The following is a 205,465-nucleotide window of genomic DNA, read 5'->3' as shown; positions in this document are numbered from 1 at the left end:
CCACACAAACTCCAGTGTCAGGAAGGGTGGAAATTGGATAAATGGGATCAACTGTTCTTGTGGCATCATCCATTCCCACAAGCTCACAGCTACAGTGAAACCACACCAGGAGATAAGGAGGCTTCCAATTTCAATGATAGGAAGGCTTTGGAGCTGATGATTTTATGTTTTTTCCTCTTTCTTCCTCCAATTTAAAAGCTTTCTTCAAAAGACAACCAGTGCAGCAGCTCGCATATCTTACTGTGCGCCAATGTGGGATGACAGATAAATTTTTTTCCCCTTTAGGATTGATTTGCAGTGGCTGAGTAGAGCACCTAACTGCTTCTGCAGAGCTTAGAGACTAATCTTGGCAAGCTCTTGCAAAAAAATAAAAACCCAAAACATGTTCCAACCACTCAGGTGGCCTGCTTGAGTTCTTTCTGAATTATGATCCCACCTGAATCCCTTCCAAAGTATGAAGGGGCCTTTTTGTGACTAAGTTACCCAGTGTCTGGATGGAGATCAGTGATGAGTAGTGCCAGTGACCTCACCTGGAGTACTGTGTCCAGATAGGAGTCCTCAGTACAGAAGAGATGTGGACCTGTTGGTGCATGCCCAGAGGAGGGCCACAAAAATGATCCAAGGAATGGAACACTTCTATGAGCCTAGAGAAAGCTCCAGGAAGACCTGATAGGGGGGTTTTAAGAAAGAAGGGAACAGACTCCATAGCAGTGTCTGTTGTGACAGACAAGGAGAAATGGTTTCACACTAAAAGAAGGGAGATTTAGATTGGATATAAGGAAAAAAGTTTTAATGATCAGGGTAGTGAAGCACTGGCACAGGTTGCCCAGAGATATGGTGGATGCCCCATCTCTGAAGACTTCAAGGTCAGGCTGGACGGGGCTGTGAGCAGCTGATCTAGCTGTAGGTGTCCCTGTTCATTGCTGGGGAGCTGGACTAGATGGTCTTTAACTGTCTTTCCCAGCTCAAACAATTTTATGATTCTATGATTCTGTGACTTTGAGGAATGGTTTGTACTTCTACCTCTGGGAAAGTAACCCATGACAGTGTCCAAGAAATACTTCTGCCCATTAGCCAAGATTTAAGATGAGCTCAGCACAAAGTTGTGGTTGTGTAATTACAGTATTAGCTTCAGTTAGGACTTCATAGATGGCTTGTCTTTTGATGAAAAGACCATCAAAGCAGAAAGTTGTTTTGTGTTTTTTTTTTTTCTTGCAAAGTTTAAATATACTTTAAAACAAACATCAAGACACTTGGTATATGTTTTTAAAGATAGGTCTTGTATTGCTTAGGTCATCCTTTCGCTTTACAAGAAGAAGATTGCCTCTTTGCCAACTAAGAACGAAAAGAAGAGGAAACTATAATCAAATAAAAATGGACTTATACTCCCTCTGACTTCATTCATCCTGATGCAGTTACCAGCGTTATCCCCTGTCCGTGTAGCCACCACCTGTAGACTGATGGAAAACACCTTAGAGAGTATCGCTCTTGGGCTGCCTCTGGGCTTCTTCACTTTGTACAGAATCTTCCAAGGGCTGGGCTCCCACTGCCTGGAAAAAGACAAAAGAGCCTACAGATGTAGTAGCTGCACATCATCATTTCGGCACAGCGTGTGCTGAAATTCCCCTCCTTGTAATGACAAGGGATGCTGCTGTGACTCCTTGGCACTTTCTCTGCAAATCCACTTGCTTCCTGGAAAAATCAGGCAAGCTCTACTTCACTGCTCTCCAAGAAAGCCCAGATGCTTTATTGCTTCATTCCCGTGCTGCCTTTATTTTGTTAATGCTTTCATGTGAAAACAGTGTGACACATAGAAACCTTAAGTTGATACTCTATTTGTTTCCTCTATAAAGTCACTTCTTGGTGAGAGAGTTAAAGGTTACAACCAGTGGATGGCTGCTGACTCCACGGGTTACTCTTCTAAAGCAAACCAACACTGGTTTTTATTTGTTTATCTGAAGCTTGCAGAATGCTACGCACCATGTAAACATCACAAGGCAGCAAGGGGGAAGTTGAAAGGGAGAACTGACCACTGTGATTATGTCTGCACACAGCAAAGAGAAGCACAAAAGGAGAATTAAAAACTGTGATTTCTGGGCCATAGAATCTTTGCCTCTGCTGGAGCTACACCAAGCCTGATGGGGTGAAGCCAAAGCTCCTAAGACATGTCTTGATGTTATCTACTGGAAGGGAAAAGCTCAGAGGCACAGTGGTTTTCAGCAGTAGGACTGATCAGAAAACATCTCTTTTTCATCATTGAAACAGAAAAAATGTTATAAAAATGTCTTACTTGTACGGATTTAGATTTAAAGCCCTGGCATTAAGGTTGCCTGTGAGCAGTGATATGCAAGGCAAGGGAAAGGTGGTTAGTACATCTGTGCCTGCTCAGCACCTCCTGGGAGCAAAGGGAAGAACTTGCCACCTGGCCCAGGACTCTTAGATCTCTGCAGACCTGGATCATAACATGATGGGGAGCTTCTCCATAACAAAAAGGCCTGGCACAACAGCATCTTTCCATACAATTGCCAGTGCCAATTAGTCAAATACTACAACTTAATATTTACATATATATTTGAACATCTTCTTAACCAAAGATTACGTGTTTGCCTTTTGAACCATGGGTTCACATGCAGGACACACCTCACAGCTTCTCCCTGCAATTGTCAGGGCTGCAAACATGCATCCTGGGTTTAAACTGAAAGCTGAGTGTCTCACCCCAAAACTATGCTCCAGAAAGTAGGGCTACCAAAAGTAAGCCAGCTACCACCAGATTTACAATAAAAGTCAGAAAGCTGGCAATGGCCCTTCCAGCCAAGAATTCTTTGTGGCTACAAGTCACCAGCTGAATCTCAGCTGTGCCGATTTAGAGAAAGAAATCAGCACATCCAGCTGCACAGCAACAGGCCTTAACTGCATGAAACCAAGAAGGCTGCTCTGCTGTCCCTGCTCACGGCCCAATAGAGGGCAGTGGTACTTGCACAGCATCTGTCAGATGCTCAAGAAACAAAATGAGGCTGAAATAGTGGAAGAATATAAGTCTTAAATGTGAAGAATAAAGAATAGATGGCAACGGATAAAAAGCAGCAAAAAAGATCAGTAATTACAATTCTTCCTCTCCTGGTCTGAGTTCAAGCGCGTGGGCCAAGTAGCCCTATTCAATTAGAGATGTATTTGGGAGAGGTCCCATGCAGAGCTGCAGCGCTATTCCTGGCCACGCTCTGGGTGAGCTAGGCAGGCAAAGAATGCGTGCTTCAGGAATGCAGCTGGACAGGCTGTGTTTAGGAAAAATTGTGTAACCTACCAACAGCCAGAATCGGAAATCTCTAATAACAATGCTCCTCTGCTCATGGGAGCTTTTACAGGGCAAATTGTCCCACTGCCCATTGCAGTCTGCTCCTGTGGCTGCACAGATTGCTGGCCACCCACCAGAGCCAGTCATCCCCGTGCAGCTTGGTATAGTTTTCCCATCAGGCAGTGATGTAAGTGTAAGTGTAGCTTACTACATCTTGCTGATGCCGCTGAGATCATGTTTAAGTAAGCAAAATACAGAGCAATCCAGGCTGGAGCCTGCCACAGACCTGGAGGTGAACATCTCGAGATACTCTTGTGGGTTCTTCATGGAGACCAAGTGGTCAGGCTTTGGCTTTTGTGGAAAGTAACTGCTAATGCAGCACAGAGCTGTCTTCTATAGACAAAAATGAGCTGTCTTCTAAAGCAGCTGGTTCTGTGTTAACCTTTATGTTAGAAACATGTAAGAAGAAAGAGGAACAACAAAGGGGCATGGTTAAATCTTGCAAGGAGCAACTTCCCAGGCTGCTTCCCCCAGTGGGCAGGGCTGCAGTCCCTGGCACCTTCCCAGACCTTGTCTGGGCCACCTTTGGAAACTGCCCTGCCTTCACGCAATGGAAACAGCTGCTTTCTTCAGGCTGCCGGGGAAACAAGAGTTGAAATTTAACACTCTGTTCCCTCATCTGTGTCCTCACCTTCCCTGTAAAACTGTAAGAGGCTGTCTGTCCATCCTCAGCAGCAGGCTTTATCCTTGAACAGTACTATCCTTCTGTTTCTGAAGGTTTTAGGAGGCAGGAAAATTAAATGCTCACAGGTTGCAAAACTGAGTACCCAGTGTTAACCACCTCCCTTCACAGGCATCCTGAGAAATAGAGCAGTGGGCAAAAGGAGGAGCATCAAGGAGGGGCACAAAGCTAGATCCCCTGAGTCTGCAGGCAATCAGGCAGCAATGCACAGAGGGCCACCAAACATCAATCCCAGAATCCACAGAAGACACCATGGTGCCAATAAAAATGCTCAGAACCATTTCAGAGCTACAGCTGTGATGTGCCACAAGGACAGAAGAGATGAAGGGTATGGTCACTGTGTGATGTCCCCTGGGTAATTATAGGAGATCTCTGGTTAGGAAGTCAGCCATTATCCACACTACAAATCTAGCCCAAACCAACCTCACTGATGACTTGCTTTTTGCAGGTGCACAGAGTGCATCACCCTAGGAGCTCAGTGCCTTTGGATGCTCTTTGCTCCCACAGTGGTTGTGGTGCAGCCCCAGCAGCCAAACATCACAGGCTTTGGTGCTCTGATGTCCCGCAGAGAAATCTGCTTCATGCAGGACCATCACCCAGGCACTGTGCAAGCACTGCTGGCCATTTGCCATCTCAGTGTTCTGCTTCTGCTCTTCTCCCTTGTGGAACTAAATGTCAGAGAACTAACAGTTCCTGGCTATAAACTCCTGGGCTGGACACAGTGGGCAGGAGGTGGAGACACCCTTTGACATGGAGAACATATATTTTCTATGTAATCAAATGTCCAGGACTGCCATCAACTAAACTGTGCCTGACTTACTACGAGCAAGAAAGAATTCCTGGATATCCTTCTAATTCCTCCTGCAAGGCACGTGCCCTTGGGGCTGTACCTCACTGCAGCCAGTGTGCTGACATTGTTCTGCTGCTGGCTGGCTGCAGGCAGCACACTGCTCCTTGTCCTGCTGCACAGGGAACTGCCAGTTCTGCCACAGCCTTCTGCTCTGTGTTATCTGTCCTAACCACATCACCCTGTGTTTCAGAGTATGCTTCTTTCAACAGATGTAAGTCAAGGGCTTTGGTTTGTTTTTTTTTTTTGTTTTTGTTTTTGTTTGTTTTGTTTTGTTTTGTTTTTCCTGAATATTGCTTACTTTGGAGTTTTCACAGCTGCTTGCAGGTGTTTGCCCAGGACACTGTACTGTTCACCACTCTCTGTGCTCCCATCAAGCAGAGAAGTGTGAGATGATGAACACTGCCCCAGTTTAGGCCGCAGCTGGTGAGAACAAAGCTGTCCTTGGGGCCAATTCCTTAGCCTGAGACTTAGAATCATAGAATCATTATGGTTAGAAAAGACTACTAAGATCACCTAGTCCAACCATCAGCCCATCACCAACGTGCCCACTGAACCACGTGCTTCAGTGCCACATCCACATGGTTCTTGAATGCCTCCAGGGACTCCACTGCCTCACCACTCTTTCCAAGAAGAAATATTTCCTAATGTCCAACCTAGTCCTTGCTAGGGATCCACACAAACAGCCCTATCACCCCCAAAACCACCATCAAGCCTCCATTCAGAGAGCGGAAATCTCCAACCCAAAAGTGACAAAGGAAACATTTTGCACCCATATCCTGCTGGAAGCCAATTCCCTCAGCCTTCCAGCACCCTCAGCTAGGGAGTCTCTTACCACCAGGCCTTGTGAGCCTCAGAGGATGCACCCAGTGACTGCCCAGGGAAAACCAGCTCTGATCCGGCACTGCCGGAGCTGCCAGCTGCCTACCTGATGAGTACACACAGTGCAATGCTCACGGGACAGGCAGGCAGGAACTGCAGAGACTTCATTGCAGCTGTGACCTCACTCACCCTTTGATGGGCCTTCATCACATCGTTTACTCTTTTTTCTTTGCAGAGTGATGTGTGGTAAGACTCACCTGCCTGGTATGAGGATTAATTCCCACCGAGTAATGCTTTAAAGATGAGAAGTGCATGTGCTGATAGGCAACATGGGTGTTACTGCTGCACCTGCGTGCTGCCCACCTAGGCAGGCAGCACATGGATTCCTCACCTTTTCCATCGACTGGTGGAAGAAGCCTCAGCCTGTGGTGTGGGCAGGATCCTATAACACATGCTCTCAGCTGTAAGCCACAAGTCTCTCATTCTTTCTAACCCAACACTTCACATGTCTGCCCAGTGTTTGCTCTGAAGGAGAATTCCTGGCTTTCCTTCACCACACAGTTACCACACCAACAATTCACTCTGAGCCCCCTCACCTGTATGAACCCGAGTGAGTCACAACCAACAGGGAGGCACCTGCTGCACTTCTGTGAAACACTGCTACTGGGTTTTGTCACACGCCGCCCTGACGCAACATCCTGCACCCTCAGAGCTGATGTCTTGCTGTTAGCTTGGCCCTGTGGTGTTTACAGGCATTGACACACAGTGTATGCACAGGGCCGAGTCAAGGTGCCACCCCAGGCAGCCCCACACCAGGTGCCCCCAGGTTGTGCAGCCATATGTATAAAGTATAATAAGCAACAACAGGGAGGGACTTCAAGGCTGGGGGGACACGATCTCTAGGAGGAGGTATAAGAGACCGCTTTGATGCTTTTGGAGAAGCTGCTTTTGGAGAGCCTCGCCTACGAGGACAGGGTGAGGGACCCAGGGCTGTTTGGTCTGGAGAAAAGAAGACTCAGAGAGATCTCATAAATGTGCACGAATATCTGAAGGGAGAGTGCTCACAGTACAGAGCCAGGCCCTTAGCAGTGATGCTCTGTGCCCAGACAGGAAGTACTGGGCACAAACTGGAACACAGGAGGTTCTTCCAAAGATGGAGCAGGTGATGGAGTACTGACACAGGTTACCCAGAGGCTGTGGGCTCTCCTCCCTGGAGAGCTCCAAAAGCTGCCTGAATGTGACCATGGCCCCTCGCTCTGTGTGGCCCTGCTTGAGCAAATGGTGGGTCATATGGACCCTGAGGTCCCTGCCAACCTCAGCCGTGTTGTGATTCTGCATGATTCTGTGATATCTGTGCAAGTGCACATGGACACGTGGTCACTGTGCTGTCTGCATGCATATGTATTTCTGCAGAGCCAATAACCCCAGCAGCTATGAACACATTGAAAAGGCCCCTGCAAGAGATGCTGCACTGCAGCCAGGAGGAGGATGCTAACCTCTGCACACCAACATCCTGCAGAGGACCAAAGGCAGAGTTGCAGTGCCTGAGTTACCTGTTACAGGTTATTGCCCTCACACCACGATGGCTTTTAAATGAGATGGGACAAAGCAGTCCATGTGTCTGTCTTCCCTAGCATCCATTGCCCTCCACATCCCTTCCAGACTGAACCCAACCTTCAGTGCTCCCTGAAAAGGATGAAGGTGTTGTCAGTGGCATAGATCTGCCTGTCTGAACTCATCCATCCGGGTGCAGTGGGCGGGATGAGGGCACTGACACCGAGCTGGTCACCCTGCATGGAGGTGTCCTCACCCCCCACTGGATCAGCCCCTGCAGATGGACAGCAGCATCACCTGTAGTGCACGATTGCAACCATCTTGCTTCGTGGAGGCAGAGGTTGCTCAATCACAGGACACTCACCCAAAATAATTTTGCAGCTCTCAGCACTCTCGTGGCTTAGCGATATCCCCCCCTACATAAAAAATAGCCAGCAATCTGAGGTAGCAGTTTTATCTCCCACAAGGAAGGGCACTGGCAGGGTGGGAAGCAGGGAGGGGCACTCAGTCCTCTCATTTTAATTTCAGTTTTTGTCCACTCTCAGTTCACCCCTTGGTTGCAGCAGGAAAGCCGTTCCCATTGTCACACCATAGGGAAATCTGTGTGTGCAGATGGGTATGCCACAGCACAGGGCACGTGCACTGTAACATGCGAGCAGAGCATCCCACACGTACAGAATGAGCTGTGCTGCCTAAAAATGCACTATCAGCCCTGGGCCTGCATGAGAGGCTGCATCTTATAAAGCCCAGTACAGAATACATTGGTTACCAAGCACTCAAGCCAATACATTGGTTACCAAGCACTTTTAAAGCCCAGTACAGAATACACTGGTTACCAGTGAGCAACATCTATAGATCTATATGTACTTTCATACACAATATTTGTGTCTTATGTATATTCACCTATATAGCATTATAGACACCGCTTTATAGATGGAACATAACGCACATACAGAGCATACACGCATAAGCATACATACATAAGACACTGTATGCAATTGCAAAATATATCAGAAACATTTCAGAACATTCTCTACATCTCTCGGTGTCATTCTATTTGTGTAAAACTATACATAATATTCTACGTATACAATCTGTGTACTTATACATTTTCCCACGTGTTTATCCTCTGTTTCTGTAAAAATATACATTGTTGATGTGTGAACAACGACAATGTTTGTAGTTGAGATACATAAGCATACATACGCGTGTAAACATTTATATTCTTCGGTAACAAAGCAAGTAGATGAGCTGTCTATGGAACACCGCTACGCACGTAACATTGCTTTTAAATACATTTCCATTCTCTGTTTTATATATTTGTTGTTACGCACAGCGTGTAAGCCGCAGAGCTCACACACACACCCACCCACCCACCCCCCTCCCCCCTCCCCCCGCCGCTGTTTACCCTGCAGGGCCCCGGCTGCCGCCCCGCCCCCCGAGGGCCGTCCCTGCGCTCCGGGGGCGGTGCCGATAAACACCGCCACGTGCGGCGGCGGGGGGGCCGGGCCAGCATCGCGCTTCCGGCAACACTCCGCGCGCCGCCCATAAATAACGCGGAGCGGCGCGGCGCCCGCAGCCCTGCCGCCGAGGCGCGCATCGCACCGGTCCGCTCTGTCGTTTTAGTACCGCTCCCAGCCCGCTGCTGCCATGCCGTTCCTCGGGCAGGACTGGCGCTCCCCTGGGCAGAGCTGGGTGAAGACGGCCGACGGTTGGACGCGCTTCCTCGATGAGAAGAGCGGCGGTTTCGTCGGCGACCTCAGCAGGTAGCGGCGGCGGCGCGGTGCCGGTGCGAGGCCCGGTCCCGGTGCTGTTCCTCCGTGTCTCGGCTCGTGGAGCGCTGTGCGCCGCAAGGGGGCGCCGTAGTGCGAGGTGCCGCGCTGCCATTACGGCCCTTGGGGGGACGGGGCGGGGGGCGACGGTGGTAAGATGGACGGCGGTTCTGGGATGGGGGGGGTTAGTGGGGAGCGGTGTCAGCGACAGAAAAGCGGGAGATATATGGGAGCGAGTCCTTAAACCGTCATGTTTAAGGAAAGAAAAAATGTCCTCTTAGTCTCCCTGCGCTCTGACCCAGGTGCAGGCAGCCGTCTGGGATCAGGGACAGGAGGCCCGGGAGGGGTTGTGTCTCACTGCCGGGCTGTGGTCGTTCTGAACGCGGTCGGGCTGAAACGAGCTCGCTGACCCCCACGCAGAACTCGGAACGGTGCCTCGTGGTGTGCGGGCTATAAAATAAAGCAGTGTGCACCCAGCTTTGTGATATGGAAATTCTCCTTCGTTTGACAAGCCCCCTGCCCGCACCCCTCCTACCCCCCAAAGAAATTCTCGGGCCCCCTCGCAGCCTGCAGTGACCTGTCTTAGAGATGGGATGGTGAAACACATTGCTGGAGGGGCTGCCTGCCTCTTTTGGTATATCTTCTCCCGATGGGTGGTGGGCAGCGCTGCTCCTAACCTAGGAAGGTTAGATCAGGGTGTTGCAGTCCCAGATCCTTCCCTGATTCCAGTGGTCAGGGTTAAGGCTGATCACCTGAGGCCAAATTTAATCCCATAGAGCTGGGCTGAGCCTGGGGAGGAAGCTCATCTGAGTCCCACCTGGAGCTTCCAGCACTTCCTCCCCCTTATGTACACATCTTAAAACCCTGCTGGAAGCACGAAGCTTTTGAGCTCATCACATGATGCTGTGCAGTAAATCACCTATGAGTCATCAGCCAGCGTCTATATTGTGGTAAATAAATCCATAAAGCACAGTTTGGCCTGCGCTGATGCTGGGGGCGAGGGGATTAGTAGGGTCTGTTGTGTAGGAGAGTGTGGTGGCTCAGTTTCCTGCTATACCTGCCGAGCTGTGCTGTGCCATCACCCAGCCTCCTACAGAAATAGAGCTGTGAAGCTCTCTGTAATGCTGCTCTGAGGATGGGGGTGGCTGTTCTGTGGCATGCTGTAATTTAGAAATAGGCTGGGCAGCGGCAGCCTTTTATTCCTGATGCTGCTGTAGTGAAGAAAATATCAAAACAATCACTGTCTTGTGGTCTCGGGAATGTACCTTTAAGGAGTGTCCCTGAAAATCTCCTGACTTGCTGCCACCTTTGCTGAGAAGCTCTGGAGATATCCCTCTCTCCTTCTCCAGAAGCAGACATATCCTTAGGCTTCCTGGTTCTCGAGCTGGAGAAGTGTGATGTGTGTGAAGCCATAAATCTTCCCCAGTTCATGAGAATCACAATTAATCTGACTGCAAAACAACCAAAAACCCAGAGACTGTGAAGTGCTGTAAAGCTGCAGCAGGAAGTCTTTGCAGTATGGATGTGGAGCAATCTGGCCACACTGCTCCTGTCAAAACCAAACTCCTCATGCAGAGTTCCATCTTGCTGCCAGCAGAGCCTGGTGAGGTCTGTGTTTGTTGGCACAGGGCTGGGAGGTGGAAGAGGAATGTGCATGATGGCGTGGCTTGGAGCAAACAGGGATTGCTGTGAGACAGATGACATCCTGTTGTGCAAGGAGGTTATGTGGTGGTTCTTTATCTCTTTCTCCCCTCTATATAGACTCCAAATCAAGCTTAGTATTAAAAACATCTATTTTATAAATTCTAGAAGAATGCCTGGCTGCCAGTGGCTATTGAGTTGGGAACATTGAGGTTTGGTGTGGGTTCATACTTTTTTTTTTTTTTTTTGCATCAAGAAGTGCAGAGGTGACATACCAGGCCTGGCAATGTCAAGTCCCAGTCTCCAACTGTTCAGCATGTCAAGATGCCTTAGAAAAGCATTTGAAAATCTGGCAATACCTAAGCAAGGGAATAATTTGTCTCCTGTGCTAGAATTCATCCACTGCTGTTATGAAGGTTTCAGATTACAGAGTCATTCAGTAGGAAGTCAGCAGTCAAGGGTGTGCTGTTGACATGCAGAATTTAAAGCACCTCTTGTGCTCTTAGGCTGCAGAGTTCTACAGCTGCATTGGGCATGTCCATCTGGCCCACTGTTTATTTTGTGCAACTTAGGTAAAATAGGAACTTGAACATCTCAAAAAAAGCTTCCTTGTCTGTTGTGTTGTCTGCTTTTGGTCCCCAAAAGTGAAGCAGCATAGGTTGGGGAAATGAGCAGTCAGGTCTTCTGTTCTCACATATAGATTGTTCTGACTCTGGGAACCAAAAATTAGCCTTGGTCACTTGTCTGCTGTGTGTGCTGGTGGTGTGGCTGTGGGCTTGGGCTAGCCATCAGACCAAGCAGTGAAGGGAAGCAAGGAGCGTTGGCCTTCAGGTTTTGTTGCTTTGCAGGAGCCTGTCCTGAGTAGCTATCAGGTGTGAGGAGTCTGGGGTAATCACAACAATTTCAGAGCTGAAAGCGTAAATGACATCTGCAGAGGAAGCAGCCTGGCTGCACTAGGTCCCTGCAGCTGTTGCACAGGAAGCTCACACCATGCTGTGAGTAGCACAGAAGCACAGGCTGCAGCATGCCCCAGATCTCCAGGGAAGTCTCAGGCTGGTGCTGCCTCATGGACCCTTTTCTTTGGGATTTAGGCCTGCAGGCAGCCATCTACCATCCTTTGCATGCTGCTAGAGCAGTGTTGGCAGCTCTGTTTCAGTTCTGGCTCAGTACTGCAGCTGCCTAAGGGCTTCTCAGTTTCACACTGCTGCTTGGATCTACTGATTCGCAGGTCTGCAGAATGCGGTGACCTCGATGCAGACAGTCTCTGGTCTTTCATTGCCCGAAGAAAATAAGGGGTTATAGCTCACTTCGCTAATCATATAGTTAAAGCAGATCTTCAGCAAATACCAAAGATGGACAGTCTTGGGTGCGAGATCCTAGCTGTTCATTTGTACAGACACTGCTATGTGGGAAACCACCAGTCAAGTCTGGGTTTCAGCTGAACTGTTCTGTAAGCTTGAAAATAAAATGAGACTTTGTAAATATTTCATGTGTATGTGTGTCCTCAGATGAATAAATGTGCTTGTCTGTCTTGTAGGGATCCACCACCTACAGTAGAAAAGTGTATTTAGCATAAAACAGGTTAAAGGGTGGAAAAGAATACTGCCCAACAGCATCCCAACACTACTGTGCACTCCCTACTCCTGTCTGTTACATTTATTTTCTCCAATACTAGATGGGGCACTGAAGATTGTCAAGAATAACGCTGTTGGATGCAAAAAGCTATGTGTAAAACAGTATACAAAGCAGTAGCATTATGAAAACCTGTGTATTCTTGCCTTAAAGGAAAGCTAACATTTAGCACACTGCAGAAATAAACAGAATCCTTGCTTTGTGTCATTCACAGCTTTTGTAAGAAGGAAGATCACAACAAAGAGAATCTCTTCAACAGCCTCAACTATGATGTTGCTGCCAAGAAGAGGAAAAAAGACCTACTGAATAACAAAGCCAAGATTCAGTGTAAGATGTCTGGGCATTTTTTTAATAAAATTTTTTTCAGGAAGAGAATGGAAAATGCTTCAGATCCATTTTTTCTGTGCAGTGCATAAGTCTTCCAAACTATCTTAAAGGGCTTTGCGCCCATGTTTGACCTAAGAAGAGAACTTGGATTCAGTTTAATGTGAAGATTTATGCTTCTGTTAGTAATCCCTGCTCTGAGGAGTTACGCTTGTTGTGTTCAAGTTTTTGTCACTTGTATTTGTCAGAAGGAGGGTAATTTTTTCCTATGGTACGTTCAAATGAACCAGTTCCAGCTTTTTTCCCCCTGCAGACTTCCTTGTGCACAACAGACTAAATTTATTCTCCTTTCCATATGCATGTTGAGTACTAATCTATGTTACTGGAGGCTATAAGGCTGAATGTGTGCTTTGATCATATCTCTTTGCATGGAGTGCATGAAAAAAATGAAATAAGACTTCAGCTTGCTCAAAACAATGAGAGGCTTGAAATCTTTCTGTGCATGCAGTGAGCAGTAGAGGTCTCAGATGTCACCCTTGGGGAGGATGTGGGGATGCTGTGGGGACAGCAAGGTCTGCATTCGTCTGATTGCAAGATAGGTACTAGAGTTAGCAAAGGCTGCAAATGTAAACATACACAGAGGAAATGAGTTACCATTCCCACACTAGTATTAGCTCACTATGCATCCCCCAGGATTTCAGAAACATGCCAAAATCTGGCCCCTCTGTGCATTCAGTTTTCTGTGAAAAAACAAATGTAACCATTGGCTGAATTCTGTTGTGACCTACTCATTTAAGAAGGGCCTGATCTGCATGATCTGCATGCCTGTTGCTGAGGCTGGCTTTGTACCTGGAATCTTAGTACTACAAACTTGCATCCCTGTGCCCTTAGGTGGGAAATGAGACATTGTTCTTCTGGAACCCTTTAAGGGAAAGTTTTGCAGGGTGGAGAGGATTTCTGACTTATGCAGCTGATGAATTGCTAGTGTGTGGTTTAAAAAAAAGGGCTAAGAGCCTATTTAAGAATGGGGTGGGGAAAGGACTGAGTGGTGCAACTGCTGTTACAGTAAAGATTTCTCTGCAAACAAGTAGCAGCTTGTGGTGGATATAGGGAAGTTATTTTGGGGGCAATTCCTACTTTTGAAGGAAGGGACAATTAGAAGTAGAAAAATTTTGGACCCAAAGAGGTTTTTCTCTTTTAGCAAGTTAGCCACAAGCAGAGTATGTTCCTCTGAGTCTGACCTCACTGCTAAAAGCTCTCTCCCACATGCCTGGTGTCTCATGACATTTTTGCTCAACTTCAAATTTGACATTCAATCCCAAGCCTGTATCCAAGGTAATAAATAGTTAATAAAATCAATAACAAAACCTGGCTGTCAGCCATGATTACTGTTTGGTACTGAAGAAGAGGAGGTGCTATGGTATATCTGTGACTGGCAGATTAAACATTTACAGTCTTCAGCTGTGTCACTGAAACATAACCCCTTTTTAAGGATCAGGGATGTTGTTTCAAATGAAGGGCTTTGGAAACAAAGCATTTCAGCAAGTTGCTCATTTTGGTTTCAAGTTCAGTGGTATAAATACAAAATAACTTGATTTGTGATAAAAGGGCAGCAAGTGTTGTCAGCAGAACAGAGATCCAGCCTGCTGTAGAGTGGAAGATTAACTGAGCAAAATATCTTTGTCTAAACAGATTTTCATCAAGAAAAATGGATCTATGTTCACAAGGGGAGCACAAAAGAGGTGAGTGCCTCTGTAGTTCATATTTGTTCCCTTTTCATACTGTTTTTTCCACACAGTGGAAGATAGTGAGCTGATATAAATCAGCAGAAACTATTAAGAGATAAGTGAAAGATCTGGCTTGTGGTTGGAATTTCAGTAATGATTTTAAACCCCAATCAAGGAGCCAGGGCTTGCTGTGCAAGATTCTGTACGGGTGTTTAAAATATGACTTGTTTGCTTCCCTTTGAAAGAAAAGCCATTTGCAGACCCAGCCATAATACTGTTCTTGGCTTTCACCCAGTTCAGTCCTAATATGGAAAATGATTGGAATTCATCACAATGGCTTGCTTTAGGCTCATGGAGGGAAGTGGCTGTATGCAACCACCCTCTGTAAACTTGTGCTATATGTTGAGCCCTAGGAATGTCAGAATTATTCTCCCTTGTAAATTCTGGAGAAAGGGAACTGAGCTATCTAAGGTCACAAATAGAGCTTGAGTCAGTTTTGGGAAAATGCCACAACCTATGTTGAACCATGCCCACTCTTGACGTCAGTAAGTGCAGCTCCACGGGAGATGGGCCTGCCTCCTCTGCTTGTGAGCAAGTCCCATGGTTTGTACCCATGATCTTGCTAAATCAAGTTGCTCTGGGTCACGTCTTCCTGGTGCTGTCTGGATTCTTGTCTGTCAAAACATGACCCAGACTGTTTTTTTCCTTAGCGCCATGGTTACTGCACCTTGGGAGAAGCCTTCAACAGACTTGACTTCTCCAGTGCTATCCTGGACTCCCGGCGATTCAACTATGTTGTAAGGGTGAGTGCAAGGCCAGGGCTTATCTCCGTGTTGGTGGTGGGGCTTCTGAACTGAGTACCAGTTCGGTGGTGGGCAAGTAGGGGATGTTGGGCTTTGCTGTGCGAAGTGATTGATGGAAGACATTGTGTGGATAAACCCCAAAACCTATTGTAAGATCTTTTAAGATGGAGAAAGATAGTGATGATAGTGTTGATGGGCTGTCCTTATCCTAGCACTCCTACTATATTTTAGTTAGGTTGTGATGAACAGTTGAGAATTTCAGTTAATACATAATTTCAGCTGTGTGGAAATCATGTTGGACAGCCAGAAAAACTATTGCTTCTAATTTCTGAGTTTTAAGTTCTGCTTCTAAATGTTCCTATAACTCCAGAAGGAGCATGGGCTCTGCATGAGCCATGAAGAAGTGGGGGCATCTTTTTACGCAAGGGGCTAAAATAGCTGCAAGCATCAGTGCTGGAGGGTTTGCCTCCTGTGAAGTGATAAGGGAGAGACTTTAGGGAGCTGAGTGTTTTGGGAACGAGAAAATGGGATGAACCTCTTCAAGTCCTTGATCTGAACTGCCAAGGATCGTGGATGCCCTTAATCTTGTGTGACTGGCAGCAGTTTCAGTGGGTGAAGCATTTCATTTGCCCCTATGCTTTCAGTCGGTAGGAGTCATTGGCCCTAGGTTCCCTATGTGCTGGCTTTGTGTAATGGATCAGGGCTTCTCATTTCCCTCAGGTGACCAAGGAGTGGTGATGTTCTGGGGTATCTGCTATCCCAGGGTCTGCAGACTGTTTATGCACATGTGATCTGCAAATTGATCTCAAATTTCTGAATGCTTGTCAAGGCTTGGAATTCAATAAGCTTAAAAAAAAAAAAGCTGTTATTAGCTTGAGGCTGTTTATAAACAGCTCCTTTTCACATTTCATCAGCCATTAATCACTGGTGAGACACCAGCTGTCTAGGTTTTAGGTTATGAAGCAAGCATCAGTGGTATTGCTTTCCTTTTGAGTCAAGTGTCAGAAGAAGTCAGTAAGGAAACAGGTTCACCTGTTGAGGTGACTGGGAGCCCTTGAAAAGCCCGGTCACCCTGGGAGGAGTATAGGCATTGGGAAGTGATTACTCACCCACGGTGCAGGACAAGGGTGATTGCTCGGGCAAAGTGTCACAGAGGTGGTGGTGGGGATCATAGAAGAGGCAAAGCAGGAGACAAGTTCATGGAAATTCAGGCTTTCTTAGTTCTGCTATCCTGGGACAGCTTGTTTTACTGCTTGCACAGAGAAGGTGCCTGCCAGAACAGATGCCCACTGTTTTCTGCTATTGGATAAATACGCCACCATGTCAACTTCAGGGCAGTTATTTTGGAAGAAACAATTTGTGCCAAGGCCATAACCCACAAGTTTTATTGTTCCTTCTTTAGCAAGTATTTGGTACTCCAAGGATCATTTTGGCAGATTTTCTACCTCATGACTATGAAAAACTCCACAGAGATCACTACTAAGGAATTGGAGTCAGTGATCCTTATGAATCCTTTTCAGCTTTGGATATTTCCAAGTCCAGCTTTGGGTTGGGCTTCTACTGTGTAGCCCAATATGACAATTATTTTGCACAAGCTTGGAACCATTGGGAAGCAGACCCATTAAATGTTTTAAACTCAAATTTCATTGAAGTTGCAGTCTGATGGGACACTCAGGCTGACCTCCTTTATTTTGCTTTGAGGATGCCTTCATAAAAGCATACCAGACCTGCTTGTGTCCAATCTAGTAGTGTTCTATATGGAAGTCAGTATTTATCCTTGTTTCTACAAGTTACCTCTCTGAGCTTTTAAAGCTAAGTAGTTTTAAGGGTACACCTCTTCTGAGGAGTATGTAGCTTTCTAATTGAGGTTGACTTGTAGTTTGGCTGATTTTAAAAAACAAAACAAACAACAACAAAAAAAACCTAAAGCTGGTACCATTGATCAAATGTAAAACTGACTTCTCAAGTGAAGGAATTGTATTGGCCAAGTCTGTGGTGGACAGTAGCTTATAAAATGCTTTTTGTGCCCAATCTATTTATGAAAAGCTCTGCCTAGATGTGGGTCTCATTTATGGTCCTTTGCAAATTGCAGGCCTCTGAGAGTACACAGATGAGCAATCTGTCACATGGAAAATGCCTTGAATATTGGCAGACAGACCAGACTTTTTTCCCTTCCCTCCCTCTCCTTGTTCTCTTTAGCTCCACCCCGTTGCTCAGGGTGTCTGATCATTGTCACGGTATTTACTTCATCAAGTAAATGCTTTCCAAGCGGGAAAGTTGAGATGGAGGCTTGGGAAGAGTGTGAGGATATCCACAGAGAAGGAGGGAAAAGAAATAGCTACAGACCTGAGATCTGCTGGCTCCTCCAAACTTTCTCTGTAGATAAGCTGCATTACTGCTGATAACAAAATGACCTTTCAGGCCTGAGCATCAACTTGCCCTTGCCTTTTTCAAAGCACTTGACTACAAATATCTCCAAATTAAGTGCTGTTGTGTTTTGGTGCTGATTTTTGTTGTTATACAAAAATGTCTGTTGCTCAAGATGTTCCCACACTAAGTTTTTAGAGTTCTTAACAGTCAAATGATCTGTTACAATATGGGTACCTCCAGGTCAGGTGGAAGTGTGGGCATCAAAATGCACAGCAAATATTTTTTCATAATCGTGTACTATCAGCTGTGGCCACTGAGTAACTGAAGAAGACATTTCTTCCAATGTCATTCTCATCTTGACAGTGCTGATACAGTGCTGGAAGTGCTAAGTACAGGTATTGCTGCCATGACCTGGTCCTTGCTGACAGCTTGAACTGTATAACATCTACCTACGCATTACAAGGAAAATATTCCCTTTTTAGAGCCAGTAAGGAAGGTTCTTTGATCCAGAGGACCCACAACGTTCTTTGTCTTGAAAAAGACTTGGTTTCTCTGCTCTTAAAAAATTAACAAAGACTGAAAGTGCTCCTGTGAGTATATGCAATACAAGCAGAGAGAAAAGTGCCAGCAGCCCAGAAGCTGTTGGTTCTCCTTTGGGAGCACTTTGTTCAGATGACAGTGAGGTTTTGCAGGCTGCTTCCTTCAGAAAGATCTGTCATATGATGGGTGTTGTGATGTCTCAAGGGAAGGTGCTGTTTCTGATCATAAAAACTTAGGCCAGGGTAAACTGCATGGGCAAAGCTTTTCTGGCATAACATGATCTAGACAGCATGCAGCCTGCTAAAGTAGTCTCTAAAATTTATTTCTTCAGTTTTTATAGTGCTTAGCTCCAGGAGTTCTGGATTTATGCTGCGCTGAAAGAATATCAGCTCAATGTTGCCTCATGGAGATCTGTCAGCACCTGCACTGTAGATCATTATAACTCACCCTGCTGTTGCTCTACCTTTCAGCTCACAGCTAATATGACATTTCAGCCACAAAAAGTGAAGGGCTGCAAGAGTGAGGGGGAAACTTTCATTGCAGTAAGTTTCTCCACGCAGTTCCAACATGAGGAGCCAGCTCCCCAGCTCTCAGCTGTTGGGGGGTCACTGTGGGATGCATTCCTTCTTAGCTTGGGCAGTTTGGGGCACTCAGATGTGGACTTACACTTGAGGAACTTGAGGCATGTGATTTAACTGTTACAAAGCATTGTACTTTTTGAGGTGAGATTCTACCCTCCTCAGTGCAGTGCAGGCCTGTAGGTGCCCTTCTGGCTCCAGTGGAAATGCTGCTGCCAGTGGTGTTTGTGCAGAAACCTCATCCTGTTCATGTGGGGAAGTGAGCAGGTTTTCACTCAGCTGTAGAAGCTGCTGCTTCCTGCCAGTTTGGCAGGTTCTGGAATAACCCACTGCATCTCTTGCCTCTTCTTGGCTGTTGCAGATCCCTGAGAGTAATCACAACAGGCCAGGAGCAGGAAGGATTTCTACAGAAGCTACCAGGTCACTGTTTTTCAACTTTTGAAAATCTGAAAGAGTGAACTGGGATCTAGGGCCCTGTTTTCAGGAGGTGCTACGGATTCCCAGCCCCAGTGGAAGTCAGCTGGAATGCAATTACTTGGCTTTAGAAAAGCAGGCTTTTAAAAATTGCATTTAACCTTTCCCTTTGCACTCTCTCCTACCATCTGTCTGTCTCAGCTGAGCGTGGACTGGGCTTAATGCTCCATGCATCACAACACATGCTAGCAGCTTTCCAGTTTTTTTTACCCTACTCAGCATTAAGCTGAATTCATCAGTCTGCTTTTAGTCTGCGTTATGCAAGTGACACTGTTGATTTGTATCATGCTGTAGACTCAAATTTGTCAGTATATAAAATGAGACTGTGCTCGGTTGGGTTTATGCCAGCCCTACAAGATCCTCATTGCACTGGAGTCTGGGACATGGATGGTTCCGAGCCTCATTCAACCGTATCACTTACCTACTTTACATGTATTATATGAGGACAGGAATAAAAATGTCTTTTGGTTTGGAAGGCCGATCAGTTGCTTCAGCCAGTGGTCCTGGGGGAGTGGAGTAGTCCTAGAAGCATTCACAACATAGTTTTCATATGGAATTTCATCCTGTGTTTATTGCTGCAGGGGGAGGGAGGTGACACGTGACATTGTAACTGGTTCACTGAACAGAAATTGAACCTTGATAAAAGCAGACAAGGCAAATTTGTATTTGTTTGGCTAGCTTAATTTTGTGCCAATTTAGTGTTCTTCAGGGAACTGAGATTTTTATCTTTGTTCCTCCTAAAGAATGGCCCTGGCTTTGAGCTCTTACAGTATTGCATTACGTGATACTTATCGCTGGGGATATTTCAGTGTGCTCAGCAACGGGCACATCGCTAACGCCCAGCCTGGAGGAAGCTGTCTGTGTGCCAGTTCCCGAACAGTGCAATCTGGAGGCAGCAGTTGTTTGTGCACAGCAGAGCTGATCTGGGTGCATGTGTGGCTAATGTACAGACGGAGTCTGGCAAGTTGATCATTAGAATCAAAGGCCTGAAGGCTTACTGGGTTACTGTAAGCAGAGTATTGCAGGCTCATTTGAGAACGCTGTTTTTTTCTACTTCCTTTGGTACATGAAAAAATTAGGGAAAGATTTCTAAGATTTTGCCAGCATCTTGCAGCCTGGCATGTTTTAATTTAAGAGTATCAGGTCTTTGAGGTCTCAGTTTTGCTGAGGAGTGTCAGAGGCTCTTCTTGCTGTGTGCTCTAAACACTACCCAACGCTCCTACACCTCGCTTCTCCAAAATGAGCCAGGAGAGCAGGCAGCCTGCCCTTCTCAAGTTTGTGCAGGTCTTTTTACGTTTTGTTTTCTTTCAGTCATGTGAGGTGCGAGATATTAATAGAATGTAAACTCAAAGCCACCTGATGATGGCGTTGGCCTGGAAATTAAATGGAAGAATAGATTGGCTGCTTCAGGCAGCTTGCTTCTCCAAACTGGCAGTTGTGTGCCTGAGAGGAGCAGAATGGGTGAATGGCTGAAATAATTGCTCTCCCTGAGCGTGCTGCTCTGTGGCAAGCTGTGGGTAACTTTATGGGTGCATTCCTGTCATTCTTATAACAGGGCAAACAGTTCAGCTCCTGACTTATCAAGTCTTATCATAAAACATCTTGGTTACTTGACACAAGTAGTTGCACCTTCTCTGTACTGTGGTGCCAGCAATAGGACACCGCAGCTCCAGATAATAAAGAATTAATAAGCTAGTCATGCGGTAACGTGTTGATTGATTTGTAGCATAAAAGGTTTTTCCTTTCCCTTCTAAATTGAAACAGAAGGCCGTGTACATCCAAAACAAATGGAATGCTGTGTGGACAGTCTGTGTATTTATATAATGCTGGGGGGGAGGAAAGCTTGGGAGATCACAGACCACATGTTCTGCAGAATATGATTGCAGGCTGCTCTTGTGCCAGCAGAGCCCAGGGAGGAGAGGGCAATTTACCTTGTGGGAGATGGCTCCTTTAGTAACTGCAATCCAAATCCAGCATCCTGCCTGTGTACAAGGCAGGCACTCTGTGATGGGAAGCAAATGGCAATCGAAAGTAAAAGTGAGTTTTCTCATTAGAGGAGGCTAATGAGTAAACAGGACAAACAGTGAGAGGTGAATGACTTGATATTGTTGCAGCTGCAAAAGCTGCATGGAGAGGAGGAAATCTTGAGGGAATAGGGGTTTGTTTGGGGAGGGGTGGTTGAACTTTTAGTACAGTTCTTAACCTTTCCATTGTGGTGACAGCACTCTGACAAAAGCCATGCAGCCAAGGAGTTTGACGTAAATCGAGGAGTCTGATTCTTATTAATGCCCCATCAATAATATCCCCATCCAAACTGGCATTCAGTCATGCTCCCTTATGACACTGCTTGTTTATGCCCCACTGAAGGTCGGTGACGTCTACCATTCATTGTTCCTTGGTGTGAATAGATGCTGTCAGTCTGAGCTGCTGTGGTTTCTCTGCATCTCTGAACCATGAAATCAAGTTTTTCTCCTGAAGATTGTTAAAGACCTCTTTTTTTTTTTTTTTTTTTTTGCCCCCACTCCCTCCTTTCTGATGTGGATTTAGTTATTTATCTTGTTTTCTTTCCCCCATGTGTTTGCTCTGTTGTTCCATCTACTTTTTTTCATGCAGCAAACAAATGTCTGGACTGTTTTGCTGTGTCATGTGACCAGGAGTTAAGATTAGAAAGGTATCTCTGCTCTCTAAGGCTTGCAATTTCTATTTTTATCCACAGCTGTTGGAGCTGATAGCAAAGTCTCAGCTGACGTCACTGAGTGGCATTGCCCAGAAAAACTACATGAACATTTTGGAAAAAGTGGTGCAGAAAGGTAAGAAATGGAAACACTGAGGGGGAGGAGGAGGAGTTTGATTTAATTTGATGTACTCAGCATGAACCACATCCTCAAGAATAGGCAGTGCAGAGTGGGGGAAGTGGGGGACACCATTTCTGCTTTCTGTAGTCTGTAATTCCATTTTCTCTCAGTGAAGGGTTCTGCAGAGTGGGGGGAGTGGGAATAAATGTCCATATTTTAATAGATACCTGGGAGGCAATTCCTTCTTCTCCTACTGCCATCTCTTCTGCTACCTACTGAGCCCTATTTCTGACAGCAGAAGAGAGAGCTGTTCCTACCCCCCAGCCTGGCACGTCTTCAGTCTCTTTTGCTCCATGTTTCCAATTTGCTGTAGAAAATGCTTCCGCTCGTCTGGGGGAAAGTAAAGCTTATGGGCTGTCTCAGCCCCTGGGACTTCTTTAGGACTGGACTGCAGTTAAGTGGGCTGCTTCCCTTCCTAGTGCTTCAGCTCTGAGTGAGCCCAGGGAATGGAGAGCACTCTGTGTGTACACACACTAACAGAATATCTGAGCTGTCTCCCTGCCCCTCAGCTGGGGTAAGTGGAGAAGAAGCAAGCATACAGATAACATCACACATGTTAGAGGAGAAAGCTGATTGATTTCCACAGCCTGAAATGGGAAGTGCTGTAGAAAAGGCAGATAATTCATCTGCTTATCCTAGGAAAATCTTACCATCTGCTAACCTGCTGAGCTTAGCTAATGTTTAAGCATTTTTCTCTGAAAGCGAATCATAGGCTGGCTCTCTTGTGTGAATATGGCAGCTTACTTTTCCTTAGAAACATGTAGATTCAGGAAGAGATTTGGCCACTTTCCATTTATAACCATTCTTTTTCTTCAAAAGTCCTTGAAGACCAGCAGAACATCAGGCTAATACGGGAATTGCTGCAGACCCTCTATACGTCCCTCTGCACTTTGGTTCAACGGGTCGGCAAGTCTGTCCTTGTAGGAAACATCAACATGTGGGTGCACAGGATGGAGACTATTCTCCATTGGCAGCAGCAACTGAACAACATTCAAATCACCAGGGTAAGCATGAATCCTAAGTGCTAAAAATAATGCAGCTTCTTCATGAAAGCTCATGTACTAGCTCTCATTTGGTGGCTGCATCCCACGGTACTTTTTGGCCATGAGGTTCTATTTTAGCTGAGCTGGGCAGAAAACGGTCTTGCCCTCTTGAGAGTCTTGAGAGATGAGGCCTCAGTATGAAAAGTCAATTCAGTCTTTCTCAATCTGAGAAATTGCCTTGAAAATTTATTTATCAGATAGTTGAGGCTTTTTGGTTTGTTTAATCCAAAATAAATTAATCTCAAATAAATGCAAATTTCCAAATAGCTGCATAACTTCATGCTTCCTGGCTGAAAAACATCAGTGATTCTTCCAGTAGTCTGGAGCTGACTGTTCCAGCCAGACGAATCCTGCTTTCACAACATCTGGTTTTCCAACAGCGTCTGTGCAGATGGGGGAAATTAATTGATAAGATTCTAACCTGGGTTTGTGTGTAAAACAAATCTGAACTTGTTCCACTTCACCTTGAATGGGTGCTGATTCCACAGAAATGCTAAACGCTTCCTCCTGTGTGCCCATTGTAAAGTCTTCTCCAGAGAACTGTGTTGTGAATTTCCTCATTGGGCAGACCAAAGCATGCCCTGAGGGAATTTAAAAAATATGTTTCCCTGATGGGTTGACTAGATGCTCTTAAAGGATTGAGCAAAGGTCCTGCTTTTATCGTTCTATGTGACTGTATTCCCTGGGAACACCAGGAAGTAATTTCCAGTCCTTCAGTTAAAGAATGATACAGGCAGCAGGACATGGGAGAAGATGAACTCTGGGAGGATCCGGGGAGTTTGAAGAGCTGCAAAAGTAGCACTGCCTTGTGTGATGGTGGTCTGCCCCAGCTCTGCTCTGGGACATGTCCATCCCTCTTGGTGCCTTGCTATGGGGAGCTGCTCTGTGCCTGGGCACTGCTGCGTTCAGTTCCTCCGTGGCGTCTGCTTCCTTGATGCACTGTGTGTCAGGACCTACCTCCTGCTGCTCTACTTGGGAGTACAGCGTGGTTTTTCCTCTACTTCACTGACTCTCAAAACCCACATAAGCATTTCAGAGCTTGGCCTATCTTAGTAAAACTGCATCAAAATACTGCTGGTGAATGGAGCTGCCTTTTATGTACATTTGGTGTAGGTTTGCAGACAGTTCTCTGATAAGTAAGTAAAATAGATTTAGAGAGTAAAATAGATAGAGCTCCCAAAGCCAAACAATACACACCACTGGAAGATGACTTCAGGTCAAGCTAGAATGAAACCAGCTGAGTGGGGAGGAAGGAAGAGCAAGCCCAGTTCTGTTGCAGTTGGTTGCTTGTGGTGTTTAAAAAAAAAAAAAAAAAAAGCCTGTCCAGAAAGTGACAACATAACGATCTGCTCTGATCTAATCTCTGTTCTTTCTCCAAAGAAAGTAATGTTTGAAAAGTCCTGGAAAGGAGTACTGAGGGAAAAGTAGCAGCAGATGAGTCTCTGGCTCTGACTCAGAAAACCTGTATGGAGTTGCTTTAGTTCCACTGGCTTCCTCAGAAATAAGATGTGTTCCTCAGTTGGGTTGTTTGTTTTTGTTGCTCTTGTTTCTGTTGTTAAACCAAGAGCCTCTGAGTGTAGTTTGGCCCAAGTGGAACTTGTGTGGGCTCTCTGCAGGAGCATACAACAGACAGTGTGGCAGGGGAGATCAGTGAGAGGTGATCCAAGGCTGCAGCACATTCCTTCTACTCCTAAGGATGACCTCAGTGTGCATTACCAGGCAGGGACACTGGTCCTGCTGCATAGCAAATAGGAGACTCATCGGCTTCAGGAGTGCTGAAGCTTGGCTGTCTGCCTCCTCTTTCATTTCCAAGAGCACCAAGTGTCTGCACATAACCAGGCAGTGTGCTCACAGTTTAACCCTCAGCATGTAGCAGTGGGGAGGTGTCCTTTTCTCTCAAGGGGACAGCTACTGAGAGGAATAGAAGAAGAGCTGGGGTGAGAATCTCTGTAGGGTAGAGAGCGTGAGGCTGCTGGGGATGTGAACAGAGGAACAACTGTTCGTGTCGATCAGTGAAATAATTCACCATGGCACTGTCAAAGTTATGTTGGTTTTGGAACAGATACCCTCTGGAGATGACCAAGACAGTTCAGCTTATCTAGAAGAACTGGACAGAAATGTTTTGCTTCAGTCGTTGGTTCTTGCAGGTCCCCTGGGCTGGGGGAGGAGCAGAAAGCAGCACTGGCTGAGCACCAAGGGGAAGGTGGGAACTGTTTATGTGCAGTTGTACTCTTTGTGCCCAGGAAATCTCACATGCCTTTAGATGGCTGGAGATGAGACCATGTGATTCACAGCAGCCTCACGCAGCGTTCCCCTGCTGCTGACTGGCCTCGTGCTTCTCTTTTGAAACAGTTAATGGCCGTGCCAATTGCAAGGCGGGTGATGCGACTGCAGCTTAAAAATAGCAGCATCTCTGTGCAGGGTAAATGATAAACTTGGCACATCTCTTTAACATTGTTTCTTTGAGGCTCAATCTGCAAAGCTGATGTTTGCCTTATTAAGGCTGGGGTTGATTTCGGAGCAGCTTAGAGCCCACGTTGTGGTCTTTGCAGAGGCTTTGCTCCCATGGGTGCCTTGGTTTGCTCCAGAGTTCAGGACCTGCTGATCCTTTGTTACCAGTTTGTTCTGGAGCTGTGCTGCTATGCAGACTTGTAAAATAGTCCCAGACCTTGTGCAGACCAGGCAAAAGTGACTGGAAGTGAAGGTGGCTTTTGACTCCTTGGGATGTGCTTTGGTGTGGCTGAGCAGCCTGCAGGACTGTGGCTGCTGGAAAAGAGGCAGGTTCTGCAGATGTTCACAGAGGAAAGATGAGCCCTGCCAGCAGTGACTTGGGAGTCCATGCAAGAAAAATCCTGCTGTGGGTACTCATCAGCCATTGCCGTGGTTACAGTGGGATCTTGTGACGGCATGAGCTAGAACACATGCTGGAAGTGCATGAGGTTCCCAGCAGTGTGGGTGACAGAAGGCTGAAGCTGAGAATGAATGCCAACATCTCTTGTCTTGCAGAGATGTGGATAGTCATGCCTGACACCGTGATGTGGCCAGTGTCCTCCAGTGTCTTGCTCTAGTGGAAGCTGGTGGTGGCATCTCTGGGGGCAGAGTGGGTGTGAGAGGGATGAGAGAGGAAGAGGCATAGACTGTAACTCTGCTTCTTCCTACTATTGTGATATGTATAAATGTACTCTTCCTTGAAGGTATCTCACATCCTTTTCTGGGGCAGAAGGTGAAATGTCTCTTTATTCAAAACAGTTTTTTCCCCTCATAAAGAGCAATATTTGAAGTAGTAACATTACTACAAGGTAGAATTACTTGGGTTTTAGTCTTGTCTGAACTCAATTTTATTTTATATTTTCCAGCCTGCCTTTAAAGGAACTACCTTCACAGACCTGCCATTGTGTTTACAATTGAACATCATGCAGCGACTGAGTGATGGGAGGGACCTGGTTAGCCTTGGTCAAGTGGCTCCCGACCTGCAAGTGCTCAGCGAAGACCGGCTGCTGTGGAAGAAACTCTGCCAGTACCACTTCACAGACAGACAGGTATGAGGAGATGCAGATTGCTGTCGGTTGCCTGTTGTAACCCGTTAGTGAGTGAATGCACGTTGATGGGATGCTCAGATGTTGGATCTGAGGGCTGTGCTGCAAGCCGATAATACAGGCTGGCATGAGAATGGTCATAAAGATGATTTATGTAGAGGGTTTTGCATGCCACAGCAATGATTCCTTGAAATAGGAGCCTGAGGAATTAGTCATAGGGTGAACTTCTTCATCCCTAATCCAGGTGGTAACAACTGCAAGTCATGGCTGTGTCCATCCCACGTGTGCAGTGAAAACGTGCAGCCAAACTGTGGCGTTAACTGCCATGTCCCAGGGACTGACACCCTCTTGGAGAAATCTCAGTGGATGTGGTGTGTGAGCAATGAGTTGTACTCTCCTGCCCTTTAGAGCAAGAAATCCCCTCTGAGCTGTTTTGTGAGTGACAGGACAGTATGTGGAAACCAGCCTTTTGGTAATCTCTTGGTCTTCTAAAATTAAAAACTAATGGAAAAAAACCCTCACACTGATCTGTTTATGGGTGGATGTGTGGGGCATTTATACCAGGCCTCTGCACGTCAGGGACTGTGTGCCAGACTTCTCTGTTGACTTGCTTTATTTGCTGAGGTTGGGTCTGACTTTGAAAATTATTCTGGGGAAGTCATTTCTTTCTCGTTTAAAAGTACATTCAAATTCCATCTCTGCAATAATGAACCCAAAAAGAAAGTTAGAACTCTCTCAAACTAATAGGACAAATCACCGACTTGATTGTCTGAAACTGTTAAATGCAGTTACGCTTGCACTCCTGCCAGCCAGAAACAGTGGCTAAAGTAATATGAAATAACTCCCAGGCTTCCTATGGTAGTATTCATGAAATGAATCTATACCCTGCTGATGGTATTATGTGAGGCCATTGCTCTCAGGAAGCCTGTTACAGCTGGGCATTCAGAGCAGGAGTTTCCCTGGTGTTACACAGAAACTGTTATGGGATCAGCAAGGATGGTGCTTAATTTATGCAAGGGAGAAGAGAACACCATGAATGGAGAAAACAATGTGTTTTTTTTTTATCTGCTGCAATTACCACCTCTTTTTTTCCAGATTCGCAAACGGCTAATCCTATCTGACAAGGGACAGCTGGATTGGAAAAAGATGTACTTCAAGCTCATAAGGTGTTACCCACGGAAGGAGCAGTATGGTGACACACTGCAGCTGTGCAGGCACTGCCACATCCTCTCTTGGAAGGTATGAAGTGTTGGTGGGACCGCCTTGGTTGGGACAGGAGCCACGGGGCAATCTGATTGCAGCAGCCTAAAGGAGTCGCAATTCCTTTGCCTGCACAAGCTAGTGTGCAGGCACAGGAAATATCTTGGTTCTCCCTCAGCTATTAAGACCCTTTTGCTATGCTTCAGACTTTCCCATTTTCTCTACATTGAACAAATTGTGGCCATCGAGGCCCAAAGGGAGGAAGATGGATGTAGTGTAGGGCTGCCTGCAGTAAATCATGCTGGTACTGCCCATAACTCCTGCCACTCATTCCATGGAGGTGAAGGTCTTGGCAGAGGGATTAGCTAGAATGAGAGCTGGTGGCTACCAGACAGACCACAGCAGTTTTGTTTCCCACTACGTTGATGTCCATAGCATATCTCTAGATCACTGGCTTCTGATCCTTCAGAGAATAGATTGAAAGAGTGGGGTGGATCTTTGGTGGTTTTATTTCCCTTGACTTGACAGTAGCCCCTAAAATCTGAAGCACAGTTCTGAGCTGTCTGGTTTGGCAAGAGTAGAAATATTATTTTGGGCTCTGCTCTGTTTGCAAGCAAGGCATCTGGCAGAGTGGCAGCATTAAGCTGGCTGATGTTCTGAAGCCCCTTCTGCAATCTCTCTAAATGGAGTTGTTTTCTCCTTTCCCAGGGTACTGATCACCCTTGCACAGCCAACAACCCAGAGACCTGCTCCACCTCTCTTTCACCTCAAGACTTTATCAACCTGTTCAGATTCTGAACTTGAGTCACCACAGCTTAATTGATTCTTACAGGACACTTTATGCCACTGAGCTTGGACACTCTGTTTGTAAATAGTGTAAATATTCATGTTTGTGTGAAGCTCCTGAGTCAAGGAACAAAAGGTTTTTGGAGATGAAAGGTGAAATTGCTCACTGACGCTCAGCACTTAAGGAATACAGACTTCCATAGGACTGATGTATAAATGCAGTTGTTGTACAGAGTCCCTTTTTTTTATGATCAGAGTACAAGATACAGGGCAAAACCTTCATTTGTGTTTTTAAAAGTTAATAATGAATTTGCCCCACAACCACTGAGAAGTCTTTTGATTCATTTCTAATAATTGAGAGAAAGCAATATGAGGCTAGGACTGTTGGACTGCTTCTCCATCTGGTTTTATTTAGCATGCATATTTATAAATGACGTTTTAAAAGTATTTATGAAAAATATCCCTGTGACAAGTTTAGTAATACTTTCTTTTTAAAAAAAGGAGACATTCTGAAAGACTTAACATAGAACTCTAGCCTACTTACAAAAGAATCGCACCGTACCACTTTCTACCTCTAACAAATTGAGTACCTTTCAAACAAAAATCCAGTGTACAATGTGAACTTTTGTATTTTGTACAATGATTTAAAGGGAAATGTTTGTGACAGTAAGCATCTTTTCTTACGTTAATGCTTACCTCTTTATGTTAGTTTTCTTGCTCTACTCAGTGCTTGAATGCCTAGATGATAGGCACTATATAAATACCTAAGACTTTACTCCGTCCTCTTTTAATTTGTTGGTTTTATGGAAGATTAAGTAAAAGGGAAGAGAAGCCACAAGGATGAAGATTATCCAAAAGGGAGGAAGTTCCATTATAGAGAAACAAAGGATTGAGTTTAATCTTGCAAGGTAAATTCATATCAACTCTACTGGGTTAATTGCATTGGATGAAATCCCAAATGTGGTTAGAATCTGGTTCAAGCCCGTGTCCTCCTAGTTTTCCAACATATATGCTGCTCTATATTCTGACTGCTGTCAAGTGAATTAAATCATCTTAGAGCTGGTTGTTTGTAAAGAGAATAGGGCCACTGAATCTTGTGAAACGATGAGGTTTCTTATTCATTGAAAGACTTGGCAGCATCCTGCTTCATTTCATACTATTGGAGTTCAGGGTGATGAGAAAGCAGAAATTGGTCGGCATTTTGCTAAAAACTGCAGTCAAGGCTGAGGTAAGCAAGGGATTTCCAGCATGACATTTAACATCTTTGGTTACTTCTGTGTGCTGAGGAAAATGGAGAAGACCTAGTCTAGTCCCTTCATCTTCCAGTGCTGACCTGTTTATGGGATCTTTTAACACTAGTCTAGAGCTAAATTCTCAGTCCTACTGAGTAAGTCAATAAACTCCAAACATGATCTCCACTTTTCACTGTGGTGGAGCTAGAAGATTCCAGCTCGTATGTAACAACTTGAAAACCTGCATTGGAAAGTTTTGCCATTTGCCAGAAGATTTCCTGTATAGCACTTTCTCTGTTGTGTGATGTAAGCAGGATACCTCAGAAGGGTAAATTTTATTGGTTCTGCGTGTCCGTGTACAAAGAATTGTGAGGAAGAGGAGTACTCAGGACAATTCAGGAAGAACTACTTGAGTTAATATTGTTAAATATTCTGTTCCTTTTTTTTTTATATATTTTTATAACTGACTTTCAACACTTTTCTGCAGCTGTTTATATTTTAAAAAATTGTCAGTATTTGCATTTTTGCAAACTAAATGATTTTGCATACCCTGGAAGAGACTCAAAGAGAAGAAAAGGTGCCTCTGGGCAGAGCAGTGGGGAAGAGGGGAGGAAACCTGGGAAGGAGGAAGCCAGGAAAATGCTGCCACAAAACAGCTGTTTTGCCTTCCCGCAGCAAACCCAAGCTTTTGCTCTTCTAGAGAGCTCTGTGAGCCAGTGCTGCTCATAGCTGTGGCTTAGAGCTTGGCATCATCAGAGATGAGGAGAAAATATGGGATAGGGAACTATATTTGTTTTGAAGCTCTCTCCATCAGTTGGTGGTGAAAATAAGCCTGGTGATCATGTTCATGTCAACTGAAAGTGATTTAAAAGCTGTTACCTTGGGAAAATGAACTTATGTTTGTTTTGGGGGGATGCTCATGAGTGAGGGAGGCCAGTTTCTGTTTTCATTCCCATATTGATGTCAGTGGGTTGATGAGGATGAAATCTGGCTTGGTGAAAGAGGACATTAAGGACAGGAACTTGCAAGTGAATGACGTATTGCCACTGCCTTTGGAGACACTTGCTGTTACTGTTTCTAAGAGGACATGTATGATCCTCCTGCTCTGGACTGGGGGTGGTTTGGTTTGATTTGTGGATCCCCCCCTGCCATCCATTGCAAGCCAGCCTCTTGTGACGGAGTTGGCATGAGATGCTGGGGGTTTCTGTACAGTCTGAGGCCATACTCATCAGATGATGCTTACCCACTGAGATTGTCACACTGGGTGGATTTTAAGCTCAGGTTTAAATCTTACCTGCCCAACAAGATGGAAAATCCCAGCCTTTAGCTGTGGTCCAGGAACATTTTTGTTCTCACTGTTGCCTCTATCAGCCTTTCACTGGTCTTGAGTAAAGAGTTTATGCTGTGTCCTCTGCCCAGTGAACAACTTAATGTGCAATTGAGGCTCCTATTGGTGAAATTTAATTTCAGTTAGTGTTTTTTCTTAGCACTGTGTAGATGTTAAAGTGATGAAGATCAGTCCTGATACAACTTGTACATTGCTCATCCCAAGTCCTGGGATATTGCTGTTGGTGTTCCAAGCAGCAAAAAATCAATCAATCACTGTGCTGCAGAAGAAATCTGATTGAACAATAAGAAGCAGAATGTGCCTCATTCAGTTATGGCCTCAGTCACCAGCAGCTGTCAAATCAGAACGTGATCTCCTTGGGAGACTCATTGTTTATCGTGTGGCTGGTACGGGGAAGTATTGTGGGGAATTCAATACTTTAGTCTAACTGCTTAAACAAAATGATCAGTATTTTGGCAGTGCAAAGGCATCTGTTTGCCTTAGGATGGCAGGGCAGGAAAACCAGCTGGGATAGCTTGGGTCTCCAGGCAGGATGGTGTAAGGCTGCTCTCACACAAAAAGGACCTATTTATTTTAGGACGATTCTGGCAAAGCTATTGTGAATAGGAAACAGGCTTTTACTTGTATTTTGGAAATCGAATGTTCTTTTCAAACAGTGTCTCCAGCTTCAAGTTGGTTGATGCGTTCCCATTAGAAATGCATTGGTTCTTATACTGTGAAAAGAGGTTTTTTTCTCTCTTCGGGGTTTTTCTGCTCCCAACATATGCAGAAAAAAATGCCTTATCTTCAGATGTTGTTAAGCAATGTAATGGTGTAGAGCCATGGCACCATGGAGAGGAAAAACAGATCTATGCAGGGGAGATCTTTGTGTTCTGGCTTCCTGAAGGGGCAGGCATTCAGATTTTCTTTTCAAGAGGCACCATTTCAGCTGTACATACCTTAAGCCATTTATATTAACTATGGCATGGTCAAGTTTGATCCTAAAATGTGTGCAACTCCTCATATTGTTTGGGTTTTTTTTTTTTAATTGTGAAAGTTTCTAGATCCTTTTGCTTTGTAAAGTGATTAGGAAAACTTGTATTGCTCTAAAGACACTGCTTTGTATGTAAACATTTAATTGCACCCTGCCACTTTCTGTATATGGAAGCATCTTTTTCTATCCTTTTTCTTTGCCCCAAGTTTTTAACTGTTTGTGTTCCCGTTTGTTTGACTTCAGTTACTCTTGCAAAGCTCTCTCCTTGTAGAACATACACAAGTACTACACCAGCTTTTCCTGACCAGAAAATTCCTTGGCCCTTAGCAGCTAAAATTTGATTTAGAGCAGGAACAATTCACATTCTGTGAAGTAGCTAATAAATCAGACATGCAGTTTCACGTTTATCTGCTGTTTGGTACAATGAACGAGAGTTTTCTTCTGGGGTTCTTCTTACAAACCCTTGCAGCTTCCCCACAGAGCAGCACCTTGCCAAGAAGAAATAGCTTTGAATTACAAAATGTCACTCTGCTGAGCTGGCCTGTTAGCAAAATGCAGATCCAGTGGAGCTCATGGCTGATGGAGTTGGTGAAGAATGTCAGTTACAAGGCTGCAGACTGTTGTTCTGCTCATGCTGCTTGTAATGATGCTAGTTAGAGGCTCTGCAGACGCAACCAGCCATTCGCACATCCAGTGTGAATTTCTTTATCAGTGCCTGATCTTTATCCCGTCTTCCTCCAGTGACTTCACTGGTACCACATGGGCTTTGCGGGATCTGGCTCTAGGGGGAACAAATCCATCTCATCTTTGACATAGGCAGTGTCTACTCTAGGAACACCAGAGAGATTCCCCTCTGTTGGCCAAGCACTGCCTTTTCTCTTCCTGGGAGGGCAAGTGAGGGTGGAAATTGCATGTCTTTAGCTGTCATGAGTGGTGCAGAGTATTGACAGTCTGCTACTAAGGAAGAGTTTTAATTTGAATGGCAAATGTGCTCGTCTAGGAATTAATCTACGGTAATTATAAATGCCTACTTATATATGGAAGAGTGTGTTCTGTTTTGTTTTTCCTTAAAGTTCTAAGTAGAGATAATATGAAGTGAAAGACATCCCTTGTATAGTAAGATTTTTGTTTAATATTATTGTGTGGTTAAAATCCTTCCGTATAAATTTGCACACTTTTTTCCTCTTCCCTTGCATGTTCAACTCTGATTTTTACAGCTGTTCTGTGCAAACAGTAATGTATTTTTTGTAAAACATTTTTTGACACTGAATTGCAATAAATGTTCAAACAATTGTGATCCACAGAGTTGGTTGTCTTACTGCTTCCAAGCTGTTGACCTTATCAGCCTTGAGCTTCTCATGACTCCAAGCAGGAACATCCAGAACTCAGGTTATCATGGTAGAAGGTACATGGGAATGTCCAGGGTAGAGTTGTTACTTCATTGCAACTCAAAGGAAAATGAAGTGAATGGAGCACTCTCTTCCAGTCAAACCGTTACATCCCAAACTCAGTACATACCTGAAGTGAGTGCTCTGGAATTTGCACCCTTACCAAAACATAGGAGTGGCTTGCTCCGAAATAATCTCTAGTGATTGCACTGATCCAATAGCTTCACTTTCTGGCTTATGGAAGTGTTTTTCTAGCCATGTTATCCAAGTGACTTTGATTTATTTTTATTTTTTTCCCAGTTACGACATCTGGTTACTCAGGACTGCAATACTCAGACCCAGGTTCTTGTCCAGAGGGAAAGCAAGTGAGGAGCCCATGAAGGAGTTGTCAATAAATTGGGGAAAATAATACTAAAAGCATATTTTTTTAAAGGCAAATGCATCTCAGGCTGAAACAGGAGAGGTTATCTTGGAAGAGCAGGATGACTTGTTCCATGGAAACCAGCTATGGAAACAAGCACAGAATGCAGGTGCTTTTGCTGTCATTTAAAGTGTTTGAGTGGTTGTGCTTATCTTCATGGTTATGCTGTCTCTGGAGTACAGTTAGAGGTGTGCAGCCCTGGTTAGAACACGAGTACAACTAATCAGTTGTACTTACTTTTTAGGGACTAAGTCGTTTAAGGAGGTTACTTGGTCCCTAGGAATGCATTGGGTGGGTCAGCGATCCCTTCAGGTGACACAGGTTGAGTCGTGTCTTTTCCTATTTCCACAGTACTGTACTGTCTTTTCCTATTTACGCAGTACTGTAACACCTCCCCTCTCCTAGGAGCTCACAGGGTCTGGGATTGCATTGCAATGGGCTGTCCAGAGTGGTGGTGGAGTCTCCATCCCTAGAGGTATTTGAAATGAGTGGATGTGGCACCGAGGGGCATAGTTCTGTGGCAGGATTGTGGATTCAGGTTGATGATTGGTCTTGATGACCTTAAAGATCTTTTCCAACCAGGGTGATTCTGTGATTCTAGGACTTGACTGGCTGCCTGAAGCATGAAGGAGGCCTTTCACTGGTCAATGATAACATGGATCTCTAGCAAAAAAAATGCAGTGGGAGCTCAGTGAAGCATCCTCACCTTCTGCCCAGTACAGAATGAGACAAAAGCATTTTGAGAGCTACCTGCACAACAAATAGAATGATAATGGCTCACCTTTGCCCCAGCTTTCCTTGAATATCAGCTAATTCAGCCGTTTTGGGAGATGCTTTATTTTGGACAAAACTTGAGCTGTTCCTTTTGTTAAACTGCAGAACTAGGAGAGAGCTGTTTTCTAAAAGGCTCTATAAATAGCTTGTGTAGGTTCAAAGGTCTTTCCTAAGCTGGAAGGACATCAGCTCACCCCTCTCAATTCGTGATGCGTATTATATTGTGCTTTTTAGTAGAAAATAAGCAAATATCCTTTTAATTTGTTTTTCTTGGATCATTTTGGTCCCGGTCTGAACAAACCTTGAACTCACAGCAGAGAAGTGGAAGAACCAAACACAGTATTGTGGCTGAGGTGGCACGTCCAGCCCCTCGCATTCGGAGATGCTGGCCGATTTTATGCCTTCAACAATTTCCAGCTTGGCTGTGTTTTGTCACAGTGATCTCTGTTGTTTGTTGCAGAAATTACAAAATGCAACTGCTAAAATTGAGTGGCTAAACAGGAAAGACGCCCACTCCCAACTCTACAGAATAAACAAAGAGCCCTCTGCATTTTGTGTTTATAGATGGAGAAATGTAATCAGCATAGGAAATGAGATTTCCTCCTCTTTGAAGCAACCCATGAATTTTGACTTCTTTTAAAAGAGCTTTAACCACTGAGTTAAAAATATGTCTGTGAGAGTAATTTAATTCATAAAGTACCTCAAAAATGATGACCAGACAGGTGATCTTTTGTCAAGTGGTGTATGTGGCATACTGCTGGCTGCCCTAAGCACTGGGAATAGATAGATAACTTCTGGGTTTTGTTCTCTTTGCCTTTTCTCCATAGACAATACTTGTACTTTTGAGAGGAGTTTGGATTGCGTTCTGGGCCAGACAGCTCTTTCTGGCAGCCCAGCCTGCATGCGATGCCTCCCATCTAAGGGGAGATTTCCAAGCTTACGCTACGGCCAGCGTTCAGCTTTCCATGATATAGCTCAAGTTGATGAGACTCCCATGGAGTCTGCTCATGAGTGTTTAAGTACAGTTGTGCATTGGCACCTTGGCCCGTGCTATGTTAAGACAAACGGCTTTGGTTACTGCAGCAATTGGTACCCAGAGAACTTGCCCATGGATGACCAGGTGTTATTTGGTTTCCCACCAGAACCTGAATAGTTATCAACACAGACTCTTTCTCGACCTTTATCTTAATTCTTTTTATAGCTCTTTCACTGAAGTGGAATTTAGTCTTTCTTTTTTGGATGTGGCTGGAGGTGTAAATCCAGACAGATATAACTCCTGAAGGGGAATCAAGCTGGCTATGCCACAGCTCATCAGCGCTTGTGTTGTCTGTACGTAAAGCAAACAAAATCCTTTTTAAATCTCTAAAGTCAAAGTCATTTTATTTGGTTCTTTTCCTTGCATATAACCAATGAGATGGTTCTCATTTAAAATAGCTGACTCATGGCAGTAGGTAGAAACCTACAATCTTTTTCTTATTACACCCTTTTATATTTAAACCCTCTATTTTTAACCCAATGGTGGGATTCAGGGTTAATGTTCGTTAGATCTGTGTCTAGACAGTTGTGAAAAACAGGAAATGAATTACATTAGAGTAAGAAAGGAGAACTTAACCTCTTCTCTTCTAGCTAACATGGGAGCGGGTGAAATATTTTACAGTAGAATATCTGTAAAAGTTTAAGGAAGTAGAAAATAAAGAGAAAAAAAAACCACTGGTCCCATGGGAATTATTTTGCAGAAAATAAAGAGCTGGGCTCTGCCCCTCATTACACCCAGGCAGTAATTCTTATCCTTTGGTCTCTAGGGAAAAGTTGCATTTTATTACTGCGTGCTTCTTGCAAATATTCAAAAGAAAATAAAGGCCATCCAACCAGTTTCACACACAAGATAACTCAGCTGCCCAGGGCAGCCAGCAGGACCCGTCCTCTGTGCACTCAGAGTTTGTACCATGCCTGAGCACCTTAACATCCTCCTCCTCAGCCCAGGGCCTCGAGGGGTTTAAGTATTTGCAAATTTCTTTCTTTCTTTGAAATAGAAACTGAAAAAATGCAAAATTCCCTGTCTTGAACTTTTAGAAAAACAGGAACCTGTAGCCATCATGGCCAAATAGAGCAACTCTCTCTGTGTCCAAACCCAGAACAGGACCCAATTTTTTCATGCACAGCTCATCATCTCCCTCATCTGAAGCATTTTGCTGGAGTCCACTGTCCCACACGTGCTGTCAACCTGCTAGCAACACACGTCCCCATGCCAGAGCAGCACAGCTCTGCCCTGCCCAGCATTTCATTGCTTCATTTTACGATGATTGTTTTTCATTTCAAAGGCCTGTTGAAGCTGCAGAGTGCAAATCACCAGGACAGCACCATAGTTGATCTTATAACATCTTTAGCACCATCTCAAACAAACAAACAAACCACCCCAAACCACCAACGCACAAGCAACTCCCCCCAGTGGAGCAGCCTAAAGAAAGGCTTTTAAGTAATACAATATTTGCTCATGGGTTTGTCAGTTCCACTGCCAGTTTGCCTTGCTGAAGAAACCAAGTATTGGCACAGTTCATATCAGAAACATAAATAATAATAATCTTTGTTTCCAAAGCTTTATGGAATGAGGAACCATGAGAGTTTAAGTGAGCAACCATGCTGCAAATTTTGGCCTACAAAAGCTTTTCAGGTAGTGACAGTCAAGGTGTGAATATGTCTCAGCAGGAGCCAATGGCTAATGGGAGAGATAAGGGAATCGCCTGCCCTCAGAGCATCATCTCTGTGTGAGCTTCTCTGTGGAGCTGTACAAAGGGCAGAGGGGGCATGGAGGTACCCACTGCCTTCATCCATGCCTTCTTCCTTTCTCATAGAGAGAAAGGAAGCTGGTTGAGCTGCAGCAGGTGTTGAGGAGAGCTGTCAAGACAGTACCACTGCAAACTGTGCTACTTAGAAAGATGTCTTCTCTCTGTGCATGTATAGAGGCACACCGACACCCGAGTGCATGTTATGTGCACCTAATTAATAAAAGATGTCTTTGAGAAGCTGGGTTCTGCAGAGTGAGTAATGGAGGTCAGTAATTTTCTTGTCAGCAGCAGCTTTGCTTGAAGGAGAGGTTTTAGGACGTGGCTCATCCTGTGGTGGGGAAGGAATTTTTCTGCATTAATCATACACCAATTTCTCACGAATATATTCTGCCTGAGGTAAGTACAGCCTGCCTGCCTGATTTACAGAAGAGGTGGAAATCTGAATAGAAAAAAAGAAAAACAGGTGTTCTGAGTGCCTTCATTTCAGTCTCTCTCCACAAGCACATGCCCAACTCTTGAAGTCTCTTGGAGCTAGAAAATGGTGGAGGAATAGCTGCAGCCCATTTCTCCCAGCTGTCATGTCAGGCTGAGCAGAGCCCATAGGGAAAGCCATGGGCTGCCCAGGAAGGTGCTCAGGAGAAGGGTAGATGCCACACTGAGTGACATGGTCTAGAGCTGCCACAGGAATGGGATGATGGTTGGACTGGATGATCTTAGTGGCCTTTTCAACTTTAATGATTCTATGATTCTATGAAGGGAGGAACAGGAGATGAAGTCCCACAGTCGCCCTAGCTGACCCCAGCGTGGCTGTAGTGGATCTGGCAATCAACCCCAGCCCTTCACCAGACCAATGAGGACTTTGCATCCTGGTTAAAATTGAATCACCTTTTATCCTTGTTTTCTGAAGCTGACAGTGTAACCCTAGCCTGAGTGCCACAGCAAAACTGTATTTTGTTACAGAGCTCCAAACAGAGCTTCTACTCAGTAACTCAGCAGTACAAGTGGTCATACCACTTGAGTCCATGGCTCATTCTCCAAATGGCATTAAGGAGCTATCATAAGTCGTTATAGCAGTATTTACTCAGTATTATTATAACAGTATTATTTGGGGGCAAAAAGGTTGCCAGCTCTGGACACTTTATGCCTGGGTTTGCTCATTGCAGGTGGTCCTGAGCTCTGTGCAAGGTGGAAGCTGAGAGGGCCTTGCAGGCTGTGGGAAGCACAGGAGGACCACGGCTGTACTCATCTCCTCTCTATGGAGAACCAAAAACAGCTCATGCCCCTCGGATGTCAGAAATATAGAGCCCGGGTGTTGTGAGTAATTATGGAATGAGTTAAATGAGAATTATAGAACATCCTGTGTTGGAAGGGATCCATGAAGATCACTGAGTACAACTCCTGGCTCCACATAGTATGACTCAAAATTCAAACCCTATGTCTGAGAGCAATGTCTAATGCTCCTTGAACTCTGGCAGCCCTTTCCATGCCCACCGCCCTCTGGTGCAGAACCTTTCCCTAACTCCCACCTGACCCTCACCTCATGCAGCTTTAAGCCCTTCCCTTGCATCCTAAATGAGGATTAAGGAAATAATCCTCCCCAGTGTCCATCTCTGGTAGATACAGCAGGCAGGGCAGTGTCACCCCCAGGCCTCTTCCTCCTGCCCTGCTGCTGGGGCCATGGCTGGGGAGTGCCATGCAATGCCCCACAGCCCAGAGCCAGGCCAGGCCGCTCGGTCCTACCCAGCCCCACTCCCTCTGCACCACATGAGTGGTTGGGCTCTGTATACTGTGCAGCAGCTCCATGGAACAACGTGTTTGAGAACAACTTCTGGCTAGACACATATCTTAGCATATTAGAAGGTATTTTTAGTGCTTCTGGCAGAACGGATCAAACTCTGCTTTCAGTTGAACTAATATAACTCTGCTGGCATCACCTTGTGTTCACAGCGAGGTGGCAGCTGGTCGGAGCTCCCTTGCTAAGTAGCCGTGTTTATCCCACAAAAGACAAAAAACAAGCTTATAAAAAGGCAGGTGGGATTCCTGCCTTACAGCGGGCAGGGTTTGTGCCATGAGCACAGCTTCGCCAGCTTGCAGCTCCCATTGCTGAAGGAACAGCAGCGCAGAGCAGGGCAAAAACACTCCAAATGCTGCTGCCTCAGTTTGTCATGACTTTGTTTTGTACTGGTATAAATATAACTACATCCATTTCATACAGCGAAGTGCTCCGTGATGAGCACAGTATAAATAGCTGAACTGCTTACACAAAGCATAAACAAGGGCTGGAAACCCTTGTTTCACCCCACAAGTCAGAAGCCATGGCAGCTTCCAACTGGAAGGCATGGAGGAGGCTCTGCAGCTAAACAGTTAAAGCAGAATGTTTTCTCTGGAGGCTCGGAATGGAGCTGGGGCACTGCCACCCTCCCAGCCATGCTGAGGTGGTGGGATGCCTGACACCGCAATTACACAAGCAGAAGAAGGGAAGGCTGAGATAACTACCATATTCTCGCTGTGTAGGCCACGTAAAAAATCATAACATATAATGATTCCTGCCTTATTGCAGTGTTTGGGTTCCAGATATAGGCCTGCATGGGAAGGCTGTATGACGCTGAACCCAATGCCAAATGAGCATTTCCTGCTTTGAAGTAATGTCAGGAATCCAGCTTGTTGGAAACACCCTGCTTGTCTGGAGCTCCAGGTGAACCAGTCCATCTCCCAGAGGCCGTGAAGGACCGTCTGCAATTCAGGTCCTTCGCACGCTTATTTTTATCAACACAAAACAAAGCTCTTTGCCTCCTGCATAGGAAATGGCTGAGCTCACCCAGAAACCCAGGGGCTTGCCAGAGGCCTTAGATAACTAAGCAAGATTTGTTTTAGCTGCCCTCAGTAACCAAGGTATTTCCTACTGTAAGTATAAGGAAACATTGAAGATACTTAAGCAACCGTATTTGTTTATCTTAGGCCAAACTGGAGAGATTTTCCAGAACCACTACTGCAGCTGCACTCAGCCCGACACAGCAAGTGCTGCCCTGCAGATTCCATGGCTGCAGAAGGAAAGCAGATCCTCGCCGAGAGGTCTGGACAGCCACTGCACAAACCTGCACAGATACCCACAGACCCTTCATCCTGCACAAGGAGATGGCCAGAGGGGAGAAGGAACTCACCAGCATTCGCTCCCCCCAGTTTCTGAGTAGGCAATTACCTTAGAAGACACAAATGTCAAGGTAGCTTTCACCCTGAGAAAAGATGAGATCTCCAAGCCTGCAAATCCAAAGGGTCTTAGAAGGGCACCCCTTCCAAACCTCGGCCATCTGTTCCTCAGTGGGAGGTGATAGTGGCAGCAGCAGGGACACTGTGGGGTGCTTGGGCCCTGGGGCAGGCTCCTCAGCACAGTGGGCACAGTGCTGAGCTTGGCAGAGTTCAAGAAGTGTCTGTACAAAGCTCTCAGACATACGCTCTGCTTTTGGGTGGTCCTGCATGGAGCCAGGAGTTGGACTCGATGATCCTTGTGGGTCCCTTCCAACACAGGATATTCTGTGATTCTATGATAGCAGGAGAAAAACAGACCCTAAAGATGGACACTTGTACAGTAGCTGGCTGGAGCAGGGCCGTGCATTACAGCATGCACAAGGATCTGGCTGGCTGATGAGCAGGCAAGGAGGGAATGGACCAGGCCACAGGCCACAGTGTTCCAACCTGGGCTCTGATCCTGGAATCTGATTCATATCAACACAGTCCGGTGCCTCCCAGCTGTACATTTAATAGTGCAGATCATATTGCAGCGTCCTGAGTGCCTAAATGTAGCTTCTGAAACCTGTATATTGATTAGTTTGATATTCTAAGGTGCTACACACTCAATTCAGTAGAATTGTGAATGCTGAGCAGAACCCAAGGCTTGGCAGGCAGTGGGGAGACTTTGCCACACGGCCCTCGATGCTCAGGAGGAGCAACACAGATCTCAGGCAGCCCCATAAGACAAAGATCAGCGCCGTGCTGCTCTTGAGGTTGTTTAGAACTGTAGCAGCTGCCCCACTCCCTGCCTGCTGCGTGCTGACTGCTCTCTCTGCTGGCCGGCTCAAAAATGGCATTTTCACCAGCTGTGAGTTGGGCCTGGCTGTTTATGTTCACAGAAATTTAACAGCCAAGAAAATGTGTTAGAAAAACATCTTTCTTTTTTTTTCCTTTCCTAACATCCCAAACAGGTAAGCAAGAGGTTAGCTATAGAGCAAATGATATTCTTAACTACAGAGAAGCTGCAAAGAAGAGAAAATAGCAGGATAGATGTGGGTCTCCTACCTCCCACGCAACTGCACCCATAGTTCCAAGGAAATGCGAGGGCCAACCTGTGAGACAGGGTGCCCAGCGTGGAGGTAGGGCTAGCATGGTCCTGCCATAACATTTCCAGCAGTGAAAGTGTTGCACAATTTCCAGTCACTAACGGCATGCAGAAGCTAAGAGAGAATGGGATTGTGAGGAACTTCCTTCTCTGCTTGTTCAATGCGTAACTCAAGGGTGGCCGAGACTGAAAAGCTGCTGTCCAGGTGCCCTCAGCACATAAATACCATAATCATAACGAACAATGGAAAGACAGGCAAATTTTACTGTGGGAAAGGACAAGCTAAAGAAGGATGAAAGAGAACAGAAAGCTAAGCTGCATTAAGAAATCATCGTACTAAAGGCAAATCAGCAGCATGCCTTTCTGCTGCTTGCCTCAGGACATAATCTAGGCACGTGAATTAAAAGTCTCAGGGGCTGTCAATAGCACCAAGTGTACGTGAGCACGTGGTGATGCTGCTGCACCAGCACACTCCAGCAAGTCAGCCCAGAGGTGATGGCAAAGCTTTCATTTTATTTCATGTTTCACAGCAGGACGTGCTGAGCTGTTCCATGCATGCTATCTTTGGGCTGTGTGGCTGTACTAGCCAGAGTGGAGCTGTACCTGCCATGCTTTGTTGTATGGTGCACTGCATTTATCTATCCCCACAAAAAGTCTTTTCAATCGGAGGTGTTTAATACATTAGTGATCACAAGTGTGTCTGTCAGTGACACTGCCTTCTTTGCTTTACAAACAGCAGCAGCAATTTTTTGCTTGCACTCTCATGTCCTCTGCTTCTGCAGGTACTTGGCAAAGCAGCTCTGAACAAACTGCTTGTCTGTCCACAGCTGGAAGCTCAATGAGTCAACACTGATGTGGCTGCCTCAAGTGTTAGCATGAAGATTAAACACGATAAGGTCTCCAAAGCAAACAGGATATGAGTTAACTGGTGAGAGAAAGGAGCAAGCACAGAACAAATTCACTTGGTCCCTTGGAGGGTCCATTAGGACTAATCAGCACTAAAAAAAAGGACTGTCTCCACTAATTATTGTTAGCAATCAGGGAGCAGTCACTCCTCTGTTACACCTCTTATTTGGGACCTTAAATGAGCACTTGGTGTACTCCTGAATCTGACTTTCTGATAGCACATCCTCTCTGATGTTACTAAGTGCCACCAGGCTTGAAGGGCCACAGAGGAAATGCTGTGATGGGAACACAAGCAGTGCTGTAATTGTTCTCTGGCTTTTGCCTTTTGTTACCTGCAATGGCATATTTTTTACAAGAGCTACAAACGAATTGTCGTAAGAAAGCTTCCATCACACATACTGAACCTGCTACATGTAAGATTAGGCATCTGTTCAGAATGATTAGAGAGAAAAGGGAGCGTTTCTTCACACTGATATTTTAACTTGTACATTCTGAATGATGGTTGTATCATTCGTTCTCTTTCTTAAAAAACCTCAATCCTGAGATTAGACTAAACCACGCATCTCCTTTTACCTAGGCTTCACTAAAGGGAGTGTCATAGATTTCAGCCCCCAAACACCAGCTCAGGGTGGTAGCTCAGTATTTAAATCAAATGACAAACTCAAGTAGGTAGGGATGAGAACCCCACGTTCTGCAACAAATTAAAAGTTCAGTTGAGGAATGCTCAGAAGTCAGAGCATACAGTCACTTAGGACGTGCTTCATGTAAGCCATTCAAACAAGACGTGGCTCTTCACATTCTCCATCCTGCTATTCTCTATCCAGAGGCTACAGATCAGCTCTCCCACTCTGCAGAGGACTGCTGCAACAACTGAATTCCTGCTCAGTCTGCGCTGGCTCCCAGGGAACCCATGTTAGCAACCCATCTGCTCAGCACCCAGCTGTACTGCATGCATCTGGCAACAGAAAATGTAAGCTGCTGCATACAGCCAGTCCTTATGGCTCAGAAAAAGATGCCTGGATGAAATTGTATATTACATACATGTTTCTGTAGATAGAAATAAGATGATCCCTTTAACACTTGGAACTGTCACTGTGCTTTTCCTCACCGAGACTGAAGTGTTTCACAACTGTTTACTGTAGTCTCCATCCTTCTGTAGGGCAGTCTTGTTCATTCCCTTCCCCCCCAGCCATATGCTCCTGCTGATTTACTTATACCAGCAGTAGCAGGTGTCTGACCTCAGAGCAAGCCGGTTCAAGGAGCTAAACAGAAGAAAAAAACCTTTTCTTCCTTCTGTTAGTTTAGCTTCCTAGCCTGGATTACCTTGGGGCCAGACAAATGCCAAGTGCAAGCATGTGGAGATAGGTGAGAATGTGCAGCCAATGCAAGAAGGAAAAGCAAGTGCATCTTCCAGCACCCCTTAGCATTAGGTGAATTTGACTGAAACATCAGGCACTTAATTCTCCTCTCGTACAGCACAGAAGCATCAACTTATCTGGATTTACACAGTGCTTGGAAGTTCCCTTTATGGATGTAGTGACTAAATTGAGATGCACCAGGTCAATTTATCTAAGTGACAGAAATAATGAAGAAAATATACTGATCCTCACTTCTTAAGCATGGTAACATTCAGCATGCTGAGCTACACTGTGCAGTAGTTCAGGCATATTTTTCCAAAAGTTTTTTTTTTTTCCCCCACAGTGTTTTTTTTGGGCAAAGTAGGTGGAAAAGCAATATGTTTATAATGTGATGTCTACCTCTGATTTGATATATTAAAAAACAAACAAGTTCATTCTTACAAAACAAAAGGCTTTATTTGATTTCCCCAGATAATTATTCCATATAAAGAAATATAAACCGTTCATAAATATACTGTAAGAGCAGCAAAACAAAACAAACCGACTCAAAATTAAAGCAGAGACACCTTCTTTGTTTACTTCACTGTCCTTTCAAGGAAGGGCTGCAATCAGTCTGTCTGCCAAATCGATACACAAAGTCCACTAAGGGGAACACTGAGCCCCATCCCACTTTGGGATTCATACTGATGAAATCATCTAAGTTCATCTTGGAATCTAAAAGAGAAGCAGAAGAGTGAAATTGAAGTTCCTGATTCAGCTTCAGTAGCAGCTGTAATGAAAATCCCACGGAACAAAACATTGAAAGCTGAGTTTAAAAAGGCAGAGTTCAGAGCACATCTGCTGAGCAGCAGTCCAGCAACATTCTGCAAGTTGTGCAGTACTGCAAGAACGTTTGTACCCAGCATCTGTAACACCGCACCAACAGGCACAATCCAGAACACAGACGTTCCAAACAAACATGAGAAAAAACTTCTTTACTTAGAGGGTACAGAGCACTGGAACAAGCTGCCCAATGGTGTTGTGGAGTCTCTTACCCTGGAGATATTCAAACCCACTCTGATGCATTTCTACATTACTACTGAAGGGGCCTGCTTCAGCAGGGGTTTGGAACAGATGATCTCCAGATGAAGGGACTTCCAACCCCTACAATTCAGTGATTCTCTGATTTGCCCCTGACCCCTCCCTCTGTCTGTAGCAATAATCAATAATGGCATTACCTGATCAGTAAGTATCATTAGTCATAGAACAGTATGCATGACAAAGATTTTTCCCTCCAACAGCAGCCTAAAAAGGTTGAGTGTCAGAGAACTGTAGCACAAATAACAACTAAAGCAGGCAATTGCAATGCAACAGGCACCTACTGATCTCTGCATTCATAAAATCCCAACTACTCAAAGGCAGAGGAGATATTTCCCCACAATGTCCTGAACCAAACTCAGATGAATCAGGGACCTTTTGCAACGAAGGAATTGGGTCACAGCAGCAGATCCAGAGCTGCTTTATGTGCTTCAGAAGCGATTAGACCCTTGGCAAACCCAGAATCTGTTACTTCTCAGGCTGCTTACATTTGTTTGTGTTCCTTCTAGCCCTGAGCTTTCTGCCTGCTGCAAGGCCGTGCCATGTGGACAGGATGAAATATCTGACAGAGACCCACCTGTAGCCAAGAGGGATGCTCAGGCTGGTTGGGGGCAAACACTTTGTATTTTACTTATTTTTAACTCCCGAACCACTGAAGGAGGTCAGAAGGGGAAAGGTTAGTTGCCATGTTTTTGAGAGAAAAGTAACCATGACTGCCTTTTGCCTGGGATTTTCTCTCACCTGACCTCAGCAGGAAAGGTAGAAACCATTCTGTCCCAGTTGCAGATCCCAGAGTGCTCAGTGAAACGTGCTGATCTGCAGTTTGGGTTTAGACGCCTTGTGTATCCTTTTTCCAGAGTTGATCTGGTACAACAAGCATCCTGTGCTGACTCAGAACCATACTGATCAGAGATTTCCTATCTGTGGGCTTGTTACTGTATGTTCTCATTGACAAGCTGTGAAAATAACCTTTTAAAATACATATTAAAAGAGATTGAGTTTAAAGAACAGAGTGGGGTGCACATGGATTTATTGTTACAGCTTTTCTGTCACATTTAAGTATTTATTTTAACAAGGATGATTCATGCACACACTTTAGGATTAAGAACCAAACCAGAGTAGGCCCTAATGAATGGATTAGAAAATCCTAGGATGTAACCTGCTTCAGCTGCAAAAACCTCACATAACTAGGCTTACCATTATGAGGCACAAGTGAGGAAGAGAGGATGCCTGGGAAGCCCAAGCTCAGCGGTGCCAGCCATCACCCAGCTCTCTTCTTTGCACCACACCTACACCACGATGGCTTTGCAACTCGCTGAATCCAAGCTCTCACCAATTGTAAGGTCTGGCTCCTAAATCCACCGTTTTCTTGTTTAAAGTCTTTTTGGGCTTTGCACATTAAAAATCCTCTCATCCAGCCAAGCATGGATGCTTCCAAAGAAGAGAAGAGGGCAACTTTCTGCCTAATTATGTGATGATTTAAACTAGCACAAGCCCAGCAATTTGCTGTTGTAGCTCAAGAACAATTAGCAGAGGATAACAGCTCCTGCTCATGGGTAAACTGCTAAGCTTATTTTCCAATTCTCAGCTTGTCTTTTCTTTCCAGATGCTTTTATTTTAAAATGGATTTGATTACTCATATGGTTTAAGATTTGAAGGATAAGTAATTCCCTGTTTTATGTGCACTTTGTAGAATAATAATTTTGTGATAACATTCTGAGAATAGTAAAGAAGCCCAAAAGGGATTGTTCCAGGAGTTTCAAACACAGCTGCTGCTGTTAGTAACTTGAAAGTGGCTGTCACAACATCTCTAGGAAGTGAAATATTCTCTTGCATTCAGAAGGACTGTGGCAGAGCAAAACTGTCTGTCACAGAAGTTTAATAAAAGGAAGAGCTGCTTTAACCAACAAACAAGAATCCTCCTGTCAGCAATGGATGGTCCAAGAACCAACCAGCAGGTGGCACTGAAGCAATATGACAACTATCCATCGGAAAACAGACTCATGTTTTATTCATTTCAGGAGATAAAAATTCTTATTATTCATATGTTATCTCTGAATGCCATGCATGTTATGTTAGACCTTACAGCTTTTGGAAGCAGCCCAGCAAAAAAACACATGAGAACAACAGAAAGTCCTTTTCCTGAGGCAGATAAAAGAATGATACACAGCAGAATTTACAAATGGGACATCTGGATGCAACAGCTGACAAACCAAGAGGATTCCTCTGCAGAAGCAAGGAGCTGCATGTTTTACGTAAGATTTACACAAAGTCAAGAGCAGCACAGCTTTTTAAAAATATGTATTGTTGAGATTTATATTACACTCACAGTCCTCCTCAGATGCTGTATGCATCATGCTCGTTTGCATTTGTGCATGAACAAAGTTAGCAGTTCCTCTTTGACCAAAACAACTTTGTTCACAGTCAGTAAGACCTAACTGATGCATCCTGGAATTCTTGCATAGGTTCTTTTTTTTTTTTTAATGAAACCTGACAGTTTTTCCCCAAGCAGGGACAAAAAAAAATAAAAAATAAAAAAATAGACTGTTGACTATCAGTTAGCATATTAGCCAAGATATACTTGTGGCTTCTGCTGACAGGAGGCAGAAGGTGGTGCTGCAGCCGAGGCTTGGCTCCCAGACACGGGACTTGCTCTGCACAACAGCTGCTCAAGTACTACTTGGGGGGTGAGCAAGACTGAACCAAAGCCTCCAAGGTTCACAGAAAGCTGCGTAACTTCAGTAAGCCACCCCCATTACTACAAAATTTCTGTTCTTAGTTGTACTTTTACTGACTATCCTGCTTGATTCTTTATTTGTGCAAAAGCTCATGAAGTAAGGGCCTAGCTTGACAGATCCAAATTTTCACAGAATAGAATTACAGAGTCACCAAGGCTGGAAAAGATCTCTCAGATCATTCAGTCCAATCACCTACTGCCAATACTTCCCCTTTAAACCATGTCCCTCAGAACAACACCTAAACATTTCTTGAACACCACCAGAGACAGTGACTCCACCAATCCCCTAGGCAGCCTGTGCCAGCACCTGACCACTCTTAAGGAGAAGAATTTTTTTCCTAACATCCAACCTGAACCTCCCCAGCACAACTTGAGGCCATTACCTCTCATCCTGTCGCTGCTACCTGGGAGAAGAGGCCAACCCCCACATCACCACAACCTCCTTTTAGGCAGTTGTAGAGAGCAATAAGGTATCCTCTGAGCCTCCTCTTCTATGACTGAACAATCCCAGCTCTCTCAGCCATTCCTGGTAAGATCTGTCCTCCAGACCCCTCACCAGCCTCCTTGCCCTTCTGTGGACACGCTCAAAGGCCTCGATGTCTTTCTTTCTAATCTCAAATGAGAGGAACTAAGGGTTATAGTGCATATGAGCTACTTATGTTCATAGTGGTCTTTTTTTTTTTTTTTTCCCTGACCCCTTTGGCAGAGAAAGGCAGAAATGGCAGACATCTGCCTGGCGTCTGTCTAGCAGCCTGCCTGTTGCACAGATAAGCAACAAAGCACTTCCAGAATTTCTCAACTGTCCTACTTACATTACCTTCAAAACTAGAAAGGAAAAAAAGCCTTTGGAAATCAATCCTCACATGTGCTATCACACACTTGGGGAGTACTGAAATTCAAACAAGGTTTTCAGTGTTAAGAGCGATGTTAACAGTTGTACACAAGCTGTAAAACCATCTGTTCTGAGTAATTGTGAAAAGCACTGTGCAAGCTGTGTTTTACATGGGCTTGCAGTAAGGAGCGCTGATCTCATCAGGACCCATAAGGTAAGCAGAACCAAACCTCTTTAATTTGTAGAGGGAAGATGCAAGAGAGAACACCAGGCTGGGTTAGAGAGCCCAAGAATGATGAATCTGTGCCTTAAATCATTTCTTGTTCAAAAAAAAAAAAAAAAGAAAAAAAAAAAAAAAAAAAGAAAAAATACCAGGCTCTTCTGTCTTCTTCCAGTAGGAAGCCACTGGCATTCAGGTGGAACAGGGCAGAGCAGTCTGCTACAGCTCAAGCATGAGGATTCCAGCAGAACTGCTTGGGGCATAAAACTGGGTGAGAAAGCACTGTGTGTGCAGCTCACCAATTTGCTTAAGCAGCTTCACCTGGCACTCACAGCAGAGGCCAGAGCACAGTCAAAAGGACACACACAAGCCTAGCTCTGCAAATGAGTAGGGCAGAGCCAGCTGCAAAAACAAATTGCATTAGCATGTGATGAGATGTGATGAGAGTCTGGGTTGCTTTTTTACTTTTTTTGTGTTTTTGTGGGTTTGGTTGTTTTTTTGTTTTTAAAATAATCCTTAACTTCTTTTTAAAAAGCCCTTGTTCAACATCAAAGACACATATCAAACAGAAGCAGTATAAAAATCTTGCGTGCCTTTGTAATCATCTTCTCAAGAGCTTAGAAGTGCAGCTTCTCTAAATGACAGCCACACAATAACAAAGAAAAATATAATGCTCTGATCTTGATATGCTTCACAAATAAACTGACACTAAAACAATATATGCAGCCAATTCTGTCAGCCATTAAATTGAAGTCATTTCTAACGTGAAATGTGAGCAATTTAATCTACACAATCACAAATTAACATGGAAAGCAGAGTAGTCTAAGTGAAATGGTGGGAGAAAACAATTATCCGCAATGGAATTTGGCATGGATGTCAACATTAATATTTCAGGCTCTTTTGTGGTAACAAAAGGTCAGCCACACAGTTTTCAAACAAGATTAAAAAAAGGTATTTTATGCCTGATAAACTATGCTGAGAAATTATTTCTTTACCAGTCTCTAGAGGAAGAAATTACTGGTTCCCCATGTTGGCAGTAATGTTTTCTAAACCTCCATGTTGTTCTGCAGGATGCCTGCTGATCTACTGAACTGCATCACCGAAGCACAAGGCTAGGATTTCACTACAAGTTAGGCACATGCTTGCTCTACAGTTGTTAGACCTAAACTCCTCACTGACTTCTGGTCAAGTTTGTTGAGACCTGGAGAACACGTCATTTGAGGAAAGGCTGAGAGAACAAGACCTGATCAGCCTTCAACAGAGAAGATGAAGGAGGTACTGCTGTGTACAGGTAATGGATTAGAGGATAGTGATGGACCCAGAGCCTTCTCAAAGGAGTCTGGCAACACAACTCACCAGGGAACATGGGAAATTCCAATTACATACTAGGAAAAATATACATGTATTATTTTTCCATGACTGTGGTCAAATACTAGAACACTGTGCCTAGAGAGGTGTTGCAGCCTCCGTCCCTGGCATTGCTCAGGACTAGACTAGAAAGCCCTAAAGAATGCTGATCTCATTACACCTCCTTAGAGCAGGAGCCTGACTAGATGACTTGTGAATGTTCCTTAAGTAAGGTACAGACTAAGGAATGAAGAATAGAAGGAATGAAGATCCATATACCTTTAAGTTTCTACCAACATCACAGAGACAATCTGGAGGTTGGCTGATACCATGTGGCTGTTGTTTATCAGTAAAGCAAAGCTCAGCCATGCAGTCCAGAGGGGAGTTACAGGGTTTGTAGCTACAGAGTCATTCATTACAGCTGGAGGTATATCTACAACTGCTTGGATCATTTTACAACTGTTCTTAGTGCACCAATATTTTAACCTGAGTGGGAGTTTTCATCTCTTTCCAGTCTGGCCTGGTCTACACTCATCACACCTTCATTAGTGTCTATCACAACAATAAGGTTTCCACAGGCAAAAAGCCCTCAGTACCTAAGAGGCTTCAGTTAGCAGTGAAGCATGCACTGCAGCCTAGGTCAGGCATTCTCTGCTTCCAATCTCATCTCTGCATATCATTTTTCTGAAAAGAAGGACTAAGACAGGGTTTGAGATGCTTTATAACCTGGAATGTCCAAAAACACCTAAAGCTCCATGAAATGATATCTGTGCTCTCATGCCCATTCATAATTTATATTTAGTTTGAAACACAAAACTTTCTTAGAAGCCAATGCAAAGATTATGAATTAAGTTCCCTGCAGCTTAAAACTATAATAAACTTACCCCTAAATACAAAATGTATTTGTTTGGCCCTACCTTCTCTAATATATAGCACTGCATTATTTAAAAAGCAGAAAGAGCAAAACCAAACACACACAACAGAAACTCTTTTAAAACTAAACTTTATGCTTTTCTCCATCTGGGAACAAAATGAGAGAAAATATAAAGCCAGCCTGGCAAACGTGTTTAGTGTAAGCTGACATGCTGTGTGGAAAGTATGGCTTAAGAATCCATATAGAATAGAAGAGATGGCAACTCTTTATTTCTGTGCTTGGACCACAGGCTATTATCTAAACTAACACTCAGTGCCTGGGGAAGAATTGGCTGACTTGCCCTTTTGCCTTCGAAGCATCCTTAGGTCTATTCATCTGGTAGAGAAACTTCAACATCTTATGTGGGCCTTTCTTTCATCTCCCTATTGTAATGATAGCACAAAACCACTCTTCTCTGCTCAGTTTATGAAAACTGAGTAATTAATGTTTGACAATGGTAACTGCCAGGAGGCATGCTAGACTCTGTGTGTTCAGAAAAGACAAATGCTTCACAACTCTGTCATCTTACCAGCAGTTTCAATGCAGGGGTATGAAGGAGGAGGTTTCTGCCATTTCCCATGTGCATCCTTCATATGAGATCTGTCTGAAGCAAATGTCTTCAAGTACAAATCTGCTCGAATCATTCTGATCTTCCTAAACAATAATGAAATAATGAAAAAAATCAAATAAATGCATCAAATAAATAAATAATATTAAAATGATGAAAAGTTGTATCAAATGATGTGTGCATATAATACCACTGTCACGTATTTGTTAGTCACAGCTATTAATTAGGCATTCTGAACAAGAGCCCTTCTTTCTCTTGAACAGCATTAATTTAGTTAAATACTTAACTCACAAACGTGCCAAGCAGCAAACTAGCTCCCAAGAAACTAAAGCAGGGAAGAGAAGGGCTTTTGATAACTAAAAGATGGCAACTCCTAGATAAAGAGCTTTAGAGACATAATGCAGTGCATTTAGTTTCCTGAAATATAGCGGAAACTTCTATCACTGTCTATCCACAGACAGAACTTCAACTTAGTCTCCAGGAAATACCATCCATGGTCTTTATTTTTTTTGTCAGCACCTGTGAAATTCTGGATGAAGGCTGTCATCCGGCCTAAAGGCCTCTGCGCTGTACATCTCAAAAGGACACGGAAATGGCAACACAGTGTCAAGGTCATAAATGAAGTTCTGCTCTCCACCCGGAACGTGAAGCAGGATAACATGGTAGTCCTGAGAAGAAGAATGTCATCATTTAAACAGTTGTTTATCAGAAACTGAAAGAGAGAGGAAAAAAAAAGATTCTTCTAGAAGCAGAAGCTACAACTCCTTTTCTTTACATCATTTCTGTCGTTGAAATTTAGGCCCAGACACCGCTGCCACCAGAAGTAGAGGATTCCTAATGGCACCTCACCCTTGTTACTCCTCAGTAAACCTTGGTGTTCTTCCCATTTCTTTACAGCCTCCTTTGATTTAAGCCTGGACAGCCAAACTAAAGCTAAACTACTCCTTATACCAGTTATTTTATTCCTTAACACATAAGTAACACAGGCATGGTAGAGGCTTAGAGAAACTGGAGTTACTTACATTGTCTGTTACTTACACTGCAGCTTTCCACAGTTAAACTGAAGGTAGTTAGCAGTTTACTACAGAGAACACTAAATCCACTCACAAGAAGTTTGAAGCTCTGTCTTTTGACACTCGATATTGAACAACCCTAAGCACAAAGGGCTGAGAAATGAATGAATAAGATCTCAGGCAAGCTATTTTCACAGACCAATCTACCTATGCAACTGTACACAAAAACAACATTTAGAAAAGTCTATTACAAAGTAAACGAAAAAATTAACTACAAGCTTTACAAAAACTCCATCTGAGCTCAAGCTGATTTGGGCTGCTGCCTGGTTCAGCAATCAACCCTCCTTTTTAAAAGACAAGCTTTTGTGAGTAAATGCCAACTATTTCTTTCCTGCATTAGATGGGCTGTGTAAGATCTAAGATTTCTGTTGCCAGAAGGCTTCACTCTTTCTACATTTAAAGTCTCATGCAAATCTCTTTTTAATAAGTACTGGGGAATTTATTCTTCTAGGGTTCATCTCAACCTGTGTCGAGAGAGACATCCACTCTGCAATATGGGGGAGTTACACAAGTCTGAGACTAAACCCATCACTTCTCAGCTATCTAGGGCTCATATTCCAACACAAGCAAATTTGCTCAAAACTAGAGTCGTGATTATGTGCACTTATGGAAATATTGCTACTGCAAGACTATGGAAGGTATCTGCAGACATTTTTTAGTAATTATTATTTTGTAGCTGTGCAGGATCAACAATCAAATTTGCACTGCTAAAGGATGGAATGAAAATACGTCTGCTCTGAGGACAAAATTCTCTGCTTTTCTTGTTTCATCATTATTGCAATCAGTGACCAAAAGAATATGGCCAAAATTGCACAGGTTCTGAGCTCTCCTTGAGGAAGACAGCAAATCAAGGAGCCTTCCAGTACCTAAAGGGAGCCTATGAACAGGAGCGGAGTCAACTCTTTGAAAGGGTTGATAACTGCAGGACAAGGGGAAATGGTTTTAAGTTGAGGGAGGGAAGATTTAGGTTGGATGTCAGGGGGAAGTTCTTTACAGAGAGAGTGGTGAGGTGCTGGAACAGGCTGCCCAGAGAGGTTGTGGATGCCCCGTCCCTAGAGGTGTTCAAGGCCAGGTTGGATGAGGCAGCCTGGTCTAGTATTAAACGTGGATGCTGGTGGCCCTGCCTGCAGCGGAGGAGTTGGAACTTGATGATCCTTGAGGTCCCATCCCACCCAAGCCATTCTGTGAAATGCCACTGAAAGTCCACTGAAGTATCATAAATATTTTCGGAGAGAATTAATGATTCTGCAATTGCAATTAGGAAGCTTGCAAATATTTTTTGCTAAATTTCAGAAACACACTACCACACAAAACTGAGTGGATTTTTTAGTGGAATAACTCTGTAATGTTGCATAGGTAAAAGAGATTCCATAGAGGCAACTACTGAACTGCATTCACCAACCAAACTACACTCCAAAGACACCACTTACAGGGCAGTTTACATGCCAAATCTTGAAGACATGTAATGCTTACATTTTCCAATCCTATGTAAAGCCTATGTAGGTATTTTATCCATCTTTTACTTACAAATACAGACTTCTACTACAGATTCTACAGAACTGGTGGCCCCAACAAATCCAGAATTTTCACAGATTTGTTATGCATTCTTACTGAAGTTAAGGTCTGTCACTTGTAGATTTGTGGCTCACTGTTATTTTCCTATGAGCAATAAAAAGGAGCATTGGACTTAGGCTCTTAATAAATCTGCTGCAGAAAAATAATAAATGTTGATACAGAACTGTGGAGTGTCTGAAGCTGCAGGGACCTCAGTGTCCATGTGGCACAACTACAGCAGGGATACCCAGAGCACGATGCACAGGTCCACATCCAAGAGACTTTCGGAGATCTCTAAGGAGGAGACTCCACAGCCTCTGGGCAACCAGTAGTCATCTGTCTGCACAGTAAAAAACTATTTTACTGATACGCAGATGTTACAGGAAATATGGATAACACTGCCCACATATGGTTGTGCAAATGTCAATTATCAAACATGCTATTAAATACCAAAAAAGAAAAAAACAGAAAGCCTTACCCAGACAACAGGTTCATCTCCATGCCCTGATTTCTGTTTCCAGAGTGGAATCTGAAAGTTAAGTGATTTGAAATGAAACACTGCAACTCCGTGCAGATGAATCTCAATGATCCACTGCACTGCCTTCTCTCACTGCTGCAGGCAGGACATTTTTGCTAGCTCCTATCTCTTAGCATGGTTTAGAACAGTATCTGATGCTCCTATCTCACCACTCCTCTCAACTTCCAGGTGACAAGGCAGGGTTTCCCCACCACCTATGGGGTCACCACCCTTCTCCCTTTACCCCAAGCACATCAGACAACCACATCTCACAGTGGGAGACCCGAACACACCTAACCCTGGATGGGCTGATTCCAAAGGGCCGTAGGGCCACGTCCCCCCAGGCCAGGCAGGGGTCGGAAATGCCAGGGGTCACATCTCCACAGCGCTGGAGGCTTAAAGGCTGTGGCGTAAGGGTGCGGCGGAGCCCCCAGGCGGGGCTTCACGGCCTCCACCACATTCAGACCGCGACCGCTCACCATCCTCCTATCGTTGGATATGAAAACAGCATAGAACTCTTCCAGAGGGTAGCGATCCTGGCTCCTGATGTACTCGCAGAGCTTCCACACGTTCTCTTCGCTGTAAAACACCAAGGGCGGCGTTTTTACTTCTCCTTCCCACATTCCCAACAGACCCAACTCCGCTGTGGGCGGTTCCCCACCTCACGCGGCCCCACTGCCGCACACCGTCGTTGCCACACACTGCCCCGCCCGCCGCCATACTGCGACCACCTCCCGTCCTCGGGACCTTTCCCGGCTCTACCCTTACCAGTAGCAGCTGGTGTAGACGCAGGCAGCCCGAGGAGGCACCGCCGCCAGGTAGGAGGACGAAGACGGCCGCGCCATGGCCGGGCCCACCCGGCGGCACAGCACCCGCCCTCTGCTGGAAGCCACGCCCCCTACTGGAAGCCACGCCCCCTGTTGGAAGCCACGCCCCCTGCTAGCGGAGCGCTTCGCTCAGCCAATCCCGTGGCGCCCGAGTGGCGCGCGGCGGCGTTTCCGCGCCGAAACTCAAATTGACGCAGCGCGACGCGCGTGTCCTTCCGCTAGGCGGGCTGGGACTCGCGGCCGGAGGAAAAAGAGGCCGCGGGCAGAGCGAATTCAGCGAGCCTCCGAAAACGCGGGGAGCGGAGCGGCGGCGTGCCGGCGGCGAGGCCGTTTTCCGCGGCGGGGGGGGTGGGGAAGGCATCAGGAAGCTGTCTCCGCGGAGGGATCCCGCCGCCATGGTGGTCTTGCGGAGCAGCGGCGCCCGCCGCGGGCCGCCCTTCGCCATCATGGACTCCAGCTCCGAGTTCATCTCCCTGCAGCCCACCGCGCTCGGCTCCCGCCGCACCTGGACGCGCTCGCAGAGCTCCTCGGCCGCCACCGGGTCCGAAGGGCTGGAGAGGAGGGGGAGATCGGCTGTAAGTGGCGCGCGGCGCCGGGGTTGGGAGGAGGGGCGGGCGCGGCGTGGTGCGGTGCGCCCGATGCGGAGCGCGGCGGTGTCGGCGCTGGAGCGCGTGCTCTTTTTGCGAGCAGAGGTGTGGGGGAGCGGGCCGAGAGGGCGCGCTGCGAGCTCTGCCTCCGCCTCGCCCGCTCTGCTTCCTGCCTGTCCCGTGCGAGCCTTATTTTGATTGGCTTTTTATTTTTATTTTTTAACTTCAAAAGTGGTCCGAGAAAGATTTTAGGGATGTTTTTTCTTTGGAGTAGTTGTGGTTAGGGTTGTAGAGAGAGCGCTCGCTGTTCTGATGGCAAGAAGAGTGTGAAAAGCAGAATTTGGTGAGCGCTGAGGTGATCTGGAGCTGCTGTGAAGGTGCTCTGTGGTCTCAGAACTCCTTTGGTTGTTGGGACCCATTTGTCTTCTCAAGACTGTAGAGCTAGGATGAGGGAAGATTAGGGAGGGAAGGTTTAGGTTGGATGTCAGGGGGAAATTCTTTACAGAGAGAGTGGTGAGGTGCTGGAACAGGCTGCCCAGAGAGGTTGTGGATGCCCCGTCCCTGGAGGTGTTCAAGGCCAGGTTGGATGGGGCCCTGGGCAGCCTGGCCTAGTATTAAATGTGGAGGTTGGTGGCCCTGCGTGTGGCAGGGGTGTTGGAGATTCATGATCCTTGAGGTCCCTTCCAACCCTGGCAATTCTGTGATTCTGTGAATACTCATAGAATCACTAAAAGTGGAAAAGGATCATCCAGTCCAACCACCAACCCATCCCACCATGCCTGCTAACCATGTCCACAGTGCCGTATCCACATGGTTCTTGAGCACCTCCAGGGATGGTGATCCCACCACTTCCCTGGGCAGCTGTGCCACTGCATCACCACTCTCTGAGAAGAAATTTCTCCTAATATCCAACCTGAACCTCTGTTGGTGCAACTTCAGCTCATTCCAAGAAGTTCTTGGGGTGTCTTTTCTTTGCAAGCAGACATGGAGTCTGCTTAAAAATCCCCACTTTTGCAATGTGTACAAGAAATGGCTGTGGAAGCCTCCATGGTCTCAGGCTGCCCGTTGTATTGCCTTCCCTCACATGTAAAGTGAGGCAGAAGAAAACATCTGGCATGTTGTCAGTATGGGAATGGCAGTGGGGAAGTTCAGCGTGAACATAATCACTGCGGTGAATGTTGGATCATTATTATGAAGTTGTAATGTTTTTCTTTGTTTTGTGGTGGGTTTTTTTGTTGTTTGGTTTTTTTTTTCTCCTTCATAGCAGAAATGTGCTTCAAGGCACAGAGTCATTCTTTCTTCCCAGGATCCATGAGGCTTTGCTGGAGCACTTGGATTGCAGAGACATGTAGGAGTGCCCTAAAGGGTAGGGTTGAACATGCAGTTAGAACCAAGATGAAGTCCTGGTGTCATTTCCCTAACTGCTCGATGTGCAAAGTCTTGATAGCAGCTGTTGCAGTTATATCAGCAAGCCATTTATCTCCAAGTTATTCCGTTTATTTTCTTTATACAGGTTAAGGAGCGTATAGCAGAAAGTCTAAGGTAAACTGGAATATGCTGGGTTTATCTTCTCCGAAGTTCTCAGGCCCAAGGAGTCCCATGGGAGGCCACAAGTGTTTACTGTTCCTCTGGAAGCTTTGTATCCATAGGTTTACAATCTTAGTAAAACTCCCTAGGCTGAGCAAGATCACTGTACTGTGAGCAGTACTTGAGATCTGTGTGCTCCATAGTTTGCTTTTTGTCTGGACAAGGTGAAAACTTGCCCTTTTGTAGACTCTTTATGAGTCATCTGCATGGGTGCTCAGCACCAGAGCTCGCAGCCTCATAGCCTAAACACACCTGTGTGCTCTGATGGCACTGCAGCGTACAGTCGGTTCCTTTGAGTCGTACAGCTAACTTTTGAGAAACAATTGTTGATGATCACTTCCTATGGAATGAGGAAAGTAACTTTCAAAATTCCTTCATCCAGTTTCCTTCCTGTTCTGATTTGTCTGCTTCTTTCTACTTAATTTACTCCTAGATGTGTTTTTTCAGCTTTTTGCAACTGATATGAACTAGTTCTGCTCTTTTGGCAGCTTGTTGGAGTTAATCTCGTGCTTCTGTCCCGCATTGAACTGCAGTGCTGTGCTGGGAGGGGAGGATGGCCAGAGTTAGCAGTGTACATTTTTACTGTTTTGTCAGCATCCTTCTGAATTGATGAAAAAATGAAGATAGAAGGGCTGCACAGTTTATCAAGAATAGGACAACTGTTTGCCACTGAGGTTGTTACAGAGAAGTCTCTTAAAAAAAACAAATGCAAAAGTACGTGCAGAAAGATTTCTCAACTCATTATATTGTCTTTTTCCTAATAATCAATATTGGCATTCTTTTAGCGTTTGTTCTTATTTGAATTTGGAATTCAGCCCAGAGATCGGTGTGACATATTGCTGCAGTCATCTTTTAACTGGTGCTGGAAGCCTTTAAGTTTTCTCCCAAGTAAGATTTACATCTAGGTCGATGGTACAAATACCAAATGCAGCAGTTACAAGTGGCATACTTAGAAGCTTAAGTAAACTTTGTGTCTTTGGAGTGTGATTTCACAAGCGATTATGTTATTTAGAAATAACACCTTGTACTTAAAACTTTGATTCTCCTGTGAAAGTTTGGGGCTATATGTTTGGGGTGGTGGAACACAGTCGCCCTGCAAAGGTGAGGGTGCTGCAGCACTGTTTGTCCAGAATGAAGCCCAATGCATATTCCTGTTAGGTATAAATAAACACTGATATGAATACCTGTAACTGGCCATGCAACAGCACAGCACTCAGAGGACTGTGAACAGTCCATGCAGCATACTTCTTTTCCCTCTGGCTGACCAGGGTGAAAACCCGTTTTTGAGAAAAGGGGTGAGCCCACATGCAACACAGATCCTTGCAGCATTTGGTCTTGTACCTGTAGCTTCTCCCAGGTCTCCCAAGCAGCTGGATGTGAATCCCAAAGGTGCCCAGCCTCGATCTAGCTGCTGGTACTCAGATCCCTCTGCACATATGTGGGTGCACCATGCCACTGGCCTCAGACAAGCCAGTGAGTGACCCTGAATTGACCTGCTCTCCCAGGTGACACACAGCCACGCACCTGGGGTTCTGGTAGCAGGCCCAGATCTATGGTTTCCAGTAGCTGTCCCCCAGCACAGCAGTTGGTGTAAACACCCTGGTGTCTCCATTATTTGGTCCACAGTTGTGGCTGCTGCAGTACCCTGTTTCAGAACTCTTATCCTGCTTGCCAACTATGCAGAATGGTAGTTGGTGCTGGCATGTGCTGATGTACACACCCATGTGCAGTGTGGATGTGCTCCAGGCTCCACTTGCTGCCATCAAAGATGCATGGGCCATAATGATAGATGTCCCCTTCTGTGACTGTTAGCACTTGTACACATAAGCATGAAGAGTGTGCACTGAGCACCTGGAGTCCTTTTTTGGGCCATCAAGTACAAGAAATACCAGGAGATAGTCCACTGGAGGACCACCAAGGTGACGGGACTGGAGCACCTCTGCTGTGAGGAGGGACTGAGAGCTGGGCCTGCTCAGCCAGGAGGAGACTCAGGGGTATCTTACAACATATATAAATACCTGGAGGGACAGTGCAGTAAAAACAAAGCAAGGCTCTTCCATTGGTGTCCAATGTCAGGACAACTTGTGATGGCCAGTGAAACATAGGAGGCTCCCCTTGAACACCAGTCAGTACTTATGTGCTGTGTGGGTACCTGAGCACTGGCACAAATTGCCCAGAGAGGTTGTGGTCTCTCCTTGGAGATCAGCCACCTAGACATGGTTGTTGGCACCCTGCTCTGGATATCCCTGCTTGAGCAGGGGTTGGGAGTGGTGAATACAGAGGGCTCCTCGCTCTGAGGACTAGAGCTAAATGAGAAGACAGGACAGGCTGTGGTTATTGGCATCCCACGAGCCCCGTGCTGCTCTCAGCTAGTGACCACTCTCCTGTCACTGTCTTGATCAAATGCTAACTGAAATAGCTCATAGTGAAGCTGGTGTGGAGAAGCAGAAGAATCCTATCTATTTTCTTCCTTTCTTTGTGTGAAATGTAGTTTGGTGCACTCTTAGTGAGCCTTTATGCTGTGATCAGAATGAGCCCCTTTTCAGGATCATCACAGCATCAACATGGCAGTCATCCTTGCTCGAGTAGTGGTGTGAAGAAGGTCAGTGGCAATAAAAAGGCTTCTAAGCTTTGAGAATGTTGTTCTTATTTTTCTGTGGGTGGACAGAGCTCATGATGGAACTACTTGGCAAGGTGTATGAGACTTTTCAGACACAAACATGGAAAAGGCTACTGTGTCAAATTGGTTTTTTTTGGCTCCCTTTGCTTTTCTGTGGATGAGGGAAGCCCTTTGGGAAATCTGAGTTGCAATGCAGTCATAAGTGGAGCAGAGATAGGAGAAAAAATTCTAAATACATTTTAATTCTAGGATATACAGTGTTTTATAAGCTAGACTGTTCCTCAGAACCAATTTTGAAATTGAAAATGTGGGTTGGTTTTGTTTTTTGTTTTTGTCTAAGAGTATGTTTTTGTAAAAGGCTTTGCTGGAATGTTGTATCTACTGCAGATATTAACCCTATGTTATCCACAAGAAGTTGATGGACAAGAAAAGAGCTGTGAAAGCTACTCATTTTCTGAATTCTTTATTGGGCTCAGTCTACCTGCCATTGGTCACCCCACTTTCAAGACAGGAGGGTTAAAGAATTAACTTGTGTAAATGAGGTAGAATTTCTTTCTCAGATGAATAAATATGATTACAATAAATGTATTCTTATTTCTGTCTTTCATAGAGATTTTCCTCTGGTGAAATGGAATGTTTCCGTGGACACTGTTTAAGACCAATAAGAAAAAACATCACTTTGCATTCAGATTCCAGCTTTGAGAAAAGTATGGAAATACTGAGTGAAAATATAAATAGGAGACACTTTGGAAGGTACTGTATTTGTATACACTTAATCTGTGTTCAGTGTATAGTGAAAAGCAAGAGTGAAAGCACACCCAGTGAGTCTTGTAATGATAAGTCTATGGATAAGAACCTGTAGAGCTCTCTGGGTATGTTAATGTCACTAGCAGTACTTTGAGGCCAGAGGGAAAGTCTTCTGCTTGTCCAAAAACCATGCACCCTTTCCCAACTTTTTGGAGGTCTCTCTTCCACTTTGGTTCATGAGATATAGTTCATATTTTGAGATTTCAAGATTAGCACATGTAGTGGGAATGCTGTCACAGCCAGAACCAGTGATTGAGCTCCTGATGGGAAGTCAGGGCCAACCCCAGGGGGCTCAGCTGTATGCAGCGTAGCTGAGTGACCAGAAGGGATGGAACCAGGATCCACCCCTTCCCAGACCTCATTTAAGGGTTGGCGGTGGAGGCAACTGGAGATCCCTTTGTACCTGAGGCTTTCCAAACGTAAGCAGCTTTATTTCCTTCATGTTTGTGTCCACAATTGCTGCGCTGGGGCCTTGTTCTCGTTTGCTGTAGCCAAAGTATTTGCCACCCTGATATTATTGCTGTACTTTCTATCACATTACAGCACATGTTTGTATAGAACTGTGTGCATATGTTACACAATGGATCTGGGATCTAAATCCTGTACGTAGATTAAGGGCTTTTCTTTGTATACTGGATTATAAAGGTGGTGAGGATCCCAATTCTTAATGGGGCTGAAACTTTTTTTTCCCTTCTTTATTCTCTCTTAATGTAGGCAATTGACAAAGCCAAAATCTGACCTGCAAAAAGAAGAATATAAGGAAGGTAAGCAGTTGTAATTCACTAGAATTCTTATTTGGCCTGGTTTCTGAGGAGGATGGCAATTGTTCACTTTGTCTATTTCACTTGGCCCCAGAACTTTTGGAACTCATCAGCCAAAATTAGTATGTTTCAAAGACAGTGAATTTTGTATGGACTTTATGCAAATAGGAAGATATTCTTCCCACTTGCTTTCAAGAAATTAATAGAATGCAGTGTGAATTTCAGCTAGTTCTTAAGCACTGAGGAATCTGATCCTTACCTCAGGTTTCTCTTTTGCATGGGGTTTCTGGAGTCTGCAGGACACAAAATAATTGACAGTTGTTCTGGCAAATATGTGGGACTACTACAGTATTACAATGTATGTAATTTAAAAAGCAGTTTTGTCAGGAGATGCACAAATGCGCTGATGTTTGGAAGGTTTCACTGACGTTCATGGGTTTAACTTGGAATCAAACTGCAGAGCTGAAGAAAGCAGCACTTGGTGTTGATAGATCACTTTCTGACACCTGGGAAAATCCACTCGTTCTATGCAGTGTCCTACCAGCTATAGGCTAAACCAGGGCAAGTGCCTGAAATAAAGCATTTCACATGCTGTTGTTCATGTTCCGATTGTACAAGTGTTATTTAGCAGGCTCAAACGTGTCATTGCTAACTATAAAACTAAGATCAAATCATAGCTGTCATCATACTAAGACTGTGGTGTAGCTATTACCTTCCCAGTGTCCTCTGGTCAACGTTTCAATGACAGTAGAAGTAACAAACTTGTGAAAAAGGAGGCACTATGTTAAATGCTAGGCAGGCTTTTAAAGAAAGCAAGAGCTGGAGTTTCCCAGCATTTGGATGTATATCTTGAAATAGTTCTTATGAACTGTTATATAATAATATAAATAAGCTGTTGTGTCATGAAAACAGAACTGATCCATAATTACACAGGGTAATAAAACACTTGAATCCTAAGAAAATACTTGCCTTTTTTTTTTTTAATAATTTTTTTTTAATGCTGTTAGATACCATTTTAGATGGATGGAGTAAAACACTTTAGAGAAACATTTATAGTTTTCTCTACTGGAAGCTTTCAGTCTATTAAAGTTTTTGTACAGGTCATGCTTTTAAGTAGACGACTACGTGTTCAAAACAAGCACTAAGTAGAGTGCTGTGCTCATGACAAAAACTTCTAAATCTGTATTTAAAGAAAAAAAACCCACTTCACATTTTCTGTTAGTTTGTTTTTACATTTTAGAAAAGCAATTGTGAAAGAAAGGGAATCACATCTTTACTGTCTCAAAATATTTCACATATTTACTGTATTTCAGTCACAAGGGCACTGAAAACCAGAGCTGATGCAAAAGCTGTAGAACAAATCCATGAAGAAAATGAGGATTTGGAGGTCCGACGAAGCCGTTATACTACTACAAATCAGTCTGTTCTTTTTGATGCACTTATAACAAAGTAAGTGTTCCTTCCTTGCTAACCTACTAAATGAGCCTTACTAGCAGGCTTTCGTGCTATGACACGCTACTGCCTATGGACTTTGTTTTTCTCTTGACAACAGAGAGAGGTATGGGATGGGGAATCTTCGTGCTCTTAGCACCTTTTGTATGTGAGTTCCGTGGGTTTCTGTGCTGTCTTCTGACCAAAAATGGTAGCTTTACATTGCAATTTTCTTTAGATTTAACATACTGTTTTCAATAATTTTCCTAGTATCAGATGTCTTCATTTCTAGTGAACTTCTATAGGTAACTCTCAGGTAAGATACTAAGAAACGTTTGATACAGCCAAAGTCAAATAATGTAGCAACTCTGCATTTCTAGCTGTGACTTTCCTCTCATTCTGGAGCTCAAATTGGCACTGTTATCTAAAAGATTTGCAAAATGTGACAGCAGCAGGGATTATTTTTCTAGCACATACAATTATGGAAAAACAAGAAACATAGATTACAGTTACAGGAGGAATAAGCAGCTCATGTCAGTTAAGTAAAGACGGCTGGAAGTTTTTTTAACAGTGCTCAAGCTGCTCTGCATGGTTGTAATGCTGTCATAATTTCTTTATAATGGTCCTGCTATGATCTTCAGGAATTCTTACTTTCCTTCTGCATTCATATACATTTTTTTAATTGTGCTCAGCAAGAGGGAAAATAAATCTGAAAGCAGTGCATGTTGGCACATCCTCAAATGTTCTTCAATATGTGTAAAGTAAATAAATAAAAATAAACATTTGATATCATTTTTTTCTTAATGTTTAAGAACTCAGCTTGGTGTCCGTGACTTCTGATTTGTGCATGCCATATTAAAATGTTGTACTGAAGCTGTGTTCCATTTTAATTTTTTTGTGTACTTGCCTATCTCCATTCTTACATGTCAACTTTTTGTCTTAGTACTGCAGAAGCAGTGTTGCAAAAAATGGATGACATGGAGAAGATGCGTAGACGCCATAAAAAGGGCTTGGAAGACTTTGGGGTGTTCAACAATGCTGAAGTAAATACTCATTTATTTTATGGTTTTTGCATAAGGTGAATATTTTGCATGGGCAAGTATTTTAGTAGTAATTTTAATTTAGCTGAAATAAGTTTCTTCCAAAGAATTTATTACTGGTTAAGGATAATACATTTTCTGCAATGCAATATTGTGCATTTTAGCTCTCTAATCAGAACTTTTGATATAGTACTACAGACATCCTTTAAGAGTGGAAGAAATACCTTCTGCAGAAGATGTATTTTAACAGCTCAGCATTACCTCACGTCTTATACTATAGTTTCTGAACTGGCTTATGGTTTTGGGATGGACTTAAATCCATTTGAAACAAGATCCAGTTAAACAAACTTGTTTCAGAACTTGAGTTTTTACTCGAAGTCTTATTAAAAGTTCTGATTGAGGACTGAATTCAGAAAGGTTACCTGATGCTTTCCATCCCATTTTGTATAACTTAGCTGTTTTTCCTTCGCTCCTTAATTTTCTTTCTCATCATGTTCAAGAGCGCTTATAGTTGGCAAATTTAACAAAAGGCAATGTATGGTTTCTGTGTTTCTTCTCAGGATCTTGATGCCCTTCACATTCAACACTGTCAGAATTGTATGCCACATTTACTCTTAGTTTTTCTCTATTAAATTACAAACGTCTGCTGTGCGTTTGAACTACAGGCACGTAGACTATTAAGATGTTTAAAATTTGCCTTTGGATTTTTTTTGTTTAGATGTGAATTCCTTTTTATTTCCCTCAAGTTACAGAGTGGTTGAGGTTGGAAAGAACCTCTGGAGGTCATGAGTTCCAATCCCCCTCCTCAAGGCGCAGGTTGCCTAGGAACGCGAAATGCAAACAGAGGTGTCCGCAGTACCTGATGCAGCATCTCTCACCTGCCTCTGAGTTATTTGAGTGTTGATTGTTTTGTTTTTGGTTTTGTTTCTTACCATTGCTAGAAGGGTGTTTCTTTTTCCTCGATTCTGCCGTGCTGTCAGGTTATTAACTAATACGCGCAGTTGTGTATCCAGGTAAGCGTTTAACCTCTACAAGTGTGCCCCGGCACAGTACAGAAATTCTTGTTACAAATTGTAGATGTCATAATCACAATCCTGTTCACTGCTCCTGTGTGTTAATGCACTTTTGTGACTGATCTTTCTTGTTGCTTTTCATTAGGAAAACCTTGATATGTATTCCCGTGAAAAGAAGGAAATTGAGGGAGGTGATGAACCTGACAATCAACAGGAGCTTGAAGGTTAGTTCTGTTTCCAATTTTTCTTTACTATGTCCTAGCCAAAAGCCTCATTTTCAGGGTTTTGAGCAGCATGGAAAGAATTTTCAAGGAGTAAGCTAGGCTGCCAGATGTGTATGAGAATCTCAAGTGCGAAGATCAGCTAAGCAGAATTTGGTGTTATCTGTTTTTGTCTTTAGCAGGTAGTCTATGGAAGCTGCAGTAGGCAGTCTATGGCAGCTGCTTTTGGGGCCTGTAATAAGGAGCTTACTCAGTGTGAAATGAGATGAGTGAGGTTAAGTCACAGAAGACCACGTTAACTTGGAAGTGCTGGGAAAACTTGAAGTTTTCTAAGAGGAAAGTTGTAATGAAGGCAGTAAGTTAGATGATCCTTGTGGGAACTTTCTAAATGAAAAAGAGTGGAGACAGAATCCAAGAAAAGCTTTGCCACTTCCTATCAGAAGCTCAGAGAAGTTTAGGGATGTGCAGTGGGAGGGAGGAAACCAAGTGAAGGATTCTAGATGAACAATGAGGGGGCCTGGGCACAGCTAGAACTTGGGAGCTAGATTGCTTATTCTTACCATTGTAGAATATTAAAACTTTTTGTCAGGAAATACTTGATCGAAAGAACAAGTAATGACTTTCTGAACTAGCTGTTTTCATAGGAGCTGCATTTTAGCTAAGCAAGGTGACAGAATTTTGTTATTAAACAGTATGATGACAAGTCACCTAACAGTTTCTGAGAGAATGGAACAACCTCTATATTGTGTGCTTGTCTTGGATTAGGAATTTCTGAAATATGTGTTGCATGAATTTGTCTTAAGGTTTTTCAGGTCTGTTGTGTTTAGGTGATGGTAACAGTAAAAGCTACAGGCACCTGTGTAGTACATGTTGGTTTTAGGACCGTTTGCAACTATACCTAACAATTTAATATCATGCTGCGGTACACTAGCGTCATCAGAAGAAATTGAGGATAAAGAAGATGATGATGTTGAAGATAATCAAAAGCGTTATGACCTCCGACAGAGGAAAACTGTTGTGCCCTACCAAGCTCCTTTGGAAAGTAGGTTATGTACATGGTTTTTTTTTTAAGAGTTTATTTCTTTCATAGAAGTGAAATAGATATCTAGTTACACGTAGATCCATTTAATACTGTACCTTCATTCTGCAAGTAAATTCTGGTATTGTCAGATGCATGTGTCCTGTGCATATTATATTTCTATGTCAAGGCTCACTTGCTGATATTTTTCATTTGCTTTTGCAGCACTATTGCTAACTGCTACAGTGTGATTTCAGAATTTCTGCTTTGTACTCCTGGTGCTTTGATATGCGATTTAGAGTTTATATTACCAGTTTTCCTTCAACTAGTATTCTTTCAACTATTCTTTCCATCTGAGAACTTTCTGATTTTAAGTTAGGGGAATAAAGAAAAGAATTAAAAATCAAAGATGACCCATCTGTCCTTGAAATAATAGTAATCGTCCTTAGAGTTGGATGGGACCTTTAAAAGTCATCTCGTCCAGCTCCCCTGCAATGAACAGGGAGATGCACAGCTAGATCAGGTTGCCCAGGTCCTGATCCAGCCTCGCCTTGAAAGTCTCCAGGGATGAGGCACCAACCACTGGTGCACTCTGGGCAACCTTTTTTCAGTGCCTCACCACCCTCACTCTAATTAAACAGTCTTGATAGTCTTGCTCCTGTGGTTTTAAAGTGTCCTTAAAGGCAGGTATGTGTTTGCATTTCCACTGTACGCTGATGAAAAACAAAACAAAAACACTTGAAATTTCCTCTGGAATTAGAAATGGATGAAACACATGACATTTTCTGAATCTTTTCCTATTTTACTCTCTCAGATCTGTTATCTCATTTTTCTAACTTCTTTGTTTTCAACAGGACCGAGACGACGCAAGATACTCTTTCCCAGCCCACGGAAACGGCCTAAGAGGTTGGTGCCTGGCTACTGATAATTTATATTTATTTGTAGTGTTTTCAGTCCTGTTACTCTATCAGCTTTAAAGGGTTTTCAATTTGTTGGTGGTTACAGAAAAACCTTATGATTATCACTGTGGTAATCTAAGCCAAAATCTTTGGATATGAGGAGGTGGGTATTTCCTGGATTTTTAAAAATACAGTATTTGTGGGTCACTGATATGATGGTTATGGAAGCCGTGCCTGAGATTGTGTAATTGAAATTCTTTTGTTCTGAAACTGAAGCCAGAATCTCCCTCTAAAATCTTAGTCAGACTATTTCATCCTGAAATTTTTTTGTTGAATATTATTAAGTTGAAATTATTAAGTTGAAGGTAAGTTCATTAGACTTAGAAGGGAAGGCTTTATGAAAGAGTTTGTAGAATTTTTTTTTTAACCACTCAACTACTGGTTATAGTTTCTGATTGAAATCACTTAATGTTTCTGTATGAAGCTAACATTCAACAAGAAAAATTCTTCATGAAATGGTAAATTGCCGTAGTAATGATGAAGGCTTAGGTTCTGTAAGCAGTTAAAGCACAGAGAATGCTGTTGATAGGCATATTAGGAATGTTTTGTTCAGCACTCCTGAAAATAGATGGTCAGGGAAGGAAGAGGTTTTTTTGAAGCCTAACTACATCAGTGGAAAGGGGTTATGTTTCACAGGGAGGATAATCAGAGTTAAATGTGTATGCATGTCAGGTTGATTGGAGCAATGAGCAATTTGTTCATGAACTTTCTTTGTAAAATAAAAACATTTTATTTTCCCAAGGGGGAAAAAAGCTAATCTTGCTGTTCTGATGAAAATAATGTAACATGCTTTTGAAATCAGATTGATAAAGGGCACACTGAACTGGAAAGTTAATGGATCTTGGAGAGTGAGTTCTGAGATAAAGTAAACAACAAGTAATGTCAAATATTGAGAGAATTCTGTTTGTTTTTTAACCTTTTTGTTTAAATGCTTGCAGACTGAGACATGCAGCCCACAATGATGATTCCACATCATCTTCCTCATCATCCCCTTCCTTGTCATCCTCATCTGATGAGGAGGAGAGTGTTGAGAGGCGTCGGATGCACAGCCGTAACAGGACAATAAGAAGGTTACTGTAGTTAGAGAACATGGGAGGGATGGATCTATTTGAGCAGATAGCATCTCCATAACTGTGGAGAGTTATCTTCTTAGTCTTGTATAGTTACTAAGTGACAGTCATATTTAATCACACCTGTTGATTGTAACCAAACATTTCAAATTGAATTTTTAGAAATTAATTACTTATAAGCAGTGTGATTGTGAAGAGAGAATGGGGGGAGGAACACTTTTTTTTTTTTTTTTCTCTAGGTAAAATCATACTTCTGCAATTTTCAGTAGCTTGTCTAGAGAGAAAGCCACCATATCTGACTATTTGATAAACCTAGGAAATGACAAAGGTTTCATTTCTTATTAAAACTATTTGAATAAACGCACACGAAAAAACAAGTCTTCAGCCAGATGACTTTGATGACAAAGACAGGGATCTCTTGGAAAGAGTCCAGCGGAGGGCCCCAAAGATGGTGAAGGGCCTGAAGCATCTCCCCTATGAAGAAAGGCTGAGTGAACTGGGTCTGTTTAGCCTTGAGAAAAGATGACTGAAAGGGGACCTGATCCAGGTTTATAAATATCTGAGGTGTGGCAGCCATAGCGGTGAGGCCAGTCTCTTTTCAGTGGTACGTGGAGACAGGACGAGGGGAAATGGACATAAGCTGCAGCATAGGAAGTTTCGCACGAATGTGCGTAAGAACTTCTTCACGGTGAGGGTGACGGAGCACTGGAACAGGCTGCCCAGGGAGGTTGTGGAGTCTCCTTCTCTGGAGATATTCAAGTCTCGCCTGGACGCCTACCTGTGCGACCTGGTGTAGGGAACCTGCTTTGGCAGGGGAGTTGGTCTCGATGATCTCTAGAGGTCCCTTCCAACCCCTACAATTCTGTGATTCTGTGATGTCTTTCAGACTGGTGTGCTTTCTGATATGCAAGCTACTTGGGAATGACCAGTGGTGCGAGGCCTTTCATAATGTTAATTTACACTGAAATGTGTCCCCTTGGAGTGTAATATATATATATATATATATATTTTTTTTTTTTTTTAATGTAGAAGCAAAAAATCTTTGAAAGCAGTTAGTATATTTTTGGGGGTTCTTTCATCACAAAAATTAAGATGTGTTCATTGTTTTTATATGTGGAGTTGCTGGTTCTAAAGTTGTAGTCAGATTTGTACCATCTTGGCTGGCGAGGATACTCATACATGCTTAAAAACAAAACAAAAACAGAAAACAAAAAACCCACTGTCTCAGATGAATGTCTGGAGTGACCATTTTCTATTCTTTACTTATGGATGTTAACAAGTATATGACTTCAAATGAATATTAACTCTTTAAGAAGTTTATGTTAATTAATAAAATCTCCTATGTTCACATGTTGTCATAAAACAAATATTCTAGCTGCATCTGAAATAAGGCAGCTTTTTCTTTCTCCTTAATTGAAATCAGGTGTCTTCCAGTAAACTTTCAGGAGGATGAGCTGAAGGGAGCTCGCAAGGATCGAATGAAAATTGGAAAAAGCCTGGCTGATGTTGATCCAATGCAAATCGACAGTTCGGTAAGTGGTTTTAATTCGCTGCGTCAGTGTTTGTGAAGGCTTTCAGTAATGGGCCATCTGCAGCTATGTTTGATGTTTTTCTGTCAAGCAACTTCAGAAATAGCCCAAAACATTTCCTTTTTGCTGATGTATAATTTTTGGTGACACCTTCATCGAAATTGCTTACTTTTTTAACAACGTGTGTTCTGTTGAATTGATCTCCAGGTGCGATTTGATGCTGTGGGCGGTCTTTCTGAGCACATTTCAGCTTTAAAAGAAATGGTCATTTTTCCACTGCTTTATCCGGAGGTGTTTGAGAGATTCAAAATTCAGCCTCCAAGGTAACTGATTGAAACCATTCACTGTAAGTCAGCTGTTTTCAGGAGAATATTCAACCGAGTTATCAGTGTTTCCTTGCTTCTTGGCAACAGTGAGGGGTTGTTTTAGTAGTAGTAAAAAAAATAATTTCTTTAAAATGGATGGAGTCCAGAGTTTGTGTGTGTATATATATGTATACATATATATATGCTTATATATATATATATATATATATATATATATATATAAGCAGTGCCTTGTCTTGCATAAAGATTTGTTGTTTGCTGGTTGGAAGTGAGAATGTATTTCAAAAGTGTCTTGGTGTTACAAAGTTGGGTTGGGGTGTTTTTTGTTTTGAGTTTTATATACAAGGAGAAGGAGATCATCTAGTGGAAATCATTTTGATATGTTTCTTGGAAGCCCGCTTCTCTTTCTCACCTTTTATGAAGTCCTCAGGTATCACTTGTAATGCTTGTTACTCACAACAAGAATGTTGTGGTGTTTGTTGTGCTTGGGATAAAGTAAAAACTGTCCGTTTCTTACATAGCTAATCTTGTCAGTTATGAAATTGAATTATTAGATTTATTGATTATCCTTATATTTTTAGTAATCAAAACTCAGTCATGATATATGGAAACATAAGTTTGGATTATTTCCTTTGAATAACTTTAGAAGTATTACAAATAAGGAAAAAAAAAAAAAACCACCTTCCAGAGCCTTACTTCTTTATTCACTGAAATTCAAACAGCAGCACATTTAGTGCTTTCTTAGCTGATGGTTATGTTTATCTGAAATGCCTTTTTTTGTTTATTTTCTTAAATTTTCTATTCAGCATTAGACTTTCTCATTTTTCACCAGCAACAGATGGTCTGGGAGGCTAAATCCTGTAACTTAAAGCTTTTTAAGAGAGAATTAGAGTTTACTTTAATAACCTGTTTGTCTGCTAGCAGTTTTGTAAGTGTTCTTTTGGGACAGTACATGCTGTTCTGGAAGTGTACATCTGAGGTATCTTCATTATTGATTTTATTTTGCTGCCTTGGGAAATTTTGTCGGAACACAAAACTTCAACCTGCTAGAACCTTAACCCAACTTTAGCTATTTGTGTTGTCTTATACATGAAATGTTTTGGTTAGGTAAAAGGAGTTGTTTGTTCTAGGGATGATGGTTGTAATAGGTTCTCTTGACAATGTTTTTTTTTTTTCCTGTCTGATTCGTTTTTTATTGCAGAGGATGTCTATTCTATGGTCCACCAGGAACTGGAAAGACCCTGGTTGCACGTGCCCTTGCTAATGAGTGTAGCCAAGGGAACAGGAGAGTGGCTTTTTTTATGAGAAAAGGTGCAGACTGCCTAAGTAAATGGGTAGGAGAATCCGAAAGGCAACTTCGTTTATTATTTGATCAGGTAAGATTGAAATATACAGTATATTCTATTCCCAGTTGAAACTGTAATTTTCTGTGATTAACATTATTAAGAGCATCCTTTTTTGGGGGGAACTTTGTTAGGGTTGTTGGTGTTTTTTTTTTCTCCACTGAAATGGGAATGTCAGTGTTTGCTTTTTCAGTGCCTCCATAATTTGGATCAGGGGCTTGAAATGGGAAAAGATCAAAATGAGAAAAGCTTTCAAAGCAAAAAAAAATTTCCTCCCACCAGATCAGCCACAGAGAAGGCTGCAAAAGGCAAGAGATGATGGCTTTAGATCAGAGGGAAACAGATGCTGTCTGAAAGCAGGGTTATTTAAATTCATAAAGGAAGCTTGCTTTCATAACCTGTAATTGAATTAAGTTCTGACTGTTCTTTATGGCAGCCAAATAGCTGTAGCAACTACTGGTGTGATTTGTTTCCTGTCACCTGGTCACAGTAGGCTGATGTAGACTGATGCTTTCTGTTACTTATGTCAGATACTCCAAGTCAGTAAGTAGAAATCCCTGTTGCTACTCTAAAAAATCTAGTTTCAGTGACATGCCAACCATAATGTCTTTCATGTATTTTCTCTTTAAATAGTGCTGTTTTACTTTTACAATATTACTGTTTTTCACTCTAGGCATATCAAATGAGGCCTTCCATTATTTTCTTTGATGAGATTGATGGTCTTGCTCCTGTCCGGTCCAGCAAGCAAGACCAGATTCATAGGTATTATGTTTTCTGTGTCTACATAGAATCTGCTAGGAGTGGGAGGGGAGATGATGACCACTTAGTATTACTTATTAATTTATCCTGAAAACTTGCAACTCGGTGCTCCTAAACTTGAGATTATTTGAGACAACAGTAGAAAACAATTCATTTACTCAATACTAGCACAAGATCTGTGTTTCCTTACCTATTTTTGTCTGTCTTAAAATGAGACACTGATGAGCATCTCATAACAGAAATGTGTCCTTTTTTGAGTACTCACTGGAGAAAGTAATAGAATCAAAGAATTGCTTATGTGGGAGAAGACTTTCAAGATCATCAAGTCCAATCACAACCTAACCATACTACCCTAAATAACAACCCACTGCAAGATCATGTCCCTGAGTACCACATCCAAATGGTTTTTAAACACATTCAGAGATGGTGACTCAACCACATCCATTGGGAGTCTATTCCAGTGCTTCACAACCCTTTCAGTAAAGATATCCAACCTAAACCTCCCGTAGTGCAACCTGAGGCCACTTGCCTTTGTCCTGTCACCTGCCACCAGTGAGAAGAGACCAACCCCGCTCTCGCTGCAATCACCTTTCAGATATTTGAGAAGAGCAATAAGGTCTCCTCTTCCCCATATTAAATGGGTCTGGTTTCTTTAACTTGCTTCTCACAGGCCATGTTCTCCAAGCCCTTCACAAGCTTTGTTGGCTTTCTTTAGACCTGTTTCAGCACCTCAGTGTCCTTTCTGTATTGAGGTGCCCAAAGCTGAAAACAACACTAAGTCATGCAGTTTGTAACAAAATTTACTGAACTGGTGAATAAAAATTGTATCTTTTCTATTAGCTCCATCGTATCAACGCTTCTGGCACTCATGGATGGGTTGGACAGCAGAGGGGAGGTTGTTGTTATTGGTGCGACCAACCGGCTCGACTCCATTGATCCTGCATTACGAAGACCTGGACGCTTTGACCGAGAATTCCTCTTCGGCCTCCCAAATAAAGAGGTCAGAAAGTAAATACAACCTTAATGCTAATGTGACAAAGTCCAATTTTATAGCAAAAAGTTGTGCAGATTGAATGAAAGACTGGTATCTGGAGACACTTTCATGCTGTGCAGAGCAAATCTGCTACTGAATATATATGCTGATGACTTGAACAAGTAGTTCACTCTATATTATTTGTGACTAGTCAAGAAAAACAGGATGTTGCTTGTCACTGGCATGTTTTAAGAAGGAATGAAAATGTGAATTGGCTTTAAACTACTTTTCTCTCATCTTGAAGGTGAAGGAAGTGGTGTACATCCTCAATAATTACTTTCTGCTTGCATAAAAACTTTTATCATGTCTGGTGATGGAACATATTCAGATCTTTCCCAAAGTTGTTCGTGTTTGCTTAGTTACTTAATCTGCTTGGGCATTTTCTCCTTGAAATTCTTCTCTTGGCCTCAGTAATTCACTTATGAGTGGATGGAGGATTACTTCATTTGATTGTTCTGAATCTGGAGGTCCTGGGAGTTACCTATAATTCAGAGAGGGGGAGCTGACATTCTTACTGCTTCATATTAACAGAAGCTTGGATGAAGATGTGAAGTGCACTGCAGGGGGGAAGGGCTTGGGAAGCTTCTAATTCAGTGGCAGTGATTAACCAAGGTTAAAACTGGTGTATAGTTTGAGTCGTCATAATTATTTTCTTTATAGAAGTTGCAGCAGCTTGAAGAGTAGTACTAGAACTACTTTACTTGAATGAACTGACAGAAAAGCAAGTTCAGTGAACTAATGGGACTGTCACCATGAAATTTTCCAAATTTAAGAGAAATTTGTTGGAGGGGGAAAAAAGTGCTTTTCTACACTCTTGCTGAAGATCATTAGGTCACATATTTTGGAAACTTACATAAGCTAGAATTGCCCTTTCTTTAACTGCAGGTACTCAGAAAAAGATAAATGAAACAAATTTAGAATTATTAGATTTCCTGCTTGAAAATGAACATATTAAATTAACTATAAAATTATAGAATGGTTTGGGTTGGGAGGGATCTAAAGATCATCTACTTCCAATTCCCTTGCTGTAGGCAGGGATACCTCCCTCTAAACCAGGCTGCTCAAAACCCCATCCAGCCTGGCATTAAAAATCTCTAGGGAGGGAACATCCACAGCCTCACTGGGCAACCTGTTCCAGTGTCTCACCATCCTCACAGTGAAGAATTTCTTCCTAATATCTAGTCTAAATCTACCATCTTCCAGTTTAAATCCATTTCCCCTTGTCATGTCACAACTTCTCCCAATAAAATGTCCCTCCCCAGCTTTCCTGTAGGCCTTCCTCAGGTACTGTAAGGTCTCCTTGGAGCCTTCTCTCCTCTATGCTGAAAAGCCTCAGTTCTCAGCTTGTCCTCATAGAGGAGATGATTCAGCCCTCTGATCATCTTTGTGGCCTTCTGGACCTGCTCCAACAGCTCAATGTCCTTCTTGTGTTGGGGACCCCAGAACTGGACACAGTACTCCAGGTGGGGTCTCACAAGAGCAGAGCAGAGGGGCAGAGTCACCTCTCTCAACCTGTTGGTTGTACTTCTTTCAATGCATCCCAGTATTCGAAGGACTTTCTGGGCTGCAGGCGCGCATTGCGAGCTCATGTTGAGTCTTTCATCAACAAACACTCCCAAATCCTTCTCTGCTCTCAAGCCGTTCTCCGCCCAGCCTGTATTTGTGCTTGGGATTGCCCCAACCCAGGTGCAGGACCTTGCGCTTGGCCTTGTTGAACTTCATGAGGTTGACATGGGCCCACCTTTTAAGCCTGTCGAGGTCTCTGTGGATGGCAGCCCTTCCCTCTATCGTGTCAACCGCACCAAATGTTTAGCAGATAAACAAACCGTTTGTAGTATTATGAAGCTTTTGAGGAAGTGTTGTTTGTTTTGTTGTTGCTGTTTTTAGGAAAAACATAGGACAAAATGAAATGCAACATTTTTTTGTTTCCAGGCCAGAAAAGAAATTTTCAAGATTCATACTCGTGACTGGACTCCTAAGCTGTTGGATGCATTTATAGATGAGCTCGCTACAGAATGTGTTGGTAAGACTGAAAACAAAACGTGTTAGTGACTGTGACTAAGTTCTAAGGAATCTTATCTTGTACCCAGTGGTACCCAAGCTGTTGTGCTTTGCTGCAGAACCAGTCCGTTAGGCAGCTGACATGCCTTTGCAGCAGTCAAAATTAGCTGCTTTTATCTGCATCCCTTTTGTTGTTGTTGTCATTGTTGTCTCAGAACATTGAATGGGTTTGAGGCATCTTGCCCCAGAACAAAGTTGTGATTAGGAAACTTTCATATGCCTTGGATACCAGACAGTCAGTCACAGAACAAAACTTCCCTACCATGCAGTAACACCTTAAATTCTCTGTTAACCCACGTGTTTTTTGGACTGCGAATTCTTTAAATGTTGCATCTTGGAAACTTGGATCTTGTCTCATGTTTTGCCTGAGGCTGATGTAACACTTAATTCTTTGTTTATTTAGGGTACTGTGGAGCTGATATAAAATCCTTGTGTGCTGAGGCTGCTCTCTGTGCCCTCCGCCAACGATATCCTCAGATCTACTCGAGTAGTGAGAAATTGCAACTAGACGTCAATTCTATTAAAATAAAAGCAAAAGATTTCGTGATGGCTATGCAGAAAACCGTTCCAGCATCACAGAGGGCTGTGCCTTCACCGGGCCGAGCCTTGTCACCTATTATGAAACCACTTCTAGGAAGTACGCTCTTGAGAATCTTACAAGCCCTACAAAGGGTATTTCCTCATGCAGAGCTTGCACTGAAGGAGGACCAGCAGCAAGGTATAACAAGAGGATCCACTTCTTTAAGATTTTGCCAAAGCAAAAGCTTCTGATTTGTGCAGTCAGTGTACACAAACACTTCAGAAGTAACAATGATAGAATTTTGTGCTTTGCATGTGCATGCTCTTATTATAGGAATAACTGGAATATAATGCATAGCATTTATTCTGGATTCTGAAGTGAAGTGTGAGATGGAAGTTCTGAAGGGCTCAATACATAGCAGAGGGCTAAGCATTCCCTGCTGAAGCATCCTGTTTCTGACAGTTGTTAACATATTTAGCATTTGTGGAGACAGGCGTAAGTATTGAAGTGTAAGGCTCATTCCAGTCCTGGTTAATGGAGGTCCCTTTAGAGCTACATGCTGATTTCTGGAGAATATTCTCCTAGTGTTAGTCTCAGCAGAGCAGGTAGTTTCATTTGCTTTTGTAAAATAGAAGCAGAAAGAGTAGGGGATTGGTAATTGCTCTACCGTTCTGTTGCCTTCCTTCCATTATCTTCTCCATCAGTTATCTTAAAGGATCCTTAATTAGATGGGTTTACCACTGTCATGATTTATTAGTCCTAGACTCCTAGGGAGTCTGTGGCCACCACATCCTTAATCTCCATGTTTCCACTGTGGGAACCTGCTCCAGGAAGTAATGGCCTTGTTGGATTTTTTAGCTATTTAAGAACTACATAAATTGTTCCTAATTATATTTATTCTATGGGGGAAAGAATGAACAACTGAGAAACATAGCTTATACACATTGTGGAACTTAAAGGAGCAGCACTGCAGAGATGTGTGGCCTCCATAGATCTGTAGTAGAATGATCTCTAGGAAATAGCAGTCAGAATGTGATCTGAAATGAAGAAGGGGTTTTGACATTGATTTTGAAGCTGAAGAGCAAGAGAAAGAGGTACAGACTGTTTAGGAAAAAATAACAAGCCTCTTTTGTCTTTCAGGCAGTTTAAATCCTATCTTAAAAGGTGATACAATTGACAGAAGTTATGAATCCCCCTCAATCTTCGAAGAGAATGTAACAGATAAAATGATTTGCAGACCGCAGCAAAAATTCCTCAATTTTAGTAGGTAAATGTCTGTTCCAATTACATTTAAATCCTACTTTTTAAGCAGTTTTGGCTGTTACAAATGCGGGGGGTGATAGATGTTGAAGTAGAATAAAATGTGTGTGTTGAGGGGGTGACAGTTATTTGCAGGAAGTAAGCATGAAGGTACTGAATTTCTAATGAAGTGCATTGCTAGAACTGATCGAATTCAAAACTGAAAAACTCAGCTTTCTGTACCTAAGCCAAGTGATCCTCAGGCTGTTAGAGCATGTTGATTTACTCCATGACGTTCTTCAGAATACTCAAAAGCACAGAACTCTGCTATCTATCCTCTCAGCTTAAAAAGCCTGTGTGAATTTGTGTAGCCATCTTTTGCCCATCTGTTTTCCAGGATTGTTAAACCAGTAGCAAATTACGTAGCAGGAACTCAAACTGTTTTTGCTACCATTTAGCCACAAACTTCTGTTAATCTTTTGATATTCTCACGTGGGAGTCAAGCCCACAGCTCAGAAGTTAGATTATGTTATTGCAACCAAATCAAACTTTTTTTTCTCAATTCTATTGCTGTGCTGTTCAGAAAATTTTCTGCCCTATAAATAAAGAAATATTTTATTTGTATGTGCTTTGTGCTTCCTTAGATATGGCCAGTGTATTTCAGTGCCCACACCCATTCTTTTCTAACAGCGTTGCTCTGCTCCTTTCTTCCTACCTTCTCCAGTAATTATGGCCATGTCAGCTAAATTTGATAGATGTAGTCAAAACTCAATTAGTTGAATGAGAGCCCTACTGAAGGTTAGTGTCTGGCTGATAGCGACATCCAGATTGGTGTGTGCTGGAAGTTGCTGTACTACTTCATCTCAGGTAACTAGCCAGTTGTCCTGTGTGTATTTAGCTGGACAGTCTCCATGTACAATTCAGGAGCCATTAATTAAAAGAGCAAGATGAGTAGCAGACATGACAGGGATTGGTAGGATTTTTTAGGGGGCAGTATGCAGTTTGTAAGAACATGGGTTTTGATAGACTTCCTGGTCACAGAATTTGACTTGGTGGAATATGAAGAGTATTGTAAATATATACATATATAGAAAAGAAATACCTTGAACATCTGTGTGTCTATTTATCGCTTTCTTTTTTATGATTCTTTTTCTAGGAAAGCTTACTGGCAGCCTACATCCTGCAGGCCACACCTGCTATTAGTAGGAAAGGCAGGATATGGCCAGGCATCCCACTTGGCACCTGCTGTTTTGCATGCTCTGGAAATGTTTCCAGTTCATACTCTGGACATGTCAGTTTTATTTGTTAGCATCTCATCACCTGAAGAGACATGTGCACAGGTATCTTTTTTTTTTCTTTTTTAACTCTTTAATCTCACAATCTCATTGATTAAATGTAAACAGTCAATTGAGTTGCAAGATGAGCAAAATTCATTGCTAGTGGCAATAGCATTATTGTTCTGTTCATGTCTGAAAAATCACCTTTTTAATCTAGTCCTAAACAATAGGGATGTTGTACATGGCTGTAGTTTTCATTGCAAATTTAACAGTAAGGATGCAATTCAGGAATCTGAAAGATGCTTCTAATAGTCCTCTCTCTGTGGCAGAAAATCCTGCTCATCTCGATAGGATTCAGAAAATAGTTCTCGTTACCTTCTAAGACTCTGTGCTCCCAGTAGATGGCTCTACATCAGACTACATATTCTGCAGTTCTGTATCCCTTTTTTTTGTTGTTGTTACATTTGTAAGGCAACCAACGCTTCAGGGAAGTGTTTGGGTTTTTTTTGTTGATAGTTTTCTGTGTTTGTTACACATGCATCTTATATGTTTTGTGCTGCTGCAGTACATGCAGTAAATGCATTAAAAATCACAACACTTACATTTGTACAGTGGTGAGGTTTTTCTTAACTAGAAGAAACAAACAGATCTAAAGCCATTTTGCTTTCAGGCAAAAAATCTGTTGTTGGAAGTCACTTTTCTTCTTTATTAGAAGCATTTGAGAGCAGTACAAGTTAGGACAGGCATGATACATGACTGGTTACTCCTTTGTCACACGTTTCCTTTTTTGTTATGCAATGGCTGTGTCTGTGGCCATAGAACCACAGTATCAAGTCCCTGCCTGGATATACACTTCCCATCTTGCAGCTGGTGCTACCTGAATGCTGGTAACATCAAAGAGTGCACAGAGAAATGTGTTGTGAAAGGACGTTTGCCATATGGTAGATGCATGTCCTCTTGTGTGATGTGCCATGTGTAGGCAGTGGCTTGTTAGACTTCCTGAGATTGTTATATGATCTGATGAATCCTTTGCTAAGGAGAAACTGAGTTACAGAGCCATTTGTTCAGGCTGAAGACCTCATAAAAATGTACCAGAAAATATGAATTAAAACTAGGATTCTTTTGCAGTGTCAGCCCTCATTTTTTTCACCTAAGCCTTTGTTTCTTCAGACTGTGCTGCAGACTGATGTGGATACATGCCTACTCTGAATTGAAAGTGGTGCAGCCGCAAACATGTAGGAATTTAGCTAGACTAAAACAGCTTGCTGAAGGGTTAGTCTTGGTTGTTCAGGCACGCCATCACACCACTTGAGTTGCAAGGCTCTTTTGGAGTTCTCTTATATCTCAGCAGTTTTGAATAAAGGCAGATTCAGGTCTGATTCTGTCTGTGTAGCAGTGATTCTGTATAGCATTGTCTATATTGGAGCAACAGTAGAAATTTTACCCTCTTCGTGGTTCTTTGGTTAGTTTGTTTTGATGGTTTGGCTTTGTGTACACACATTTCCTAGGATAGTTTGATGGATATGTAGACTTATTAATTAGCAGCCTATTGTACATGGTTGAGTTGTCTCATCCAACCTTTTGTTTTGCTAGTTGATCCAAGAAGCTCAACGGACAGCACCAAGCATAATTTATATTCCACACATCCATTTGTGGTGGGACAGTGTTGGAGCTACACTGAAAGCTACCTTTACATCACTAATTCAGAATATTCCAACATTTGCTCCAGTCTTGTTGCTTGCAACGTCAGATGTACGTCACACAGATCTGCCGGATGAGGTATTTCTGTCAATGCTTCTCTTAACTCTTCATTCAGTTTCTTGTTTTAGGAACTCTTGAGGTATTGGAGTACTGTGCTTTCTGAAAATGCATACTGTCATGACTGAGGCTCCCTAACAAATCCCTTCAAATTTGCTTAGAATAAAAATGCTGAAAGCATTTGCCTCAAGTGTTTTCTGAGTCAAGTGATCAACTTTGACCCAACATTTCTCCTCCTTCTCACAAACACGTAAGGTAAATTTACTTCAGACAATAATTTGAGTGACTGCAAGGCAGTTAGGTATCCACTTTGTCCAGATTGTTCAGTCCTTACAATGGAGGTAGCAAAAAGAGATATTTTTACGGAGAACACTTCTTCTAATGTTCTGCCATTGCATAGTAGGGTGGATAAAATGCTAGTAATGAAACTTAATTTAGAATAAATTGAGATTGAAACACTTCTAGAAAAAAAATCCATCCCTTTCTTTGTAAAGGCTAAAGATTCAATGCTTTGCAAATTGAATTGCAAATTTCTAAGTAACTTTGAAATCAAACTTCTGTTGTATTTCTAAATAAACTTCAGTAAGTGTACATGCATAACTTTGTAGACTTCTAAGGGTCTACATTAAAGTCTTCAGAATGGAAATGTGCTGTTTTCACTCTGATTACTCTGTCTCAGTGCTCAAAGGGGAAGATGGTAATACCTAGATGTGTTATGAAATGCTTTGGAAGTGCTTAAGTTTCCACAAAAGTTTTTATATTGATAAATTCCTTCTAAGATAATACTGAAATTCTTTTCCTACTTCTTGATAGTAGAGATAGAAAAATGGACTGCACTTAGAAGCGTGCAAATTGAGACCTTATTTCAATACAGAAATAAAAACTTACCAGAAAGCTCTCTCTTGTCTGCTGAACTGAACCCTTTCTCTTCCTTCCGTAGCTACTGTGCAGGTTAAAATTAAAGGGCAGCAAGGGAAGTCAGTACAAAGTGATCAGACTTAGACATAGTGAATGTCACAACATTACCAGTGTACAATACAGTTTTCTCTTCATCTTTTAGGTACGATCATTGTTTAACAATGATTTTGGAGAAGTTTTCAATATCCAATCTCCTGATGAGGATGAAAGAAGACATTTTTTTGAGGACTTGATCTTGAATCAAGCTGCTAAACCTCCCACTCAAAAAAGGAAAGCAGGTGAGGATATTCTACATCTGAAACTTTCCTAACTGCAAGTTACTAGCTGTTCAGTATTTGCTTGGGTGGCAATTTTCTCTCAGTACTTTCTGCATGTACTTGTATTTGAGTACCTGACATTGGCTAAAATTTTCTGATTAATTGAAGCTGGGCAGACATTAGAAGCATTGCCTGTAGCACCACCACCTGAACCTCGACCTCTGACAGAGGAAGAAATGAAGTGTCTGGAGGAGCAGGAGGAAGATACCTTGCGTGAACTTCGGATTTTCTTGAGGGATGTTACTCACAGACTTGCCATTGACAAACGTTTCAGGGCCTTTACGAAGCCTGTTGACCCAGAGGAGGTAAAGTGATGTTGATCTATAATGCCATTTCATCTGTGTGTGCGTATCATTTCTCCGTGTTGGTGAGCTCTGTATAGGAAGGTTTCTCTTTGTTTTTAGGACTGTACTCTTAGTGATATTGCTAGAAGCAAGAAGGGCTTTTACTTCTGCTGATTTCTTTAGACTCTCAGCTGTCTGTTGTTTGAATATTCAGTCAAAGCTCTGTTTATGTTCTAAAACTTCAGACCAAAAGCCAACACAGTTTGCTCTTGAAAAGACCTTTGATAAGGCATGCTATAGCACTGGAAAACATAGAGGCATCTTTCTTTATAATCACAAACACCGTTTATAGGAGTATTTTAATAAGGCCTGGAGCACTTTTGTGGACTGCCCATTGTTTCTGTGGGAACAGGAGTAGAAGCATAGTTTGTAAAATAATTTTGAGATTCTGTTCTCTGTTTCATCTGGAATACTCAGTATGAGATCATCCATAAGTACTGTGTGGTTTCTTCTTTCTCCCATATACTTCTTAGGTTCCCTTTTCTCTTTCAAAGACTGAATAAGTCTAAATCAGGGGTGTATCATTACAAGTCAGCAGTAATTTTCATATAGCTGTGTACCAGCAAAGTCCTGTTCCCTTAGGGATCTGCTGACTTGTCTTTTCCTTTTCCTCTATGTTCCAGAGGTGTGAATAATGTAAACAAATATATATGTCCTCATCCCAACTAGTCATTAGGCTCCTCTTACAGTCTGAGTAAAACAGTCTGCACTTCTGGGTCCAGTTATCTCATTCTGAAGTAGATGCCCAGCATTGACTTTTCAAAGGTGCAATTCATGCAGCCTTTTTCTCGCTGCCAATAACTAAGAGAATGTTGGGTGACATCCTCAGATTTCTTTGTTGTAATTTTTCTGAGTGAAATGAATCTGTCTGTTTTGTACTATCTTTGTGCTTCTGACCTCTCTGTTTCTTTTTCTTTATTCCCTTTCTAACAAGTTATAAAGACTCCTTCCATTTTCCAGCAGTTTACTAGTTAATTTCAGTATCTCCTGATGTCACAAATATTCAGGGCTTTTCAGAAGTCACTTAGTTGAAGTTTTTAAAATGAAGAATTTTGGTAGATGATGTGCGAGTCCAATAAACCCCCTGAACGTTTCTTTTTCATTTGTAGGTGCCTGACTATGACACAGTTATTAAACATCCAATGGATCTTTCAACAGTTTTGTCTAAGATTGATTTGCACCAATACCTAACTGCGGGAGATTTTCTGAAAGATATTGATCTCATCTGTAGTAATGCTTTAGAATATAACCCAGATAAAGACCCTGGAGGTGAGTTAGCACTTTTGATCCTTGTAAAATGCATGGATGGATAAATGGTGTGTGTAGGCAGTAGACCTTGCATCAGATCCTTTTTAACATCCATGGACAGCATTGCTTGTCAGATTGTAAATCTTGTAGCACTAAACTACTTGGATGTGGAATGTAAGTGTTAATGTAAATATTAATCAATTAACTAGTGGTTTTGCTTTGAAAATTAACTTCCATGTTGTTATTGCTAAAAGTATTCCCTGAGATATCCTTTCAGAAACTACCAATGCAGAGCAACATTTTTCTCTGTGATCAAAAGAGTTTCACTGCCTGGTAGAAAATAGTAAGTTCTGCCTGTAAAATTTCAGATCGTCTCATTAGGCACAGAGCTTGTAGTTTGAAAGACACTGCACATTCCATTGTGAAGGAAGAGATAGATGAAGATTTTGAACAACTCTGTGAAGAAATTAAAGAATCTCGTAAGAAAAGAGGTATGTGTTTTAAGGCTCAGGATTTTAAGTTTTGTTTCTGTATTTGTAACTAAAAATGCAAGACAAACTTCTTTGCTTTCTTTATCACAAGGTTGCACCTCTTCAAAGTATGCTCCAGATTTCTACACAGTGATGCCAAAGGAAAACTCTGCTCCTGAATGTAAGAAAACAGATGCAAAGTGCAGTGAAAAAACAAAGATGACAGTGACACCTGTAGATGCCAGTACACCTCTCTCCAATGGCAAGTTGCAATTTATTCAGACTTTCTGGGTGAACTTGCCAATGTCATTGATATCTCCTGTGTTATTGTGACATAAAGAGCCAGGCATCACAGAAACCTGTCACACCCGTGGTTTTGTGTTTTTTGAATTTACTTCAGAAAGTGAGATAAATCCAGAGATCCTCCATTCAGTATGGTTATGAATTAAAGTTCAAATAAAAAGTGGGCTTACTAGTATAAAACACTGGTCTTGATGGCTTAACGGATGTTGAATGACTCCCAAATTGCTCATTCTTGGTATCATGGTTTCTGAATACTCAACTAGTTTTCAATTATACAAAAGAGCATCTTCCTCCTCTCCTCCCTTCTGTCCCCAGAATGCTAAAATACTTGCTACCCCTTTACTATTATTTCCAACTGAAGGGTGAAAGTGAAGAAAAAGTGAGGAGCTATAAAAATAGAGATGGAAAGTGAACAATCATTATTTTTTCCTGCTCCTTTGAGTAGGGCATGAAGAGACTTTGGCTTCTTTCCATTGGAACACATGACATCTTGTAAAGATTCCTGGTCTTATGAGTGAGTGGGAATCTTGCCACCAACTTCACTCACACTTTGTGCAATCCTATGTAAATACAAAGCATGGTGGGCTTTTCTGTTGGGCAAAACCACAAAGTTTGTTTTTAACAAGGTTAACAGAATTAGAAAGCATATAATGTGTAAGTCTTTACAGACTTTTTTTTTTTTCTTCTTTGAATGTTGCCTTAAAGTTGTCTCTTTAATTAAACTCTTAATATGTATTTTGCTTTCAAAGTCTAGAGCTTGATAGCAGGTTTAAAGGCTGCATGGCTGCTCATCTATGTTGTTCATGTCATAAGAAAGTAAACGTCTTACCTTGCTTTGTAGAAGTAATTCCTATTGAAGGGAAGAATTGTCTGTAACATCTTGAAGATGATTATTTTGTGAATGAAATTAAGCAGTTGACTTTTCAATCTTTAATAGTGAACCAACCCCATTAAGTTTAACTTTTTTCTGAACATAGTGAGAGTGTGTTTCAATTCCTTTGATTGTTTTCCTTGTAAATTAAGTAAAATGAAGATGATGGATTTTGAAAGAATTCTTTTGGTTTACTTTTTCTACTGTTTCTTTGTAGATGCATCAAAAAGAAAACGCAGAAAAACCAAATCCTCTTTTTCCATTGCAAAGAGAAGAAGGACTTTTCAATTCAATAAAGAGAATACAATTCCCAAAGATGACCCAAATGAGAGTGACGGGGAAGATCTTCTGGCAAGCTATATTTCTAACATGGATCAGACTGAATTTGAATCCTCACAGGCTTCTACTTGGGAAGAAAGTGAAACTGTTCTTCAGGAACGGCAGACAAACAGCAATGAAAATAAAGCTGGATCAGAAAAGGAGAGAGAGGGGGGGCTTTTTGATATGGATACATCTGCTGGTGAAAAGGAGAGTGTCGGGGTGCCTGGACGCTCAGACCTGAGAAGGGAAAGTGGTGTTTCTGTTTGCCAAAAACCAGACACCTCTGAAGAGAAAGAAGCAAATGGTAAGTGAAATGTCCAACAGAACATTTAGCTCCACGTTCCATCTAAGGAGGATTATATTATTTATTGTTAGCCTTTGAATTCATTCTATTATTTGTGTTACATCTCTTGAGAATCACAGTTTCTTCAGTAGTAATGTTGCCCGTGTAATTATGTAAGCCAAGCTCAAGTTTTTCTGTAGCTGCTCTTTTTTTTTTTCTTAACATCTGTCTTTCTAATGTTACCTAACTGAAAAACAGCATTATTGTCATTCTTTTGTTGTATGAGGAACTTTCCAGTAATGAGCAGCATAAGATTAAAAAAATGCGCTTCAAGCTGTGTGGATCCAGAGTAGCATGGAGTAAAGACTCACGTCCTAATATTTGCAATGTAAGATGTTTCCTAACTTGAATTCTTTTTGGAGTAGCATGAAGCATTGTAATGGCAACATGACTGCTTCTTTTCTTTCTTTTATCCTTCTGTATTCTCTAGTGCTCTTTTTGCTCTGAGTTTCTCATTTTGGCAGAGGACTGACTTTAGCTAGAAAGAAGATAGAAGCCAAGTGTTGCTCAGTGAAGGAGTTGTAACGGTGCTGTGTCTGCATTTGTAGAGGGAGATTGTGTCCCACTACAGGATGCTTCATGGACACTGTATTCCAGATCAACAGAAAACTTGACAGGAAATTTGTGTCATTCCAGATCCTTGGGTACTTCACATGACTCGTGCAAGATGTTCTCAGACAGAACAGAGGCAGATGAGTGCTGGAAAAGTTATGGGCATTGTGACAGAGACAGCCGTTGTAGTGATGGTGGATTACTATGAGCTCAAAGTATGTCTAACTTCAACTTTTTTAAAATTCTGAAATAGGAGATATTTTTGCTTTATGTACAACTATAAATTAAGGCAGTTGTTAACCAGTGCCAATTTAAACAGTTAATGGCAGGGAAATATAGAATAAATCAACCTATAATGGACTGTGATTGATGTGTTTCCACACCTGCAGCTGCTGTAGATTTCTGTAGGCTGCTGTTCTTACTTCTGGTAAGCGCTGTCCTAGGAAGCAGTTTATCTCAGCGTTAAAATTCAACCAGGCCTTTTACCTTAAAACAGCCCACTGACAACCTGCTAGTACTGTTACTTATTAATGTTACTGCTAAACTTCCAAAAACAAACGAGCCAGGGATCTTTTGTTATTTTAAACTTGTATTTTTCCCTTTTTTTTTTCCCTCAGCAACTGTTGAATATGGTCACTGAGCTAACAAAGGAGGCTGATATATTCCATTTTGAAAAATTATATGCTACAATTTGTCAGTGTATTTATCAACATCGGGAAGATTTTGACAAAACCGAATTGCTAAAGGTAATTTTTGTCTTATAGCATGTTCTATCACTGGTATGCAGTGTATGTGCGTTCTGGATATCATACTTCTTTAGCATTACTCTTTACTGCTTTGTTGTCTGTGCAAAGACAAAAACCAAAGTAAGACTTTTTCATTTCAGTCTGGGAAGCATTTATCCATATTGCAAAACCATTGTTAGATTTGGCATAATTGGTGGTTCCAGCAGGAAAAAGCTTGAACTTGAAGACAATGAGTCACCCACACAGCCCTTTCCAAGCAGTTAGCATTAATCTGTCAGTAGTTTTTCTTGAAAACTGACTTAAGAGTGGGGGGCTGTGAAGGGGTGCTTTTCGAAGTGTTCTGCTTCTTCTTTTCCCCCCTGCAGGCAGGAAGACACGGTGATACTTGGTAGACATTCCATCCTTAAGAGCAATCAAAGTATGAAACGTAACAGGAGAAATTGTAGTGAGACTAGAGAAAAGTCTCAATTTTTAACCAGTGTGCTTGAGCATCTGTAATTTGACATAAAGGGAGATTTGCCTGTGCCAGTTGTACACTAATGGGGCCAATTCTCTGATCTCTTCCTGTATTTAAAAAAAATAAATAATAATAAAAAAAAAGATTTTGGAATTGTCAGAACTCCTCAGAAATCTTCCTGAGGCACCACGGTCCAAGTCAGGCATTCCCAGTATTGCATCAATTTGGATGTTAGGATCCTTGAAGCCATCTGTCTTTGAGTTGCTTGTGCCTGAGAACAGATAAAGTTCTTTATGCCTTTTTTTTTTTTTTTTTTTTTTTTTTTTTTTTTTAAGGCACCAGTCTTTTACGACTGGAAGAGTCAGGAGTGTTTGGATTAAGGAAAGCCACCCTTGGAAAAACTGCATCCTTCTCTCATCTAGGATAACGATGTGTTTTAGCTTGAGAAGGGATTTATTTAAGGGATTTATTTTATTTCGGGCTTGTGAGACTTTAAATTAACTTGTAATACTTCAAGCAAGCCATTTTCTTTTAATTTATTTTCTACCTTTTACTTATTGATATATTTCAGCCTGGAGAAGAGAAGGCTATAGGGTGACCTCATTGCAGCCTTTCTGTACCTAAAGGGAGCCTACAAAATTGGTGGGGGGAGGGGTAAATTCTTTGAAAGGGTAGATAATAGCAGGTCAAGGGGAAATGGTTTTAAGTTGAGGGAGGGAAGATTTAGGTTGGATATCAGGAGGAAGTCTATTACCAAGAGAGTGGTGAGGTGCTGGAACAGGCTGCCCAGAGAGGTCGTGGATGCCCCGTCCCTGGAGGTGTTCAAAGCCAGGTTGGATGGGGCCCTGGGCAGCCTGGCCTAGTATTAAATGGGGAGATTGGCAGGCCTGCCTGCTGCAGTGGGGTTGGAGCTGCATGATCCTCAAGATCCCTTCCCACCCAAGCCATTCTGTGATTCTATGGTATAGATCCATAGAGTTTCTGTGTGCTAATCTCTGTTTGGGTGCATGAGGGTGTATCTGAAGCTAAAGGGGATAAGAAGGCAGCACACTGTTTGCTAACTATGACTAACAATTGGATGTCATTACGAATTCTTTATTCATTTTGTGGAAAAGTAGAAAGTGTTTATCAGTTTTATTTCTGCTTACTAATATTTTTGTTGTTTTTTTCTTATTAGGTAATGAAGAAAGAAATTAAAGCCTTAGCACTAATGTGATCTGTGACATACTTGATTTCTGTTCTGCAAAGTTGTTTTCATTGCATATTCTTCTGTTATTTTTGTGTGTAATTCAGTCTTCTACGTATATAAAACAAATTTATCTTAAAATATATTTTTAATGTTCAGAAACTCTTTTTAAGTGCTTTTATTTTGTATTCTTTCCCTGTATTTGTTGATATTCTGTGATGAATAGCGAGCTCGGACAGAAGGAGTACGGTCTCTTGAGATCAGTGTGTTCAGCTGTCCTCTCCAATACACAGCACCTTAGCCTCGTCTCAAGTGGTTTGTGAAGTACTGCAGTCAGTGCCTTTGTCACAATGTAGATGTGAATGTCTTCCAGATGCTTCCAGTGCCTCTTCTTAAAAGGAAAGGATGGATAAATTGATAAGCTTTTATCATCCTTTCCCAGATATATCACCAGAGATTTCTGCAGGAAAAAAAAATATATATTGTACAGCATGGTATGTAAGGGTTTTAAAACAAGTCTGATTCTGACATATGAAATCTAATGCCTTTAGAAAACTCTTAGTGCAGTTCAGAGATTTTTTTGTTTTTTTTTAAATTGCCTGATACCATCTCAAGTGGCTTTCCTGGAGTTAACAACATAAGGACAGTATGTGGGAGAAAACATTTCCACGAAGATTTTTTGCTATGGCGTATTTTCAACAATTAAAATCCCAACTTAAGAGGCAAAGCCAGGCTTGGTATTGAAACTTCCTAACATGATGCTTGGTCTTGCTTCTAACAGTGACAATCTTTTTACTGGAAAGTAGTATTTTAATATTTATTAATTTAATATAAATTATTAGTTGCACGGATGGTGCCTTATAGTTGGATTAAATTTGTAAATAATTTTCTTAGTGACCAAGAGAAAATCTATTTGTCTATTTCTTAAAATTAACTATATTTCACCAAGAATATATGTAAGAAATATCAGAGCAAGACTCTGTTTTAGAGGTCGATTCTTCTTCAAACTACTGGAGAAAATTAATGTGACAGTTTTTTAAATTAACCTAAGATGGGGGAAAGTTTTGTTTTCAAAAAACAATTATATCATGATGAAATATGTAGCAGTATCTGTTGCTGGAATGTCACCGAATACCTAACTGTGCAATCTCCGTGTGTGCTTTATGTGTGTTTTCTTGTCTCTTTCTAGTGTGTGCCAACATTCTAAATTATGTGGGATTTTTTTTTTCATCTGTAGTGTTTGGATGAGTATTAATGAGAAATGAATGTCCATTTATTTCTTTCTATTCATTAAAAATCTTAAAAAACAGTATGAGTCTGAAGACTTAAAGCACTTTTTTTTCTTGTTTATGGTATATTGCTTATGTGGCAATAGCAAAGCCAGGAGCAAGAAAAGCGTACACTCAAAGTTCACAAGTTAATGTATATTACATTAAAAATGTAATAATGGAGTCAACTTTGCTTTTCCCTAACTCGTTCTGCAACTTGGTTAGTATCACAGACTTGTTCGGGGTGTGCATGTGGTTTGCTGATCTGATTCTCTGAGTGACTTTGTTGAAAATGTCTTCGTAATGGAGATGAAGAAATCCCCTGTCTTTTCTGTAAGAGTTCGAGCTGCACACAATGCCCTTTTGTGCTTCCCAGGTTCTCCTCATCCCTTATCACCATACAATCATTTGCAGTCAGCTCTCTGCATGGCCGCTCAAAGATTTCATCCTTACAAGGAGTGACTGGAAAGGAGAAACCAAGAGCGTTCCTCTCACCCAAACTTGATCTTCAGGCTATGGGTGAACATCTCCTGTTGTTCATCTCAATAATAAAGTACACCTCTACAGTTTTAAAAACTTGGAAACCTGGAAGTCTCAATGTTCCATGATTTGCTCCCTGTTACTGTTAACGGTCCCCACAAGCAACATTCTGCTTTTTGTCTCTCGGGAATCAATCACATGTATGGTCTGAGCAAAGCTGCAAGTAGTGATGGAGGAAATACAAAGGCTGCTCCGGAAGTCATGCCTCCTATTTTATAATGTTGGCCAACAGGGTCAGAGGCAGATGGTGGTGGTACAGCAGTTGAACCTGCCCACCACTATTGTTACATTTTGTGGTGTGACAGATGGCAGAGGGGCAATCCGATAGAATGGTGTCTGATAGGGAAATGTGTATGAAGTAAAGGTGTGGAATTGAATTACTCCATGTGGAAGAGATGGCACTCTGACATTCATGAATGCTTGCTGAATGCTTATGGACACCAAATGAGATGTGAGCACAAGGAGATGGTGGCTGGTGAAACACTGAGAAACAGTAGGTGAGCTCCAGTAGAGCACATCTCTACTAGTACAGCATGCACCCGTTCACTGCTGGCAAAAATACATAGCTGACGGTGGTGACTGTTGAAAAATAGCATTTCTTAGCTGAGAATTTGCTCTGTCCTCCGGTGTTACTGTGCTCTTTGTGTTTGTTGTTTCCAAGGAAATCAGCGGGCGGCATTACTTTCGGAGCAGCCTACATAGTATGTAAGCACGGTGCGTTGCAAAGTCTCTCAGTGGGAGCTAATAGCGACGTGTCCGACAGGGCTGGAGAAAGATGTCCAAGTTCCACCTCTAGCCAGAGAACGGGGCTGTGCGGGTCGTCTCTCCCCCCGCCCGCGGCACGGCGGCTCGGGATCGCGCAGCGCTGCCGTCGCTCAGGGCCGGGCACGTGCGGAAAGCCGCGGGTGGAAGAAGCCGACAGCCGAGCGCTAAGTTAGCGGGCACCGCCGCGGGCCCGGACCGGCCTCCGCCGGGTGTCCGCCGCCGACGGGCGGGGCGGCGGCGGCGGGGCGGCGAGCGGCTCCGCCCCCGCTCCCTGCGAGGGAGGCAGAGGCACGGCCGCCGCTGCCCGTCCTCCCCGCGCGGCCGCCCCGGGGCAGCGAGGCGCCGGGAGGATGCGAGTGGGCGCCGCGGGCGGCGGCGAGGCGAGGGCCCGGGCGGCGTTGGGAGTTCCCGGCTCGGCCGCCGCCCCCCCGCCCCAAAAGAAGTGCAGTAGTTTGTGAGACGCAAGATGGCGGCGCGGCCGTGAGCGGAGGAGGCGGGCGGGCGGCGCGGGCTGAGGCGGCGCGGCGGCGGCGGCAGGTACGGCCGGCGATCCCCGCGGCGGGGAGGGGGCTCGGGGCGGCGGGAGGTGACCCGGGGGCGTGCCCGCTCCTCCTGGCGACGGGCACGGCGCTGCCCGGCGGGGCAGGGGCAGGGGCAGGGCGGGCGCCTCCCCGGGGAAAGGGCGGCTCCAGCCCCGCGGGGGCGGGCGGGCGGGCAGGGGGAGTCGGGCCCGGCGGGGCCGCTGCCTCCCGCGGGGTGGGCGCGGTGTTCCGGCCCCGCCCGCCGCCTCCCCTTTGTCTGGCGGCGGAGCGCGCACCCCGGAGCGTGCGGGCGTAGAGCGGGCGTTTGTATGTGCGGGGAGCGGCGGGGAGCCCGCGATGGGCTGCGGGGCGCTGCTCCCGCCTGCTCGCTCTACCCCTGCCTCTGCGAAGTCGGCAGCCTGCGTGCGCTGTCGCTCGCTGTGGGATGGAGGAGGATTCATCGGAGTTGTCAGCTGGAAAGGAGAGCGGAGAACTTTCATTTCCCTGCCCGAATCGGCGGGCCGGCGGGCTTCCTCCAGGTGCTTCGGGCCGCTGTCGTCCGAACCGCCGATGGCACGCCCCGATGCCCGGCTCTGTGCTCAGCAGGATGCATGGGGCTGGAGCTCGGCACCCGCTCCCATAGCCGCGCACGGAGGTGGGCAGCACTCCGGCAGGTGCCCGTGCTTCACTTCTGAGCCGCTCGGGCTTCACCGAGCTTTGTGTCCCAGTGCCGCGGGCAGTAACTCAGGCTGAGGTGTTGCTCTCCGAGCTGCGATCGATGCCTTCTGTTTTACAATGGAGAGCACGGTGGGGATGTCTAAGCGCTTGCAAACGTTACATAAATAAGTGGAGTTTGTTGTGAAAGTTGTTAGGTGAACACAAAGAGCCCATTAAAGGTAGAAATGAGAGAGGAATTCTGAGAGCTGCGTGGTTGGCTTTTACCAGCAGCTGTTTTGTGTATGTCCACAGAAGGCTCTCATACACCGTCACCTGTGGGTGCTGACAGAAGCCTATCACCGCTGCTGGGAGCTGGCTGTGTGCTGCAGACCATAGGGCTGCCCTCGGTACAGAGCTGTGACCGAGCACACACCATGCACAGAACCCAATTGTTCCTGCCTTGACCTCCTGCCAGCGAGGCTGTCCCTCAGCCCTGCTATGAAGAAGTTCCCCAGGCCAGAGTGCAACGGGTGCCGCTTGCTGTAACCGAGGTGATCTACTGCTGACTTCAGGCGAGGGGTTTGTGTAACTTTGCTTGGCTGTGAAGCCCTTTGCTGTTGCCTTTTGGCAACATCCCTGCATGGAGGGACTGTTCCAGATGTGTATTGTTGAGATAGAGCTTTTCTATGTGTGGCGCTTCCCTGCTCATAACATTTCTTAGGGTGCTCCTGGGTCCTCTCCTCTCTGTCAACTCTCTGATGTTTTGGTGTCTGGCCGTAACTGGTGTCATTGAGCTCTGGTGGCTGTTATCAGAACAGACAGTATCTATTCCTGTATGCCAGCGTATCACTGTAGAGTGCTGGAGCTGCTTGTTGAGCTGTTCTGCCTTCTGCAAATTTCCCCTTACTGAAGAATTTCAGCAGTGACGGCTTTGGGCTGTGTTGGGGTTCCTTTTGTTCCTGATGTACCAAAAAACACTTTCCTTGTTTCTCTGCCTCAGCAGCCTGTAGCGTTTCACTTGGGCTCCTTGCTATCCTTCAGCTTTCCCACATTTCCCCTGCTCATTTCCTTATAGCCTGAGGGAGAGGATTAAAATTTGCTTCAAGTTTTCATCAAGTTGTTGCAAACACTGACAGCATTTTGGTTGGATGTGACTTTTGGGTTTAGAAAAGTCTTACTTCAAAGATACGTGACCATGTTAAGTCAAACGCTTTCCCCAAGTTTAAGAATTTTTCTATTCTTATGCAACTGTAACTTCTGAAGCCCTAAATCAGTATAAACTGGTTTTTGTTCTGTTTGCACATACTAAATGCAATCAGGGCATAACCGCTTGCAGCTAGGCCATGCATAACCTTTACTTCAGTGATCAGTTTCCCTTTCTCTGTCACATAGGATTTCCCTGTGCCAAATGCAGTGTTTCTATATTATGAATTTGATTTCTCTAGTTTTTAGAAATCATCAGGCTGTCGCAAAGTTGATAGAATGATTGTTTAAGCATCTGTTTAATGAGTGTAAGTCACGAATGCAAACAGTCTGGGGTCATGAAGGGGGAGGAAGCTCCGGACATTTTTGGCTGGGTGCTGAGGGCCTGGACGTGCTGTTCCCTGCTGCAGGTTAATGGCCGGTGTGCCCTGTCCCACTGTGCTCTGGGTATGAGGTCACTGATCCACGGCTGCCAGGATGGTTTGCCTCGGAGTTGTCAGCAGCTTGTAAACAAGTGATGCCCTTGTCAATACAATACCGTTTCCCCGTCTGTTGTATTCACCGTCTCCTCACCAGGCAGCAGTATAAGTCCCAATGTTCAGGTGATGTATCTATCCCTCAACTCATCAGTGGCAGCACTTTTGCTGAACAGATGCTAATAAGAATCCAGTGTTGTGTTTTTAATTAACTTTCTCATATTGCTGAATCAGGCATTCAGGATGCTTACTTCTTCCCTGCACCACGGAGATGTTTACTTATGTTTTCAACATCTTTATTTTCATTATTAATTTTGCTTTATTGTCTTTTTTCCAACTCATCGTATAGGGTGTTTTTTTTTTTAGGTCGTTTTTGGTTGTTTTTGTGTTATTGGTGGTGGTTTTTTTTCTGCTAGTTGGGGACCTTCCCAAGTATTCAAACCGCTTTACTGCACAAACAGTTGTTTCTTTCTCTGTGGAGGTGGAAGCCGCCAATGATGATGCCTTTCCTTACCCTTTTGCCAGATGGCATTTTGTAGTCCTGCCCTACGCATTGCTTTAACTGATGGTTCTTTTCCAGTTCTTTGTCTTTCTGGGAGGTGCTTCACAGGGTCCACTGAATTTTCTCATGTCCTGCAGAGTACAGGGACCTGGAGCATATTGTGTAGAACAGAATCTCTTCTAACCAGCCTTGGAAGTCTGTCTAAACAGAGCAAACGTCTGCTCTCATCAGGTGTGGGGAGATGTGTGACACTCTGTTATCCTTCAGTGTTTTGAGATAGCAGTAACTGTTATAAAGTTCAGTAGAACTCAGTGAGAAAGAGTACGTTCTTAAGGAATGCAGATGCAGGGTCCAGTCCATCGTTTATTTTATTGTTACCTTGTTGTGTTATGGAAAGTGCATCATCACACTCAAGCTCTGAAACAAGAAGAACTGCTGACTACTGACCGAGCAGCGGATGTGGCTGGATGGGAAAACACTGGAGGGAAACATGGCAAAGAACTTCGAAGCTGTTGCTACTTTTTGCACTCCTTAAGTGAAGTTGAAGATCATGGAGTACTTAACAATGTAAAAAACCCTTTGGAAGTTTGAACTGTGCTGTGCCTCACATGCCTAAAAGAGCTCAGTGTGTTCTACTGCCAAAAAACAGGCTTCAAACTGTGTCTGGATCCATTCAGTAAAGTCGTTTGGTATTTTAGGTTCACGTTGTGCAACTTGGCCCTCCCCTGTGGCATTTTGGAATCTGCTGCTCACCTTTCTTATTCACTGATCCCAGCAGGGGATGAAGGACCTTAATGTGGGCACCTGCAACTGAAGCTGGTCCCCAGCAGCCCTGAAGGCTGAGAGCTTTGTTTTAGCAGCCGCAGACGGAGCTGTGCAATGAGGCATGTGTAACACCAGCCCTCGCTTTTTGGCAAAGCCAGAGCTGTTCTGTGCAGAGCCTGAGTGCCAAATCCACCCCACAGGCAGAAGGACAGAAAGGAGCTTTTGAACTTTCCAGTGGTTATGGTAAAAGCTCCACGTGTTCCACACTGAATCTTCAGGGCAGCTTAAGAACCATGTACATTGGCCCAGAAAGAGCTGCCAGCTCGTAATGAGTGCTGTGTGTTAGGCACACGTGGTATAGGTTTTAGGGCGTGATTTCTTCCTTATAGGTTTGGCTTGCCTTACAAGGATGCTAAGAACTTCAGAGGCAAATGTGTATTTGTGTAGTCCCAGGCTGTCTTATTGGAGATTTCTATGCTTGGCTTTCCTATAAATTGAGGTACTTTAGCCTAAGCAGGTTATGATACTGATGCAATTGTATTCCTCCCTGCATTATAGAGAAAGATATGCTTTGTTCATCAACATGCCATTGAATTTAAAACTCTCCTAATGGAGCTGTGCATGAGTGTCGGGCTCTGTTTTGCTCAGGAGATGTAGGAATGTCACAGGTCATCAGAAGAGTAAAGGGGATGCACTTGGAAGGATCAGGCACGAACAGTTATTAGTACGTGGGGGATAAACCCCCATTACAGCTGTGTGCTTCTTCGAAAAGTCACCATTCCTAGTTATCTTCATGCTTCTTTCAAAATAGGAAATTGCTGCTTTTTTATATATAGGTCAGCTGCCATCAGCAACATCTGCAGGAGCTGAGGGTGCTGTGCAGATCAGAGTTGTATCAGCAGTTCAGCTCTTGGCAGCAGTTGCAAAGTGAGCTTGGATGAAGCAAGCATGAAAATTTAGGGTTTTCTGTTTCTCAGTAGGATTCTCAGCAAGACGAAACACATTTGTAGCTTGGGTGGTGGAATTCTTGGAGCATTCAGCACCGCACTGTATCCAGCCTGGTTGTGTTGGAAACTTAGGGGTCTCTCGCACAAGGTTCTTTGTGAGGATGGGGACTGAAGAAGGCTAGCTTCATGAGGTCAGTGCTGGGGGAACTGGTGCCCATACCAGATACCTGCTGGTCTCAAAGGCATCTCTATGCATACGACACAAACCCACACAACTTTACTCCTTCTATCTGACGAATGTTTTACAAATTTTACTTCTTAACGTGGTTTATTTAAATTTGCTGGAGGAGGCTGTGGGTGAGCAGAGAACTAATGTTTTTGATTTTATGAACAGAAATAATTTATGATGGAAGGAGGCTTTTTTTCTTCCTCTTTTCTTCTTCTTTTCTTCTTCTTTTCTTCTTCTCTTCTTCTTCTCTTCTTCTTCTCTTCTTCTCTTCTTCTTCTCTTCTTCTTCTCTTCTTCTTCTCTTCTTCTTCTTTTCTTCTTCTCTTCTTCTTCTCTTCTTCTTCTTTTCTTCTTCTTTTCTTCTTCTTTCTTCTTCTTCTCTTCTTCTTTTCTTCTTCTTTCTTCTTCTTTCTTCTTCTTTCTTCTTCTTTTCTTCTTCTTTTCTTCTTCTTCTTTTCTTGAATTCTGTCAGGAGAAAAATAAGGGCTTGCTAATATTAGTTGTTTATTTCCTTTTGAGGGAAGGAGTGAAGAGGCGAGAAAAGAGTAATACTGAAGTAAAACAAATTTACTCCTTGCAAACATTCTGAGGAAATAGATGTGTATGTACATCCTTAGAAATACATATCTAATTTTAATCTTGAAATATAGAGAGGGAGAAGCTTTCTCTTTCAGCATTTGACTTCAGAATTCTTTAAAGCTTTCCAGTACGTTCGTATTTGTGGGGCTGATGACAGAGCAAATGATCATACTGTGTGATCATACGTGCTTACTGACCGAGAGCAGCCAGCACTCCCGGTGCGCTTTAGGCCATGCACGTATGAGCATGAGCTAGTTTTGAGGGCAAAATGTCAGTCTGTTCCCTTATTTATAAGGGTAAGTAACCCGTTTCTGGAGCTGATCCTCCTGAAGTGGCTGTGTGCGGGCTGTCCGGACTGTGCCCTTGTCAGCACACTGGGCTCGGGCCCAGCAGCCAGCTCCTGAGGGAGCCTGGGCCCGGCGCCCGCTGACACCAGGGCAGCAACTCTGTGTTGCTCTGCGTGGAAAGATTCGCTCATTTCCACCCAACACGGTGAAATAGAAACGGGCAGCCATTTCATTTTGAAATACCCCGCCCTCCTAAACAAATATTAAAAAGAAAATGTAGGTTTTGGCCCGTGGGTATCCCAGTAATTTCCACTGATTAAGTTGACGCTTGTAATTGGGATCTAGATGGTCCATGTTTTGCAGAACATTAAGTATCTTTGTTTTTTGATATCAGTAGAGGAATTCACAAGATTTATACAGTCCCTTTGATATTTTATTTAACCCGATAACTGCTTGGGAAGGTAGGAGCCTGTTTGGTTTACCTTTGTCCTAGATTCAGTTTTAATATCTAATGCATAAATGAAAGGGGTGATCTTTATTCCTAATGATTCATGCTGCCTCAGAGCACCGTGGTTTCGAGTTGTGCTGCCTTTCCCACTGGGGGATGCAAACAAAAGAACAATAATTTCAGACTCCTCCTCCAGTTTCCAAGAGAACCTTAGCTGCTCAGGGATAGCTCTGAATTTTAAAAGCATTTTTCTTCCAAATTATGTATTGATTGCACATAAAATAGCAGTGCTGTAATGTGCAATTTAAAACGAATGCATGATGACGCTCATTTGCTTTTGATGCTGCTTTTTTCCAGCAGAAAACAAAAAGGAGATTCTGTTCCCATAAACCAGTCTTGCAAAACCTTTACAAACATTTATTAGTCTAGACACAAAATATTCTCACCCAGCCTCATCCTGATGATGGCAAAAAGAAACCGACAAGCTAATATTGTACTTGGCTGTCCAGAAAAAATAAAAAAGAACGGGATGCTGGGGGTGAAGGGTGGGAATCTTGCCCCAGGCCACCAAACCAGTAACATTTTGCTGGGGCTGCCTACAACAACAGATGCGTTTTGATTCCCCTGGGTTTTCCAGGCCTGCCTATTCTCTTATGCTAAACTTGGACACTCTCATAAACATTCTCTCTGAGCACCACACCCTGGTCTTATCCTGGACTCCTTTGAGTTGGTTGATTTAATAATGACATTGTACATGTTCGTCTTGCCTCTCTTTACCCTCTGTTCCTCTTTTTTCTGTTTTTCTGTTTTTCTGTTCCTCTTCTTGCCCTGGAAGTGACTTAACAAATGCATTAATTCAAAAATATTTAAAATATATGGGAATTGGAATAATTGGTCGAAATCAAAATGATTTAATGTGGGAGATTTGACCACAGTTTAAATCTGAACATATGGAGCATTGATCTAAATGATCTATTTTAGTTTTGAACTGCATTCGTACTTTTGATATCTTTCATAAATAGCAAATGCTTCTCATTGTTTTGTTTCAGGGTTGTTTGCAGACTTTTGCTTAGAGGGATAAGTTCTCTACATACAGTGTTATTTTGTCAGGCCTTTACCTCGGCATTCAACTACTCACATTATTAATTTTTACATCTCATCATTTTCTTAGAAAATAGTGAGTTACACATATCTTGTGTTTCAGATGATGATTAGCTCCTGTCACTCCCAATTTATGCCAGACTGCATTTGGTCGGAAATTAAAATTTAATTGAAAATTCGCCTAAGCAGCATAATGTGTCTGTATTATTAATTAGTTGCTGTAAATATGGAAAATATATAAGAATATGTGTTTATTGAAGCTTTTAAAAACCCATAAAGGAGTCAAAATATAATACTTACTTACACTTAGTAGATTACATTGATTGTTTCTGTGATGATGTATCCATGTATGTTAAGGTTTTAGCCCTGGTGGAGCTCATGCTCAAATTCTAATTGGAGATCTTATACAGTAAATAAAACGTTCTGCTTTTTCAGCTCTGAGGGAGTGGAAACTTCTCTTGTCATTCAGAAAGTGATTTGTATCTTTGCTCAGTGCAACTGTCTTCAAAGTGAATGGTTTTCTATACAGTTAGTCATTGATTGCCACTGATTCCATGTTTTCACCAAGAATTTCCAACTGGCATCTAAAAAGAAAAAATATATATATTGACCAAGTTGTTTTTTCTCTGTTTTCTTTTTATATTCCATTAATAAAAATTGATTTGTTTATAGTTAGAAAGTACTTCAGCCAGTGATCAGTGCACTCAAAGGCAGATGACTGCTTTAATGTTGATAAACCAGGTGTTACTTATGAGGGAATGTGTTCAGTGTATTCGTAAAACATTAACATAAATTAACAAAGTGTTTCTAATTAACTGATTTTTATTTTCTTCCTCTAAATAATAGCATGCTTAAATGTTGTACTGATTGTTCTCTTCCTGCTTGGCCCCCAATGCTATCTTCCGTGGCATGCGATTTTTTGAGGTTTTCTCTTGCTTCTTAAGTCTGTTTTTCTTAGCACATATGGTATTTAAAATTCTACTGTCAATTCTTATTTAAATCAGTCAGAATACTGTTTTGACCCTAGGATATCTATGCAGCTTTAAATTACCTATAGATTTCAAAACAAAACTAATCCGATTTTGTGTTTAAACTTAATGCAGCTACTCATTTGAAGCGCAGTGTTTTATTTAACTGTGTACTTTTCACTTAAGTCCTGTTGTCCTAATTTGCCATGATTATACCAGTACGTGGCAGACAGGTGAAATAAAGTAGCCTGTTTCTTTAATCCACTTTCTCTCTTCCCTGCCAGGACAGCTGGGCTCCTTCTGCCAGAGTAGCTCACACCACTGACAGCTCTGGGAAAACAGAACAAGGTGCAGCCCCTGTTCTACCTATGGCAGCGTCTCCCGGACTGGAGGTGGAGATCACAAATGGGGCTCTGAGTAGTTAAGAGAAGGGAAATTAAGTCATGAAGTCAAGTTTGTGGTCAGAATGTGGGGAGTGAGCTTGGAAGGGGTGTTGGCTCCTTAAGAGCCTTTATTTCTCCCTGGTAACTTGAGTACACTGTTATCTCTCTGACTTCCCCAGGTGACTGAACTTCCAGATTCAGCTTTTTATTCAGCTCATTCTCCTTGGAAAGCTCTATATTCCCATGTCTTTTACTCTTTTTGTCACTGGCCTCATTGGCAGTAAACAGTGTTTATCCATACTGTGAGTACACAGAATAAGACGCTATCTCCCACAGAAATCAGCAGGAGCATCTTAGTAGTACAGAACAGTGCTCAGCAGGAGGATGGAGTCGGGGTCACTGTTGCAAATAAAAATGCTTTGCTTTTTGCAAAGGTTAGCATGGAACCCAGTGGTGTTTCATTAGGTGGTTGAGACCTGCAGAGACTGTTTATGCAGGCAACTCAGTCTGGCCTCCTTGCTTTTTGTTATAAGATGATGCATCCCCAAATCATAGGGGGATGTCTTAATTTCAGCTGGGATCGCAGAATCACAGAATTGATGGAATTGTTTTCTTCGGAGTGTCTGGTATGATTCTGTGTTTTGGTTCTAGGAGAATCCTTTTCTCTTAGTAAATAGTTTTAGCTCAGCCCACAAGTTCTACTTTGTTTTTCTCAATTCTCTCCCTTCTCTCCCCCATCCCACTGGGAAGCTTTGGGGGGGAGTGAGTGAACAACTGTGTGGTGCTCAGCCACCTGCAGGGTTAAACCAGAAAAAAAGCAGAACAGAAGGCTTTTCTGGACATCAGCTAATCCAACCTCCTGCTCAAAACAAGGTTTACTTTGAAGTTAGATAGGGTTGTTCTGGGTCTTGCCAAGTTTTGAAAACTTCCAAGAATTAAAATGCCTTTAAAGTTCCCAGTACATCTCCAAGATCTCTGCAGCAATTGCCTGCACTGCATAGCCAGCACTGAGATGCTGTAACTGCCGTGGCTGTGCCCCACAGTTCTTCAGGAGCAGACCCAAGGGCGTGTTGGCATTGCACTGTGATACTCACCAACCTAAGCAAGCTTCACATTCTCATCTTGATCTTGATGGTAGTTCAGCACTGCAGTAGGAGTATTGCACCTAATGGCAGGGTCTGAGTGCCCTGCATGCAAAGAGGGGAGCTCAAGCGTTTCATACTTGTGTTGTGAAAAGTGTGGCTGCATGATCAGTGTTGGATCGGGCCAGAGGGTAACATACTGAAGAAATTTTGGAAAGTCAGCTGTGCTTGCAGGCATAGACAAAAAGTTGTATACATGTCACCATTATGGAGAAGTCTGTCAGTGGGGGACCAGGTGAATTTTAGCTTTTGTTCACCTTGAATTATGTAATTTGCCTTACAGTAAAGTTGATATATGATGCTGGAAAAGATATACATATTAAAAATATGTAAATATGTAGAAAGAAATATATATCTAAAATGTCAGCTCCAAAGTCATGTTTTTGACTTGCAAGTAGAGAAGTAAAGCATGTGACAAAATAAATAGAAGACTTAACTGTGTACTGCACTCTTTGATCTTCTCATAAAGTGATAGCTAAGGTGATGTAGGAGCCTTTGAGAAGGGGTGGGATGGGATACAGGTAGGGCTGGGGCATGCAGAAGGGGTAGTAAGGAAGTGCAGGTGAGCAGAAGCCCACAGGGCCTGCATGGCTCTGAAGAGTAGTTGCAGCCTTGATGGTGTGCCTTAAAGTCCATCTCAACAAGTGCTGGACTAGGTTTGTACAGTAGGATCTCTTTTTTCAAGTGACACTCTGTGTACATGTTTATTTCTATTCGTAGAATACTGGCTCCTACAAGCACTGGATTCATGCTTTTATGTTCAAATATTTTGGGATCTTTTACAAATTACTTAAATCCAGGATCTGTATTCTGGTGTATTCAAGTCTGTGCGTGGAATACGTAGCAGTGCATGTTAGCGTCTCGTGGCGAGTCCATTCCGAGTCCTTGTTTTTGTTTTCTTAAGATCTCAGACATGAGAATTTCTGTCTTATTTCTGCTTTAAGGCTGCTTTTCTTCTTTATTCCTTGAATTTTGGGAATTCAACTGGTTCAAGAGCAAAGTGAACAGAGAGTGAAGAAGGAAGCAAGAGATAGAAGACAGGCAGACTCTGCACGAACCACTTTATCTTTTTCTGAACAGCTCTGCGCCCCAGGGATTTGACATAGGAATCAAAATTTGGCAAGGATCTAGGCCTGAGGTCTGAGAAAAGTGTTCTGCTGTTTTCAGAGAGAGAGAAGGAAAACGGGAGAAAAAGAAAAGAATTTGGCAGAATTATGAGCCATAACGTACCTTTTAGTATCCAAGCTGAAATTTACAGGATATTTTGTCACCTGCTCTTGATAGTACTTTTATGCCTGTCGTGCACATTTGCATGCTTCTTTAGACCACCTGCTTTAAGTGGGTTTCCCTCCTCTGTGTAGGTTGGTACATTGGCATGCAGCAGAGCAGTGCTGGCCTGGTGTCAGGTGGAGAAGCTCTGGGAGCCAGCAAGCCCTGAGATCTTGTCCCACTTGTTTAAGGGTAGAGAGCTCCCAAGCCTGTTAATTGCCGTTGAGATTTCATTTCACTACAGCAAAGGGAAAATAATAATGCAAATAGCAGCTGATCTGAAATCCGGTTTCCAGTGTGATGAGGGCATGCACAGTTAGTTTCAGTCGGTGGAGGAGGGGGAGAGGAGAGGGAGACAATCTGTGCTGAGCTGTGTCACCTCTAACAGCGCGGGGGTTCCTGTATAGCAACGAGATGATGAGAGAATGAGTCGGGCTATCTAGCAAAGGAGACCATCTGTAGGGCTGCTGCGTTCCTCCCTAAAAAAGCGGAAAGGTGCCTGGGGACACGAGCTTCAGGAAGTGAAAGGAAGGTCTGGTACTTCCAGCACTAGGCTAAGGCCTGGGAAAGATAAGGTCTCTAGAAATTTTTCAGCTGAAGGAAAAAAACAAATGCACATTTGAGTTGAAAGGAACATTTTGTGAAGTCGTGTCTGTGCCAGATTGCTTCGTTTTAAAGAAGGAAATCCCAGGAGAACAAAACCTTTTGTTTTGATGTTTTAAGGAGAAACTTTTTCATAAACAGTTTCTAAAGCGAATCAATTTTAACTGTTATGGTTTTTAAAAGCTAACCTGAAGCAAACATTTTAGGGGTTGAATTAAATGTTTAATCAACCCAAAATGCATTCTGCAATCTTTTCAGGTCAGTAATGTTATTTCCTCTTCCTTTCCGTTTTCAGTGTAACAGCACGGCAAGCAAAACAAAACAGCCGTAACTATGCAGAAAAATCAGTCTCCAACTCTGCTCCCATTTTGTTGGATATGACAGACATTTATATCAGCCAGGTCTGTTACTTTTAAGAATGATCCTGCAGAGATGGTAAAAGCACTGAGTGCTCACAATTTGAATTAAATACTGTAGGGGGTTAAAAATTGAGACCTGCCAATGTGATATTGAGCTGCTAAAATAAGTAACAGAAAATACTTGTTTATTTATGTGCCTGAGGAGCAGAAACAGGCACCGTATATGTTAAAGATGCTGCTTCACCAGTACACCCATGACTGTTAAATACCTGTCAGATTTGATCAGTAGCTCTTACGTGATCAGACCTAAAAACTGGCTATGGTTTTGTGTCAAAAGCAGTGGGACGATTTGTGCTCACTGTAGAGGTACCTGGGAAGTATTCTCTAACAGAGAAAGATAACATAGGTCATTTAATGATCAGTTCTAGCCTAAAGTGCTGATGTTTACTGTGATGGATATCATGCTCATTATCCTTTAAAACCAACAGGGATTGGAGTTAACCATGAAGATTGTCATATATTCTCTGGCAGGCTCCTTTTAGTCTCCAGGGGGCTTCACGTTCACTTCCCATTTCTCAGCCTCAGCTCAGGTCTGCTTTTGGCTTATTAGAAGGTGTATGTGGGCAGGAGTAGAGCAACTTTTGGTATTTGCCTGCGGGAGCCATTGCAAACTAATGCAGCAAGGACTTTATGCTTGCCCCTGTATTGTAGCACACCTGAAGTCCTACTGCTATCTGATAGGTTTTGCTCCCATTTTGATGTGGAACATGTTTTAAAACTGGAATGAAATATTAATATTGTGGGGTTTACACTGCGATTTAGTTTTATTTTAGAGTAATAAGCAGTAATAACTTCTATACTTTGCAGGTATTGAACAACTGAAGAAACTAGCTCCATAAAACATCATCTTTCACCTTCCTCACTGAAAGGCAGTGTAGTGGCAGCCCCATCGGAGCAGATTATGGCTATACTGAGCTCTGTGCTGAATAGTTCCTGGCTTGGATACAGCGACTCAGACAGAATGGTAATAGTTAAGAGTGGGCTAAACAAAGGATTGACAATTCCATATTGTTGTGGATTAACCAGAAGTTGTACAAAGAAGACAAAACACAGTTTTCTGTGCTGACAAATAGGCAATTTATAATGTAGGTGATATTAGAAGCGATTCCCATTCCTCAGTCTTCTCCTAAGCCACCCTATTTGTGCACATTCTTCCAATGGCATTATTTGAGTTTGGCTCTGTTGTTTTGTTGTTTTTTCCTCTTTTTTTTTTTTTTTTTTTTTTGTTTGTTTGTTTGTTTGTTATGGTAGATAGAGGTGTCATGCAGCAAGTAGGGAAAATGACTTTTCATAAAGCATACAGCCTGAGCACGTGTGTACAATGCGTTTTCTAACCTCATTTATTTTGTGCTGCATCAGCTTTTCTTGATTGGAGGCTGGAAGGAAGGGATGAGTAATAATTTTGTCCTGGAAGCAAGTTCTTTTACTTCTTTATCTGTCATTGTCAACCATGTCTTTTCCTTCTCAAACTCTTATCAAAGAGGCAAGAGGTTTCTGCCTGCATTTAGAAAATACTTGCATAAATCTTTATCCAAATCTGCTATGGAGACAACATCTAAGTGTTGAATTTGACTCTGGAGAATGTCTGTCCTAGTAAAATTATTAATGAATTGGGGTTAGTATCTGTTTGTGTTCTATTTCTGAAGAGCTGTGTCCTGAGCAATTGCCAGCTCAAAGATAAAATATAAGTTCCTGGACCTTCAAAAATGTGTGCCTGAACTCACTTTATTTTTTTGTTTGTATCTGAGAAAATACCTTTTATGGACTGGTTTTGCTAGAAATGTCAGTACGTAATTTTACCCCAGATTTTGAAAAAGGTGTTACAGTGGTGTTTGTCTTGAGAGATGAAGTGCCACTAATTGAAAGTTTTCCTATAGATGCTTCCACTGAAGAATCATTGAATGGTTTGGATTGGAAGGGACCTTAAAAACCATCTAGTTGCAACCCCCTGCTGTGGATCCTTCAGACCAGGCTGCCCAGGTGCCCATCCAACCTAATCTGGAATGCCTTCAGGGATGGGGCATCCATAGCTTCTCTGGGCAGCCTGCATCAGTGCTGCACCACCTCTGTAGTGAAGTGTTTCTTCCTTACATCTAATCTAGATCTACCCTCTTTTAGTTTAAAACTATTGCCCCTTATTGTCACAAATGTCCTTGTAAAATGCCTTTCTTCACCTCTAGGGTATGACTGGCTTTCTGAGCTGCAAGAACATGTTGTTAGCGTGGACATGTTAGTTCACGTCCATTTTTTTCATCTACGGAAGCATCCAAGGCTGCTCTCAATCCATTCATCTCTTAGTTGTGTGCTAATGTTTGCAGTTGTTCTAATTCAGGTGTATTATTTTGGTCTTGGCTTTGTTTAACCTTAGATTCACAAGAACTCATCTTTCAAGCTTGTCTAGGTCCCTGTGGATGTCATTCCTTCCTTCTCTCCTGTCAGCTCTACCACCTAGCTTGGTATCATCTGCAGGCTTGCTGAGAGTGCACTTGATCCCACTGTCTGTGTCATTAATAAAGATATTAAACAGTAATGGTCCCAGTATGGACCTCTGAGATCACCCCTCATCAGAGATCTCCACCTGGATATTGAGCCATTGACTGTAACTCTCTGGATAAAGTCAGCCAGCCAGATGCTGCTTTTGGCATATTGTGAATACTTGAAATACTTCATGACAAACCAAATTGCACAACACAGTTTCAGTATAGAGAAATAAAAATACAGTCCAAACAGGAATAGAATACCTTAAAAATATTTTCTTGTGTATTTGATCCGAAGTATTTAAGGAGCAAGCCAAAGTATCCTCTGGACCATTAGTGGTGGTCTTTAAGAATTTGTGAAGGCTGAGGGGTGGTCTTTGTGGACACAAAGCAAGCAAACATAATGGCCAGTGTTAAATGAGAGAGTGAGGCATGAGCAGAGAATTACACATCATTTAACAAAATATCTGTACACAGAAATATATAGGACAAATTAACTAAAAAAAAAAAGCTATCTTTAAGCACCCAGAGAGTGAGAGATTTTTTCTTTTAAGGAAAAAAGAAAAGGTGAATTTCTCAAAAACAAGTTACACACATCAAGCCAATTAATTTACTTTCATTCCCTGTTAAGGGAACAGGATGTCACAAACCCTGCCAAAGACAAAATACATGACAGGGCTGCACTTGGTGTTCTTGTAAGCAGTACAGAAGGGATGTTTTAGAGGAACTTAAGCACAAAGGTGATGCATAATTGCTTTGATTTTTATGCAAGTATGAGTTTTCATAATTACCTGATAAAGTGAAAGAGCACATCAAGCAGCGTGCTACAGATGAAGTAATCCCATTGGTAACCAGTGCAAGGGAGTGGAGGTTTCTGTACAGTTTGTAGAGGACAGAAGGCTGGGAAAGGTATCAAACATCTGGCTTTGTTGAGATTTTAGTGAATGCTGCTGTAGCTCTTCACAGCTCATATTTACATAGGATTTTGAAATCACAGTTTCCTGTGGGAGGAAAAAAAAAAAAACAAAAAAAAAATAGTGTAATGAGTATCATAGAACAGTTTGGGTTAGAAGGGACCTTTAAGATCCTCTACGTCCAACCCCCTGCTGCAGGCAGGGTCACCTCCTTCTAGACAAGGTTGCTCACAGCCCCATCCAGCCTGGCCTTGAATGCCTCCAGGGAGGGGAGGAGAGCATAGGAACAGTTTCCTGCTCAGTAAACAGAGAGGAATGGGATAATCTTCCGTGCACGATGAGCAAAACCAAACCACAGCAAAAAGGGACATGTTACAGAGATTAAACTACAAAGGCACAGATGATCCAGTTGCACGTAGGCTTATAGGCACTATGAATGTTGTTTGCTAAGGGAGGGAACGGGGGAGAAATGCTTATAGATTTGTTGGCCAGGGTTTGTGCTTTATTTATTATCTCAAGCTTTATCTAGGCATGCTGCAGTGTTGTGTGTGAGGTCAAACATTGCTTTCACTTGTGCTCTGGGCCAGCCTCGTGTGACCCTCAGCACGTCCCTGTGCCTGTGCAGGCAGCCCCGTAACGATGGATCCTATGTTCTCCATTCTGGATGGGTACTGCAAGGCATCTTAGTTACCTTCCAAACTGCAACTTCAGCCAGCTTTACTGGCTGCTAAGTAGCTTTTGAAAATTGGTATTTCTGGTATTTCTGAAATTGTTCTCAAGATGGCAGAAGGATTAGGTAATACCACCCAGCTCTTCTCCAAGAGAACTGCTCAACGTTCAGTTTTGGCTGTGTCTGCCTTTTGTGATGAGCCCCCTGGCCCCACACAGAATCGGCACAGTTAATGGTGCTCTACCTCTTATCCCTCAGAACGTGGAGACAAATGGATCCATTTGGCTTTGCTTCCTCACTGCAGAGATAAATGAGGTGGCCTGTGATGCATATTTTGTATGCACATTAAAATAAATACTTTTTGCACCTCAGTGCTGTTTTCCAGAGTGCCAGCATTAGTTTGTGGAAGAGTGTCTTTCAAGTCTGGTGCTGTGAAATAATTACGATCCTGAAATGATGATTACCTAGGATTTATCTGTCAGCACTGTCAGTGTCCTTAATGCTGTGCAACCATACCCTTGGCGTAAGGAGCCTGTTGTGCCAGGCTGTGCACAGAAGAAATACAGGTAGATTTGGAGGATTACTTACAAACGTTTGGGGAGGATTTTTGCAGAAAAGTGTGGTGATGTGCACAGTCTCAAAAACAGAGTTTACAGAGCAGCACTGGTAGCAATAGATGAACACTAATGTCTTTGGCCTTAGGAAAAAAAAGTGAAGTTAAGAACAGCCTCTGCTGCCCACATAATCAAAATAAAAGATTGTGTTTGGAGTGGAAATGGTATTTTTTTCCCCTTCTCACTTCTTTACTCTTCCTTTTACACTGCTCTTCTTTTTCTCTTAATATTTTGTCATGAGCAAAGCTGGCTTTCTGTTTTTAACCTGTTACATGCTGTTACCTTTATAAACCTTCTGAAACAGCTGCTTGAATCTTCCTCTTGCACTTGAGCATGCTACTGCTTTGGGAAGCAGATGATGTTCTGCTATCTAAAAATTCATGAATCTATGGGATTTCTGGAACGAGAAATCAGTGTCTCATTTTATTTTAAGAAGGAAACTATTACAGAGTTTATAACCCTTTTCAGTAGCTTGTGCATAATTTCCAATAGACTAGTTATGGTCCCCGTGGGATAAAAACTCACTCCTCTCTGGGCGATTTAAGAACATGTTTATTCTCTGAATTTATGTAGGCATCAAATTTAATTTGTACTTCTGTAGTTTTTTCTTAGAAATGAAGTAGAATTCTGAATATTTCTTTTCCTTCTGCCTACTGTGTCACTCTTTAATCCCTTTTCTGTAGTGAGGTTTGCACAGTCAATCTTGTCCCAATTAATGCATGGAGCCATGAAAACAGTGTAGTTAATTGCCACATGCTAACAATTTATTGGTCTGGGATTGGCCTTCATTTGGGAGAATGACATCTGGGGAGCTAGGGTGAGAGGACTGTCATCCTTGTCTGTTGGAGTGCCTTGAGAAGGCATTGTTTTGTCTGCTTTCAGACTTGGAAGAAATGACCCAGAGTATGCATATACGTACATACATAATGCAGTAGAAAAATATGCTAAGCATGCCTTTTCTAGGAGCCTTCACACCGTTGGGCATAGCAGACAAGACCATCATGGAGATGTCATGCTGGGGATGAGTTTGTGATGAGAAGGACTTGAGTTTCCATTGCAGCTGAGAGAGAATGTCGTGGCCAAGATAAAGCAGCTCAAGAGTAAGACTGCCAAAATGATGTAGGGAAACAGAAGATTACATTTTCCATCCCATTCTCTGTCTTACGCTTTTTGTTGTATTCATTGCATAAATTTCTGCCAATAACAAGTGGGTTGGAATTTGCCTTTCTTACTCTAGCTTTGAGGATCGATCTCTTCTTGGAACGGGTCTGCTGGTTTCAGGGGTGAACAGTGGAAGATTGAACACCAAAGGGCTGAATTAAATCATGCTATGTATCAGAATAGGAGATACTCTTTAAATTGAACTAATTATACTGTCTCTTCTTTGCACAGGTGGTGGATGTGGACTTTAAAACAGTGTCTCAACATTTCATCCTCAACTGTCCCTTTTTAATCTGATTGCACTACAAAAGAAAAGCTGCTAATGGGATAAATGTTGAGACGTTACAAGAACTGACTTGAAGTACCAAAAGCCATTATTATTAATCAAGAAGAGCTTGAAGCTAAGTCTGTATCTGACCAGTCAGTATCACTTTCACCTAACAGGCATGGCAAGTAAACGAAAATCAACAACACCGTGCATGGTCTTAGCCAACGAGCAAGATCCGGATCTAGAAATGGTATCAGACTTGGAGGAAGGACCACCTGTAGTCACGCCAGCAGATAATAATCCTACAGCAGAGAGCATAGCAAGCGAAGAGGACGTCCATGAGAATGTGGATTCAGACAATCAGAAAAATACAAATAAAGTAGAAGGTGGTTATGAGTGCAAATATTGTACTTTTCAGACTCCAGATCTCAATATGTTTACTTTCCATGTGGATTCAGAACATCCCAATGTAGTATTAAATTCATCCTACGTTTGTGTAGAATGCAATTTTCTTACCAAAAGATATGATGCTCTCTCAGAACATAATTTGAAGTACCACCCTGGAGAGGAGAATTTTAAGTTGACCATGGTGAAACGTAATAATCAGACAATCTTTGAACAAACAGTAAATGATCTCACTTTTGATGGGAGTTTCGTTAGAGAAGAAAACGCTGAACAGGCTGACCCTTCTGAGGCCCCCTCCGCGGGGATCTCCATTAGCAAAACTCCTATTATGAAAATGATGAAAAACAAAACAGAGACTAAACGTATCGCTGTTTTCCACAATGTGGTCGATGACATTCCTGGTGAAGAGAAGGGAAAGGAAAATGAGCCAAACTCTGAAGAAGTAGTAGAAAACCCACCACCGGCAGTTTCTGAGTCCAAAGCGAGCCATTCGGTTGTTTGCAGTGCAGCCGATGTAGCCAGTACGGTTGTGACCCCAGTGATTCAGCCTGGGGTGGCACAGGTTATAACAGCTGTTACAGCTCCACAGAACTCAAACCTGATCCCCAAAGTCCTGATACCTGTAAACAGCATTCCAACCTATAATTCTGCTTTGGACAACAATCCTCTTTTGCTCAACACCTATAACAAATTCCCGTATCCAACCATGTCGGAGATCACCGTTCTTTCCACTCAAGCTAAGTACACAGAGGAACAGATTAAAATCTGGTTTTCTGCCCAACGTCTGAAACATGGTGTGAGCTGGACACCAGAGGAAGTGGAGGAAGCAAGGAGGAAACAATTTAATGGCACAGTGCATACTGTGCCACAGACAATTACTGTTATTCCAGCGCACATTTCCACTGCCAGCAATGGTTTACCTTCAATTTTACAGACATGCCAAATAGTTGGTCAGCCAGGACTTGTTCTCACTCAAGTCGCAGGTGCAAATACGTTACCAGTAACAGCCCCTATAGCTTTGACTGTAGCAGGAGTCCCAAACCAAACCCAGTTACAGAAGAGTCAGATTCACACTGCTCAGCCTATTGCAGAAACCAAACAAGTCGCTGCCGTTCCAGCCCCTCAGCCTATCAAAAATGAAACTGCACTAATGAATCCCGATACCTTTGGCATGCGAGCAAAAAAAACAAAGGAGCAACTGGCAGAATTAAAGGTCAGCTACCTTAAAAATCAGTTTCCTCAGGATTCAGAAATTAGTAGGCTTATGAAAATAACAGGCCTGACGAAGGGAGAGATCAAAAAGTGGTTTAGCGATACACGCTACAATCAGAGAAACTCAAAGAATAACCATGGGATTCATCTCAACAGTGACTCATGTGCCACCATCATTATTGATTCAAGTGACGAAATGAATGAGTCCCCAACAGGAGTTGCTTCACAGAACAAGACGTCCTGGAGTGCATTTCCTGACTTCACCCCACAGAAGTTCAAAGAGAAGACTGCTGAGCAGTTGCAAGTCCTCCAAGCAAGTTTTCTTAATAATCCTGTCCTTACTGATGAAGAGATGAATAGGTTAAGAGCCCAAACCAAACTTACCAGGAGAGAGATTGATGCCTGGTTTGTGGAAAGAAGGAAAACTAATGTCTTAAAGGAGGAGGGAACTGAGATGAATGAGAGCAATGCCAGCAGCTCAAAAGAAGAAGCTGGAGAAACATCTGCAGGGGATGGAACAGCAGGGTCAAAATCAGGGGGCTCTGCTCCAAGCAAAATAGGCAAAAAATCACCAGAGCAGTTGCACATGCTTAAAAGCTCCTTTGTTCGTACTCAGTGGCCATCTCCACAAGAATACAACAAGCTGGCAGAAGAAACGGGGCTCCCAAGATCAGAAATTGTGAGTTGGTTTGGAGATACTCGCTATGCCTGGAAAAATGGGGGATTGAAGTGGTATTATTATTACCAGAGTGCCAATGCAAACAGTCTGAATGGCCAGGGCTTTTCAAGGAGGAGAGGGAGAGGAAGACCAAAGGGGCGAGGAAGAGGGAGGCCTCGAGGGAGGCCTCGGGGAAGCAAGAGGTTAAATTGCTGGGACCGAGGTGTGTCTGTCATAAAATTTAAAACTGGAACAGCAATCCTGAAGGACTACTATATGAAGCACAAATTCCTTAATGAGCAAGACCTTGATGAACTTGTCGCTAAATCTCACATGGGGTATGAGCAGGTCAGAGAGTGGTTTGCAGAAAGGCAAAGAAGATTAGAACTTGGAATAGAGCTGTTTGAGGAGAATGAGGAGGAAGATGAAATGTTGGAAGATCAGGAAGATGAAGAGGAAACGGATGATAGTGATACTTGGGAACCCCCACGACATGTTAAGCGTAAACTTTCAAAATCAGATTGATGTGCAGTTTGGAATCTGGGAGCCAAAAACCCGTGAATTAGGTTTGATGTTACAGTGAAGAGCCAAACAGTTTTTCATGGCCTTCAGCTTCAGCAAGCACCGGCTTAGCATCTTCGTTGCACCTGAAGGAACGTGGGCAAGATGCTGTCTGCGCAGGCAACAGATATTTGCTTCCTTGCTACCAGAGATGGACGTCCTCGGGCCTAGCTGAGCATGTGGGGTTATAAATCAGCGCCAGTTCAGCTCCTCCTCTTCCACGTGACCAGTGGGAAGGTTCATCATTCACGTGACTGCTTCTCAATATTTAATTGCCTTATCTTGTTTAATTCCAAAAACCAAACAAACCACAGACACATTTTTTTTGTTGTTGTAGGAGAACATTACCTGCTCACAAAAGAGGAAAATGCAAAAACCTAAGATGTCTTTTTGCAAACATCACTTCACCTGAAAGGTTTCAAGGCCTGGGTTTATTTCTTAAGGAAAGAATTCAAAAGAGAAGGGGAAAAGTGTGACAAAGGAATCAATGAACATAGGGGTGAGGATTGCTTGGTTTAAGAAAATGAGGTGATATTGGCACCTTTTGTGTATCTTCAGAGTGTTTTGGGTTTACAGAACTTGTGTTGAAATGTTTCTTGCTGATAATTACGAGCTAACTGAATGAGTTTACTGCTAGAAAATGCTTTTTGTTAAATTTAATCAGCGTATCTTACATCAATTTAATTTAAATGCCTGGCAGACTTGATGCAGTTGATAGTAACATTCATTTTTAGCTTGTGCGTTCTTTACTTTTTTGGAAAATGGTCAGAAGCTATGTGTATTTCTAACAAACATGAGTAATTTCTTGAAATCTTACACTGTATTTTAAGGTAAACGTGAGGTGGGAACTGCCTAAAAATCATTCAGCATTGCTTAGGGTTTTGTATGAATACACAGATACAGAGATGAAAAGTGTCTTCAGGTACTAGCAAGAAAGGTTTTCAAGTATGCGGTGGCAGTGACCTGCTTTTTAATTTTCAAGCAACATGAAGTTATATGCCTTTTAGGTGCTTAAAAATGATAAACAAACCAGTGTTCAACTGTTTGTTAACAATAGCCCAACTGAATGTTTTGCATGCAAGTTTAACCTAAAATTCATCCTACTGAATTGAGCTCACCAATATTCTGGCTGTTCTTAGGGCTTCTGGGTGAACACTTATTTGTAGAGATGGTTTCATCTACATGAACTGAACTCCAGAAGTAGTCTAATCCGATAGGGAACATCTGCATCTTGAGTAAGTGCTTCTGTATAAATATAGAATGGCTTTTTATATACGTAAACCTCAAGGTAATGAAATAGTAGCATAACCAACTTAAAAATAATGGGCCAAATTCATGAAAGCTAGGTTATGCAGATATCTGGCATCATAGAAAACTGGTACTCCAAGAAGAGTAGTTTGTCAGTCTGTATTTTTTAGGGGTGAGTTATATTTAGACGTCAAAAATGGATGATGAGTTGGTGCTGCTGTCATCAGCATTGTCTGCTTTACATGGGCACTAACAGGAACTATCCTAGCAATCTCTCTTTACACCTCTGCCAACATCTTCTCTGCAGGCATTTGCATCTATTGACCTACAAGAGAGATTAGCGTGGAGAAAATGTTCCCTAATACTTCTACATCTCCAAGAATTACTCTTTCTTCCCTATTGTGATAACTGACTGTCCAGAGACCAAGGAAATGCTTTCAGTGATGATTTTCCAAAGCAGAGGAGTTCATGTTAGATCTGTTTTTCATGTCAGATTGTGAGTGAAACCTGGGTGAAAAAAAGAAAGGGGATAATGTCTGACCAAAAGAAGAAAAAAAAAGAAAAAAAAGTGTGGTTAACTTACCTGACTCACCTTCCTCCCTGGACACGTGTAGCTACCTTTCTGCTCACTGATTGAATGGGCTGCCTGAATTGCAAGATGATGTTCTGCTTGAAAGCCTTTTTCTGACCTTCTGAGATTGCTAGAAATACTGATGTGTGTGACAGTTTTGGTTATCGAACTGTTTCCTGGCATCCAAGACTCAAGTCAGTGAAACCAAGGCACAAAGCAGCCAACAGTGAGATATCTTTATCTCTTGATGCTTATCACTGTGAGGACAAGCCTAGAATCCCTCAGCTTGACTTTGGGATGGGAGAGATGCAGAACTTTGTTGGCAGTGTTTCTCTGGAGTGCTGTGACTCTGGGTGCAAGGTGGTGTAAGAGAGATCAGGATCTGGGCTTTCCAGCATGAATTGCTACAGTGATTAGGAAGTAGAGAAAGAGATGCTGTTTTCAAATTTATGAAAAAATTAAGGCACATCTTTAAACTGCTTGGGAATATGCTTTTAGCAACCAAAATCTGGAATTGCCTTAAATCTTAAGGACAAGCCAGAATTAATTTTCTTTCCCCCCCAAAAAGACCCAAGAAACCTGTCTAAACATCTCCATTTTTGTTAGCAGACACTTAATGTAGGTTATCGCTACATCGAACCTTCTTTAGAAGATGAAAAAAATAAGGATCCAAGTTAATTATATGATTAAACTGGGAAATTTTCCATTTTGGCAGCGTTCTGTTAAATAACACTCAATTATAATGATAGGCCTTAGTACATCTGATCTCAAAAACACAGGAAGAGGAAATGCATTGTTTATCAGACTAAATATAGTTGGATTGGATGTCTTCTTTCCATAAAATGGTCAGAGGGGATGGCTCATGTGTACTGGTCTGGATTTTCAAACACTGTAAACATTACAGTTCCTTGTATTCCAGTGGTTTTAACAGTATTTGCAGCCCATTGAAACCCCATTTCAGAATACAGATCTGAATTAAACAGGCTTTGGGCGGGATAATGAGAGGTGCAGGGTACCCACATTTCCTCTAGGCTAGATGCACATTGTAAGTCTTTCAGTTGTGCCAAGGGTGAGAAGAATCTGTGTGAATTCAGACCTGAAAACATCAGTTGTATGCACTTATTATTACTTATAATCTGTTTTGTTTTAAAAGAAGAATCCATTAATTACCAGTTTATTTCATGTTTACAGCATGTATGTATTTGCACTGTGTACTGTGGGAGAGAGGGAGACACCTTCCAGAGGCCTCCTGCATCAGAAATGACAAGAAAAGCACTGGAAAGAGCTGTCAGCGTGCGGGTGGCTGACAGGACGGACTGCTTTGTCTGTAACTTGTGGTCGTGGCTGGTTGGAGCTCAAAACTGCTGGTAACTGTGGTTAGTCCAGATTCATCTCATGTCGTGTTAGGCTGCTGTGCTCCTTACCATGGTGCCCAAGGCATACTGCATAGTCTGAGAGAAATAGTAATTGTCGAGGGGATACAGCGCATCTTCATTCTCTCCCTGAATTGACATGAGCATCAGTTCCTCTGGAGCTAAAGTTGAGCTTTCTCTTCCATCTGCTGTCTCTGCCAAGAGTACCTGATGTTACGATGCTAGTTAATGCTGTCTCTGGAATATAGTTAACTGAGGATGAAGGTAATCCTTTGCTAGAATTGAGAGGGAGAGCACTAAAGGCAAGCAAGCAGTGTCACAACCGGTGAGCCATCCACTGTCCCTGACCACGGTGCTTCGTAGCATGTTCTGCTCTTGCTTCTGAGGACAATGGAAAGCACAGTTCTGTAATGCTGGCTTCCCAGTGTCACCTTCTTAATAACCCCAAGATTGGTGTGAGTTATAAAAAGAAAGTCAGAGTTACTCTCCCTTGCTTTGAATGAACCAAGGGAGTGCTTGTGTGGCGTGCAAAGAAGGGAAAATGCAGAATCTTGAAGAGACTGCCTGTTGCTTGCTCTGCAGAATTCACTTACCTAGAACTTGCTGAGCAAAACAAATGTTACTCTTGCTATTTTGACAGAACAAGTGTTGCAGTCTCTCGTGTTTAACATGTAGAAATCTCTGCTTTGATTTGAAAGCAAAAGAAAGATATCTGGCACCTCATGATTAAAATTTACTGGATTATCTCTAGTACACCTTAGTAAATTAGGCCATTTGATTTTTCAGATTTGTCCAATGATGATTTTAAAACTTTTTTTTTTTCCACAGCCTTATATGCAGTATTGTTTCTGTCTGTAACTTTGAAGGAAACTCATGCAGAATCCACACCACACTGGCATGAAATATTTTTTCTAATGCATGACTTGCTGACTTTGGGCAAAAGCCTATTTTCTTCCTGCTCACCAAGGCAGGCAAATACACTCCCTTCTCCTCCGCGGAGCAGAGAAAGGATTTTTGAAGCCCTTGCAAAACGATTCACAGCGCGATGCTGTCCCAAAGGCCAGAAAGCCCCAGCATGCAGACATTCTCCTCCTCCTTCTCTATTTTCCTCTGAAATGAGAGCACAGCAGTAACTCTGACAACTGGTCTCTGGCTGCTGAGTAATAAGCTGTAGTTTAAGGTCAGGAGTATTTTCCCTTTTGCACTTAATGGAGTACTGTGTATTCGAATTGGATCTCAGTGTTTGCTTTTGTAGATACGATGGTCCCAATTTGCATCCTCCACCACCTTCTCCTCTCTGTCTATATTCATATCTCCCAAGGAGAGAAGATAATTGTTAAGATTCTGTAATGTTAAATATCCCTCCCCTTATTTGAATACACGCAAATGTAGAGCGCAATGAAATATAGTTATTTTCTTTGATTTAATTTATTATTTATTGGAAGATAATTTTGCTTGCATTTAGTAGTAATGAAAATATAGTATTGATGAGAGAAGAGTAAAACTGTTGAGAGGTATTCACAGTGCCTGGGATGATCGTATAAATTCCGGATGGGAAGGGCAAGTGCAGGGCTCAGTTCCCTGCCCTGAGCAGTGCTGCGTTATGCTTGCGTTCTCCATCAGGCTTTTGATTATCCTAGGGCTGAATAGATGTGGTATGTGGCATGACACAAACTTGTTGGGTCAAGTGACTTAAGGTTTGTGATATATTAAAAGTAGGTAGGAAATGAAAGCTGTAGCAGAAGGTGAACATTTCAATAACTCTACGTGCTCAGTAGCTTGAATTTCTGTATTGTTATCTCACTTTTGAAAAGGGAGGTTTTGAAGCACAGGCAGGTTGTAGACAGTATTTTCAAGCTTTTTGGGTTTTTTCCTTCTGCGATGAAGAGCATCTGCATTTTTTTCAGTGGATACTCATTTAAAAAATGACTTAATGCAGCATGTAAAATGTGGAATGGTAACTGTGGATCCCACAGCACTTTTCATGAATTAAGGTGGGATTCACCTGATTGTATGTCGGTGTCTGCATTTGAGCAAGACACCGCAGTAGCTGATCAGTACAGCTAACGAGTGCATGTCAGCAGCTCATCCTAACCACCTACAGTCGATCACACGAGCTGCACCCTAAGCCCTACTGACTGTTACAAGTGGCTCGCAGACACTGGAGTTAGAGCCATCTCAAGTTAGGTGAGATGCAGCCTCACCTTGGAGCGTGCTGGCTGTGGCAGCACTGGGCACTGCGCCCCGTTAGGCTTTCCTTGTGGTTAGCCGTGCTACTGTCCTCTGCTCCCCACCTGGTGCATGTTGGGAGGTGTGAGGCCTTGGTTTGGTTTTGGTTGTTATTCTAGAGCAGGTGGCACTGCAGTGGTGGATAAAGTAACTGATCCTTGGTTAAAAAACTGCGGTATAAACACGGTTCGGGGGTTTCTAAAGTTTTTTAGAGAGAATGTTACTATATGAACATTGGATTGTGCGTATCAAAAATGTGTTAAGACAAGTAAGGCTCGTGTCCCCACTGATCAAAGCATTTCCTTACACTTATTCAGTACTAGATATCTATAACAAAACTTACTGTAAAGGATCTGCCAGAATGACGGAAGATTCGAGTTGTCTTCATTTGTGATACAAACAACCAACCACCAGAGCTCCACTACGATTCTGAAATGTTCCCCATGCCTCCAGTTCCAGCTTACAGAAGCATTTCCAATTCTGCTTAGTTGGTTATCTGCATGTATGCTTACAGTTTGTACAGAAATGCACTAAAAATGAGTTGCCCAACCCGGGAAGGCTTTATATTGTATAGAAAATGTGGCACTAGGTACTGCTCTTCATGTGCACAGGAGAGTTAACAGGTGTCAATCTCGTTTACAGAAATGATGGAGCTTTGCAATTTTCTATAATACATTGCAATATATTTAAATGTCCTGTTTGACATGTGAAATGAAATTAAGTTAATGCATCGTTATGTATTTGAATATGAGGAAGACGATTCACTAACGACCAGCAAGGTTTTTAGAAGGTGTCCAGTATGTAGCAGTCTGTGTGATCTGTCTGGTGTATGTGATGTTGTTAAAGGAAGCAACACTACTATTATCATTTAGAATTAAGAGTTTCTTAAGAGTGATGCAATAGCTTACAGTGTCTTTCCTTTGTAGCTGCCCAATGTGGTGAAGGGGAAGCAATTGTTGAAAAAGTTCAAGATAACTGGTTAACTGTGAATGGGCCTAATCTTTCGTGAAACCAAGAAAATATTTGGACACACACAGGACTTGAATACTCAAAAGGATTGGAACTTAGTGTTGTGCCAAAGTTAAACTACTGCAGTTGGCAGAAGTTCTGCACTGTAAATAGAAGACTGATTAAAAGACAGCTTGTAAAAAAGAAAAAAAGATCAAATTTTAATACACTACGTTTTTATTCTGATACATGACGGAAACATTCTGTTTTAGACCTTTTTTGAAGAGGCTTCAGTGACCACTAGATTTTGTCCTCTTATATTTTGTTTGGCCTAATACTATATGTTCTAGTAAGATGGGCTTTACTGCCTGTGTTCTTTGATACGTGATTAAGCTTATAGCTTTGAGTGACCAAACATTTTACAGAGTAAAAGTTCTTAGAAACAGTATAACGTAACTGATATTTCTGTGTCTTATTTATCAGGCTCTGCACAAACTTGGGAAGTTGTGCTGGACTTGTACAACTTACACGTGGGATCGCAGCATACTGCTTGGTATTACAAACCTAAGCCTTTGAGGCAGTACGGATCTTGTCTTTGGTTTTATTTTTGTTATTTTTTTGAGGCAATGAGATGAACGGATGCTGCTGTAAAATATTTGTAATATTGCCATTATTGCTTTCTGTAGCAATTACTGCTTTTGTTTCAACAGATAAAGAAAATAAATCAGAGATAGAAAAATCCCAAAAGAAGCCGGTAGAAGAAAGGATCACGTGGGAACTTCTGAAAATAAATTTTGTACCAAAAAATTTGAAAGCAGAAATAATGGAATAAATGTCTCCTTACTGACTGTGTGCTTTTTTAAAAGGATGTGCAGAAACCGGCAGCCGCGTTCGCATGAAAATGTCACCATCTTCTTAAAGCGTCTTTTTTTCCCGTCCACAAACCCGAGTGTCAGCGATGCCTCGGGTGCGTTAGGTTTGGAGATGTGTGCTGGCTGAGCAGCCGGCATGAAGCAGCCTCACGCGAGTCAGTACAGCAGCGTGGTGCTGGTGTTCTGCCCCATCAGCAGGCCGGGGCTGCGCGCAACGTTTTGCTCTGTGCTCACATTGAAAGTGCCTGGTGTTGCAGGAGCAGGGGCGAGCAGCAACCACTTCACCTCCCTGCTGAAGTCCTTGTCGATTGGATGTCACGCTTGGTGACTTCAGGGCTGCTGTAAAATGTGTGTTTTCCTCCAAGCAGACTGGGTCTGAGCACGTTCCGTTGAATGCTGCATCCCGCTGGCTTGCCGGCAGGGCAAGTCACTGGCATCGCTCCCTTGGAGGCAGCAGTGCTGCCTTCTCTCAGCAGGACTCACTGCCCCACTGTGTGGTGCCCTTCTCGAGGCCCAGCTGCAGAGGAGCTGGCACCCTGCCCTCAGCTCGATCCCTGTGTGAGAATAAGGTGAAGTCCACAGAACCGTTCCCGTGCTGTAGTGTGGGTCAGTCCCGACGAATCACAGCCCTGGTGGAGCGGTGACCTGTGCACAGGGCTGGAGGCGAGCGCTCGCCGTTGGGACAGCTTGGTGCTGGGCCAAATATTTACTCAGTTCAGTGAAAAAATCAGGAGGGAAAATAAAAAAGAATGTTTGTTCTAGATTCCATCAGCTAAAGAGAGAGTTATGAAAAGCTTTGGGCTGTGTTTCTTTAAAGAGTTACCTTTTTGTTTACCCTGTTGTCAGTGACTCCAAAACACTGCAGCTCAGTCCCTATTTTGACAGGAGACCAGCTGGCCCTCTGGCTTGTTTCTCCTCTCCCAGCCTTCTCTTCCCAGCCCCTTCCATCTTCCAGTTGTTCTCATAACAATACTGTCAACTGCTATTTTTAATTATTTGAATACCACTTTGTGCAATGCTTTGGTTTTCTCTCTGCACCAGAAAGTTCCTTCTGGAGTGATGTTAAATTGCTTCCTGTGGAGTTTGCTTTGCTTTGAAACGCTGCTGGTGGTGGTCTGGAGGCTGTTTGACTGTTTTCCAACATTTTTGGTTGTTAAATGACTTGTTGCACTTCGAATATGCATATTTCTACTGCAGAAATGTTGGACTATTAGCATTGAGGCTGTTTCCTTTCAGTCTCGGATAAAATATCTATCTGGTAGAAGAAAAAAACACAGGAAAAGGGAGATACATTGGTTGGCTTATCTGGTTGATTTGGGTGAAAATCAAGGTTGGTGTTGGCAGTAATTCACTGAGTGATTTTTGGTTTTTCTAAATGAGGACCAAACAGGAGAAAGCATAATTGCAACAAAGTCCATTTTAAGGGACTAGCGTAAAAGAAGCCCCACAAAATAACCTCTAGTAGTGGCACACTGAATCAAAAGGGATGGTGCAGTTGTTAACTGCTCTCAAGCCTTCAGTTCCTCCCCAGCGGCGCCCAGTGCCTCCATGTGAAATCCATCTGCGAGGGTTTCTGTGCAGCCATTGCCCCCAGCACACTCAGAGCACAGGGACAGAGGCTCACTGGCGCCGTATGAGGGAAATGCCTGGGCATTTTTCTTAGCAACACCACAGAGGCAGAAACGGACGTGATGGTGGGCAAAGTCCATTCTCAATTTCTGCATTTTGTTTGCATGTGTTCATTTAGCAGTGCTTTCCCTCCACTTTGCATCATGCTTTCTGCAGGCATCGATACTTGCACAAGGCAAGCGTGAAGCCATATTATGGCTAAATTTATTAGCAGTTTCCACTTGGTGCTTTCCAACTGCGCAGAAGCAGCATGGGAAACAAGGTACTGGAGAATCAAAAAAAAGCCAGACAGGTTATTGCCATTTGGAAGCAGTTACCTCTCCGTACAGACAAGGAGACGGGGACTGGAGAAGCCCACAAGTCAAGGGCAATCCTGAAGCTATCTTTTTTTGCCCCTAATTCTATCGATTTGTTTCTCAGTTCCTACAGAACAACAATATTGTAGGGTGTCAGCTTAGTTTAATGGGTGCTGTACAACAGAGGTGCGCAGCAGCCAGATGCAGATGCTTCAGTGAGGTCCTGGAGGAGATGCTACAGGAGTCCTGCCCAGTCCCAAGGACCTCGTAGCTGTGAAGTTTTAACACACAGCCTGATTTAATCACGAGGAGCAATTAAGCAACAAGCATAACTGTTGCCATGTTGCCAGGGGAAGTTAATGAGTTTTCAGAGACAAACCAATAAAACTGGGAAAAAAAAGGTGCACAGAAGGAGGCATGCACATCTCTCTGCAAGTCTGGGGTTTGGTCCAGTTAGAGCAGCAGGTCAGTGATGCCTCTGAGATGGCAGCAGGTCAGTGATGCCTCTGAGATGGCTTGTGTGTCAAGTTTGTATCCCCTGACTGTCAGGTCCAGCATTAATACTTGCCACAGGTGGCTGAGCAAAGTGGTCCATCCTTGTGACTCCTGTCAGTTCAGGAAGCGTGCAGAGCTGCAAGGGAGGATCACTGCTTGAAGACTGTCCCAGGCATCTGATCACCTTTCTTTCCAAAAAGCCTTATTCCTCTTCAGCAGCATTCCTGTCCAACCCAAGGGCATGCTCGTTCTGCTCAGCATTCATCTTACAAGACATGAAATAGTTGCAGAGCCCATTAATAGCTGAACACAACTGTGCTTAGCGCACCCTTTTGGCAATAACAACTTTATTGGGTTTTGTGAGACCTGAGGGGGAAGGATTATGGCCTAGTTAATATGGCTTAGCAGCAGTTTGAAAGGCTGCGCTGTTGGAAGGTAGATAAGCAAATGAACTGTCTTTGGGGGATGCATCCTCTCTTATCTCTCTTAAGATAAGGGAGATCTTCTGGCTTCTTTACCAAGCAGTTCTTATTTTTTCTTGTTTCTGTGATGCACAGCTCTTCATCTCCCCATTCATTTTTGTCCTGTCTTTGTAGAACTGTGAGCTGGCTGGATGACTTACACAGAAGAGGAATTCCATGGCCCACTGGCCTCCACTCTCCTGCTCACGCTACTCTGGTTTCAGTATCCTGTCCTCCTGCTGCAGACAGTGAGGGTAGGGTGTTGGAGCAGTTTTTAGGGTGAGGAACCATTTCAGCTCCCTTACTTGCTTTTCCTTAGTGCTCACTTTACCTTCATCAAGGACAGATCTACATTTAGCAAATGAAGCTTTGTCACATTTGGCTGGTTTCTCAACCAGCTTGAGATAGATGGAGGTTCATCCTGTTTCTACCAGCGCTTCTTTGAAGATATGCTGAGTTTGAGACAAGTATCATTGTTCTCTAATTTTGGTTGGTGGCACCTGGGAGCTTAGGCTCAGGGGTCAGACTTTCACCACCCTCAGTGTGACCGCTTACTGCTTGAGAACAGTCTGCTCTTGAGGTCTGCAGTTGTATCTCATACTACTATAGTAACATTTGCTAGTGTTCATCAAAGCTCACCAGAGCTTTAACTGCAGTTTTGCTTGTTGAATCACTTTTTCTTGTCTCTCGGTTTGTACCAGAGATAGCTTTGGTATGCCCTTAGCCATGAAATGCTGTTTGTGTTATCCTCCTGTGCCAGTCATGGACGGTATCCCCTTATGTTTGGCGCCACGCAAAGAGGATGAAAGATGGTTTCTGCTGTAGAGATCTTGCAATCTCAATAAAAAGCAAGAGACAATAAGTGCAGGGAGAAAAGGACACATCAAGACAATGTCAGCAAATAAAGAGCTTCTCTTCATGAACGTGTTTAGAGAAGAGCCAATGTTATGACTGTCAAAAAAGAAAACTAATCTTTCCCCCAAGGTATGAATATTTCACAACGTCTGGAAGAACCCACTTGATGACTCAGGAACCACCCATCCTTTGAGGAACGCTGCCTGTGGGCCTGACTGCTCTCTTCACTGCAGGCAGCACTCTTTCTCTGAGGAGAGAATGAGTCTCTTGTTTCCTTCCAAGGGCAGCTCCTTTCCAGTATGCTCTATTAAAACTATAAACGATGTCAGAGCTGCGTTATTCCTTAGCCGACATGTGTGGGTAGTGCCTACCAAAACAGTGCCCTCTTTACCAGCCGGGATTTCTCGTTTCCACTGTGTGTGCTTGATGGTCTCCTGAAACCTCTGTGGTGTGTGTTCTCCTTCTGGGACAAGAGTGTCCAGGTTGTGGCAAAGACCCATAGAGCCTATCACAATACAAAAAATAATATCAGGAATTAAATAAGCACCAGTGGAGGGAATTCTTTTGAATTAATTCTGCCTCAGAGTGGACGGGGCTAAAGAAAAGTTGTCAGGATTCAAACAAGCTCTGTCTGGCACGCTATGTTTTCTTTTCCTGGCTGAAAGGCTCAGGTCTTATGGCAGCAGAATGAATTCCTGCCTGTCCTTTGAGATGCCTTTACTGACTAAGCTTCCTCTGGGCTCACCCTGATGACAAAGTGAAACGCATAGGCTTGCCTCCTTGGTTCCATTGGTCTGATTTTCATATGGGGAGCTGGTGCTTTAGGCTAGCAGTGTAGCATGACCTTAGCTGTCTTTAGGAATTTTCATCCCTGGCTTCTTTCTATCCATGAAGCTGCCTACACACAGCTGCTGCAGCAGTGCGGGCTCCCATAGGGCTCATGTATCTCCAAGCCCCCTCAAAGCTGCTTCTTCCAGGGCTGTTGGTTTCTGCTGCATGAAGCGAAGGCTAACAGCACCATGGCAAATCATGCCTCGCAAGCTCAGGCAAACAGCTTTACTTAAGTAAAGTGGGAATTTGTATTCTGGCAGCTATACTGATGACTTGGGGCTTGCAGGAGAAATTGAGCAAATCTCCAGTGCTGACAAGGCAGAGGAATTTCTTACAGTTGCACTTTTTTATATCTGTAACTAATATGCAAGGAGCTTTGTAAATGTCTGAGGGGAGGTGGGGGAAGGGGAGAGCCAGGGAAGGAAGAAAGAAGAAAAGCAGTGTTATGCTGTGACTTATGACTCAAACCATGCAGTCAGCTGCTAGGCCCCCTGCGTGGTGCTCAGGAATTGCTTCTCTCCTATCACTGATTCACCAGACAAAGGCATTCTCTGCATTGCAACACAGAGCCTTTGCAGACCACGTTGGTATCCTCACAGGCAATGATGGCTGAAACCCTGAACCCTGGAGGACTCCTCAATCCAAGTTGGCAGCCAACGGGCTGCTCATGGATTTGCCCCTGGGAGTGCCTTGCAGTTTGTGTTCTACTTTGTGCTGGGGCCACATTTCACTTTGATTACTCATGATTCTTTTTCTGTTTTCCTTCTTTTCCATTTGCTCTTAGTCGTCTTGCTGGATTTCAGTGCTGTACTCAGACTGGTGTGCTCCAGCATGACTGACAGTCCTGAAGGACTGGGAAAGGAGCGCGTGTGTCCGGTTAATGTGAAGAGAAGCACAGATGCTGCAACTGTTCAGACACCAGAGCTGATGACTGCAATCCATTTCTGTTTGCTCTGCCTGTCCTGCAGGAGCTCAGTACACCAGTCCGCGTGCAGAGGGAAGCTGGATGGCTTTTGTGTGCACATACAAGAAGCCCCAGCTGTACTTGCCTACTCTGACACTTAAAACAATCAAAAGCATCATGTGGAGCAAACTCCTGTTTTTCTCAAGACTCACCTGTTAAGCAGTCGCCTATGTTCAAGAGGTCTTCTTTGCCAAATGGTCAGATTAAAAGCAGAAAAAACCTCAATATGATCAAATCTACCTGCCAAAGTATAGTTTCTATAAAGGGGTTTATGCCAGCTGATCATAGACTTGTGGAATCATTATGGTTGGAAAAGACCATTAAGATCATCTAGTCCAACTGGTTGGCCCATCACCCTGTGCCCACTAAACTGTGTCCCTAATGTCCAGGCATATATATGCTCATATGGAAGATATTTTGAGCATGTATCCACCACCACCAAACCAAAACCAAACATCTCTACTAGAAGGAACTCTTTCAAATGATCCAAACAAGAAGTATGGCCATAAAGGATGTTCTGGTAGGCACAGATTCATCAGTCCATTTTTTGGGTTAAGGAGATACAAGGATAACTTTTCACTCAGCTTCTCTGAACTTGTATGGTGGTCAAATGGGAGGCAGTGGGTCTTCCTGGAGGGAAGGACTGCTGGGGCAGGGAGAGGAAATAGTACTGCAGTATGCCTAAAACACAAAGCACCTTGTGTCTGGCAATGCCATGAGGCAGGACGGACAGCTGGAATGGCAAGGTGCTGTTAATCTGCAAGGATGTCTGAGCCTTTCAGTCTTGCAGAAGCTCTAGGATGGGTCTTTGCTGTGTACCCTTTTCCCATAGCACAGCAATGCAGTCTTGGGAGATTTGGAAAATCCTGTCTTCTGAAAGCTTGAGATTTCACAAGTTTCCCATTCTGCTTTGGGGAAGAAATGAAATCAAACGGAGAAGTTACTGAAATACACTCCCATGCACACTGGCATGCACAGTGGACCAAGATGCTAAAAGAATAACTCCTCAAATGTGCAAATAATTTATCTAAACATAGGAAACTTAGGTTTAAGTGTTTGTTACGGTATCTTATGAAGTTTCCATTAAGTTGTCTGGTGACCAAAATCTTCACCAGGACTATGGAGAATGCAATGGTCCTGTTCCAAAGGGGAGTACAAGCTTCACTCTCTTATCACCTTCCTCCCAAAAAACACTTCACAAATGCCAGGAACCAGGTGCCATGAGCTGTCCCAAAACATGGGATCCTTTTGTTCAACAAGGTTCAACAAGGCCAAGAGCAAGGCAATCCCAGATATGTACACAGACTGGGAGTTGAACTCACTGAGAGCAGCCCTGTTGAGAAAGATTTGGGGGTTCTGGTGGATGGAAAGCTAGACATGAGCCAGCAGCGTACACCTGCAGTGGACAGCGGGGAGCATCCTGGGCTGCAACAACAGAGGGGTGGAAGCAGGGAGAAGGAAGTGATTGTCTCCTATTCAGCCTCATGAGTACGGGAGTACTGCATCCAGGCCTGGGGCCCCCAGCACAGGAAAGATGCAGAGTTGTTGGAATAGAGGAGGGCCGTGAAAATCAGAGGGCTGGAGCAGTTCTACAGCGTCAGGCTGAGGGAGCTGGGCTTGTAGAGAAGGCTCCAGAGAGACCTTTTTGTGGCTTTCCAATATTTAAAGGGAGCTTATAATCAGGAGGGAGGTCGGTTTTATATATGGGTCCGCAGTGACAGAACAAGCAGGAATGGTTTTAAACTAAAAGAGCAGAGATTTAGATTAGGGGGAAGATTTTCATTGAGAGGGCGGTGAGGTGCTGGCACAGCTGCGCAGAGAGCTGTGGTGCCCCATGCCTGGAGGCTCACAGGGCCCAGGCACCTGATCTGGTGGGGGGCAGCCCTGCCCATGGTGAGGGGTTGGGAGTGGGGGATCTTCGCAGTCCCAACCCACGCCATTTTATGGTTCTGTGATGGTAAGACCCCCGATGCCGCACAGCATTTCTGAGTGAGCATTTCTGTGTTTCCACACAGCATTTCTGAGTGACGACACTCTCACAAGGTCTATTCCAGCACGACCACCTCTGATTGTCCTCACGTTGACTGTGGCTCCCCGTGCCTCCTGCAGGACAGCGATACCCCGTTACACACGGGACAAACCCCAACGCTGAGCAGCAGGCACTGAAGCGCACAGCCCGAGCTCTGTGGCGATACCCCGGCACCGCGGCGTCTACGGGGCGGCGCTACCAAGGGCAAAGCGGCGCGTCTCCCGCCCACCGCGCCACGCCTCAGCGCGTCGCACCGCCTTCCCAAGATGGCCGCCGCCGCCCCTCTAGCCCACCGTACCCCCAACTCGCTGACCCCGCGGCCGCGCCGCCTGCCGCCTTCGAGCCGCTCCCTCACGGCGCCTCCCGGCCCGACAGGGGGCGCGCTGCCGGCTCGCGGCCGGCGGAGAGCCGCTCTAGGAGGCAATGGAGCTGCCGCTGGGCTGGGAGTTCGAGGAGGCCGTGTTCTCCCAGAGCAGGGAGCGGGGCGCGGGCGGCGGGGCCGGGCCGCCCTACAGCGCCAAGCGCTGCGAGCCCCGGGTGAGGAGCTGGGGCGGGGCGGGAGGTCGGGGCCGCGGGGCCGGGGCCGAGAGAGCTCCCGGGAGCGACTCGGCGTGTGGCGGCTGTGGGGTTCCAGATGCTCTGTACGGGTTTGTTTGTGCTGCAGTGGTTCTGCGGTGAGACGAGCGGCGAGGAGGACGCCGAAGTACTGACGGCCCAGAAGTTCCGGGCTGACCTGGCCTACAGGGAACGGGAGTTTGAGGTATTCTCGTGGCTCCTGTGCGCCGGGACTTTGGTCAGCGGCGGTGGCTGGAGTGTAACTTAGGGCCTGTGGTGCTCATGTGTTTAGTGAATATATCTGTGTCTGAACAACCACAGAATATCCCGAGCTGGGAGGGACCCAGCGAGCATCGAGTCAACTCCTGGCTCCATTCCAGCACTCCCAAAGTCTGAGTGCTCCCTGGACTCCAGCAGGTCAGGGCCGTGCCCACTGCCCTGGGCAGCCTGTTCCATGCCCACCGCCTTCTGGTGCAGACCCTGTCCCTGACCCCCACCTGCCCCTACCCTGACGCAGCTCCATGCCGTTCCCTCGTGCCCTGTCGCTGTCACACAGAGCAGAGCTCAGTGCTGCCCTCCGCTCCCTGTGAGGAGCTGCAGCCGCCATCAGGCCTCCCCTCAGCTCCTCTGCTCTGGGCTGAGCATACACAAGGACCTCAGCCCCTACCTCATGTATCTTGACCTCCAGACCCTTCACCATCTTCATAGTGCTCCTCTGGATGCTCCATGCCCTAGAGATGCTAGGTCCTGTGGTACAGAAGTCCAACTTGATGGAACTTTTCATCAAAACCACCCCATCCATCTGATCTGAGCAGGAACCACCCAGCTAGTTAAGATGTGTCCAAACTGTAACAGTTAACTTCATTTTGGCAAGCTTTCCCAGCTGGATGTCATCTCCTTCCCCCATTGTCATTGTGAAGCAGATACAAACTGCGCAGCTCAGCAGAAATGGTGTTTTTCACTTGGAGCCAATTCATACCAAAGCTGTACATCAGAGTGGTTTAGCAGTGGTCACAGTTGCTGTTGGCAATCATTGAAATCCTGGTCAGCCAGCCATAGTTCAGTGTGCGGATTTATCCACACGTGGGGATAGTGCTGTGTTCCACAAAGGCTGTCAACATCACATTTGCCTTTCTCAGAGCTCCCTCTGGCTGTCAAGTTACAGCTGGCTGCAGTTGTCAGTCTCCTGAGAGTTGGCTTGTGTATCGTTAGCTGTCCTCCAACTCTCTTGTTTCTGGGTAGCTGGTTATGCTTTTGAGATGCTTCCATGTTCCCCATTTGGGTTTCTGCCTGCTGCACTCCTAGACCCTCTTCTCATGCTGCTTCCTTAACTTCATTACTAATCACTGACGATTTCCTCCCTCTACTGTCCTGGTTCCAGGATCCTGTCTTTTGTTCTCCCAGATTTGTTTTCTGGTGAAAATCAGCTTCTTCTGTCCATGTTTCTGCTCTTATAGCTTCTTGCTCCAGGCTATGGTTTGTATTGCACGCTCCCTGATTTCAAAGCCAACAGGACAGCGTCTGACTGCACTCTTCTTGCCCTACCCATTGGATTAGTGGATCTGGTTTTGATTCTGCTTTTTAACATTATTCCCGTGTTGTTGTCACCTTGTCTGTTCCTGACAGACATTTTCCAGTCTCAAATGAAGGATGTCCTGAAGGAATTCACAGAAGTGTGCAGAGAGAGAAATGCCCGAGGCTGCATCAGGCACTCTGCTCTAGCTGCTGACCCGCCTGAAGAGAGGTTTGCTCTCTGCCATGTGCTCTGATTCCCTTCCCTGAGAAACTGACACAGAGAACAGAGCGTCCATTGCTGCTGTCACGCTGATTCATGTTGGCAGTGTCTGGTGTCAAGTGTTCTTGAGTCTCTGTGGCAGAGCCAGAGCCAGGGAGGAGAGTGACAGATTTGAGAATGCTGGCCTTAGATCGGTGCCTGGAGATAAGGAAATGGGAATCTCTTCACTCATTGTGAAAAGTTTTGATGCCAACCTAAGCTACTGGATGGGAAATGCCAAGGAGAGCAGTGATCTAAGCCACCCTCATTTTTAGGACAGAGCTGACTGCAAAATCTGCTTGGGATTTATAATGCTGAGTCTGCCAGGGTCATACTCTTTCATTGCATAGCAGAGCAAGCAGAGGTGTCCTGCAGCCCTCCTCTGGTCTGTCTGGATAGAGGGGAACTCTCACGTTGCTTGAGAAGAATGTGAGCTTGGCAGGGGAAGAGACATACTTTGGCCATTATGCCAGGAGCTACTTAGGGTATATTGCCTAGAGGCTCTTTTTGTTAGATCAAGTTTGCAAAGAATACCTGAATTTTCATTTTGAGAAAGCTCTGCTCTTTGGTCTTTTGGTTTGAGCTCTCACACAGTGGGGAAGGAACGAAGATTCCAGGCTTAGCATCACTGAATACTTAATGTAATGTATTTAAATGTTAATTGGAGTCTTGGTGAGTGCCCTGAGCATTAAGGTACAGCATATTGCTCATTCTTGTCTTTTTTTCTGGGCCCAATTAATATTTAATCATTTCATGCAAATTCCAATGACCTTGTGAGGAATTTATGTCAGGAATGATGGAGACTCACATTCCTTGTGGTCTGCTCCGACTGGCTGCTTATTCTGATGGGCTGAGGGACAGACTTCCTTGTTCTCACCTCCTGTTTCTCTCACCGAGGAGTGCACAGGTTTGAAGTGAGGCCTCCCAAATTCAGGATGAGTGCTCTGATCCCTGTGTTAGTTGGGATAAAGGTGCCTTATTTCATGTTTGGCCCAGGCCTGGGGGTGAGCTCATACAGTCCCTTCTGCATCAGGCGTGGTGTGAGGAAGAGGTGGAGAGATGCCCTGGGAATCCTTACAGAGCTGAAGCATTAATTAGGACTGGGGCTGCTCATTGCTGTCCAGACTGAGGCAGCTTGGAGCTCAGCTCTTGGCCTGGCCATGTGGTACTGGAGCCTTTGTGTGCTGCTGGCAATAGGTGCTCACTGAGTTGGGATAAAGAAAAATTGGTCTTGGGATTGCTTTAAATGAAAATCTTTCACTGCTTTGCTTGTCTTTTCTTTTTATCGATGCTGCTAGAAAGCTCTGTGTGAATACTCAAACTGCTTACAGCATTTGCCTCCCAGTAACATTGCCATGAGGCGGGACGTCCAGGAGGGCCAGGCTCGCTGTTTGTCTCAACTAGGAAGGCACAAGGAAGCTCTGGATATTGCAGAAAGAATGGTAAATCATGTCCTTTGAACATAAAAAATATTACCAGTAGTTCTTTTGTACAGACCATTTTCTGCAAAAATAATGTGTGTGTTTAATCCTTCAGGATGTTCAGTGCTCAGAGTATTTGGTAAACAGAGGGTAACTGTCACTGCAGATATAATCACTCTTTAGAAATCAGAACACCCTGTACCACAGTGAGTTCCCTGTGCAGGGAGCTGGTAGTCCTGGAAGGGACTAAATATCATGCTCTGCCAGGCAGAATTAATGTAATGTAATAGGAATTATAAGAAAGGGGATAAATGAATGCTTAAGTCTTTCCACTATAAAAGCGACGGTTCAACACTTCCTTTTATTTCCATGTACTTTTCTGCCAAACTGCCACCAAGAAGAGTATCTAACCACAAATGGAGTTTTTCCCATAAAAGAAGATGTCCGGAGGCTCTGAAATCTGCTAATTTTATTGCTGCTGATCATTGTACATAAAAGGTGTTCATATTACAAAGAGGGGCAACTGTATAACATAAGCAGTATTGCATATAAGCAAACAGCAGTGTTCACGGGCTTCTTTCAAACTGATGAGGCCACTGAAGGGAACGCTGTCTGCTTGATCTTGCATGATCTGTACCATGTTTAAAATTAAGAGAACAGTAGTGAAAGCTACCTTTAGAGATATTTGTCTGTCATTACCCAGGGAGACGTTTTCTTAAGCTCTGAAGGACGGTTCTGTTTTTCTGCTCCTGTTACAATCCTTTTTTCTTTTGTTTTCAGAGAAACAGTGCCACAAACACGGATCACTTAACAACTGTTCTCAACCTGCAGTTTGCCATTTATCGGGATCTGGAAAACGTAGAAAAAAAGATTGTGTGTCTGCAGCAGCTGATCTGCTTACATCCCTTCAACCCTTGGTACTGGATGTCACTTGCTGAAGCTTATATGGACCTTTTGCGGAGCTTGTCTCCATTTTGCATTCCAGAAACAAACCTACACTGCTCCAAAGAGGTTAGTGATGGTAGTTTCGGAATATCAGCTGGAGGAAAGATTAATCTCCAGCCTCACAGATCAGACTGCCAGAGGGAATGCCCTCAGTCCTGCCCAGCAGCAGAAACAAAGAGTGAGAGTGCAGCGACCTGCAGCAGCAGCCAGGCTGTAACAGAAATGCTCTGCACTTCAGACAACGCTGGAAGGAAGGCTGAAGGGAAACAGGCAGCCTGTGAGTCCTGGGAGCCGGACATGGCAAAGGACGTTGGTGTAAAGGCATGTGCCTCATTTGTTAGAGCAAGGTAACAAAATACATTCTTAGAATGATGTGAGATTCTCCCAGTCCAGAACAATTTTAAGCATGTTATTCCCCAGCCTTAACGTTCTCAGTTTACATCTCTGATTTAAAGATTTGTTCCAGCATTGGTAACACCAACCTAGAAAGAAAAGAACCGTCTCGTAATTGAGATGTAGAAAGTGAAACTCACCAGCATGGTAGCTATGAACAACTGACATTTGAGTGGAAAGACAAAGCCAGTGTCACGTGTTGTTGAGAAGTAAAGCATTTCTTAAATGATCCCATTATGCAATTCCTTTCAAATAATTATATACAAAAGGATTTGTTCTCCTCCAAATGCTTCTGCTAGAGCGTGGCTGTTCCTGCTTTGGTATTAAAGATGCAGCAGCTGAAGTCCCCCAAAGGGAAGTGAGCCCGTCTTCCTTCTGCAAGTGCCACCTGGCTTGTTTGCCTGAAGCCTCTTGCTTGAGTGAAAATGTATTATTTTAATAATACACCAATTTGCATAATGGATGAGGTTGAAAAATGAACTCTGTGACAGCTGATTGACAGGGCTGCATTAAAATGCTCTTTCTCTTTATTCCCTCTCTTTCTAAAATTCTTGCACACAACAAAAATCTCCTAAATATAATAGTTCAAAGAGATAACTGGGAAATGTTTCTTGTTAAAAGAGTCTTGTTTTTTTTTCCCCTTGCCTCTCAATAATATATCAGTCACTGAACGTGATTAGTGCAGTTTTATGAACTTCTGAACATGTTTACAGAGAACACCTTATAACTGCCCTCTGCGGGCAACATTTGGGAAACATAAAGACAGTTTTTATCTGTACTTTGAAAGCAAGTGACTTTATTTGCTGCCTGGGAGAAGTTAAGGGATTGAGTACTGGTATCTAATAAGCTACATTCATCTTAAAATAATCTGTGCTTCTCATCTCAGTGATGAACCAGACGTACTGAAACAATGGAGGCAGTTCTGGGATTTCCTTGCTTGACTGCACGGTGATGTTGTGCTTTCTATCCAGGCTGGATGTGACTCTGAGCAGCCTGCTTTAGTGGTTGGTGACCCAGCACACAGCAGGGGGGTTGAAACCAGTTGATCATTGTGGTCCTTTTCAACCCAGGCCGTTCTGTGATTCTATGTTGGCATATGTGCTTCTCTAGGGCGAACTTCCCATCGCAGGGTTACGTGTTAGCTGATCTGGTGCTTTCAGCTCTGCTGGTTTATGCGAGACGCGGGTGCTGCATGGGTAAACTGCACCTGGAAAAGGGATGTTAGAATTGCTATATTCAGTGAATGAGGGTCTGTCTCAGAGCATCGTAAATAATCGACTCCTCGACTTGTGGGCCTCTGCCTTCAACTTAAGAGCAGTGAAAGGTTTTAGAAACTACTCCCACACTAACCTGTGTGAGGATGATGTTTGGTGTTTGTTGAAACAAAACCAAATTTCTCTCTTCTCAGGTTGCAAAGATGGTTGCTGCTGCATGCAGCAATGCTCTGCTGTCTCCTTAGGCCTTAATAAGGATGAGGGACACTCGATACAGCACTGCTAATGTTCAGTGCCCCAACTGCGTGGGAGGAAAAATGGTTGTGTAGAGGCACCAGAGATACTTGGCATTTCATTATTCTGAAGGTCTTCTCTATATTTCTTCTGTATTCTGTGTGCACACAGAATGACCTTAATAGACAGATTCAGTTTTTTTAGCTGGCAAAGGCCAAGAAGAGCTGTTTTAAAGTATTATCTTATTATAGTTGGTTTTAGTTATTCTTGTGCTAGTTGTACCCTTTCTAACTGCTTATTTTCATTCCAGGCTTTTACTTCAGCTTACTCAACTGCAACAGTCATCCTTTGCTCTCGAGAATAACATAAAATGTCAGAAAGAAATTGATGACAAAGTGGCACAGTTTGGTTTAAATGAAAACTCCTTGCTGCAGATGACCAAGGTAGGGGGGTGTTCTCTGCGTGTGTGTTCACCAGGTCCTGGTGGGGGTACGTGGGCCAGCTCATGCTTGCAGGTGCCTGACTCTCCCCCAGGCTAATTAACCGTGCCAGGAAGCAAGGTACATTAGCCAGGGCGATGTCCTGGTTCTGCATTATCTGGGACTGACTGTGATAGCTGTGTAGCGCTGGCTTATGTCATGCAGGTGTCTCTCTGTTCTGCTGAAATTCTCCTTACAGGAATGCTCACGGTTGTTAGGTTTCTCGCTGGACTCGTATTTGCAGATGCATCATTGCTGTGCATTTCCTGGGAAGCAAGTTTTATCTCTGCCACTTTAGATGCCGCAGAGTGAATCACATGTATGAAATGCAAATGGAGATGTCACTGAGGGCTACTGAATTATTCAAGTCTTCATTCTTTCAGCAAATTTTCAGAAAAAGTTCCTCTTACATTGTTTCTTTGTTCCGTTTGATGTGCTGGGTTCTAACTTAAAAGAACCACAGAAGAAGAGAATAATATTGTATGGCTTTATTCATAGAGCTTAAACATTTCTAGCGTCTATGGAGTTCTATTTAAAAGAACAAAAGGAAGCCAAGAAATGTGTAACTTTACTGTCAGCATTGTCGGGTTTCAGTTAATAAAGGCCAAGTCTTTGCCGAGTTGGCAAGCAAAGCTGTGGGCTTTCATCCATGAGAGGGCAGCAGCATGCAGACTATCCCAAGTTTCCAAAGGGCTGCCGACAAGCAGCTGCCTTCCTCGCTTCCCTTGGTCTGACACCCCTGCCTCGGTGAGAGATCGCTGCTGGTGCTCTTGGGGGCAGGCGCTGAACGCAGAGCTGGCGATGGGGCTTGTGCCGCTGTTCAGAAGGCAAAACTCCCCACGTACAGTTGTACCTGACGTTGGGAGGGGCTGTGCAGCTGCGAAGTTTGGGCTCTCAGTTCTCCATATTTGTGACAGTGCAGCAGGCAGACAACTTGATTGTGATTTGGAAGCGCCTCCTAGATGGCGGATGGTTCTTATGTTCTGTTATTAATGTCACATTACTTGTCTCCTGTCTTTGTTCTTACTGTGGTTGCAGGTGATGGGAGCAGATCTTATACCAGAAAAACTAAAAGAGGAATTTCAGGGCGAGGTAAAATGCATAGGCTCTTCAGCACTGTCATCATTGGTAACCGCATCGGCCTCAGAATTTGAAATCAAATGGTTTGACATTCTCCGAGATGATTTATGCCACTTGGACAGGCAGTTCTCTTCAGATATACACATCCCACCTCTGGCAACGTAGGGCTGTTGTATTTATTGTCATGGCTTCAGAGGATTATGGAATGATGCATGCAAAAAGTTCATGTTGTATTTTTTACGTTTTCTTATAGTATGTATTTCAAGAAAGTAAATCTCTGCATTTGAAGTCTTGGTGTCTGACAGTTTTTTTTTGTTCAAGACTCCTTTGTATTCACAATGATAAGAAATCCAGTATAAAATGGAGTTTTCCAGGGTAGCTGTCCATCATAAACCTCACAGTGTTCTTGAAGCACCAGTGATTTTTTGGGGCCTATGATGCAGCTTTTCCTTCCTGATGTCCAGTTAGAAAAATGTCTTGGTTTCGAATTCTATGTTGTTGCACTTGGAGCCACAGAATTTTCTTAATTAAAAGTGGTAATATTTCTAGATTAACTGACATCACAGCGATTTTCTTTTCAGAGCTGGATGACTAGATCTTAAATACATTTATGCTGTGAAGTTGTCAATAGGAATAACTTCATGTTTTTGGGAAAATATCTAAATAGTGAGTGTTTAACTTAGGAGTGGAAGGAGATTTCTTCTAGGCTGAATGTTTTTGCAGGCACAGAACTCGCTACAGCCCGGTCCTCAGTGTGCTTACACATGGAAAGCCAAAGCTGCCAGGGTTGTTTATATGTAGTGAAGAGTGTTCAGTCAGAGCATATCCTTTGTAAAACCCTGCAAGGAAGGAAAAACCTCTGCTGTGAAAATCAGCAGCGTTGTTCCTGCATCGTGCAGATCCTTGCTTGCGCTTTCAGCTCACAATGCCACCACTTTGCTTTATGTTCTGAAGTACTGATGTTACGTGCTTTGGGCGTGCAGAAGGCAAGCAAATATCTTCTTTCTTTTGTTTGAAACAATTTACATTTGAGGCAGAAGTGTGCTCTTGCCTCATTTGATCCCATTAAACTGTGATTCTTACTGGCTTTTTGTAAACCTATTGTTTATAATGTAAAAGTAGGAATCTCTCAGATGTAATTGACTTTTCTTCATGTGACTTTTCCTCATGTTCTCTTTGGGTTTTGTTCTGCAGTATTAAAGAGTGCTGAAACTTTCAGTAACTCGCAATGTTACACTGTACATGTACACTGTACATGTACAAACTTTTTAGGTGCAGCTGCAACTTTGAGATGGATTTTAAAGCTTTAAGGTGCTTATTAAGACATCTGTTGCTAACACTTGGTATAGTGTATCCTCCTGCTAAACCGGCTGTAAAATCTCTCCAACAAAATGGAATATTGCCTTCAGCCATGTTGAATTATCTTTGATAGTTTGGTGACTTAATGCGATTAAACCACATCCTGGCCAGCTTGTTACGAAAGGTGATGCCTTGGCAAGTATACATGGGTAAGCATTAATTCATAACATATTACAGAGTATTCATTTTAGTCATGTGTGTGTTTGCTAGGTGGAAATCGTGTATGTGCATGAGTTGAGCATGCCGGGATGGCAGTGAAGCCCACCTGGATGCACACAGGGCTAACTGCTTTCATCAAGCAGCCTGCCCTTGTTTTCAGTAGTGACTGTCCTTAATTAGTGACTGTAAATTAATTAGGATGTTGCCATCAACAATAGAATGTCTTAAAACAAAGGCGTAGCAAACATAATACCAAACATATCAGCAAAAGTAGTTGAGTTACTGGAACAGGGACTTCTCCCAGTTTCTTCTTAAACTTATGGTCATGAGCAGCCCCAAGGGAGCTTTCCCACAGCTCTTAATTAAGTTCTGTAGTTACGATGTTGGAACAAGCTTTTGTGGACCCAAGTTTGTAGAGATATTTCATGGGAACTCATCAGATGATTTGGCTCCACTGTGTAGAAGGTGGAAATAGCAGCATGTGAAATGCTTGCCAAATGCTGTCATTTCATGACTGAGCTGTCCAAAACACACAGTGACGTGGCCAGTGCCATTTGGGGATTTGAGTGTGTGTGGTTGGTGAACATGTGGCTGTCTCACACTGGCAGCACAGCAGTGAACTCCCCAGCACCTGGCAGGGCAGATGCAAGCAGCACTCCTTAAGAACAGGCACTGTTTTCTCAAATACAGCAAGAAAGCAAAAATGTTGTTTTTAACTACTGCAAAGAAAACAACATGAATGTTGCTCTGAATGCGTTGCATAGTTACTGCTCCAAGTCTGCAGTGTTTATTGAGCTGGGCTGTGGAACATTCCTTGGTCTCATTGTGCTGGCTCTCTCTTACCTTGGCTACTTGCACTCCTCCTTTTCTGGCCCACTCCTCACTTTCAGCATGCCACCTCCAACCCCAGCTTTCTGCTTCTGATCTCAGAGGGGCTTTACACTTCCATCTTGTGTCTGAATGCCTCAGCATCACTTCAGTGCTCCGCATAATTCTACATTTGCCTGCAACAGCCTTCTTTGTGTTTTGGCTCTTACAGTATTAATCTTATTGATATTAATACTTGCACTGGTACTCCACTCTGAGTTATATAGCAAATTCAGCATTGCCAACTGCAAGAATCTGTTACCAGAGCTGGGCTTTGTCATTTTGATGTTCTCTCATGATCCAGGCCCTGGGGCAGGACCCTCTAACCCCAGTTCTGATGCTCCTGGAAGGGTCAGTGTGTGCAAGCACAGGCTTGTGAGATGTTGTGCTGCTGAGCATTTGGATCCTGCTCCCTGCTTCTGAGGTGAAGGAAGGCGTTACTGCTGGAACTAGCGAGGTTCACACCGCTCTCTCAGCACGCGGTAGCAGTGTTTGTACCGGCCCTTCCCTTGCAGCAGGCTGATGAGGGATGTCAGCATCCAGCCCAACCTTCCCAACAGGTACTTTCTGCAGCTGCCTGTAAGCACACGTTCCCTTCATTGCTGAGCAATCAAGCCTGTGGGAGCCTGCAAGCATTTTTGGCATAACTCCTGGCTGAAATGGTAAACTCTTGATTGTTTTCCATCAAAACTGAAATTCCATTCATTTGACATTCGGGTTCAGCTGTCGTCTGAATTAATGCAAGCTGTATCCCTGATCCAGAGCTGAAATTGGTTCTTAACTCACAGCACTCCATCAGTGCTATTAGCATGTCCCTCACCTCCTCTCATTAGCTGCGCTCTCTGAGACTTCTGCAGGCAAATCGTGTGGGCCCAGTGATGGGAAGGGCTGTTTGGATTTCAGGGGTTGTGCCTGGAGGGAATGAAGGCTTCAGAGTGAGAGAGCAGTGAGCCCACACTCCCCTCCATGCCACCCACAGCTGGGCTGCAACAGGATCGAGGGATTGAACCAAATTGAGAAGAAAAATCAGAGTTAGGCCAAGGGGACAGACGTTTCATCCTGCTCCTGGCAGTTTAGGAAGGAACAAAATGCAATTTCTTATCAGCTGTGCTCTGGCTTTATGGAAATGATTTTGGAAACAAAGATAGTAAGGTGCACAAGTGAAGAGAAGATGAAGCAACAAAATGATTCTCAAAGGATTTTAATGAAAGTCTTCTCTTTTATTTACCATGTTTCTTGGTCATATTTAGACAATTCAATAGAATTCTCATAGGAATGAAAACTTCCCTTCTTCCCAAGGAATCAAAAAATGTTGTTATGTACAGACATTTACAATGATATGAAGGGTTTTAGTGTTATTTTGGTCTCCAAAATCTGATTCCACAAGTAAAAATGTTCACATGCTCATGTAGCATGCATTGTCTTTTACCTTTTACAATGTTCTGTAAATGCTACTAGTATATTTTTAAAGCTGTAGCTCTTCCAAAGGTGAGAAACTCCTCACTTAAAATTTTGCTGCTGTGTGCAATTTTCATCATCCACAGAAAAAGAATGCAATTTAATTCCTTAGCCTTACTGAACAAGGGACAAACCAGCGAGGTGCGTCAGATGAGCAAATGTGTTTGGTTTCTGGCTTTTGTTGGAGTCAAATGGAAGACAGAGAAAAGCAGATGAAAAAAACAACAAAGTGCTGATACATCAGTAAATTCTGTGTATCGAGTGACTTTGGGACATGGATGGACATCCCTTATGTCCTTTTTATTTCATGAATTATCTCACAATTTGTTGCTTTGTGCTTACAGAAGCTTCCTTCATTCTCATGGGCTGTCTGACCAAACGTTTCTCAGGTTTGCAGGCATTCTGGTTCAAGCTGCTGAACCCCTGTTATGGCCTTTTATTCAAGACACTCCTTTACATTGCCTTTATCTCCAACTCAATGTTCTGTCAAACAACCACTGAGAGCATTTCCAAGATCCGTGTACTTTTACATGAACTGGAACTCAGTACTGGAAAGATGTGTTGCTAGCAGGACTACTTTGCTTCCTTCCTTGGCTTCATTTTCCAGTCTGAATCTACACAGCTGCTCTGCAATGAGGAAAATTGCTCTGAGCTGGTGGGACTGGAGGTTTTGAACAAAGTGTGCTGGAATGCACCCATGTTGCTAATGAGTGGAACCGAGCGTAGGGCGGCTGCAGGATGTCCTCTGTGCCCTGAGCTGTTGGTCTCCGTCCAGTTCATGGCCTGCAGGCCTGTTCAAACAAACCCTGCAAACAGGCATCCTTGTTGTGTACCTCAAGCAGACCGCATCAGGGACAGCGTGAAGGTGGGAACTGTGCTTCCCTGTCAGCTCCCAAAGGAATCCTCCTACACTGAGACTGAGCTGTGATGATGAAGTGAAGGTAGACTGCTGCGCTAGCAGCATGTCAGTCTGGCACGTAAATAGCAGCCTTTACCCTCCTGAATTAGCTCCTTACGCAACTGCTTGAAGTGCGGAGTAAGAAACTGACTTAGCCTGCTTTCAAGTGCCTGGCCGCACGAAAACCACCTCAATCTATTGATACACAAAAATGGTACCAAGGGCAGGTGCTTGGCAGCAGCAGTGTTGCACTGTGAGCAACATTGTTAGGTTTGTTCTTACTGGGATTGTAATGCAGCCAGCGTTTACATGATAGCAGGTGGCTTTTTAATTAGGGAAACGAAGCATCCATAAGCACCAAAACAAGAGACCTGAAATCATCCTTATTTTGTATTATGCAGAATTTCTGTATTTGTCAGTGTACAAGCAATTGCTAAACAGGTCCTCACTACGTTTACTTGCAGCTCAAAACAAGGTGCTGATTATGCAAACAGGTTACCTTTATGGAGGCATCTCCAGGGTGAGCTTAAGCCTGTCCTGTTTGGTTCCTCTTGTCTAACTCTTATGGGTCGGTAAATGTTCATGTTGTTATAAAGAGCTGGGGAGCTATCGGCCACGTAGTGCGGCTGGTAGAAGTTAGTCTGGATGGTCTGCTGTGCTGGGGGAGGCGTGAATGAAACAAAGCTGTGGAAGGAATTAACTCGATGCAGAGGTGACTGGGGGGTGAAATTGCTGCTGAATATGAGAGTTCTTGGGGTTTGCTTGGTCTGATGGTTGCTTCCAGTCGAGAGGCTGCTCAAGGGGTCTGAAAGAGTGTTAGCACTTCCCTCGTTGCTGTCAGGGAGGCTGCGCGGCAGGGCCCAGCTCTGGCTGAAGAGGAAGGGCATGGTGCGCGGTGGAGACTTCGGTCCCCTCACTGGCTTGGACAGTGCATAGAGGTGGCGGAACTCCTCGTCAAACAGCTCCACAACTTGACCAGTGAACTTGGAGAGGAGGTTGCGGTGAACCTGGCCACATAACCATGTGAAGCTGGAAGGAGAGACATGGTAAGGGTTAGCCATTGGGAATGGGAGGTCCCCACTGAGCTGGTACTGAGGCTCATGGTCCAAACACAGGATGGAGGTGGTATCCTGGCTGAATTTCAGGTCAGTTCACATCAGTACTCTCTCTTTGACTTTTGGGTCAAACCTTGTTATTGCAGTTACCACTAAAACCTTCAAGAAACTCTGTAAAGTTTTACAGCCTCCTAAAGGGAGTGGTGGAATCCAGGACCTGTATCCATATCAGCACATGTCAGATGCTTTGCGTTCGGGTGTCTGTTCCACAGTCCGGCTTTAGACCCCTATTTAGGAACCACTCTTCCTCACGCAGTGCTTGAATTAAGGTCTTACCACGTCTTGTCTGCAAAAACATAAATTGTATCTTCCCTGCAGAACAACATGCTCATTTGTAAATCTCACCCACTCAGAACTGACATGAGGAAAACTAATGAAAAACAACTGTTCTTTGTTTGCACTGTGCTGTGCCTTTGTTTGCACTGGTCAGGAGAAGCACACAGAAACCCAACCTTCCTGTGGCATCCTGCCCCCACAACGCAAACCACCACACCTCCATTGACAAGTTGGACAAGTGCTCATTTCCTTCACTATAGGTAGAACGAAATGAAAAATATTTCTACAGCCTTTACAAAATTAGTAGTCATAATAATAATAATAATAAACCACCTGCTTTGCTGTAAAGGATAAACACTACAGCGGTTTTTATTCTGGGATCCAGAGACGCCTCAAAACACTCCATGGCCTGTAAATGATTTTTCTTTTACACACTACCCTAATCCACTCGGCAAACATACATCTGTGCTTTTTTCCAAACCACAAGCTCACCCAATTGAGCTGTGCAGCCTGCCTTGTGCCACAGCATCATCAATAAAACAAAATGTAATTACTCCCTGAGCTGAGCGGGGTTTGCGTTGTGCAGCAGAGGCTGTAGAGCAGCGCTGGGTTTGAACCCAGGGTTACTCAGTGTTTAAAAAAAAAAAAAAGTGTCCCAGTTATTCCTGTGGGAATTTATTAGCTATGCTGGATTTGTAGAAGCATTACCAACAGCCAGATTTAGCTGTAGGTGTGTGCACTTCACATCCTGTTGTCGCAATGTTTTGACAAAACTCCTGTGAAACTCAGAAGGGCTGACAGCCTCGGCTGACACTTAGACAGTTTGCATCTTCTGGTTTGGGGCATTCTCAAAGAGGGTTAGGTTTGGGACATACATTGTTTCTATACTGTTAATTCAGGAGCAAAGGGGAGGAGTGAAGTAACCACAACTTGGGCAATTCATAGAATCACAGAATGGTTTGGGTTGGAAGGGACCTTTAGGATCATGTAGTTCCAACCCCCTGCTATAGGCAGGGACACCTCCCTCTAAACCAGGTTGCTCACAGCCCCATCCAACCTGGCCTTGAATGCTTCCAGGAAAGGGGCATCCACAATCTCACTGGGCAACCTGTTCCAATGCCTCACCACCCTCACAGTAAAGAATTTCTTCCTACTATCTAGTCTGAATCTACTCTCTTCTGGTTTAAAGCCATTTCCCCTTGTCCTGTTGCTACCTGTCCTTATAAAAGTCCCTCCCCAGCTTTCCTGTAGGCCTCCTCCAGGTACTAGAAGGCCACTTTAAGGTTCCCCCAGAGCTTTCTCTTCTCCAAGCTGAAGAGCCCCAGCTCTCTAAGTCGTGACATACAGACTATACATTTTATGTCTGAGCATGACAATACACAGTAAGTTACTAAAATGTGGGTACTGCTCATCCGCTTTAGGCAAATCATTCTAAACACCTAAAACCTTGAGAGTTGAGGTAAGCAGCCTAGCAAGCCAGCTCACTGCTGTCTGGTAACAACTGCTGCACTCGTGTGGCATTGCCTTTATTCACAAAGAAGCACTCAGAATCTTTCCCTGTCCTCTATCAAACTGTTAAGAAAACTCCGAACAAGAAAAAAAACACAGTAAGTGCACACGGTGAGACCTATGTGATGTTAGACAGCTGCATGTGGATGTGTGCTGCTTCCAGCTCTGGTGCTTTCTGCCTGAGGAAAGAGGGCCAGCTTATTCAGGAGCTTCTCAGTTCTTGGCAGAACCAAACGTACCCACATGACTGAAGCAACGGATTTTTAATGTGTTTTTAAACACTGCTTTGGAGCAGCAGATCCTATAGGTTCAGTGTGATTCCTTTTCCTCTGATTACCAACTTCAGCCCTCTTTGTTGTCTTTGAGACCAACATATTTTGTTCCCACACCCTTTGGCTGCAAGCAGCAAGCCCCGGTCCCTTGCAGAGCACTGGGTACCAAAGGGCTATTTTATTCCCTCGGCCTGCTGTCAAAAAGTCATGCAGACCACAGCACTTAGTGGAATACACAGTTCTGTGAGTTTTCATAGACTCATAGATCATAAGGATTCTATCCTTAGAGTTGGAAGAGAGCTCTGAAGGCCATCAAGTCTATCTCCCCTGCAATGAATAGGGGAGCTAAAAACAGGGGAGCTGTAAACTACAGCTAAATCAGGTTGCCCAGGGCCCTATCCAGCCCCACCCTGAAGGTCTCCAGGGATGGGGCATCAACCACATCACTGGGCAGCCTGTTCCAGTGCCTCACCACCCCACTGTAAAAGATGTTTTCCTTATATCTAACCTAAATCTACCCTCCCTGAGCTTGAAGCCATTTCCCCTTGTCCTAAAGGTATTTGCTTTAACGTATTTTGTATTAGTTTTGAGATCTACTCAAATTTCCTTTCCAACAAATACATTGCAGAAGAGTCTGTTTTACTCTCTTTTAAGATCCTTATTGTTTACACCTGCAGAGGTTGGTGGGCAAGATTTGGTGATGATAAAACTTTGAGATGAATGAAGTGAGAGCCAGAAGCCTACAGCAATGCCATGTATTGATTGCTGTTTATAAGCTGTGTGAATCCACAAATTGAGCATGATGAAGTCAAATAGCATATGGATTTGTTCCTCACCACTATCTCTGCTTGCTTGCTGCATAGGAGATAATGGATAACATAGGATAACTTTGACGAGGCTCTTGAATTTAGAAGATAATGCAACAGCAGAAAAGAATGAGAGGAGTGACTGCACTGCAGAGGACTTGAAAGGTTTTTCTTTTTTCCTTTCTCTTTTTTTTTTATAGGATATAAAAGCCAAAAGGATCCTTCTTGACTAGAGAAAAGCTGTCCTGCTCAGTCCCTCTTCTCCTACGTATCTTCTTCTATTCTCCACAGAACTCTGTTTCTGCACTTCTAAACAGATTTGATGAGAAATTAAAACAAAACTGAAGAACAATTAAGCCACAGAGTCCAATAAATCAAACAGAAAGCCAACAACATGGTTTGTTCACTCCTTTTCTGACAGTTCATTTGGAAAGTGAATGAAAGAATGGGTGCCTGCCTCTGGAGGCAGCTGAGCTCTTACAGCCTTCGCTGTCCCCACGTGTTCACATTTACCTCTGTTCTTACAGTTACATGATCTTCCTGCTGGCACAGTTGATCGAAGCAATTAAGTTCCAAATCACAAACCTGGATTAAGGAAAACAATCTCATCCTTTTAATTAAATAATCACATATGTAATTTTTTCCCTTGTCTTTTTTGTATCTGAGTTTCTAGGATACACCTCAGTCATTTGTGATGCTTATCTACGTAGCCATGAAGCTTAGGAACTTTATTTGATGCAAACTCAGAATCTCATGTAATTCTCTGACCTGAGGATTGTGGACCTTAATTAAAAGCCCAGTTGTTGAGATGCTACATCCTGTGCCTGAAATTGCCAAAACAACTTGCAGAAAAGGAAAAAGAAACAAACAAACAAACAAACAACTGCAGTGGTGTATCTCACCTGTAGGATCCAGAGAGAACGTATCTCCAGTCAGAGATAAGAAATTTTTCTTGTATTTGTCCTGAAAATTTCCTGCCTGATTTGGCACAGTATACCTCTCCAGTAACACTGCGGACTGAGATATTCTAGTAAGGAAAAAAGAATTATTTGAACACAGTGAATTACATGTTTGTTTGTTCGTTTGAACTAAAAATCAGAAGGAAAAGGCCTCTTTTCCCTCTTGCCTTCAACGCTTCACTTCCTCCATTCCTCTTATGGCTTCATCATGGACTCCATTGTTATATTTAAAGGTTTGGGCGTGATGGAAGCCCAGCCAAGTTTTCAGGGCTGATTTTTCAATGAGCAAATAAACATACATGAAAATTTGCACAGAGGAGCTGCAACCTATGACAGTATGGTTGCTCCCCCTAGTCAAAAGAATACTAGAGATGTGTCTGTAGCCAAGAACAGTCTGTACCTCTGCTGACATCTCAGCTTTAGATTTGATCCCTCTTGTTTCACACTGATCAATGACATAATACAGCAGGGCAAAACCTTTCCTCTTCTAATCAGTACAGGCAACTGAGTGGCTGGTGATGCCCAGACAAGCCATTAATGTCCTATCAAATGTAAGTACGTGTGAATGGAGCTGAAGGTGTATTTGGCCCATGGTATCAATTCACAGAATCATTTCTATGGTTGGAAAGACCACTAAGAGCTCCTAGTCCGACCATCAGCCCACCTCCACCATGCCCACTAACCATGTCCCTCAGTGCTACATCTCCATGGTTCTTGAATACCTGGTTCAATGGTTAATTTTAAGGTCAATTTCCTCCAGCAGGGATGAAGTTGGACTAAGCTAGCAGACAGCTAAATGTGAGGCATTACCCTTACAGCAAAGCCTTAACAATACAATTTTATTACATTTCATGCAAACACCCATGGAATTCAACTAAAACACTGAGGCTGAGGATCAAGAGCAGCAGTCAAGCGAGCCAGGCAATGCCAGCAGAACTCGGCCCTCACAGAACAACTGAGAGCACTCAGTTCAGTCTTTCTGGCCACCCAGGATTTTCATATGCAGGATTATGTGTGCAGCTAGGGCTTCCCACTACCTATGGCTACCAGACCATCATTCTTAGGGTCTAATGGACATCTAATGGACATCCACTCTAATGGACATCTAATGGAAATGCCTTAGCTTCCTCAAAAAATGCATGGAAAAGTGTAGGCATTTTTAAAGAATAATTAGATTACAGTACCTCTGGAAATCTCCTTCTCTGCTTTAATTACATGTTAGGGATGTTAGGAATGACCCTAGCTTAACTGTGCTTCTAACTCAAAGCCTAAAGAATTTCAGAGCCACAGTACCTTGAAGAGATCCTCAGCAATCTGCAGCTTGTCACACATCTCTGAGAAGAGATTTATATTGCCATGGTCCAGCAGCAGGTAGACAAATACCATGCGCTTGTTGGCTGCCTCCAGGAGGTCACAAAGGATCTCAGTATCTGTGAATACATCCATCACGATAGCCAGCACCTAGGGGAAAAAGCAGAAGCATTAGTTGATGTCATGGTCGATTAGTTGAAGTCATGGCCACCTGAAATGCATTGGTATTTCATGGAATCACAGAATCATAGAATGGGATGGGTTGAAAAGGACCACAATGACCACCTAGTTTCAACCCCCTGTGCAGGGTTGCCAACCACCAGACCAGGCTGCCCAGAGCCACATCCAGCCTGGCATTGAATGCCTCCAGGGATGGGGCATCCACAACCTCCTTGGGCAACCTGTTCCAGTGCATTACCATCCTCTTTGTGAAAAACTTCCTCCTAATATCTATCCCAAATTAAACCCTGTCTCAGTTTAAGACCATTCCCCCTTGTCCTATCACTATTCACCCTCATAAACAGCCATTCCCCCTCCTGTTTGTGTGCTCCCTTCAAGTATTAGAAGGCCACAGTGAGGCAGTGAGATCTCCCTGGAGCCCTTTTTTTTTTTTTTTTTTTACTCCAACAAATGAAAAATTTGAAACATACGTGTGGATATTTATTCTGTTTCTCCCATGCATCACTGAATCTGTGAGATGTGTGAGACACATTGCTTCACTGTTTTATTGTTCATATAAATCCAATCTAACATGCAATGTATGCACTTCAGTTAAGTTCTTTTCATCACCAAACATAATGTGAACCAGGAAATTGTAGGTGAGATTTCAGCACTAGGAAGGATATTAAAACACTAATCAGAGAATAATAAGGATGTAGCTAAAATAAGAGGCCACAGCTCTTGCCAAGTGGCTTTCATAAGTCACATGCATTAAGCAAGTACTGAACGACGCTTTCCCTGTTACAACTTAGGTCTGGAGCAGCCCTGTTTTTAAATCTGCTCCCTGCAGTTGGTAGTGGGCTGACAGACTGCAACAGCTTCATGTTTATTTCTTTTTATATCCAACTTTCACAATAATTCATGAGCTAATTGTTTCAGTTTAAACATACATCCACATTTCCAAAGTCACAAACAGCAGGAGCATATGTAAAAGCCTTGCAGCAGCATGGACTGCCATTAAAGACCCTCCAGCTGCTTAAATTCACAGCCTCCAGGCAGCGTGTGGTTGAAGGAACCATAAATGTGCTGTAAAATCAAGCTCATGCCATAGCCACTAGGCTCAGTGCTGAGTTCTTACCATCTTCCCTGCTGTTGTCCCCAGAAAGAGGTGTCTGCCAGGGCAGCTCAGTGCAGCTGTACCCCCCTTACCTGCAGAAGGTAACAGCTGGAGAGGAACCCCTCATAGTTGCCCTCACAGGGTATCACGTTCAATAAAATACAGTCAATGAAAACAATTTTTACAGTATTTCTGCAGATCTGCCCCGCTAATTTCTTTCAACTTTGACTCAATCTTACAGAAAGCTTATTCCCTTTCCACCCCCATATATAAATCCCACAAGACCAATGAAGCCACATTATTTGGGTAGCAGTGAGGATCCCACAGCTTCATTCTGCTGCCAGAGCACAGTGCTTCAGAAAGGGCCCTGCCAGTGCCAGGTAATGGCCCAGTGCTGTCCAACACCTTATGTTCACACTTTGTTAGCACATTGTGGACTGCTCTTGCCTTTATACACAGCACAGAACTGCTGTCTCACACTCAGCCTCACCATAGCTCCAGACCACTCTCACATGCTGCTTCTTCACTGGTTGTTCTCAATTTATGTTACTGCACTTGGCTCTTCTCTCTTCCTGGCAATACTTCTCATTTCTTTTGCCTGAGTTTCACTTTACAATTTATGCCTCACAAGGATGTTAGGGTTACAGAATCATACAATCATTAAGGTTGGAAAAGATGTCAAAGATAAACCAGTCCAATTGTTCATAATCCAATTGATTATAGCACTCTATAGTCACTCTATAGAGTCTCTGCTCTCCAGCCCTCCACAGTTTGATGTCATCCACAAATATATTCCTTATTCTATTTATGCTGTTAATGGATACCTTAAGTACTATCGTATTCAGCATGTCCCCTCATCACACACTAACAATTCCCATCACTGAGTAAGTGCACTCAAACAGCAGTTGCCAAATGTATACTGTCAGCAGCCCATTTGAACCATGGATGTATACTGCATTTCCCATTTTTTCCCCTAGAATTTTTCTCTTCTTGGGATAAGAGGTTTTTTTCTGCTAGTACCTTTAGCATCACTAGTGCCAGCTCCAATGGCTCTGATTCTAGAGGGCTCCTGTTCTGGAGAGCAGGACCCACAAAACTCCCTTTCCACCTGGGTTTGTAGGGTCTTGCCTAGGGTCCCTGCATCCAATGTAGCCCAGTGCTCTGACCCTTACACCCCTCCTTGGAGATTTCATTGCTGCTCAGGAGGCCCTACATTTCCATTCTAGTACAGCAGTCACAAAGAGTTTGTTTCTGACCATTCATCTGTGAGACTGCCAATGGAACCTCAAGTTTACACGGGCAAAATCTCTTAACAGTGATAAGGAGAGATCTGAAGTGCCAAGTATTTTCCCCTGAAAACTGAGCTGAGCTGTCACAATACCACTAGAGCACACCACCAAAGGTTTTTGCCCCCTTCAGCTGTTTGTCCTCAGATTTTCCACTTATGCACACATGACCTGTGACAGGCATCTCTCCATGTCCCCGTAACTTGTCTGTATTAGACTTCCCCTGCACTTCTCCCACATTCTGAGTGAGGCTCTGAGGCTCTGTATGGAGCCTGTGTGACATTTTAGTGGCACTGATAAAGTACTGCGGATGGGATGCCTTCTGAAGAGGTCCATTCCCTGGGGGACATCTCCTGGCACACAAGTGCCCCCTTTTCAATGAGCTCTGTCCACCCACACCTCCCACCAATCCCTTACAACGACCACTGTTTATTCAGAGCTTGCCTCAGCTTCATTTTCATTCATGGTAGGACAGCGCTGTGCAGGGCTCCTCTAGCCTGGCACTGAGGTGCTACAGACCAGTCCTCCATCACGACCACAGCCAGGCGGACGCACTGAGGCAGTGACAGCGATGCATTTGTTCAGTAGTGGGCCCTTTCTAGCGCAAAGCTACACGGTAATGCACGAGGCTGGCTCTAATCACACACGCGCCTTTAAACCCAGTCTTTCTAAGGGCAGGAAGACAAATATATGCAGAGGAACACAAGCTTTCTCTCCATACCTGCGTGGTCTTGTTGATGTACCGGCGTATGATGTCTCTGATGTTGCTGTTCTTCTCTGTCTGGAAGTACACTGTGGCCGTGGACTTTTCCTTTAAATACGGCTTCTCCGCTGTAATCCATGTGTGCAGGAGAGCGGGCTCACTGCTGTCAGAAATGGTGGGGAAGTAAGTCCCTGAAGGCAGGGAGCCGCCATCGTTCTGCCTTTGCGCGGCTGCCCCATCTGTGGGGGATTCCTGCGCATAATAGGACTCCCGGGCGTTCTCCTTGATGTACCGAGCTTCCACCGAGGAGAGGAAATCCACCTCTCCTTCTTTGCTTAAAGTCTGGAGATACGAGTCTGTCCCACCATCCAGGAAAGCGTCCGTGGCCAGTCTGATGCTTTCGTTGTGGCTGAAATCTGCTTTTGTCGACTTCAGGGACTGGTTCTTGATGTCCTCCAGCCGCTTTTTTATCTTGCCCATGTGTCTGGGGTGGCTCATGGCTCTGTGTCTCAGCAGCCGATCTGCAGAGTAGGCACCATGCATATGTGTGGTGCAGGCGACGCAATCGCCCGTCGTGTTGGGAGTCTGCATCCTGGCGTAAAATCACCTTGACTGAACGAATTAACTCTGAATAAAAATAAAGAGATCTTATTACCTCTGGCAAATTCACACTCCCTGATTCTGTCGGTACAATTATCTTCAAAAAACAACCCAAGCTCACTACTCAGGTGGTAGTGTACTCTAGCAACACTCTGTTTCCAGATAGGACACAAGCACAAAGCTGATTAGATTGCTTATCTGCGAGGCACCCACCTCACCCCAAGGGAATCCGAAGGACTCGCGTCCAATTACCAGGGCTGTTTGATTTGGCTGTATTTCCCTACTCGGAGCATCCTGTGAAATGCGAGCAAGGAAAGTATTCAAGCAAAAGCAGGTAGGCTCCCAAGTATCGTTGCACAATCTTCAAAACAGCTTGAGGCTTCTCTGTCCTCCCATAGCATTTGCTATGGAGCAAAAACTTTAACTGGGACAAAGACATCAGCTGCGTCCATAGCTTCAGAACAGCAGAAGGGGTTACGGACTCCTGTCTGTACCTACATGCTGTCAGGCAGGCTTAAAAATAAACCTGAAATTCGTCACTGTGCCCCGTTCACAGTATGTTGCTATTACCATGGACGATTCACTCATTTATTTCTTTAAAGCTTTGTGACTATGCTGTCCTATTAAAAGAAAAACACCCCTTCCCAAACATCCTGAGCATTATGTGGAGGGAGGGTTGTGAGCTGGCCTCAAAGCATCAGAAATACAAACACTCATCATTTGATTGTGCACATTTAGCACTGTTTGTTTGGTTTCCTATTTTTTTTTTTTTAAGGCTGCAGCTCTGGAGTCACGTTGTCACTGTGGCAGCCCGGCTGCTGTCATTAGCAGGACAGGGGTTCGCAATGGGGTGAGAGGCAGCACCTCTGGGAGCCAGGCGGACTGGTATGACTGCGCGGGGCGAGGCGAGGCAGGGTGTGCAGGCACTGTGCCCCAGGTGTTCCATAAATACTTGCGTGCATGCTTTTACGCAGAGGCACGTGTGACACACTTTTATCACACAGGTTGGGTTCGCCATCGCTCTGCTCCACGCTGCTTCAAGGTGTTGTGGCTCTGGAGGGGGCCATAGGCAGAGCAGGGTGGAGCAGACGCTGCCTGGCCTCATACAGGGGAAAGGCTGCTCAGGGCACCTCTGAGCTGGAAGGAGTGCTGTCCCTCTTACCAGCACGCTCTGGAGCACAGGTGTCCTCAGGGCTTGTCAGAGGCCTGTTTTTCCAGGGTAGCTTCACAGATTCTGTGTCTGTGTCCCCACAGTCTATTTTCAGATGCCTTATGGAAAAAAAAAAAAATAAAAGAAAATAATAATTATATGCCAGCACGACACAAGCATCCATATAAAAACAGAGAGGAGCGTGAAGTGGCTCCGATTTCACACGTAGATCTCTGGGGGAGGGAACACTCACCTCGGGTCGCAGAGGTGGTGTCCAGGTGGCACAGCTTGCGATGTGACTTTAGGAATTCTCCCCTGCCCTCCCCCCACCCCGACATCCGCCCACAGCTGTCAGACGCAGCAAATAGTCATTAATTATCTAGTGACCTGCTCTGCGCAATTATGTTGAAAAGGATGCCGCCTAATTAATGTGACGTGAGAGATCGCGCCCTGTCAACACCAATCAGATCTTCCCTGGGCCCTGCAGGGACATCAGTGGCCCTGCCTGCCGTCCAGTCCAGGCTGTGCCAGCACTGCCACCTCTGACTCCTCCCAGTCAACATGGGGTCCAATACGGTCACCAAAGGGTCCCCCGTGGTCCCGATGTCCTGAGGTCCTTTCATGGCCACCTCAAGGCCCACACTGTCACCACATGGGGTCCCTCCTGGTCACTTTGTGGACCACACAGCCAACCTAGTGTCCCCACAGTTACCCTGAGGAAGACCCCAGTGTCAGGCTGGGGTCCCATAAGGTCCCCTCATGGCCACCATGAGGCCCCACACTATCACACTGATGACATGCACGGCCACCACAGGGTCCCACACTGTGACCTTGGGGCCCCACAGGGTCACCACGAAGCTCCATGCTGTCTCCACAGCCCCCCACACAGTCACGGTGGGGTCCTGTATGGTCACCACAGGTTCCCGCACGGCCACTGTGAGGCCCCACCATACGGCACTGCGGCACAGAGCCCGACCCAGCAGCCGCGGGGAGGGCCGAGCTGTTTCTCCCGCCCTCTTTTTCCCGTACTGAAGGCAGAAGTGGTCACCGTGCCCTTGGCGACCGGGGAAAGGACACAAGAACACAGATTCTCCACAGCATCGCAGGGCCAGACCAAGCTCGACAGTCTGCAGGGGAAAGGAGCGTTCAGCCGCCTCGTTAGCGCAGTAGGTAGCGCGTCAGTCTCATAATCTGAAGGTCGTGAGTTCGAACCTCACACGGGGCAAAGGCGGGAAACGTTTTTTTTCGTTTCTGGTTCGGTGTCCCTGTTCCGACCGCGTGTTGCCCGCGGCCAGGTGTGCCAGGGTCGCACTTTGGCTGGTGTTACTTTTTCAGAATCTAAGCTTATCTCAGCATTTGGGAGCAGAGAAAGTAGAGGTTAGCACTGGGAACTCAGAGAAGTTTCCCGCAGCAGCCCCGGCAGGCAGGGTTGTGCAGTCTGACCAGAGGAACAGCAGGCACAGCCAGCTGCGCCCAGATATGGCTGGGCTCGGCTTCCCCCTGCAAACCTTCCGTCTTATGCACAGTGCTAACATCTTTACAAACTGTAAGTGTGTACACATATGGACCAAGCTGCTAGCCAAAAAAATTATTATTTTTTTAAATGTGGAAATAATCACGTGCAAATCCCAATATTTCTAAGTGTGGAGGCCAACGTGATGAACAGCTGCCTCTGTGCACTTAGGTCTTTGTGTGATGTGATGGGGAAGGGGCTGCTGCTCTCTGCCTCGCGTGCTGCCCTGCTCTGCAGCATCAATGATCATCCTTTTCATTCAGCTCTACCAGTGCAGGTATTATTCACTAAAGAATGACAGAATATCCTGAGTTGGAAGGGACTCGTAAGGATCACTGAGAGTCCAACTCCTGGCAGCTAATATATATTTATATATATATAAAACAGCACATCTTCTGCAGCTCAGCCTCCCTGTACCCTGCTTTTAGCACCTGACTCTGATGGTGGTTTGCTTCTTCACACAGAATCACACAGAATGGCCAGAGCTGGAAGGGACCTCAAGGATCATGAATCTCCAACACCCCTGCCACATGCAGGGCCACCAACCTCCACATTTAATACTAGACCAGGCTGCCCAGGGCCCCATCCAACCTGGCCTTGAACACCTCTAGGGATGGGGCATCCACAACCTCTCCAGGCAGCCTGTTCCAGCAAGTTCCTGTTCTTCAAGTCGGGGCTTTGACAGGAACAAATAAAGCATACATATACTCTACGTATATGCTATAACTTAGTGGTAAAAAGTCAATTTATTTTAGAAGTAAAAATAATATTACAGTTATGGAGAAAACAATGAGGTTACAAACGCTGCACATTTTTCTAGCTAGAATTTTATTTTTATATAAAAATATTTCCAAAAGCCTTTATAATAAACAATCTCTGATCGGTCCTTAATCACATCACACACAGTCGGGGTTTGACTGATAATCTGAAAGTACAGCTGAGGTCCAGAGCAAACCATCTCAGGTTGTCCACCGTGTGGGTGAGACACGAGCTGGAGGACGCCTGGTTTGGGCCCGCGCTGTGAGCTTCTGCCTGAGCTGCCTGATGTCTGCCATCAGCTCCCGCTCCTGGCGTGCCAGCTCTTGTCTTCTGTCTGAAGATGCTTAAATAGAAGAAACTCAGGCTTAATATTGCAGCTGTTTTTCCACAAATACCACAAATGCTTATTGGGAAAAATCCTCTGGACAGATATGCTCTATGTTATTACAACCCCTAAGCTCCTTGAAAGTGGTACCATGGCAGTGTTATATTTTGTTACAAAAAGGTTGGATGTTGCTGGGGTTCCCTGACAGCTCCAAAGACATGTTTCCCAGTGCATGCAGAGTGATATAGATAACATGCAAGGGATTTTAAAATGTGCCTTCATTGGCTAGGAGAGCCTGGAGTAGATTATTGAAGACTACTTCTTAACTGCAACTCTCCACAGGATTTTCATGAAGGATGGTTCTACGTATGCTCAACATCCCCAAATCATACATAATTATGAAGCCTGAGCAAATACAGGTAAAATGATCATGTCAGAATGGGACTAAACTAGGTTGAGGCTTAAAATGACTGGTCTCCTAATGCAACACACTTCAGGCATTTCCTATCTGAGCTATTCCTGGTAGTGATTCATTTTTTATGTTTTTCAGGTGTGAAACAGAAGACAACAATAAACAGGTTTACTATCCACTAAACACAATGAATAATGACTCAATCACCCAGCAAGGTATTCCAGTAATGCACCTCAAGTTAAACGTGAGAAAAAAGGAGGGCTCTAACTTAGAATCTTACTGTGCAATGACGACTGTGATGCAGATAAATCATTCAGGCAGATGTTTCCAGACTTTGGCAACTGTTGGAATTCTACCCCTCTCTCTGCATGTCTGGCCTTTAAATCACGCAGTCTCTCTGTTGGAAATGCAGAGAAAGCATTGTTGTGCATGTTTAGATTTCTACTGATTTTTTCTCACTTGAGGCAAAACAGTTTTTCTCTAGGGAGCAAAACTGGAACAATTACTCACTCCAGCTAATGGCAAGTAAAATTTGTTCAAAATTTAAAGACAATTTTAGGTCTATGGGGCAAAGCCATGCATCACTGCTTTTCATTTTAACAAATTACAGTTCCATATGTGGTGTTTCTTGCCATATAATTAATCTTCTGACAAATGGGCCACTGAATTCATGTGGAATATGGCTACTCGTACTTGCTGTTTTAGGAGACACTCATTTTAACAACTTGCAGTTGCTAATTACTCTGTATTAAAACCATCAGACAAATTAGGGCAAAATCTGAAAAAGCTTGCTGAAAGCAACACCAATCAACTAATCTTAATACCAGTCACTAATCTTCTGCTTGTCTTGAGGAGATGGGATCTTGAGGACAATGGGATATGTATCTGCAGAACTACACAAATGCAGTATTTCAGAAGGATAACAGAATCATAGAATTGTTAGAGTTGGAAAGGGCCATTAAAAGGCATCCAGTCCAACTCCCCTGCAGTGAGCAGGGACACCTACAGCTCGATCAGGATGCTCAGAGCCCTGTCCTGCCTAACTTTGAATGTCTCCAGGGATGGGGCATCCTCCATCCCTCTGGGCAACCCATTCCAGTGCCTCACACCACCCTTATTCTAAAAATCATGGCAAGCCCAAGGTGTAGGTGTCTTCTAGTAGAATAGAGTATTACAGGTTGAGGTTTCCAAATTGATTAAAAAACAGTGCAAACTATCCTAAATTTTCTGTTTCAATGCGCTCTACATAAAATACAAAATAATGTACTGAGAGAAAAGAATATCCTCAGTTTTGGGGATGCACAAGGCCAGCACTGTGCCCTTGAAGCCAAGAAGGCCAATGGTATCCTGCATTGCAATAAGGAGTGTGGCCAGCAGATCAAGGGAGGTTCTCTTCCCTCTCTACGCTGCCCTGGTGAGGCCACATTTGGAGTACTGTATACCAGCTCTGGACTCCTAAGTTGAAGAAAGACAGGGATCTTCTAGAGAGTGTCCAGTGGAGGGCCACAAAGATGATGAGGGGCCTGGAGCATCTCCCTTATGAGGAAGGCTGAGAGACCTGGGGCTATTCAGCGAGGGGAAGACTGATAGGAGGGATCTTACCAATGCTTACAAATATCTAAAAGGTGTAAGGCAAGTGGATGGGGCCAGACTCTTTTCAACAGTGCCCACACTGGAAATTCTGTATGAATATATGGAAAAACTTCTTTACTTTGAGGGTTACAGAGCACTAGAACAAGCTGCCCAGAATGAACCATAGAAACCTTAGGGTTGGAAGGAACCTCTGAGAGCCATCTTGTCCAGCTCTCCTGCAATGAACAGGGACATGCACAGCTAGATCAAATAGCCAAGGCCCTTATCCAGCCTCACCTTGAAAGTCTCCAGGGATGGGACATCAATCACAACAGTGGGTAACCTGTTCCAGTGCCTCAACACTGGCTCTGGAGATATTCAAAACTCACGTGGATGCTCTCCCATGTAAAGCAGGGAGTCTGCTTTAGCAGGGGGATTGGACTAGATGATCTCTAAAGGTCCCTTCCAACCCTTATAATTCTGTGACTCTGTAACAAAGTTTAGAATCCCATCCGTACAACAAGATTAAAGTAATCCTATGGATCATTTATAATGCTGCATCTGATGGATATCAATTGAGGTTCCTATCCAAGTATGGCTTTATACATTAGTTACATGAAAGAATACTGCCAAAAAACACTAATGTAAAAGGAGTTTAACCTATGTTTATCTTTAATGTTAGATACTTTGTTTGTTTTCTGCTGATCAATCCAGACCTTCACGCCACTATCCAGTCTGCTGATACTCGAGAAAACTGCATATTCTACATACTCACCAAAATAGCCATCCTCCCTTTGCAGCTTTTCAGCCAATTCTAATGCATCATTCATTTCATCTTCTAAAAACTGCTTCCTGTGTTCATTTGCAGCAGCAGCTGCCTTCTGCTCTTCCTCCAGTTGTGCTTTTCTCCATGTAACTTCTTCCCACTGTGCAACAGAGATACTGAGTACATCCTCAACAGATTTATTACAAGAAATAAAATAACACGTAAAACCATCTGGATTATTACAGACTACACTTCCTCTTTAAATCAAAAGGTGTACTATTACACTGAGTGAATGCTTATTTTTTGAAACATTTCTCCTTTAAACACCTGGAGTTTGGTAAAAGTCTTGATTTAGAGAAAAAATGAGAGAAACTTACACAGTTAGGAATATGCCTCTTAAATCTAAAATATCCTCACTAGTTTGCTCTAGACCTTCCAGGAATTTCAGGCTGAAACAGGAAAGGAATTACTTAAACTATTTCTTCTTGTTCTACCTGTTTTATGCTATTCTGTGTTATAGGCAGAAAACAGTTATACTATTGCCAGTCCCACTTAGGAAAAGAAAGAATGCAGATACCTTCTTTTCTTCTGCCTCCCTCATGGCTTTCAGCAGCTCAGCTTCTTTCACCCTGTTGTCATGCAGGAGCTTGGCTATCTCTTCATAACGCTTCTCACGGTCCTGATCATCACGCCTTAGTTTATGCAATGCTTGCAGCCTCCATTCGTTGTCAATGCAATTCTGCTCTGCTTTGGCTAAATTTTCTTCAGCCACCTAACAAAATATTTTTCTTAACAGGACTCCATTTATTTTATTTCAAGTATATAGCCTTACATACAGATAAGGGAAGGTCTTTTTCTGTCAAACTAAAGTATCCTGTGGTAGCGCTGTTAGATATCCTTAGCAGGAGTCTGCACCTGCAGTGCCACCCCTCCATTCATTAGCTGTCTCTTCTGTCAGGGCTGTCTTCTGCTCCTCTTCCATGCTTGTTATTCTTTCCTTCACTGAGGGCCTTGTAAATGAGACATACACCCCCTCCACGATTTAGAGGATTTTGCTTTCTTAGCATGGATTTCATATGACTTCCAGGTGCACTTAACACGAGATTGATACCTGAATGCCAATACTTCCACCCACATCCATATGCTTCTAAGAATTGAAGGCTGTTTACAAAAATTCAGGCCCATATGTTTATTTCTAGACAAAATATAAATGCAGATGCCAAGCATATGGGTAGTGGGTTAGCTGCAACTATTTTTCCAACTGTGCAGTTACAATTCTGAGCTTGAAAATCCGAACAATTCCTAATGTCAAGCTATACACATTCATTACTGTGATCAGAAAGACAGCTTCTTGAATTTCATGCCAAGTACTATCAACTGAAAGTTCCTTTGCCGCTTCATTTTGTTTTATTATGATTACAAATAAAACATGTTTCTTAATAGGAGAACAACTTATTCTGAAGAGCACTTCTGAGTTTTAAATGCCTTTTAAGTTCTGGAAAGTAAAGAAAAATTAATATATGGTGGTCCCAGGGAACTTCAGCGTTGCGTATCAGCTTGGATGCTTCAGGCAGATTTTTGAAACCCTCAAAACTTTAAACAAGCCACCCTGATCTATTAAGATGGGTATCTAGAAACTCGATCTCTTTAGAAATATTTTCATGTTAACTTGTATTAGCTCACTGCAACAAATACTATTAAGTAGTATACCAGTTAACATAACTGACTCCCCCATGTGAAAACCCATGTGAAAATCCAACCATCTTACCATCTGAGCTTTCTGTCTTTCTTCTCGATCAGTTTCTACCCATCTCTGAACAATGTGGTCTTCAAGATCTGCCTTTCTTTGTCTATCATCTTTCTCTTCTCTCATTTCCTGGGTAATTGTCTCTTGATCTTTGATAAGACGCTGCCAAACATACAAGCATAAATTACTGTTGCTAAGCTACTAACCATAATTTTGATTCTCTCTTTAACAATTATTAAAACTTAATTAAACTATTATTTGAATATATCCATACATCTCGTTCCACTGCATAGCATAAACTACTGTAACTGTCCAAGAAAGTGATATTCTCTGCTGCTTTACCCATTTGGAATTGTGCTAAGCCTGAGTCATCAGAGTCATCTCCCAGCTTTATTCTGATGTAATTCCATCCCTTGGATTATAATGGGACATAGAAACAGAATTCCAACTGAAATTAATTAGATTCATCATGAAAACATTCTCCACTTTTATGGCATACATTAGCCAAGACCTCAGAATGTTTCACAAATATAAATCAAGTACTGAGATTTACAATAAACACTACTGCAGGCTGAATGCAAAGCAGTACAAATCCACACTGGAAACAGAAATTTTAATTCTCAACAGTTTTTCCTGATATTCATCAGGGCATATCTATGCTATTTTCTGAAGAAGGCAATTCTCTCCCAGTCCTGCTGGAATCTGCTGGGCTGTATCAGCAGGGTGCAGAAGCACAGTTAACATACACTGCCTCTCAGCAGGCCTTCCAACCCTGCAAATGGCCTCTCACTGACAGTAGTAAAACGGTCGGTCCAGGCATGGGCAGGGAAAGCCTGCCTAAACAGGCTCTTGTGGGCAGACACATAGCCTTGGTTAGTTAAATAATTGCAGTCTTTCTAGCCTAAAGAGGATGGTCACTGAAGAAATAGCTCCTTTAAACAGGTGACTTTACTGGAACACAAGTGATCTTAGATTGGTTTGTTTTATGTAGCCATAGGACAGCTGTATTTAATAAATAAATTTATTTATTTATTATATATATTGTTATATATAATAGTTATATATATATATATAACACATATACAGTTATGCTTAGCATGAATGACAAAAAGTATACAGCCAAAAGCTTTAAGAAGTAAAACATAAGGAGACACATGCTTCAGAATAAGGTTTAGCAGTTTTGATGGCCACTTCTGCTTGCTTTCCAGCCAGATGCACATGTGTGCAAGAGGGGGACACGCTGCTCTGGTTCTGATCAAAATGGACATTAGTAATACCTTTGATTGTCAGTCTGGCTTTTCAGTCATATTTAATTTTACATTTAAACAATATTTATTGATATAAAAACCTTTAACACTTACCATGATCTCTCTGGATTATATGTAAGGCATTTGAGAAAGGAGGCGCACCTTCCTCATAAACCATCCATTCTTTTTGCTTACTGATGCTTCTGGCATCAACTACATCAATCTGTTATTAACTGAGGGTTTATTCTAGAAAAGGTATCAGAGAGGAAACTTAAAAAAGCCTTTCTTTTCCCTCACATAGTCTGACAGAACGAATGCAATTAAATCTGAGAACTGCATATGAAGAACTATTAAATATAAACATCTGTATAGTTCCCTAGCAATTACCTGTTCAAAAAGCTGTCTTTGTGATTCAAGTTCCATCTGTCGTACTTCTATATCTTGAAGAGTAGCAGCTGTTTCTTGCTCTCTCATGGATGCCTTGAGGAGAAGAGAAACACATGAAAATGGAGCGAGGGAGAAAAAAAAAAGCAAGAAAGTCCAAAACCAGAAGCGACATTCCACTTCTAAGTTCTAGTCAACTTTCTGTCATATGATGAACAGTGGAAAATACTGAACATTGAAAGTATAGGACAAGGTGAAAGCAAGAGGCACAGCAATAATTTTGAATCCAGTCACATGTTAGGGAAATGTCAGGCTAATGCTAATAATCTGCAAGACACAGCTACAAATTAAAAAGTTCCTGAACCCAAACTGCTGTGACCCAACAGCAGAAAGATGCAAGTGGCCACCTGGGCTGAGCTGCAAAAAAGAAGAATTTGACAATGCTTTGACTCTTCAAAGTGTGCTGCTGAGATGCACAGAATAGCTCAACAGAGATTAGATTTGTGCCCATGAGGTTCAAAAGCTCATGCTCTGCTCTCTCTTGGTATGGTGCTTGAGCTACTAAGCCTGCAGGAGCAGAGGCAGAACCTGGCCAAAGGCTGTTCCAGAGTTAATTTGCAGTCTGGATATACAGCCCACAGACAACTGATAATTGACGAGTCCTTTAAGGAGTTAATTACATTTTTCAACACTGTTAATATAGAGATATATTTGGCTTTTCCCAGGAATTCTGCCAGTTAAAACAAGACACAGGAACATAGGAAGTGCCAAATAAAACTGTTAAATCATGCATTTACACTTTAAGTCATCTACCTCATGCTAAACACACCCCTGGGCTCACAAATCACAGTACATTTTAGCTATGCATTTTTTCTTGGTTATTGTTTCCAATAAACTTTCAAGAAAAGAACTGCTTGAGCAATACTCAGCCTTTCTTGCAATGTCTTCATCAAGACGTTTCAGCTCCATCTGACGCTGATCTTGCTGGTATTTCAGAAAACGCCTTCTTGAAGCATCTAGAAATTGTAGTTCCTTTACTTTCAGCTCTCTTCTCACAGCAGCTAGTCTTCAAAGCCAAAAAAAAAAAAAAAGAAAAGCAAGGGAATTTGTACATATGAAAGGTCAATAAAAAGGGGCACAAGCTCACACCACAGTACTCACCAGTTCCTGTGATCTAATCTCCAATGCATAAAGCGTAGGGCAGTCGCTTTCATTCTTGTAAACTACCCAGTTTTCATTTACAAGCCAAAATTAAATTCAGAGACACACAGACATCCTCTAATGGCAATCTCTCCCAATTAAGCTTTGAAGCCCTGGGTTCTGTTCCTGCTGTACTTTAATAAGTACTAGTTTAGTATTGTAATGATCCAGCCCTGGAAACTGTTCCTTAGAATAATCGTCAGTGCTCTCTGGTACCTCTTTCAGCACAAAATTAATCCTGAATTTATTTGCAAAACATCAAACCCTTTCAAGGAACAAAACCACAAACTCAAGAATTAGTTTGCAAAGAAAATCCCACTGCTCATTTCTTAGAATAAGAACCTAATTTGTAGGTTGCAGAGGTTTAAGGGAAGTATTACTTCTAGTTGACCTAATAAACTGTGTTAAAATTCTCTTAAGCCTTCACAACTGCAAAATGTCTGAGCCACCAGATTAACTTTGGTACTCTTAAAACTCTTTGCTCAGCAACTTATACATACATACATACATAAAGCAGCCTTTTTTCTAACTCCACTTCTTCTTAGTTAGCCCTAGGAAACATAAGAATCTGTACAGTATATCATCAATACTCTCAATACTCTAATTTACTCTTGTATTTGTAGAGTAAGTCTGTCCACAGTGCAAGTATGACAATTAGCTGTCCAAAAGCATTCACAATCTGAAGGGACTAGACAAAAGGCTCAGAGCTGAGACAAAAACACAAAGTGTCTTGGCCTCTGATATGTTCTATTCCCCTGGGCAAGGCAGCAACACAACTCAGATCACTTCATTCTCACACCAAAATCTGACCTACCAGATCACGCTGCTCTCCCACACTACAATTTATAGAAATTAGTGGCCATTTATCCTTTACTTATGGTTAAAAATGTAACAGCAGGATACTGCAGTCAGGTCCCTAATGTTTGTTATACTGTAATACCTCCGCCTCCGTTCTGCCAGCTTTTCTTCTTCTTCCAGTACCATTTTTCGCCTTTGTTCTTCAGCTTCTCGGAGTAACTCCTGCTTTCGGTAGAAGGCTTCATCTTCTGCTTTCCGTTCCTGTGCTTTAGCTTCTAATTCATGCATTAATTGCCTAAATGGAATGAGATCATGCGTTCGTATATCAAGAAATCACTTGATTACTTTGAAATTTATATCTGTACTAGCAAATTCGTACTGAAGTGTGACGCCGTGAGAGAATGGCACCCATCTTTATGTACTGATAAAATACACGGGAGTTACAGAGCTGACTTTCACAAACAGCAGGGCTTTTTAAATAAGTGCGAGCATTTTCTTCCTCATATTCTTAACAAAAAACCGGTTTCTAAAGGTGTCTTGTAATCATGGCTCTCATTTTAATGGTGAGCAAGGAACACCTGACCCTACACAAAGTTGGATGTGACAAGGTTAAGGGAGATTTAGGTTCTGACTTCTAAACTTTCAACTTTGAAGACTTTCAGCCCAGTATTTTCTGTGAATTTATACACATATTTGGTTTAAGATAAGACTGCCTATTTAACTTAAAGACCACGTCAAACCTAATTACCATTTACAGGTTCTTTAAAGTCATCTTCCCCATATTTTTTTAAATTATTGCCTCTGTTCTCGCACATTTTAACAGAAACACTGAACTGTGTCCACTTGTCCCTCCCAGTCTGACCCTGCCTTCAGCTTTCCCATCAATACCTCTCTCTTAAGTATTCAATTTCATCCTGTCTGATCCTCTCCCGTTCCCGAGTTTGATAATCCACTACGAACTTGGGATATTTATTAAATACAGGGTACTGTCCTTTCGTAAGTGGCATGAAGTCATCAAGCACACGTTGTGGATGGATATCTGGTGGTGTAGTCTCCATAAGATGATAAGCTTGTTTAATCACAGCGTTAATGTCCAGGTTGTTACGATGATGAAAGAAATACTGTAAGAGACAGGCTGCCATTTACATTCTACAAAAGATTAAGCAAGTTTTTAATACGCCTATGTAGGAATAATTAAGTAAATCAGCAAATTCTATATTCCAGAAGTTAAATAAATAAATAAATAAATAAATAAAACAAGGGATTCTTTAGTTAGCCCTATCAGTTAGTAAAATGTCATGGGCTCTAGTGACTTGAGCCAAACTTCATCCACGTTCTAAAAGTGTCCTTGGGTTCTTCTGTTCCAACAACAGTTGTGTAAGACACCTGGGAACCTGGGTGTGCCGTGAGAGTGTCATACTGCCCACACAGACGTTCATTCTGCTGGGTAAACCTCACTCAACATTTAATGTTTACACATGAAACATGGAAGTTCCTCTTCTAGCAGGACTGTTCTTCCTGAAAGAACCTGTCAAAGGTTTTCACCAGGAAAAATTTTCAATTAGCTTTTGAAAGATCTGATGCCTGTCAAAATGCTCAGAAGCGCATTTTCAAGGTGAAACCATTTGTCTGCAGAGATGTTTTCATATGAAAAATCCTCCTCCTTCCTTCTAAGGCTAAACATGAGAATATTTTAATTTAGCTTCAGAGAATGTCAAATAATACTGCCTAGTTTTGCAGTCTGAAAGCAAAATAATGAAACATCATTGCCTTTTTTTTCACATGCACAAGTCAATATTAGAACCTCAGATAAAAGGCAGAATTATTTGTGGCTGATGAACCACAGACATTTACTAGGTAATTTTTAGTGGCATTAGAAAGCTTATGAAAGCTATTAGAGATCTTACTGCACAGAACTGCAGGAAATTGCTCAACTTTTTGTTCATTTCTTGTACATTTGTCAGATGTTAGATGACTGTCCAGTAACGTAATAATATATTGATATGGCACTGAAACACCTTCAAAACTCGACAACAGCAGATATGGTGTATTACACTTTTCTGTATCCACGCTTTCAGATGACCAACTTCAAAAAAAAATCAGATGTTTACCTCAAAATCCTGACTTTGATTACAGAGAAGCAAAGGAGCTCTGGAACAAATAATATAGGCAACAACAATCATTAGGAAGTATGAGGGATGGTTAGAGAAGATATTATCGAAGACTTTGAGCCATTCTTCTCTTGTCAGAACCTCAGAGAACAGGGTTTCTAGAAGAGGCCAGGCATAAACCTGCATCATTTGGGAAATGTGACAAAATAATCCATTAACAGAATTCTACTATTCATTTTACAGAAAAAAATATGAAATATTCTTGCCTTATACCAAAAATCCATTTAGTTATGAAAGAAACTGAAATCACACTAAAATATAAGCTTTATTACCCACTGTAAGCATTCAAAAGTAATATGAGACAAACATAATTTTCTTATTTCTGGATGTTTAAATACTTCAGCTTCGTGAAGCTAAAATCATCTTTAATGTTAAGTATGTATAATTATGGTTTAAACTAATTTACAAAATTCACCACACCTATGTCCAATTTAAAAAAAGAAAAGTAAACATGCATTTATAATTTGACCAGTAGATTTTCAAGCAGTGTGCACCTGAAAGGAAAGGAAATTTAAGAACTACAGTAGCACCTATATGAGACCATGTAAAAAGAAAAGCTTCAGGAAAACAATGATATGTTCTTCACACTTCTATATCATTCAATATTATTTACTGAAAACTCTCATAACAGATTTATGTCAAAATAAATCACCAGTGCACTATTATTCCCAGTACTGACACTTCATATAGGACATTACCTGTGAAGTCACACTGTATTTTATTAAATGCTGAAGGAGTTCTCTGTCATGATGTGCTAAAATATTTTCCATCATACTAAGGATATTAACCGGAGGATTGGGAAAATATTCAAACCAGTGCTGACAAAAATTAACTAAAAAGAAAAACAAAACACAAACAACTGTAATCCAGAGTGATAGACTCTTGGCAACCGTAAGGTTTCATTGTAAAGACTACAAACATAAGAGGAAATTTTAAGCAGCAAAGCTTACTCAAGATATTCCTGTCTCTCTTCTTTCCAACCATTTATTCTGAAACCATTCCCACAGCTCACTACTCCTCCAACTGCACTGACATGAGTGTTTGGTCAGTGCACTGTGAACCAGACTGGGGAACTAACCTGGCTCAAAGGTACAATATAAAAAAGTTGCTGTGCTGTGGGACTAAGTGGTTGGAGGCAGGTGGGAATACTTCAACCAGTATTTCTGTCTCACAAAACTGCAGCCTGGATCGAGTAACTGTGAACACAGTAAGGGAAATTTCTGTGAGCTTGGCTACTTATTCACTAACAGCATGTGTTTGCAAAGTAGATATGTATGCTTGGCAGCACATATCTTCTGCAGACTTAGCAACAGCTGCAACAAATAATTTAAGGGTAGTGCACTTTAATTTAGTGTGCTTCTTCAGAAAACAGCCGTAGTGAGCTTTCAGCCAAATGTTTCATTTTGAGTTACCATGTGTTTAAGACAGCTAAACACAGTAAAACTTTGTGAGAGATCATTCCCTTTTGACTGGAGGTAGGTTTAAGTACCTTTCTCATGCCTGAGATACAGATTTTAGCTATTCAATATGATACCATTATGCTAGATGTACTTGTTCTTACTGAGACTGTGCAAATAGTACAAAACTGCTAGCTTTTGCTATAAACACTGCAGAAGGAAATCCAGTATCTTGCTTTGATTTAAAAACAAATTTTGGGCTTCAACATACAGTTGCTACATATTAATTCCTGGCAATACTTTTAAAAGTGAGTCTGGTGAGCTCTTAGGAAACCACCTCATTCATTTCATCAGGAAAAGCTTTTTTGTATAGGAAAGCTTAAACACACTGCTGCATATTTGACTTCTGAAAATCATTGCTTACCTACTACTGTAGCAACAACTTCAAAGCAGATCAGCTGGTTGTTCTGGAATAATTTTACAAATGGGAATGCTAGCAAAGGAATATAAGGTGTCTCGCCAAAGATAGCAGACCAGTGAGCTAGAGCTGATAAGGTCCTATACACAAAGGCAAGCAAAGGTGTAGAAAACATCGTTACAAAATTGAACAAAAGTATAATGTGCAATTTAAAAATATCACGTAGAAAGACTGTAAACTTCAAAATAGATGCAGGCTTATACCAGTTATAAAAATAAAAATGCATTAGGACACTACTATTGCATTTTAGCTGTTTCTAGCTTTGGGATACATTTTAGATCACTTATGAATATATGGCTGGATGTGGATCTGGCCAGCCTGGTCAGTCTGGTGGATGGCAACCCTGCACACAGCAGGGGGGTTGAAACTGGATGATCATTATGGTCCTTTTCAATCCAGGTCGTTCCATGATTCTGTGATTCTATGAATATATGAATCTACAATATTTAAATAAACATAAATGCACATTTTACCTCTGTAGGACTCTCAGCAGTTTCCTGCTTTTGATGGGATACTCATTCTGAATATTCACAAACGCGCTGTGGGTGCCCTTATCTATCAGGCTACTGAACGCTAAGTGGTTTTCAGGAAGTTGTAATAAGGAACGCCAAACAAACATCCTGTAATTAAAATGCAGACTTAGTCAAGCAACTTCTCTTTCACAGGCCATTAGACACAAGCAAACTGATTTTGTGCAAGCATGAACATGCATACAAACATACCTGTATTTTGCTGGATACTCGCCATATCCTTTCAGTAAGGCCTGTAAGCGTTTCTTGTTTAATCCACCTGGCAATTCATTCTACAAAACAGGAAATCAGCAGTAAATGTGAGGATTTCTCATTCATTAGCTCTTTTCTTGCACTCTACACAATGGCAGTAGCTAAATATTGAAATTCCTAGCACACCTTAAAAATATATACAGTGGGTACAGCTATATTATACTAAGTATTTTAATGACAGAGATCACTCATCTGCTTAAGTTAAGAACAGCTGCCACTGATTTCAAATCAGACTCTGACTGACTATAAACTATGTATAGTTAAATGATTGATACAGTCAAACATAAGGCATATTGACAGAAGTAACAGATTAAGTTGTGATGAATAGTACAGGAGAAAAAGAAAGTGTGTGTATATATATATTCTCATACATGCATATATATACACATGAGACTTGAGAGAGAGACGTGAAGAGAAGGCAGCACAGTAAGGGAAAGACACATAACAGTAATACATCTTCTAAATTACTAAGAAAAACAAAGTAGCTTCTAGGCAGATATTTTAGAAGTGCAGTTTGCTAGCAGGGAAGCAGATTGGATTTAGCGAATATCCAAATGTGGCACAAGTTGAACAACTTCAGAGGTGCCCAGACCTGACTGGAGCAATGGTAGCTCTGGTTGCATCACATAATACAGGAGTCATGGGCAGAACGGAAAGAAGCGGTGTTAAAACTCCTTTAACTCTGCTCAAATATCCAAGCGAATCAGTGCCTGAACTTATTCTTCAAACTTTTTTTCTTCTTTTTCCCAAGGAACCTTAAATGCAGACTGGAGAACAAAGTATTTGCAATTTCTTCCTACCTCTTTATTTTCAAGCAGTGTATTCATTTGCACTTTCAGCAATCTGGTTTGAATTTTGCCTCCTTTGGATTTCCAAGGCTGCTCTGACCTTCCTGAAGTCACTCTCGTTGTCAGCTTGTTTGCCTCTGACTTGGGCCAATCTTCTACTACTTTGAACAGTGGCGGTGGAGGCTAATATTAAGTGAAAATGACATCAGTTAACATCAGACAGAATAAATAACGCTATAATTTGATGTCTATTTTATATGCAATATCCTTGAGCTTGAAGGCCATAGTACAAAGAACAGAGACATGTTTATAACAGAAACAAATACATGTGATCTGTACACTCCTGAATATACATGGCAGTGAATTAAACTACTGTAATAAAGACTGTGAGAATGTATACACAGCTTCCAAACATCTACTCAGACATCATGTTATTTCCTTGTTTAGCAAACCCCGAAATATAATTGAGATAGTATAAATGTGTATCATGTCGTGTTCAGGTTATTTATTTTAGTATGTTTTTCAATGTTACTCTGCATTTCCATAGCACCTATTAGGAAGAACACAAAAGACTTTTACAAACCTTAATTAATCTTCAGTGTTAGGTAGGTATTAATTCAATTTTAGAGACTGGGAAAGGAAGGAACAAAGTGGATATCCCAGTTCATGTCAACCTGGCAGCAAAGGTGCAAATGGAATGCATATGTGACATCTTTACACATCCTTCCTCAGCTCCAACTCCTTCATTATCCGAAGTTGGTTACTGTTTACTTCAATGACACAGTGATTAAAGATATGTGGAATTCTGGATTTAGAAACCTGACTCCCATTAATAAATTACTTTAATAAAATAAGAACTGGTATTTAGAACGTTTATTATTTAGGAAGGACTGGGAGTATGATTGTGCCATAATGATGGATGCTGGGATCAAGTAACACAGCAAGAACCATCCATGCCCGCAGTTTAAGAGAGCATTACTTGAAAAACATTTCTTGGTAGGAAATGGAACACAAGCAGCACGCTGTTGTGCTGTTTCCATCTCTCCCAAAATGTCATTACAAAGTAAAATCAGTCCCCATTAATTGCTGTAGAAAGAAGTAGCATCTTCCCCTCCTCCCAAAACCAAAACCAGAGTGATACTCTTTAAAAATACTGCATTACCAGACAGGCTGGAATAGAAATGAAGGTAACTCAGCAAACCACTTTTTCTGTTTTGGTAGGGTTAAGTATGGCACTCCAACACTTCTAAAGCCAATGACATGTCAGCAAACTACTGCTGATACAAAAGTTATGTGGACAGGTGTCATCCTTACTGCAATTATAAGAAATATAAAACACTGTACCTTATTCACCTCCTGAGTCAAAGCTTGGACACTGTATAAATTAAGGCTACCATTTTCCATTACTGATGCAATATACCGTCCATTGGGGCTAATTGCTGCTGTACTAATTCCTTCTTCATGACTCCCAATGACAAAAAGAAGTTTGTATGTTTCTATACTGATAAATCTCATAATATTATCTTGACTTAACACTCCAAGGACCTATAAGTCAAAAGAATTAATCAATAATGCTGTCAATGTCAAACGAAGAGGAATACCAAATTAAGAAATGCCATTCCATTAAGCTAGAGGAGCAACTGAACAAATATTTAGCACAGCATCTTTTCCACCTCCCCACTGTCCTCAAAAAGCCCCTAAAATACTCGTGTTGAATCAAGTAATCAAACATCCATTCTCAAGTTTGTAAGTAACTGACCTGATTGGAGCCCCCATCAAAACTGTCAGGGAGGAATTCCAGGTGACGGACAGCTCGTACTTCTGTAGGCATCTGGATTATTCTTACCAGCTGCTTTGATTCTAAACACCATAAGTGAAGATGATTTGATTTTCCACCAGCTACAAAAATCCGGCCATCTCTGGGTCACAGATGAAGCAAAGTTTCCATCAGAATATTATAGCTTAAGCTACAAAGAAAAAGATCATACATTTCCTGCTGTGCCCTCATATCACCTTGGAATCTGACATTATTCCTGTCATACTCTCTTGAAAGTACAAAACAGCTTCTAAATAATAACATTTCTTTTGTAATGGATAGCTTAAACCTTATTTTACTGGTCATTAAATCAATTTTGTTTCAACTGCTACGGGATTGTAATAAAAACTGCTGTGGAGCCTTGCTGCAAGTATCAGTCATAGCAGATTTCAAATGTTTATCATTGCATACAGTTCAATACTTCCATAAAACATTTCATAAAAGAAAAGCAAACCTGTTTTAAAATTAGGTTTTGTAGTCTGCCTTTAGAATGTTTAAAATAGCAACTTACCTGGTAACTGCAAAGACCTTATAATGTAATGCAGAACCTTCTACTGCAGTTGGCAACTGATATTTACAGTGAAGAGTATCAAATTCCCATGCAAAAACAGAATTATCTTTGAAACAGCTGAGGATGGTGTTACTCAATGGAAGAAAAAAAACCTGAAGGAATATGAAAAAAATAAAAAATGGAACAATGTCACCAAGGATGTACTCTTTAAACTGGATTAAAGTGAATGGCAGAATAAAATACAGCAAGAAACCACGACAGTACAACTATCGCTGTAACTCTGTAATGAAGTTGCAATGCAAGGCTTCAATCCTGGTGGTGCATGGAGTTGTGGAGGTGAATGGAGGTAAATCCAGCTGGTGACTGGTCATGAATGGTGTTCCCCAGGAGCCAGTATTGGGGCCAGTCCTGTTTAATATCACCTAGATGAGGGGACTGAGAACACCCTCAGTGAGTTTGCAGATGACACCAAGCTGGGAGGAAGGTGATCTGCTTGAGGAAGGCCCCACAGAGGGATCTGGATAGGCTGGATCAATGAGCTGAGGCCAATTGTATGAGCTTCAACGAGACCAAGTGCTGGGTCCTGCACTGTGGTCACAACTCCATGCAATGATACAGGCTTGGGACAGAGTGGCTGGAGAGCTGCACAGCAGAAAAGGCTCTTGGGATGTAAGCTGACAGCTGGCTGAACGTGAGCCAGCAGTGTGCCCAGGTGGCCAAGAAGGCCAACAGCATGCTGGCCTCTATCAGTGTACTCAGCACTGGTGAGGCTACACCTTGAATGCTGCGTTCAGTTTTGGACCTCTTACTACAGCCAATTTATCTCACTGAAATGACACAGAAGTTAATCTGGGTTATTTTCAAAACTGTTCCTCTCTCTTCTGGAGAGTTCTGATGATTGTCAGAGGAGGCATAATAGCAATGCTGGGAAAATGCACCCAGCTGCAAGAAAGCATGGGAGCCAGGAGTCAGAACTGCTCACTGAGCACAGGTGGGTTTTGAATAGCTTGCTGCATCTTCTACAAACTCACCCCTGCTTTCAACAACCTGCAAATGCACTCTGTGAAGCATTTATCCTTAGGCTTAAGCTCCTCAGTTTTGCACAGAACTACTAAGTGTAAGAAATGCTGTACAAAGTTTAGCAGTATATTCTGCAACTATGAAAGGCAGTTTGTCATAAAAGAAAATGAAACCAAACTTGTACTTTTCTATTCAATTATTCCAAACATGTTTACCATTTATATGCAAGTCCTTTTTAATAAAGAAAAATAAAAACAATTTTTTTAAATGTATGGGTGTTATCGGATACATTTTTGCTTAATGATAAATCTCTGGTCTAGATCAGAGGTTCTACTTTGGTAGCAGCACAGATAGCTTCAGACTTTGCCCTATAAGTGTAATTTTGAAGGTTAAATTCAAAATGTTTTCTGCTATTTGAGCACTGTGGGACTGACTACTCGAAGGACTCAGTGGCTGAGATCTGCAGTCAGTACCAAAGTTCAGAGTTTTGGTCTGAATGGTTTCTTTGGACCTAGAAATTTGGATACGTGGGATGGGATTCATCATGCTGTGTGCTAGTGGCTTAAAGTTAGATGTCCAGCCCAAATTAGTCACTTGACAGTGAACAGAAGTTGCCCGTAAGGCAAAAGTCACCTCACCTACGACGTTCATGTTTAAACAGACTGAGCTGCACGTCCTACCATAGGGACTGTGAGGAAGCCTAAACAAAAATCTGAAGACAGACTGATGCCTATCGTGCAGATGGATAAACTTAAGCAACACGATTTTCACCTTTTCTTACTTCCAATTATAAAAGTCTGTGGGTCCTTCCATCAGCAAATGTAGCCCAAGAAAAGCTTTAAGTTTCTATTTAAGTTCTGGCAAACTGGACCAGTTCTTCATTTTCTGCTTTGTCCTAGAAAAATACCACAGGCTGGTCACAAGCAGCTGTTGAATAAGCAGCAATGCTTTGAAAATTGTCCTTAGCCTCAAGAAAGATAATGAGCAGCAGAAAAATCATAGAATAGAGTGGTTTGGGTTGGAAGGGACCTTTAAGACCATCTATTTTCAACCCCCCTGCCATGGGCAGGGACACCTTCCACTACAGCATGTTACTCAAAGTCCCATTCAACCTGTTCCAGGGCCTCACCAACCTCATAGTGAAGAACTTCCTCTTTATATCTAAACTAACTCTGTCCTCTTTCAGTTTAAAACTACTACCTCTCATGCTTTCACTACAGAAGTCTCTTTCCATCTTTCTTATAAGCATCCTTTAAGTATTGAAAGGCTGCAATAACAAAAGCCATATCAACTACAGAAACATCTTCTTTGAACGGAAGACATGATAATGATTTTAGCGGTATGTTTTTCAACTCTTTGAAAGATAACAGCAGGACATGGGGAAATAGTTTTTAAGTTGAGGGAGGGAAGATTTAGGTTGGATATCAGGGGGAAGTTCTTTACCAAGAGAGTGGTGAGGTGCTGGAACAGGCTGCCCAGAGAGGTTGTGGATGCCCCGTCCCTGGAGGTGTTCAAAGCCAGGTTGGATGGGGCCCTGGGCAGCCTGGTCTAGTATTAAATGTGGAGGTTGGGGCCCTGCCTGCGGCAGGAGGTTTGGAGCTTGATGATCCTTGAGGTCCCTCCCAAGCCAGACCATTCTATGATTCTATGATCCTATGATTCTATACTACACAACAGTTTTAATAAAGCAACAAAAAAATGTATACATAATTTCCCACAGTAATTGCTAGGTGGCATTGCAGGTTAACAAAATTTCTGCCTGACTAAGAACACAATGAAAGTACTCAAAAGAATATCCTTGTCCTCTGCAAAATCAGCGTAGTTTTTTAGTGACCAACTTGATGAGAAAGTTGGTTTGAAGTGGTATTTGTAAGACTATGCTGTAGAGCAGCACGTGTGTAGGCAATGACCTGGTACTGCAGTGACACTGTAGCATTTATGCTTACGTTTACATTTGGTGGTGTAAGCACACCTATTTAAAGCAGCATAATGCTACAGTAGACCTATTAATATCACACCCTGATACAAAGGGACTCTTTCTTGTCCCCTAAGCTCTTCCAGTATAAATGTCTGTGCAGCAAACCAAAACAAAGAAACCAATAGACTAAAATGCAGCATTTCCTTTTTTGCTGCATTACTTTTCAGCTTAATTTGCACCCACATTCCTTGCTGTGTGTATAGGAAGAAGAGAAGCTCTGGAATAAGTAGCTGAATGGGCTAAGTGGTGACTGTTCAAGTTAGAATTATCACCTGAAACCTGTTTTTTGAACAGCACTCTTAGAATCACAAATTAACTCAGGTTAGTCTGAGTTAATCGAGGTCACATCCAACCAGTATCTCTAAAAGTGAAGATTCCTTAAATGCTTTCACCAGATTTTTGTAACTACTGACTGCCTAGAGATCTGGCTGATATGACAGGAGAACAGTTAAGGAAATTAGCCAAAAGAACAAAGAAAAGATTTAGCTGCATTTTTCAAAATATCATAGGATCACATAATATCCTGAGTTGGAGGGGACCCATAAGGATCATTGAGTTCAACTCCTGGCTCCACACAGGACCATCCAAAATAGAAACCTGTGGCTGAGAGCATTGTCTATTCACTTCTTGAACTCTGGCAGCCTGAAGCCATGACTGCTGCCTTGGGGAGGCTGTTCCATGCTTGACCACTCTCTGGTGCAGACCCTGTCTCTAACCCCCAGCTGCCCCTCTGCTGACACAGCTCCATGCCATTCCCTCCAGTCCTGCTGCTGTCACAGAGCAGAGCTCAGCACTGCCCCTCCATTCCTCTCATGAGAAGCTGCAGCTGCCATGAGGCCTCCCCTCAGCTCCTCTGCTCTGGGCTGAACAAACTCAGTGACTTCAGCTGCTCCTCATATATCTTCTCTCTGTCTTCAAGCACTGCGATTTTAATGTGTGGTGTTACTCCTCCTGAGGTATGTTTTTTTACCCTTTAGCAATTGCTCTTTACTCACCTGCTGTATGCCCACAGACTGACGAACATTAAGCTTTCTTTTTCTTTGAAAGGTGTCCAAGTCCCACAGCTGTGCTGTATCAGTGGATGTGGTGATGGCATATCTGCCTGAGCCATGCACAGAGATGGAAGACACCGAAGAGTTGTGGCCTCTCATCCAACTAACGAGTTCCTTAGTTTCTGCAGGATGAAAAGAAAGAAAAGAAGATGAAAATCATTCAAAAGGCAACGACTACTACTTTACTTTTCATACCACTTTACACTTCGTACAGCACTATGCTGTAAAAGTGACTTTTAAGCATACCTGATATATGACCATTTACCACTGCAATCCAACAAAGTCTTCATTTATTATACCATAGAGAAACAACTTTCTCATCTCTAAGTGACAGGTTTTATTCTCAGTTCTCCAGAGAAATCCAACTTGCACAGACTTGTTTAATTTAGCCCAAGAATCAATCTTAAGAAATCACGAACATTACAATCAAGTAAAGTAAGCATGCCTTGTGGGCTGGTTATTTGATGTGAACATCAGCAGAAATATCAAGTAGTTGAGACTGACTGTTCTGCTTAGTGTTCTCCACTTGTTTTAACTTGTGGACAGTTTGTATGAGTGATTAGGCAGCTATTTACAGGTGCAAGGAAAAAAAGTTTAATGACAATGGGCTATGACTACAGGAAAGCACAGTCAGAAAGCAACACCTCATTAACCGTTTTAGAGTCCAAAGCATTTTTATGCTGTGTAATACATACTCGGGAAATAGTACCTCTGACTACATTGTTTCTCACTTGTGAATGCATGACCACTAATCTTTCCTCAGCAACTTACCCTATTTGTGGCAAGACTACTTACATCAGCTGTTTTACCTGACTGTCCATGGGGCTGCTCCAGCTGATCGACTGCTGTGGCACCAAAGATGGGAAATGGCTATAAAGCAGCTCGCAAAGACTAACAGTCAAACTTTCTGCTGTGCTTACAGACATTTGAGTGTTTCAAGCTGTTGCCAGATGAGAGGATACCATGGGATTACAGAGAATGGCTTCTAAATTAGGGGATGGCCCTCACTATTATCTAATACTTAGTTAAGGATAGTCCATTCAGTACTGATTTATGGGAAGGACATCTATACTCAAAGACATTCTTCAGTGTGATTTGGTATCTGGAAACAGCACTATCTCAAAATGCAGGACTATGAGATCATAGACTCATAGAATGAATCATAGAATCACAGAAGGCCTGTGTTGAAAAGGACCACAATGACCATCTAGTTTCAACCCCCTGCTATGTGCAGGGTCGCCAACCAGCAGACCAGGCTGCTCAGAGCCACATCCAGCCTGGCCTTGAATGCCTCCAGGGATGGGGCATCCACAACCTCCTTGGGCAACCTGTTCCAGTGTGTCACCACCCTCTGTGTGCAAAACTTCCTGCTAAGGGTTTCTTTAAGTAAGTAAGAAAAAATTTTCTAAGTGCACCTGAAAACTAAGCTTGACCTTACTGTTTTTGAAGAAAAAGTACAGAGGATTTCAGACCTTATTTTTCTTCTCTTCCTTTATTTTGGGTAACATTGTTACTTTAAAAACTGCACCAATAATATCATACTCAGACCTTCTAATTGCAGGCAAGTGACTCCTAAGGCTTTTTAAAAAGATATAAGCCCAGATAATACAAGATACTACAGCTGGAATTTTTGATTGATACTACAGCTGGAATTTTTGATTGATTACTTTAAAAAAAAATTAATTGTCAATGCCCTTCCCCATGTAATCAAGTCAGAGACACACAGCTAGCCTATGACATTAATATTTAGACACGGTTTCTGAATAAGGATACAGATCTACCAGCATTCTCAAAACAACTGACAGTTATTTCAGTGTGTACAGTCAATTAGTTGACATGTATTATTGCAAAAACAGTTTAAAACTGATTCAGTTGCAAACTGTCATACTAAAATCAAAATTTAAATGAGACAGTAATAATCCACATATTAAGGCTTTAAATTTCTCCTTACCTGTATCAAAGCACTTCACAGAATAATCAGCCAAAGCCACCAGGAATTCTGTCTTTCTTCGAAGATTAAATGCCAAAGCAGTGCAAGCCTGCATTGTTCGCTGAACAAGCTTGAACCTATTTGAAAATACATGTTCTCATTGTGTTAGGAAGCTTTGGCTCATAATGCCAAGTGAGGAATTACCTTAATCAGTTTCAATATATATTGCACTCAGAGAAAAATGAACTCAAAAGAAGAGAGGAAAGAAATCATATCTTCTTATACTACGTGTAAGAAGCAGTGCTAACTTGAAAGCACACACTTGTAAAAATATGAATGTATTTCTGTAAATGACAATACCAGGTGTTGTAATTCCTTGCTTGTATTATTAATTGATAGCACAACTCCTTTGGTAGTTTTCCATCACCAAAGTTCTATGAAATTGCTGTTTGTTCAGTTTAGTTACAAAGTTCTTATCCTTTGCAGCAGCTAAACTAATACAGTAGTACACAGGGAACCTACATGAAATAGTGACTTGCAGCTTCAGCTCTGAGAAAACCACCATCTAGCTGCAAAGTCATGAAAATCCATGGCACAGCGTAACTTCCATATTCCTGAACGTTGCAGGTATCAGGACAGTTAAAATGGCATTATATAAATATTCTTACCTGTTTCCATTCAGGTCAAAAACATAAATATTTCCTTGATGGTCTCCAGCAAGCAGAGAATCTCCAGAACTGTCAAAAGCCACATTCAGAAAACGTATCGCCTTGGAATGATATCCTGTGGCGCTATGAATTATGTTTACTACAACTCTGTGGAGAAAGTAGGCAAATCAATTGTTTTGAGTTGTTTTATAACCATGTATTTTTCCAAGACCTAAGATTATAATCTCCCTAGATTACTGTTTTACAATTCTAACCATTCATAGTGTTCTGTGAGGAATCTTCCATGAAAAATATGTCTTTGTAATATAAAAAAAATATACTAAACAAAGGAGATAATTCATTATGTTGAAAAAATGTTAGAGAGTAAAGCAGGCAGGAGGAATTTCACCACTCATGGTCCTGTTATGTGGCTCCTAGCTACCTGATCTTCATTTATATTATTGTGTGACACTACTGTATGCTGGCTTGTCGTCAGCCACGCTATCTGAAAATCTAGATGCAGGGAGGTTGGGAGGTAGGGGAATCCATGTTAACCTCACTTCCTTCCAGCCTTCAAAAGCATGAAGCAATCTATTTTATCATTGTTCATATGAGATATTATGGAACAAAAGTTTCTGCTTTTTCACATTCTATCATGCTGTCGACACAAAATAAAGCCAGATGCAGAACTGAAGCCCACGTGCAGCAAAAGCTGTAAGAGGAAGCAGCACACTAAGGTTTGGGAAATCTGCTGCTCCTGGATTTCTTGGATATTGCTGGGCAAACCAGTTATTTCCTATAATCATCTGGATGTAAGTGCAGAGTCAGATTAAGTAACTAAAACTGTATAGAATATTGGATACTGTAACCATGCTAATGTAAGATAGGGACACCTCTGAGCCACCGAATGCCAGGAGAGCACTATAACCACTACCTGTATGCAGGTACTGGTGTGTACACCAAGTGCAAATGCACATCTGTATGGCCATGCAGCTATTACTGCAAAGCAGAGATAAAACTAATAGCACTTTGCCCTGCTACACCCATTCCTTTCTGGGTGAAGAGGGAAGGGCCATAAAAATGAAACTGGAAAGCAAATTAGCTGTTCAGATTGTCATTACAAGTTTGTGACGTCAGTATCGTTAACATCAATAAAACACAACATGTGACTTGTGATTCTAAAAGTAGCCTGAAGTGAGAGTACCATTGGTGTAGTGCCAGTACCTCCCAGCACTTCCTCAACGCTGCTCTCCGTCTTGCTAGAGCTCCTTTGGCTCTGAACTAATTCAGTGGAGCTGCACCCAGATTTCCTGTGGCAAACACTACGTAGGCACTCAAAAGCAGCATTGTTACTGCTCTTCCCCTTGGACCAGATAGCATTTTTCTGATATTTCCTAGTCAAATATTTTAGTTAAACTCTTGTGGGAATTTGGCCATGGTATCTTCTGAATGGAGAGAAAAAAAAAAGAAAAAAAAGGAAAACTCCATCAAGAGACGTTTGACATCTGCAAGCTCAAAACTACTGCAATGCTGGAGTCATTACAGCTGGGAAGGACCACTAACATCATCTAGTCCAACTGTCCACCTATCAGCTGCATCACTCACTGAACCACGTCCCTCAGTGCCACACCTCCATGTCTGTGAACACCTGCAGGCACAGTGACTCCACCGCCTCACCACTCTTACTGAAAAGAATTTTTTCTTAACATCCAACCTGAATTTCCCCTGGCACAACCTGAGGCCATTCCCCTCATCCTATCGCTGTTACCTGGGAGCAGAGGCCGACCCCCACCTCAGCACAGCCTCCTTTCAGGCAGTTGTAGAGAGCAATAAGGTCTCCCTGAGCCTCCTATGACTGAACAACCCCAGTTCCCTCAGCTGCTCCCCATAAGATTTGTGCTCCAGACCCCTCGCAACTTCGCTGCCCTTCTCTGGACACGCTCCAGGGTTTCAGTGTCTGTCTTGCAGCGAGGGGCCCAACACTGAATGCAGCACTCGAGGCGCAGTTTTACCAGACTGAGTACAGAGGGAGATGAGCTCCCCGCTCCAGCTGCCGCATACCGCTGACACAAGGCAGAGCGCCGTGCGCCTCCTCGGCCACCCGGGCACAGCGCTGGCTCACGTTCGGCCAAACGCCGCCCGACACACACCCTCCAAGCATTTTCCTCCGTGCCCTCGACCTCTCCCCGCCCCGCCGTTACCCGCCCCGTGTCGCCGGGCTGGGTTTGCGGTGCCAGATGGAGCCCTGCTCCCGGCAGCCCAGATCGCAGCTCGGCATCCTCGGCCGCCGCCGCTCCCGCGCTTGCAGATTCCCTTCGGGGTTGCCTCAACGGCCGCCGCCGCGGGGGGTGCCGCACACGTGGTACAGCCCTGTCCCCCCATGCCGACGGGGAGCGGAGGGAAGAAGGCGGAAGATTTCCCCCCCCCCCCAGCGTGAAATGGATCGGCCCGACCCGAGCGCGAGGCGTGCCGGGAACTGTAGTTCTCACGGCAGCCGGGGGGCGGGGCCGGAAGTGCGCGAGTCGGTCGAACTCGGCGGCGCCACGTCTGGCTCGGGGCTGTGCCCTTCCGGCGCTGCTCTCGCCTCTCCCTCAACCGTCGGTTCCTGTGAATCCTCGGCAGCGACGGCGGCGACATGTCGGACCTGGGGGACTGGTTCCGGAGCATTCCGCTCATCACCCGCTACTGGTTCGCCGGCTCCATCGCGGTACCGCTCATCGGCAAGCTGGGTCTCGTCAGCCCCGTCTACCTCTTCCTTTGGCCCGACGCTTTCATCAACCGCTTCCAGGTACGGGCCGCACTACTAGTCCCGGCGTGCCCCGCGGCGCCATCACCGTGGCTAGCCTGGGCCGAGCGCGCGCGGCATGCTGGGAGCTGTAGTGCGGGGCTGCGGGCGGAGCTCCTCGCAGCAGGAAGGCGGCCGTGCCTCTCTGTCCTGACCTGCGCCCGGCTGCGCCCCGCGCCCCGCGATGGGTAGTGCGGCGTGCACGGTGACATGGGCCCCCTGGCACCCTGTGTGGGCAGGAAGGCCGCGGAGCTTGCATTTGGTGTAACTCCGTGGCCTCATCTTCGTGGTTTCAGTTGAGGAGGTGCCTTTGCGCTTCTGTTACGTGGCCGCATTGTAGCTCTAGTGAAAAGCGGAACTCTTCTTCACCTGCTGTCCACAAAAGTTAATACCTCAAATTGCAGTTTTCTGCATTTCTGCAAATGGAAACATTATGCTCGGCACTCTGATGCGCTGTCCGGTGTAAACACTGCCCATTGAAAATGTTTATGACCACTGAAGATGGGCAGTCACCTTCTGTCCTGGCTGTGTGCTGCCCTGCAGTTAGCTGTGCCCAATACTGATGGTTGAGAGACTCACAAGAGCCTCACAAATGCTCCAAGTACCTTGTGCTATCTGCAGATGCACACTGAAGGTTGCTGTGGGAGCTCCTCCTTCTGTGCAACAGGTCAGAATGGATTCTGTACCCCTTTTAAAATGGGATCTGATACCTGCAAGCAGATCCCTTCTGCACTGCAGTGAGACTGTGCTGTGTGGGTGTGATGGAAGTGCTTGGGAAAGTTGTGTGGGATTTCTCTTGTAATCTTAATGGATTTGCTTATCAAATTAAGAAGCAACTGTTGAGGCTGCTGAAGCAGTGGTAGGTGATACTTGGGCTATTTTTAATCTAGTTCTTAATCTTCCAGTTAATTCTTAGTAAGTGAAAGCTAATAACCCTTGTGTATGATCTCATTCTGCAGTGTATAAATGTCCTTTTCTTTGCTCTGTACAGATCTGGCGGCCAATAACGGCAACTTTCTTCTTCCCAGTGGGACCTGGAACAGGTTTTCTCTACTTGGTGAATTTATATTTCCTGTATCAATATTCATCACGTTTAGAAACAGGTACGTTGTCCATTACGTTGTATGCAAATGGTAAACTGTCTGGAGTTAATGGAGTCCTAGCACTGCCAGACAGAGGTCCTGCTGGGACTGTTTGGAGGTAGCAGCTGGTTCAGAAAGAATTGAGGAATAGGGCTCATCTCTGTGCCTTCTTATGTCAGTCCAAGGAGAAACTGCTCTGAAAACTTTATGACTGCCTCTTTGGGGCAGGGAGACTGTTCAGTTAGGATCCTTTCTGCAGGAGGACCTGCTGCTTCTAGTTGTCAGGTATCAGGAAGTGAAAGAGATACTAAAAGATAGTTTTACTTCTGTTTCCTTATGTCTGATGTCTTTTAATATGAAAGTGTGATACAGCATATATAATAACAGGTATCCTTCTGAGAAAATAATTATGCTGCTTTTTCTCTTTTTTAAAGGCAAAGATTCTTACTTGTGTTCTTCTGTAGGATATTCCGAATTGAGAGAGATCCTCTACAAATGAAGTATACTCTTCTGTCAAATAGAAATGTGAAAAGTTAAGGAATGAGTTGGTTTTTGAGAGTAGAAGGCAGATCAGACAATGGAAAAAAAGAATCATATTAATTTGCCAAAAGGGAGAAAAAAAGCTAGAAGATAGCTTCAAATGGGTCTTCTTTTTTTCGTATTGTGTAGTTGTTAAAGCTGGACAATAACTGTTTCAATTAAATAATGAAAGCACTTACAAAACCAAAATCCTCCTAAAAGCCTTTTTGAGCAGAGATTTCAGTGTAGTACTAATGGAATCCCAAAGCTATGGTTGAAGTGGAAATGCTCTGCAAGATGGGGGGAATTAGGGAAAATGTGCTGTAGGGAGCTCTGCCATCAACCTGTCTTCCAGAGAATTTTGTGGGATACCTATTAAATCACAAGAAGAATAACAGGGAAATAAAGGAATGTGGCCATGGTGCCGTATTGTATTTGGTTGTTTTCTTAACTAAAGTAAGTAGTAGTAGTTTAGAAATGGTTCCTTGTCTGTTGGTGGAAGGTTGTAAACACATGCTTATAAGTGAGTAAGGACAGTTACGACATTCAATTGTGCAGAGCTATATGGAATGAGAGTTCATGATGAATATAGGGGGATTATAAGACATCACTGCTTGGACAAATTCTAAAAAAAAAAAAAAAAGCTAGTTGTGCTGTGGCAGAAGTTTCCTGGAAGAAGTCAAATATTTCAACAATAAATTTACACACCTGAACTACCTACCTGTATTTTGAAACTGGGAAGTCAGCTGTGGTTCTGTGTGAAACAAAGCATTTCACCATATTTTAACAGCAAATTTTTTGGTATAAAGTTCTTGATTATGTCAGTCTTTCTACAAAAAATTCTTGGATCCTTCTGCACTTTTAATAGTGGGAAGCGTGTAAACTCCTGGTAATATGTTTACAGGTTGACATTGGCATAGATTTATTTCCTTACTCAGTGAAACTGAGGAATAAAGATTATTATTTTCAGAGTTGTACATGAGTCTTGAGCGTACACAGATGTTGCATAGTAACTTCTAAGTTAAAGGGGAGGAGATTTAACTGGGGGACAAAAATCCATGTGGTTTTATATTGTCTTGTCTTCCTAACAAGCTGATGTTTAGTTTCCTGAGGGAAATGAGATTGATGTGATCCTTGTTTTGTTTCTATTGGAGAAGAACATGACAGATTTAATCAGAGAAACCGTAATGGGAATATGTGGAGTTCACAATAGTATGAATGATGGGACTATGAGTCTGCAGCACTTCACCAGGTTTTTGTATGGCAACAATGAGGGGAAAGTTCAGTTTTATGTTGTTCTTCAAATATAAAACTTACCCAAATCGTTTTTTAAAGGTTTGTCTTTCTTCTTTTCCACCTGTTGTGTGACATGCATGGCTGAACTTGAATAGTGTGAAACAGATGTAGGAAGTGCTAAGATGAAGCAGTGGCACTCTGTCCTTTTTGATGTTTTAGTGTGTAAATCAGAAGTCAAAAGTTTAGTGTGTAAATTCGGTCACAAGTGGTGTTCGCAGGGGTCAGAGCTGGGGCCTGTCTTCTTCAGTATCTTTATTGATGACCTGGATGAGGACACTGAGTGCACCCTCAGTAGGTTTGCAGATGACACCAAGTTGGCTGGAAGTGTGGATCTGCCTGGGGGTAGCGAGGCCCTACAGAGGGATCTGGACAGGCTGGAGAGCTGGGCTGAAGCCAATGGGATGAGGTTCAACAAGACCAAATGCCGGGTCCTGCACTTTGGCCACAACAACCCCAAGCAGCACTATAGGCTTGGGGATGAGTGGCTGGAAGACTGTAGAGGAAATGGACCTGGGGGTACTGATTGATGCTCAGCTGAACATGAGCCGACAGTGTGCCCAGGTGGCCAAGAAGGCCAATGGCATCCTGGCTTGCATCAGAAACGGTGTTGCCAGCAGGAACAGGGCAGTGATTGTCCCCCTGTACTCAGCTCTGGTGAGGCCGCACCTCAAGTACTGCGTCCAGTTTTGGGCCCCTCACTGCAAGAAAGACCTTGAGGCCCTGGAGCGGGTTCAAAGAAGGGCAACAAAGCTGGTGAGGGGTCTGGAGCACAGGCCTTAAGAGGAGCGGCTGAAGGAGCTGGGATTATTCAGTCTGGAGAAGAGGAGGCTCAGGGGAGACCTTATTGATCTCTATAACTACCTGAAGGGTAGTAGTACCCGTATGAGGGGGTTGGCCTCTTGCCTTCTGTAACTGGCGATGGACTAGAGGGAACGGCTTCAAGCTGCACCAGGGGACATTTAGGCTGGACGTTAGGAAATACTACTTCTCTGAAAGAGTGGTCAGGCACTGGAATGGGCTGCCCAGGGAGGTGGTGGAGTCACTGAGGTGTTCAAGGAACGTTTGGATTTGTGTTGAGGGACATGGTTTAGTGAGAACTATTGGTGATAGGTGGATGGTTGGACTGGGTGAACCTGTGGGTCTTTCCCAACCTTGGTGTTTCTGTGATTCTGTGAAATCAGCTTCTTTGTGATGAACTGTTTGCTACTGGGTTGTGGGTCTGTGTCAGCAGTATTCCCAGGTATTTTTTGCCTGCATGAAGTTATATGAAGGTTGATAGGAATCTAGCTCAGATGCTGAGGTCTCTGCCAGCATCTTACCAGACTTGGGAGTTTTGTGTTTTTAACTCCTCTCTTTGCCAGGTGATAAGCTCATCTGGGCATCTAAAGATAATTTAATTTTATATCATCTCCAGGGAATTTTGCTGTTTTGATTTGTTTGTTGGTTTTTTTTGTGGTTTTTTTTTTTTTTTTTTTGTCCTGGAAAATGTTGACACCCATTTGAAATGGGAAATTAGGCAAGTGTTTCTGCTTGGAAGAAGGAACCGAATGCATATATAATGTCTGTCATAGTATAGTAACTTTCTGGAGTGTAAAACCATCTTGGTGATGTAAGGAGGACATGATTCGCTTAAGTAAGGACTGGTTTTCATGTGACTCAATTGTTAAACTTCGCATTTGTGCTTTTGTTGTGTAAGTACATCTTCCTATTGTTCTGTTTCCTATTGTTCTAAGACTTTTAAAAATTAAAAACTAAAAATCATAAGCCACTGATGGTATGTAGGATAACTCTTATTAGTTGAAGATTTCTTAAGACTTTTAAAGGTAGAGTTGTAATTTCTTATGACTTTGTACCATCCCTAACAATTTTTTCTGTTTACAGGGGCTTTTGATGGAAGACCAGCAGATTACATGTTCATGCTTCTGTTTAACTGGATCTGCATTGTTGTATCCTTCTGTTCATCTTCTAGAGTATTTTGGTTCTCTGATTTCTGTTTCAAAGACCAGCCCTTAGCAACTAAGTTTTAAAGTGTAGAAATGTTTGTAAACTTCTGTCTTCTTGGAAAGGTAACAGGTGGCTTGCAGGGAGAATGCTAATATATGCACTCACACAAGTTTGTAATTTGCTGAGAGAGCTGGAGCTGTTCAGCCTGGAGAAGAGAGAGCTCCAGGGAGACCTAATAGTGATCTTCAGTGGAATTTAGGGGTATCTGCAAAAAGAGCCCTTACCTGCTGGGAGCAAGGCAGCTAAGGCTGTGAGAGCAGTCTTGTGATAGCTTCTCTGGCAGACTTCCTGAAGAAGCTGGACTTGTTGGTCCGGGAATGCTGGGAGCAGCCCTGAGCTGTGCTGTTCTACCTGAATTTTCATTAGATCTCAGATATAAAACTGAGAGTTGTTACACCAGATGGTTGTGCTGTCATTCACAGGTATCTTGGCAGGCTGCAGAAACAGACTGGTCAGGAACTTCATGAAACTCAGTATAGCCCATGGGGAGCAGCCTCGTGCACTGGAACAGGCTGGGGATTCAGTGTCTGCAAAGCAGCTTTGCAGAAAAGGACTTGGAGGTGCTGGTGGTCACCAGTTTGACTGTGAGCTGGGAATGTGCCCTTGTAGCTGAGTGCCTCCTGGGCTGCACTACAGTGTGTTTCCAGCAGGGGAAAGGCTCTTGTTCAGGTTTGGTGGGAAGACTGAGGAGCTGCATGCAGCCCAGCTATAGGAGATGCAGAACTTTCAGTATTTCTCCAGTACAAGAGACACTTGGATGTACTGGAGCAGCTCCAGTGAAGAGCTGTGAAGATGGTTAAGGAACAAGAGCATCTGTCACATGAGGAGAAGTAGAGAGAGCTAGGACTTGTCAGCCCAGGAGAAGAGAAGGTTTAGGGGTATCTCATCCATATGGGTAGCTACCTGGTGGGAAAGGAAAGGAAAAAAGTAAAGGAAAAGGCAGATTTCTCTCATCCTTGGTGATGAGAAGAAAGACAACAGGCACAAAATGAAACATTTTCTATTTAGATGCAAGAAATAGCCTTTTTACTGTGACACTGATCAGATGTCAGAAGTTGTATGGTGAGGTTTTGAAACCTTCATCCTTGGAGCTATTCGTGTTCTGTTGGTGCTTTTCCCAGCCTCCTTGCAGCAATTTGCAGTGGCACAACATGTAGGAAAGAGGGAACGTTAACATCAATGTAAACAAGATGCTGCCAGGAAAACTATTGTGTAGAAATACCACCTTTATCAATAGATTAACCATCTCTAGTCACATGTCTCCGCATGGAGGGAATTCCTGCTAGTCCTGTTGAGCCACGGCTAACTAGGAGAACAACTTGTGTTGCTAAAAAGCCATCTGCATTATTGTGGTTGTTGTCTGCTGGCTGTGAACTATGAGATGAATCTACTTGTGGCTTGACTTTCAGACTGGTCGTTTTGAAAGATTCCAACTGCTTGTTCCATGCATGGTGTAAGGAAGCAAGCTGAATGCATGAGCTATGTAAAAGCTTGGTGCCATGTTGTGTGTTTGTGAATTGTTAAATGCATTCTGCTCATAGCTTCTTTTTGTCTATCTGGTTTTGCTGCTCTTTCCTTAATGGTAAAATGGCAGATAACTGGCTTGGCAATGGACATGCAGGTAAGTACAGTGCAGCTTTTTTAGGTAATAATCTTCAGTTTCTTGCTACTTACTGGCCTTATAGGCAGTGTTATCTACATGACCATAGAACATAGTTAAAGCTAGGCTGTTTTAGTTTATATCAAAGTGGATTGGCTTTGTGTGTAATGTTAGTTTTTTTTTCAGTTTGAGTATTTGGGGATAGCTTCAGCTAACATTGTAAGCCTGGATCTGACTCTGGAGTCAAGGAGTGAGAATCAGCTCTGGCAGTCAGGAAGTATCTGCATTTTACTAAAGGAGTCCAAGATTTCATATATGTATATACAGTTTCCTCTAATGAATGCGTTTCTGTATTTTGATTCTTCTAGCTAAATGTGGTTCCTAGGTTAATTAGTCTTCTCAAATTCATTCCTTTTATTTGCTGAATGAAGACTTTATTGTACAAAATGCAGCTTCAGATTCATATCAGAACTGTGAAGTGCAAAATGCTCACAGGGATGATTAAATAGCAGACTGAAGAACCAGTTTCAGTGAGGGAGTTCTTTTCTGCCCAAATGTTAAAATGGAGGGAATAAGAGAAACATTTCTTGAATGCAGCTGTGTCAGGTAACTGCGTGTCTTCAGCATCTTTGCTGTTATCCTCATCTTATTTCTGTTCCCATCACCCAAAGCTCACACCAATATCCCTAGTTCTATACAAGATTACCTTAGCGTTTATTAGATTGTTCCTTAAGCTACTCTCATAGACAGACATAGCAATCGTGCATTTGCAATCAGGATTGACTTGAGTTTAGGGCTGTTAATAATTTTGCATTTAATTTATTTATTTTTTGCTATAGGGAAGGATCCAATATATATATATATATTTTTTACAAAAGAATGCTGAAATCACATTTTACAAATTTTAGACTGACTGCATAGATCTGTATCTTTTCGTTTAAAAAGAAAGTTAAAATGTTTTTTTAAATTTGTGCACAAAATATTGCTTAAAAGAAGGTTGTTTGGGATATAAATGTGTTTTTGTTAGAAATGGAGTTTTCCCTTTTGTTGAGTGGCTTGCTTGGAAAATGAGATAGAGTATACAGAGTAGGACAGCTAGGTCTCTCTTTCAGTTACATTCAGAAACTGTTTTTTCAATGAAAATCATTTTAATAAGGAACTCAGGGTGTTGGTATGGAGAGTCAAAGTGCTGGTGTAACTTGGGGAAGGCTGCTTTCAGTGGAACCTGTTAATCATACCACTCTTGAAGGAATGTGCTTTATCATCTCTTCCAATCACTCAGGCTGTTTTGTAGTATTGATAATGTATTCTCCAGTTTAGAAATCAGCAGACAGATGAAATATAAAATTCTATTTGTTTCACCAGAATTAATCTCATCAGCTCATGCAATTGTGTAAGTATTTGAAATACTCTCCTCGCACAGAGCAGGGGTTGACTCAAAGCTCTGCCAAGGTAATTTTGCCATTCCTGGCTGTGGTACTTTGCAGTGGTGGTTGCTGGCACACCTCCCCTCGGTGGTGGTCTGAGAGACCCAGGACTGGAAATTCATCTGGCACGTTAGTGTAGTCTCAGACATGTTTGGGTTGGTGCCTTGGATTGTACATGGAAATGGTTGTGGCACAAACATTGCTGATTGTTGTAGGTGTGGTACCAGGCAGTTGGGAGCAGTGCTTATTGTTCCACTTACTGCTTTGGAGTCTTGGTTTTGTGATGCTGTTACTACCCTGCGTCAAAGCCTGAGATACCTTTGGTGTGTCTCTGCAGATCTATGGTGAAGCATGGACTGCATGTGTTAGAAGTGAGGAGAAGTAATCATGTTTGGTCAGACACTCAGGGCAAACCTATTTTTACTATGTGACTTGGTAATTTTGTACCTTATCACAAATTGCACCACCTGTCTGGGCTTACATGCTCATCAAAGCTGTCGTAGACTGTAACCTAATGGGGGCCTTGTCTTCATTAAGAATATTTTCCAGCACAGCAAAGGAGAAAGTCTGTGTTCTCTTGCTTAGCTTTCTGATCTTGTGTGCAGATGCATGGCACGTGGTAAAGATTCGGAGGCAATCTTTCAAGACTTGATGATATATCATGCTTTTAAACCTTAGAGTTTCTGGTATCTATTGAAGTTTCTCAGACTTCTGTGAAATTGATGGTAACTTCTTGTCTTTTTAACATTGCAGTTGCTGATGATTCCGCTCATCATGTCAGTACTTTATGTGTGGGCCCAGCTGAACAGAGACATGATTGTATCATTTTGGTTTGGAACAAGATTTAAGGTAAATCATGTTATTGGAAAGGTTTCTGCCTGGAATATGCTTATGAAGGCAATGACGGGCAAAATGGGAGTATTTTCTCCAATTAAGGATGTCCTGTGCTTTCATGACGATATATACTCCTTGAGATGCAACAAAGACAGTTCTCTTTATTGTCTTCCATATGAGGTCAGGACATCTCTCCAGTAAAGCCACGCTGAGTGACAACTGAAATTAATTGGTCTGAACAAAAGAGGGGGGGAAAAAAAAATCATTAATCTAACTAAAAGCTGAATAGTAGTGAGAAAATGTTTTGAAATTACTCTTTCCTGTGCAGGTTGGTTTGTTTCTGCCAGGTCTTGTGATGAAAACTCTTTTGATTGTTGTTTCCAGACCTTCTTAAATTCAGAAATATTAAGACTTTGCTTCAGATTGGCATGGAATGTAGATGGCAGATGTATCTACTTAAAATATTTAAAAAAGTATGATTTGTCCACACATTAGTGATTGCTCAGGTTAGAGTAACCACCTTTTTGGTTATAATCTACTTAAGTTAATGTAACAAGATCTGTGCAGTGCTAAAACATTGAAGGTCTAATCGTACTTAGCAGTGCAGTGGATCCTAAGCAGGTTCAAATTCCACACTTGCACATACAATTTGTGTATCTCTGTTCTTTTTCAGGCCTGTTACCTTCCATGGGTTATTCTGGGATTCAACTACATCATTGGAGGATCGTATGTATTTACAAATAAGGACTATTTGAAGTTATGAAGTCTTTTACAGCTCTCTTGTCACTCATCAGCAGCATTACTAAAATAAGAGGCTTAAAGATGTATTATTGGTCTGATCCTGGTCAGTGTTGTATGGTGATTGTTTAAGGTAATGCAAAGAGGAGATGTGGACATGAGAGCTAGAGAACCTAGGTGAGGAGAAAGTAGTAATAATTTGATTGGTCTGGTAGATCTGTGCATTAGGCCATTTCCTTACTGAAAGCATAATGCCCAGTGAAGAAAGATTTCACCTTATAAGACCAGCCATTTCTGCTGATTTTTGGGAACAAACATGATTTGAATCTTCTAAGTGGTGTTTCTTCTTTCCATCAGAATCTCATCCAATGTGCTGCTTTTATCAGCATGCAAAACACGGAGAAATGGCAATTGCATGCCTGTGGAGTGCCATATTAGCACTTTCTGTGTCTGTTGGCTTGTTTAGCACTTCTCTGAGCAAACAGTGATGCAGAGGTCTCTGTGCAGTCTTTCCTATTAGTGCCCAGTATTGGCCGTGGCCACTTGGTGCCGCTGTAACACAGTGACAACAGCAAGTTGTATGGTTGATTTATAAAAGGAGGAGATGGGAATACAGCAAAACCCAATTCCCTTTTCTGGCTGTGCCTCCTACTGACTCATCCGTTACTTGAGAAGGCTGCTTGCTAGGTACCTGCTGTTTCTATGCATGACAGAAAATACTCAAGGGCCTCCATTCAGCAGTGTTCCTGCAAAATTAGGAACAAAACAGTACAGCAGGAGACAGGTTGTCCAGCAAAAACAGCAATAACTTCTCAAGCTCTAGCAAGTATTATTTTAGACACTAATGGCTATACGGTCTAATTCTCCGCAGTAAACAAGCATTTAATTGCATTTTCAGTACAGTCTGTGAGAATGCTTGGAAGGAAGGCTGGAACAGCCTGTTGATGCATTGGCGCTGAATGCTGGCCCTTCTAAAGCAGTGGTTGCAAAGTGCTGAGGGAAGGGAAATTTCTGTGGTTCACGGCCCTGGCAGTGCCTGTGGCAGGTGAACAATAGTAACTGGCAGAAGATGAGTACTCATTTATTTCTGGGGAAAACAGCCTGCGAAACTGGTCTTGTTCTTTTTCCTTGCAGAGTCATCAATGAGCTCATAGGAAATCTGGTTGGACACCTGTATTTCTTCCTAATGTTTAAATATCCAATGGATCTGGGAGGGAGGAATTTTCTGTCCACGCCTCAGTTCTTGTAAGCTGACTTTATACTATAGCTCACTGTTTGTTTGGGCCAGTTTTCTGGATTGTTTATAAGGACATATATCTTCTGGGATTGCAAAGTGTAAGATATTTTGTTAACTGCCAGTTAAGCAATACATAATGACAGAAATCTGTTGTAGATTTGTTGGGTGCCATTATATATCTGCTCAAAGTGTAAGATATTTTGTTAACTGCCAGTTAAGCAATACATAATGACAGAAATCTGTTGTAGATTTGTTGGGTGCCATTATATGTATCTGCTCTGCAGTTGGTATCAGTCACCCTGGCTGAGAATTCAAGTCTTGGATTCTGAAGTGCTCTTTTTGTAACTTATTCATTGTTTTGGCACTGGAATATTAAGATCAGAAGCCAAAGACTGCAGTTTCAATTCCTTGTGACCACATCCATTTGAGTTGTAAATATTCTTTCTCTACTAAGCTTCAGTTAGTGGTTAGTTAAGGGTTTGTCCTATAAAAAGGTTAGAAGATGCAAAGTTGAATTACAGTTGTATCTCCTGTGCAAGTTTTGAAGAGTAGTGAAGCTCTGTATTTGAAAACTCTCCTGCTCAACCTAATTTACTGTGAAGATTAGAAGACTAAATGTTTCTTTAAAATGTCTATCAAGGTACTAACAGTTCTGAAACTATTATCAATCTTGTTGGTTCTCTATATGTGTATTTAATTTTTTTCTTTATTTGAGAAGCACAAATAGAAGTGCTGTGAACGAGGGATAAATGCTGCCTCTGTACTGTAATGTTTTGGAAAAAAAAAAAGATTCTGTGATGAATTACAGATATGTTTAGCATTATAATGAAGATTATACAGTATCATTTTTTAAGGGATCTGTTTTTATGTTTGGGCCTCAGATTTTCTTGGTCAAATTCAGGACGAGATTCACAGGAGCTATAGCTAACTATTTATTATAGAGTTGAAGCAACTCTGTGTTGACAGCACCCTGGATTGACATCTGCAGAAAAGCTGTATTTTAGGTCATTGCATTTAAATGGTAGTCTGAGATGGATGATGTGGACTTACAGCCCCAGTTTGTGCTGTCCAGGTCACTTAGACTTTGACTTAATCAAACTAGGTGCGTAGACCCTTTGGTCTGCAGTTCCTCAGGAAGGGTTATTTAGAGAGCACTGAGATAATTGTAGCTTTGTAACAGTTGGAGTGAGAGATGCTCAGAATTAATTTGGGTTTTTTTTATTACTTCTCCAGGGGGAAAAAAAATGGGAAAGAAGTTCAGGGAATCAAGTTTATATCACAGTGTTTATTCTCAACAGTGAGACAACTCGTATTATGCATCTTTTCCCTTTGTTTGGATTATTATTTATGAACATATCCTAAAGGTGCATGTTCCCAAGAGTTCCTATTTCCAATTCTAAGCCCTTAGTACAGTAAAAGAATCCTGTGAGGTACTGCTTTCAAAAGCTAGTTTTATTGCACAGCCTAGCAGGTAAAAGGAGTGCATAGGAAAGTGTTCTGGTAATTGCTCTCAAGATACAGCTCTTTCTCAAACTCTCTCTATTGGCTTGTCCTAGGTACCGCTGGCTGCCCAACAGGAGAGGAGGAGTGTCAGGGTTTGGTATCCCACCTGCTAGCATGAGAAGAGCTGCAGAAGATCAGCAGGGTGGTGGAAGACACAACTGGGGTCAAGGTTTCCGGCTAGGTGACCAGTGAAAAAACTCCTCCTGCCCTTGGGAAACAGCAACTCTTTGGTTTTATTTGCTTGTAGGATCGATCCTTCCTGGTGCAGAGCTTGCTAAAGAACTGAGCTCTCTGTAGTGCTGTTGGATTTTACTGTTTTGGAACAATTTTTCTGGTACAAGAGAAAATTAAGGAAAATGTTCAGAAGGGAAAACATAGATCTTACTCCAGGCTAGCCAGTAGTGTCAGACTTGATTCTGCCATTAAAAATAAGCTGCCTTTGTACAGTGTTGTCTGTCTGTCACAACAGGCTTCCATTTTTACCATCTTGTTCTGTGCTGTGATGGAAAAATATACTGATGTTCTGTCTTGCCTGTTAAAAGCTTTGTTGGTTAAGAATCCAGTGTATGACAGATGGATCAAACTAACCCTAATGTTTAGGAAGCTGATTTTTTTTCCATAGTTGTGCTTAAGTCCTGGGGTCTTTGGAAACATTAAGTGATATTTTTGTGCTGCATTCATAAAGTAAAGTGCAAATGTTTATTTCCATTATTAAGCTGAAATTTGAGAGCAGTTTTTTCTTGTCATGCAGCATATGTCCAACCTGATACAGCATGAGATGTGCAAGACTAAGAATAAGAGGGCTTTCATTTCAAATGGCAATAATGGATACTCACACAATTGAAATTTCTAATTTTTCATGGCATGTCCAAGGCTTGCTCTGTTTTAACTGAAGCTGCCTGAATTGTTTGGGTTTTTTTTTTTCTTCCTGAGATCTTTTAAGTTCTTGGCTTCTGGGTTTCTGTTTTGATTGTGAAATTGGGTATTACAAACAGTAACTTACAACTAGAAAATGTAGCATACTGTGGTTAATATAAAGGGTACTCACTGCAGCATTATGTTTATAATAACTGAATCTACAACTTTCTCTTAAAAGCTTTAAGACGACAGAGAATCAAAGCTGGAAATAAACTTTTCCAGATTAAAGATATAATAGATTTTATTTTATTTTATTTTACTACAGGATTCTTTCATTGTTGAATGAGGAACTGTGTACACTGTTTATTAGTATCTCAGTTGTTCTGGTGAATCTTTTTTTGACAGAGAGAGAGAATGATTCTGTACAGTAGTTTTCCTAGTATTGGATTCCTGTAGGCAGAGCACAGGGCTGAGATCCAGGAAGCTGTAATGCTGACTAGCTACTTTCTCACCTTTATGAATTTCAGCAAACATTACTTATCTCAGTTTTTCCAGTGGTGAATAGGACTCGTGCATCTCTCATAGGATTCTTAAAAAGTAGGCACCCCACAATGTTCTTGGGTCATAGCTGCTAATGGAAAAAAAAAAAAAAGCTTAAGGTCAAGTGAATAACACTTAAGCTAGCAATGCAATTGTGCTAAATTTAACCAAGCCTCATAAGTTGGAATATAGTTGTCTTTTTTTTTTTTTTTTTTTTCCCTGTAGCGGAGAAAAAGGAGTACTGTCACTCTTCTAGGATTGAAGTCTTTGAACTTCCAAAGACTTCTAGCATTTTTCATTTTACTGGGTAGGTAGGGCACAGAAGGCTGTTCTGCTCCAACTTACGTATCTCAGGTATCTACAAGTAAGTTATGTGAATCTGGGCCAAAACATTTTTATTACTTGTTTTTCCCCCCCCCCCCCCCTTTATTAAACCTGGATTATGAAGATTGATAAACTTATAAATACTATTTGATATGAAACTGGTTAGAAGATATCAGCCAGCTTGCCTAAAAAATATGCATGCTCCATTACTTTATTGGAACTCCCTTTTGTCTATCAGGCATGTGGGCAAATGTAGAGAAGTGATAAGAGTCACAGTATGTGCTTCGATTTTACAGGAACTTGGGAGTTTGGAAATCACCTGCCATTTTTGCCTATATAGTTGTAAGTTTTAAAGATGCTCTTGTCTCTTTCTTTATGTACAGTGGTGGATGGGAAAGAGTACTGCAGTGTTGTAAATACTAATCTGTTGTTGACCCACGCCTGTTATTTGATGCTAACTTCAAAAGTTTCAGAACCATCAGTTTTATAGGAGTCATGATGCAGCTGATGTTCTTAGTCATAATAATCACATCACTGTCTCCCAGCTGATACTTTGTCTTTTTGAGTCAGGAGCTAACTACTAAGTGAAGATGCAGTAGGTTGTGACTCAGCTTAAATTCTGGTACACTCAAATTGCACATCTTTTTACAGAAGGCCTTAGAGGGGGCACGAGTGGGAGGAAACATGGCAAAAGTCATTGTCCTGGCCCTCTGCGTTGCATTGTCCTCAGCTGTAATGCATCTTCCTTCTGTAAATTAAGAGGAAAGGGATTTGCAAGGAAGATACACTTCTGATGAGTCCTGGTTTACTTCTGAGCTGCTTCAAGTCAATTTACATTGCTGGTATGGAAGATTCACTACAGAATTCCATATTGTAAATTCACTTTATTCATTTCTCGCTTGTCACTTGACCTGAAGCACTGTTTGTCCTCTAGTGTACACTGACAATGGCAGTCTCTTGCTAAATGAGTACCTTCTTTCTTATTTTGTACAGACAATTTCCCTTTTTGTAATCGCATTTTGTTGGCGAAGTTTTAAATTAAAGTTTTAATCTGTTATTGTCTCTGTTTTGCTAAATCATAATTCTACCTAAGGCAAGTCTTCTGATGCATGTGTCTCTAGAGAATGTCTGACAGCTGCATTGTGACACAGTGGGGGGGAATCTTGTTTTCTCTGATCATTCTTTATTTATAATTATTTCTTTGTTTATCACCATGAGTTTTGGCAGTCTGTGTCCTTACTTGGTTGCTATCCTTTTGCAGATTTTTTGGGGTGAGTGTGTGCTTAACAATTCGTTCCTTATTGTCCTCTGAGAAAGAAATACCCTTCTACTAACTCAAGTTTTGTGAGGTTGATAGAGGTCCTGCCAGATATGCCCAAATGTCAGATTTTTTTGAGGGTCTGTTATCTCAGCTGATTTGGAGACAGATCCTCCAAATGACTCTCCTGAGTCTCATGACTCATCTGAGTGCACTTGTTATGTTTGTAATCGTAGAGGTGCCAAAGAAGGTCACCGACTTGGTACTTAACATGCTGTGTGAATTTGTTGAGTTCTTTAAAGTGCAACATCTTGGTCCAAACTCAATACATCTGACACAGCATAACAAGTGTATGCTTAGTTCTAGTGCTTTTTGTTTTGGCATTCCACACGACCAGAGTAACAACATCCCTGCAAAATGCCATTAGAGCTCAAGTTTCTCTAGCTGTCAGCTGTTAGTCACTCATGGTGAAAATCATGGCAGCGGGAGGTAGCATTTAGAAGCACAAACACAAGAAGTCTTCTTGCATCTGGATGTTTTCATAGAATTCTTCAAAGAAGTGTATTTAGTCTTGAACTGACTGTGGATTAATGAACAATGGGTAGATCCCAGTATTAATGATTTTTTTTTTTCATTGTATCCAGGGATGTAAGGATGCTGTCTGCACCAGCATATAAGCTTGTCAAGCTGAGTGGTTGACATGAGGTTCACATCATCTTACACAGCTAGTCAAGTGTTGGAAGCTGCTTTGTAATGATGCTTCACTGCTTTCAAGCTGTTCTGTTGGTTAGCTATGGTTAACTCTAGCATACCCCTCAGCTTAATTTAAAATAAAATAGCCACCAACTGGAAATGCTTCTTGTAATAGTTGTTTTCACTCGGACTTGCACTGCTCAGTATTGTTGCTGCAAGAAGTCTAGCAAATGGTTAGATAAAAAGTTCATTTTGAAGCCATGAGAGGTAAGAATAAGGGGTTTTCCTGTGCTCATCCATGCCTCTGCAAATGGTGATGTTACTCTCTTGCTTGGATGAGGCTAGAGGGTCCTTTCTTGCAGTCCACATAATTCCCCTGCTGCATATCGCTGTTCCTGAACGTAGGAGGGGCTCTCAAACCTGCCCAGTCAAAACTCTTCTAGCTTGCCAATGCCCAAGCAGTGGTGTGTGATCATAGACATAAGACTGTGGGCAGTGTATAGCATGACAGAGGGTCACAACTGAGGTTATGTTGGTGCTTTATGTTTTAAAATGAAACCTTGTGTGTATGATGATGGATACATAAAGTAGAGAAATATACTGATTTTTGGAGTGAAAATATTTCAGTTCAAAAATCTGAAAGGATTTTGATCCCTAAATTAAATTTCCTGAATGGAAGATTCAGGGTTCAGGAAGGGGATATGAAGGTGCTGAGAAGTTTTTTAACTGGACTTGTGAATGGTCTGGTCAAAAGTATTTTTCCAAGTGCATTTTCACAATACAGGCTGTGAGAGGTGACTGTTTCTGGTTGTAGAGAAAAGCAACGCTTGTCTCTTTTGCCTACTGAATCATTAATCCATAATGGTTGGAGATAAGGCACTACATAGTATCTGTACTTGTAAGTGGGATAAGAAGATAAGCCTTTCATAACGAGGAAGCCTTGAGCTTGTGCCTGTAATATGACTGTCTTTCTAAGCAGTTACGTGTTTGCTCTGAACTAGCTGTGCTTATTGCTGCTACTTCAGCAGGAGAGAAAAGAAAATGACAAGGTGTGTTTTGGACTGTTGGCTACTTTTGTTTTGGGGATTCAGTCTCAGGAATTAACTGACTGCTGTCACTGTTTCAGTATTTTCACTTGGAAGCTTCTAAGTACAGATTACACTTTCTTAAACCTGGATGCTAGAGGATTTGGGTTTTCTAATTTATGCATAAATGAGTAGGAAAGTTATTCTTGCCATGTTTTCTGATCTGTCTTACCCTTCTTCCCCAAGACACATCGTGTAAGATAAAAATTCAATTAGTATTAAAATCAAAAGAGCACAACAAAAATGCTGGGGCAGTATCAAGAAGCTTAAATAAGTTGCTTTATGCAGTTGATGGCATTTGGAACTCTTATTCTTTCAGCACTTCTGTGTGTAAATCCAGAAAACAGATTAAATCTTGCAGGAGCTGATACTCCTGGAAGATCCTGGACATTCCCATGCACCAGAGAAGGATGTTGCAAGCATTCAAACTGTTGCTGAAATTGGAAGTGTTCTGGATCATGCAGCGCAACAGTTTGTTTTTTTTAACCTGTTCCGCATCTGTCATAGCAAAACCCAAACTTAATTGTAGTCTTCACTTGTTTGTAGGAACAGATGCACTCCTTTTCGGCTGTTTCAGTGTCTGCTTTGGCTTTAGTAGTCCAAACTGCATGTAGCAGGGGCAGTTGCTCCTTATGGGAACCAGCACACCCAAATGCAAAATGTGGGAAATAAAAGGAAGAAGTGTCAAGTGTGACAGGACGGTCACCTTTCTTCATCTGACTGTTAGTTGGCTTTGCTAAACAGTTGGGGTTGTACAACCCAGAAGTAGTACAGACAAGGATGAAGTTGTGGCTGAAACATTTTGGCAGGTCCTGGTTTGTCATATGTGGATTACTCCCAGCGGGATTCAGGGAAGCCTCTTGGGATGTAAATTGCTGTTTCTGAAGACTGTAGAGGGGAAATTACTTCTTAGTATGAAAGTAAAGGGACAAAAAGTAGTTTTGTATGCAGGGAAAGCTCACAGCTGAAGATCAGTCCTTAGTCCTTGCACTGGGTTGATTTCACTTAAATAGTATCAGACATCTGTGTGGTATGGGAAGTTCTTCCAGTGTGAGAGTATTTGACTTGGATGACAGTGAGGATGTGATGCTTCAAGTTTTTATTTCTAAAGTGGCTTTTCAAGTAGGTTAGAGCATACAGTGAATTTTTTGTTTGCATTTAGAACTCAATTCAACCCTTAAAAGTTGCTGTCAGTGCATACTGCTTTGTCTAGGGCAAAACAGTTGTGCTGCCTTCATTTTCAAAAGTGCTTTGGTAGTGGCTTTTAATTGCAATAAGCAAAAAATTGAGAGGTTTTAGAAAAAGACCTAGCTTGGATCACTGTCTCTCTTGCTCTTTGCATAGAAGGTACTTAGAGATGCTTAAGAACTTAGAACTTCTAGACAGACAGTTTCTGCGTTTCTGCTGAGAGTTTTCTAATACATCTGCTGCTCTTGTTGGGTAGTTGCAATCTGATTTTTAGTTTTCCTGTGTGTTTTAGTGAGAACAGTGTAGTCTCATTAAAATCTTCCTTTCCTCTTTTTGATCTAAAACTGAACTCAGTTTTGTGCAAATGGAATGTTTCAGGGTAGGACTGGAGGAAGGACAGGAGGGTATTCTTTCCTCAGCCCTACCACTTCAAAGCTGCACCCACTCCCTGTGCTTTCTGAGCCTGTGTTCTGAAGTGGAAGGGAAGACTTCTCACAAGAATCACCAGATCCATCTGCAGAATGGAAATAGCCTGTTTACCTGAGCAGCTTGTACCAGAGACTATTCATCCTTTGCCTACCATGACAGCCATCATATATAAGAAAGAACTTCAAATCATTTTTAGAAGTGTAGTCTTGATGCTTAGAATCATGGTCTCTGTAACAGTATTGGTTTTATAACAACTTACAATCTTTTTTTGTCTCTTCTGTTGGCTGTTGTGGCAGTAAACAATCAATCTTTCCCCTCCCCACTCCCAGGGAAGAATTTGTTTTAGTACCTCTTCCCTTCCTCATCCATCTCTGTTTTCCAGATATCACCAACTCATTCTCTCATGATCTGATGGAAGTAACCAGTAAAACTCAAAGTAATTGTCCTCAAATATGCATTTGGAGCTTGCTGCTGCTATTCCAGAGGATCTTTTGTGCAGTTCTTTCCAGCTCTGTTAATCAAATGGATAGTAGGTTCTCCAAATCTCCCCATTCCTGACATCTAATCCTTAGAGCTTGCATAGATTGGGATGCGGGAGCAGATGGGAGTGTGGAGGGCTGTGGCAAACTGAGCTGTGCCCACATTTTACCTGGGCTGTCTGTTATGACCTTGTGTCTGGCACTGGGAGGTTTCAGTAGTCTGTGGAGTCCTTGGACAGAGCATTGCCTTGATAAGAGATGGATTTTTGTGGTTAAGAAAGACATCCATCAGTAAAAAGTTTTCATCTCTAACAGTGTATTTCCCTACTTTCGCTCTCCTCACTTTGTCCTTTTCAAATAATTTATTCTTCTGTGCCATGTGCTTGGCAGGGGATTGGAAAGAAGGAGCGAGAGAAACTGATTCAAGTTGATGCTGTTCAACTTTTTTGAGTGGTGTGATAGTAGATTTGAAGGGGAAAAATCCTCTATCAATGGTGGATGTGGTGTAGAGATATAGTGCTTGATGGTCTAGTAAATCTCGAAGAACTGTGTCAGCCTGATTCCTTCAGGGCAGACAGATGCAACAGGCCCTACAGCTGTTATCTGGTTGAGTAACTAAGTGGATGGAGGATATTTAGCTGGCTGCAGCTGCAGGATTTTAGATCTGTAGCTGCTATTAGAGTACAGCTCACTGAGGCCAAATAATTATTGTATAATTTAACGTCAGTGCAAACAACATAAGCTTATGCATTTGCTCCCCTATAGAAGTGCTTTGTCCTCTAAATCTGTTCCTGCGCGTTCCTCAAAGTCATCCTGCAGCTTTCATGTCCCCTTGTGCATCTTAAATTAGATCAATAACTTCCTAGGCTGGCTCTGGTGGAGTGGCTTGCTCCACAGAGCTGAAAGCAATGCAATCCTGAGGAAATCCTGCTGAGTAAGGAGCGCTTTAGTTAATGTGTAATCAAGTCATGATAAGACCAGCTAATAAAGATAAGGTTCTTAACAAGCGGCATGGGACAATGAGCAGGGAAATGGAGAATGGCAAACAATGTGATTAATGATGACCCCTAGCTGCACTGCTCCCAAAGAAACCAAACCCGCAAACCACCAACCCTGCAGAGGATGTGTGGGCATGATGCTGAGGGGGAAGGAAAGTGGGACGAATCTAGGGAAAAGTAGCAGGAGAGTAACTGCACCTGTATAACTGCAAGGGTAACACCTCTGGCTGCAGGCAGGGTGTTTTAGACATAGCTGGAGGGAATTCAATTCCACATGTGTGAGTTTGTTGGTCTTTTTTATTTTAAAAAGTGGAATTGGAGTTATTCTCTCTGACTCATCAGGGGAGCCCCTATAGAATGAATGGGGAAGCACACAGACTCAGGAGGAGCACCCTGCGGTGGAAATGCCCATGGGCATGGAGCAGCAGTCACTGGGCAGGATATTCTTTGTATTTGATGATTTTTAACTCAGTGCTGTTGCCACCACTGAGATCACTCATGTTGAATCTGTACCTTATTGTATTGCTGCTATTGTTTTGACTTAAACTAAATTCGCCAGTGAGCCAAATCAGTAGGACTGACACTCCCACTTCACTACCTATCTTGTCTAGAAAGATGCACTCTTTTCCCAGAAGTAAACATGAAGATGCAAGCTTGCTTACAGTGAGAGGCTCCTCATTATGCATGGAGCAGTGGTAAACTGCATGCTGCCCAAATGAGGGCAATTCTGTGGACATGCATTTATTTTTGTCTGTGCCACTGTGTGTCAGACTTCAGCTTTGCTATGTACGTGCTAACAGCCACTGACTGGAACTGCAACCCCAACAGAGAGCTGATGAACACAGGTGAAATAGGAAAAGGTTGGAAGGAAGAAGCATGTTGCTCTAATCTCTCTTATAATAGCAGCAGCAAAGATGTGGGCATAATTTTTGTCCTGAGCATTGGTTTTGCAACCTGAGCAGTGATGGTTTTAAGAAGCTGGTAGTCTGGAGCATATTGAAACATTAATCTAGTGTTGAACAAGCATAATTGTCAATCAAGAAATTGCTGCTTGCATATGGTGATTCAGGAAGAACATCACCCCAGAAAACTGCTGATCTTGTCCGAGAGTTTGTTCCTTGGCTTGTTCAGGCGCTGATGGCTGTTGTTCAGGAGCAGCAAATTAACAGCAGTTATGCAAGGCATGGAAGTAGGGCAGTTCTAGCTAGCATTGAGAAATAGATGGTGAAAGCATGATAAACTCTGAATAGCTTTTATATTTAATCTTATGCTTGTAACAGCTTTAATAATTTCTTTTAAAAAATGAAGATGAACTCAGAACGTGAGTGCGCAGGTTGCTGGGGAGACATCAGCTTTGGCTCCGCTGCGTTTGTGGAACCAGGAGGAGTTACTGCCACAAGTCTTAATGTGTCAGCAGGAGCTGTTGATGTTAAAAATCATCCCGTGTCTGTAATCCTTCAACTCTTTTGCAACGGTTTAGGTAAGTTGGCAGCTTTTGTCAAAAAATTGAGAGGAAGAGAGCAAGAAGTTACAGTTCTGGCACACAGTGGCTGCAGATGGCCATAAGTAGTGGCTTGGGGAGAGGTGGGAATCGCTCTTTTTCAAGGGGGTGTCAACACTGCAGTGAAAATTTAAACACATGGTGATTTCTGCTTGCTGAAGGTCAGTGCGGCAGCATCTGCAGTTATCCTGAATCAGTGGGTGGTGCTTCTGCTGAGTGAGACCATTTCTCTCCTGCCAAGGGACACCTGGAAGTTATTTGTGAGCAGAGGGGGGGAAAGCTTCAGCAACTTGTGTGTGTAAAAATCCTAAACAAGCCAGGGGAGCAGGAGTATTGAGAAAACAACCGCCTGAAAGGCCAGGCACATCAGCAGTAAGCCCATTCTATAGTGCAACTTGCTGCTGTGCGGCTGAGGACAAAGCATCAGAGCCATCCTTCAGTGCCACCACCCCACTGCCTGCTTGCTTTGGGAGAGACGTGCCTCGGCTTTGTTTGGATGCTGGAATGCCCTTGAAATCAAAATCCACAGAGACTCAGTGGGCTGGAGACACATTCTGTGTTTGTCACAACCTTGTCCGATGAGATGCTGACATCTGCCATCTCAATGGCATTCAGCACTGTGGGCACTTCCCAGCCATCAGAGGTGCTTGGTCTGATTCCCCTTCCCTTAGCACAGAATTCATCTCTGTGCATCTGGAAAGAGAGCGAGCTCCCCAGGTTCACACTTAGGCCAAGCATGAAGAAAACAAAGCAAAGACTCAGCAGCTTGCTGTCTTTTAGACAGGCAAAGCTCACACCAGAGAAAAAAATCCCCGTGCTCTCTGGGTGAGTGCTTATCGTTCCTGGAGTTGGCACAGCAGAGCAGAGCTGCACATGCTTCAGAAAGCAAAGTAATTAATTCTCCTTGCTCCCAGCCACAGCAGTCTCGGTTGTGCAATGTTGCACCACAACCAGCCACGGAGAAACTTTCTTTCCAATCAAAAGAAGTATTCTTTTTTTATTCTTTTTTTTTTTTTTTTTTTTTTTTTTTTTTTTTTTTTTTTTTTTTGCTCTGACACAGCAGGGTTGGTCTTCCTTTTAGTGTTACTGAAGACAATGTCTGCCTTGCCTTCCCATGACCTTCAGTGTGTGGCTTCATGTTAAAATTTCCATCTTCCTCATTCAAACACTGGCATTCAAACAAAAAAAGATTAAAATTCCTTTTATTTAAATCCCTAAGAGAGAGCCTTGGAGCATGCTGCTGGTGAGATTCTGGGGTCCAGACTGGCTTGTGCTTCTGGCTCTGCTCTGGTCACCTGGGCTCTGGCACTAGCATGGATCTCAAACCCATGGACCCTCAATCTAGATGCCCATGTTTCTGGCTGTTTGCCTAGGTATGGTTCAAGCCTGTTCATAGCTGGACTAGAGAACAGGCTTGGAGCTTGGTTTTCCCCAGCCTGGGGTGTGTCTCTTCTCCATCATGGCTCCAGAACTGTCAGTGCCATCTTTCTTAAGATGTCAGGGAAAATTTTTCACTTGGAGGATGGTGAGACACTGGCACAGGCTGCCAAGAGAGTCTGTGGTGCCCCATCCCTGAAGCCATTCAGGGCCAGGTTGGATGGGGCCCTGGGCAGCCTGATCTGATGGGGGGCAGTTCTGCCCATGGCAGGGAGTTGGAAGTAGGTGATCCGTAAGGTCCTTTCCAAGCCAAGTCAATCTGTGTTTTTGATGCAGCTGCTTGAGGTATCATGGTATCGACTGATTCAATTTAGAAGTAATTCCAGGTTGTGGCAGAGCTCCTCGGCTTTTCAGAGCCAGCTTCCTTATCAGTATCCTCTTTTTACCTTGAGGTGAATTTGGGAGAGCTGGGTCTGGACCCCTGAGGAGTCAACATGACCCATAAGGTGGAGCAGTAGTTGGCACAAATCATGAATTGAAGCTATAGCCAACTCAATTGGAGATAGATGTTCTTGGGAGCAGAGCTGAATTTCTGTGAAACCTTGGCTGTGACATCCCTCGTGTCATTGCCTCTTGGAAAGGACTTAGTGAGAAAGAGTAAGGAATGAAGGACAGGAAGAATTGGATACAAATGACACAAAATAATTTTTAAAAAATAGGCAGAGAAAGATTTTGGATATAAAGAAGTTTCATGGCTATCCTGGCATCCAATTTGAGGTTAAAAACAGTGCCCCTGCAACGGTGTGGTTGAAAAATGGAATTTTATTTAAATGCTGATGTTTCTGCCCTGAAACTTTCCTCCCTCTGAAATTCTCAACTCTGAGGGTAGCAGATGGGACTGTTATTTCCCAAGCACTCCTGCATGATGTGTGCAACTAAAATGTGTCACAAGTGATTGCTGGGGCAGAGATGCTTGGTGGCACATTGCAGCCCTACTACAGTTGGAAAAATCAGTGCATGGCAGCTGAGCATTGGTGACTGGCTCTCAGTGGCCCTCAGCTGATGGCAGGCAAGAGGTGCTCACATCATCCCTTCCTGGACAGAACTTCAAAAACTACGCAATCCAATCTATCAGCATTTGGAATCAAATTAGTGCCACGATCCAGGGCAAAGTTTAAAACTGGCATTTTCTGTGCTGGGTTTTTTTTGCATCATTGTGGAGGGGATACTCACAGTACATGTCCTCTGGCAGGAAGGAAACTGCTTCTTGTAACTCTAAGATGGGAATTTTCCTGGCTGGTGCCCAGATCAGGTGTTTGTTTTGTTTCCTTTAAATATATAGAAACCTTCAGCCGAAAAGCTCTCAACCGCTTCCATAAAATCAAGCTAACCAATTTGGCCTGCAAGAGAAATTCCTAGCAGCATTGATTTTGGAAAGCTCCAGTGCCTTGCAGGGGAATTACTGCAGAAAACCTTCTGCTGCTTTTCATCACACCTAGAAAAATACATCAAAATTTGATCATACTATAAGCCACTGATAGCAACAGCATGTTCCTCTATATGACAAGGCTGAGTACATAGTGAATTTCCAGGGATTCTGCGGTGTCCATTGACAGGGGAGTTGTCAAATCCCAATGGGCTCTCAAGCAGCCTGGTCACCATTGTTCTGTGATCTCTGCCCAACACTTCCCAAGTGCCCCAATTCAGCTTCTGGCTTCCTCAGGCAGAGCTGTCAGGTGCCCACCATGCTGAGAACTGGTGCAGAAGATACAACTTCACTGGTTTTGGTCTTCCTGGGCCCAGACGGAATAGCAGTGTCTTTGTTGAAGTGCTGAGAAGAAGAGGAATGTTGGTCTTCATGCCCTTCCACTGGCAATGGTGGTAGTTTGGCATCAAACTCAAAGCAGCTCGTCCTTCAGTGAGATGCTCCTCATGCTGATTGTGATCATCTGGGATTTGTTCTGCAGGTAAGGTGAGAGCATGAGGTGCAGTCAGGTCAGTGGTAATCCCATAATATACAATAAAAATGCTAGCAAAGGTCAAGCATAGCCAAAAAACCCTGTGGTTGATGGCTGTTTTCAACCATATTCTGCGTTAGGAGGACCTAGATGTGCCTTTGCTTCAGCTTCTTGGCTGTTAGAGGGATCAGTGCCCTGTCACTATACTGTATGCCATCCTGGAAGCTCTTGAGCCATGGTGGAATCTTGCGCTGCAGTGACATCAGCTATAGAAAAACCTGGAAAAAAAAACAAAGAAGAGAACTATTTTCAAAGCAAGGCCTAAATAATGGTAGTAGGAGGCAAATGATGGCTTGTTTCTGATCACCATAGTCTTAGAATTATTTGAGTTGGAAGGGCCTTTAAAGGGCATCTGGTCCCACTCCCTGCAATGAACAGGGACACCTACAGCTAGATCGGGTTGCTCAGAGCCCATCCAGCCTGACCTTGAATGTCTCCAGGGATGGGAATCCACACTGTCTCTGGGCAGCCTGTTCCAAGCGTCTCATTGAGCAGGCAGGAAAGATGTGTATGCACGTAAAGAAATAACAGCCTCATGTCAGTGTTCAAGGAGACATCAGAAAAGCATGGATTACTTCATTCGATTCATTTCTGTCTTCTGAGTGTGGTTTTTTTTTTTTTTTTGTTTTTTTACAAGCAACATCATTAAAAATAAAATAGCATTGCACAAATGCCTGCCCTAGACAGGCCATGGAGAGGGAAGGCAGAGCTCTGCACAGGGAAATCCAGCA

The 205,465-nt window shown here is 43.0% G+C and overlaps 8 protein-coding genes and 1 non-coding gene across 30 annotated transcripts; 6 read left to right on the top strand and 3 right to left on the bottom strand.

The window, feature by feature from the left end:
• Window positions 1–8,764: 8,764 nt before the first annotated feature.
• FBXO32 (F-box protein 32) lies at window positions 8,765–33,388 on the top strand. Its single transcript, XM_010709284.4, has 9 exons — window positions 8,765–9,023; window positions 12,517–12,629; window positions 14,319–14,368; window positions 15,064–15,156; window positions 21,835–21,928; window positions 22,793–22,977; window positions 26,373–26,555; window positions 27,648–27,791; window positions 28,461–33,388. The coding sequence occupies exons 1-9, from the start codon at window positions 8,908–8,910 to the stop codon at window positions 28,548–28,550; spliced, it is 1,068 nt and encodes a 355-aa protein (XP_010707586.1). The 5' UTR covers window positions 8,765–8,907; the 3' UTR covers window positions 28,551–33,388.
• Window positions 33,389–44,491: 11,103 nt separating this feature from the next.
• On the bottom strand, window positions 44,492–55,824 carry NTAQ1 (N-terminal glutamine amidase 1). Of its 3 annotated transcripts, XR_793086.4 has the most exons (7): window positions 55,664–55,824; window positions 55,375–55,474; window positions 54,857–54,907; window positions 52,271–52,419; window positions 51,713–51,837; window positions 45,876–46,103; window positions 44,609–44,771 (listed from the first exon to the last, which is right to left on the bottom strand). XR_793086.4 is itself a non-coding variant. In XM_085221646.1 (6 exons), exons 1-6 carry the CDS (start codon window positions 55,738–55,740, stop codon window positions 45,964–45,966), a joined length of 642 nt encoding a protein of 213 aa, XP_085077772.1. In that variant the 5' UTR covers window positions 55,741–55,824; the 3' UTR covers window positions 44,492–45,963. The 3 variants fall into 3 exon arrangements, 2 of the variants coding, with proteins under 2 accessions (XP_085077772.1, XP_003205309.2); XM_085221646.1 differs by having other exon boundaries at window positions 44,492–46,103; XM_003205261.5 differs by lacking the exon at window positions 45,876–46,103 and having other exon boundaries at window positions 44,492–44,771.
• Window positions 55,825–55,857: 33 nt separating this feature from the next.
• Window positions 55,858–90,609, top strand: ATAD2 (ATPase family AAA domain containing 2). Of its 2 annotated transcripts, none has more exons than XM_085221640.1 (28): window positions 55,858–56,297; window positions 61,127–61,269; window positions 62,038–62,087; window positions 63,398–63,533; window positions 64,459–64,558; window positions 65,714–65,792; window positions 66,721–66,831; window positions 67,662–67,713; window positions 68,705–68,836; window positions 70,260–70,368; window positions 70,573–70,688; window positions 71,893–72,067; window positions 72,708–72,796; window positions 73,634–73,793; window positions 75,759–75,849; window positions 76,291–76,605; window positions 77,548–77,674; window positions 78,803–78,986; window positions 80,517–80,702; window positions 81,742–81,877; window positions 82,025–82,221; window positions 83,370–83,529; window positions 83,877–83,999; window positions 84,091–84,240; window positions 85,370–85,777; window positions 86,453–86,583; window positions 86,986–87,114; window positions 90,402–90,609. In XM_085221640.1, the coding sequence occupies exons 1-28, from the start codon at window positions 56,118–56,120 to the stop codon at window positions 90,528–90,530; spliced, it is 4,098 nt and encodes a 1,365-aa protein (XP_085077766.1). In that variant the 5' UTR covers window positions 55,858–56,117; the 3' UTR covers window positions 90,531–90,609. The 2 variants fall into 2 exon arrangements, with proteins under 2 accessions (XP_085077766.1, XP_019469784.2); XM_019614239.2 differs by lacking the exon at window positions 90,402–90,609 and adding an exon at window positions 88,749–90,066 and having other exon boundaries at window positions 55,859–56,297.
• Window positions 90,610–91,726: 1,117 nt separating this feature from the next.
• ZHX1 (zinc fingers and homeoboxes 1) lies at window positions 91,727–119,985 on the top strand. 13 transcript variants are annotated; one of them, XR_014882684.1, is made up of 4 exons: window positions 91,727–91,867; window positions 109,896–113,267; window positions 113,908–114,003; window positions 115,779–119,985. XR_014882684.1 is itself a non-coding variant. In XM_085221643.1 (4 exons), the coding sequence occupies exon 4, from the start codon at window positions 110,111–110,113 to the stop codon at window positions 112,730–112,732; it is 2,622 nt and encodes an 873-aa protein (XP_085077769.1). In that variant the 5' UTR covers window positions 91,727–91,867; window positions 92,821–93,059; window positions 94,122–94,313; window positions 109,896–110,110; the 3' UTR covers window positions 112,733–119,985. The 13 variants fall into 13 exon arrangements, 4 of the variants coding, with proteins under 4 accessions (XP_085077769.1, XP_085077768.1, XP_085077767.1 ...); XM_085221643.1 differs by adding exons at window positions 92,821–93,059; window positions 94,122–94,313 and having other exon boundaries at window positions 109,896–119,985; XR_014882686.1 differs by lacking the exon at window positions 113,908–114,003 and having other exon boundaries at window positions 119,116–119,985.
• Window positions 119,986–127,465: 7,480 nt separating this feature from the next.
• C3H8orf76 (chromosome 3 C8orf76 homolog) lies at window positions 127,466–135,952 on the top strand. 2 transcript variants are annotated; one of them, XM_085221644.1, is made up of 6 exons: window positions 127,504–128,106; window positions 128,234–128,329; window positions 131,197–131,340; window positions 132,100–132,611; window positions 134,416–134,548; window positions 135,623–135,952. In XM_085221644.1, the coding sequence occupies exons 1-6, from the start codon at window positions 127,993–127,995 to the stop codon at window positions 135,827–135,829; spliced, it is 1,206 nt and encodes a 401-aa protein (XP_085077770.1). In that variant the 5' UTR covers window positions 127,504–127,992; the 3' UTR covers window positions 135,830–135,952. The 2 variants fall into 2 exon arrangements, with proteins under 2 accessions (XP_085077771.1, XP_085077770.1); XM_085221645.1 differs by lacking the exon at window positions 131,197–131,340 and having other exon boundaries at window positions 127,466–128,106.
• Window positions 135,953–140,832: 4,880 nt separating this feature from the next.
• Window positions 140,833–150,509, bottom strand: SACK1A (scaffolding CK1 anchoring protein A). Its single transcript, XM_031552915.2, has 4 exons — window positions 149,937–150,509; window positions 146,636–146,803; window positions 145,286–145,410; window positions 140,833–141,434 (listed from the first exon to the last, which is right to left on the bottom strand). Exons 1-4 carry the CDS (start codon window positions 150,507–150,509, stop codon window positions 140,888–140,890), a joined length of 1,413 nt encoding a protein of 470 aa, XP_031408775.1. The 3' UTR covers window positions 140,833–140,887.
• Window positions 150,510–152,820: 2,311 nt separating this feature from the next.
• On the top strand, window positions 152,821–152,893 carry TRNAM-CAU (transfer RNA methionine (anticodon CAU)). The gene has a single exon. It is a non-coding gene; the product is annotated as a tRNA-Met (tRNA).
• Window positions 152,894–153,908: 1,015 nt separating this feature from the next.
• TBC1D31 (TBC1 domain family member 31) lies at window positions 153,909–179,637 on the bottom strand. Of its 6 annotated transcripts, none has more exons than XM_085221628.1 (22): window positions 179,084–179,637; window positions 176,983–177,129; window positions 176,336–176,451; window positions 174,328–174,506; window positions 170,335–170,486; window positions 169,767–169,926; window positions 169,352–169,552; window positions 168,020–168,190; window positions 167,160–167,239; window positions 166,911–167,057; window positions 166,384–166,517; window positions 165,261–165,394; window positions 164,503–164,682; window positions 163,280–163,512; window positions 162,534–162,686; window positions 161,324–161,459; window positions 160,397–160,489; window positions 158,784–158,924; window positions 157,593–157,787; window positions 157,025–157,175; window positions 154,958–155,074; window positions 153,909–154,283 (listed from the first exon to the last, which is right to left on the bottom strand). In XM_085221628.1, the coding sequence occupies exons 1-22, from the start codon at window positions 179,635–179,637 to the stop codon at window positions 154,141–154,143; spliced, it is 3,717 nt and encodes a 1,238-aa protein (XP_085077754.1). In that variant the 3' UTR covers window positions 153,909–154,140. The 6 variants fall into 6 exon arrangements, with proteins under 6 accessions (XP_085077754.1, XP_085077750.1, XP_031408773.1 ...); XM_085221624.1 differs by having other exon boundaries at window positions 179,163–179,332; XM_031552913.2 differs by having other exon boundaries at window positions 178,186–179,147.
• Window positions 179,597–194,763, top strand: DERL1 (derlin 1). Its single transcript, XM_003205273.5, has 8 exons — window positions 179,597–179,749; window positions 180,738–180,849; window positions 184,525–184,589; window positions 186,242–186,268; window positions 188,428–188,523; window positions 189,182–189,234; window positions 190,381–190,491; window positions 192,040–194,763. The coding sequence occupies exons 1-8, from the start codon at window positions 179,597–179,599 to the stop codon at window positions 192,176–192,178; spliced, it is 756 nt and encodes a 251-aa protein (XP_003205321.1). The 3' UTR covers window positions 192,179–194,763.
• The last annotated feature ends 10,702 nt before the right edge of the window (window positions 194,764–205,465 follow it).

This window comes from Meleagris gallopavo, chromosome 3 (assembly GCF_905368555.1).
Source record: "Meleagris gallopavo chromosome 3, MGAL_WU_HG_1.1, whole genome shotgun sequence".
Classification (NCBI taxonomy): domain Eukaryota; kingdom Metazoa; phylum Chordata; class Aves; order Galliformes; family Phasianidae; genus Meleagris; species Meleagris gallopavo.
The sequence above is the reverse complement of the archived record's forward strand: the minus strand, read 5'-3'. Positions and strand labels throughout refer to the sequence as shown.

Excerpts from the sequence above, each read along its gene's own strand:
- FBXO32 (XM_010709284.4), top strand. The coding sequence starts at position 8,908 with ATGCCGTTCCTCGGGCAGGACTGGCGCTCCCCTGGGCAGAGCTGGGTG. Across the intron at positions 15,157-21,834 it reads GATTCAACTATGTTGTAAGG|CTGTTGGAGCTGATAGCAAA; the intron begins GTGAGTGCAAGG and ends TTTTATCCACAG. Across the intron at positions 26,556-27,647 it reads ACCACTTCACAGACAGACAG|ATTCGCAAACGGCTAATCCT; the intron begins GTATGAGGAGAT and ends CTTTTTTTCCAG.
- NTAQ1 (XM_085221646.1), bottom strand. The coding sequence starts at position 55,740 with ATGGCGCGGCCGTCTTCGTCCTCCTACCTGGCGGCGGTGCCTCCTCGG. Across the intron at positions 55,475-55,663 it reads GTCTACACCAGCTGCTACTG|CGAAGAGAACGTGTGGAAGC; the intron begins GTAAGGGTAGAG and ends GGTGTTTTACAG. Across the intron at positions 46,104-51,712 it reads CCCCTGCATTGAAACTGCTG|GTTATTTTCACAGCTTGTCA; the intron begins GTAAGATGACAG and ends GTATTTTAAAAG.
- ATAD2 (XM_085221640.1), top strand. The coding sequence starts at position 56,118 with ATGGTGGTCTTGCGGAGCAGCGGCGCCCGCCGCGGGCCGCCCTTCGCC. Across the intron at positions 65,793-66,720 it reads CAATCAACAGGAGCTTGAAG|CGTCATCAGAAGAAATTGAG; the intron begins GTTAGTTCTGTT and ends GCGGTACACTAG. Across the intron at positions 87,115-90,401 it reads ACAAAACCGAATTGCTAAAG|GTTCTCCTCATCCCTTATCA; the intron begins GTAATTTTTGTC and ends TGTGCTTCCCAG.
- ZHX1 (XM_085221641.1), top strand. The coding sequence starts at position 110,111 with ATGGCAAGTAAACGAAAATCAACAACACCGTGCATGGTCTTAGCCAAC.
- C3H8orf76 (XM_085221644.1), top strand. The coding sequence starts at position 127,993 with ATGGAGCTGCCGCTGGGCTGGGAGTTCGAGGAGGCCGTGTTCTCCCAG. Across the intron at positions 131,341-132,099 it reads TGGATATTGCAGAAAGAATG|AGAAACAGTGCCACAAACAC; the intron begins GTAAATCATGTC and ends TTTTGTTTTCAG. Across the intron at positions 134,549-135,622 it reads CCTTGCTGCAGATGACCAAG|GTGATGGGAGCAGATCTTAT; the intron begins GTAGGGGGGTGT and ends CTGTGGTTGCAG.
- SACK1A (XM_031552915.2), bottom strand. The coding sequence starts at position 150,509 with ATGCAGACTCCCAACACGACGGGCGATTGCGTCGCCTGCACCACACAT. Across the intron at positions 146,804-149,936 it reads ACATCAACAAGACCACGCAG|GTGCTGGCTATCGTGATGGA; the intron begins GTATGGAGAGAA and ends TTTTTCCCCTAG. Across the intron at positions 141,435-145,285 it reads GTTCTCTCTGGATCCTACAG|CTTCACATGGTTATGTGGCC; the intron begins GTGAGATACACC and ends CTCTCCTTCCAG.
- DERL1 (XM_003205273.5), top strand. The coding sequence starts at position 179,597 with ATGTCGGACCTGGGGGACTGGTTCCGGAGCATTCCGCTCATCACCCGC. Across the intron at positions 186,269-188,427 it reads GCTTGGCAATGGACATGCAG|TTGCTGATGATTCCGCTCAT; the intron begins GTAAGTACAGTG and ends TTAACATTGCAG. Across the intron at positions 189,235-190,380 it reads AACTACATCATTGGAGGATC|AGTCATCAATGAGCTCATAG; the intron begins GTATGTATTTAC and ends TTTTCCTTGCAG.
- TBC1D31 (XM_085221628.1), bottom strand. The coding sequence starts at position 179,637 with ATGAGCGGAATGCTCCGGAACCAGTCCCCCAGGTCCGACATGTCGCCG. Across the intron at positions 164,683-165,260 it reads AATACAGTGTGACTTCACAG|GTTTATGCCTGGCCTCTTCT; the intron begins GTAATGTCCTAT and ends CAAATGATGCAG. Across the intron at positions 162,687-163,279 it reads ATTGAATACTTAAGAGAGAG|GCAATTAATGCATGAATTAG; the intron begins GTATTGATGGGA and ends CATTCCATTTAG.